The 287,695-nt window shown below is 44.4% G+C and overlaps 2 protein-coding genes and 2 long non-coding RNA genes across 11 annotated transcripts; 3 read left to right on the forward strand and 1 right to left on the reverse strand.

Moving 5' to 3' along the window:
* Positions 1–17,845: 17,845 nt before the first annotated feature.
* On the forward strand, positions 17,846–30,392 carry LOC110359897 (uncharacterized). The gene is made up of 5 exons (XR_002415396.2): positions 17,846–18,040; positions 24,580–24,759; positions 26,383–26,462; positions 26,551–26,646; positions 30,266–30,392. It is a non-coding gene; the product is annotated as an uncharacterized LOC110359897 (long non-coding RNA).
* Positions 30,393–30,569: 177 nt separating this feature from the next.
* CHD2 (chromodomain helicase DNA binding protein 2) lies at positions 30,570–104,062 on the forward strand. Of its 7 annotated transcripts, none has more exons than XM_065076627.1 (42): positions 30,570–30,778; positions 34,984–35,055; positions 35,800–35,889; positions 39,988–40,045; positions 49,040–49,174; positions 62,843–63,050; positions 65,802–65,888; positions 72,716–72,777; positions 74,121–74,243; positions 74,565–74,714; positions 75,630–75,763; positions 76,405–76,630; positions 77,350–77,450; positions 77,934–77,978; positions 78,139–78,314; positions 78,993–79,117; positions 79,751–79,967; positions 80,609–80,698; positions 81,523–81,713; positions 82,705–82,893; positions 83,560–83,722; positions 84,108–84,260; positions 84,749–84,820; positions 85,977–86,126; positions 86,748–86,896; positions 87,392–87,488; positions 88,175–88,267; positions 88,732–88,905; positions 89,814–89,989; positions 91,474–91,515; positions 92,506–92,645; positions 93,021–93,159; positions 93,298–93,448; positions 94,747–94,869; positions 95,152–95,280; positions 96,016–96,156; positions 97,361–97,495; positions 98,278–98,456; positions 98,861–98,960; positions 99,498–99,714; positions 100,084–100,333; positions 100,447–104,062. In XM_065076627.1, exons 5-42 carry the CDS (start codon positions 49,113–49,115, stop codon positions 100,778–100,780), a joined length of 5,493 nt encoding a protein of 1,830 aa, XP_064932699.1. In that variant the 5' UTR covers positions 30,570–30,778; positions 34,984–35,055; positions 35,800–35,889; positions 39,988–40,045; positions 49,040–49,112; the 3' UTR covers positions 100,781–104,062. The 7 variants fall into 7 exon arrangements, with proteins under 7 accessions (XP_064932699.1, XP_064932698.1, XP_064932701.1 ...); XM_065076626.1 differs by lacking the exon at positions 30,570–30,778 and adding an exon at positions 32,109–32,343; XM_065076629.1 differs by lacking the exons at positions 30,570–30,778; positions 65,802–65,888 and adding an exon at positions 32,109–32,343.
* Positions 104,063–106,937: 2,875 nt separating this feature from the next.
* On the reverse strand, positions 106,938–133,232 carry RGMA (repulsive guidance molecule BMP co-receptor a). The gene is made up of 4 exons (XM_065076631.1): positions 132,918–133,232; positions 125,550–125,665; positions 112,734–113,245; positions 106,938–110,151 (listed from the first exon to the last, which is right to left on the reverse strand). Exons 1-4 carry the CDS (start codon positions 132,929–132,931, stop codon positions 109,450–109,452), a joined length of 1,344 nt encoding a protein of 447 aa, XP_064932703.1. The 5' UTR covers positions 132,932–133,232; the 3' UTR covers positions 106,938–109,449.
* Positions 133,233–211,218: 77,986 nt separating this feature from the next.
* Positions 211,219–284,444, forward strand: LOC110359916 (uncharacterized). 2 transcript variants are annotated; one of them, XR_002415448.2, is made up of 7 exons: positions 211,219–212,562; positions 213,901–214,056; positions 254,813–255,029; positions 268,503–270,196; positions 270,310–275,945; positions 276,507–276,575; positions 282,744–284,444. It is a non-coding gene; the product is annotated as an uncharacterized LOC110359916 (long non-coding RNA). The 2 variants fall into 2 exon arrangements; XR_010475354.1 differs by lacking the exons at positions 268,503–270,196; positions 270,310–275,945; positions 276,507–276,575.
* The last annotated feature ends 3,251 nt before the right edge of the window (positions 284,445–287,695 follow it).

Genomic DNA, 287,695 nt, shown 5'->3' on the forward strand with positions numbered 1-287,695 from the left:
GATTTCTTAGGTTGAAAGGCACTATATAAATATGAGTTATTTGTAGAGACGGATTTTATAACCCCATCATTCTCCTTTGGTGTGGCTCTTAATCTAAGGGTTTCAGTATCCTTTATGAACACTTAATAAGACCTATATTAAGCTTCAAGCCTCTTCAGTGCACATATTTTACATTCACATTGAGTCAAGGCAGATGGGACAGGTCCTTTTTTTTTTCCCCATCTTACACAGCAGGTCAGCAATGGACCTGACTAACCCGCTTTGATAATCAATAATTCACAATGACCTGCCACATAGAAAATGGTGAGAGAAATGCACTATCTTTAGGAAGAGGTGCCCTCTCAACACTGCCATGGTTTTGGAAGATTTGCCGCTTTTCCTTTCCTTGCAGATTTCCTAGGAATAGCTGAAGACCAATGGTCTCATTTAGCAGATGTAGACTCCTGCTAAGTGGTTTTGGATTACAGGCACGAGGACCAGGCTCTGAGCCTGGTGTCTCTGTGTTCGATCTGCATACACCTGTTCCCATACCTTTCATAAATACAAGAATAATAAATGAAAGGCTGTAAGTGTCCCAGTTAATGCAGCTGTTTAGACACAATGGGGACACTGAGGCAATAAGCTGGTATTTCAGACTTTTGATTTCTAGAAGATGTAGGAGTTAGGCTCAGATAAGCATTTCTTGAAGAAAGATGCTGAGAACTTCACTACTTCTACTCCCTCCATTTCTACACCAGAACCCTTTGAATATGCCTTGAATCTTTGTCAATGGAGCAAAAACATTTTTCCTAGCCTTTGATTGAGTATTTCTGCCTGAGGAAGGAAGAATCTAATTTTCATCCATGATACTTCAGCAGAGCAGAATGATACTGATGGACAGTAGCTGTTTCAGCCTGTGTTTGGTAACTCTCTCTGAGCTTTCAAATATGCAGAGTAACAACAGGGCAGCGCAGGTCTCTGGCCTCTTCTCAGGCCAAGGCTCTTCTCGTGATGCCCTCAAGACAGTGTGTCTAGGAAAAAGCCAAGAACTTAGTTGCTTGATTTTTCTAGTCTCAAGCTTAGACCAAGTTCCGTAGGCCAATAGCGGCCATAGGGATACATGGACAAGCCCGTGGTGCCTGTCTGGATATAAGGTAGCAGGGACATTCTCCATCACTCAGTGACCCATCCCCTCTCTGAGGGAAGCTCCCAGCTCCAAGTGCTGGAGCAAGGTCTGTGCGCACCGTCTGTCAGGGGATGGAAAACATCAGGGTCGGAGTCCTTCCAGTCATCTCTGCAATCGGCTTTCATGCCTCCCAACCTCGTCTTTATCTTCGCAATATTTTTAAAAGAGCAAACATTAAGTGTCCCCTGTGCTTGTTAATGAAGCCCGTGTCCTTGGCTATACCAGATGGTAAATCTGCCTGGTTTTAACTCCGGTATCTCAACAGGTACATGCAGGCTGTGAATGAGTATGTGCAAAAGAGATTATTACTGCGGGGAATGGGTTCTAAACTTTCTTGCCAGGAAGGTGCAAAGCAGGTGGTCACACGAGCAGAGGCTGCCTGTCCAAGGGGTTGCACTGCCTTTCCTGCTGCCTGTCCTTGCCTGTCCCTGCCTGTCCCTGCCTGTCCTTGCCTGTCCCTGCCTGTCCTTGCCTGTCCTTGCCTGTCCCTGCCTGGGCTTTGCAAGCTCACACTGATGTGCCTCAGAAGGTGCCACCCTGTCACCTCCTCTTGCTCCTGAGAGGGAACAGCACAGGGAGCAGGATGCCCCTTACGAGCTCAGATCCATTAGCTTTGGCCTTATTCACGGCCAAGAGGAGACTTTAGTTAACGAGTCTGTTTAATCATGGACAGATTTTTATTTTGCGAGTGAAGTCTCTGCTGGCTGATCTAGTTAAAGATGTCTCTGCCCATTGTAGGGGGGTTGGACTAGGTGACCTTTAAAGGGCCATTCCAACCCAAACTATTCCATGATTACGATTATCTCCTATGATTATGTGAAATTACACATCAGGCAGCTGCAGACTGGCTCACTCCTGATTTGCAGCCGTAGCCACTGGTTCGTACATGATGCCCAAGTCTGGGACAGTGTTTTAGCATGGAATGGCTCTTGATCCTCCAGCTGCTTCCCAGGAGCCTCAGACATTCACTCCTTCCCTCTGTTCCTGTTGTGCCTGCTAGAACTCGTCCCACTGCGCTGGCTCACAATGCCGCTCGCTGCATCTGCTGCCTGGAAAGGAGAAACTGCTGGAGGCAGGGAAAGCCATGAGCTGGTTTGGGCTCCTGGAGTGACCCAGCCACCCCTCCCAAGCCCAGACAGCTTCAGGGCATGAACGGTCTGATGAGCCTCTTCCCTCATCTGGGAGAACTGCTGGTGCTTTCACATTTATTATCTGTGTAGCAGGCGGCTGTACCAGCGCATCCTTATCCTGCTGCAAGAGCACTGGGCACGTTTGCAGGGGGTTGCAGGGGTACGTGTATGGACACGTGTGTTCTTCTTGTGCATCAGGACCAGGACATGGATATCAAAGTCCCTCTGTGCTTCCACACCATCTGGATCCCTTCACTAGTGTCTTTGCCAAGTATCTATTGATTTCAGGCACACTGAACACAGCCCCTCAAATGCATTTGTTGCTTTATGTCTTCAAAGTACATAACAAGTATTAGCTAATTCATCTTTCTAGTGTGGCCTGTAAAACAGGTAAATATTTTTCTTGCTCTGGAGCCAGAGGAGTGAAAACAAGAAGATACAGTGGCTCTACCAAGCTAACCCAGAAAATTGTATGAAGGCCAGCAGTGAAGACTCCTGACTGTTGATGGCAGCCATCACCTGTGCTGACACAGGCATTCGGATGTGTGGCATCCTTTTCTAGAGCAATTGACAGTACAAACCTCATTTGTCTTCACAGCGATCTGCAGCGTGAATTCTGATTTCTAGCCCTGTAACACACATGGGCTTCACTGTGTTTGGAGATGCCAGAAGGGACAAAGTGGAGCATGGTCCCTGTTCTCAGCATCACTATGTATTAGATGCTCAGCTCTCTGCGCTCAGCTGCGTTTACAGGTGCCACGTGAGTTAGAAAATAAAACACTGTGACGCAACCTCTTCTTTCACAGTCTCTTCTTTTATAGCTGCCGAGTAAATCAGATTTTGAAGAGGCATCTGAATTTAGGATGCTTCTTTGCACCAAACCACTGAAATTCCCAGACGGGTCAAGTGTGGAGGCATGGAGGTACCCTGGATGTGAAAAATAAAGCAGCTTCCTATTGCCGTTCTCAGTCTGAACTAGAATTTCTAGGTGAAAAATATGTAGCTGCCAGTACTGTGGGTGGAAATTATTTGCCTTACTTTTTCCAATAAGTCTTAATAAGAAAAAAAAGGCATTCTAAGAGCTTGGCATCATTTTGCCCGGTTTTATAACTGAAAGTGCTTTTTTTTCTTTCTGCTGCTCCTGTTGTTCTATCCAGAGAAAACTTCAGTAAACAGAGAGTGAAACTGCCCAGGCAGGAGCAGAGAAGAGGATTAAGCTCCAGGAGCGAGGCACGGATGATACCTGGGGTGACGTGTTTTGTACTGCACGTTTCATTAGCTCCCACAAAGCTGCCAGGCTGACACCCGTTCATTAGCCACATACATCCCAGCCCAATTGCCCATGTAGCTCTGCAAGGGATCCCATCGCTTCATCCCAACAGCATCGCATACAAAGCAGGAAAGCTCCAGATTTCAAGCTAGCCCCTCAGTAAGACAGATAATTAGGGTGTCTGGTCCATCAATATTTCACCGCATCTCTGCTCCGTGAGGGAACGGGCTGTGGGATGTTTCTCTGTAGCTCATGTGTTCCTCAAACTTATCTCCTTGGCAACTCTTTAGTTTAAACAAAGATTATTTTGGAACGGGAGCTGTCAAAAACCCCAGGCAGCTCCAGGAAGTTTTCTTGTTAAAATATGTTGGCTCGGCAGCACCATCTTCTGTTCTGCCCTTTAAACAGCCTTAAATGTCACACTTCAAAAATGAGTGTGTGTGCCTTGGTTAGCTCTGGGCAAAAGAACAGTTTGAAGAAGATTGAGTTAATGTTTTCCATGCTGGGAGTCCAAGCCATCAAACATATATAGCACAAGATGCTGGAAGCGTGAGTCCAGCTCTGCAGACCGAGGAGGCAGCGGGGATGGGTCAACCCTGCTCATAGCGGCACCTTGCAACCACGGGCAAATCACCCCGACTCGAGTGGTTTCACCCGTGAGGAACCTTCGCTGTGGTGGTTGGGCCCTGCTCATAGGGCTTTTTCAAGGGCTGTCACCCCTGTGTTACTGTGGCGGCTTTGGGGGAGCAGGAACTTGGTGCTTGCTCTGCACAATCCATCTTGCATGCTCGCTGAGCCCCACTTTCCCTGGATTTTTGCTGCTGGGCTTGCTAGGCTTTGAGGTGATGTTCCTCCTTGCCAGGAAAGTTGTTTTACGGTTACTCTCTGGTGGTGGTGCACAAATGCAGAGCCCAGGGAGAGCCAGGGACAGGAGAGGAGCAGGGAGAGGGCAAAGGGAGGAAGGACTCGGAGGAGCCAAGGCAGGCTGGGGAGTTCTCATACAACACCAAATAATCAGGAATTACAGGAGGAGCTGCTCCTCATCCCACTGCTCCACAGCCCATTGGGATTCAGGCAGAGATTCGTGGCATGAAGGTTAAATTAGGAGGGCAGCTACAGTAATTTCTCATATCTTCTGGGTGGCTGCTGCCTCCTCTCTTCATTCTGCATACATCCTCTGGGCTGGCAGCTCACCTCCCCTCCAAACACAGCCCTGCTTCTTCAGCCCACCATATAGGCAACTGCCTATAGGTTTCACTGTAGTGTGTGTGTGAGAAAGAATCTCAGTATTTACCTTTTACTTGAGCGTGTTGTTGCAGGTCCTAAGTAATTAATATCTGAGCAGCTCAAATCCTTGTGTGGTAATCATCACACAAGGGAAAAATGTTCTTATGAAAAATACAACAAAGCCCTTAAATCTAAAACACGGCAGTTTTCCTGTAAGAGACACTCTGTGGCAGGATTCTGCAACACAACAGTCAGTTTTGCTTTAATATACAGACCAGGGTAATGTAAGAAATACTTGGAGAGCAGCCACAGCTTTCACAGCAGCTGCTGCTACGTTTTTGTCAGGATTAAGTTCATTTCAATTATAGAAAGGCTTGTGATCACCTGCTAGGAGGTTTTCAGCAGTTCAGGAGGCCGAGGGTGTGCGTACAGCTATATTTAAATACCAAATGCGTAGCATACTCCAGCACCACCCCATCTGCAGACAGAGCACTCTACAGACATCCCCTAATTAAGTGTTTAAGTATAGATTTATTCTTCCTTTATGGCTTGATATGACTGGATTTTTTTAAAGATCCACCTAAATCCTGATTTAATTTGGAGACAGTTGCAGGAACTGAGGAGACTGAATAAAATGGACATCATGCTGCGCATCCCTTTGTTACCGCTGCATTGCTCAGGCTATGCCAGAAGAGGGCTAAACCTGGTACCTTTTGGTGCTGCTTCAACCCTTAACTTCGTACAACGAAACCATTAAATGCCTTGTCCCTGTGTAAGTGCAGAGATGCTAAGGCAAACCCCAAAAAGGGAGAATTTTATTTTGTCTATGGACAATACAGGCAGCAAAAAAGGCTGAGAAACCCATGTGGAAACCTAGAGCCACCCATGAACCTCAGAAGGAGAGGACTGAGCCTAGGCAGGCGCCTAGTTGGCTGCAGTGTAAAAGGGAAGAGTTTACGGGCGTTGTTCAGGGGTTTAAGTGAGCATTTTGAACAGACCTTGCAGCCTCTGCCATTTCCATGCCTGTTGCAGCCCAGGTACAACCACAAACACAGACCTCTGGGGCTCCTGAAATTTAATCATATTAAGACTTTGCCGTTCTTTGCCCTCATCTGTGGGAGTTTTGCACAATTAGCAGCAAACGGCCCCTCAAGAAACACCAGTATCCCTGTTTGACTGCAGGAGAAGGCAGCGTGAAGAGGGGCAGCCATTCACCTCCTGCTCCCCATCAGGTGGCTGTAAGGGATGTCACAGTGCAGGCCTGGCCAGCAAGGTCACCACTGATGCTCCCCCTTCCTAACATGCCTGTCTGGTCATCAGCAGACCCCACAATCACTGTGAAGGTGGCAAAAAGGGGACAGAAAACGAAGAAGCCAGAGGACTCTGGCAGGTCAGGCAGAAGGAAAACCTTTCAGGGTGACAACAGCAAGGGCTTGGCAGCTGTGGGAAGTGAGTTCAATGAGAAGGTCTGGCACCTCATCTCCTGATAGTGATGCTGGCAGCCAAGTCACAGCTATCATTTGACCTGGGGAATGATGTGGTTTGATTGTCCTTTTAAAAATAAATTAGGAAATGGCTAATGCCAATTCTGAACAAGTGTCAGAACAACAGCAGCTTCCTAGCACTTTCCAAAGTGCTGCCAGAAGGTTGTTCTCAAAGGAATTAATTTTGTCTAATTAAATATCTCCCCAGAGCTCTCCAAGAATCAAACCAAAACATCAACACGCAGCACTTTGCAGACTAATCGGAATCACAATGGAGTTTGGCATCGTGTGCTGAAGTGTTTAACAGATGGAGCGGGTGGTCACGATGGAGGAGTGGGAAGACAAACCTCCCTTTCCACCTCTGCCCCAAACGACCCGCTTCATCCCCCATCTCAGCTTACCCATCTGTTAAATGCGTGGAAATGACTTCCTACGGCATGGATTTACCCAGAGGGCAAGCTGGCTATGGTCACAGAGCGGCGCAGAAGAGGCTTCGAGGGAGCTGGGAGCTTTGTTTTCCTGGATGAGGTTCAGGGGTAGGAGCGCTGGTGGGATCTGGAGGATCACATCTCGCTCTGCACTACAGCAACGTGACTCTCGTTGCTTGCAAACCCTGAGCATTCAGGCCTCCCAGGGGCTGGCTCCAAACCTCTCTGTTTTGCTGTATAATACATTGCAGCAGAGACAGACTAGAGGGTTGAGCTGCATCCTGGGCACTGAGTCCTGCCCCGGAGCATCCTCTTCTTGGGTTGCTAATTCACACAAAAAATCAAGCATTTTTACTTTCAGCTTGATTCAATTACTGTCACTGCCTTCTTTTTAAGTCCCTAGAAATTGAAAACTGCATGTTATAGCCAGCTCTGTTGCTGCCCCCAAGTTGTTGTTCTCAGCTCCACCTCTTTATTGAAGAACAGTGCATTTACATGCATGGCCATGTTTTGGACAGCCAGAGATATTTTTGACACTTGGAAAATAGAGCTTTTTAAAAATATTTCTTACCTCAGCACCTTCCATTTCATAAAACCTGGACTATTCACTAGAAATCAGGCTAAATGAAAAGAAGTGGGATACAGCAAAGTCCTCAAAAAAATATTAATAGTATATATAGTTGAATGTGCCAGTGCAGGTTGGTACATGGTATAATACAGCCATTCAGTGCAGGCTCATTTATTTCTCAAACTGGTCTGAAAAGCCCACTGGCTTTGCTACCTATTATGAGCATTTGCCCTATTTATAGGAGACATTTGTACATAGAACAGACTCTGGATGAGATTTGACCTGGAAAGTCCTCCCCGAGTCACCTGCTGCGGTCTGCAATGGAAACGCGGTGCCTTAGCGCAGCCCGGGATCATCTGCCTCCTGACAGGAGCATCTCCCCCCTTAAAAACTGTCACACTACTGATCCCTTGCAGCAGAAAATAAAATTATCCCGGGATAGGGTTTTTGTTTTGGCTTTTTTAGCGGAGTGCCAGGTGCCCAGATGAATGGTTTGCATGCCGATTGACAGGGGTAATCTTGCTGCAATGAGGAAAAAAAAAAAGTAAAAAATAAACCCCGACCTTTTGTTTTGTAAAACCACTGCAAATAATAAAGGAGATGAACACAAATGATCAGTGCTATATTTCTATATCCATCGAAAATTTTCTATTGAGATCATCTCACGTGGCCTGATCCCCAGAAATGCTGAGTAACAGCAGTGTGTCCCACGGGTGTTTTGGGGCTAAAGATGCTTTTCAGCAGGAGGGGGAGCTCTCTCTGCACCAACGGCCGAGGAGCCGCCGCTTGCCGCAGGCAGGAAAAACGTGCTCACCATCTTGTTCCCGCCGTGTTTTCTCAAATGTTTGCAAGAATTTCACAGGCTATTTAACTGCAGTGATTTGATTTTATATATATATATATATAGTAATGCTCCATAAATCTAATAGTAAAACAAGCTTCCATGCAAAGTGTGTTTTCATTTGGTGCAAGAAGAAAGTGCATACCCACTTAAATGCAGCAGCTTAGGTTTTTGGAGAAGTTTGGCGGAGGAAGGGGAGAGCACACTTGTCACATCCCTTTTACAGGTCTGCAGGTGAGAACCTTTCCCTTAGAATTCTGTAAACTTCTTGAAAATATAAAAGCTGTGCAGGACACACCCGCACTTGATATCTGAATTTCCTATTTGAAAAAATAACTTAAAAAAAAAAAAAAAAGTTGAGATTGGATTAAAGTATTGTTGCCCTTTTGGCCTAAATAAATAAACGGCTTGCAATTTATTTGGTGAGAAGAGACAATGAGAAAAAGGAGAGAAAGGCAGAGGAGGTGAAAGGCTGAACGATTAATTTCTTTGACTCAGTTCTGTACATTTATAAACATATAAATCTTTGTTTTCAGAACAAAAGGACTCGAACGACTGCGGCGCTTTCTTTGTTCAGATCTCCCTGCCCAGATCTTGCTCAGTTTTTTCAGCATCGCACACCATTTTCTGTCCAGGCTGTTCTGGAAACCCCTTATTTCTCACTTTCAGCAATACTACATATTACTTTTCAGTTTGTCTTGCTCTTTTGTATGTCCTTTAACCACCTGAAACCAGTGCTAGAGCTTACGGATGCAGGTTTCAACCCAGTTCAACCCCACTGTTGTATATTGGGTTAAATTCTGCGTGTTCCAGAAAAGCAAAATGCTCTTTATTGTTCTTTATTATTATTTTTCTTTTTCCTCTGGGAGTTCTCCCTGAATTCCTCGGGTGTTTTTTCTTTCCCCGTTCCCCTGTACCCCTCATCCCTTGGGGGGCCGGGGCTCCCACACCACGAGGTGGCAGCAGCCGGTTTCCCGCGGGGCCGGGCGGGCGGTGACACGGGCGGTGACACCAGCAGCTCCCCCCGCCCTGTCCTCCCCCCCCGGCCGCTGCTGGGACCCTCTGCCCTGGGGAAAGGTGATTTTTCATAACTCCTCCCTCCCCGACTGCAACATCCCCCGTGAGGGTCCTTCACTGCGCGTTGTAGTGGGGTGGGAACGAGCACCGGGGGTAATTTAGCTCCAGCATCGCTAATTAGGGCAATATCATTAACAACTGGTGGTGTGTTCAGGTGGTTTAGGGTTCGATTTAGCTGGGTTTAAGGACCCCTCACTGCTCCTGCTGGGTCTCTCCTACGTCTGTTCTTGGGGGTCCCTATACGTGTTGTATTTTCTATCATATTTTGTGCTTCATTTGATCCTGTCCATTTGAATATCAAATGTAGTTTAATTCTCCTGGCTGTTAACACACTGAACAAGCATGGCAGATTAGCAACCCTTTCATTTGACTTCCTAATTGCTACCTTCCCCCCCCCCCCGCCTTCTTCTTTGCAATAGGAATGTCTCCACACATAAGTGAGAATTACTTTTCCAATTTGCTGCTATGGTCAAAGCAGTGCCTGGCAAACACATGCTTCCTTTTTGCACACCGTGTTGGTTTTGGCTGCATTTCAAGTCTGACCTCTCCCTCTATATATGTAGGTATATACTGGATGTTTATGCACTATTGTGGTTGGTGCTGGACAGAAAGCACCACTGGAAAAGCAGACTTTTTTTTTCCTGTTTTGCAAGGGCTTTATCTTTGGCTCAGAACAGGAGGGATTGAAGTCTGCTGGTATCAATTCGATTAAGAACACAGAACATTTTTCATTATTTCTTTTCTTGTTTGTTTTTTCTTCTCTGTTGGGATATTCTCAAGCACTAGAAAATTACGCACCCAAAATGACTTTTTAACTCAAAATTGCAGCAGCCTTCGGAGTCAGCTTATGCCTGACTGCTGAAATAGTTTTATTTACTGATACAACATTTCTGTGTTTAAAGAGGAAAGCCTGTGGTACATACTCTTAAAGCCATGACTTATGCTTCAGTCTTACAAACAGATGGGAAAAGCCATGGGGTTTGTTTTGTTTCTTAGCCTAGGAGAGCCATATTCACCCCTCAGCTTTGTTCACAACATTCCATTCAGGACTGATTTAATATCTCTGTATTTCATAGTTACTTCCATGAGGCACACAGGGGACCTCAGCATTTAATAGAGACAACAGGACTGAGATGTAGACCTGCCTGTGCAAACCTCCCTCAGCCAAAAGCAGGTAAGGGACTTGGGGCGAGAGCACTCCCAGAGCCACCTAGAAGAAAGAAATGGGGCCAGCGTTCCACGTATTAACCAATTCCTGGCAAATCTCTCTCAAGAGAGGTCCAACAAGTTTCTGAAGGTGCTTGTGCAAAGCCTGTATTTACACACACGGGTGAGATGGCGAGGAGACACCACACACCTCCTCATCGTAGGTCAGGCTCCAAATGAGTGTCGGGCAGCACCACGCCGAGTGGCCGCCTTTTTCGTGTTTTACTGGTAGCTTTTAACAGAAGCTGGAACAGCAGGGATGAAAATTGATGCAACTCTCCCAGCAGGTCAGTGGTCTCATTAGGTACATATTTAACAGGAATAAATTCCAGCGCTGAGCCAAACCACAGTGTTAGAGGTGAAGTCAGAGTCCCCACGAAACCCCATGTCCTCTGAGCACTGCTTTAATCTCTCACCTACCTTTGGTATTTACATTCGTTTGTTCATTAAAGGTTTTCTTGTTTACCCAGGGGGATGTGTCATTCTTCCCAGTGGAGCTCAGATTTTAGCTAAGTGCAAGTCCAGTGCTTTGCCAAGTGACCTGCTGCACTGTGCATCGTGACACAGGGACACTGCAGTTCCTGGGTGGCAGAGAAGCCGCCCTGGTGCCACTGCCACTGGCTTTTACTGGTGCAGACAACCTAACAGCAGGACACAGGGGTACGGCTGGGATGCTGATGTTTAACCCAGCCTGTTGAGGGACCTCCCCATCTTCTGATGCTCTTGTGAGGGAAGGCATAAGCCAAAATTCCTGCTACACCCTCACAAGTGCACCCACTCAGGAGTGCTAGACTTGCATTGTGTGTGTTCTGCAATGGAATATGCATCCTCTAGTGTACTGCTCCAGATTAACACCATAAAGCAGACAACTGGGACGTGTTTCTCCATGAGCAGGAGGTCTCGTTTCCTGCGAACTTGTGTCCTGCATTCCTCCAAAAATCCCAGCTCTGCCCCTACCATGTCTACCATCTCACACATACATCAAGCAGAGAGCATGTGCTTGGGATGATATGCACACAAATTAGGAGGCTAAAATGCACGTGCAGCCTGGCGGGGCAGCTGCCATCGAACAGGGTGGCAGATGTTCACGCTTGCAGCCTTTCTACCCTGAGCTCCCTTGACAAGGGGACACACAGAAACCTCTCCTTCATTCTTCTACGTATCTTTTCAGGTGTGGCTGGATTTGGCAATGGGGCTCCAAGTGTTGTAGGAGGCACTGCCAGATCGTGCAGCACGTTTCCATAGGATAGCAGGATAGCAGGGCTGGGCTGAGCTGAGCTGGCTGCTGTCTCACCCGACTCCACAAAATCTCTTCCTTCTGCATCTCCTAAACATCCTCAGCAAGTCTGGAGTTGCAGGTGTCGTGACACCAGAACAAGCTCCTGTTGGCTGGAGCCTGTAGCAGTTGCCAAATTTGCCTTTTCTGGAGTAACACAGAAATACATGCTGGAGTTAGAAAACACATAAATACTGAAACCAGAAGTGGGGGAACTTCTTTGTAAGAGTTGGTAGGATCCCTCCTACAGTTCCTCTTCCTATAGTTCCTCTATACCTACCTGACCCCTAGATGGTCATTTACTCCAGCATTAGGGCAATGCAGAGTAAGATACAGGCTCTTTCTCCTCCTCTGCTGATTTTGCTTTGTGCTAAGAGAGGAACCAGCTGAGCTGTGGCTGTTTCGGGGTGAACATCCCCAACCCAAGCCCGTGGTGCTGCTGGCAGGAGCATCTTCCACTCCTCTGCCCCTGTCCCCTGTTCCCACTCTGTGTGCTGGCCCTTGTGCTCAGGGAAGTGATGCAGCTGAAAAGTAGAGAAGAAAGGAATAAGAAGGAGTTTGAGTCTGGATTAATTCACGGGTCTGGCTGACAGCATGACGGGTGGGTTCAGCCAGATCTGAGCTGGCTGGAAGCTTCTGGTTAGTTGTCAACTAAATTAGCTCCCTGACCCAGCACCCCGGGTGGCCACGTGTGGCTGAGGGTGGTGAGAAGGAAATCTGTCTCTCCCATTCAATGCCACGTGGATTTGTGCCCAATTAAAATGACTATTAACTGCGGCCTTCGTTAGTAGGATTGACAATGGCAACTTGAAATCAAGCGTTTGGCTTGCGGAAGAGGTGGAGGAGGGAAGGGATCTCTTCTCCATTTACCACAGACATGTTCAAAGGAAAAAAAAATCCCGGGAGTAATTTGAGTGATTTGAGTGTGATACAGCTGGATTTTAAAATTCAGGATTTAGATGTAGGAGGGATAAAATGTATTTTAAATCCCTGCTTTTTCTCTCCAGACAGATGAATTTTAGCAAGGATCAGGATAAGGTGGTGACTGTTTTCCATGCCGGCTCTTGAATGCTTCTACCAGAATTGGAATTTTATGTCCCATTTATAATGAGGCTGGAGCAGGGGAAAGGTGCTGTAATGGAAGTGTTGACACCATTTTATCGCAGCCCTACTAACGATGCCCACAGAGCTGGAGGAACCAACTTGGCAGCTTATACAGGGCCAAGCCTAACAGAAAAGCTCTTTTAAAATAACTTACTGCTCCAAAAATAAACACAGAAAGGCTACATTTCTTCTCAATGAACTGGCAGCAAAATTACTCTTAGATTTATTGAAATCCCAGGACATTGCCCAAGGCTTCCTCAGCCAGCGCTGCCACTGGACGGGTTAATTGCCTGAGGTGTGGTGGGAATTGTTGGGTGTGTTCCATTAACATTCTTTATCTGTTACAGGAGGTACCTGAAGGAGACATGAAAAACTGGCTGAGCCAGAATAGCTCTGGCCTTGCTGAGGGTGGAGGTGACATAGGTGCAAGACTAAAGGTGTCTTATCTACCTCTGTCCCCATGGTCTTCAGGGAGTTTCTGATCATGTTCTTGGAGGAGTTTCCTTTCTCTTTTCTCCCATTGAAACTCACGTTGTGCCACAAACCGCAGGGTGAGCCGTTGGTGGAGCAAATCGGCTGCAGGTGTAGGCAGCAACCGCTCTGCTCAGTGCAGGGCACAGACCCCAGAGAGGTGATACAGCCAAAAATAAGTCGCTATTTAACACCATGTGAAAGTGTTTCAGCTGAGGATACCACCATTTATCTTGATTTTTTTTCAAGAAACCAAGTCCAAAGCTGAGTTTTTGAGCAAAGCTGAACTCAGTTGTTGTTTGCGGTGGGGAGAACTGGGCAGAAATCAGGAAGTTCTGAGGCTCGCTAAAGCAGAAATGCTTGTTTGAACCGCAAAATCTAAAGGGAAATTCAAGGGAGCCTGGGGCTTTTAGCAAGAAATTGTTCTTTTTGCATAATGAAAGTTTCTCTTAGCCATGCACCAGTGTTGAGGCAAGGAGGTGACACCTAGCCAGCAGGACCCAGAGCATGGGAAACACAAGGGACGCTCAGGAGATAGGAAAGCAATGGGGGTACCAAAAGATCTGGGAAAATGAATTCAAAATATGTATTTCAAGCGGAACTTCAACAGTTTGGAAAAGTGTAGGTGTTACTTGAAAAGCAAGCCATGAACGGATATTTGAAACTCAAATCACGTCGAGGTGAAAAGCCCTGATGCAGCCGTGCTCAGGTGCCCGACCTTACTGCAGGGCACTGCCTTGCTTTGGAAAATGTATTTATTTAGTGGTGACCAGGGGCTGTGTATACTCATTCCCCTGCAATGACAGAGCCCACTGTGTGGAAACCCAGGTTGCATTTGTAAAGCCAGAGAGCTAACGAAGCTGTGGCATCTTTGCATTCACTCCCTTGTGCCTGTTTACTGAGCTCAAACCCTTTGTCTCAGACCGCAGCCTTGGAAATGAAGGAGAAAATGCCATCAGTTCCCTCCAGCCGAGCTGAGGCTGCCACGTGGGCAGGTCCCCACACAGCCACAGGTCCTCTCCATCCTCACACGTCTTCTTGTAACCCCAACTCAGACCCAGATCAGTTTTCACCTGGAATGCACGTTTGCAAGTCCTTCCCAGGAGTCTCTGTAGGAAGCCCCGTGTGCTGCTGAAGGGTTTAGTTTCGTTTCTCTGTACAGCTTGTAAAAGGCTTCTTGGAAACCAGATCTTTGCATTTTACCTGAGTTCACTTATCTGCCAAAAGCTGTTTCAAGTTACTCTTTCCAAGTCATATTAACTGAATCCTTAGCTAACAAGGAGGTAGCAACAACAAGTACTGTATACCTTTGTCAAGAAATCCATGCTTCTAATTATGTTCCCTCCTTATAAGCTTTAACATAGATGACTATAAAATGAGGTCAACCTCTATTAAATGTAATGACTTTCCCTGTGGAGCTTGCAATGAAAGCAGCTTCCCAACAAAGTTTTCTATTTTAGGGGGGAAAGTGCTGTTACAAACAAGTCCCCTAACTCAGTGCATGGGCTTCATTTCCATTTGCTGCCTACAGCAAAATAGAAAGATTTGGGTTGAGACTTCAAGCAGTGCTTATCTGAGAAAACAAATAGGAGAAAATTGATGAAAACACAAAGAGGAAGAAGAGCAAAAGCCACATTGCTGCAGGAGCTGAGCTAGAACCGGTCTGGCAAGCAATACCCTAAATTGCAGGCAGGTCTAGAGAGGTCAGAGAGCACAGCTGCAGCTCTTAAGCAAACCAAGGCCATCACAAGCCACAGCTGCACACAGTGAGCAAAGAGGTTATATAGGAAGAGAGGCAGGTCTGCCCTTTTTGCTTTGCTGTGGGCTGGATGCAGCTCCCAATAGGTGCCCCAAGGAACAGACAGTGTGGTCTGTTCCTTTCAGGAGATTAAATAAAACTTGTAATGGATACAGAACTAATTTTAGACCCTGCAAAGAGTGCTGTTTGTGCAGCAGTGTTATGGCTCTCTGGCTGGGCAGCTCTTGTATCCCTATGCCCATCAGGCAGATGCTGCTCTGCCCAACTGGTAAGTCTGCAAATCTCTGATTTTTGCAGTACTTCGAACGGGCTGTTTAGTGTTACTGTAGTTATTTCTGTGGCTCTTTAGCTTGGTATTTTAAGCTAGGTGGGCCCAAGTCCTGTCTTAAGAAATAAGTTTCTTTTACACTAGAAACTGGAGGTAAACAAGGCCATAATTTTTAAAAATTGCTGCTGCCCTGATAATAGCCTAACTGGCAAAGTAGTTTCTTTTTCTTTAAAGGTGTTTTTTTCTTCCTGCAGCTTTGCAGGCAGATATTTGCCAGGCAGTTGTTAAAACATTGCGCCTGCCAAGTGGAAGAGGATTATTTTGGCATCGGCTTTCGGCTAATATTAAACCGCCCTGCGTTAAGGTCGCCATGTTTGAGGCTGTGTTGAAAGCAGCTTTAGAAAGGCAGCTTCCCCCCCTCCACCCTGGCTGCTGCTTCGCTCTCTGCTTTACATTTTTTACCACCCCAGTCAGTTGAAATACCATGCAAATGATATCTGCCTTTATTAACGCCCCAGTGACGCACTGCGGCCTTTCTCGCAGGAAACAAATATTACTGAGGGGCGCGTCGCGAAGCGGGATGTGAACCCAACCTTCTCCGCCAGCGGAGGTTCTCGCCCTTTAAGAAAAAAGCCCGCAGTAATTTTCCATTACCCTGCACGGTCTTGTCTACGTGGCAAGAATCGTTTGTGGAGGCTGGAGCGTCGCGGGTGAGGCGCGAGCCCTGATCCGGCTGCCGTTGCTTGGCTACCCGCTCGGCATGCCGGCAGCACGCCAGGCTCCTGGGAAGCACCTTTGTTCCCGAGAAGGGATTTGAGTTGTGTTTTCATGCCGAAAAGCAGGGGAGAAATGCTGCTTTTTCCTCAAGCAGCCTGGAAGAACTGGGGTTTCCAAATAGCACAAGTCAGCCAAAATACTCAGTAATAATAATATGCTTGGGGTCCGTCTCCTGCGATGGTTTCTGTGCTTTTGCACAAGGAAATATTGAGCTCGTGTTGTTCGCTGTTGCAGTGATTGTAGTAGTCGCTTAATCAAGGCAGCATGTTGAACAGGGGAGAAATAATGTCACCAAAATCTCCCCTTGCTTTTGTTGTTTCCACCTAATAAACTAGATAGAGCGTTGTTCTACAACTTAATAAACAGATTATTTTTTTTAATGTAAGCTCTAGAGTCCTGATGGGTGAGTCTCTGCTCTAATCTGTGTAGGGTTGTCTGAAGCGCCTGAAATATTTCAAATGCCACCAACAAAATGCGCAGCAGCAGGGAGGATCGGGTTTGTGTGCTTTCCCTGCTTGCCGGGGCTGGGCTTCAAGTACAGCGGCAGCGTTGGTGCAACAGGCGTTTTCATGATGTCTCAGGCATGGCTGCCGCTCCAGGATAGCTTATTTTATTGGTGTGAGGCTCCATACTTCCAGTAATAAAACAGCTTTGTGTTCCTCTGCTAGCAACCTGTGCTGTCAAGGGCTCTCTCTCCACCAGCAGCCAAACCCCTGCAGATAACTGTAAAGCAAACAAGTCGTCCCTGTTAGGTAGCACTGCCATTTGCTTTCTGCAGCAGCTCCAGGTGCTCTCGAGAGCTGGCCCCCAGGAGGTATGAATGAACATGTCATTTTGGGGTGTCTGGCTATCACTGGAAACTTGAGAATTAAAAAAATAACTTGGTACAGGGTAGGACTCGCTGAACGTCAGCCTTAATTTTGCTTCACGGAGTATGAAGCCAGAGGGGGAATTTTTATGCCCGTAATCTGGCATCTTTCATCACGCAGATGAATGAACCTCACCCAGAGCCCTGGCACAGCTGCACAGGGGACCACCTACCCGGCTTTGCTCCTTGGGGGCTCCAGATGAATTCTGGCTTTGAAGCGTTTCTCCCTGGGCACTGGCACAGCCCCATGCCCACCTGCAGCCCTCCCTGCACCCTTTCACCAGCAACGTTTGTCTCCTCACCACAACCTCTCAGAGGTCTATGCTGTAAAGATGTTGGCCTCCTGGGGCTTCTCTAGAAAATCAGCAATGTTCTCTGCTTTCTGTGCTAGTTTTCTTTTTGGTGCTGTTTCTTCACACCCAGCATCTCTGTCTCCTCATCCCCACTGCTGGTGGCTCTGTTGCTGCCACCCAGCAGCTCAGCTGATGTCCCTGTCACCTGCGCAGCCCTCCCCATGTCCCCGAGAGCCAGGCAAGAAGGGTGGAGCTGGGCATGTTTAGCGGCTTGGCTGTGTGCTCACATCTGGAACGTGCTTGTCCTTCATCGGTGAAGTCTGCTTTGTATGTTGGGAATGACTGAGCAGAAGTTTAGAGTCACGAGTTTCCATATCTCTAGGTCAAATTTTCCCATATGGATAACTTGATGCTTAGAAACAGCACCTTACCCACTTACACACTGCTTGGCTCTCTGTTCAGTTAACTTTTTGACTTCTCTTATCTGTCCTTGAACTGTTTTTTTGAAAAAGACGTCAACTCCTGCCTTTTCGCAATTTTGGAAAACCTTGGTATCTAAGAAAATAAAAAGAGTTTGGCTCTTGAAAAGCAATTGTTAGTAGTAGCCTTTTTTTTTTTTCATTGTGTTTTCAGATGTGAAAAGCAGAACTTCTGAACTCTTCAATATTTTTAAGAAGGCAAGCTAATACAGCGGCTTACACGCTTGGCCCTGTGCTGTCTCCTACAATGTGCCACCACCAGACTTGCCTCTGCTTGGGATTTGCTCTACAAAATTAAATTTACCAGGAGGAGGGTTCACCTCCCTTGTTTGAGCAGTTTGGAATGTGGGTGAGTCACTGCCTAGTCTGAGGAATGAAACCTTCCATCCCAGTTTCTTATACCTTTGTTTGCTTTTAGACCTGCAGTGTTGGTGAACGTAGCTCACATTACCGTGGCTTCTCTGGGGCTCGATCTCAACATCTGGTTTCACATTTTGTATTTCCTTCATAGATGAGGCTACATCTTTCTGCATGTGCTCAGAAATCCATAGGGTCCAGCAGACCTTATGAGATCAGAGCAGGCAAAACCACTTCTGTCCCCAGTGAGCAAGGTTTGTTTTCAGTGCAACCGCTGCGGCAGAAATCGTTCAGGCTGTAGTTCTTCTACAGCAACATTGCTAATTAAAATGCTGGCAATTTCCAAATACAAAATTAGAAGTGTCTTTGAGGACAATTTGTTTTGGGAAGATGAGAAAAGCAGAGGAGAGAATGTGCAGGAAAGACACAAGACAGCACAATTTTCAAACTTTCCTAGCTTTAAACTTTAAAGCTTAGGGACCTGTAGCCATTTTGGGAATGAATTATCTGATTTCAAAGGTTTTGAATACTTCAAATGATATTACTATCTTTGAAAATAAGGTCCTTACTTTATGTGAATGTTCAAGTATGACTTTAGGTTCTTTCTTTCATGCTTTGCAGATTGAAAAAAGATATTAAAGGACGCTTCATACACACATTCTGCCATTTTCCTTTACTGCAATTTGACATCTAAAACTCCTCATATAACAGACAGCTTTTGTTTTTTTAAAGTGTTTTAAGTTTGCCAGTTATTCCCAAATGCTCAATATTTCTATTTATTCCATGGCAAGCATGTGACTGCATCATTATATCAAAATGAACTTGGGTTCCTTTTGTTGCAAAATGTTTTAAGGCTACAGATATGATCTGAATGCATGATCAGCTCTGAGTATTGAGATTACATGAAAAACTATCTACAAAATCCTACGGATTAAGGTCATGCATGAGATACATAATTGTCCCTCCTGCGAGGTTCGACTGCAAGATGTAGTTCGCTCCCACTGACTTCTTAAAATGAGAAAGCTTGAAAAAATTGATCAGATTCTGTCAAATTTGCTCTGCTGCTAGAGGAGCGGGAGGCGCTAAAGAAATAGGGAACTGTGAGGAAAGGCAGAAGCAGCGACCAGGAGGGTCAAAATCCCTGCTGGCTTGCAGCTCGAAAGCGAGGAAAGCCACTTAAATGACTCTGTTTCTGCCAGAATTTGATGCGTTACAGAATTCGCTGTATCAGAAGGGGCAGCTCTTCCTCTCCTGTGTTGCTGTGATTGCAGCCGTGTTTCCAGGCTGCGGCTGGGACCAAAGCTCCATTGCCCAGGCCAAAGAACCCGTGTCCTTGCAAGTAAAAGACCCAAGGTGAGGATGGGAGAAATGTGGAGAGCAGAATGGAGATGATGGGGAAGCACTTTGGCTCTATGGACATTTAGTCATAGGCACTGAAGACCATTGTTCACCTCTAAATGTGCCAGGAGCTGAGATATTTTTAGAGGTGACTGTTCTGTTTGAACCTGCCCTGAGATCACCCGTGGTGTTGTTTGGTTTTTCTCCTGCAATCTATTGGAAATCATCTGATGCAATAACTTCTATTAACTGATTCTGACATATAAATGGGGTATATCCCTATAGAGAACAAACCACCCTGGTTTTAACTCCCTCTTGAAATAACCTGTGGGTGTAACAATTTCACCCTGTTGTGACAGTATTAGTCTCTTTTGTCCTTCATGATGCCTGTAAGTAGGACATCGCTGCTGCCTGGCTGCATGTCCCACGGGAGCCTGGTGATGTTTGTGCACAACCTGATTGGGCTGCGAAAGGGGTGGAGAAATGCAGTTTTCTGCCCAGGATATATTTAGTGAATGCAGCTGTGGGAGGCAGCAGGAACAAGAAAGCTCTTCTATTGCCAGAGCTCTGACAGCTCACATGCCTAAATAATCTGCTGTTTTCTTAGCGATACATTTTTTCCCCCCTTTACAGTGTTTTTAATTTGAATGTGAAATTATACTTTAATGTAGCCAGAATTCTTCTTGGAGCTTAAAAGTGATATGTGTTATGGTGCCAGCCTTGTTGTAGCCCTCCAAGAGGGGAGCAGCAGGCACCTTCCACATGCACTGGACCTTCTCCATAGCAAAGAGGGGGATTTGACTTCATTTTCACCCATTAAAGATGCCGGTGCTGCAGTTATGTGCCTTTCACATACACTGCAGTGCTCGCTGGGACTGGAAGCAGCCCTGCAGCACCAGAACGTCCCCTCCCAAACTAATAAATGAACTGTGCTTCTCTCTGGGGCTGATGAGCTGGGTGGAGAGTCAGCTTTTGGTGTGCCAGGGCACGTCATGCTGTGCAAACTCTACTGGTCTCCCTGGCATCCCTGAGAATCTGATCCGATATTCTCTGGTACGTCACAGAATAAAAAAAGAGCGCAAAAGTAGGTTTGCTGACCCGCTGGGTCAAATGGGAGCGGGTAACTGTTGCTTTGCATTAGGACTAATTTGTCTGTGCTCCCTGGCCACGTTCAGACTTGCCTCAGGAGAGAAAGACGAGGCAGGGATTCCCTGTGCATCTTCGTCCCTGGTTTTGTTCAATAGCACACAAGTCATGAGGTACTCTGCCTCAGGCACTGAAAGTTTATGACAAATTAAACTGCAGAATATAAAAAGAGGTGGGTTTTTTTTTGTTCTAATGCAGTTAAGGGGTTAGAAAAACAAGGCTGGTGCAAGGAGGTCTAAAGTGTGTCTTTGTGTCAGGGCACAGCCCAGGGATGATGGAGAGCTGTACATTTAGAGGGCGACAGAATATGTCATCGCTTTCTCAGAGCTTGCCCCACTTTACTGTGTCTGTCCCCAGCAGGGCTGCTGGGAGATGCTGCAGTGACACAAATGGGTGTCCTCTGCCAGGCCAGCACCCAGACCCCATGGTGGGGTCTGTCCCTCCCACAGCGGAGGTTTGTACCCACCCAAAATCTGTGTTGGAAATGCAGCTCCTCTGGGTGGCTTCCACGCTTCTGGAACAGATCCCGAAGCACATCCAGCTTTTATTAAAATGTTTCTGTGTATGTGTTCTGGCTACAGCTGTCCCACCTTTGCATGCTGTGAGCTAAGAGAGTGTCAGTGGTCGGTTTGTGTATCAAAAGTATTTAGTACTCAAGTGTAGAAAAATGCATCTGTGAACAAATCTGCACTGAGCTCGTATGCCCTGGGTATATGCAGTGTCTTTTCTGTCCCTAATCTTGCCGAGTCTGTTCCTGAGACTTTTTGTTTTTCCCCCAGCAATTAAATAGTTAACTTCAGGACTAATTGGCTCTGAGAGCTCCAGTCCTTTGCAACAGATTATTGGCATGCTGGTAAGAGCAGCTCCCTTCCTTCCCTTCCCCCATCATTATAAAAACATGTACTGTAGCAAGAAACCAAATACCACATGGCTCCCTACACGGAGCCCATCAGCACTGAAGCACAGTATTTAGCACAAAAGTCCCTTTATATTTGGGAAGCGGAGGGAGAAAATTCTGGAAATGCAAGATCGCGGTGATACCGGCTGCATCAGCAGATTTATTTGCACTGTACAGGGCGCTGGAGTCCGCAGCCCCACGCACCAGCCCAGGACGTGCCCACTCACCCCGTGGAACGTGGGGAAGGGTCCCGGGTGTTTTCCACTGAAGGCAGAGGGGGGAGGCTGGTCCCTGCACAAGGAGAGCTCTGTGTGCTCCCTGTCGCTTCTTGTTTTGTCAGGTTACGGCGTTGCAGAGGGCTCTGGGGAGTCCCTGAGGGACTGAATGTAAAGAGAGAGAAACAAAAGCTTAAAAAATATATATATATATATAAAATGCGTTTGTGGTTTCCTGCAGGGACGTGCGTTTGTGGGCAGCTGCCTACAGAGGCGGTCGCCATTTTGTGAAGCGGCATTAATGCAGCAGGAGGAGACATGTTGTGTTTGTGGGAGTTTGTATCTTAAGGGTTTTCTCCTTGGTTTTAATCAAGAGGCTCATACATTCCACCTTCACCCTTTTTCGGTCCAAAGGCTTTAATTTTTCAACTTAAGGTTAAAAAGAAAATAAAAAGTAATAACAAGTAGTAAGAAAAACAAGGAAAAACGGGAAAAGTTCTCCTGGGGGGGGGGCAGTCACGGTGTGCAACCAAAATCATGTCTCTCTCCAGGAGATTTAAAATATTTGGGAGGTATAACATGGTTCCAAAAATGCCACCAAGCCCGTGATGAGGATAACCAGGAGGATAATGCCCCTCTGCACCCAGCATCATGGAGGCACAGCTGGGGTGTTCAGGGAGAATGTAGTATATTAGGTATGTTTTAAATAGTGTTTCTAGTATAAAAAGATGTCTGGCTGGTCTGTGCATGCAGTGTATCTGCCCTTTGTGACTAGCACGGGCTGACTTGACTTCCATGGATCAAGATATTAGTTTTGATCTAAAAAGTCAGACTAGTGTGCTGCAGAACTGCTCATTCGATCAAAAGAGAAAATATTGGACATGGCAGGAGTGAGATGAGACCAAATCCCCCTCAGTGCAAAACTCTTAGAGCGAGCAACAGCATTTTTGTTAAGGGTCTTCAGTGTTCAGAGTTTACTTTCTCTACTCCTGGAGCTTTCCCTTGCAAAATACATTACAGGGCTCATTTGTTTTCTAAGGCACTGGGAGAAGGAGCATTAATGCTGGCGTTTGGGAATACAAGCGATCTCGTTGCATTTGATTTTGGTTTCGTGTCATTTTCTGGTTTCAGAGTCAGGAAAAGCTGCTCATTTATTTTTCATGTAGCTGTATTTTTATCCCGGCTTCTTAAGGAGGCAGGGCTTATGGAATCGTGCTGTTAGAGGCCTCGAGCTTTTGATCTGATGTTCAGTTTCAACAAATTTCAGTTCTAGAGTTTCTGCGCTTTGGGGGAGGCTGCAGCTTATAGACCCAAACTAGCGTTCCTGCTAAAGAAAGAACTACAAAATGAGTGCAAAGGCTGCCTTTTCTGCTTTCCTTGCTGACCAAGCAATCAGCATCTGTGTGCCAGCTGACCGGTCAGTAAGGTATAGCTCAGAAACATCCCAGCCTATGCAGCTATATGGTGCGGGAGTGGGGATGCTGCAGCAATGCAGCTGGTTGGGCGCGCAGGCTCCTGGCTGTCACACAAACAGGTCTTGTTATTTCAGTGGCTCACAGAAGAGTTGACAGTTTCTAGCCATGATATTCAAATCCCAACTAGCACTGCAAAAAGTACTAGTTGTGTTTAAAACCAAGAGTAACTCGGATTCCTCTGTGTTGGCTGCAGGTGAATTTTGCAAGGTCTTTGATCTCCTTGCCCTGGGTCTAAAAAGAGTGTATCTGAGACAGTGATTCCTTCATTACTGAAAAGCAATGTATAGAAGCCTTTCTGCCACCTCAAGACCATTATTTTCTTGATTGCCCTCTTGTTCTGTGCTAAGGTGACATTAAATCCGGAGGTCACGTGTACCTTGAACACAGTGTGCACGGATGAGCAGCAAAACCTATAGCACACAGCTCTGGTGCGACGTTAATGCACATCTTTGATTTGTTTGTGTAAAACTGTGCACTATAATGATAAAATAAAGCATACAATAGTTTTCATATCTAAAAATTACTTTTCCAGCATATACTAATATGCTTTTCTGAACTTAATTAGGTTATGTTTTCTCCTATGCTTAATTCCATTTTATTAACATCACTTGAGTACACTTTCTGCATTTAAATAATTGTTCTTCAACTTAATTTTTGGTTCCAATTTTCATTATCTTTAGTGTATGTGTATTTATATATAAAGATAATCCTTTATTAATCTTTTGAACAGAACAGTTTTTGTTCATTCAGCAAAAGTACTGTCTGAATATTCATTATCAGCACCTGATACAGTAGCCAGAAGCACAATATCTTAATAACTGGAGTTTAAGGGAAAAAATGCAGTTCTTTAAGTCCCAATGTTAAGTTTTTGTTCATGTTAGGATTCTAAATTATTCAAACATTTTACTTTATCTCCTACACAGACAAACTCATGTTCCCTATACACTTTTTCTTCCAGAGTGTTCTATGGTCTCCTTTATTTTATACAATAGGTCAGAGTGTTTGAATGTATTGTTTAATACCGGTAACCTGTGTGGCTTGTTACAAGAAAATTTTAGATAGTTTCCCAATTAAATGCATTTTCTTTTGACCTATTGCCTCTACTTAAGTCTAACATTTGGTGTCTTGATGGTCAATATTCTGTTTTATGGAAAGGTTTTAAAGGTATAGTGAAGATGAGTAAGAGGTGAAGTACCCAGCAGAATTTAATATATATTATTCCTCTTGCCGTTGTTATAGGCAAGAACAAGAGATGTTGGGGAAAATACAAAGAATAATGATGCAATTATACCTGCATGTGCAAAACTACATGCTTGCTCTTTCTCTTGAAATTCACAGACCTCTGCTTTATGTTCTCTTTCCCCTCTGTGGACTGGGTTAGTTAATGGCACTTACATTTTCCAAGTACTGACATACATGTTCATTCCTAAATTCATTTCATATGTTTCCAAATCCTTAGGACAACATTCCATTTAGACATACCAAGAAAAAACATGGAGTGATTGCACTGACCTCAATGTAATTACTCAGCGCTGAATTAAAGGCACAGGACATCTGGAGTAACAAGAAGACATCAAAATCCCAGCTTTTGTTAGTAATCCAAATGTTTCTAGGCCTCAAGACGCATTTGTAAAGAGAGGTAATAACTTCTTGTTAAATCCTCATTTTGCAACAGGGCTGTACTGACAGGGTTTTCTTGGGCTGCTCCCATTTTCTCACCAGTTCACCTTCTAATACTCATCTTTGACTAAATATATATGTATAAAACAATGCACTGTGAATGATTTCAAGCTGAGACAAGATTATCACTGTTAATGGCTCTGTCGGAGAGAAAGAGTTTTTGTTTCAGCATGCAAATCCACTGCCTGCAACAGTTAAAGCTGCTAATTCTGGAGTTTAGATGTCTTAGGTGCATGAAACTGCTCCCGGCCTGAGGCTGGTGAGCTCTCCTGGCTGGATAAAGCTCCAGCAGGAGCCAGTTTATAGCAAATCGACCACAGGCAGAAAATATAAAAGCTCCTGGGAAACATCAGTCTGACACAGCAGCTATTTCTGTTCGGGTGACATTCTAATCCAAGTGTGTCCCGGATTCAGTGCCACTACATCAAAAATTGATTGGACTCCACATATAACAACTGTTGACAAATAAGAAGTTTGTTTTGAGCGACAAATATAAGGGGTCTTTTCTTTTATGTGTATGGTATATTACAACAGGGTGATTCAGGGCTTTGTCAGACTGTCTATAAAATTTTTTTTAAATGTATACACTTTTAAGATTTCAGAAAAAAAAAGGCATGGTTTCTTATCACTGCATGTGGCAATTTGCTGAATAATGCATCATATTGTCAACTATTATATAGCAATCAATAAAATGCCCTACGGTGCTACCTGCACCAAGAGACAAGAACGAAGATCGTTATGGAAACAGGCTTGAAACTTGATTGAAATAAAAATCCCAGTTTGATACTTGGATTTCAGGAGGCCTGGGTTGTTTTTCTTTTCATTCTAGAGTAGCTGTAATTCATCTTGTTCAATCTGAGTGAAATTCATCATTTTTGCAAGGCTAATATGAAGCCCCTGTGCTTCTAAACCCTCAAGGAGATTTACCAAGAAAGTCAACTTGCTGTTCTGCTTGTCATCTCAACTTTCCAAAGTCTTCACTAGAACACAAATGGAGTTAGTAGAAAATAAAAATTAGAGCCTATAGGTTGATTTGGGGTTTTCTTTGTCCTTGATTTTGATGTGTGAACACTTAGTGCCATGATCTAGTCAATGGACTAGAGTTGGACCAAGGGTTGGACTCGATGATCTCTGAGGTCTTTTCCAACCCAGTCGATTCTGTGATTATTTGTGTCACGTCGGTTTTCCCTTTTCTGATCCTATTGCTCAAACACTTAAGCAATCACGCTTTACGGGCTCATGTGTGCAGCAAATAAATGTCAAGGATGGACAGATGAATGCTTTTGGAAAATGAACTCTTAATCTTTGCAAGGAAGTAATCATGCTAGAACTTCAAATTATCTGAGTTTTAAAATATTATTAATTTCATTGCCTAGATCTTCTGAAAATGTTTTTTTTTTTTCCCCAGCTACATTTAAAATCCACGTATTCTGAAGGTTTTGTTTAAAAGTTATAAAATGTTATTTTCTGACTCTTTACATACCAATTGTGTGATGTATTGGAAAACAGAACAATATCTTTATTTTGAAACATAAGGTTCTGTATAGCTCTCTTAATCTTGCCATACTCTCTTATTTTACAGACTCTTGATAAAACAATGACCATCTCCCAGCTCAGCAGAACGCTCCCGTGACTCTGCAGGGTGTACTTACAGCCAGAATGGTATGTTAAAGAACACTGTTTGCAGCTACCACCTTTTCAAGAGAGATTTAAAACCCTACTAATATGTGTAATCCTTGCACATTTCTAGTCCTGCAAGTTTCCAAGCAGCAAACATCACCAGTACAGAGAAGTTTAAGAGTGTAAATCAAGTCACAGAACCTGCCTGTGCATCCTGTGGCTACAGGTATTAAAGTTCCTGGGAAGGTGCACATTAGTTTCTTACTTGCTTTCAAAGGTGATTTCATTAATAAGCAAAGTTGCATCATTCTTTTTCATGTAAGGAGACGTATAATACCTCGTTAGCACTTGAATAAATTCTGGTGTCTAACTAGACAGGCAAAATGGTCAATCAGTGGGTTTTTTTCCTACCACGTCCCAGTCCTCTTATAAAAGTTTGCCAAGCCAAGCAGAATAGTTTGTTACTGAGAAGGTGACCTTAAAGAAAACCCAGATAATTTCAGTGGCAGAGGTTAAAAAAGGGGAAAAGAAACAGATTAATTGTTCCAAGCTCCAGTGGATTACTAGAAGAAGCAATTAAACATATTATTAAACAATCAGCCAAATTCTTTAAGTTCAAAACACTCTAAAATTTCCAACTGTTGTAAGTTTTCATCAACATAAGGGCTATTGTATCTTTTCCACTTTTCCTATACCTCTAAGATTGCCATTTAAGGCAATTGCTATATGTTAAATGTTGACCCAACGCAGCGTAAGTACCTTGGCTGAGACGGTTACTATTTCTTACAGTTGAGATAGCAACCAGGGATAGTTTGAGATGGTCTGTAATAACAGCAAGGAGCTTCAAATTTCAAAGCTCCTTAAGAAAAGTGGACTTTTATGTATGTTCCTTAGTCAAGTTAATATAAAACACAGTAATTAATCTTCTCACTAGGCAATAGTTACTGGGTTTTTATTTGCCTTATTGTATGCAGGTACTCAAGCAAAACTGAAATAGGGAGGCGAGTAGGTTGTTCATGAGCTCTTAGGTCTAAAATTTGAGCTCAGGCCACAAGATCACGTTTACAGAAACAATACTGACTTTTTGATGTATTGTGACCGACAAGTTAAAAATCTGCTTAAGCAAGACAGTTAAATCCAACAAAAGATATTGGTTCCATTTCTTACTTCCATTACGTCTTTATACTTCCATTATTAACTTATTTTTCTTTGTAAACAGGAATAAAAAGAGCTGAATATTGGTTAAAATTGCTTCATTTTCAATAAAATGAAAAGGCTCTGGAGCTTGGCTTGGCAGACTTAAAGATTTTTTTCTTTACCATATGTTTATGACACTGGTAAGAACTTGTTTCCAATTTTTCTGGGTAATAAATCTTTTTCTTTCTGCTCACAAGGTTCATTGTTGTAAACATGAGCACCATGAAAGTGCTAGCAAAATCACCATATTAACATAATATTAGTTTTCAGTGTTAAATCCAAGAAACAAAAAGGGCATAAGTAAAAGTTCTGTGTGTGTGTGTGTAGATGTGTTTGCAATTATCCATTACAGGCTGGCACAAAATCCTGGATTTGTATTCCAGTTCCAGACCCAGAGCAGAATGAATAGCACGAGCCAATTGCTAGAACTGGTTTTTATCTTTGCTGCTGTTGTTGCATGTAAAAAAGCTTTAGGGAGGATCAATAATCATCTTTGCCAGCCACACAGAAGCTGGTTGCACACTTAGAAGAACTGTGTCTTTAATTACAGTTGTCTGTTGATGTAACTCTATGTCACTGGTATGAGAAGTTCAGACGCCGCACTCTTATATCTTTGTGCACACTGCTTCAAAATCCCAGGTTTTCAGAAGTGTAAGGGAAGGTGATTTGGATCTACCTGCACAATTGCCGTGATTTTTAATAGTGAATTACTGAGGAAGGAAAAAAAGCAAAGCAGATTGTTTTAGTAACATATTAAAGGTTACTTACAAGCATAGAAAATAGGACTATACTTTATTCAGGGCAAAGTGACAATTTCTGTGAACACCCCGTTTGGAGGAAGTTAAATGCCTACCACAAACCAGCCTGCTGTGTTCAAAGGGCATTTGGTATCCTGTTTGCATATTCTCTATCAAAATAATCCAAACTATTCTGTTTGGCTTAGGGCCTAGAAAACTGTTACTAGTTTCTCCTGAAAAGCGGTAGAGTTTTGGTTGAGGAAAAGTTTGGTGACATTGTGCATCTCAATCTTGTTTCAGCTCCTGTTTTCCACTTGAAAAGGCAGATACAATACTTGACTATTTTGCCAAATATCAGTGTCAGATTTCTGGCCTTTCCTTTGTATTTGTGTCTCCAAAGAGCTGGATGCTACATTGACACCTCATGTGTTGCCAACAACGAGCTGCTTCACCAATTTTTTGGTATCCTCTGGCACAGAGGGCATATTGGGGCAAGCAGGGAAGGGACACTGCCCTGGGAAATTAGTGCACTTTTGTGTGTCATCCCTAAGGGATAATAACAAAATTGATGGGAGCGGGGGGGGGAAGGCAAAAAGGTTGTAGAAGGAAATAATTTGGGTGAATACCAGAAAGTGAGGTTGTGTGCCTCTATCTGGAATTCTAGACACAGATGCAGTCACAGAAAATAGTTGCCAAATTAGTAATGGAAACATTAAGTTGTCCCGCTATTATCAGACATGTGGTTCATAAAACGTGGCTGAAGTATTTGGTCTGATACACAAAGCAAGAAAACATGTTCTCTAAAACAGAAGAAATAAACTGTATGGAGGAATTTGCAGTTGTGTAGAAATGCTGAATTTAGAAGGAAAAAATGGGATAACTGCAGAAACAGTGGGAATGAGAATTTTGTGTTTATACAGAGCTGACCATGGGAGGTAAAAATGTGAAAAAGGAGACAAGCACTGTTCTCCTGTCTCATTAGGAAAGAAGAATGCAAACTCGCTGTTACTGGTACGTGAACAGTAAAGTTGTCTGACAAATGCCATGTACTTAAGTTCACATACATTCAATTCACTTGAAGAAACAGAAGAGGTAATGAATACTTGTGTAAGCTTTTTCAGAGCTGCTTTAGGCCTTGGTGGCCAGCAAGCAGTCAAAACAGCAACACTGAATATGTTTAACGAGGATATTAGACTTCTGGTATTTCTTTTTATTACAGGTAGCAGCAATACAGTAAGTGACTTTCAGAAATGTTTGTCTGTAAATGTACTTTTTTTTTAAGAGGAATAACCTATTGTACTAGACAGTATGATATAGTTAGAGAAAAATCAAGATCGGGTAACAGTTTGAGCACAGGTTAGGTCTTGTTCAGTTACAATCTTAAACTCTTCTGGCTGGAATCACACTACCCTTACAAAGTGCAATCATCTTTTGAACGCCTGAGCTCCTTCCTCCTTTTCATGTGGTTATTGCAAGTGATCGCACTTTATACATTTTTCTAGAAATGTGCTTGTATTCTGGGAAAAAAAAACAATACAAAGGCTGGAAATTGAACTTCTCATCTTGGTCTTCGCTGTTCAGTCATACCTTGCAGTGTCAGCTGAAAATACTGACATAAGTAGAAGTGCTTTTGCTGTGCCCTACTTTTATCTAGTTTCTGCCTTTTCCTTGGTTGCTTTTCCACTTTCTTCGCTGTTGGTAGTTTTCCGAGGAGGACAGCATCTGGGTTCTGTCCATGCAAACACCTTTATGTCGTGTTGTTTGTGAGTAGTTACACTGAGAGCAAGAGGATTAGTTGAGCCTTTGCAGGGATCTGAATGGGAACGAAGTTGCAGAACAGGCTCTCTGGAGTCTCCGCAGACCAGAACTTCAATTCTCCTTTTTTTTCTTCTTCTTTTTGCCCTCTTCCAGTGAGAGACGGGATCTGCGGTTTTCCTCCTCTATTGGTTCCTTAGCTGAAGGCTCCTATGCTGTGGTAGCTTTCTGCAGGCCACCACCACCCCTTCTCTGAAGCTACGAGCCAGTGAGTGAACTTGTGCCTTCCTCCCCTGCTCTCCTGTATAGGGAGGTCAGCTTTTCTCTATATTTTTAAAGGAAATACATCTCTTGGCTCAAAATAATTTCTTCTCAGGGACACCAATGAGTGATTCTGTTCAGTTGACCACCTACTTCTGAATTTCAGAACCCAGCTCAGGAGGTCGCTGCTAAAGTCCAACTGCGTGATTTCAGTGCCAGACCAGCTCCTGAAACCTTCTATCATCATTTCAAGCATTGCTGGTTTAATTGCTGCCATAACTACCTATGTTATCAGTGTAAAAAAAGGAAAAAACAGGACACAGACAAAACTGTGCTTTCAATGGAATAAGCTGTGCAAATAAAGGAGGAGAAAGGCACGCATATCATTCAAAGTGACTGCTGAAGTATGTAAGTATTAATTATGCTGTTCTGTCAGGTTTGCTGGGTGTGCCTCTCGCAGAGGAACATCGTAACTGACTGGCTGAGGACAGGCCTTGCTGACAGTGACTGAAAATGTGGGGCATGCCTCTCTGTCCTGCTGATATCTGAAGTGGTTTCTGTGGCAGCAGTCAAAATAGGAGACAGTGTCCTGGTGAGGTTGGCGTACAAGACAATTTCTATGATGTTGGCTAAAAAAAGCACTGTACTTAGTTTTATTTGGGTGTCTGTGGTGTTTTTGAGATGTGCTAATGAGGACTGGGCTTGATGCTGCAGACAGAGGCCCTGTGGTCACTCTGGCTCTTTCCACCAGCAGGGTTTAGGAGCAGGTTGAGAACGTACAAGGCAGAGGAAGCCCCGGGCAGCTGGCTGTGCCCAGGACAACAGAACAAGGGCTTTTGTGGCACCACTTCCCATGGTGAGGTGGAGCTGATGGCCAGGCCTGGCTGCTGGGTGAGCTGCTGCAAATCAAGGGCTAATGAGAACAGAGAGTCCTTTCGTGGGAATGGCAGCAGTTAGGGCAGTTAGGTGTGGGGTTCTTAGAAGCCAATTTAGGAGGTTTTAACCTCACTGTAGACCAGTGCAGGCTGAGGGATGAGAGTTCTGAAGCGTGGGCTGGTGATGCTCAGACCAAGCCGGGGTCACGGCTGATATGAGGCGGGGTGGAGCTGGGGAAGGGGTGTCAGCCCGCTCCAACACCGCCGGCGTGCTGCCCCCACCGCCCTCCTGCTGCTGAGGGGAGACTTGGGAGGGCGGGGCGAGAGCCCGCGGAGGGCGGGGCGGGGCGCGAGAAGGCGGGCAGGAGCCAATGGGGAGCGGCCGGCGCCTCTCGCCAATACTCGGCGGCGGAGGAGCGGCGGAGCGCTCAGCCAATGGGAAGCCGCGGCCGCCGTGCGGGGTGGGGAGGTCGAAGGAGGGCGAGGAGCGGCCAATGGCAGTGGTGCGCGCGCTCGGGTGGGCGCGGCGAGGCCAATGGCGAGCGGCGCGCGGCGCGCGCGCAGCCGAGGGCGGGGCGTAGTGTGTGTGTGTGGGGGGGGGAGGGTGGGGGGTGCGCCGTGCGCCGTAGGTAGGGGGGCCGGCGCGCGGGCCCGCCCCTTCCTCGCCGCAGTGAGTAGTGAGCGGGCGGCCATGTTGTGCGGGGGGAGGGGAGGAAGGAGTTGAGAGGAGACGGGAGAGACTCTCTCACACACGGCACAAGATGGCCGGGGAAGCAGCCACTGCTGCTGCCGGGCTCCCGGGCGCCTTCCCCGCCGCTCGGAGCGGGGAGGCCCGGCGAGCGCTCCGGGTGCCGGTCTCGGGGGCCAAGTCGGGCCCGGCACTCTGGGGGTTCTGGGGCGACGGAGGTCGGCGAGCCGGGCTGCCGCGCGGGGCTGCCGACGGCGGAGGGCAATGGCGCCGGGCTCCGGAGCTCTGCCCGCGCCTCTCCGCCGCCAGGCGGGCGCGGGGCCGCCCTCCGCCGCGGCCAAGGCGAGGAGGGGGAGCAGCGCCCCGTTCTCAGGGTCCCCGTTGCCTGCCGAGGGGCTGCTCTTTGCCGGGTAAGTGCCTGAGTCTCCTCGCGCCTCATTGTCCTTTGTCCTTGGGAGGAAAAACAAAATGTCCTTGGAGCCGGGAGGGGGAGGGGGCGCCTGCCTCTCCCTGCTGCTCCCCCCCTTCCCCCCCGCTGCCTCAGGGGGGCCTTGGGGACCCCCGTGTGTCTCTGTCACCCCGTTTGGATGAGGGGAGAGCCGCGCGGTTTCGGGGCGGGAGCGGCGGGAGAAGCGGTGCCGCCGCGGGAGCCCCAGCTCGGCGGCCGCCCCGGTGACATCGCTCGGCTCCCGGGCTGCAGAGAGCTCCCCCTCCCCCCTGCCCCTGCAGCACCGAGGGGGCTCCGCTCACCCCGGCCCCCCAAAACGCAGCAAGGAGGATGGGGGCAGCGCCAGGCGGGTTCCCCAATGCAGCAGTGGGGAAGGGGGGGGCTGCAGACCTGCTCCCCTCCGGTGCAGCAGGGAAGGGGGGCATCTGCAAACCAGCTTGTAACTCCAATGCAGCAGTGGAGGGAGGGGGGAGAGGTGAAGACTCTACTACATCACCAGTTAAATGTTTAGCCCCAAGTCCGTATCTGTTTAAAGAGCATTTGTTGTCCATTGCTGCTCGGATGGGGATATGTTTTCGTAGTTTGTTAAGAACAAAGACGCCATGTCCTTTTCTCTTAAAAATAAAACTTGGTCCTTTTTTTTTTTTTTTTTTTTGTGGGGTGTTGGCTTTTAACTCTTTCTAAACCAGTAAGAAAAAAACAGGCTACGGATGAGACAGCTTAGTACTTCACTGAAACAATAGATAGAAATCTATTTCGCTTGAAAAACAGCAGTTCAGGTGCAGAACTTTAAAGAAAACTCTTAAGAATTACGTGCAATATGATTTTGCAATTAAAACGGCAATACAAAAACTTAAAGCGTAAAAAAAACAAAGCTCGGTCATGCCAAGTCTACAGTTTAAAGTTGGCAAAATACAGTTATGATTTAGACGACACTACGAGAAGAAAGGTAGTTACTTAAGTACGAATCACACGATAAGGAAACGACTGAGTTTGTGACATATAAAGCTTTTTAAAAGCATTTATCGGGTGTCAGTTTTGGTGTTCAGTTTATGCATTTTTGCAGGGAGCTTGGAATTATTTCTGTTTAGGTAGCATTTTTATCGTTGTTTTGATGTTTAATAATTTAGAAGTTGTACAACACCTATTGCAGGACTTTCTAAAAATGCCAGTTTAAATGGAATGGCTGATGTTTGCAGTGACTCGCATTCTGCAATTACCAATTTGAGTAAAATTGCAATTCCAAATATGTAAAAAGTCACTGTAGTAAAGAAAGAGATAAATATTAAAGACTTCAGTTTTAATTGGAGACTATGTGTAGTCATATTTGCTGGATTTATCCTGCTTGTACAGGATTATAAAACTCTGGGCAGGTTTTAAATTTTGCAATTGGAGGTAAATCTGCGTTTTTTGGTACTTTCCTCTGCAAATACAAATCCATCATTACAACAATGAAAGTTGACTTTTTGTGGAAATATAAATACAAGTTTCAGCAACCATTGGACTTCAGTCACATTTATGGAAAGTGCTCGGTATCTTTATTTTAGATTTGGATTATGGTGGTTTTATAACCCCAGCAACAGTTCTTCAGTGTAGAACAGGTTCTGACATACACACTTTGCTGAAAAGAAAGTTCTAGCTTTAGGTGGGTGTCTGCTGTATTTCTTCTTCTTTTTTTTTTAATATAAGGGGATAGATTTTAAATAGTGTTTAACTTGCTTTAGCCTCTGAAAATAAAACAGCAGTTAAGTGTCTCTGAAAAGAAGTTGCTTGTATTCTTAACATATTTTATTTCATTGTTCTACGTTTATATATATATATAAGGTGTAGGAATTTTAATTTATAGTTGCTATCTTTTAATTTTATTTTTTTAATTACCCACGTATTTACAGAATGATTCCAGACTTGTCCTAGGGTATGAAATAAATGGTGATAAATATAACTGCTGTAAAATATAATGTTAAGCGTTTTCACCAAGGGCAAGAAAAGTTGGGTAGAGGTAGGGCAAATATGGTGTTCCTTGTGTTAAAGAGCATAGTTTGGGCTCTGATTAAAGGTAAAGAAGCTGAAGGTTTTGTAACTATTCTGAAGGACAAAAAGACGTCTTTTGGAGAGATCGACTCACTTATCACTAAAAATTCGGAGAAGCTGATAACAGAAGCCATTTTAAAATTACTTTCCTCTCACTAGAGGTTTTATTTAATTTTGCATAGCATTTTTTAAAGACTTTATTGTGAAAAAAAGTATGAGGAATAAGAGGTATTGTATGATAAATTGCTCTTAAGAGAAAAAAGTGTTAAATGGGTTTGACTAAGTCATTCACAATTGAAGTAATGGGAGACAGAAGAGGAGACTGCAGTTATTCATGTAAAAATATAGATCATGCATGTTGTATGTCAGTCACTCTACAGTGTTTTTCTTCAGCTAAGTATGTACAGCCACCCGTACTTTTATTTTTAGAGTTCAGTTATAAAGATACAGTTACTGCTATCAGAAGTTTTCCGAACTTAATAATTACCTAAAGATCAATAAGGTTCAAGCATCTGACTTGGTCTGCTTTTCTAAAGCAAAATGCTGAAAATTTTCATACTTTCTTTTTTAGGTAGAATTCCGTGAACAATACCTTATTTCCTGACTGGCTTCCAGAAGAATTGTTCGTACATTATTTTCTTAGGTAAGAGTGGTTATAACTTGTGGTAGTATGCTCATTTCCTTGTTATTTCTGTGATCTTGGGATTTGCCTTTTTAATACTGTGCAGACGGGAGAAAAAAAAAAAAATCTCATTTTTAAATTGGAGGAGACGCATTTTATAGATTATCTGGACTTCAAAGTTTGTTTATTTCTTCATATATGGGTAGACTGCCTTAAAATAATGTGATGTTAGTGCTGCTACTTCTGTATAAGTTTTAGTTTATTAAGGCTATTGAGTAAGTGGATTTTTTTTTCATATATGTATATACATTCATATGCATTGTGTTTGGTGGGAAATTACAGTATTTTTATATAAACCCAGAAGTTCTTTATGTCCCATTTTGCTAGTGGAAATGTGAATTGAACTTTAAAAAATGTTTGTTTTTTTTACTTAATAAGTTTGTAACGTTAATGCTTGGGGATATTGTAGAATTTGAATGTGAGAGTAATAACCCTAGACTTCAGGAGTTCATACACAAGGAGATTTTTTGGGCCTGTTTCTCATTTTTTGAGACCTGAAGGCTAGTGCTTGGCAAGGATAGAATATTACGGTTTTGTACCGTAGGTGAAATTTGTATTAATTGTAAGATACCTTATGTGTTTTGAAAAAGTTCATATCAGTTGAGAACATCAGAACTGTACATAAAATCTGTATGTGCCTTATGCCTTTGTTTTCAGACAAACCTGTTTTTGTGTGTGTGTTGTGTTTTTTTTTTTTCTTTAAAGGCTATTACTGGATATTGTTCTTGCTTCCAAAAATTCAGATGGCTGGTTGGATAAAAGACCTTGAGCAAAATTCTGTACTGTGCGTACCAGGTATGTTACACTGCATTAGTGTTTGTGATTTGTTTTTTTTTTAATTATCCTGTAAATATATTTTAGCAAAATAAACATTGAATATTTAAACTACGATGTTTTACCTTGTTGAATTTTCTTTCAAGTTTTAGTGCATTTAAAAACTGTTAGTATGTACTAAATACAGTAATGTTAATATCTCGTTACACGTCATCTAAGATTTTTACGGTCACTCATAAATAAGACTTTTTTTTAAGAATCTGAAATGATCGTGTCAGCACATCGTAAAATAAAGCTGTGCTAATGAGGATTGTCATAGCCACTAAGGACATTCAGTCTAATAAAACTTCAGAAACATTCTTCCTTCAGTTCAAGGTATTAGTTCATTAGCAAGCGACACTCATAAGCTTTTCCGTTCCAATAAGTTGTTTTTTTACAATCAACTTAAAAATACTCTTTTCAGTCTAAATTTTACTCTAATAGGCTAAACCTGCACCGACTTGTTACAAAGTACCTTGCTGTCCTTGCAGTATAAACAAATAAGCTTATTTTTTTGTTTTTACACTTTAAGGTTCTGCATGTAGAGACAGAGTAATGCGTTACAATTGAGTTATGCTTTCACCACTGTGTAATTAAAAGTTGGGGATCTCCTTTGCCTGTATTAACTAGTTCCTTTTCACAGCTTACCATGCTAATGTACTTGAGTACATTCAGGACCTCAAAGCGTAAGGTGTCTTCATGAAGACGCGTATCGTGAATCTCAAAAGTAATCTTGATAGTTTGTTTTTTAAAATTACATAGTTTATCGTGATAATTTAGAATACAGATCTTGTGAACCCACTACCTGAGTGCAACTGTTCTGTTTGGCTGGGATGAAGGCTTCAGCGTGTTCATGAGAGAAGTCACATACAAATTTTGCACAAGCTTTTCAAAAATGTCTCTTTAAGTTGTAAAAAATCCTTTATGTGCAGTAAGTCACTGCTGATGTGCAAGACAAAATCCAAATAATATTTATAGGTACTAGATATGTACTGTACACCATGGATGTCTTGCAGCAAAACACAACTAACGAACAAGGTTGTTAGGTACATTCTAGAACTTCATTGTGTAACTGTCTGATATGAAGTCTGAGAATCAGAAGTCGTGATCGGTACCTTGAGAAGAACAACAGAACATATTTGAAATCCCCCATGAATTTTCAATTTAGAGAATTAAAATCACCAGATACTGCACAGTTTATTATGAAAAGACAAGACTAGCCTGATTCACATAAGATTCTCATAGTAATTGTGGGGCTGAATGTGTCAAACTGAAGACTTGTATTCCTAATATGAAATCTTTAAATGTCTACAGCTGCAAATTTTAATTGACCTGCTCTTAATAAAAAAACCGAAGCAAAACAGTACTCAAGAGCAGAGTGATCTTGATTGACCTGACCGTTTAATGATGAGTATGAAATTGAGCACTGTGATCTCAGTGGTCTTACATATTTCCTGTATCGTCATGATGCTGTTTGTGCTGAATAGGTATTATAATAAAAACAGTTTTAAATGACCCTTGTTACTGTTGTGAGCTCTTCAGAACTGCCTTTTCTGGTAAGAATAACATGTTTTCATCTAGTAAATGTCAGCTTGATCTTTAGGATAGGTAGACCTCAGTAGGCTAGGTGCGCACTGCTGGGGAGTTAAGAAGAGTTTCAAGTTTATGACCACCGTGCAGCACACTGAGGATTGATGAGGTCGGAAGAACGCTCTTATTAACAGTGGTGATATAAAGCCATGTTAAATAGTCTCGTAAAATTAATTCGTAGCATTGACAGCTTATATGGAAAAACATGGATACGGTGATATGCATCACCTTTGCTGAAATAGTTTAGTTTATCCCAAAGAAGAATCTGCTGTCAAGTGAATAGCTTTAAAGCACCTGGCCTCATGTCATCCTGTAGAAGGAGATACAGTCCGGATTCTTAGAGCTAGCAGTGCCAGTATTCTGGTGAAGGAGTCAAGGACCTATGATGCAAGGCATGTTTTTTGTAGCATAGGCTGTGCTGTTCTCATCTCATTCTATAGTTTATTCTATAGACATCTCATTCTATAGTTTAAAAAAAAAAAATATAAGCCACAACTGTAAGAGTACCTAAGGAAAAAAAAACGTAAATCCATGTGTTTACTTTTAAAATGGGCATTTTTTTTTTAAATCATGTGGGCTACAGCAATTACTGTGAGTAGTCTGATTAGAAGATTTTTTAGCTTGACACCTGTTAAATGAATTGAATGTTAAATAGGAAATACAAGTGTTAATCTGAAAGGCTAACTTTTCTCAGCTGAAACTTGTATTTACTAGCTTTACAGTTCATGGCTTTTGGCGTAAGCCTTCAGTTTTTGTGATGCGTTCTGTGTTTTGGGAGAAAATGTCTTTCGTATACTAAAATTTGAAAACTCAAAATATAGTGGTATATTTTAAAAAGGTAGAAAAATTATCCCTGGTGTGATCGTGTGAATGAAGTGTAATACGTTATTAACATCTTGGTGCTGTTTTTACAAAACTCTTTGGTTCATCCATTCACTTCAGAGTATAGAAGTCTTACTACTAGTATGTGACACCACCCTGACATAGGTTAGATTCCTTTTGCAAAATTTTGCTGAAGTCAAAACAGCACATTCTGGTTGAGTCTGCAGTTTTTCAGTAGAGGAAGCTGTTCCTCTGTGGTTATACAAAGCCATATTAAATATCCACATTAAAGTTTTTGTGAAATTACCATAACTGGATGCTAACTCTAGAATTAAAGAAAACAGGAACCAACTTGAATGCAGATGATGTTTAACTGTGCTGTAAATTACTAAAAAACACAGAGAGCTATAAGCTGAGAATCTTTCCATCATTAACTTTAGTCTTTGAAATCATAGTTTCCATGTGGCTTTTTTTTTTTTTTGAGAAGTGAAATGGTACATATAGGACAGAAGGAGATGTAAAGGGCATGAGTAAACCTCTTTGCCTAGTTCATGTCTTACACTTTGCGTGACTGGTAGATGCCTCTTTGATCATCAAGTCCAGCACCCACGTTGCATTTCTTCTACGGAGTGCCTGCCCACCATTTTGGACTTCAGTTTTGTGCTTCCATGTAATAGCAGCTGTTGGATCACATTTTAAATGCATATTTTCAACCTCTAAATTTCATGTTCATTTGGATATTCTGCATGATTGTGCCAGTTTACTACTATAATATTTTTTATCTTTCCCATTTCTAAAGTGATCTTTTTCCATATTAGTCATTTCAAGTAGATTACATCAACAAAGAAATTAAAGTTCTGTTCATCACAGCTTGCTTTCTACACATCTGAGCAGTAGCTATCAGTTTGGAGAGGAGAATTTAGAAGATTGTAGATAGTTCTGCACAATATGATGTCACTGAATAGATTCATTAATTTGTACATATTTGAGGCCATATTCCGATAAGTACATTCTGAGGTTAGGTGAATAACTTGTATGCCTCATGATCCCAGATGACTTTATGCACTTGAAATGTAAAATTAAAAAAAACGGGGATTCATGACCTGTTTTAGGTCCTATTTTAATCTCACTGCATCTGCTTAAGGTGGTTTTGATTGAATGTTTATTGATGTAGATTGCCAATAAGCATTTTCAAATTTGGGCATTGCCCATATACCGGCAACTTTGAGATACAAAGCAGATAACTTCTTATGAAGTTATTAAATAATTTCACTGCATCTGATACCACCTCTTAGTAAAATGTATTTGAATTGCTGTTATGCGAAGGGCAGATCAGTTGCTTTCGGCATACTTCCTTTTGATGTCTGATCTTTTTCAACAATTTCAAGAAAGTTGTGGGGTTTTTTGTGTTGTTTCTCAAGGGATTTGCGTACAGGAACGGATCTGAGTTTGAGTGGTTTGCACAGGTTCTTGGATAACAGGTTGCCTAGAGATACTTAACATTTTTTATAAAGTGCTTTGTACTGTATGCTGTGTTTTGCTGGGAATTTTTTTGGTTTTGTTTTCATTTGAGGATAGGGCTTTTTTAATAGTCTTAGGCTAGTGCTCTAGTCTTTATTTTTCAATTTTCTTTTAATACAAGTGTTTAATATATAATTTTCCCTACAGATATGTTGAATTGATTTGCTCACTGTAAGCAAAATAACCTCTCTTGGTTGAAGCACTGGTAAGTTGCTATTCCTAATAACATTTACTCTTTAGCTTTAAAACAAACAAAAGTACTAGCACACATGGCTGTAATGTTTAATTGGGTGAAGTTTTTGGCTGAGTACATCCTGAGGTTCTTTGAAGTGTGTCTGTGTGTGCATGTGTGTTTCTAGAAGAGCCAGTTAGAAGGGCACAGGAACATTCTTGCTGGGCTCTTGGGAAATGAAGCTGTACTTGGATAGTACTGTGAACCTGTCTTGCTGGAGAACAGCTTTTGTATCTAAGTGTAGTTCTTTGGTCTTCTGCTTCTGTGATTTGAGTCCATATATTGTTGAGAACTATTAAATCATAGACTTGCTTGTTCAAAAGGGCTTGGTCTACAATTGTCTGTCTCTACAGATAATTACTACACATAATTTGGATAACAAATTGTGTGGACAGTATCATGGCAGGAAGAACTTGTTTTACAACCAATTCATGTTGTCCTTTTGTGCCTCTTGTCAGGATCAGTGAGGGTCTTTGAGCAGGTAGTAACTGTCTTCTGTTCTATGATTGTTCTGTTTCTGTTCTTCATTCACAAAGCTCCAGCTCTGCAGGCAATGGCATGTAATGGTGATACAGTTTCCTGTATTAAATGCCTAGCTGGTAGACTTAATTTGGGAACCATTCCTCATATAGTCAAAATGCAAAATTGGCAGACTTGAGTAGAAAAATTCATTTGGTTCTGTGCTGGATGAATATGAGGATAAAATTTTATCCAGTTTCCTTTACTAAAAGAATTTGGTTTTGATGACCTTTTGTCTCTGGCACATTCCATGACTCTCTTGGGAGTTGTCTCTGGAAAGTCCGAAGTCCTTCTGATATCCTGTCTGCTTAACATTCAGATTCCTTACTTCTACATTTTTGATTAGGGATCCATTGCATTTTATGTACACGATTAACTCTTTTTTAGTGGGAAGCTCTATTCCTGTAGGTCTATACTTTGGAATAGATGCTCTAAGAGACAGTTTCTTGGAGACAGTTCTTTCAATATGACATGCTACTGGGTTGAGTAATGCCTGCCTTAGATTGCAGACAGCTTGAGAAAATGCTGTTCCAAGATGCAAATATTGCCTTGCATCAGTGGATAGATGATGATGACTGATTTTTACCTGTCCAGCGGTGATGTGTGTTTGCAGACACATGCAACTGCGCTCACCTTGTACAAACTGCCATCTAAGCAGCCTTCAGGTGGTAGAAAAATAGTTACTCCCAGTTTGTACTGCAAAGTTCCCATGCCTGCTTCTGATCTACTCATGATGTAGAGACCAATGTAGGTCTCTTTTGAAAGTAAAAAGGAGTGTGTGAGGGTAAGGTGCAAACCTCACCAGGCTGTGTTATTGTAGCCTTGTGCTCCCTTTTGGTATGTTTCATTTTGAACCAATTTTTCAGTCCTGAGGCAAAAAAGCAAAATTTATGAACTTTGAGGAATTCAGTTCTTATTGTGTGTTCATGTGCTCAGTTTTGATGATCTTTGATTAGTGCTATATCGCTTCTAATGCTGTGTTCTGTAAATTTTACTACTTTGTTCTTTCAGAAGTCTTAAATTACTTTTCACGTTACAGATGTGTAAACCAGCCTATTTCTTGCTATGTTAGGAGGAAATGTTACTCCTTTCAGCTGTTCCTCAGAACTTCCTATGCTGTCCACTGTTACCTTTTTTCCCCAGTCACTTGCTATAATCTCTAAACATGTGACCCATGTTCCATTTTTATATTATTTTTTATCTGTTTCTACATCTTTGTGTTTTTTCTTTTCTCTCCTGGGTTTTTAAGTTAGCCGTTGTTGGATCTGGTTTCTTGAGCAGGAATTTGACTTTTCGGTTACATACTAATTCTTCTGTCCTTCTCTGTTTTATAATCCTTATCTAAAGGAAGGGATGAATATGAAACTCTTTGACTGAAAAAGAGGTGCTGTCAAAAGAAGTTGCCTCGAAATATGTTTTTAAAAACATCCAAATGTATGGATCTTGAAAGATGTAATGTTACCCTCTCTGGTTAACATAGATAACGTTTAGTTGAAGCACTGATTTTTATTTATTTATTTTTAATAGAAGGGAGGAAATACTTGAAAACACCAGGAACTTTATGGAAGTTGGCATACTTTGCGTTAATGCAATAAATTTATTATTTAAAAGTAATACCCACAACAGAGTGCATCTGTGAATAAAGTCAGATCTTACCTGAAATTAATCTATGAGAAACCTGGTAAACAGCATTTCTTGGATAAAAATACCTGATCATACGTGACTTAGGCTTTTACTGCTGTGCTTACTGCATATCTGATAGTAGTGAAAGTGTATTTAGGACTGCCCAGGGAACTTAGATACGTTTAAAAATTAGATAAAACATCATTATGAACTTTAGATTTCAATGAAGGGCACGTGTGCTTTTCCCTCTAGTGTAAAAGTTACCAGAAGCATGTCTTTGAGAATAAAATCTTGCTTTAATGAACTTTGAAGTGTAGAACTTCAGATCTGCTTTGCTCAGAACCTCATTCGGTCCATGCTTCCCTCCAACAGAGGGAGCTGAAAATTCCTTAGCCTTGCAGTTATATGTCACCTTCAAGTTTCAGCCTCAGAGTGTGAGAGATTTCACTCTGGAAAACTTTGTAAATGTCTTGGTGGCTCACACAGTCTCATACTGAAAAACTGCAAGGTTTCAGTAGACATGAAATTGCTCAGGCCATGATTTTGGCCATGAGGGATGTCTTCTATTGCTGTGATCTAGTAATAGTGCAACAAGTAAGGAATTACAAAAAAAAAAAAACTGAAGAGAAAAACTTTGTAAACTCATGTTTCAAAACTGTTGCCTTAAGCCTTGGGGCGGGGTTGGGAATAGTTTGCCTCTGTTGATAGTGTCAATGTACTGCAAGAGCTTTGAAGGCAACTTAGAAAGTACTACATGATTATTCAGGTACCTCATTTATCATGACCAGAACACTGTGTTTGGAAACAATTACACTAAAAAGTGGATAATAATGTTTGCAAAACAGGATGATGCCTGACTGGTGGTATAGAAGGAATTAAGTACTCATGCTATCTAGTAAAAAAATGTGGGCTATTCAATAGCTACCTTAAGTGTAGGATCACTGCATATGTCTTGGTGGAGAAGGCGTATATTTTTGCAACATTATTGAAGCTTCTTAGCAAAAAGTGCCTTAATTCATAAGTAAACAAATGCTGTGAATTCTTAAAGCAAATGTAGATTTCACATGAAAAATAGTACAGATTGCTATTAATATTTTGGCCATTACTGTGGCATCTTTTTGATGTATGAATAACTTTTAGAACAAGGGCTGTTGTAGCACGTTCTTAATTATAATGTATAATCAGTTCTGTTTACTGTTAATTAATTTACAAGGTCAAGAGAAGAGTTAAAAATGAATGTGGTGGGGTTACTTGCAAAGTTTTTGGTACAACCAAATGTAGGTGAACCTAATAGGGAAACTTGCCCTTAAATTGCTTTTGGCAGATCTCATTAGTGTCCAAGGTGGAAAGCTAACTCAACTGAAAGGGGCCTTTCAAGGTTGACTAATATGTAACTAAATTATGTTTTTGAAAGATGGGTAAAGCTGATGCCAGTAATTAAATTTACTTATGTTTCTTACGATAACTATAAAAAATATTTTAAAGGTCTTATTTATAGGGTTTCCACTGCACTCATGTTAGTACTTCTGGATATTTGATAGTGACAATAATGGAAAACTTTGTGGTGTTTTATTTTTCATATTTTGGTACCTCAGTCAAGGCATTAGCATTAAAAAATACAAGAAGTTTTAATTTTTCTTCAAATGCCCAAATGGATTTGAAATTAGGATACTATACCAATAAGGATTGGGGAGGGAAAAAAAACCCAAACCAACAAACCCACAAACAAATAAAATCCCCAAACTTTCTTCAGTTGAGTGTGGGGAAGAACATCTTGCAAAATATTCAATTCCTGTCTTAACTGAGGAGTTGAATGCTTGAAAAAAAGAATTTCTGCAAACTTCAGTGTTCAGTTTCTGGTTCTGAAAATGTGAAGATCCCGTAATTAAATACTACTACAGCTACACATGTTGCACAATGCAAAGCAAAGTGAATTTCTAGATCCTGCATTCCACTTCTATGTGCTGTACTTACCTGCCATTGTATTTAAGACAAGGAAGTCTATAGAGAAATGTAGAACAGGACATATGGGCAGTTGTCAAAGTCAGACTGAGGTTTGTTGCGCTGGTGCCATCGCTGTGTGCTTTGCTGTAGGTGGTGGTTTTGAAATGGGGATGGGGAACCTGGGATGTTGAGGCAGAGACCACTAGATGGCTCCACTGATTTTTGCTGTACTGTGGGTAATTTCTGCTTCACTTGTGAGAATCTGGCCAGGGTTATTGGGGAACAACAGTGGTGGAGTTGGCTTTTAGACTAAAATGAGGTTAGAGCTATACACATGCAGAATAAATTGATGTTAGAGTGTAGATACTCAAAACCATAAAGACATTTTAAAACTGTTTTTTGTATGTCAATCTCTTCTGCAGTTAGCTTTGGTTTAAAATGAAGTTCTTAACACATGCTAACTTCCCCTGCTCCATTTTTGCATGTTAGGAGAAGTAGTTTGTTTTGTTGTGGGTTTTGTTTTTTTTTTTAAATATATGAGCTTATTTTTCTTGGAAGAAAATATAAAGATGGGGACATTCACTTTTTATCTATCCATGTGGAAGTCATTTGATTAGTTTGGTTTGTCACTCACCTGTGGCCTTGGTTGCTGTTACATGAAGAGTCAAGTTGGAATATGGATCAGGAGTAGTATGGTTGCCTTGCTAAAGGCAACTAACATGACTTGTTACCATTTCATCTGACTTCTCACATGTCCTTTCCACCACTAACTAAACCAGTCACTCTGTTTGTTTCTAAGTGTGTGCTTGCTGTTGCACTGTATGTCTTTCATGAGCTGGAAAACTAGGTTAAGATGGTGCAATGTCTTGTCTCCAGTCACCATCTGAATATAGGAAACCAGTTTTCATGCCTGTTACATTGGTTTTGATGCATCTATGCCTTTGAAGAAAGGAGCATAGACAGTAGTTAAAAAAATGTAGCTTTATTATAATAAACTTGGTTTTGCACTAAGCAGTGTCAGCTCTAGTAGATGGGTCAGTCCAATAAAGATGGTTGCCAGAGCAAATTTGTCAGATTTCTCACTATTGGTTTCTTTACTGTTTTAACACTATGGAGAAATTTCAAATGGAATTTATGGAGCCTGAAAAGGTTCCTGAACTTCTAATAATTTCTCCTCTACTTCTTTATAGGTTTTGTTAACATTTATATTTTTGACTTTTGATTGATGATTTGACCTGGTTTGTTCATGGTAAAAGTAGATGTTCTGGAATGTGTAATACAGAATGAAGCATCAGTTATATGTTTAAACTATCTTCAAGGTACAGTAGTTGATTGTCTTAGTTTAAAGATATGATCTGTATTCCAACAGCATTTTTCTTTTAATTTTCCATAAAGAATCCAGTGAGATGAAGAGTGTCAAAAGGAGTCTACGAATGAGACACCAGGATGGCAGTTCCACTGTTGATTGAGAGGTTGAGGAAATGGACTAATGCATGAGTGCTGTGATGTGTCTGTCCAAGACATGGATGTTAAAACGTGGACTCTCGTGTTACTAAACCAGAGAAGATCTGGGTTGTGATCATCCTATCAAAATGGACTTTGCACTTGAATTAATCAGGGGATTGTATCAGTGTCTATCCAATGAGGGATCCGTTTGAGGACTGGGTGGCAAAATTTTGCTCTGGGGTTGTGTATGCATAACAGGCAGATTCATTTGGTAAGAGATCTGTTGCTACCCCTTTGTAGAAAAATGTAATGTTCTTTTAAGTGACTTAATAAACGGTTTTGGTTTCTTCCACACTTTGTCTTTGTCCTTTCTGGCTGAATATTTTTTCTATTGTGTTGATATTTAAGTGGGTTACATTTTTGGTTACTGTTAAAGTGAGAAATACTTTAGCTGCTAAGCACTAAAGGCAAGGTAAAATTTTGTGCTATATTTGATTTTAAATGTGGTTTTCATTTGCAAATTATCTTCACTTTACCATGACTTCGAATGAATTTTTATTTGCTGGTTTGTTCATTCAGGTGCTTAATATTAGGGTTTTTTCAGTACTTGGCCTATTGTCAGGGTACTTCTGCTGAACTTTCTGAAGTTATTTTCAGATGAAATTGATATCAGTTGAAGGCTGAGCAAATATGACAAGAAAGGAGTGCTTGAATGCTTCTTCAGTTGTATGTGGGTACAGAAACTTCTCAAGAGATGTCCTGGACAGCACACTTCCTAAGCACTCTATTCTGCCTTAAAATTGTTCTGTACATGTGTCCAGTCTATTTCACCACTATTTAACGTAGACTTGGCTGCATGATACTGTACTGTGTATTTGATGAGAAAAAATGGAGTTATTTTTGATATTGCTACAGATGTTATATTAACCTTTACAAATGAATTTTAAAATGGTTCTAATGTTCAAAAACCAATTTCCTTTCAAGTTCTTTGTGGATCAGATAGTTAAACTGTAGCCACCTTCCTGTCTATGTTTCACATGAAAATCATAGTTTTCTTTGTTCCATGCTGGAGGGCCAGGATGACAAACCTGATGCTGAGATAATCTGGGTATTTTGTTTTAAAACCAACAAAAACTGAACAAAACCCTGTTGCGTGTTTATTTGGCTTGCTCAGACTTCTTCGTAAATACCCATTTTTACCATGATGAATTGTTGGTACCTGTGTAGTCCAGCTATTTTGATGATGCGCGCTTGCTTGCTCAAGTTTGGTTTTGCCATTTGTTGTATGGTGGAGTTGGATCCTGGGACCAATCTAAAGGGATCTCCATTGAGATGGCTGGATTTCCATGGTGTTGCCCAAAATTGCTTGGAATGGTCTTGCATTTTGTTTTCTTATAGTTGAGGTGTAAGGGATCTTCTGTAAATAATTGGTAAAGTTGAATTCTCTAAAATAGACTGTGGCCACAGAGTGCATCTACTCCAGCTTCTTGGTGTGGAAGGTTGTTGGAGGTTGTTGGAGGATGTGAGTAGCAAGTGTGTGGAGCAGTTGATGAGGACTATCTTGGTTCTGCTGGTAGAAGCCGCTGTTCCCAGGCTGTTGGGATGCTGTGCCATGGATGTCCCCATAGGAGCCCAAACTCACCCATTACCTCCTTCCCCCCTGCAGTCCCCCAGGGTCTGATTCCACTGTCGTGTTGTGATGCTTATGAATGTGCAAGATGTCCTTGCGCTTTATAGGGGGTTGTTGCTTGTGGGAGGACAACTGGTAGTAGATGGAATACAAGAGGTTGGGGGATGCTTGGATCTCCTCCATGGTCTGTCTTCTCAGTACTAGGATGTTGTATTTGAGATGTCGCTTGATTTCCAGTTCTACAGCTTGGTTGTTGTGCAGCTTGTTGTGTTAAAATCTGTTAAGAAACATGAATGGGTTAAGAATGGGAATTCAAAATAACCCTTTTAGTGGTGTCAGACTCATTTTATGGTAGTGCCTTTGCAAAACTGATGAAAATGGTGCAGCTTTTGGATTTTTGGTTTTGGGGAGGACCAGTAGGGAGGCGCTGTCGAGCTGGTGGGGCTGGTCAGCAACACGGGGCTCTCCTCGGAGCGCCTGACGCTCTTCTCCCAAGCTTTAAGTGCCACTGTTGGGTGACGAATGGAGGAGCTATTGTCTGGGGATACTGCCACCAACCCCCAAAAAAGCTACCCCTTGGGTGGGGTGAGCCCCAAGGTGGGTTGGTGGTGGCTGCATGGCTGTCAGCTCCACTTCCATTCTTTCAAAATGGCTTTAACAGCACCACTTCCTGTCCAGGGAGGAAGTAATTTTAGCCCAGGCACTGAAATATTTAACAAATCTTTAAAACAAAAGGCACAAATTCCACTTCTTTCTGGTTTCAAAAGGGTGTCTGAGCCACATGGGGTTAAGGTGCCCCTTCAGCTGGGGTAGTTGGAAGAAGCCAGGGCTGTGGGGGGTAGCAGGCACCCTTTAGGTGGAGGCTATCTCTTTTTTTGGTAGAAATGAAGGGGTGGGTCTATGGTACATCACCTGAGTTGTGGGGTAAATGTAGAGAGTGTCAATCAAAGGCAGAGCTCAGAGCTGGGAAGGAGCTCTAGATGGCGGCTGTGCCTTAGAGAGAGCGCGCTCAGCTCCCTGCCTTCCCCAACACTTTACGCAACTTTCCCTAACTTTTGGGCAGCCTCAGGGGGCCCCCACAGCCCCTTGCCTCTCCTAGGCACCGATCGGGGGCCGAGCAGACCTTTTTCGGGCAGAAAAGCAGCTTTTGAGGGCTCCCTTTTCGTGCCTTGCTGGAAAGAAGAAGCCGTGGAGAGAGCCCAGGTCGTTGTTTTTCCAGCTTAGAAGCCATGGCGTACCTCCATTTTTGTGCGCTCTCCTAATGAGCTTTTTCCCCCGGACGTTTTTGGTACTAATTATCGCTTCTTCTGCTTTATCGACAACATATTTTTGGGATTAGAAGATATATTTTTTTTTTTTCATTCTCTGAAATTTGTATTTTATTGTTATAACGCTAAATATTTTGGATCTAATGTTTTTCCACTACCCGAAACTAATATCGACTTGGTCCTGGTGGCGGTGCATGGATCAGGTAGGTGAGCAATTAATAATAATAATTTTTAGATTTCTGCCGTTTTTAGCACTTTGATTTTTGACCGATTTGAGCCGTATTGAGATGACGCAATAAGATACAGAGATTATTTCCATTCAGTGTTACTTTGGGAAAGTTTGCAGGATGCTCCTCTACTGTGTTTATTCTCGGATTTTTCTTCTAAAATGACTATTTGTTTTAAATCTTCGTTTTGCCGTGTTGATCAGTGTTGTATATTGTTATAACAATATCATTGCAGCGTCAGGACTTTGTTCCTGATAATGAAAGCCCGTGAAATGAACTGGGACCTTACCTTTCTTTCAACTTTTGACAGTAAATACCTGGGCACAGGACTTCAAAGCACACAGGCACCCCCTGATCCCCTCTTAATATTTAAGAATAAAAAGATGATGAGAAATAAGGACAAAAGCCAAGGAGAGGAGGGTTCAGTCCACAGCAATGCATCGAGGTATGATCTATCAACTTACTTTTTTTTTTTTTGGTAAAACCTGTGAATACCCTGTTTACTTTGACAGCCTTGGGTTACTGTCGGTGCTTAATACAAAACATTTTACTGATTTTGCTTCCTTTTTAAGGAATGACCTTGAGATTGTTAGCATGCCACACCCTGATTTTTTTTTGGTAGCAATTTGTGAAAGTTGTGTTGTGACTTTAGGGCCCATGTCATAGTCAAAAGGTACTGTACCTTTATTCAGGGGAGCCCTTTCCTCTGTATTATGTTTTTCCAGCTTTTGAATTTCAATTTTTAGGTTTTTTGTGCTGTGAAAAATGACCTTGTCGGTTTAGCCATTGCTGCATTGCACCATTTTACATACAAGGCAAATTTTTCTTTGAAGAATCTCAGAAGTCTAAACTTTAACTGAGGGCCATACAGAAGCCTGGTGTAGTAGTAAATTATAGTAAATAGACACAAGAAAAAGTTACATGAATGAAAAAAAGCTCATTTTAAAATATAAACTGGAAAGTGTCTGTTTGTCTGATACCCCTTACTTCAAATTTTATTTGAGCTTGTAGAACTTTTATCCTGTTTAGGTATTTTAGAATATTTTTATACAATTTAACCAGACTTTCTCTTGCTGGTGATAGCATTTCGTGTCATAAAATACACACTGGGTCTGTTAACAAGATGCTCCAAATGCTTTGCTTGTTTGTTTAATGTATTTCTGCTCAGAGTGTTTTTAGTTACTTTTGTCAAGTGTTGAGATTCTTTACAGATTTTTAGAAGCTTAACCTTGATATGGGAAAAGTATGAAATACTGGAAACGTTTGTTTGCTAGGGATGCAGAAGTATAATTACTGAATTGCTCATTTTGTATTTAAAGGGTCGGCTTTTTCAAAAATTGGAAATGGAAACTATATGCATTTTTGTTTTCTGGTTTGTACACACACTTGATTTTTGCATTTTGTTAATTTTAATTGAATCGTGGCCTGTTTATTTTTCTCTGGTGTCGTCTTCAGGAATTTTTAACCAATGTGAATAAAAAAGAATTGTGAACTGTCTGTTGTATCACATGTGCTCTATGTGATGTTTGCAGGTGTTTGAATAGTATTCTTGATGCCAAATATTTAACCTGCCTTAAACACATGAACTTGAAATACTGTGGGAATATATATGATTAAATTACTGTAACCTTCTAGCATAAACTGGGATGGTATTCTGGATGTATTAAAATTACAGTCAAATTTTAAATCCTAAAATGGATATGGGTAAGTTTGTTTAATTTGAAATTATTATTAACTAAATTAGCCTCAGGGACTGTTGAGGCATTAAATATAGCACCTATACAGGGCTTTTATAATAATGCAGTTTAAAAACACATCAGATTTTCAAACTATGCTATCTTTATATTAGTGTAAACGCTGCACACAAAATATTGCTTTAGAAATTGATTTAAAAAATTACTATTCAGCTCAAGTCCTTGTGCTATTTTAAAAGTACGTATTATCAACAAGAGCAATAATAGGTCTAATTTGTTCAGGAAATCTAAATTAAGGTATTTTATCGACGTTATAAATATTACGCTAAATAGGAGATGAAATTGGAGACAACCAGCAGTACTTCCACAGAAAGACCTTTGGGGTTTTTGTCCTCAGGGGTATTACATTTGCATAGTGTCTCATGTGTGCTTTTGGTCTTTCCATTGAAAGGTTATTTACTGTAATTGATCAATTTACATGTAACACCTGTTGTGTGAGGTTTTCCTTTCTCCCCCTTCACAGTTTTTTGGTTTTTTTCCCTCAAAATAAACTTGCTGTGGGTAACATCCACTCACCTGAAGTGTGGGAACAATCGAGCGCAGGATATTTGTAAGTGAGCCCCGTCGAGCTGATTTCTGAGCTGTGAGTCAGCCGAATGTCGTAAAACGGGCTTTACTTCCTGAGGTTGACTTGAAGTTGTAGGGGAAATGATTTCTAGGAAGTAAAGCCACCACTTTGCTTTCCTGTAGCCCAGAAAGGTGCTGATGTCTGCACTTCATGTGCTGCTGCGCAGCTTTCTCCTCCCCAGGTGTGGGACCAGCTCGGCGTCCCTGGAAACACGTGAAGTCCTATCACAGAAACATGGAGACAGGTGGAAAAGGTGCATGTGGCCGGTGCCACTTACCTGGGCTGGAGAAGCAAAAATGCAAGAATAAAGGTGTTAAAGAAAAATACAATTCATATACAGCTCCTTAGTGTCCTGGCTGGGAAATTTGTTTGGAATTGACTCCTACCTTTCCAGGCCTAAGGGCATGCAAAGGTGTATGCTGAATAAACAAAAATACCTGAGAATGATCCCAAAATGCTTATTCTTAAGGAGGGAAATGGTGTTAACTCTTTACAGTTTGTAAGCTGAGGAGTGTACCTGGTGCCTTTCTGTAGATTGAACAGCAACACCTGCCCTTTGTATGTTGATGGTAAATCCTTCCACACTTGGAGCTGGTTGATTTCATGTGACTTTCTCCACCTGGGATAAAAGTTGGAGATGCTGCAGTTACTAATACCCACCACCTGCCTATCTGGGACTTGCATTCAATAACAACCAAACCCCTGGTGTGTTTTCTAGCATCCTCTTTGCTGCGTTTCTGAAAAGCAGGTGGTATGAGAGGGTCACATCCATGGTGCAACCCAAATGTGGACTTAAGTGGTGAGAGGCAGGCTGGGGTCCCCCTGGGGTCCCCCAGTGAGTTTTGTAGGGGATGGCAAGTAACACATGGTGGATACGTTGTTCCTCTTGTTTCCCTGGCCTGCAACTGTTGTTTTTGCACCTCTCTTAGTACCCTGGTAGGGAAATGGTTTCTGCTACAGAAGCTGCAGGGCTGGACAAGCCTTTGCATCTGTATCCAGCTCTTGGTTCCTCTGGTACTAAAACATTATTTTTGTGGGGAGGAAAGAAAGGGGGTTTCAGGGGGTTAGATCTCAGAGCCGGCAGTGTGGGATCTGAAATGGCGTTGTTGCTCGGTGCCCCCTCACAGAGGCAGAGCGCTCCGCAGCGTGCGCCGCAGCCCTGGTGGAGCAGAACACCCTCGCTTTACGTGGCAGCCATTTTATGAAGATGTAGTTACATACGAAAGAGGATTTGCAGGGAGGGGAGCAGGGAAACGAAGGTGTTAAACACAATCTGCCCTCCCTGGCTGCTGATAAAAGCAAGGGACATCCCTTTCTTGTTTCGGCAGCGCTCGGGAAGCCCCGATTCCCCGCAAAACGCGAAGGGAAAGCCGCCGCGGCTGGCATTTTGGTGCGGGTCCAGTTCAGTCACAAAATGGCTGTTCCTTTGTGCCGCAGAGCTGACAGGCATACTGCATTGCACTGGGTGTACGCTGGGAACAGCAGGAAGTTGCTGGTGGGGAGTTCAAAGGCCACCTTGTGCGGCTGGAGCCGGGCATTGGCTGCGCCGGGCGGGGACGGGCGGGGGCAGAGCTGCGCATGCGCGGAGCGGAGCGGCGGCCGCGGGCAGCGCCTCCCAGCGCGGGGGCCCGGGCGCTGCGGGGCCGGCTGGGCTGGGCCGGACCGGGGCAGCGCGGCCGCCTTCCCCCGCTTCCTCACATCTGGCGGGCGCGGGCTTTTATTTTATCCCTATTATTGTTAATAGCTCAGGCTATTTTGAGAAGCAAGTTACTTGAAAAGGAGCAGGGCTATTTTTGGTGTGTTTTTTTTTTTTTTTAATTTTATTTTTTCTTTTAACTTTGAAAAGAACTGCAGAATATTGTAATATTCCTGGAACATCTGGCCTTTTTTTTTTTTTTAATAGCATTATGTCTTTCAGCATCCTTAAACCACTACACCCCTTGCCTTCAACGTGCGTTTTGCAACTGGTTTTCTTTGACCTGAGTGGAAACATTAAACATATTTATTAGAATGCCTCTATGGTTTCCAGCTTTTCATCCAGGCTGATGGGTTATTTTTTAGCTGTTGCGGCCATCTTGTATGTACCGAGTCTTTCAGTTTCATTTGCGCTGCCGAATTCTTTAACGTGGATTTTTCTTTTCGCTCCTTTTTAAACGAACCCTTGATGGAACTGTCCGGAGGGTTTTTTGAAAAGGGAAAACGCTCCATCAGTTCGGAACACAAAAGGAATAATGTGCAAGGAATTCACATGCATAATGATGTAATCTGTGCGCAGCACAAAGGAGATTGTTCTTGTTTTGCTTTGTTACTTCTGTTTCACATTACCCTCTCGAAGGAAATGTCTCATCTAATTACGAATGCAGGGTTCTGAGGCTTTCAACTTCTCTGTTTCCTGTCTCCTGATTGCTGCCAGGAGTGGAGACAATATACAGTGCTATAAAAAAACCCACTATGTTTAGCTGAAATTGAATCTCTTCTTGATTATTCTTGTTCGTTAAACATCTTAAACCAATTAATGGGATTTTACATGTTCTCTAAATGCATGACCGTTTTGCTGAATAAAAACGGACTAAAGAGATCACCTGGGTGACTGGGTAACCCCGCCAAGACGCTGCTGGGCACAGCGGGTGTTGCTGCACGGGTGTTGCTGCACGGGTGTTGCTGCACGGGTGTTGCTGCACGGGTGTGCGCACAGGCTCCCGCGGCTCTGCCTGAGCTCCTTGGTGCCTGCAGCCAACAGAAGCTGCTGTGGTTGAGATGGCAGATTAGAGCCTGTTCCGCTTTCGCTTGGGTTGATGTTTCACCTGCTGTACTCGAGGGCAGCAGTTGCCCTTATCTACACCTTCCCCCATTTCCTAGATGAGCTGAAGTCAAAGTCTCCCACGGCTTGGGGGAAAATAACATGGTGTGCCACAGGGTCGCTTCTGAGAACATGAGATCTCACCTGTGTGTGTCTTGGGAGCAGCGTGGCTGGCCGCACGTGGGCTACAATAACATATTTTGCAGTAAAACAAACGATTCTGCTCTTAGCTTCATGTTAAACCTTTGAGGGGGCTCAGAGGAAGGGCCAGGAAGGCAGTGATGTTTAATTTTAATCTCTTCAACTTGATACAGGGAGAAACCAGTCTTTGTTTTCATGTTTCAGCCCTTGTTTTATAAAGCTGTTCACGCAATTAGCAGGTTACTGAGTTGCTAAGCCTGTCTCTGAGGAATTTTTATACCGGCATGTCTCTTTATTCAGGCTTATCACAGCCAGTTTTAAGGAGCAGATGAGGATGCCAGTGCCAGATGCAGTGAGATCAGCGCTGTGGTTAAGTACCTGGGACTGTGAGCAGGCGTGTAGGGATGGAACTGAAGCTTCTGGTACCATGGCCTTGCTTCTTTGGAACTTGAAACAGCTACAGAAAACCTACTTTGGGTGGATTTGACAGCTTATGCTGAAGTTGCATCTCCTGACATACAACCTGGAGGTGTCTATATCCACTGTATCTCCTTTCGTGTTGCAGACAACAGTTCCAGCAGGAATTGCAACGTTGAATTAGGCTGTTAAGTTTGCCCCCAGCTGCAATCCAGCTCAGAAAGATGGTGATGATGGAGAAAGGCTGTTCTGCGTTCTCTCTTCTCTCCTTCAAGGAAAATAAATACAAACAGAACAGCACTGGGGGAGGGGAAGGCCTGGATTACCCTAATTAGATAAAAGCAGCCTTCTAGCAAAGGCTGTAGTGTTCTACTGATATGGTGTCTAGCACAAATTTTTCTGGTGTATTTTTATTAAAAGATGTGTGCTAAAATGCTTTTTGAAGATGTTCTTTCAACAGGTGGTGGTGCGCTCGTAAAGTCTGCCTTTATATCCTGTAAAGTATCCTTGAAATGAAAGCAAAAAAAAGACTAGATGATAAAAATCACATCTAGTGACTTGCAGTGAAGTCTGTCGTGCTCTTAATGCCTCATCTTCTGGGAATAGGGAGCGTCTTTTGGGTATAATCAGAAGCAAAATGTGGACGAGTCTTTCCAAATATGCAGCAGCTCTTACTACATCGCTGCTTGTGCAGCACCGTTGCTAAATTATAATTTTCAATATACAAATGGCTTTATATTTACCTGTGGGCTGAGGTAATGAATGCTGTGTTTTTCTGGCCTTGACTTCCAAGGTTAAAACAATAAAAGCTTTGAAACAGTGATCTCAGATTCCCTTCTGGTATTGTGCTGGTAACGCTCGCGTGGCCTTTCGCCTTGGCAGGGCTTCTGTGCAGCGTGTTTGCCAAGCTCCGGCTGCTTCCCAGGCAGATGCTGAACACTTCATGGCTCATGAGCCTTTACCCTGGTATGAACAAGTGTGTTGCAATGTCAAGAATCCACTGACTCCAGAACAACTGGCTCCTTAGGAAAAAATTGTGTTGTAACTATTTTCTTGCCAGTTTTATTGCTAGGTATGGATGACTTAATAGAATTGCTAATGTATTAATTACAGGAGTAGTCTGCATTTCTTTCATGGGGAGGAACCTCTGTTCTTAACAAGAGTTGTCACTAGTTGAGAGCTCTGAATGCCATGTGCTGTCTGTAAAACGGAGGCTTAATGATGAGCCTTAAATCTCTCGGTTAAAAACAGCTTTTAACAGTCACTTGGAATAAAGCCCTCAGGCCAGGTCAGGCTTCCCTCTTCTCAACTGCAGGTCAGCTGGAACCAGAAAGGAATTTGTGTACTTTCATGTTCTTGTTAATGATTTTGCGTCCATAATTTCCATATTGCTGCATTTCTTTAATCTGTTAGGTCTTAAAGGAAGTTTGCAAATGATAAGGGAGAAAAAACAACCACCCTTTCAGTACAAATTTAAACCAAAATTGCTGGTGTGTACTCCAGTCCCCGCCCCCATGCATCTATACACCCTTTACAGAAAGTGGGATGCTGCCTTTGTGCTGCACTGAGCTGTGGCCTGGCTGTCCCCTGCTGTGACAAAGCCGGAGTGGCAGAGGGACAGGGCGAGTTAACCCCTGCCACCCCCTCAGGCTCCTTCACCGCGGGGTGCGAGGGGGTTCTTGGGGTGCGAGGGGGTGCTGGGCAGTGGGCGCTGGCAGGAGCCACCCGGGTCCCCTCACGGGTGGGGGATGTGAAGCCCCAAAACCTCCCTGCCCTCCCGGGGAGAACAGGCCCTTCTCAAAGCCTGAGAACCTCACTTGTCCTTCCCTTTCTGTGCAGGGAAGGGGAAGGATGTTGCCTTTGGAGATTCTCAATGGTGCTCCTCAATCAAGCGGACAGGTTTTGACTCCTTTTGTCCCTCTGCTGGTTTTCTTTTGTTTTTTCTTTCTTTTCCCACTAAACATCCCAAGCATTTTCAGCCTCTGGCTCAAAGATCAGAGAGCAAGAGAGCCAGCTCTCCCAATCATGAATGAACTGCTGGTTTTGCTTGCTTATGCAAGCGTAATGTGGTGTCTTTGTAGTGCAGAAAGAATAAAAACCAACTCTTTTGGAAAAGACTCGTCATTCAAGATAGCCTTACAGAGAGCTGCAGTAAGGGATATTATTTAGCTCACTGTGCGCTCAGGATTCCTTTGCCTTTGGCATTTGGGAGTCCTGTGCTGGGGCAAGTAGCAGTGGCCAGAATGTGTGTGAAGATTTTTCCCTTTGCCTTCTCCCCTTCCCTTCCTTTGAGCCAGGCTGGAAACCTCCATGACCCAATTCAGATGGTTATTTAGATAGGATACCTGCTAAGTGCATAATCCCTCCCTTGTTATAGTCGCACCATGGCCCCGTTGTGCCTAGTGCTGTGTAAATGTAATTAACACCCAGCTTCTGCAAGCAAGCTTTGCAGTCACATGTGGAAAATGTGTATCTTCTCCCTGCTAACTCTTCTCACTTGCCTATTTAAGAAAAGTTGCCATCACAAAAATGAGATTGGGGAAATATTTTTCTTTTTTATTTTCTTTTTTGAAGGATGTGTTGATCATCTGTTACCCTGTAACCTTGGGAGTGTTTGTTGTGCCCAGAGTTGGCCAAATTATATCACGCGTATTCAAAGTTGTTCAGAACTCGCTTTTAAACAGTATGAAGAGCCTGGCTATGTGTAGTATATTCTAGTTGAAGTTCCTGCTTTGAGAAAGATCATTGTTAGAAATATGTACTGTGCGTGGGTGCGGATAGTAGAGTAACCGGAATATTTTTCTTCCCTCCCTTCCCCCCATTTCCACTTTTGCCTGCAGGAAATAAGTCGGGACAAGCTTTGTCACCGACTGACCCTTTCTCAACACTTACTGCTCAGAAAATCTTTGCCTTATGAGACAGGCAAGCACCCATCAGTCTTTTTAATAGACTATCAGAATAGGGAACTCAAAAAGCTAGGAATGAATTTATCTTCAGTATCACAATCTGAGTGTCACTTGGCTCTCCTGTAAGCTCTGTGTACTGTCTGTATGGCTTTAGTTATGCTTACTGTAGCATTTACTCATGTTTTTTTCCCAAGGCAAAGGGATAGGTCCCATGAGGTTCTCAGTCCTCTGTGGTCCCACCCTTTTTATCAAATCTTATCCCCTCTTCATCAGATGGTCTATAGCCGGAATCAGTCTTGCGTTTCTTTTCCTGGCTCGTTTAGCCTAGAGGTGGAATTTAAAGTGGTTTGGTTCTGTTTTACAGCTACTCTGTGACTTGGGTGCATGCCTCGACATTAACTTGACGGTGCTTGTTTTTATTTGCAATGTAGACATTTCATATATGTTTATATATAATAATAGGGAGTACAACATGTATAGATCAAATATTCAAAGGAAATGTTTAACAGCAACATGGTACCCTGTTGAGTTGGTGCGTTAGCATCTTCTGTGGTTTGTCACTGTGTCTTTGTGTGTACAGCAGTTTGTGTGTAGGTCACTATGGGAAGACACATCTGTTTAAATAGTTTTAAATTGGTGGGCTGCACTGGCTTTGCTGATCTGGCCTTGGGAGTAAATCTAGGGCTGGTGCTGCTGGTGGACGGGTGAGGCTGGCAGCCCTTGCTAGAGAGCTGCGGGGGCTGAGAAGCCTCTTTTACTGGTAGAGCTGGATCTAACGGATACACCTGGTCTGGAGAAGACATGCCAGCCCCTTCAAAGAGTCACATCTTGGCTGCCTGTGGCTGTGCCGTGAATCGGCAGTGCCGTATGGCACCAGGTCTGGTGGGCTGCCCGGTGGTTCCAGCGCATGACCCTGCTCCTGTCCGTTTAAGGGTTGCCATGGAATTGGAATGTTTGGGCTGCTCACAGACAGTTGGCTCGGCTCTGCCAGAGAGGGATCCTGAGGACCCAGGGGTGGCCAAACTGAGCAGCTGGCTCACACCTGGCTTGCTGCTGCCCCAAAATTGGGGTCTTGCTTGCCCCTTTTGTCCTCTACAACTCGTCTGTGCTACCCAAGGTAGTGTACTTGTACTGTTCCTGGTTCCTGCTTGCCCCTTTTGTCCTCTACAACTCGTCTGTGCTACCCAAGGTAGTGTACTTGTACTGTTCCTGGTTCCTGCAAAGGCTTGGTCCTGATCTTAACTCGCTAAGCCGGCAGAGAACTATTTTGCTGTTTCTCTGGACAAGCCTTGGTGTGTTATCAAGTTCAAGTGGATCATGGAGGAGCCCAGCAACCTGGTCAGCGCTGGTGTGACCACCAGGTGAGTACTGGGAACGTGGGTTGTTGTGATGAACGCATAACGGTTACGTGTATGTTTGCTGGAGGGGAACAATAAACTTGGTTTCTGATATTATCTAGCCCCAGGATTTAGCGCCAAAGACCTTTTTGAGCCTGTACGGTGTAGTTTTGCTGGCGCTGAGTCCCTGCTGAGCTTGCGATGCCCAGTGGAACATTGCTGTTTAAATTCAAACTTGTTTAGATTAAAAATGTTCATGACAGTTCTTAAAGCTAGGAGGAACTTGGCTTGTAGGAGGGTCTTGGGTCATTAATCCTCCTTTATCCCCCTGGCTGAACTCCTGTTCTGCCCACCAAAAACCAAATTTTGAAGGCTGGGGCAGGATGGTCCCAGTTAGAGCCATTTCCTTGTCAGCTCTTGGTTCTAGAAACGTGTATCGGGTCATATTTTTCAGCTTGTCTTGCACCTTCTGGAAATATATCTACTGTTGGTACTTGTTAAGAGCTTAGGAAATGATTTGTTGCTGTTAGCAAAGATGATCCCCTATAAAATGAAGTCATATGTGAAATATTAAATGCCGAGGCAGGAGGCTTCAGGCATGCTGTAATTGCCTTGTAAACTTAGATGCCCGATTGTAAATGGTCTTATCGCTGCCGTTCAGCTACTTATTTCTTGGAAGGAACATACCCTTCTTGGTAAGGGATGATTTGGTTTTCTTCCTCCTCAAGTCAGAAGCAGGCTCTTAATTAAAACAGAACCATAGCCTCAAGTGTTTCTTAGAAACCAAGAGAACATATTTGGCCAAGTCTTAGCAGATCTCAATTTTTATAGGAATTTCTCACTTCAGGGGCATTACCAACGGTCCAACTGGAGGTTTCTTGATGTTCATGGGTGTTTCTCTGCTGAATTTGGGGGGGCGTGACCTGCTTGAATTGTGATTTTTGCAACAGCTAATTATAGCTTATCCCGCACTTATAGTTTAATTGAAAGAAGGTCTGGTTTAGATGTTAACTTAGGGGTATTAAAGCAGGGCGTATTCCAAAAATAGCTTCTGAAAAGAGGACTTAAATATCCAGTTACATACAGCATAAGGTCTGACTTGACCTATAATACTGCTAATCCTTTATACACTACTGCAGGTAGAAATGCTTCCTGATTGTCTCAGTGATAGTTAGAAAGGATTACTTTATCGAATTAGCCTTCAGTTATCTCTTTTTTATTCTATCAATGTAGAAATAAAGACAAACACATATCCTTTTGCCTTGATAACAGGCGGTTTATTAAAATATAATTATTTAATAACAAAGAAATATTTATTTTAAAACAATATATTTATTTTAAAATAATTACTGAGCACAGTTCACATCTTGAAAAACAGAATTATAGTGTCCAGATGATGTTGTGGATAAAGCGTATGAATTATGGCTATTGATGTGTGCAGAAGGGCGGTGCCCCTGTGTTCTTGAAATAAAGCTTAGGGCCTGGAGAAACAAAAAGTTCCAGAGTGGGAAGAGGCCAGTAATTACTGTTCTGCCTTTAAACAAATACTCCCAAAGCTGTCTGGCCTCAGTCTAGCCTGGGTTGTTATAATTTCTTCCAGCTATTGCTAATAAATCTGATTGTAGAAAAGTGTCTTCCTCTCTTGCGCGTCCCCATGGAACGTGGGACGCCAACATGACTCAACCAGAGCCTGATGCTGTCACTTCCCATTGTGACAGCAGAGGTCGGGATGCCTCCACATCCCGTTCTTTTGCGGAGGTCGAGTCCCCGTCCCCGTGGGAGCCTCTGTGGGACGGCGTCCTGCCGAGACCTGCGCGTGGAAACCGGCTGTCCCCAGAGCTGCTGGCGCATTGTTTCCTCGAGTGGTGTGGCAATGCTTCCTAATAAATTCCCTTGGTTTGCTTGAAAAAATCCTGAAAACTCTCCAGCGGAGAGAGGTTTCATCACTTGCTCTAAGTAGACTCAGTCTCAGAGTGATGTGGTTGAGCAGGACGATGGGAGCAGATGTCAGTGGATCCATGGTCGTGCTTGATAAGAGTTGGTGGGGAGAGCTGTGGAGGTGGCAGGCGAGCGGGGGACATGGCGGCTGGCAGCAGGGTGTAGCTGGAGAGGACAGCGATGGAGGGCCAGGCTGGAGAAACAACCCTGGAAGTTGCAGCAAAGGGAGAGGAATGGCCAGGCGGCAGCACGGTGTAGCGAGACGGCTGTGCCTTTGGTTGCAGTTGGGAGTGGGACACGCAGGAGTGACCAGGCAGCCCGGAAGGGTGGTAGTTCAACCCGAATTTCCAGCCCTGCGAGGAGGGAGCGATGCGATACCCGTCTTCTTCAAAATGAAGCTGGGACAATGAAACAAGCAACCGTCAGCGACATCTCGCCCCTTGCTGAAAAGGCTCCGATTCTGTTACTTCAGCCTTAGAAATTCTGTTTTGCTCCCGTGTCGTTTTTCCCTGCGCCTGCTACGCTCCCCCATGTCAGGACTTGGTGAACAGGCCCAGAGCAGCAACCGCCACCGCCCGCGAATCGCAAGATGGTGGTGAAGGAGGGATGGCTGTAAAATGGCGGCCGGGAGCCCGGCCGAGCGCCGCGGGATGAATGGAGCCGCTTCCCGCGGTGCTCGGCTGCCGCCCTCTGCCCGCTCCCCGGGGGACGGCAGCCGGGCCGGGCGGGCAGAGCGGGACAGGCCGGAGCGGAGCAGCCGGGGCCGGGCGGGCAGAGCGGGACAGGCCGGAGCGGAGCAGCCGGGGCCGGGCGGGCGGAGCGGGACAGGCCGGAGCGGAGCAGCCGGGGCCGGGGAGCCCCGGGCTGGGCAGGCGGCAGCGGCGCTGCTGGTGCATGAGCCCAGCCCCCTGAGATTTCACCTAAAGAGCTTTTATCTGAGAACAGAAAACTTACTTCATGGTGTAAATTTTCCCTGGTTGCATGTAGTTATACCTATGAATAGTAGCTGAGTCTGTAGTGATCCCAGCTCTATAGCATGCATTGATTTCTGTAGATATGTATGTAATTGTACACGTGCTTTTGCCTTTTTGTCTTTGTATTATTTATTTATTGCATTGTGAAATCTGAGCAGAGCCTTTGATGTATCCTCTTACTTTAGTATTTTTGTACAGAAGGAAAAAAATTTAAAATCTGTTTTCTGTCTGCAAGGTTTTCCTGACTCTTGTTTCCTTCTGTGGCATCTGCAGTGTGCCCTTAAATATTACAAAATCACTGAACTGCGGATCAAGAGTGGGAAAAGCTGCTCACTTGTTCAAAACTTTGTAGTATGCCACACTGCATTTTGGTTTGTGACAGTGGGATTTGTACTGTTGCCTTACTAATGTGTATGTTATATGTTGTAATGAGTTTCGGTTTTCTTTAATTGGCTTTTAAACGAAAAATAGGTGTTGAAGTGATTGAACAAAGGTATTTGAGTGTTTTGGCTACGAAAAATAGTTTGGGCTCTCATTGTTTTCTTGAGGGCCCTAAATTTAATTTAATATTTTAGATATTAACTCATTATAATGTAAAAAATAAATAAATACACCTATGTGATGTTCTGTTGTCTCATTGTTGGCTATTTGGGAAACACAGTCTGCACAGCATTGCTGTGATCCTTTAAACAAGAACTGCCCCAGCCGTGTGCCTGTATAAACCCCTTTCTGCTGCTTTTTTGCTGAATTTATTTGTTTTGCAAGAAATATAATATTTACTGTACTATACAGTATTATGTACACAATGTTTGATGCTAGTCTCTTTCAGAAATTGGATGTCAGGTTTTTGAAGCACTGGCCATAGGATGTAGTGGAGAGCCATGCCGGATATCTTGATATAGCAGGACGGTCTCTGGACACTTCAGCTCCAAATATTCCTTATTCTTGCTCGCTCTGAGCAAGTAGGACCTGTGCTGCTGGTATTGCTAATGCTTCTCTTCATGGTGCCACCACTCTTTGTGTTCTGGCTGATGAGCTGGAGATACTGGACAGTGACTTTTGAGGCCACACTCTCACCCATGTGTTCAGTGCCTGTCCTGGGACAGAACTGCTGCTGCTCCAATATGCTGGTGCAAGGTGTTTGTTTGGGACCTGCGCGGTTCACACTTGCATTTAGGCTATTCCGAACCTATCGTTGTAGGCGCAGGTTTGCTCGCTGCATATTTCAAAGCTGTGATAGTACAGTTAAAATATAATCTCTTCTTTCTTTACCATCAGTCACTCGGCATCCGAAGAAGCCTCTGGCTCTGACTCTGCAAGCCAGTCTGAGAGCGAGCAGGGCAGCGAGTCAAACAGCAGCTCGGAGTCCTCTGAAAGTCAGTCTGAATCCGAAAGTGAATCCACGGGTTCAAAATCTCAGCAGACCCCTCCTGAAACCAAAGAAAAACCAGCCTCTAAGAAGGAAAGGATAGCAGATGTTAAAAAGGTATTGCCCTCACTGCTCTGCACAGCCGTGTTACCTCTGTACCCACCACGAAAGGGCAGACAGCAGGCTTTAACGAAGCCGCCTTCATCTTCCCTGCCACTTTGCACATTGACCAGACAGCCTCCGGCTTCTGGTGTCTAAGTTGCTCGTTGGCTGTTTGGTTTGTGTGTTTGTGCCCTGCTGGTGTCACCATTATGAGCAGGAGCTCGTGTGTGTTTGACAGGACAACGCTTTGGGCACTGCATAGGTACTGATGCGGCTGACCGGGTGCATTTGGGGGCAGGTGCTTGTCATCAGTACATGATTCTCACTTCATCCTCTGCTTTTCCATTCCTCTCTCCTGTATCTCCTCTCAGCAGTAGTAAAGTTTCCCTATGTGGTGTATAATCAGGAAAATCCTTGTCTGGCATTTGGGCTGCTTTGGTTTGTTTCCATCAATGTCTTCCTCTTTGAAAATAAAAAAGGAAAAAAAAAAAGGAGGAGCAGGAGAAAAGCTATTTAACTTTTATTATTTATTAGGTCCAGAATAGTGGTTCTTTGCTGTGGTTTGTTTGTTTTTTTCTGAAGCTTCCCAGCCACCCTTTAGCAATATTCCCCCCAAAATAGCCAGCTTTGCCCTCTACCTGTTGCTACACAGGAGGTGAAGGGATTGCAGGTGTCTAATGCATGTGGTGTCCCTCTGGTTGGTGAGCACCTCCCCAGCGCAGGAGCTGTGCCTTGGGCACCTGCTTTACACAGGGGATGGAGGTACCTGAGTAACAGTGTAGTGTGAGGTGAGAAAGAAGACCCAAAATACCCATTTGGAGACAGGACCTGGGTGAACTGAGTTTACGTGGAGGGAGGAAAATCAGGTTAGGTCAGTTTGTTTGCGGTGTGTAACTGTCCTGTTTTTCTTAGCCGTGGTTTGCACTTCACACAGCTTGCTCCTGAGAGTGAGTTTTGTGGAGAAAGTTGCTCTGTACGTAAAGGCTGAGAATGAAAGGCAGTGCTTTCAGCCTGCCCTCCCACACACCTGCAAGGGAGAAGTGGAGGGTTTTGTTACTGGCTTCTCCATCTCACAAATCTCTAGGCTGCTGGCTCAGGTTGTGGCTAAATCTCCTGACTGGCAAGGAATGATGCATTCCTAAGGCAGTTGTGGTAACACAATATTAAAATTCCTGTTTTATTGTTGATAGGTGGGGACTGAAGGAAGATTTCTCTTCCTCTGTGGGCTTCTAAAAGCATGTCCCTAACAATGAACATTGAAATTATCCTATGCGGGAGCGATATGCAGGGTGATAATTAGAATGGATGAAACATGAAAAGGTCAGGGCACTCTCTAATAAGGAAGCCTCTCCCTTCCCTAATTTCTCTGTTAGTGGGTCTTTTCCTTAACTAAGCCTGACCTAGGCGTGTTGATACCTGTTCCCCTTGATTATCCAATGCAATTAGTTATGATATTATTGTTTACTTTGTATTTCTGTCTAGATACACCCGTGAAGGTGAGGTTAATTTGCATTAATAAGATTTGTCGTGGGAGCTGATCCCTCATCCAAAAACTATGCCATTTAAAAGATGAAAAGACAAGTTCTTCATACGGTTTGGGAATTATTTTGAGTTTTTCTTCCATGTGCATTTATCTCTCTGTATTCGCGTGCCCAACAGATATACACCTTCATAATCTGTCCATTTCGGTGTCATTCCATTACCACTTTAAAAATAGCAGAAAAATTGCTCAGCTGCAGCCTTGTATTCATCACCCCCTCAATCCCAAGTCACTGCTGCATCTGGCAGTATGTTTTTAATTTGTTTTTCTCCTGCCAGTGGCTTGCAGAGACATTTGGGGACTGGAGGGAGAGAGAAGCAGGAGGAGAATGAATAGGTTTAGAAAACCGTTAGAGAATGAGCTCTGCTGAGGTAGAGGAGGGATTGTTGGTGTGGGAGTTTGCAAGGTGTGTTGCTGATTTGTGTCTGCCCTGTGAATCTCTTGGTGTCACCAGCACAGCTCTGCATTCATGTCCCTCAGGGCATCAGCTCTTGTCTCCCCCTTCTCCTCCTGTCCATCCCACAACAAACGCATGTTGTTATACAGTGTATTTACACTATTTAGGATCTAGTTACAGCAAATAGGGCACATCCATTCCCAGCAGATCACTCTGCACACCCTCGTCCTGCGCTGCCAAACTGCATTCACATCAGTGCATTCAGGAGGAGAAATGGCAGCACCACCGCCTTGCCTTGCCGAAGGACAGGGTGCCCTGGTCCATTTGCCATCCAGGCTGGGCCACAAAATTCACTTTTGAAGTTGCTGCTGATGACATCTCATCACTGAGCTTCTCAGGCAGCCGGTGGGGTGTTTCCTATGGAAAGGAATTGTGGTGGAAGCTGTTAGTGGCAGTGAATTGTCCTTTTTGAGTTGGTAGGTCCATTTATTCCACGTGTTGTCTCCTGACCTTCAGCACCACAGCTTGCAGAGGCTGCTGAGTGCTCTGTCCTTCAGCCTGAGTGACCTGGAGAGTAATTTGTACCCTGGCAGAAAGATGGCCCACTGTAAAGATAGTGCTGAGGTAAAAACACACTACTTTAGACTGGTACCCAATATCCCAAATTACTCATAATCCTCTTCAGCCAGTTTTTTAAAGGTGTCCACCCACTGATTGCTAATTCCCTAATGGTTTTATGTTTTGTAAAAACATTCAACATCAAACTTCTCTAAAATGTCAGAAATAATTGGGGTGAAGCAGGCCTTCTGATGGTCTGTTTATTTTGCAGATGTGGGAAGAATATCCTGATGTTTATGGGGTTAGGAGGTCAAACCGAAGCAGACAAGAACCATCGCGATTTAATATAAAAGATGAGGTAAGAAAAAAAACAAACAAGGATGAGGGATTATTGAACATACAAAACCAACCAAACCCAAAGAGCAAAGGCAGGTCTTGTCTGCATTGCCTTGTAAACACCAAGTTCCAGCTTGGTGCCTGGATGTTGGGGCTCAGAAAAGGTCTTGGTCCTGCAGTTGGATCCACTTGACTGGAGACCTCAAGTTGGTGGGACCCTGCTTGGGCTGAGGTCTGTGGGCAGTGGTCTGAGTGCTGGGATGGGGCGTAACGCAAGTCATGCCCTGCTGTAGAAACATCCTGGAGAGAATGACACTGTGTAAAACAAACCAACCACACGCACACACACAAACAAAACCAGAAAAAAACAACCCAAACCAAACCAAAACCAAAACCAAACACAAGATAAGTCCAACCAGGAATAAAGGAAACTTCCCAGAAACACCACAACAACAAAACAGTCATTGTTACTCACCCTGGAATGCTGATAAATGCATTTGTGTGTGTTCAGCTTTATGAACCATCACTTCTCTTTGGTTGAATATTGGGGAGTCTTTTATGCTTCAGCTGGAGATGACAGTGGTCAGAGCCTGGCAGACAGACCTTCCAGTTGTTCAGAATAATGTTTGTTTGTTTGTCTGAAGATGTAGGAATTAGCTGCTTCCTTCGTTTACATCTAACGGGCTTTCTGTATAGAGCTTTTCATCTGCAGGTCTTCAGGAGGGCTGAGTAGTTACAGAGGAGAAGAAAACCAGGGAGAGGCTTAGACTGAGAGTAAAGCTTGGGGTTTAGGGCTAGGTACAGAACCATGCAGTTGAGAATCTGAAGATAAGTGGCCACATTTGCAGCAGAACAGGAGCCCAGTGGTGCTATTTGTGTTTCACTGCGGAAATGTGCATTTGGATGCTCGAGAGGTCTGAGTCGTACAGCAAACGTGGGTCTCCAGCTCCTTGCTCTGGTGCGTTACTGAGGCTTTTGGCACCCCCGGTGCCACCACCTGTGCTCCCAGACTCCTGTGCTGGATGTCCCGCAGAGCAGCAGGTTAGGAAGGGGCTTGGGGCACGTCATTGACTTAGCTTTTGTTTTCCTTTTCAAGTTCGGCAAAGCCCAGGCTCGCTGGCCGCCTCTCTGTGCGATGCCCCGGCGTGCACTGTGCTGGCAATGCCACTCAGCCCTCCACTGCAGACCCCAGTGTCCTGTTAGGGGCTCAGGTAAGTCCCATCTTTTTTTGTTTTACAATATTACGTGGTTTTGCAAATGTTGTTTTCTTTTTCAATATCTTTATTTCCTACTACTTAAGGTATTATAAAGTTTAAAAAAAAAAAATCTGAGATGTGAAAACTTTGCTATACCACAGAATATTGTAAAAAAAAAAAATAAATAAATCCTTCAAATGACCCCCATGCCACTTTTGTGAAAAAGAAAACCAAAATTAACAAAATTGGACTGCCCCCTTCCCCAGTCTCTCCCTAAAGCAACGCTGACTGGTCCCTATAGGGCAGCTCCCACCTGCAGCAGAGTCCGATGGAGGGTGTGACGTGCCAGGAGCACAGAGCTGGGGCCTCGCAGAGAGGAGGAGGACGTGGAAAGTCTCGCTTTTGGAAGACCTAAATGCCAAAAGAGAGGAAATAGTGTAGCTGGAGCTTGCATGGTGCTGAGCACTCCTTGCTGCTGCTGGAGCTGGCAGAAACCCAAGGCGCTTGACACCTCCTCAGATTGCTTTTTGCCTTTACAGGGTTAGTCCTGTCGCCAGTGATCTGCTCTTGTCACTTGCTGCTGCTTGGGACTTCCAGCATAGTATCTAGGGGCTTTTAATTGCCTTTTTCCCTAACGCTTCTCTGCAGTATTAGCACACAGCATCGCCCAGGCAGCGCGACAGGCTCAGAGAGCAGAACCAGCCTCAGCTATAGCACCTCCCCGTGTGCTGCCCCAGGACTCACCCTGCTGTGGGGCAATGATGCGTAGGTGGAGGGGGTTCAGTTTTTGGGGCACTGTTCAATCACTGGTCTGTCCTCTGAGACCAGCAGCTTGGGCTGGGTTATTTCTGTGCTGGAAATTCTTACCTTCTGGGAACTGCCCAGAGGTCAGCGGGCACCTTGTGCAGGTCTCCGAGCTGCTGTCAGGGAGAGTGACAACTTGTGATCGATACTGGGATGTGGGCTGAAAGATCAGGAAGCGAAAGTGCGGTTTTGCATAGGGGTACAGAGCTGCTCCGAGGACTAGAGCTGTCTCCAGGAATAAGAGCACATGTGAGTATTTTAGTAAAAACAGTACTTGCCCCACTCGTTTTCTTTGCAGTTAATAAGTCAACTTCAGTTTGCCACCAAGGGAAGTGAGACATGCAGAGCCAGGTGCCTTTCAGAGTGTTCTGGGGCTGTCAAAAAATGAATGTGCCCAAAACAGATACAATATTTTTGCTGTAAAGAGGATGGTTTGAGATCGGAGTTAGTAATAAGTGGCACGGTGCGTCTTTTCTGTGAGACAGACCACAGGTCATGCACCAGAGATGTTCCCAAAATACAGTTGGTTTTATTGTTGAAAAAAAAATCTGCTCATTTGCATTTTGATTAATGCCTTGCCTCACATCATTGCTGAAAGTTCAAATGCTGCTGGTGTCACTGGGAGAGAGAACTTTAGTGGACATAGTAAACTAACCTGGCAAGCTGATATTCTCCAGCTTTTCTGGAGCACTAGAGCTTGGCCACTGTTAAGCCTGGAATGACCAAATCCTCACTTTGCCTTTCACCTGAAATATTTTTTGCTTCTGTTTAAGCAAGCCTTCATCTCTCCTAGTAGGCAGCATGAGCTTGGGAGTCTCACCTGAACTGTGCCTGGGTCTGTGTCTCCTGCCCCGGGCTCACAGTAGAGGACACTCGTGGGCAATCTGTAGGACCAGAACTTCAAAACTGCTGCTTGGTGCTACGTACGCAGCATCAAACAGCACTGTTCCACAGCAAAAAGAGTATAATTAATCTAGTAAAAACCTGTGGGAGAGAGAAGGAATAAATTAGATGGGAAGACTCAGCGAGACATGGAGAGGGAAGTCTGATCCCTTCAGCTGGAGGTGGGGAAAGTGAGTTGTAAGAGGCCAGTTCCCAGTCCGGTTGGAAACAGTGGTGCAGGAATTAAGTTGGACATGTTTATAGTGTTTGGTCGGGGAAGGGGGATCCAGAGGATGCGAGTAACCTGTCTCCTCAGCCACAGCAGCAGCCCTGAGGGGCAGCCTGAGCCCAGCAGAGTTTTGCCAGTGCTGATACTGGAGCTCCTATAAAAAAGGGCTGTGCAGCCGGCATCTCTTGCTGGGCTGACAAAAACCCTGGTGAGGACTGGAGATGGATTTTTTCAGCTTACCTTGTGGCATTCAGGGAGGTGATGATACTAAAATCAAAGTTGCATGCAATGCCCAACTGCTCTGTGTCCCGAGGACGGTGGGTGACAGGCTGGATGGGACCTCAGGGGCACACTCAGCGCCTGGCGTGCTCCCAGCTCCCTGGTTATCATCAGCCCAGGCATTTACCACCAGCCAGACTCTGTGGGTTGGTGTTGATAATGGGGTGTCTCAGCACAAGCTCTGTTTGTGCTGCAGAGCCACAAATCTCACCCTGGGGTTGATTTGAGCAGTGCAGTGGAGAGTTTTACAGCTGGGTCCTGAAATGTGGATTTAAGCGGAATTCAGAGGTTGCCAAAACATGCTTACACTTAAAGTATATATATATATATATATACACATATATATTATTTATGCATAAAATGGTAGAAAGCGGAGCTGGAGCCTGGCAGCTGAGGGTGAGGATGCCAGGAGGAGCTGGTAAGAGGAAAATGGGTGGGTGGAAGGCGGGGGCCAGAGAACCCGAGTCCCCGGTGGGCGCAGACACGGAGCTTCCCGGCACTAGGGAGGATGTGGGAGCACAAGGCGGGCGGATGACTCAGGCTGGGACTGGCTGTGTCAGAGGAGACAGAGCTGGGCTTGACGCGCATCCAAAAGAGACAATGGTGTCTTTGAAAAAATGTAACTGAAGGCGGCTCAATTGCAGTCACAAGTTGATTTTTTTCAAGGCTGAAAGAGATGAGGAAAGGAGTAGTTGTTAGAAATGAGTATCAGCTTTAGAGACAGCGACAGCAGGGGAAGAGTAGAGGCATCAGGAAAACGGGCACTAGGAACTTGGAAAGCGGGAGTTTGGTAAAGAAGTGGAGTTCATTTCAAAGAGCCAGAAGTTTTATTTGGTCTTCTCCAAATCTGATCTTTTCTGACATAGAGCAGAAGAAAAATCCACCTTTCTTGTGGTTTGCCATAGGACAGCAAAAAGCAAGTGTGTGTTGGGGGGCAGCTCTCAAAAAACACACCAAAATTGGGCAACACAGCGGCATTAACCCTGCAGGCGGGGAGCTGGCTGCTCTTTTGCAGCTCCATCCCACCAAAGCTTGAGGAAGTGGGTAAGAGATTAAAAGAGGAAAAGAAAACTGAGGACTTCTAAACTTTGCTATGTCGAAACTGAAATCTGTGCAAGGCTTGGCTTATGTCCCAAGGGTAGGCAGGGCTCACCAAGGTGTTCACCAGTCACTTGCTTCCTGGATGCTTGGTCTGTGAGACTGAGATTTGTTGCAGGGATGTGAAACAGGTGAACATGCATTTGTAGTGAGATATGGTGCCAAAAGATGTTGTGTCAGTGAAATTCAGCAGAGCTTTTGGTCTAACGTGACATCCAGTATTTCAGTATATTTTAATGGAAACACTGATGCAGACGAGAACTAGATTTCTCTTGGTGGAAGGGAGGCTGGAAAGTGGAAATAAAGGATGCAGAAAGAAAGTGGTGGGGTGGGCCAGAGCTCTCCAGAGCCTCGACTTCTTCATGTTGTAGCTTACACCATTTCACAAAATTCTTGTGTGAACAGCTCTAGGCTGGGGTGTATTAGAAGGGGGGTGGTTAGTAGATCGAGAGAGGTCCTCCTTCCCCTCTACTCCGCCCTGGTGAGACCACATCTGGAATATTGTGTCCAGTTCTGGGCCCCTCAGTTCCAGAAGTACAGGGAACTGCTGGAGAGAGTCCAGCACAGGGCAACCAAGATGATTAAGGGAGTGGAGCATCTCCCTTATGAAGAAAGGCTGAGGGAGCTGGGTCTCTTTAGTTTGGAGAAGAGGAGACTGAGGGGTGACCTTATTAATGTTTATAAATATATAAAGGGTGAGTGCCATGAGGATGGAGCCAGGCTCTTCTCGGTGGCAAACAATGATAGGACAAGGGGTAATGGGATCAAGCTGGAACACAAGAGGTTCCGCTTAAATTTGAGAAGAAACTTCTTCTCAGTGAGGGTGACAGACACTGGAACAGGCTGCCCAGGGAGGTTGTGGAGTCTCCTTCTCTGGAGACATTCAAAACCCGCCTGGACATGTTCCTGTGCGACCTCACCTGGGCGTTCCTGCTCCAGCAGGGGGATTGGACTAGATGAACTTTTGAGGTCCCTTCCGATCCCAAACATACTGTGATACTGTGATACTGTAAGCTTTGTGAGCTGTAGGGTGGTGTGTGTACCGGGAGATGCGAACTAAGATACATGCGAGACGGACAGACTTCACCTAGAGCCAAAGCTGAATCCTGCAGCATAAGGCAGTATGAGATGGAATATGACCAGTAAATGTGTAGATCAAGCAGCCTTGGAGGCTACTTTTGTCATTTTAATGCTCCTTTAGAAATCTCACATTGGTTTCTTCAGTTTTCTCCCTGCCGATTTGTGTTTTCTGGGGCAAGTGTGTAAGGTGAAGTCATCTGTTGGCTGAGGGGTGTTATTTGTGGGGTAATCTGTTTTTCTGAAAATGAGCTTGTGTACAATGCACCTAAAGATATATATATATATATATATATATTTGAGCTATCTTGGTCTGTAGGAGTTAACAACACCCACATTTCAAATAGTACATCAAGCGGTTAGAATATCTGTAGATATATTTAGCCAGAGAGACCTCACTGGTGGAAGCTGGGGGATGAGGGGGAAGGAAAGCAGCAGCGCACGGCTCTGAGCCAGGCAGGTCCTCAGCGACTCAGGAAGGCAACGAAGCTCTTGTGAGGAGAATATTGTATTTTTAGAAGAATTTCCTGCCTTACAGGAAGCCTCTCTAATGAAGGCAGAGATCATAACGCATTTGTGTGGCTGCGAAAGTTTCTGCAGTCACAGAAACTAAGCCTGAATGCCCCCAAATATTGCAGGATTCCTGCTGAAATAGCAAGTATGGACACTCACAAATGTACATTCAGCCACTGCACTTCCAGTTAAGAATTTTGTAAAAAGGCTGAGCTGTGGCACTGCAGCAGGACCTCGAAGTGCTGCCCAAAAAGCCCAAATTCCTGGTGCAGGAGCCATGCTCACCTTGCACCGCAGGCAGGGGCAGCAGCAGCGGGAATTTGGGCTTTTTGGGCTCTCTGGAGTACGTTTTGGCTGCAACACTGGGCAAGATGAGGTTTGGTGCATTAAATTCCCCCTGTGGTTTTGTAATTCATGGGGTCTCACACACACTGCAGGTCTGTCTGGCCACTGTCCCCGCTGAGATGGCATCTCCCAGGGGTTGGAGGTTGATGCTGAGGGGTACGTGGGTCACAACCTTCATCCCAAGGTCAGGGGCTCCAGAACAGATGTTGTAGTAGATCTCTCCAGCATTTCTGCAGACTCATAGTATCTTATGCTGAGAGCACAGCGACATTAACCCTGCAGCCGGGGAGCTGGCTGCTCTTTTGCAGCTCCATCCCACCAAAGCATCCTTCCAGCACAGACCACGTGCATGCCTTTCAGTTGCGTCCTTGAGGAGACAGTCCAGAGTGAAGCCTACAACCTGATTTTCTTTCTTTTCAATTGAAGGCGAGTAGTGAATCTGAAAATGAGAGCCCAAAAAGAAGAGGCCAGAAGCAAATGAAAAGAACGTAAGTTTCTAGGGAAAGGGTTGTGAATGAATGTGCTTTGTTGTGTCTTATTTTTCAGAACAGTAGTATTGGATCGTTTGATAGGCACTGTCAACACAGCTTGTAAAAGAGATTATTTTACATTTCCATTAGTAATACTTCAGATTATTAAAATTGAAGTGTGAATATGGGTCTACAGATGAATGCAGTTTCCAAGCTTTTATTTTGTTTATATTTTCCCACTTTGCCTGTGACAGAATCTGAACAAATCAGGTTCACTTTCTGTTGTCAGTCTTTCACTTCTCCATCAGGTTACTTATTCTCCTTCAGAGATTCTTAAAACAGTTTAATCCCGGCTCCTCTCCCCTTTTTGATTGATAGAGAGTAAAATACCAAAGCATTATCGTATTTTTTTCTTTCATAACCCTCTACTACAAAAAAAGACCTTCCCTAAAGGATGTTCTGGTTGTCTGATCACCATAAGTGAGTTCACTTACAGTCATATTTTACTGCCTTTTTCCACCTAATAAGTACCTTTTAGTTTTTCCATACACTGGAGGGAACTACAAGCTGCTGGATGGAGAAAACTTAAAATGCAGCCACCTGATCCAGCTTCCTTTCTCCTCTTTCATGTCTTTTAATGTTTTGTTCAGTTGTACCCACCAGTGCAGAACAGGAGGGGAGGTAATAAAGCTCAGGGAGGACTGTGGTAGTACACACATCTCATGGGCAAGGGGAATAATCCATCCTCTCCTTGGAGAGGGGAAAAGCTCCTTCAAAGTGCATTCAACAGCCATAGCTTTGCTCTGAATTGCCCACAGAGAACCTGCCTCCTTCCACTAATGGTACAGCATGATTTGGCTTCACACTTGGCAACTTTAATTGCCTGAATTTAGATGACAGGAGACTTCTTGCTCCATTTTCTGGGCTCCAAGGAGCTCGTGTAGCTGTGCATGGTGTGGCTCGTGCTCTGTAAGTGAAAGCGAGCACTTCTCTTCAGATTTTTTCCAGCTCATTTCAGAAATGCAGAAATGGATGTGAAAAAGAAATAAATGGAAGCACTTGCCCACCTGGTTGTAAGAAGTACAGCTCTGCCACAAGAACTGTTGTAGTATGTGTTGAGAGCCACTGTTGCTCTAGATATACATGAACTAAAACCCAGGTGACAGAGGTGTCTTGCTAAAAGCAGAGAATCACACCAGAAAATCCCCCCTGCATTGCACTGAACAACCAAGAGTGCAGTTTTGAACTTTTTCTCGTATTTATAGCTTGCTAGTATTAACCAAGATGACTTGGATGTCTGCTTAGCCAAGTATGTGTGTTGAAATATGATCACCCTTCATGACCTACGTTTCTGACCATAGAAATAAATGGAAGAGAGAGGTCTCTGGTGAAGAAGAGGATGAAGATGGAGGGGAGCAAGGCACTAGTGGAGACAGTGAGCCTGAAGCGAAGAAAGTTAAAGCAAGAAGACCTGCCCAAAGGAGGTAAGGAGTGGTTGCTTCAGTCTGTCCATTTTCTGCATATGTTCTTTCTGCCTGTGCTAGGCGGGGAGGTGATCTCTATTTATTGCTCAAGAATATTTGTTTCTGCAATATTACCCTTGTTTACAACCTAGTAAACCTAGTTACTCTCTTGTCTACCCATTTCATGCTCCAGTGAGTGATGCAGTGGTTTCCATGGTAGTTAGAGCTGACTAAATCCCTAGAAGTCTAATATTTGAGATTTATGGTTTCTTAAAGACTTACTAAAATTGATGTTTATGTAAAACATGCTGTACTATGGCTTTCTATTAATTCTGATTTTAGAACAGTGGCCAAAACCAATGTTAAAAAGCCTCACAAAACCCAGCGTGGGAAGAAGAGAAAGAAACCAGACTCGACTGAAGAAGATGATGATGATGAAGACGATGAGACCCCTAAGAGACAAACTCGACGAAGAGCAGCCAAAAATGTCAGGTATCAGGAACTGGGGTGTTGCTTGATGATGGGAGCTGGCTGGGGAAGAGGGAGACACTAGAGGACCCTGTGTGATCCTGCAGAGAGATTCTCCTCTGCCCTGAAGATGCCTGTTGGCTGAGATGTGGGTTTTTTAAGAGGTTCATGCTTCAAACATTTGAGTTTTCTTTACCTTGTTTTGCTGTTTGTAGAGGAAGGAATATTTACTAGTCACTCCTAGAGAAACATGAGGAAGTTTGCATAATGTTCCTAAAGCACTCTCCAATAAGATTAAGAATTACAAAAAATACTTAAAGGAGTAAGAGGGAGCAGCTGTGCTAGATTGGACCAGTTGTCTGAGAGTGGCTGATAGGTGATGCATTGGGACAGAACATTGGGACATGGTGGAGATAAAGCATTATCTGTTCCCCGAGGTACCTTCTCACCTTCTGGCAGTCGTAATAAGGGACTTGCAAAGAGCCACCCAAAGAATAATTTTTGGTGGTTAAATGTTCATCAAAGATGAGAAGTGTATTTCCTAGTGCAGCATAGGCACCCATGCAGCCTTTTGGTGCTTTGCAGCCTCTGTTGTTGAACATAAAATAATCTTTCACTCGACAGAGGAGACTTTCTTTGTTGGTGATGGTGTCGCTTCTGCTGCGGGGATTGTTCCACCTCCTTATGAAGAATCTGTTGTCAGCCATGGTCAGAAAAAACTATATGGACAAGACAGAGTGTTAGTCTGATGAAGTGTAGCTATCTGAGTGTCTCAGGGAAAAATTCTGAATGGCTAACTTAACAAATGCATGTGCTGAACATGCACAGAACTTCAGGATAGATGCTGGAGCAGGCTTGCTCCAGTGCACACCATCCTGTGTGTTCCTGGACTGAGTAGAGTCAAGGGCTTTTTATTGATTTGGTTTTGATCTCGTTCAGTTACAAAGAAGATGATGATTTTGAGACGGATTCTGATGACCTGATAGAGATGACTGGAGAAGGAGCTGATGAACAGCAAGACAACAGTGAAACTATTGAGAAAGTCCTGGACATCAGACTTGGGAAAAAAGGAGGTGCGTAGTTCTGGAAAAAGCCTTTGTTTCTGATGCCAATCGTGTGCACTCGCAGCTTCTCTTGAGTTTCTGCAACTTCAAAGTAGGGCCAAGGGTTGTTTCATTGCTCTTCACCCTTTTGTCTCTGCCTCTTATTTATGTCTTCTAGCACCTTTTGTAAAATCTAGCATTGAAAAACCTAAAATGTGAAGTTTATGTGTTTGGCAGCTTTCATTTAGTGTGCATGTACTTCAAAGATGTAGTCATTGTTCTGCAATTCTTGCTTTTCTCTTTTTTGAAATATAAAATAGATCTTCCAGTAGAGTCAGTTTTTGTAGCTCCATTGACAAAAGCCATAATGAAAATAAAACTGATGTTTTGTTCTCATAGCCTTACAAAAGTGTTTTTGTAAAACTGAATAGCTGTCAACATTCTCAAGAGATCTTTGAATTATACTTAAAGAAAAAGCATTTATGAGAGATTTTAAAAGATTCTGTTATATGGAAAACTGTTGTGTCTCTGGCTTATTGGGCTGCAGAATCTGTAGGATATTCTTGTGCTGTCACAAAAGATCTATTAGAAAAATAACTTTCTGCTCTAATGCAATTCATGTCCAGTGCTTGATAACAAAGGTACCGACCACAGCCTGATTTCTTTTGCAGCCACTGGTGCTTCCACCACCGTGTATGCGACTGAAGCCAATGGCAACCCCAGTGCCGACTTTGATCCTGAAAAGGATGAGGGAGAAGTTCAGTACCTGATCAAATGGAAAGGCTGGTCGTATATCCACAGCACATGGGAGAGCGAGGAATCCCTGCAGCAGCAGAAAGTGAAGGGCCTCAAAAAGCTGGAAAACTTCAAGAAAAAGGAGGAGGAGATCAAGCAATGGTACGCTTTACTTCAGCCAGTGATTTGGCCTTGGGCGATTCTTTTTTAGGCAGAGGTTTGCAGAGTGGTGGCTGAAAACATTTGATTTGTTCTTGCAAAGCATATTGCATCCAAAGCAACTGTTTTCAGTGCACAACACTCACGTCTCTCTTTGCCTACTGATGAATGTTGCCTCTCATAGAAATTATGTCTGTGGAGGAAGAGGCATGAAATCCACAATATTACCACTTGCAGGCTTAAGAATTGGGGTAGCTGACAGCAAATAAATGGTGAACAGATTCACCTGGCGCAAGAGGTGACATGAGGGCTTGCAGCCTTATTAACCTCTGTTAAATATGGGTTGTCTGTGTGCAGGATTTTGCATCAATTTATGTCTGACCTCCCCAGGAACTATAAGGGAGCTATGGTGTGTTTCCAAAGTGGTAAGTCTGGAGTAGCAGCTTCTGTCTCTGATTCTGGTTTTGAGGCTGATTCTTGCAGCAGAACAAGGCGTCATTTGACATGGAGTCAGTATCAACATTTATGACATTTGCTTCTCAGTAGTGATTGATAATTATAGGAAGCTTTAAGAAACATGTCATATAAGCAGTAGTCTGCCTCAATGACTTGTCTGAATGACAAAACTGTATAGGAAAGTAGAATTTCCATATGTGGCCTCCACGAGTGTTGTGACAGAAGCATTACAGTGTTTTTTTTGTTTTGGATTTTTTTGCATCTAGGCTGGGCAAGGTATCGCCTGAAGATGTAGAATATTTCAATTGCCAACAAGAGCTAGCTTCAGAGCTGAACAAACAGTATCAAATAGTGGAGAGAGTAATTGGTAAGTGAAAACGTTTATGGATTTCTATTTACAAGCCATACATAATACAAATCGATCACTGTCCTTGCCTGGAATATGGGATGATACACTGGTTTCCAAGGGCATGTTGGAATTGCTGCTGCTGACGTTCTTTGACTTCAGCCCTTTGGATGCAAGGTGTTTGCATCCAGAGCAGCAGTACAGGCCTGGCTGTTGTGAGAACCACTTTCCATGAAGTGGCTGAGGATGTGGTTAGGCTGCAAGATTTTCATGATTATTTATTAAAAATAAAAACAAGACTTGCTGAGCACTTCAGTAGTATTATGATCATGTTAGTCAGAGGTGCCGGCATCCAGTTGTTTTGGGAATTGGCTTGGAGAGCTGTTTAACCTATTTTTGTACAATTCCTACAAAAGTGAGTGGCAGGGACAGCCCTCCTGCGCTGCTCCCTCTGCTGGCTGCCAGCCCTCCAAAACCTTCCTTCCCTTCTCTCTCCAACCACAGCCATGAAGACCAGCAAGTCTGCGACAGGACATTCAGATTTCCCAGGTAAAGGAGCATTTTTTTGATCCCTGTTAAGCTTTTCGTACCAGCCAAGACGTGTCTTGTGGTTGTACAGGTGTTTCAAACTCCCCTTGTGAGCCACGCTTCGTGGTTCAGCCACAGAACCACAGTTGCTGAGGTTTGGGCTTTTTTGCATATTTTGCAGCAAACAGTCGCAAAACATCCTCGAATGACCCCGAGTACCTGTGTAAATGGATGGGGCTGCCCTATGCCGAGTGCAGCTGGGAAGATGAGGCTCTGATAAGCAAGAAATTTCAGCATTGCATTGACAGCTTCAACAATCGTAACAACTCCAAAACGATTCCTACCCGGGACTGCAAGGTTTGTTTGCTTCTCTTCTCTCAAGCTGCTGGGCTTCTTCAGGCTGGGTGATGACACAGAAAAGTGGGAATGTGAAGTTTTGTCGGGATAAATGTCAGAGAACGTTTTCCCATCCTCCCACCAGTGTTTGGATAGTTGTTTGCTGCACTTGTAATGTACTTTATGCAGAGGTGTGAACCCTTTTTGTTCTCATTTACTCTGTGCACTGTGAGAATGTTATTTCTCCCTGGGGAGTGGGAGGCTTAATTAATCCTTGCAAAGTGCTTCCTCCTCAGAAGGTGCTGCAGCAGAAATGCAAAGTTTTAATATCAGTTGGATGAAAAAACAGCACACCTGGGAAAAGAGGAAACCTGCAAGACACTGATGTGGTAGAGGAAAGAGACAGAGATAATGGGTGAAAAAACAAGTGGAGAAAAATGAAGGTGGAGCTTGTTCCGTCTAGTGTGCATTATGTACAACTAACAGCATTCTTGGGGGGATTCACAGCCCTGGTCATCAGAACCAGAGGACAGCAGGCAAAACACGACACTGTGGGGTGGCTCTCTGAACTGCAGACATGAGCACTGCCTAGGAAAATATGGATGGACTTAAACCAATGAACAGATACACATTCATTGTTGAATTTTTAACCTTACTTTGTCTTTTTCTTCATTGGGCTAACAGCATCTTCTTTTCCAGGTTTTAAAGCAGAGACCGAGGTTTGTTACCTTGAAGAAACAACCTTCTTACATTGGCAGTGAGAACCTGGAGCTACGGGATTACCAGCTGGAAGGCCTCAACTGGCTCGCTCACTCGTGGTGCAAGTACGTACAGATTCGTTTTATCTCCTGATTTTTGGCCCAGTAGTATGTGGCCCTCTTGTTTTCAAATGAGGCCTCTACCTGTCTTGTTTCTGCAGCTTGAAGGATTTCAAATATTGTCATGCCCAGTTCCTTCATTGCCAATACTGCAAGCAGGAACTATCTGGAGCATGAACTTAAGAAACTATGTGTAATAAACAAAAAGGTTGTTCCCTGTCTGGGCATGTTCGCATGCTGGACTTGGCTGCTGTGTGAGCCTAGAGCATATCAGCCTTAATTTTCCATTGTCCTAACTGGAAAAAGAGTTTTTGGCTTGGCATGCTTATACACTTGTTCAGTTCTTCGAGAAATGTCCTAAAATGAGGCCACTTGCTCCCCTCTCCCTTTGCCTTTGTACTTGCTTGCCAATTTGGGGTGATCATTTTCGCAAATTCCTTTGCTGTTCCATTTTGCAAGTTATTGTACCACACACAGGCCAGATGTCCCCAGGATCCACTTGGAAGCGTTCGGATACATGTATTTACAGTGCCCCCTCTCTGCCCTGCTGTAGGTTGCTGTTTGTGCTGGTGCACAGTCAATTAGTAGTGGCGGAAATGGGCTTTTTGACAGGATTTATGTTTCCCTCTTCTTTTTCAGGAACAACAGCGTGATTCTGGCTGATGAAATGGGCCTGGGCAAGACGATTCAGACAATATCATTCCTGTCGTACCTCTTCCATCAGCACCAGCTCTATGGCCCTTTCCTGGTGGTGGTGCCCCTGTCGACTCTCACCTCGTGGCAGAGAGAATTTGAAGTGTGGGCACCCGAGATCAACGTGGTGGTTTACATCGGAGACCTCATGAGCAGGAACATGGTGTGTAATCAGAAAGCAAGGGGTGTGGGGCTGGGTGGAAACGTTGGGTGCAGGGCAGGAGCTGCTGTGTAACGTGTGAGATGCAGTCTGCTGGAGAGGCTGGGGAATAGTGCTGGCAGTACTGTGGGCAGCCAGAGCTGCTGTAGCTGAGCACTTGGGTATAATTCACTGCTGCAGGGACTTTTCTACCTTATTTCTCCCCTTAGAGTGAGCACAGGAGTGCTGGTTTCCCTCAGAGGGTCTGGAAACCACTTCTGCACTAGGCTGAAGCATGCTGCAGTAAGGTTTACAGCAGTGCAGAAGTGCTGAACTCTTCTATTCTGAATTATTCAGGCAATGAGGCACACAAGTGTTGAGTCTAGTGGTGTCAGCAGTGAGGGAGATGATGCATTTGTTTGGCAGATGACAGTTATGTCACCACAGCAAGTTGTTTGACCTTGTTTTGTTATCTGTGCAAAGGCTGCTGAACCATGTGTGCACTAAAACAATCTGGTCCTTGGGCACCCTGAGCTCATCAGGTGGCACCTTGAACTACCGGGGTTTGGACTTGGTCAGAGTCTCTGGCTATAGCTACATTAAAATAACAACTGTTAACTCTTTCCTTGCGATAACAGTGGTTGAACTTTTGCCTCCTCTCACAGATACGTGAATATGAGTGGATCCATTCTCAGTCTAAGAGGTTGAAATTCAATGCACTTATCACAACATATGAGATCCTTCTCAAGGATAAGGTTAGTAATGGTCCAATGATTATTTTTATTTAGGATTTTTCTCTCTTGAAAGGGAGAAGCCAGCCCCCAACTGGTGGGTTTGCCCTCTCTTTCCTGTGTGGTGATGGAGATCATGTAGCTACTATTTGTTTTTGTTTGACAGTGATGCAGAGGGAATGCGAAACACCCATTGCAGTGTCTTCACTCTTGTACTATGGCAGTTGTGTTATTCTTTATACTTGTAAGACACCAGGCAGGGCAGTAGTTGGGTTTTACCTGGTTTAATTTAGGCTAGTTAAAAGGACAAAACATTACACTGAACCTCAGTGTCAGGAATATCTGGATTTTTACACTTAGAAGAAATCAGTCTCCTTAGGAAATGCTTATCAGCCCTGTCAGTGCATTACTGAGTCATAGCAGAAAACAAGAAGCTTACTACTAATGAAAAAAAATAATCAAAGCTCTCAGCTTAAGTGCTACAGCAGCGCCCAGGGGCATGGGGAAAGGAGGAGCAGGAGGCTGGGGGAGGACTGTGTTTTCAGGTTAAAGCAAAAATGGATTAAAATAGGTGTAACTTGCTAGAAGACCATTCAGATATGGCAGGAGCGCTCTACAGCAGGGCTAATTTTCACCTTTCCTTTCTGGGGAGGCAAAATTACTGTAGGCATCTTGATCCTAAGATTTTGTTAACAAAAAACTCTTGTGAACCCAACTCCCTTGGTGATGGGTTGGGCACCGGGGCTGGGGCAGGACACCCTATGGTGGTTTCTGTGCAAGGTGGTGAGGCTTGCCTGACTCAGCATCTCCTTGGGACCTGTTTGATTTTTATTCTTCTTTCCCTCCAGGCTGTTTTGGGAAGTATTAACTGGGCCTTTCTAGGCGTGGATGAAGCCCATCGGTTGAAAAATGATGACTCTTTACTGTACAAAACATTGATTGATTTTAAGTCCAACCACAGGCTGCTGATCACTGGCACCCCACTTCAAAATTCACTCAAAGAGCTCTGGTCCCTGCTGCATTTCATCATGCCGGAGAAGTAAGTCTCCTTTTGGTCCTTCAAAAAGCACGTCTGTGTGTCCGTTCTTGTCTGTGAAATAGGTTTGAGGGAGTACAGAATGCCAGAAATCCCCGAATGAAATCCCTAAATTAAACTCAGTGGACTTAAAGCAATGAAAGGGAAATAAATATTGGTGGGGAAAATCAGAGGTTAAATGACTGTGTTGGTATTTCTGGCAGCCAATTGAATGGGGAAACCTAATACGTGCCTTCTAAATCTCTTTGCTGTCTTAGAGCCATCTCTAAAATAAGCTAAACTTATTTTAAACCATCATCTCAACCATTTCTGAGGTTTCCAGTACATTGTGGTTCAACCACCGTCGCCAAACATTTTGTGGCAGTCTCTGGGAGTATTGCTCAAGGATGGTGCTGTCTAGCTGATTGTTCGCCTGTCCACATTATCACAAATGCTTTGTTTTCTTTGAAACAAAATGGGCTATGTGCATTGCTAAGGCTAAGACAAGCATGTCCCAAGACTCACTAAAATGATGTTTGACTGCAAAAAGGGCTGTCCCCCAAATTCATTTTGTTGGATTATAGAGTGAAGGAGATGTTTGAGGTCTCCCCAATGAAGAAGAAGAGCAGATCTTAGCAATCCAAAAGAAACTTCAGAGCAGAGTAAAACATAGTCCAGTTGTCAAAGCTTTGCCTGGGGAGCGCACTGTGGAAAGTTCAGAAACTGCTGCCAGGAGACAGCAGAGCAGAATACTGGAAACCCTGGGATTCTGGGTCCTGGGAGTCAGTGTGGAGCTCAAAGATAATATGTTAGGAAGGCACCTAAGCCCAGAGAGCTTCAAGTTTTACCACCAGTCTGTTTAGTTAGCTAGAGTAGAGTGAACCTTTGATCCTCCAGTGTATCTTCATCATGATCTTCTCTCTTGTTGTGCAGCAGGAGCATATCCAGTAGATGATGTTTGGTGTGATAAGACAAAAGGTAATGACCCCGCTCTGCTCCTTGTTTCTGTTGCTAGGTTTGAATTCTGGGAGGATTTTGAAGAGGATCACGGGAAAGGTAGAGAGAATGGCTACCAGAGCCTTCACAAAGTCCTGGAGCCGTTTCTCCTACGCAGAGTGAAGAAGGATGTAGAGAAATCTTTGCCAGCCAAAGTGGAGCAGATCCTCCGGGTGGAAATGTCTGCTTTGCAGAAACAGTATTACAAGTGAGTGATTTATTATGTTACTGGGAGTGCCAACAGAAACGGGCACATCTTTCTGTGCGGGAATATGTTTCAGTGTACTCTGTCCTTCATAACACAGAAGGGAAGGGAGTAGACTGATGCCATAACGAGACTGATGCCTATCTCTGAAGGTTTTGTGTGGGAACAGCAGGATGTGCAGTTCCAGCTAAAGGGCCTTGGACAGATTATATAGAAGTATGTTTTTTATGGGTGTAAGAAGTGATAGCCCAGGCCAGTGAGAATGATATCTTGGGTCGGAAAACCACCCCCATATGTACGACGTGTGAATGTTGGGCCTGGGTGTGTGAATGAGTGGGTCGGAACGGCACCCACACGATATGCAGGGGAACGTGACTGAAAACAGTCACAGCATCAGTGTGGTGTGTTTAGAATAACATTTTTTGAAAAAACTGTTTAACCTCCTGGTGCAGCCCTATATCTGTAAACCTATAAATTGAGAACTGTTGATGAAAGAGAGCTCAGCTTTGCCTGGCCCTGTTTTCGCTGCTAACAAGAACTCTGTGCCTTTGTGTCTCTGTCTGCGTCTGTATGAATTGCTCTCGTTGCCACAGTTTTGTTCCTCCCAGGCTCCTGTGTGCCCACTTCACACTGTGAAATTACCTGAACTTTTTATTTTCCTGCCTGCAGGTGGATTTTGACAAGAAACTATAAAGCTCTTTCGAAGGGAACGAGGGGGAGCACGTCTGGTTTCCTGAACATTGTGATGGAGTTGAAAAAGTGCTGCAACCATTGCTACCTTATCAAACCTCCTGAGGAAAACGAGAGAGAGAATGGCCTTGAGACCCTGCAGGTGGGCAGTGTCTTTGGTTACCACTGGATTTCCTTAATTTTCCCATTTCTCCTGTCCTCACACCAAGATAAGATCTGATGAAGCTTTAGCTTCTGCTGCTCCTCTGTTAAAAATAGTCCTCACAGCTGAGCTGCTGAATCTCCCGCCCTCCCCTTCCACTGTGGGCAATATTTTCTGGCCGTTTAGAGTGGGAGGTGCATGTAATATAACATCTATTTTGGATTATTCATTTTTTTGTGTGGCCTCTGGTGTGTAAATCCAGATGATTTGATTAGAGATATCCAGGAGAAGCATGGCTCCAAGAGAACCAGATCTCTGTGTGTCTGTGTAGTGTACCTAAGGTAAGGCTGGAAAGCATCAGCTAGAATGATGGTTACTTCTTCAGTCTCTGATCAGGAGCAGTGGAAAGCTAATTCTCTTGGACAAGCTGCTGACCAGGCTGCGGGACAGAGGCAACAGAGTGCTGATCTTCTCCCAGATGGTGAGGATGCTGGACATCTTGGCAGAGTACCTGACTATCAAACACTACCCTTTTCAGGTGAGAAACATCAGCGTGGAAAGCAGTTGGGTTCATTTGAAAATTCAAGAAAATGCGGAGGGAGCCTGGGCAATGGGACTCACTGACTTTCCCAGAGACTGGTGGCTGGGATCACAGGTTATGCTTACTAAAACACACTGGAGGGAACTGGGAAGTCCTTTCATGCCAGCGTGGCCTCATCTCCACAAAACGGCTCCTCTGACAGGCCCCTGCTTGGGGCTGTGTCCTGTGACAAACCCTGAGGAGAGGACAGCGAGCACGGACACCCTGGCTGGGAGCCTGTAACGGGAGCTGCGGTGTCACCCGCTGTGTGACTGAGCATTCCCCTAGCCTGTGGGCTAAAGCAGGCCAGTTATTTTTAATTGGCGGCTATTTTTAATGATTAAATGCTGCAGGCAGGGAAAAGGGGCTGTAGGGCTCCCAGAACTTGGATGAAGCAGTTCCACAGGGCTCCTTCTTTCGTTTATCGTTATTGTTGATTTTTCCAGCGCTTGGACGGCTCGATCAAAGGGGAGATCCGAAAGCAGGCGCTGGACCACTTCAACGCTGACGGCTCCGAGGTACCGCAGTGGGGCCGTCCCGCACAGGAGGGGCCGGGGGGGCTGTCCAAAGAGCGGGCGTTAATGGATGTGACTGCCAACAGGGGATTAGTTCAGTTCATTGCTTTTTACAGGACCCCAGATACTTCTAAAGACACAGATATAGCCAGTTTTGCAACTAGCCATATTGCTTATTTTTAAATCCCTTGTTCAAAAACAGGGCCATAAGTCCCATCTCCAGAAAGTCCCAAAGATGCTGGGAAGAGTCAGAATTTAACAATTCTCCCCCTGTGGTCTGGGGAATGAAGTGGTTGCTAAATGATTCCTCTGGTCTGAACCTGGTTTTGGATATGAAGTGGCAGAGGCAAAAGGAGGATTTTAAGTGTCGGCAGGTGGTGAAGTCTGGTGTTGGAGGTGAAAGTCTCCAGCGTAATAGGAGAGGGTGTCTCAAGCCTCTCGTCTGGGCTTGCTGACTCACAGTGACTGGTGTGAGGCACTTGTTTTGTGCCACAGTCAGCCCAGTCTTGAGAAATACCCGTCCTCGCTCCAGAGGCCTGGACTGGGGAGGAATCGTGGCTGACCCAGGAGATACAGCCAGATGCTTCATGGCAGTGGGAAAGGTAACAAATAAAGGTGAAGAGGAGACAGCAGAGTGGGTGGGAAAGGAGCAGGTGTCCACAGAAGCTGCACTTTCCCCTGTCCTGGGCTCATCCACGGGGGCTCAGTCGTCCTGGCTCTAACCTGCACCCCGTGCCCTGGGACCGTGACTCAGACGGTCTGTTAGCTGCTGATCTCACTCCCTGCAGGCTTCAGACAACAGAAAGCACGTGTTCGCCTGCTGCCTTTGTAGGAGTTTGGTGGGCAGTGGGGTCTGACCTTCAAAAGTGACTCCATGGTGCCCTTGCCCTGAGCTGTTTGAGTTTGCTCTCCAAGAACAATGCATGCCAGGCCCATCTTGGAATAGCACAGCTTTCACCCCTGCCAGCACTGCCTCACCTTCTGCTTCTGCCTAAAGACAGTGGTGTGTGGGGAGGAAATCCTATTCCTGCTTTCTTAAGGAGCATGAGTGCAGCAGAGCCCTCCCTACATCTTGCATAGCTTTAAAGTCACCACTGCTATTTTGTGTCCGCAGTCACAGGCTGGCGTAACTCGTGGATGCTTTTCTTCTTTCCCCCAGGACTTCTGTTTCTTGTTGTCAACACGAGCTGGAGGGCTGGGAATTAATCTGGCCTCTGCTGATACTGTTGTTATCTTTGACTCGGATTGGAACCCTCAAAATGATCTTCAGGCTCAGGCTCGGGCTCACCGGATCGGACAAAAGAAGCAGGTCAGAGGAGTGACCCTGGGTTGTTTTCTCTTTTGCTTCAGTGTGTACATCTAAATGGACTCCCACCTCTCCAGAGCTTCTGAAAACATGGTCTTTTTGCCCCCAGTCCTATGCCAGAAAGTACTGCCAACCCAAGGGAAGCTAATTTAAAAGCCAGGAATCAAAATATCAGCTCAAATTTGCCAAATGCCAGGTCTTTTTGTTGGCTTTGGGTTCTGGAATGGTTCAAAACCAAGAACCCAACCAGTGGCATCACCATTCTCAGCCTCGTGAATTCTGTTCTTTCTTGCCCTGAAAATCTTAAGAAGTTGAACATCCATCTTAACTAGGGTTTTATTAAGTATGTGAAAAGTTTGATGCTAGTTTGGATTTTCAGTGATTGTTTCGGAAGATTTTTATTCTGTGCTTAGGCACACTGCAAGATCTGTGTTAACCAGCCTCATTTTAACTGGTTCCCCTGAAATATAAAAAGAATGTGCTTGTTTTTCCTCTAAAACCCCACACCTGTACGTGAAGAGACAATGTCAGCAGACTAGTATTCTGTGAAACGACTGAGGGCTGCTCTCTAAGCAGAGCATGTTCAGCTCCAGGAAGCAGCTCTGTTCTCTTCTTGCCATTCAGGTGAATATTTACCGCCTGGTCACAAAGGGTACGGTAGAGGAGGAGATCATCGAGAGGGCCAAGAAGAAAATGGTGCTGGATCATCTGGTGATCCAGCGTATGGACACTACTGGACGAACTGTTCTGGACAACAACTCTGGACGATCCAAGTAAGTGATCATGTCAGGAGACAGAGATGTCTGGTACAGCATGTGGCACAGCCAGCTTCACCTGCTGGTGTTTCCCAATATTTATTGGATAGGGTACGGGGCAGAAGGCTAATAAGTAATAGCGGCATCCACTGATTTGGCTTATGCAACTGTTAATTTCGACACATAGGATAAAGATGGTTAGAAATAAACCCAATAATTTTAGTGTTTTGCCTGTTTTTCCTTCTGTGTTCCTCCCAGAAATCATCCTGGTCTAGGGAACCTGCTGGTAGAAGAGCTGCAGTGACCTCAGACTCCCCCCATTTTTCCCCTACTTGACAGTAGCTGTCAGTACTAGCGCAGGGAAGAGAAGAATGAATAAAAAAGCTTTTTTATAGTGCTGGGTAGAAAACTTACTTCTTGCTTTAATTAGGAAAAACTTTGGTATGTTTTTGTGCTGTAGCAGTGCTGACTTAACAGCTCAAAACACATTTTCCTTCTCATTTCTTCTTGCAGCTCAAATCCTTTCAACAAAGAGGAGCTGACAGCTATTCTGAAGTTTGGAGCTGAAGATCTCTTCAAGGAGCTTGAAGGGGAAGAGTCAGAGCCTCAGGTAGTTTGGAATTGAAATCAGGTAGCTGCTTGTTGACTGCATGGGGGACTGTGTGTGTTTCTTTGGCCTTTGCGTGAGAGCAGGTGAGTGATAAGTGCACGAGTGAGTCTGGAGAAGCTGAAGTAGGAGAGTTCTGGGGTTGGGGGATCAGGAGGTTGAGGAGAGGCTTGTTTAAATAGTAATGGTCACTATGAGAGTCCCTTGGCTCCAGAGGATTCATTAGCTGGTTACAGCACAGCCTGCTGAAGCACTCCCTGCCTCCTCTGAGCACTTCTCAGCATCCTTTTTGGGTTGGTCTCACAGGGAGGCAGGAGTCAGCACAGGGAAGTCGAATAGGCCACTCTCTTCTGCCTCAGTGCATTGTTGCTTGACAGTTTATTGCTTAGACCCATTTTCTGAATGGTCAGGGTAGCAGAGCTTGTCCTGAGGGAATCCACAGTTAATACGTCTCACTGCCTGGAAATTTGCCCTGATGTTCCTTTTCTACTGTCCTATCACCCTTATTTATACTTTTTTTGTACCACTTGAGATAGTTCATCCCTGCCCTCGGTGATGACACCCTGCAGATATTTGCACTTTATTTAGCTCCTATCAGCACAGTGCGTGTTAGTCTGTTCTCAAAACCTCTCTATTTCCCGCTGTGCTCGGCACCCTCCACTTCATCGCTCTTTCTTTCTGACTGGTAGGAGATGGACATTGATGAGATTTTGCGTCTGGCTGAAACACGAGAGAACGAAGTGTCCACCAGTGCCACCGACGAGCTTCTCTCCCAGTTCAAGGTATGGACCCCCAGGCTCTGTAGTGGGGTGTGGGAATGTGGCTCCCCACATCTTGCCACGGTGGTAAGGTCAGGAACAAGCAGGACAAATCAGGCCTGGTGAGAGGCGACCTGTACAAAGCAGTCTGGGTTTGATAGCTGGGAAGATATATGGGTATTAATTTAATTTCAAGTAAGTGCTTTTGAAGGCTGTGAATAAAATGCAGAATTTACCAAATTTGGAAACAAACCCAATAACTTAGAGAGGCTCAGCAGTACTTCTTAAACTGCACGTACTTCCTCAAAAGCTGTTAGCCAAAGACGTGGCAAGGAACCAGGAATGTAGTGACATAGGGATCAATTATAAAGTAGTTATGGAAATGTTGGCAAAATTCCTATGGGGAAGGAGTTGAGGCTTAGCAGACAGCTCTGGGATATTCCTGCCAGGGAAGGGAATTTCTGAAAGTGTTTCTTTGCTTATAAAAGGTGGCCAACTTTGCAACCATGGAGGATGAAGAGCCAGAGCTGGATGAGCGGTCCCAGAAGGACTGGGATGATATTATTCCAGAGGAGCAGAGGAAAAAGGTGGAGGAGGAAGAAAGACAGAAAGAGTTGGAGGAAATCTATATGCTGCCTCGAATTCGGAGCTCGACTAAAAAGGTACAGCCTGTCTCGAGGAGCTGAGAAGCTGGAGGCGAGAGCTGGCAAATGAAACACTCAAGGGAAGCCTTCTTGGCATCTGAGTGCTTCTTTCCCTCCTCCAAAACTGGTCAGAAGTAAAGCACAGAGGCAGCACATGAACCTCTTGTTGGCATCGTGCATCGGGCCCATGGTTTGTAACGCAGTGTGAGGGCTCTTCGTGGATCTGGTACGACTTGTCTTAGCAGGAAAAACAAAGAGAACATGTAGTGAGCACAGGGCAAAATGCAGATTTTACTGCACTTTATACCGTTTTGTGGCTGTTTCTTTTCTTTGGGTTCTCTAGCTCCCTGGGCTGCTTTTGCTTACATGTGTCTCTTGCAGGCAAAAGAGATGGCTTCTTCCCAAGGTATTTTTTAGGTGATGGGATCTACCCCAATCCAACAGAAAACAGACTGTACAAGGAAACTGTTCTGGGATATGGGACTTTAAGGGGTTATGAACTGTTCTCTGGGATAAGCTGGGGAAAACCATTAAAGTGGAAACTAGAGAGAAGGATAATTCGTGTTGGTTGATTCCAGATTTCTGAGGAGCCCTGTTTTTTGAAACAGCTTAAGAGACTGTGGCACAAAACCACGGTAATCAACACGTTTTAATGGATCTTATACCTTAGTAAATCAGAATGCAGTTGTGAAACTGCTGTCTAGAAGGCTCTACAGGGAAGACCACCACCAGAGCCTTAGATAGCTGGAAACTGCAACGGTGTGCAGCCTCTTTGGGTTGGTTACTTGGGCTTCTGCATTTTCAGTAAGAGACACCAAGATGTTTTACAGTCTGGACATGAGATAGAGTCATTGCTTGGGAGGGACAGAAAAGGTTGGCAGATTAGCGGTTGTTAACTGTACTGGTTTTTTTTCTGGTGCATACAGGCTCAGACAAATGACAGTGAATCAGATGCAGAAACTAAGAGAAGGCTTCAGAGATCATCTGGATCAGAAAGCGAGACTGATGATACTGATGACGAGAAGAGACCAAAGCGCAGGGGGCGTCCTCGGAGTGTTAGAAAAGATACCGTGGAAGGATTTACCGATGCTGAAATCAGGAGGTCAGTGCTGTGCACAAGAGACAGTTCAGAAAACAAATATAGAAATTCCATGCAGGTGGAGAAAACCACAGATTAATCCAGGAGGCTGTAAGCACGTCAGTGGTTTAGCTGGGGCTGGTTCACTGGGCCAGCTTTTGCACCTTTGTAGAATTCATTTTGCTCCCAGCTGATGACCTTAACATTCAGGTCCTTGCAAAATGGACTGGATTGTCTTTAGTTAGGCTGCAGTGAAGCAGTTACCTTCCCAAAATTAATCCCTCTGGTAACTGCCCTTCCTGGAACAAGTGGATCAAACTAATTCCAAATTACATGTGAGGTCTTAGGTGCCATGAGACACAGAGCTGGAGAAGCCAAGGACTCTGGCCTTGCTGACGTTTTTTTGGCAGCTGTTTTGCTGACTTAAGCTTTAAGTGAAAGCCAAACTCTGGCAAACTAACCTCATGAGAAGCACCGGTCCAGCTGATCCCAGCAGTTGTGTATCCTCTTCTGCACTGTGTCCCTGAAGTCAGCTGGGGGCTGAACTCCAGAGCATTATTTTCTTCTCATATCTCCTAACTCTTGAGCCTTTCCCAAAGGTCTTTGTCTTATGGCTCTGCCCAGATGTTCAGCTGAAGATGGAAAAGAAAGGGTTGTGAGTTTTCCTTGACGTTCTCTGGATTTGAGTTGATGTATTTTTAACACAGGGGATGGTCCGACTTTTCAGGTTGTGCCAGCTGCCCCATACCCAGGCTGAAACCATAGAGAAGGAAGGAGGGGTTGTGATGTGAACTATAGCAGCCATTTAGGTTATTGTGATGCAGCAGAAAGAAGCTGAAAGAGCACAAGATGGAAAAAAAAAAGGAAAAAATAACTCATATTAAAAATAATCTGTAGTTGAAGCCATTGGGTCTCCTCCCAGCACAAGGCACTGTTCAGCTGCAGCAACGGTGTCTGACTCTTGCCCTGAAGTTGTGTGTTAGCCATGGCAGTGATTTTCACAAAATTTTCACAATAAAAATAAGACATAAAAATAAATAGCAATCCCTGTCTGAAAACCTCAGTGATGGATTGCACCACATTTGGCTTTTCTGTCATGGGTTGTTACACTTACAGCCTGAGCATTAAAATTACAAATGGCATTGATTTAATGCATCTTTTCTTCTTGGAAAAATGAAGTTAATAATTACCAACATGTTGTGAGCCAATGCTTTCTTTCAAATATTTTTTTTTTATCACTACACTTACAACTTTCCTCTTCTTTTTTCCTCATCTGTCAAACATCCAAGATTCATAATAATGCTGTGTTCTTCTCCAACCAAAGTCACAAAACTCTTTGTGGAGGCTAATGAATTAGGCTTCCCAGTCCTGAGTGATGCTTAACTAATCAGTGTGGAATGCAAGGTTGATAATGTGGCAGGCTGTAATTAATACATTCAAGCGTATTTGTGATATTGGATTAGCTTTTTTGGTGGTTGGTTTAGTTTGTTGGTTTTTTTTTTGCTTAGGTTTATCAAGGCTTACAAGAAGTTTGGACTGCCTCTTGAACGGTAAGTCCTAACCTGGCCCTGCTCCAGAGCGTTATCGCGGGGAGACGTCGTATTTCTAAGCACAGACATACACTGTGGGTGTTGGACGCAACCTCCGCGGGTGGCACAAAGCCTCGCCGTCATCTGATCAGTAACCCAAGCGCTGCCATACAATCCCTCACATCTCAGTTGATGGGCATTGATGAACGCTGGCCAAAAAGTGGCTTAGAGCAGTGGTGGCGCTGGGCCGTACACAGCATCATCGTCCTGGCAGAGCCTGGCCCTTGGGGCATTTCCACTCTGCCTAGAAAGGAGAGGGAGCAGCTGCCCAAAGCGCTTGCCAAGTTTCTCTGTGCATATTAGCTTCAAGACTGAATTCAGAGCATCTTTCTCTCGCTGTCATATTCCTCCTGAAGGGAAGGAGAGCTGCACACAGCGTCCTCGAGCGTGGGCCTGCAGAGCCGCTCTATGAGATGGGCACGTGTGGGGTCTGGAGAGCTGTGCCCCTTCACTGAGGTCTCAGAGCTGAAGCAGGGATGCCTGCATGTGATAAATGACTGTTTTTTCAGCTGGTTGTACTCTTCTGTTGTGAAACACAAGGCTTGTGTGTGGGCCTTGACATTACTGACTTCAGCCAGGCAAAAGGGACAGCAGATGGCAGCTTTGGACCATCAGAGGGGGTCAATATGGAACTGGGAAGGCAAGGGGGAACGCTGGGCAGTCACAGAGAGTGCCTGTTGTGCCCAAGCTAGACAGTTCTCACCTTTGCTTTAATACTAAAATATCCAAAGGATTTGAACAGTTAAACTGTATCTGCACTGTTCTGCAGCTGTTAAATCTCAAAGAAGACTGTGTTGTTTCCTGCACAAACTCAACTCTTGCAGGTTTCATATGTTCATAAATATACAGCATTGACTAACAAAAGCTATGAAACAACTGCTCGGGAAGCGTCTGGGAGGAGATATGCTGTATCAAATCCAAAACTTGCAATTCTTTTTTCCCCTTTCCCAGGCTGGAGTGTATTGCCCGGGATGCTGAGCTGGTGGATAAGTCTGTAGCTGATCTGAAACGACTAGGGGAACTCATCCATAACAGCTGTGTGTCAGCAATGCAAGAATACGAGGAGCAGCTGAAAGAAAATCCAGGTGAAGGTAAGCAAGATGACTTTCAATAGTCCCTTCCAACTCAAACCATTCTATGATTTTGTGTGTGGCTGTTCTGTGCTGTTGGTTTGGAGATAAAGGGGGCTGGGCTGAATTTCCCGCTGGGTCTCTGCCTGTTGCAGCTGAACAAAACTACTAAAGCAACAGCATCGGTGTACTTGGATGTGATTTTAAGAAAATGATAGAGAGCTGTTTGCATTGCAGATCTAAGTGAGCTACTGAAAAAAACTTATATTTTGGGCCTGCTTTAGCAGACAGCCCTATGTTCAAATAAGAGGTTGCAGAGGTTGTGTCTAGACATTTTTCCTGAGACACTTCTTTTCATAAGAGTTCTCTTAGTTGCTGTGTTTTATTGTTGAGCAGGGAAAGGACCTGGAAAAAGAAGAGGCCCTACTATCAAAATTTCTGGTGTCCAAGTCAATGTGAAATCAATCATCCAACATGAAGAAGAGTTTGAAATGCTGCATAAATCCATTCCCGCGGATCCTGAAGAAAGGAAGAAGTGAGTTTGGCTAAGTAGGCAATGCGAAAAGAGGCTCGGGGAATTTGGATTTTGTAGTGGAAAGAGAATAGCCTAGATATGTGGATTTGCTTTATCCTCTGCAGCATTAAAAGTAGCTCATGTTTGAAATGCCTTCAGGTACCGCCTGACGTGCCGTGTCAAAGCTGCCCATTTTGATGTAGACTGGGGAGTGGAGGAGGATTCTCGCTTGTTAGTGGGAATTTACGAACATGGTTATGGAAACTGGGAGCTAATTAAAACAGATCCGGAATTGAAGTTATCTGATAAGGTAGGTCACTTTGCTTGTTGCTTGCATTGGGTCCATTGCAGTGATCATAGAGAGTATGTTTGATTTACTCCAGAAACAGATGCTTACGTTTGTAACCACTCCAAAAATAATAATAAATAATACTGAGGAAAACAATGACCTCTACAGAATGTTGCATGCTTGATGGAAAGCAGAGTTGTGTTATTTGATTGGCAGTAAATTTTCTCTGAATATTACCATATGAGCCACATTGAAATGATGCAGGAAGAAAATGGTAATGCTGACATGTGTGGTTACATGCACAATATAGAGGGTGCATTGCATAATTGTGACTCGATATTTCCTTGAGCATCTCACAAGAAGCTGAGTCTGAATTTCTGTGTGGAAATAATATTTCACAGATTTCAAACTGCTTATGTCAAGACTGGTCTGTGTTAGCTTTGAGGGTCTAGTTACATGACTGGCTATGGCAGCGAAGCCAACTGGAGAACCTCCATCTGGTTCCTCTGTTCCTCAGTCACTCCCATCAGAACTGTTTTTGGGGGCCGCATTGAAATAATCCAGGCTAAAAACAAGCTGCCGTCTGTTGTGTCAGCACAATGAAAGGAGAGCGAACTGCAGCACAGGGCCGAGGAACATCACGAATCTCTACACCAGCTTTGCTGCCAATATGTTACGTTCCCGTGACATCCCCACTAGTGTTTTTAGCAAAGATCAGGCTATGGCTGAGAGCCTACATGGAGCTCAGAAATGCATTTTACAATGGAAGCAATTGCCTGAGACACACCACCCAGTTTCCAATGAACTATAAAGATAACCTAGTTGGCAACTGATACTCCCTCCACAAAGTGGCACCTTGCAGCTGCCTTTTCCCCTAAAAATTCTGCGTCTGTATCATGGCCATAGCAATGTCTCAGGTTACCAGAGGGACCAGCCTGCTGTGACAAGGCTGTGACAAACAGATCGGATGTGTCAAGGAGAGTGGAATCAGTTTTGCAAGTCAAGGTCCCAAATATAGTTTGCAAAGTTTTTTTTTTCCTTCTTTTTGCTCACCTACAAGAAAGATCATCGAGAATGTAGAGAGCTGCCTTCTGCAAAAGGCCAAGGGGAGGGATGCTTGCTACGAGCTTTGCTTTTGGCTACACAGGGAGAGTCTGTGTGGGAGCTGCAAGAAATGCTTGAGCCTTCTTGTTCCCCCAGAAGATGCAGCGTCTCCAACCCTTTTCTGGGCCTGGAAGGACTGTTACTAGTGTGTATCTCTCTTGTCAAACTTTGGTAGGTTCATGTGGGTGTATTTTTTTTTCCCTTCTTTGTCAAAGATTCTGCCTGTTGAGACAGATAAGAAACCTCAGGGAAAACAGCTCCAGACCCGAGTTGATTATCTACTAAAACTGTTGAAGAAAGATCTGGACAAGAAAGAAAACATGAAAGATGGGGAAGAGGTGAGTTGTGGCTTCTGGATTCTGGGGGTTTTGGGATGAGAGGTTGGCTGATGGCAGGAGACAGTCTGTGCTCCCAGGTCACTGAACATCATCTATGTGAAAGAACAGGGACTTATCTGTTGTCTGATTGCATTGTGATACTTTAATGATAGTTATTATGGGGCGGGTAATTATTGCACTTACTGAAGGACTCAGGCTCATGCGAGATGTTCAGGAGATGTATGTCTCCAGGAAGAAGCTGTAGCTCTTTGCTTGCCCTGACTTTTTCTGTTTTTTCACCAGGGCAAGCTGAAGAAGAGGAAACCACGAGTAAAGAAAGAGAACAAGGCGCCCAAAGTCAAAGATGAGCATGGGAATGAACTGTCTTCTCCTCGGCACTCTGACAACCAGTCAGAAGAAGGTGAAGTCAAGGTGAGTCAGCTTGGTGGGTAACGGCTTTTCCAGGTCTCTCTAAGCGATATTGCTACTGCAGAAACTCAATTTGAGAAGCACCCCTAGCAAACGCCCTGTGGAACTGGGGAGAGCGACATGGTGCTTCCCACAGGAGATTGGCAAACTCACAAAAACATATATACAGCTCTCGGAGTGAAACATGGACCTTTACCAGTCGCACTTTTAGTGCTTTAAGTGTTTTGGGAGATCCTAGAATGGCCACACACATCCACATATTGACTTGGAGGAAAGGTTGTCTCAGGACAAAGCCCGTTGCCCTTATAAAGGAGAGAAAGAAGAATTGTTTCTCTCTCCTTGTCAGTACGTCAGCCAGTGGTGAAGATGGAGTTCACCAAGGTTATGCTGTTGCTTAGAAAACCTTCTGTCTTTGAGTGGTTTGGCTTGTAGTCTAAGGGTTTTTGTTCCTGTGCTGATCAGTATCTACCTTAGGGGCTGAGTGTTCTTGAGCGTGGCTGGCATAGGAAAGCAGCACATCTAGTTTGCCAGCTTGTTACAGATTGGGGCTCATCTATTTTTTATACCCTTTTGTCAAGGTTTGGGTGGATTGCAGCTGGTTAAGCAGGGCTTGCTGTCTGGTTAAGGAGGTGTGACAGCAAACTTGGATGGAGCTCATAAACTGCCTGCATTTTTTTTGAAGAAAGTGTACATGAGGTGAGGGACTCCAGTCTGACTGTGCCATGACTGACTTTCTAGGAGGATGGCTTGGATAAGAGCCCTGTGAAGAAGAAACAGAAGAAGAAAGAGAACAAAGAGAACAAGGAAAAACAGACAACAACTAAGAAAGAAAAGGAAAGCGATAAAGAGAAAAAGAAGACAAAAGACAAGAAAGAGAAGGTATGTGGTAACTCTCAGGAGTGGTTTAAGAGCTAGGGAGTTCTCTGAGCAGAAGGGCAAGCTATGAGACTTATGATTCATTAAAGGCCCTGTGTGAAGAGACATCAATGGAGCACTGTGGGGTGAGGTGGTATCCCTTTTTCAGCCCTCCTGAATTCTTTTTCTGAAGAATTGCAGCAAAAAGTGGAAAAGGCAATGTTATCCTAAAGCCTGGTGGAATGTGAGCAAAAAGGAAGAGATTTTGTCAGACTGCCTTTAAAATACAGCTGTCCCTGTGACAGCGATATGGCCAAATAGCTAATGTTAAGGAAGAAATTGGGAAGAGCCTGGAGCACTCAAATCAAAGTTCTGTTCAGCTGTGATTTATCACAGGGTTGGCAGCTCCTTGTCTGTATTCTCCTCTTATTTAAATTCACCCCAAAGAACCCAACTGTCCACAATATCGAGACTGTGAGTTGTCCTTGTGACTGTTGAGGACTCACCAGAATGAATGTTTCATCATCAATGGTATGTTGTGGACTAAAATGACCCTTGAGTTTTGGGTACAACTGCCCTGAGGCTGGGCTGAGATTGGTAGTGGGGTAAAGGCTTCTGTAATAATGACTTGAAGTACCTGTCCAAGGAACAGGTATGTACTACATGCCCAGTGTGTTTTGACACTGAGGTCATAAGTGCAAACCAAGATGTTGTGTTGCCTGTGTAGGGGAAAGTTTGCTTTCCTGTGATTTTTGGTGTGACTTTGTCTCTAAAGGGCTCTGACTACAGATAAATAAGTCAGAATTTACACTGACAGGCTGTGATTTGGGGTGACTTTCCAGAGGGTCTGAGGACTAGTGACATGACCTGAAGTTGCACATCCTCATAGACATGAGGCTACTCTGAGCTCTGTCCTTTGCAATGGATATATAATCTTTAGCTTAACCTTGCTTCAAAGTCTTCAATGTTGGTTTTCTCTCCTTGAGTATGAATATCATATTAGTGTCCAGAATGTTGGCTCTGATTTCTCTCAGCTTCGACAGGGATGACATAAAGCTAAATAGAGACATTGCAGCTAAACAGTTTGAGATCTTGGGAGGAAAGTTGTAGGAGCAGTGCCCGGGATTTAACAACTCCCAGTAGCAATAGTGTGGAGGTTGTTGGTTGGATCGCTTGGGATCCTGCAGTCTGGCTCATCATGTGATGTGTGTGATTTGTCCTTGTAAAGCCAAAAGGTGGTGAAGCCAAATCTGGAAGTAAAGCAAAGAGATCGCAAGGTCCCGTCCACATTACAGCAGGGAGTGAACCCATCCCCATTGGAGAAGACGAGGACGATGATCTGGACCAAGAAACATTCAGCATAGTGAGTATTTTCCTCGGGAGATGGGAGAGCACTTCCCTGTTTGTGTAAATGCTCTTGCAGCAAAGGTGCCTGCAAAGCTTGTTGTAAAAATAGCCTTTTAGTAAAAGTTGTCGTGGTAGACTCTCCTTGGCATAACTTGCACAGGGAAATACTGAAATACCACTTCTTAAAAACAGTTGTCTAAATTCAAATCTCTGTATTTGCTGCAGGTCCTGTGTTATTTTTTGTCTTTTTTTTTTTCTTTTATTTTCCCTCTGTGATGTGTGAAAGGTCCAGTCAAGCAGCAGAAACCTGTCTGATTTATGTCTGCGCACAGTATTGATGCGCACAACTGAAAAAAGATGGTGCTTTTATCTCATGACTTTCAGTTTGGGTAAAAGGAATAGATTAAAGTGACCACAGATGGGGATGGACAGGGAGGCTATGGAGTGAGCACTTATCCAGCCAGGGCTGTTGATTCAGCGTGCTGATGCTCGGTTACGCTTCCCCGCCTGCCGTGGGATCTGCACAAGAGCAGATCACGGATCATGTGCAGTTACAAGTTGTTCCCCTCTAGAAGGGGTGGGCAGTGGGGGTGGGGAGACTCTTGTCTTTTCCTTATTGTTTTCTGCAGCATGTCTAACAAATTGCTGTTTTCATAGCTGTTTTCTCTTTGCCTAATGGTCTGATAAAGCTAATGTCTCATGCTAATGAACTTCTTCGAGCTCTGTCTGATTAACAAGGGAACAGTGTAGAGCCCTGTGCCAAATGAATCACTTTCTGCTCTCTATTGCTTTTTCAAGTGCAAGGAAAGGATGAGACCAGTGAAAAAAGCACTGAAGCAACTTGATAAGCCTGATAAGGGACTGACGGTTCAAGAACAGCTGGAGCACACACGAAACTGCCTCCTAAAAATTGGGGACCGCATCTCAGAGTGCCTTAAAGCCTACACTGACCAGGATCATATCAAGCTATGGAGAAGGTGAGGGATCATTTTGGTTTCTTTGGCTGGTCTATGATATTTAAAAATGGTAGTCAGAGGCTGCTGGGCTTCATGTGGATGAGTGTGCCACTTTCCTCTTATTTAACCTGCAAAATCTTGCATTCTCTAGCCCACTAAGTCCATGACCAGTCTCAGGTGCAGGTTTTATCTGCAAGCTGTGCTGGTTTCATTTAAATTGATTTCAGAACTAGTTTAGATAAACCAATGCAAACCTCTTTATTTTACTTTGAAGAACTTTGTTCCAACTCTCCTGATCATCCTGTCCTGAGCTGGGTTGAGACTGTTTTCCAGAGAGGACAGAACTGGTCTGATGTTGGTTTGAAAGCAGATGGCAGCTGAACTGCTGATGTACTAATTAACAGAAAATGTTCATGTCCTTCTAGGAACCTATGGATATTTGTGTCAAAGTTCACAGAATTTGATGCTAGAAAACTGCACAAACTCTACAAGATGGCTCATAAGAAAAGGTCACAGGAAGAGGAGGTGAGATCTGAAGCGCCTTCCCTCTGGTTGTTGTCCTTAATACTTGTTGCACATGGAGCGTCAATACTTTTTTCTCTTATCATGGACTTTCTTTATTGTTGCTGGCAGTCTGTGATTTCTCGTAACATCTAAACGGTCCTGGTTGCCTTTGCCTCCTCTTCCATGTGGCATTTCTCCCCTCATCTAACAACACTGGACACTTTGTCCTGGTTGTTCTAACCCAGAGTAACCATTGCTTGGTGTGGCACGTTTCGTTGAGTTGAAGTGAAAAGCCCAGGAGTGCTGCCCTGTAGAGTTGGGATGTGGAAGCAGAGCTGTGTCAGAGCCGTGCCCATCCTCCACCACACTTGTACTGTTGGTGTTCATCCCACACTTGGGCACAGTTGGTCCACAAAGCCCTCACAAAGGAGCAGGTGACCCATAGCGTGGAGAGTCTTCAGACAAATCCAGAGCCTGCCAGATGAGGCCATTGCTCACATAGTTCGAATGTTTTGGTGGAAGAGCAGTTGAGCTGTAACCTTCTCTTGCACCTTGCAGGAGCAGAAGAAGAAGGAGGACATGTCCAGCATGAAGAAGCCGTTCCGCCCAGAGCCTTCAGGCTCCAGCCGCGATTCTGTGATGTCCCAGTCTCACATGCCTCACAATCCTCATTCCCAGAAGATCCACCTGCCTCCTTCCCATGCCCAGCAGCAGATGCATGGACACCCACGCGACAACTATGGCCATCCAAACAAGAGACATTTCAGCAACACAGGTGAGCACTGAAAAACCATTCTAACCTCATGGCTGTTTGCTCTTGGACACAAGTCCTTCTGGCACTTGCGGCTGGTCAGATTTAAAGCTGATGCGATGGAACATAAATTATCACTGTGCTTATTGCTGGACTAGGAAACATGACGGTATAGTGATGAAAAGAGTATAAGAACAGGACAGAATAATATTTGCTAGCACATTATCTTTCTTTCTCATAAAGAAATTAAAAGAATAAAATTTGGCCTACATAGTTTAGGGAGGAGAAAGCTAAAGGGACACAGCAACAGTTTTCATTTTTTAAATAATTCAGCAAAGTAATGGGCTTAAACTAAAGTATGAAAGACACTTAGTGGTGCTTTCCTCATTGCAGACCGAGGAGAATGGCAGAGGGATCGGAAGTTCAACTATGGTGGCAACAGCAGCCAGATGTGGGGTGGGGAGCGGCACCACCAGTATGAGCAGCACTGGTACAAGGACCACCACTACGGCGATCGGCGATCTCGTGGAGATCCCCACCGAAGCTCCGGGAACTACAGACCAAATAACCTCTCCCGCAAGAGACCATATGAACAATACAACAGTGACCGAGACCACAGAGGCCACCGGGATTATTATGACAGGTAATTAATTCATTTTCATCTCAGAAAGGCTGGGAGGGGTTTGCAACGCTGCGAACTGTGGTGGCCAGGCTTTCCTTGGAGAGCTGATCTCCATCTGTTCTTCCTCTCTGCAGGCACCACCACGATTCCAAGCGTCGACGATCCGATGAGTTCAGGCCTCAGAACTACCACCAGCAGGATTTCCGACGGATGTCTGATCACAGGCCGCCCATGGGATATCATGGCCAAGGACCTTCGGACCACTACCGGTCCTTCCACACAGACAAATCGGGAGATTACAAACAGCCGCTTCCTCCACCTCACCCTGCGGTGTCGGACCCTCGCTCGCCTCCCTCTCAGAAATCCCCCCACGATTCCAAGTCACCTCTCGATCACAGGTCACCTCTGGATAGGTCGTTAGAACAAAAAAACAATCCAGATTATAACTGGAACATTCGGAAAGCATAAAGTGACTGAGAGGGGGAAAGCAAACATCTGAAATAGCTGGTTTGATGCAACAAGAAACTTTGAACATGCTGCTATCATCTTGCTGGGTCAAGGAGGATTTTGGAGGAGCAGTTGGAGGAAGAATTTCGTTAGTTCTTTGTTCTGGTTTGGATTCTCGTTTCCTTTCCCCTCTTCTACTATTGAACGTTTGGAACCAGCCTTGCTGCCTCATTCTTTTGTTTTGTTTTTGTACTGTTTTTGTTTTCCCCATTCCAATGGACCCAAGGGAATTATCCCCAACCAGTGTTTCCCCAGACCGAGAAGGCGGATCGATGCTGCTTAGGATTGTGCAGAAGGCTGTGTGCCTGCTCTGACTTAATGTTTTATGACAGATGCTGCTTTGGGATTGGGGATAAACTGGTTGGGCTGGGCTTTGTGTGTAACCAGCACAGGGCAATGGGAAGATACTCAAAGAGGGACAGGAGAGTCCCTCAGCAGCCAAGCTTGGTTAAAGGAGGGACAGGAAAGTCCCTCAGCAGCCAAGCTTGGTTGAAGGAGGTACTTGATGTCCCTGCAGAGTGACTCCAAAGGAGTTGCAGCCATGCTGGTGACGATCCATTGCTTTTCTGGCCACATTATCATTTCTTGTGTCTTTATCCATTTCAAGAAGCTGGCTCTGCTTTGAGTGCTGTTGTGTCCCCTGCAACAGAAGAGATGCAAGATGCAGGGCATCTTCCTTCCCCCTCAGGGCTGGAACTGGCAAATCTTGACTCTGGGGGGCTTTGGGATATGTGAAGAAAAGACCCCCTTAGCAAAGGCTTAGTTCACTTCTGACCAGTAGGAAAGAAACTGGATTGAGAACAGTATTTCCCAGTGGACAGGGCTTAGGAATTCCTAACAAAGCTCCTCTTCTTCTTCTGACATGGACAGCTTGGATGGCCCAGGAACTAACAGATGCTGGCTGGGAGCTGCAAGGTCAAAAGGTGGCTCTGGGCATCTGGAGATCCTGAAGCTCCTCATCTCCTTGCCACTGAAGTGCTCCAGTCTTCGGGCAAGTAATTCTTCTCTGTGCTTTGTGAAACAGTGACAGCAAACCTTTACTGCAACCAAAGGATAAGGTAGTGCAGACTTCAATAGGAATCCAGTGGCCTGATCACTGTTCAGCTGACGGTCACCTTCCTGCCACCCTTCCAGCAGTCAGCAGGAACTCGGAATTGCTAAAAGTACCTGCACTGAACAACCTTCTGGCTAAACTGGAAACGTGCCTGAGGACTTAGCACCTAAGTTAGCAGGGAGAGAATGAGGAATTCGGGACTGAGTCCTTAAAAATCCCTGGAGCAAATGTTTTAAGAGCACAGCATGGCAGAGGGAGAAGAGGGATCTACAGCCCAGCTCAGTGGACTTCAGAGCAAACACTCCTCCAAGTATTCGAGCCACAGCGTATGATGCAGAACAGTGTCCATCCTGGAGACTGTGGTGTGGTGGGAGGGGTTGTGCACAGATTTGCTGGCCAGAAGTAGCTTGGGTGATGATTTTTCAGGTCCTAGGCCTTTGTTTGTAGAGTGACATCCCTGGAGACCACAAAGCTCTCCCAGCAGCCGGGCTGCTTGGAGCGTGGTGTCTGGGGATGCATCATCTCCCAGAGCTCAGGGTTAAAGATTGGGTTGTTCCAGACTCCTCTTTTTGGTGGGGGACAGGACCTGGGCCTCATATTAAGATGCCAGTATCTGACCCGAATAAGCTGTGATGTCCTTTCCCCGGAAAGTCTGAGGGGAGATGGGTGTTCAGGGCTGGCTTCCCAACTCCAGCCCGTGCCTTGGGAGGCGCACACAAACCAACACTAATACCCCCATGTCCCCAAGTCTCTTGCCGTCGCTCGCTCCTTTCTGAACCCACTGCTTTAACGGGACACGTGGGAAGTGTTTTGCTCCCCTTTTGTTTTCATTTTGCAAGGTTTCCACCAACCGCAGGGCAGTTTTGCTTCCTTGGGGGCAGAACCCATACGGGCAGTGCTGAATTGCCCTGAGAAAGTGTTATCCTTGTGTTTACCTGCCCAGGAGGAGACAAGTCTTCCACCGACCCCTTGGAGCTGACGGGTGATGGGAGGTGTTGAGACAGAGTGTTTTTTGCGACGTTTCTCACTAAGCTGTGATTGCAGGCGCACTTGCTGTGGTATTCGACAGAGGTCCTTTCTTTTCAGAGGTATTAGCTTTTAATGTGAAAATGGAAGACACCTTGGAGGGGCAAAGAGAATTAATTGCTCTTTTTGTTCACCAAGTGGTGCTATTGTGCTGGAAAGTTTGTGCCATAGACTTATAGCAAAAGGCAATACTGGCCAGACCAGTGTTATGGTTACGGTTGGTGCAGGAAAACTTTGAACCCCAGCAAGAAGCATTTTCTGTGCCCAGATGTGGGGGTTTCTGCTCATCCTGGGTGCCTGGTATGAGGTTGGTTGGGGTTTCCTCCTTGTGGAACAGCAAAAGCTTTACCCATGTCCACTGAAGAGCTGTCCCCACTGTCACATTAGCCTGATACTGAAGTCACATAGTTTTGTTCACTCGTGGTGGGTGGGTCTTCACTGGCGTTGGCTTTAATGAAGCTGAAGAACTAGATTTGGGAGGAAGTCCTCCCTGAGCGCACACACACATGCATTTGATGTCCCCTTGATGTAGGGACCACAACCAGACACAGTCACTTGGGTGTGAGTGGGATCGGAGGGGACAGGTCCACAGCCATAAACCTCACGGTGGTGTTTGTGTCAACATCTGGTAGAGCTCTTCCTTCCAAACCAGCCGCGGGATCCCCTCTAGCCTCTTTGCAGGAAAAAGTAGCAACTTGCTGGGTTTTTATTTAATAATAATAATAATTTAAAAAGTAATTTTTCAGCCTGACCCCTTTGGAAATGGTGTAAAGTTGTGAATTCACAGGATGGAAGTCCTGCAGACCAAAACCTGCTGTGGACAGACAATGCGGTGCCCAACCAAAGTGGATTCCTAACATCTCTCTGAAGCGCTTAAGTGAACAGTGCAGGTGATCCACACAAAAATGCTATTCTGCTTTCACCCGTTTCCTCCCGACCTCCGCCTCCCCTCCGGGGAGAGAAGGACTCTTACTGTAAAAATGTGGACTTTTAAACCTGTTGACTAAAAACAGTAATTAATATTAATTTATATTTGTGAAAAAATGCCACTGTCCTAGTGATTTCTGATGTAAATATGTTGTTTATATAGTATGTATTAAATTTTCCTACATTGTAAAACTGCTGTACTTTTGATTCTTGTATATTAAAAAGTGTTACTGAGATTTTCAGAACCGCGCCAGCATGGTGTGTCCGGGGGGTCCTGCAGCCCCTAAAACCGGGGCTGTTGCGGGGTCACAGGGTCCTTTCCTGCGAGCCACGGGCATGCCGGGATGGATATTTTCACTGAGCAGGAATAAGCATGTTCTTCTTTGCTGTTTTACATAGTTTCACACTCTGCGGTGATAGAGACTTGGAAACCCCTTTGGATGGGAATTTCCACCCCACCAGGAGAAGCCGTGCATTTCCTTACCCATTTCCACCAGGACTTTACTGGAATGGTACCAGCATTTGCGTGTATATCCAGTCTCCATGTTTTCTGGATCTCTGGGGGTGTGTAAACTTCTTTTTGACCCTTTCTGGGGAGAATTCCCCTTTCTCTAGAAGTGCCGTTCCATTACATCGGTGTTCTCCGCTCTGTTGAGCAGGACTTGCCTCTTCCCAGGTGGCATGTGATGGCATCTTGGGGACTGCTTTGGTTTTTGGTTTTTCCCCTCCACCCATTCACACTGAGGCCCACACAACATGACACATTGCAGGATTAAAGCCATTTCTCCCAAGTTATAAGGGCTCATTGTAAAAAGGGCTTTTCACACCTGCATCCAGCCCTTCCCAGCCTCTCTGCTGCTGAGCCAAGTTTCAGACTAGAGTGAAAATTTCACAGCTGAGTTATTATATATGCCCCTGAAAAACGGGATTTCCTAATGGAAAGATTGACTGGCTGGTAGCTGTGGGGCTGCGTCAGGGAGAGGGGGCTCGGCTGGAGGGAGACGCAGGGGCTATGGGGAGCTGGTCTGGGTGTCCCTGCCTGCAGCACAGGGGGGTGAATTGAATCTGTTTGAGGCAGGTGATGTTTTCAATTCATCTCTTACTCAGGGGTACCCACAGAAAAGCTGAAGAAGCGAGGGCCTGAGGAAACAGAGCAGTGCAACAGGTAAGAACGCCAGTGCCTTGATGCTGGAGGACATCGGCATCCCCACGCCTGTCGCATCTGCAGCACCACAATGCAAATGGTTAAAAGCTGATGGGGAAATAACCTCTTGGTGTGATGCAACCTCCTGCATCTTTATAGAATCATAGAATAGTTTGGGTGGAAGGGACCTTCGAAGCTCCATCCAGTCCAACCCCTGCCATGAGCAGGGACATCTTCACCCAGATCAGTTTGCTCGGAGCCCTGTCAAGCCTGGCCTGGGATGTTGCCAGGGATGGAAATGATCTTCCATCAGGGTGGGGATGATCTTCCCATCAGGGCAGGTCCAGTCGGTCCCACAGGAATGTCCCCTCCACGAGGCCACGGAATGCTGTGACCTCCCCAGGGTGCTGGGCAGGACAGGACCAGGGCTGGACTGTGTCCATGTTGCACAGGCTGGATCTGCGGTCACTGCCGCTGGCTTATCCCATTGTCCAAAGTGGTCAGGGCAGCCACCTCACAGCCGTGGAGAGCAGGACCCCACAGCCCTGTCTCACACCCACTCCAGCCAGAGATGGGGTGGTAGAGAGGCCCCCCCTTTTTGCTTTACACTGTGCAAGAGCGGACCCTCTAGAGGGCAGCCGGTTCCCAGCAAAACTCCATCTTTTGGTGAATAACACTCTGCAGCTGTGGTTATTGCCAGACAGGCTGGAGTGAAAAGTGGCTGGGTGGCTGCAGCTCAGAGCAGCCAGGGCCCGGGGCTGGGGCCAGAGGATGGGCAGGCATGCTTGAAACCAAAGCTGAGACATCAGGCTGTGGCACTTTAGCAGCCAAACATCACAGGACCATGTGCTTCAGGCAGAAGGGTAGGACGGGACCTTGGAGCCCCCAGGGGCTGCACCCTCACGCATGACCTGGAGAGCAACATGAACCTCTTGGATATGCCATAGGGTCATTGCTGCCATCACTGCCCTGGTGTCCTTGCACAGCCTGCGCCTTCCCCGCTCACCCCCTAGGGAAGGTTCAGTGCTACAAGTGAATGACAAGGACAAGGACACCCCAGTCCCTCAGGGATCACCATCCCTTTACATCCAGCTCTTTGTCCCACCAGGAGATGCAGATGTGCTCTTGCTGCCCGCTCCCTGCCCAAGGCTGGTGAGCAGGGGACTGTTAGTGACCAACAGAAGACCCCTAGAGACCTCATGCTCTGGGCAGCTTTTAAGAATTCACAGATTTGGCTAAAGCCGAGCTCTTGTGAGCTGGTGCAAGTGGTGGCAAAGTGGGTTTGGATCTTCCAGGAAGCTACTGGTTCTTCAGGGCTCTGAAGGATGGGGAGGTCAGGTCTCAGATCTCTGTCGCTGGGTGTCTTTGGGTTGATTTGCCCAAATAATCTGTGTTCTCAACTGGTGTCGGTGCCCTGCCCAACCTCAGCATCTCCCTGGCCCCAGCTGCAGGAGCAAGGAGCCCTTCAGCTCTTCAAGAAGGGAAAATGGACCAAAACAATTGCAGTTTTAGTTTCCCTCATTAGAGGGCAGTAACAGACCTGACTGGGGCCAAGAGCACTGCCCAAGAAAGGGGAGATCAGGGCGCCCAGGAAGGCCCATGGTACCCGCTTGGACTCCCATCGCTGCGTGACTCCTTTCCCAGCGACCCTCCACTGCTTTATCATCTACAAGGTGTTTCAAAAAGGTGGACGCAATTTCATAGATATAGTGATTTCAAATTGGGTCCATCTTTTCGAAGCACACTGTATATTTCCTCCCCCACCCCCCTTTTTTTTTCTCATTTGGCTGTAGATAAATAAAACCCCAGAGTGAAATTCTCAGGAAAATTTAGGACAGGGCTCAAAGAGTCCTTGGGTTACAGACGGAAGAAGTCTGCTTTAGTGAATGCAGAAATGGGGCGGCATTTGCATCCTCTGTGGTGAAAAGCATCATCCAGCACACTGAGAACAGAACGAGACCCACTCATTTACTGTCAAAAAAACTCAAACTTTACTTGTGTTTTTCTCAATAAATAATTTACAGTATATACACGTGGTGACGCTCCCATGGGTCTCAATGCAGGGAGGAGGTGGGGGGGGCCTTTGTTGTAACACCCCCCCCCCTTTGCCAACGTATTTCTTTTGTTTCCAAGAATTGGGTCTTTCTTGGCCACACTTCACCTTTAAACAAAACTGGGTCAAACACAACAAAATAAAGTGCTTCACTGTTTGCTTCTAAAATAGGGATACCCCAACCAGCGTACAACAGCTGGCCACCACTGGACGCTCACCTGGACAGTGGGACTGAGCCACCCCATAATCAAATAGACTTTCCCTGGCTGGAAATTACCCCTAAACCACAGCGCATCGTGCCCTAGGGTGATTGCTTTATAGGAAATAGAGGTCTTAAGGGAAGTATTGACTTGTTGGCATATTGTGGCTTGGCCAGCTAAGGCCGCTTTCAAGAAGGTCCGTGTTTTCGGAGGGGTGATTTGCACAGCCGCTGTTTATCTATGGGGTAATACAGCAAGAAAAAAAAGAAGTTTCCTCTTCCTAAGTGACAATTTTTGACTTTCGAAACTTGAGTTTTGAATTTCTAGGGAAGACTAAAACTTCATACTTTAACAAAGGAAACAAAAAGTCCAAATCAGCCTGGCTGGGAAATTAGTGCATTGGGAAGATAAACCGTCCTGTGCTGCAGTCCAGTGGTTGCTCTCCACAGCGCTTCCAAACTGTGATATCCTTATTTCAAAATCTCCCTAAACAGAATACCTGGGGCACCAGCAAACAAAGCAAGGAACAAAGTAGTAAACACATCTTTTTGTTTCTTTTCTTTCCTTAAACATTTAAAAACCAGTTACATCTCTTCATCTGTACAGTCACACGAGATCAATGCCAGGGGTCTATATATTAAAGAGACAATATAAATTACATCCATTGACACAATTTTGCATTTCTGTGCTGCTTTACAAATGGAGCTCTAGAGCTGTTAGGACACAATGAATAGTCACGTTGAGTATTTACACCAGGCTGCTTCTTGGCACCAGTTCAGACTGCCAAACATAGCCTGTTCCCACCTCTTTTGGTGCTAGCTTGTCTCATCACGCCCAGAGACCTCCCTTGAGAGCAGGAGATGCGCCCAAGAGTGACACGTGTTTTTGGGGCTGTTTTCTGGGAACATCCCCCCGAGGAAAGGAGGGAAAACCCATCAGGAGGTCTCCAAAACGCAGAGCAAAGGTGGTCTTGCTGTTTGTTCAGTGAGCAATGAGGTGAACCACAGAGGAACATGGAGAAGAGGAAATGGGCAGCACTACATGGTGGGAGAAAAAGATTATCAGCGGTTTTGAGGCAGGGAACAGACATTTGGGGGCAGTCAGGGGGTCCTCTGCTGCATCCCGTCTCCTGGCTGGATTTCTAACATTGCCCCATTTCCAATTCAAGCCCAGAAGGACTTAAGGTGCAACTGGCCTGCAATGGGGTTGTAAGTCGTGGCCCCAGGAGGAGGAGCGGAGCAGAGACCTAGCAGCAAACAAACAGAGCATGACGCTCCTGCTCCATCCCAGGACCCGGCCGAGCCATGGGCAGGCGAGGGGACATGGGGCTGGAGGGGGGTGTGGATCAGGTCTCCCACTGAGCAGCCTCCCCGCTGCCATTTTTAGGGGACTGGGTAGCAAACGGCACAAGGAATTAATCCAACGCCAGACAGAAGTTACAGAAACTGCCTGAATACTGGCCAGGTTTCTCCCATTGCCATTGAGAGTCCTCGGTGGGTCCGGGCAGAGACAAGGGAGCCAGGAATAAAACCACTGAGTGAATCAGCTGAGCGAACTGGCTAAAACAGGAGATGCCCTTTGAACCACAGCAAACGCCAGCCGAGGCCTGAGGAACGTGTCCTGCTTCCACCCAGAAGATGCCGGTACCAGCGGCTGGGTAAGTGTGGGACCATTCCCCACCATTTTGGCCCCTTACACCACTTTCTGCAACGACGAGGCTTTGGGGAGAGCGGGATGTGCCCACAAAGCAGAGCACGGCCCCGATGAGTAGAAAGCCCAGCCCTGTTGTGCTGGCCAGGCTTGGCCCCGTCTCGCTGCTCTGTGCCCTCCTCGTGGGCACCACTCCACGAAGACAAAGCCACATTAATGCACGCCAATGTCACAGTCACCACGTGCATTTTTGGGACCTGAGGGAGTGCTACAAGGACGTGGGGGCTCCTCGGCACCCACACTACTGGGAGGACGGGAAGGAGGAGAGGGGGAGGTGAGGAAGGTCCAGACAAGGTACAGTCCAGCAAAAACACCTGACTTGTCCCACTGTCAGCATGTTCCTCTTAAGTAAGAGCTGTGAAGGTGGAGGACGTGGTGCCAAAGAGAGGGGCTGAGGTTTGAGGACAACCCGTGTGGCTCTGATATTCAACCTCCCGTTGTTCAGCGCCGCCGTCTCATCCCTGGTCCCCTCCTGCTCCACTTTCCCCACTCTTTGTGGTGTCAAGGAGCAAACCTCTATAACAAGCCCAACCAACACTGACTCAAACACAGCAGTGCTACCCAGAGGGCAGGGGGGGTCCCCGAGGGAGCCGTGTTGCCCGGGGCCAGGTCCCGTGTCCTTTCATAGAGGTGCAGCTTGTCTTTGTTGGAGTGAAGCATCTTCACGTCCTCAAAGGCATAGTAAGCAGCCAGCATGAAGTTGACATCCCCCGTGGTGAGGAGGTCAAAGACGCAGGACTGGAAGTAGAGGTCCTCCACGGGCAGCTTTTCCCTGCACTTGGCTGTGGCCGTTTCGTACGTGAAGGCCTCGGGGGGGGCCGGCAGGCTGGGCCCCTTCCTACGAGCACGACCCTCTGTGGCCTGAGCCGAGCGGATGGTCTGGAAGTCAATCTGTTGGTTGAGTGGACAACCACGGAGGCACAGGTAGAGGCCCTGACTGTCCCGGTCCTCCACGGCGTTGACCACCTCCTCCGGCATACGCACAGCGAAGGTGAGGTACCGGCCCACCTGCCTCACCACGATGGTGGTGCCAATGTACTTTGCCTGGATTTCGATGTGTTGGCCTGACACCTTCTCAGTGATCTTCAGACTGTTGGCTCCATTCTTGTCCCCACCATTCTTGGAGCCATCTGCAAAGGCAGCAGGGAGCTCATCCATCTCTGCCTGGTACACTTTCTGGTCTACACACTCCTGAAAGCTCTTGAAGATGATGGTGAGCTGTATGGGAGGAAAGAAAAGAACAGGGTCACAATCAGCGATGACCACCTGAGAGCACAGGGCCAACACCAGGAATGGCATGGGAGGTGGAGGAGCTGTCTGCTCAGCCCCGCCAGGAGTATGGCCTTCAGCTCACGGGCAGATGCTTCTTCCTGAGAAGCTGCCCCAACTTTTAGGCACCCAGACAAGGATGTTGCCCCAACTTTTAGGCACCTAGCTGAAGACATCCTGCTTCAGCACAGGGATTAAGATACCATGAATGGAGTCAAGACCCAGAACTGAATGAATGTACTGTCTGTTATTCCCATGTCTGATAGAGGAGTTCAGTAGCTGGAGCTGGTTGGATTATCACTGCTCACAGGCTTGTGGTGGCATGCCCATGCATGAAGCACCGTCTCGCCTCCAGGGCCTGGCAGATGGCAGAGGCGGAAGAGCCCTGAATCTCACGGAGGTGGTTGGAGCTTCTCCTCCAGCTCCCACAGCATTTGCAGGTTGTATTTACAGGTTGTAACCCCCACAGGTTGTATCTCTTCCTTTCTCTGGCCACTTGCAGAACAACAGTTTCTTCCTCTGGGCCCCAGGACACATCACGCCCCATCTCAACCACACAGATACACACGTGTTCAGCATGTTGAGTGGGCAGGTCCTCCTGGGGAAAACAGGCGTAGACTGAGCCCAAGACAGCTGCCCATCCTCAGCTGGGCTCAAACGAGTCCCTTGTTGGAGGAAGGACCTCACAGTGCTTCTTCCCTTGCTGACCTGGCTTTGGCAGGAAAGCTTGATGAGGAGGAGGAAAAGTAGAGTTTGCAAGTTGCTTTTTCTCCCATGCAAACTCTATGATTCCTCTTTCACCTCCTGCAAACTTGCTCTTCCTCTTGCACCTCTTTCCATGATGGACAAGTGGTAAGGAGGACCTCCCCACAGGTGCTCCCCATGGACAGACAGACTGACACCCAGCCAGAGCGGGGCAGGGCTGGAAAGACAGCTCCAACAGCTACAGGGCAGATACGCTCAAGAGCTGAGTGTGAAAGACTGAGGCTCCCCAAGGACTGGGCTAAGCACGGTGGTGGCCACCAGCACCTCTGCTTCCAGTGGTGCTGGTGAGGAGTCCCAAGCTGTCCAGAGCCCTGGCAATGTCCTCTCTCCCACTCATGCCTCCACTGAGTGCCCAGATGCTCCCAGCCCTGCTGTACCCTCCTCACCCATGTCATGAGGCACCACCAAGCCCTGGCTTTCAGGCTGCACTTCCCCTCACATGGACCTTCTGCTACCTCTTCTTTGTCCAGCCCTGCCTCTGGCTGGAGGAAGAAGGCTAGATCAGAGAACCTCATGCTAAAACACAAAGAGCCCCATGAACTGAGCAGCTCCCATCCTTTCCAGCAGCACATGGTCCTCCAACAATGACCCAGTAATGCTTTCCGCAGCTCATGCTACAGATCTCATGACTAATCCCTCCTCACCACAAGCCCGTGAGGCAGATAACGGGTGAAAAGGCTCAATTAAGATGGTGATCCTGCAATCCAGCCTAGAAATTGGTAGGTTCCTGGTATCCTTAGGGACCACGTTTCCCAAGCCAGACTTCCTTGCAAGCTTCAGCAGGTTTTGATGTTTTTTGGTAGATAAGGAGTTAAAAGCATCATTAAGTATCTTTAAGGAGGTTTATCAGGGACAGGTGAAAACCAAGACCAAAGGTCACATCCAGAGCTGAGAAGCAGCCCGTCCTACATGTGCATCTCTCCTCTCCCCACATACAGGGAGAAGCAAATCTCCAAGAGACACCAGAACAGGACATCTTCCAAAAGCAAGAGGATGCCTCCTGCTGAACCTCCCTTTTTTTTTGGCACAAAAAGTGAGCCGTTAGCTTTAGAGCTTGGTGCACCACAGAGTGACATGATAATTCATGAGCTCCAGGTCTCTCCTGAAACTGAGGCCATGTCGCACAAGTCCTGCTGTATCACGGCAGGACATTTTTCACTTGGGTTTTCTCACTATTTGCCCTGTATCTTCAGGATATTTACTTAGGTTGTCAAAGCACCACCAGAACAGCCTGTGCCCCACAAAATGACTCAGCCGCAAACCAGAGAGATGATTATGAGCCTGGGCAGAGGGGAAGATTGTGTGAGGAGGTCCGCTTCCTCCAGGCTCTCCCCTGCAAGCTGGAGCCTCCCTGGAGGTGAGTCTAAGGTTTGCTCAGACCTCAGGTGCCTCCCAAAAGGTGCCACCATAATTTCTGGTCCAGCTGTTCACAGCAACCTGGAGTCCCTCAAATGGGAGTCCTCATCCCCAATCTTGGCCATGACTGCCCTCTGAGCTGCAGCATCTCAGCCTGCTAACCATGATGGGGCTGGATGTGCTCAGGAAGAAACCACAGGCCATTTAAGTGAAGGTGGGGACAGAAGAAGGAGATGGGCATCTGATATTTAGGGCCAAACACTCAAATTCAGAGGAGCTCCCACCCAGTCTTACCCTCCCCAAGGAGATGTGCAAATGGTGCAAATGGAAAGAGGTGGTGGAAAGAAAGGCCGTTCAAAAGCACCTCTGACTTGTCCACCTCTGCTCATGGGGATGTGACCAAAGCTCACCTTGCTGGTGGCGGTGGCTGTGGAGCCAGGCAGCACCGGCGTGTTGGTGACCTGAACGTTCAGGTAGTTATTGTCTATGAGCGGCCAAGCCCCTTGCACCTTGCAGGTTTGGAAAGTGTCTGTGAAAGTCCTGAGGTGAGGGTCCCCGAAGAGCCCGCAGTGGGTATAGTTGGGGGCGGCCGAGTGTTTGTGAAAGCTCTTCTCGTAGTGGCAGATTTCGGGGCTGTCAGATCGCTCCTGGCTGTCCCCGGGGGGCAATGTCCGGAGGCGGGGCTGGGATGTGGGGCCATCCTTGGAGCAGTTGTGTTGCACCATGAGATCGTCTATGCCATGCACGGCGGAATGGTAGGCCAGGTCACCTCTGCAGGTGCGGGCGGTGCGGCGGGTGCAGTGGGCGTAGGCACGCAGCGCCGTGCAAAATTCGGGTGCCTCCTCTGTGCCCAGGTGGTGGGAGCCCGACGTGGCCGCCCAGAACTCAGAGTTGCACTTGAGGATCTTGCATGGAGACGTCACTGCAAGAGGGGAGGAAAACGCAAGGTGGTTAATGCTTGAGTGGCTACACGTGGGACATCCAACTCTACACCCACTAAGAGGGTGGTGTCCTCCTCCCACAGCCCAAACTCATGACATGGGCTCTACCGCGTGATGGGGCCTCACTCACCGGACATGACCCTCTCACATGACCCAACTCTCATGCATCAAAGCCAAAGAAACCAACAGGATCTGCCCCAGTTCAAGGCAAGAGAGGAAAAAGCATCCAGCCTTTAGATGAATGCTCCAGGGAGAAAACCAGAGGGTGGAAGAATGGGACACATTCATTAGCAGGGATAAGGCAGGACCATTAATGTGAGGGGAGATGCAATGGGGTTTTTATCGCCTTTGTAGAGTTTGACATTCAAAACTCTGTGTGTCATGTCCAGACCAGGCTCTACCAGGCAAAAATGTGCTTTCCTTTTCCATCGGCACGGGGTAGCCCATGTCTGGCTGTGCCCTGGACAGATGCCGATGTGCAGCGGTCAGAGCAGGATCTGTGCCATGACCAGCCCTGCGGCAGAGCCAGCGGCCACCCCAGCACCCTCGTGGCTGCAGCGGTGCCTGGAGCAGCGCTTGCCCGTGTCCCCGGAAAGAAGCAGGAGCCAAAAAACCCTCTTTCTTGCCTGCTGTGTGTCTCTGCCCAGCCCTGGGGAGCCCATTCCCCGCCACGGCTCACTGAGAGAGAACAAGAGGTGGAGGAGAAAAACCGGCGCGGCAGGGTGCGGGGATGCCAGCTGAGCCCCCGCCTCGCCTTGCCCCTGCGGAGGCGAAGCCAAAGGCAGCAGAGCCTTCGCCAGGCTCAGCCGCAGCCCCGGTGCTTGCTGGCAAGGTGGAGGAAGGCAAAAAAAGTATTCCAGATCCTGTTTTTTTCCCCCCACAACGTCTGCTCCCCGCGGCAGTGTGGCTTCCCTGGAGCAGACTTGAAAGCAGCTGTGCAAAATGCACATGGCCATCGCCGAGCATCGCACAGACACCGCTCTGCCCCTGCCAATTTGGAGCTGTGTTGCGTGAACCCAGGCTCACATCACTTAAAATTCATGGTGTTTTCCTTCCTCTCCTCTTAATCGACCCCCTCAGAGGGCTTGGAGACAAGATGGGCTCAGGCACAGAAGGCAGGAGGATGAGAAGAAAAGCCCCACCATTTCCAGATGCTTTTGTGGTGCCTCTCGCAGGCACACACATATATTCCTGTCTCGGGTTTGTTTAGAAGGAGGCTGGCAAGACATCTGTGCCAAAACCATTTCAGATTTGTTTAAAAAGAAAGTTACAAAACCCAGTATTGTTTCAGGGAAAACACTGTGTTTTAGTTTTAAACATTGCAGTGCTGGAAACCTAAACACAGTTGGTGCTGGAAAATCAGAAAGGGAGACCAGGGCTATAAAACACTAAGCAGTCCAGCTTTAAGAAACAAGCCTGTCTCCTCTCCCTTTCCAAGGAGAGTGAAGTGCAAATAGGAAATGGTGACAGGTTCCTTGCAGTTTTTAAATTCACATTTAATAAACTCAGATGCTAGCAACAGCACCAAGAATCCAGGAGCTGTTTCATCTTGGCAGCACCCCATTTAAACCTGCAAGACGCACTGTGGAAAGCCTTTAACTCATCACTGACCAGAGATGACTTGATAACAAGCTTCTGACTGCTAAGCCATCTGCATTATGGGTCAAATTTAAATATATTAATTATTTTGTGTCCCTTTCTTTTCAGCCCCAAGAGTGTGGTTTTCCACCAAACACACTTTGCTTATCAGTGGGTTTCCCATCACAGCCACCGGCTTGCAACAGAGCATATTGCTCAGTGTTTTCTCCTAGATTAGAGACATGACGCAAATAATGTCTTGTTACAAACATACAGAAAAGCCTGGCTTGCTGATGCTGCCCACCTTGGCTCTGAAGACTACACATTCAAACACGGCTGCTGCAATATGCTATAGCGAGCACAGTGCTGAAACTCCCAAGGGAAAAGCAAGGGACAGTATTTAGCGCAGGCGATCGCACACAATAGTCAGAGTGACAGGAACAAGCAGGTTTTCTGGCACAGGAAATGCAAGCAGAAGCGTTTTGGGGTGAGATACTTGTAGTGTGGGTGTGGGTTTATCACGGTGGAAAATAAGGAAAACGCACCTCATTCCCTCTGATGAGGGGCTGCGAGCATAGCTTCACAGATGCCCCAGGGCTCTCCTGGTGAAGATACAAAAGCATGCAGGAGTGTGACCAGTGCCACCATCGCCAGTTATCCCAAAACAGTTGTGGCATCAGCCAATTAAAATCATTGCTCTCCTAGTAGTTATGCTAATGTACAGCTCGAGGATGCCTTGAGGTTGCATGCAGCTGAAGGAACGGCTGCCACTGCAGACAGACTTGCCAGCACAGCCCCAGGAGGAGCTGGAAGACATGCTGAAGCTGGAAGACATGTCCCTGGACATGCAGGACCCACACACCCCTCTTCACCCGACAGATTGGTAAAGCACCAGGATGCACCGTGCAAAGCATCCCGTCCAGCGGGCAGCTTGCAGAGCCCGGGCTGCAGCGCTCTCTGGCTGCTCCAGCCCTTCAGCTGCTGTGTGGATGGGATTTTTCTAGTAGAAGTAAAGCCACAGCCTGTTGCTCTTTAAGGAGATGCTTCATTTGCTTGGATCAGGATACGCAGTTGTGAGCTATGGCAGTTTACGGACAGAGCAGGCTGCTGCAGAACACTCCTCTGACACCAAACACATCCCTGTGCTGAGCATCCCTCACCACCACTCCGCTCCAGGGACACGCGTGACTTTATAAGGTACTGATTAAAAAAAAACAAAAGAAAAACACAACAAAACCGAGGGCAGGGAAGCCCATCTTCTTGCTCCCTGGGCCTGAAGAGGGAGCGTTCTTCTTTAAGATGTTATCACTCCGGTTTTGGCACCCGTTCCCTTTTCGCTGTTTTGCTCAGGGCCCCATATAAGGCCAGATTTCCAAAGCCAGGTGCCGCAGAGGCGGTGTGCGAGCAGGGCTGCGCACCCTCCCGCCTGGGCTTTCCCAGAGGTGTTTCTCCAACCACACTGGTGGCCAGTGGGTTTGGCAACCCCTTGTGCCACTGGGAACGGACCATGGCTGATAAAGGCCAAGGAGAAAAGCAGACACAATCCTTTCCCCCTCCTGCAACAAGCACATCTTGCCTCGTCCCCTCTGGCAGCAGCTTTGGCACGGTGGTGCAGGCTCATTTGTACCCAAGCCAAGAAACTATGTTTATTCAATTTCGCATAATCTATTTTCCATCGACTCACAATGGATCTGTTTTTCAACCACAGATGACTTAGCACGGAAACAAACCCCTCTCAAGCAGGAGCCCAGCAAGGCTCCCCTGGGATCTGTGTGACACTCCCAGGTCTGGGTGATGCCACCACCCTGGTGGGTCCCTCATCCCTGGGGACAGGTGACTTCAAGCCCTGGTAGCCCGCGCACCTCCTCATTTTATTCTCCTTTCAAGGGGTTGGTGCCACTCAAACTAGGGACAAAATTTCCTTCTGTGTCTTGAAACCAATGGTTTCGGAAGGTTTAAAGTCAGAAAAAATCATTAAATCACTTGGACCAAGACAACTTTCCCTGTGCACAGCCCACTAAGACAGCTTTCCCTGTGCAGAGCCCTGTGCCCTGTGTTTGTTCAGCTGTATCTCCCATGAGGACTCCTGCATCTGCGCAGTCTGAAAAGCCACCCCTTTCCCATTTCAGGAGTTTATCACCTTTACAAAATGCGGGTCTTGGGTCTAAGTGGATTTTATCTGACTTCATTGTAACGACATAAAAAGAACCAGCAATTTTCTCCAAAGCAGTAAAAGGTCCGTTAGTAACCGGTATGTTTCCCACAAAGATATTTACACACTGCAATCAAATCACTTGTCAATCCCTTAGATAAGCTAAATGGTTCGCACTTTTATGTTCTCACTGAAAGGTGTTTGCCCAGCCGCACCATCAGACCTCTTCCCGGCAGGCTTGTTTCCTGCAAAACCTCCCTGCCCAACAGGCGAGACCGACGCAGGACACGTGCTCACGGCTCTCCTGAGGTCACCCCTTTCGCCAGGACATCGCACCGCAGTGGGTACCAAAATGTGCTATTTGGCTGTGACCTTTCCCAGAGCTCCCAGTTTGCAAAGCACCGGTTCTCCATCCTGTGAGCATCCCATGGTCCACCTGCCCCAATGAGCTCCCAGGTGTGCAGGAGCACGGGGGTATCACACAACCCAGGTCCCCCTGCTCTGCCCTCATCCTTGGTACATTGTATGAAGTGCTGTTAAATTGAGTGTTCAAACACATTACATCCACGCATCTAACTTTAACAGCCTTTTAATTATCAGTGCCCCCCATTTTCCCTTCAGCCTTCAGTGTCAGGTTACCTGGATTTCATTTACCTAAATTATGCTTTTGCGGAAAACTAGCACAGCAACTCATCTGTTCTCCTGTAATTTCTCTAGCAAAGAGAATTACTGGAAATTAATTTCAGTAAGGAAAAGCCAATTCTTTTAAGACTCTTGGGTGCATGTTAACCAAACCCGTTAATTTTAAAGTATTCACTGCTAAGAGATGTTGTTTAATATCCTCTTGGTTACTAACGGGCTGGAAAGTATTTCATCACCCACATGTGATGCAAATACATCATCCCGCGTCTTTCCAAATATATGGATTGAAGTGTAGATGTGCAAGCCTCACACATGCAGTAAAAGGCTTTTTTCGGAGAACACAGTAAAATGTAATTATCTTTGGCCTCAGATCTGAGCACCTAGACTTGGGCTCCTAAACACATATTTATTTAAGTAATCTAAATAAGCATATTTATGCTGACACCTCAATAGGAAAGGTACGATTCTTGGAGGCACTTAATACCAGCAACATGTACTAGCTTCCAGGAGACACGGGCTGCTCAGCTCCTGGGTGGACAGCAATCACCACCAGCACCAAAATGACCACAAGAGTTAAAAAAAAACACATTGCTCCTCAAAAACCTGGCTGACAGCATCCCTTTCAGCAAGGTCTTGGGAGTCCAAAGCAACACCAGAGGGGATGAACGACATCAACCCTTTGCATCCAGCCCCTCACATTGTCCCTGTCCCAGTCTACAAGAGCTACTCCACATGGCAACCCTGGTGGACCCATGTCTTGGTGCCCACATGGGCTGCAAGGCTGACACGCATCGACTGGTGCCTTGTCACACCAGGGAGAGCCCTGACGGATGGGGTGTCCTAGGCGGGGGCAGCTCTCCTGAACCCCAAAGGGTACAGTGGGGTGAAGAAGACCCAAGGGCCACCTGACCCAAGCTTCGAGAAAGGATTTGTGCTCTGATGGCAGAGCTGGGCACTTCCAGCGACCCCCTTTGAACTGTTAATCAAGCACAATCTTGCAGAATAATAGCCTGGTTATTATTGCCTTGTTTGCATAACAAAGAGGCCCCAATAAAACTGATTTGACTGTGCTCAGAGGGGGTGTGAAAGATCAGCCCTGAGAAAAGAGCTGCAGGAATGCAGCAAACTGCTCCAAAGCCTCAGCCCAGGAAGAAAGACAATGCAATTTGCCATCAAGAAAAGCCCAATAGACCAATAAATTACCCATGTGCAAAGGGATTAGATCAGGTTTCAGTTGCACTGAAGTGGGGGGAGGAGAACCAGGAGGAGGGAACTGAAGGAGAAAAATAAACCTGACTCTCTTAAAGAGCTGGAGCTCATATTTTGCAAGGGTGTGCATGGGGAGGGTGGCTCGGAGCGGCCACCTTCCATGCTGGGGTCTCGGTTTTGTGCTTTCTTCTGCTGGCAAAAGCAGCAGAAGCATTAAATCCAGGCAAAGGATGTGTTGATGGAGTGACACTGGATGTACTGGAGAACACACCTCAATCCATGCAGCTTGTGTTAGCCCAGTCCTTGTCTTGCTCGAGAGGATGCTGGAGAATGGCTTTCTCCAGTTAAGCCAAAAGAGGGACACACAAGGAATTTTCTCATTTCAACCTGTGTCCATCTGGAGGACCTGCCACAGCCAAGTCCCTTCTGTCCTCAGTGCTGAGTTCACAGCCCCCCCTCTCTCCTGGAGTGGTGAAGACACTGGGCAAGCACGGGCAGGGAAAAAGCAGGGTCCAGCTACAGCACGAACTGCTGGATGCTGCCAAAGGAGCCCTTGATCGCTCCTGTCACTTAGTCAGCTCTTTTGGCTCAGAGAGTCAGCTTACCGCTGACCCAGCATGCTTAGCGGGGGCGAATGTGTCTCTCTCCAGGCCCCCCCAGCCAGCATTGCTCCTCCACACACCCCCATGCAGGGAGAAGGCTGAGCACACACAATCTGAGAGGACATCACCCGTGGAGCTCATAGCTGGGGCCACGAGCAGCTGATGATGCTGCTCTGAGAATTACCAGCACATCTTGGGAAGTTCAGGAGGCACCATGGGCTGAAAGGAGGAAACGGCGCTTACAGCCAAAGCAGCAGCAGAGCCGCAGACATTGCTCTTAAAACTTCATCCTGGGATTCAGGCTTCAGCATTGTCTTTGCCATAACTGTTGAGGTTTCACCTGCTCAAAGGATGGTTTGGAGGACGTGGGTTCTGCTCCATGGACACAGACTATGAGCTGGTAGATGGAGGACGAGGAGGGAGGAAGGGAAACAATCTCCTCTGATTCTCCATCTGCAGAAGGGTGCTAACAAAGCTGGCTCCCCGCCACAGCGTGCCGCAGGCTGGAAAGTGGTGCTGGAGCTGCACACCTGGGTTTTCCCAGCTGGGGAGCACTCAGGCACTTTCACCGACAGTTCTCATGAGCTGGCAAATCTCCTTAAGGGGAGCGGTCCATTTTACAGATGAGGACGCTGAGGATGTGAAGGGTTTCACTCAAGACAAGCCCAGTGGGAAGAGAGGTGGATTTGCTCTCTCACCCCCTGCATGAAGAATCACCCTCAGCTTCTTCCCCCAGCCAACACCACCTATGTCCCCATCCCTCTAAAACAGCGGTACCTGGACAAGGCCACCTCCGCCAGCCACCCCCATCAGCAAGTGTTCTGGGTTTCCAGCAGACATCGCTCTCCCCATGCCGAAGCTGTTTTCCCAGGGTGCCTTTGAAGACACGGCTGCCACCCACCAGCGCCCGCGGGCCCCCCAGGTGTGGCAGCGGGTCCCTCGCCCTCCTCCCCCTCGCCCGGGCCGCGGCAGGGCTGGCAGGGAAACGCTTTCTGCTCGCAGGTGTGGGTTCCCTCTAGGAATAATCATCCCCGCCATGCTCTTGTGAAATTTCAACCCTTCAAACGCAGAGGTAAATGAGACACGAAACGAGGAGATGGAGAAAAGCCCGGAGCACATAAATCTGGATGAGGCAAATTTATACAATTAAACGCCTGCCAAAAAAATTGCGGCATCTCAATCAGAGGCGTTGGTTTGCGCACAGGGCGGGGGGTGGCAGCTGCCTGGCTGGCAGGCAGCAGCCCCATGAGCCCCCCTGAAAATCCACACCGGCACCCAACTGATGCTGGAGCTGCACTCAGGGGATGTGCAGGGATCTACTGGATCCCCTCCTGCCTCCCACCCAGCACCAGAGTCGCTCCCCATCATTTGCACCCCCTGGAAACCACAATATCTCTTCTTCCTTCACAGTCACAGACCTTCAGAGGTTTATTTATTTTTAAATGCAGCTGTTTGCTGCCCCCCCTGGGCTGAGGTTTTGATTTTAAGAGAAAAAGTATCTTCCTAACTGGAACCTACCCCTCCAGTCCTGCTGCCCCGCACCCTCCCATCCCCAGCATCGTGATGCTCACATCTGATGATGGTCACATCACCGTGGGCTGGCAAAGCTCAGAGCCAGGATCCATCCCTAAAACATCCTGCCACATGTCCTCATCATCTCAGAAAGGGCCGGCTGGAGTGTGTCACACGGCAAGAAAAAAAAAGGTAACTTGTCCAAAAACCAAAATGTCTTAGATCATTACTAGGGCTTTGGGGACCCAAGTCAACAGCTGTCCAGGAAGGAGAGGAAACCGAGGGAGGAGAAAATACTTCAGGCTCAAGTGAAGGTTGCTCTCCACCTGACCCATAAAAACCTCATCTATGCAAGGATAGCTCTGCTTGCTGGGAATTAAATGGCCAAACTCCCCTGGATGCTCATGCAGCGCAAAGCGGGATTCGACACCCTTCTGGTGCTCCACCCTGAAGGACTTACTGTTCTCGCATCTGCAAGGACATCAGCCTCCGGCTGCCCTGCACACCACGGCCAGGCCGTTAGACAGAGCGGCTCAGTCTGCGCCTACGAGGGCTGCGTGTGTGTAGGAGCCAGCTTGTTCTCCGCAGTAAGAGCCTGATGACTTCATCAAGGGGATGGCATCTGGTTTTGCAGTTGGCCATAATTCAATTCTCCCCCTTGCTGCAGGAATTTCAGCTGGTGAAGCAGTGATTTACTCAGCCAGGCTGCACTTGAGTGCAAAGCAATCTTGAGGCTACAATCGAACGCCCTGTTATTTTGAGAGCTCATGGAAAAGGGAATAAATATCCTCTTCTTTTCATCCCAGTAGCTGCCAAGTGCAAGGTACAAAGCTTTTTAAAGGCATTTAGAGGCTCTCCTCTTACAAGTGCACTCCTGGTGCTGTACACAATCAGGCATGGCCCTGCCTGCACAGATTGCTCCTGATCTGCAGCATCAAGACAGGATTTGCCAGGACAGCCAGAAAAAGGCCAGGCACCCCCTCACCTGCCCCACCACAGCTGCATCTTCGAGTATCTCCCATCCTTCCTGAAACCCCTTTCTCATCGCTACAGCACACATCAATCCTGCCTTGCAGCAGCCCCAAGTCCACACCAGCCCCCTTCAAACCACCTGCGACCCTAATGCTCTTCTGGTCCTGGGTTCCCACACTCCCCCTTACTCCAAGTTTGATATCTGCTCTGATGGACAAAGCAAATCAAACCCAACCAAATCCATCCAGACGGACCAAACCCCATCATGTTTGACCTTTGCTGTGCTGCAAACCCTCATCCCTTGGGAGCTGCAGGACTCAGCAGGGGGGTCTCCCAAAGGACTGACAGGCTGAGGAGGGGCTCGCTTGGGTCTGCCAGAGCCTACAGCTGCTTTATGGGATGTGCCCATGAGGGAGACAGAAGAGTGACCACAAAACTTGTGCTGGGGACTGATGCTGCACTGCAGCCCAGCTCTCCAGGGACAGCAGGTTGGTGCAGAGACCGAGCAGAGCCCCCAGGTTAGGAAGTTTTCATGGCTGCCCAGCCCTGTGAGCACTTCCATATGCACAACCGACTCAACACAGCTGTTCAGGCCACTAAGAAGGAAACCTCAGCTGCTGCCATGATAAACCCAAAGTCACTCTTAACAGTCCTCCCTTTCCAGTAACCAAGGTCTGGGAATTTCAGGATTTTCTATGGAAAAAAAGCAAGACGTCCACCCCATCTGCACTAAAAACAAGGCACCTCCTTCCAGCCCCAAAACGAGCCTTGCTGGCAATTGCAGAGAACTCCCTGTTCCAAGTACGAGACCAGCTCCGAGCGAGCAACAAAACAGGGAAGCCAAAATATTTCCAGGTTTACGTTTGAATCCCTCCCTTCTTCTCTGCCCTGACAACAACCCGCACAGGCGCGCTCCTCCCCAGCCCCCAGCCCAGCTCCCCATTCCCAGCCTTGGGGAGGTGTTGTTTTAACAGCCTCTAAGCCCCCCTTCTCAATTTCGGCTTAATGCTGCGATCACGTCCCTCCCTGCCGCTGAGACAAAAGCCATTTATCAACCGATCCAATACACCTCCAGAAGGGACGGATCCTTATCTGGAATCAACCGCATTGCCTGGATGGACCAAGGGCAGTAGAAGTGTATTAGAGTCAAAATGGCAAAGCTGAAGGCAAACAGGGAAAGCCAAAGCAAACCAGAGTATGAAGGGGAGAGCAAAGCTTGACATCTGATGCAAAACAACCAAGGCCATATTTTGAAAGTACAAAAGGATTTGCAAGAAAACTCAGCACAGCCATAGTGGGAGGCACAGGTGGGGGTCAGCTGAGCACCCTGAAGAAATCAGGGTCCCAGCAGGAGGGGAGAGCACCCATGAGCATCTGACACTGGGACTTGGCACAAGCCTTGAGCAGGACTCCTACCAGGGAAGCTGTCAGCAGTGACCTGCTCTGCCCAAAGCTCCCTCCCCAGCTGCCCCACGCTCAGGGGTCACCCTGACCCAGTGCCCCCAGTCCAAGGGTGCTCGATGGTGGGGGCTGCCCAGGAGGCAGCAGGGTGAAGCCATCGGGTGTGAGAGCAGCACAAGCGGGAATCCAGCCCCGTGTGTGTTCATGGGGGGGGGTTAAGCAAATAAATAAATAGGGCAGGACTCGGCGAGGCACTGATCTGACACGCCGAGCGCTGGCTTGGGCAGCCTCCAGCGGCCCCGCTCACCCGGGGCTCTCAGGAGGGGTGCGAAGCTTTTCTCGGAGCTGGGAACCTGCTGAGAACCCACAAATTCCCAGGAAGCACATGGAAAAAAGAGGCGAAGCGTATGCTAGCGAATAAATCCCCCTTTTTCCTACCTTCCCACCCCAAAAAACTTTTAATGAAAGCCCCCAGTGTGCTCCCAGCCCTGTGCACAGGGAGCACCGTCTCTGCCTGCGCCCCGTTCCCGCGGGCTCCGGATCGCCTCGTTCTGCCAGTTCTTTGCACCTTATTTGACTGCTGAAGGGAGAATCAAACAAAGCAGCCAGATCTCCTATCAAGTTCTTTCTTGCACCGTAAATCTCACAGCCTCAACGCTTTGCAACTCAGACGCTCCGAAAAGGGCATTAAGCAACACATATGGGAGCAGGTCCAGAGTTTCCATTAAAAAAAAAATTAACAGGGGGTTCAGCCTCCAGCCTGCCGGGATGCTGGGAAGTCCCCTGGGGAAAGTGGGGTTCCGAGAGACACCTCAGTGCTAAGGGCAGCCCTGAAAAGGCTCGTTTTCCTGCAATAGGGCTAAGAGGGCAAAGGAGGGAGGAAGGGCGTAAAGCACTTATCAGTTATTTATTTATTTACTGCATGTGTGTGCAAGACTGCTTCACCTACGGTTATGCAAAAGAAAAGGCAGAGGCGATTTTTTTTTGTTGAGAGGGAAAGTGTTGCTAAACTAAAAAGATAAACGGGGAGATTTAAGCATTAGGGTTTTCCTTTCTCCCTCCTGCTTTCTCGCTTTTTTTTTTCCCCCTTGTAAATGAAAAAAAAAAAAAAAGGAGGTAAAGAAACTGGAGAGTTTTGGAAGGAACAAATCCGCCTCTGTGGACTGGGTTTCCCCTCCCCCAACAAAAACAAGCACTCAGGGCTTGAAGGAATTTGCAGGCAGAGATCTGCCAAAAACATTGTGAAAAACTATGGGGGATTCATTGGAAACAGATGGCGTTTTCAGCTGTATTTCTGAAATTCTCTCCTTTTTCTGACACAATACAAACAAACTGGGGATGGGGAAGGGGGAGGCAGAGACCAGCGATAGGTGCGAGCGGCCGGGGGGGCGCGGGGAAGGGCCGACGGGCGAGGGCTCGGCCGGGGCAGCCTATGCTTTGCGGGACCATTTGGTTGCCATCCCGCCCTCGGACAGCCTAAAAGCTCCCGGCCCGGCTCGGGTATATTTTCCAACGAAATAATGGTGCTGAGCCTAAAAAACCCCAGCCCGAGGCCGGGGAAGGGGGGGCGCTCGGTGCCGCCCGCGCATCCTCCGCCGCGCTGCCCGGCCCAGGTGCGCCCCGGGGCCGCGCTCCCCGCTCCGTGGGGCCGTGCAGCCCCCCCGGGACACACGATCTTCCCGAAAGCACAAACCAACGACCTTCCTTACCCTCTTCGCAACCTCCCTATGGCTTTTCCCTTCGCGGGGGGTCGGGAGCGGGGACCCCCCGCTGCATTTAAGGGCAGAAATTTGGCATCTGGGGTGTTAATGTGTGGGTCACCCCCTTCCCCCCTTTTTCCTTTCAAGATACAGAGCACACCCGGGAATGGGAGAACAACGCAACCTGCCTGACGCTGTCAGAAACAACCCCCGGCTGCCTTCGCCGGGAATTGCTTTGATTTCGACCATCTCCTTCCTTGTGGGATGAGGCAGCGGGAAGACAAAGAAGATGAGGTCAAGGAAAAACACCCACCGCAACTGCTTGGGGGAAGAGGGAATGAGGGGAACACACGCACCAAAACTGAGCCCCACTTGCTTATTTCAAACATGTGGCAAACTGCTGCAAGGAGAGGGAGAGAGAAAGAGGCCCAGAGACAGGGGGGACTGAGGCGGCTATCCAAGGGCTGCGAGAAATACAGGGAAAAAAAATCTTTAAAATAAAGAGGCTGTTCCTTACCTGAAGGGAAGATGCAGAGAAAGACAGGGAGGATTTGGAAAAGTCCCAGGGCTGTGGATCCTGCCCCTCTCCCCATACCCATCCATCCAGCTCGAGCTTTAACCACTATCCTCTCCCTGGAAGAAGAGTTTAAAAAGAAAAAAAAAAAAAAAAAAGGAGAAGGGAGGAGAGGAAGAGAAGAACAAAAGGGGAAAATAAATCAATCGAAAGAAAGAACTGGAAAAAAAAAAAAATCAAAAGCCCCACATGGCTCCGCGGAGCGATGCAGGGACGGGCGGCCCCAGCTCCGGGCTCCGGTGGCCTCCGCACTGCAATATTACACAGACTTTTTTCTCCTTCTCCTCCTCCTTCTCTCTTTCCCCTCCCATTACAAAACAGCCCAAACCATCAATCATCCAGGCTGCCTTCCAATGTCTGCATCCTCTCCCTGCGCCTCCTCCTCTCCCGGCTCACCGCCCGCCTCCCCGGCCATGCTCCTCCGGCGGCGTGGAAGGGGCGGAGGAACGAGCGCCGAGCCCGGCAGCCATGGAAGGGAGAGAGAGGAAGAAAGAGCCGGGGAGACCCGGACAAAGGGGTTATTGCTGTGGGTCGAGCCACCAAACCCTCCCATGCTCTGTGGGGAAGGGGATCGGGGGGGGTGGGTGGCGGTGGTCCCACACAGGGTGGGCTGCGGGAGGGGCCGTTGTGATTTTGCCCCGTCTTCCTGCTGTCTTGCATCGCGGCTCGGTTGTGATTTGGGAGAGGGGCTTCTTCCCACCCCCTTGAGGTCTCGACACCTCGCACGCCCTCCTTCCCGCTTTCCCATAGGCCTAGCAAGACCGCTTTGGGTTTTCCCCAAATTAAGCAACTTGGGGCAAAGGAGCCATCGTATGGCAGAGGGGGGAAACTGAGGCAGGGAGACACCAGGTAGCTCATGTGCAGCAGGGATTGCGAGAGCGCTGCTGTGGCCTCCAGCCCCCTGTGCTCCCCATCAGGAGCATCTCCACACCGCCCCAGCCCCGGCTGCGCAGGAGGTGTGAGCCTTTCACAACCTTTCAGGTCATTCACCCCGCGCTGGCAGCAGTGGAGTAAGGCCAGATGACTCAGAAAAAACAAGTCTCATAGATCCTTATTATTAGGCTGACACTCCTCGGAGAGAGGGATCGCTGTTGGGGGTCCCTGAATCTGGTTGCCAGGCCCCCAAAGACTGATGGAGAGGACTGACGTGTATCTATGCTCTTTCAGGACCTCCAGCACAGCCCAGTCTGCGCCACCAGCCCGCATATAGACCTGGATGTTCAGCTTTCTCTGGGGGAAGATCTCACCAGTTGTACAGTTGTCCTGGGGGTCTGACTTAGAGACCCCTTGGGCAGGCCCTGGACAGGTGGCAGTCCCAGGAGCCCCTTCCCTGCTTGTGGACCATGGGGGTGGAGCAGCAGCTCAAAGCACGCAAGCATTTGCCTGCTGGGCTTCAATATCCTGCCCTTCTTCACCGCCTGTGATGCCACAGTGTGAGGAGGTGAGCAGGCTGGATCTGCAGCCTGACCATCCCAGGGGCTTCTCCACCCAGGAAAGGGCTAAGTTGGGGGGAGGCATTCCCTTAACAGCACACCTGGATCTCTTTCAAATTTATCTTGAAGAGTGTTTTAGCCACCATGAACTATGACAACTTCACTCTGAGAGTGCCCACGAGTGTAATATTCTTTATTTAATATGCTTTAACTTCCCTGTTTTAGATCATTAGCCCTCCTTTAGCTGAATGTCCCCTTGCTATTCTAATGTTTCATCTCCTTTCTCTTGGGGATCTTATACAAATAATAAAAGGATGCTGGTTGTTTTACAAAACCCTTCTCCCAACTCTGTAAATGCCCTTTAACAATGGATCTTTCCTCCTGCAGCTTGGTGTAGGTCGGGGATGTTCCTTGACTCTACATCTAGTTGTCCTTGGAAATCTCCTTCTCTTCCACCTTGCAAGCAGCCTTAAGGATGCTTTTTGGAGTGTTTGTAGCTTAAAGTCTCCAAGAAGAGTTTGTGAACTCCTCCCTGTCAAGGACTGAATCTGTGATTCAGGTACAACAAATATCTCACGGAAGGTGAACTTCAGAAGAGGAGACGGCAGTAAACATCCAAAAAGCAAAAGCATCTAACACCACCTATCTATCTCCTTAGGGGGTTTGAGCCCCCTTGCCTCCAAATGAAGGAGGAGTTTCACTGGGGCTTTATCCAGTCTGCAACAGGAATTAAAATACTGAAGCTTTTCCATCTGGGACCCAGATGGGATCCAAAAATTCTGAGGCTTCGCCTGCTTGACTGGAGATCTGTCTCGGTCCTGATTCTCCTGCAGCTGCACTCAGATGATGTCCACTAAAGTCAGAAGGAGCTCTGTTGTGCAGAAAGAGCTGCCAGACCGGGCTGAGCTGGGCAGGAGATGAAAGCTGGCAGGCCGGATCCAGACCTGTAGCAAAGGCAGTGTGGGAGGAACGCCCACTCGAAGCACCTCTTTGTGGGGGGATGTCAAACAGGGGCAAATATGTCCAAACCCTGCCAGCTGCTGCTACCACCCAAGAAGAAATGCCTGCTGATGGGCTGTGTAGGCAGCTGGAGCTGGAAGGGGCCCGGAGGGAGGAGGGAGGGGGTCCATGAGCTGGGGAGAGCTTAGGCAGGGGGGAGAGAACCAGGGGATGGGGTTTCAGACCTCAAATCCCTTCCTCTTGCTCCAACCATGTCCTCTTGCAATGCAACTTTTGCTTTTGTTTCAAACTGAAAAACATCACTTCTGCGATTATCCCGGCTGATGACATATAGCATGATTTATTTATTTTTCACAAAAAAAAAAAAAAAATCTGAATTATGAACTTTTAAAATGCAGCTGCTGCGAGGCTGGTTTGATTGTTTGACCTAAAGCGTCACTTCAGTATTGCCATTTTGTGGCAAGCTGACACATTGCAATGATGGACTGGAATCTGGTTTGAAGCATTATTTTTAAAATAAGACTCTTGTTGGAGCTTCTGCCTTCGGTGTAGGGAAAACTGTGCTGCCACAAAGCAACGGTCCAGTGCCCCTGGGTCCAGTTTGTAAAAATTTCTCCTTGATTTTGCTCAGTTGCATCATGCATTGCAAATGGGATTGCTGTTTTTGGCACCGATCAAAGCAGCGGATTTTGCTGGAGAAAACAACAGATGTGTCCAAACCGTAACTGCAGAGCAGGAAAAGGCCCCAAATAAGGTGTGTTTCTGAAATCCTGCTCCCCCTACCACATTTTTCAAATAAACTCCCCCTTTCTGATTAGCTGAATCAAAGACCTGGACTTTAAATCACCTACTGAAATGAAGGTTGTGTGAAATTCAGATCTCTGCCTTGCTTAATGGGGATAGCTAGGCTTGGAAATGCAGAGTGACTGCATTTTGCCCAGCTTCTTTCCTTCTCGAAGCCCAGCTGGGGCTCTCTGTTTAGGCATTGCTGAGCACGATGCTCTTTGCAAACACCATGTGGGAAACCACCCACCGCTAAAATGCAAACACCTCCCAGGCACAGCGGAGTTACACTGTGCAGCGGCTCAGCTCTGGGGGCAAAGGCACCTCTGTGACCACATACACGTTGACCCTTGTGTTTGGTGTCATTACGGAGGGGAGACGCGCATCTGAATTTTTGGGGGGTGACACAGAGGGAGAAATCACAGCTGGGGTTATCTGATAGCATTCCTCAAGGTATTTGCTGGAAGATCGCAGTTCCCAGGGGAAACTCAGCTGGGATCACTGGTCTGAATTTAATTTTCTCTGCCCTGTGCCCACATGGCTGTGGGCTTCAGTGGGGCTGAGTGAACGTGCCTAATTTGAACCCTCAGGTTTATAGATGATACCTCCCCTTACAGCCTTCTTAATGGAATTATTCACTACCTGTAATTATATGGCTAAAATAGTAAACATGGGTATTTCTGAGGATTGTTAACTCATAGTTAGAGGAATGGATGTCAGGGCTTCTGGTCTGCTCCTGACTCCCATGAACTTTCTGCGTGGCTGTTCTTCACGCAGCGATCTCTGCATGGCTTCGCCTGCTCTGCCTCAGGACAAGGCGTTCAACAAACGCTGCTCGTGGCCTGGCCGGGATAAGCCATGGCTGCCCATGCAGGAAGCTAATTCTGAAACGTTCTCCAGTGATATGTGTTGGGGGTGAGCAGCAGAAAGCAAATCAGTCCCTAAAGGAGGAAGAAAGGAAGCTTGGAGTGGAAACCCCCCATACTGTTATCTGGGGAGGTTTAACAACTGATTCCAAAATGTTTGTGGAAGTAAAACCAAACACCTGTGCCATGAATGGTTCCCTTATTAAAGCAAAAGCCTTCTGAACAACGAAAAAAACCCCTTCGTCTTTTGCAGTAACAGCCACATCTCTCATGTTTGCAAACTGGAAAACAATGCATTTAGTTTCTTAGACACTCCTTTTACTCATAATTAAATTATTTTATAATTTTATAGTCTCCTTGGTTGACAGCATGAGTAGAGCCTCTCCCTGAGCTATGCACCTCAAAACTGCCAAATATGCATCTAAACCCCTTTCCCTACTAACCTGTAGGGTTACTAACCTACTAACCCTACTCACAACACTTGGTAAAGCAGCTGACAGGGAAAGTGTCCCCACCAAGGTGTCACTAGTGCCCTGCGCTGCTTTGCCAGGAGCTGAACGGGGCAGGCGGAGGTGATGGCACAAAGCTGGGCTTCGAAGATTGACCCGCTCCTGCACAGCAAAGTGCAGAGAAGCGTTTGCTGGTTTAGCTAATCCACAGCTGTCCCTGTGAACATTAATTAGACTCACCAATCTGGCTGTGTAAGAATAGGCCAGTGGGTTGAAAGTGGAATAAAACACAGCTTTGTAACAGCAATAAATAAAATAGTAAGAATGCTTGGTTGACCAGCCTCTTCGCATCCACAGATTAGCAGATTAATGGCAGCCTCAGCTGAAGTCTTTGTGGGGTATCACTGCTGTGGGCTCTCTCTCTGAAACGCCTGCTCCAAGCTCACAGCCATAAAAGTCATGTCTAAATGCTCGCAACCAGCCAGGCTGGACAAGGGGAAAGGAAGATGGGCTGGTGGAAAACTTCCAGTCTCACTCATGACAGCAAGCAAAACAAGCAGGGATATTTTCAGGCAAACAGAGTTCATCACGTCAACTTTTTTTTTTGACTGGTGGCATTCATTTGAATCTCTCCCCGGCTTGCAAAGCCCTGTGGGGTGAGCCCTAACTCCTCCACATGGGAGCTTGTAACCGTCCCTTGTTCAACAGTGTTTGGAGGGCTGGCTGGAATTCACCATCTGTATATTTAGTTCTCTGCAGGGAGATGGTCTTCCTGGCTCAGTCTCCTCTTTGGAGTAAATATCAAGCAATATCTCTTTAGTATATATTCTTCACATCTTGCCTCCCCTCTAAAAAACAAACAAACAAACAAAAAAAGGTGGGCTGGGAGGTACCTAAGAGCAAGTTTGAATGGCCAAATATGAACTCAGCAGAAAAGGTGGATCAATCTGAACTCCCAAAAAATAAAAAACAGGGAAGCTTTCCAGAGAACTCTGCATTTAACAGCAGAGACAGAAACCTGTCTGTGTTATGGGACAGTCTTTGCTGCTTTTAAAAACTTCTGGTATGTAGAGAAAGTACAAACACAGGTCCCTAATTCCCCCCCTCCAACCAACAGGTCAGCTAAGGACATCTCCTGGCTCTTATTTAAAGGTGGGAGATGACATGGAGTGTTTGCAAATCTACATCTTCAACTCCTTGAGAAAGTGGTGTTTGAAAGATCCTACGGAAAAAGCTCAGTGAAAACCAGCCACCTTGCCCAGGTCGCTGTGTGGCAATTCCCAACAGCAATATCCAGAAAACGACCCCAGTGCAGGACACTTTCCTGTGCTGTCGGTCATGAAACAATAAATGACAGTATCATCAGCTAATTTTAAACTGTTTCCTGAATATCTGGGAGACATTCCTTCTTAAGAGAAAAAGAAAAAAAAAACACCAAAAAAACAACTTTAATCCAGCACCTCTATAGGTACTTTAGCAAATTAAACTGGGAGTTTCTGTGGAGGGGGGAGCAGCTTGGAAGTTGCACCTTGAGTCCTCTTGAGCGAACCTGACTTGGGTTGGGGATGGGACTGGGGCTGAAACTGAGGCTGGGCTGGGACTAGGGCTGGAACTGGGATTAGGGCTGGGACTACAGCTGGGAGTAAGACTGGCACTAGGACTGGGACCAAGGCTGAGGCTAGGGTTGGGGCTAGGGCTGTGGCTGAGACTGGGACTGAAGCTAGGACTAGGGCTAGGACTGGGGCTGGGCTGGGGCTGCGGCCCCACTGGGTGGTGCTGTTATCCCTGTGCCGTCTGCAAAAATAGCCAGTTTATAAAATAAATGCAATCCAACGCCGCCTTAAACCACATGACATAACAGCAGCTTGCGAGCTCCCATTAAAATCTCAATTTGGGGAAATTGATTCTACCTCTGAGCAATTGCGATGCAATTACTCCAACAGGCAGCAATCAAGAATCACATCAAAACAACACCAAACTTTCATCTCCTGCCTCGCAACCACCACCACAACAAAAAGCACCTGTCTTGCAAACACAGCCTGGTTTCCTTAAACGTATATAATACTTAAGAAGGGCAACGTGCAGGTCCCGGTGTGGAAGCAAGCCTCAACAGGGGTTGCTCTGGCTGGTGCCTCCGAAATGTCCTGACCAGGGGCTATATTCTGCCCCCCTCCCGCCCCCGCTCCTGGCTGAGGTTGCGGGCTATTTACAGACCCAGTTCATCAGGAGCAAAGTCTCCCCCGGCCAGACACACTCCAGCTGCCCATCCTCTCCCTGCACACAGATGTGGCCGTCCCTGCCCACATTCCACATCTGTCCAGCTGTTACCCCCTCACCCCACTTTCCCTCAGAGCTTGCAAACACCCCAGCGCTTTGCAACCATGGGAGTGAGGGGAAAGCTTTGTGTCCTGGCAAAAGAAGCGCTCCTGTCGCGATAATCACGATCAGCCCCGTGACGAGCTCCGCAACGGAAAGGGGAAAATATTGGGGAGGATATTTTCCGTTTTCATCAGTGGTCTGCAAGGAATTATTCGATTGACTTAGCCCAGCAGGGTGCACTTTTAGTGGCAAGCATCAGAAGGGAGGATAAATGAATAACCGCATGCACGCCAGGCTGGTATCGAGCCGGATAGAGGGAGCGAGGTGGGCAAAGAAAACGGGAAGAATCGAGGTTTCTTATGAAAACGGCTCGGGAGGGAGGAGGCAGCCGGGGACCGAGAGCGACAGCCTCAACAGGTCCGGCGGAGGAAGGGCCATGCAGGGAGCCGGGGGCAGGATGCGGCCCGGTGGACTCCGCGCAGCCCCCCCGCCCCCGCTTACCTTAGCGGCCGCATCAGCCTCTCCAGCCCGCCGCGGGGGTGGGTGCAGGGAGCGGCGACTTTTCTCTTTTTTTTTTTTTAATTTCCAGGCAGGGGAGATTAAACAAAAATAAAACCAAATAAAAGAAAATCAAATAAAATACAACCAAATAAAATAAAACCAAATCAAATCAAATAGTTAAAAAAAAAAAAAAAAAGCCCAAGGGCAGAAGGGGCGGTGGCGGGGGAGGGGGAAAGGCCAAGCGCAGGGCGGCCCCCCCTGCCCTGCGCAGGGCAGCCCCGGCGGGGAGCAGCGCGGCCTCGCTCAGCGGGACGCGGGGAACCGCATCGCCCTCCCGGAGCATGTGAGAGGCAGCGGAGGAGATAGAGCCAGATAGGGAGGTCCCCTCCCTCCCTCCTCCCTCCCTCCCTCTTCCCTCCGCACTCGCTGAGCAGCGTCGTTCGCATGCAGCGGCGGAGGGAGGGCAGGAGTGGCCCCTGGCCAGGCGGAGGGGGAGCTGGAGGGGGTCCTCGCTGCAATCCTCCCCTCTCCCCCAGCACCCCCTTCCCTGTGCAAGGCTGCCAGGGCTGGGGGAGATGGAGGGGGGCTTGCAGGGTACACCCCCTCCCGGAGGGGTGTGGATGCTCCACCTGCAGCGGGAGGGTATGGAGGTGAAGGGGGGTCTCGGGGGAGCACCCGTTCTCCAACAACTCGAGCACGTACAGGCGCTGAGAGCATCTTTCTGTTGACTGGGGATTGCAGCGAGGACTGAGGTTGGGAGAGGGAAGAGGACCCAGGCAATGAGGAGGGGATGGAGACCCCAGGCTGCCCTAACAGACCCTTGGTGTAGCCCCCCTCCACCCCAGCTGCACCAGCACCCTGCATTGCCTGGAGCTGGGCAGCGTGGGGTGAGCCGGGGGTGAGCACCCCTCTGCCGTAGACCCCTGCGGGGACTGATCTTGGCATGCATGGGTGCCAGGGTGCCTGCTTTTCTGCCTCTGTGATGGGAAAGCTGTGGGTGCAAGGCTGTGCCAGCCAGAGTGTCAGACACACAATTAATTACTGCAACCCCAGAGCCACAAACGTGCTAAATATGCTGTCGTCGTAGTGTGCGGATAATAGCAGCCCTTTGCAAAGTGTTTCTTTCTCTCCTTTCTTTTTTTATCCAGCACAAGAGACAATTGCAGAGAGCACACAGCGGCTCTCTGCTGCTTGATTAAGTCAGCAGCGAAGACAAAATGTGCCTGTACAGCTCAGTCTTAAGGAGGGATTTGAGTGTGTGTTAGGTACAAATTAGAAAATGGATGTGATTTAATCACAACAAATCTAAACAGCCCTGCTACAGAAACCCTGCCATCAAAGAGGTCTTTTTCTTAAATGTGGATAATACGGGTGTATAGTCATGACAAAGGAACAACGTGTTTGGGAATGGATTGCAAAAGCAAGAGCAGAGAAAAGACTGGGGAAAGTCTGATGTATACCAGATAAGTTATCAGCTATAGAAGGAACAGCTTCCTTCCGTAATAATTATTCGCAAATCAGTTCACAGTTCTGGATACTGTGGTGTCTGGATACTATAGGGCAGGCAGAGCTGCTTCTGTCAGGCCTGAGATGTTGCACAGGCAGGAAACCAGGCACAAACCCTGCCTGAGAGAAGTAAACTGCTTGTTCAGAGAAGCCCAAGTGAGCACAGCAGACAAAGAGGAAGGTGGGGGGAAAGTGATTGCAAGCTCAGGCCTTCCTGCAGGTGTGCACCATGGGTTGGGCTTGAGTCCCAGGCTGTAAAACACTGTACGCTGGAGCGTTACTAATCTTGAACACTTGGGGACTGTGCCACCACTGTTTGTGGGGCTAGCTCACCATCGTAAACACACCGTCTTTTGTTGTACTGTGGAAGTGCTTCTCTGAGAAGACAAAGCACAAAGACAGAAGAAATGCTAATGCACAGGATGCTGGAGGTGCCTTGGTAACAGTGGCAGAGCATTGCGGTGGCAGCGAATTGGAACCGGCAGCCCCGGAGCTGGGAGGCTCCCAGCAAAGTGGAGCTGCGCTTGCGGGAACTCTCAGAAGTCTTTGCCGGTCACTTTCCCCGTCTCTTATCAGCGTGACGTTAATCTTTGGCATCACAACAGGAGTTGGCACCTTCAGTTCCAAGTGCAAGGTGCATGTCTTTGACCTTGCCATTTCCTCCATAAACACCCAGCGAGGTGTAGAGCGTAGGTGGAGGTGTAACAGCACCTCTTTGTGGGCACCCTTCTGCAGGAGCTTCGCCCCTGGGGCCAAAGCAACACCCGGTGAACAGGGCATTGCTGGAGATGCAGCAGAGATAACTGCGGATTGTGGGAGAGGAAAAGGACTCGATGGAGAATGGACTATGGCCTTTTAGATACGCTCCAAGAGCAGTGTAACTTTTCCCCTGCTCTGTAAAGTACACCCAGGTGAAAACTAAATCTAGAATATTTGGATCTCCCTTTTCTTTGCTTGTGCTGGGAATCCCCAATTTAGTGCCTGTGACTGGTTTCACCTACTTGTAGCGAAGCTGAATTTTTCCCCCCTCCCTGCACAGGGACCTGCTTGGCCACGAACCAAGCAAAGCAAACAGTGCCAGTACACTTTGTCCTTCCAGAAATGATTAAGACAACACGACGGAGTTGGCAGTTAAAGGAGGAGCTTGGCCATGGGCAGTGCAACATCCCTCATCAGCAGGCAGGTGACTGTCCTGAGGAGGAGAAGGGTGCAGGTGACCTGGGGAACACTGATGGGTTGAGACATGTGGCAGAGATCGCTCCACAGCTCACTGGAGCTGATGGAAGTCATCTTCAAGGGTTTGTGGGCACCACCGGTTCGAGATGCAGGGGCAATAGACATCTGGGACACATCAGCTTTTAATTTGCCATGTTCATCCATGCACAGGAGTCGCCTAAACCTATTATCTTGAAGGTGTTTTCCACGCTGCAGCTATCTTCCTTGACCTCTAAAAGATCTGGCTGATTCTGATCTCGAGATGAAAGATTGCCATCTCACAGGCCATGAACACCCGTCCGTGAGATTAAGCTCTGAATTATTAATACAATCAATGACTACCTCTTTTCATCCTAGAAGAGGCACAAAGGAAAGCTATAGGGGCCCTAAAAGGGAGGATGGATTCTGAGCAAGGGGGCAGAAGTCACCAGTCAAAACTGGTTTTCTTCGAGTGGAAACACCTCCTGTGCCTGTTTTATTCTGGAGGCAGGCACAATGGCACCATTCAGGAGGTAGCCTGACCTACCTATTTGGGACACTTCAGTGAAATTGGTTCCTTTCTGCTCCTTTCCCTGTTGCATTTGGGAGGAAGGTACCATGGCCTCATTCTGATCCAGGACCAGGGAAAAGGCACAACTCCCCAATTCTGAGCCTCATGTAGAAAATGAAGCCAACTGGAAACCAAAAATAAAATACTATCTTCACTCAAGTTTTCAAGAAGTTGAAAAAAAAAAGCGCTATTGTGCTAATAGAACTATTCTTTCTGGGTAGATAATGCAAAGAATTGATTCAGAGCTAGCCAAAATGTCTGAGAAACTTTTTTTCCTCATTGTCATTAAAATTCGTATCAACATTGCAAATAAGAAAATACGCGTACAGTTACAATTTAGTGCTTTGTGATCGCAAACAGATTCTGTAATCCCTACTCAGGGGGGTTTTAGAGCTGAATTTAGCTTATTTCAGAGCATAGAGTTGAGCTCAGCCAAGACTGCTCTCCTGCTCTGTATGATCCTCATCTGCGCTCTGGTCACACGAGACACCCGTGGAAAGCCAGGCTGCACAGCCAAATCTCAAACAAAATCTCACAGATGCATCAGCTGCCCTGGCCAGGGACCAAACTGCCTTTTCTTCATATGCAGCCATTTAGTAATAATTTTATATCTATTGCTTTTAAACCAAGGTTTGCTTTAAGTATCAAACCCCAATACCGGTTCAACCACAGCCTGAGTAGTAAATGCATAGCATGGCTATTGAGAAACACCAGAAGTCCTTTCTGTTCCCAGGTATTGCTAGAGAAAATGTTTAAGCCTCGGTTCAACAGAGAACATGCCAGCAGTTCACCACTGCTGACAAGCTGCGTGTGGGCACATCGCTTGTCTGCCAGAGTCTCTGGTGAAAAGTGCAAAGATTTGGCAAAGATACTGTGGAAAAGGCTGTTGAGCTTCACATCTCTGGGTACAGTGGCTGCAGCCGAGGAGTCCCCCTCACCATGGCTAAAAGTGAACATTTATGGGCTCTGACCTGGTCAAGGGTGTCCTCTCCTGAGTGGGGCCACTGCCCATGGGCAAAGGCAGAATCCTGAGCAGATGGAACTATTCCTCTTCCCTTGACTGTGCTTCTAAATCATCTGACCTCAAGGTATTTGCAGCAGGCATGGGAGTAATCCCTTGGGTTCAGCGTGGCCATCCCACATTTAAATTTAGACAAGAGTTGAAATACCTGGCCTTAGCATAACATTTATAGCAGGGCAGCCTCTGTCAGTCAGATGGACTCAATGGAGTGATGCAATCCACAGGAAACATTAAATTCAGTGCCAGGCTTCGCACAGATAAAGCTATAGAGACTGGGAGATGGACAGGAGTCAAGTGCATCTGGGCTTCTGAGGAGCAACCCCAGCTGCTCATGGCTTCTGCTGTCATTTCTCAACTTTACATCATAAAATGGGAAGAGCAAAGGACATAAGGTTAGTGGCAAGAGGATGCCCTCTCAGCAAAAATAATCCCTCACTGCGGGACAAAGCTCTACCCCGATTTCCAGGCAGCTGTTAGATTAGAGAAACATTTTTGTCTCATCATGTCTCCTAGAACAGTCTGCAAAGAGTAGCTTGGGGAGACATTTGGTTTTTATGTGAATTTAGTTTGCAGTTTGCAGAAGTGCTTAATTCCTAATGTGCTGGTTAGATTTCCTGCAGATACTGGTGCTTTAGAGGCAAGTGTGGTGAAAAGGTCCATAAAACGTCACCCACCAAGCGGTCTGGAGAACGTAAGCCTCTCTAGATAATTCAGTTCCATTTGATGCCTCAAGAGACCAGCCTGCATAGTCTTCATTTCAGAAGGCTACAGCTGAAGAGAGAGTTGGGGAAGAATTAAATTCAGTTGAAAAATTCAGGTAAGGATTTTGGTGTTATTCTGGAGAGATGGTGTTAACTTCAGTCTCAATCGCTTCCAGAGTTGATGACTTATAGCAATAAAGAGCAATGGAGATTGAAGCTCCAAAAAGGAAAGGGGCTGCGTGGAGGGGTTCAGTGCCAGCAAAATGGCATAAAAACCCTCAAGAAGCATTAAACAATTGACACTGCTGGGTAAAGACCCTTCTCCCCCAAAGCAGCTTATTTCATCCTGTGTGCTGCCCATCCCAGCAGAGGTACCAGCCCAACATCCCCAGCCTGTGCATGGCCATGGTGTCCCCCTCCCTGGGACCAGCCACCCTCCCCTCGCTGTTGCTGCTGGTTCACTCTCGCTCGCTGCTCCGCTCCATCGCCTCCTCACCAGGGGAATACAAATTGGGCACCACTGAAGCATATGGAAGGGAAGAATGCTCAGCTGTGAGTTTTGGGGCTGGGTATTATGCAAAGCCAGCCAGCAGCACATCACCTTTTCAAAAGCTTCAAATCCACTGCAAATTGCTTCTGAATGATAATGGGAATTTCTCGCCTTTCAAAAGCCCCCCATATTAGCATCTTTATTGGAATAAACTAGCTAATTTCTCCAGTTGAAGGGGTGTTCTGGAGAATTTCTAATTCCAATTAGGTGGGTATTCATCAGCACCCTGACGCTTGTGGGGCAGCAGGGACGGCTGTCTGGTGCAGTGGGTCCCTCACCACCTGCTCAAGCCCATATCAGAGACAAAGAGCAGGGGAACACTCAGTCCCCAGGGTCAGCAGCAAAGCTGGACATCATGGAGGGGGGGACACCACATCTGAGGGGTCCTTTTAATCCTGAATTCCTTCTTCGTAGCATTTGGCAATTCCCAGGCACAGGGTGGGGAGGCTGGACCTGTGCTTGCAGGATTAATGATAAATCTGTGCCCTTCGCTATCCTTCAGGTCCCTGTATGACAAATATACCTGCGGCTAAGCCAGGCTGACTGACTGCAGCTGGGCTGAAACACACATGGGCTAGAAGGAGATATAGTCTGTCTGTCTATCCATCCTGAACAACCATATGGCAGCTTGTCATTAGGTTCAGCATTTATCATGTAAAATGGTTAATGGGATTTCTCCAAACCTAGGGCTGATGCCTTGCAGTTGGCAGTGTTGCAAAGATGAATTTTCTTCTTTCTAGCTAGTGATAAATTCCATAAGGAAAAAGGAAAAAATAAGAGAAAAGCCAAACTCTGAAACTATAAGCATCCCAAATTTAAAACCTGATGAACTCGCAGGTAAGCAGAGCTCATTTCTCACTATGGATTGAAAATGCGAGGACTTGGGAGGGTTTTTCCTAGATGAATGCTCCTCAGAGCAGGGTTTATTTGGGCATTCACAGCATAGCACTGGCCTGGCTCATAGCTGGGGTGGCTCAGGACTGCCCCAGGACTTCACCCACAAGTAAGCATTAGCTATAGCCTGGGTACCAGCCACGCCGTAGTAACTGCAGGGTTGTTAGAGGGATCAAGGAGAATGGGCGATGTGCCTTTTTGCCTGTAGCAGGTATCATTAATCTCTGATCTTTTTAGCCATAAGTGGCTCAGATCAGTTGGATTCAGTGGTGTTGACTGTCAGCAGGACAATATTTCCCCTTTGTTCTTATGTTAAACTCTTGAATTTAACCCATAGGGCATGGTTGTCCAGGAGCACCGATGTCCCCGTAGTGTCAGTTGTGGGGGACAGGTCCTTTGGACTTTATTATCTTACAAGGTCAGGCTCGGTGGAGGAATTCTGAAAATGTCTCATCTCTGTGCTGCATAAGCACCGCCTGAAGGCAGAGAGGGGCTAGTTTTGACACCGTCTGTCTAATTGTCACAACAGAGAAATGCCTCCCAGATGTGCGACATCAGAGGCAAACCTGGGGACTTCAGAGTGTTATCAATGCTCCGCCTCTCACTGTGCGCTGTGTACCAGGCAAAGCAGCAAACCCTCGTCAGGCTGCTGTCCCCACGCTTCCCTCTTCAATAAATATTGGCTCAGCCTTTCCCTGTGGTGTTACCCTTCGTGTGGAGCACCCACTGCCCAGCGCGATGAACCCGTTCTGATCTCCCTCCCATCTCCTCTGAGGGTGAATGGAAACAGAAGATGAGCTGCCAAAATGCCAGTAAACAAGGCTCAGCTGTTGTTGGGGGGGAGAGGGTCAAAGGACAAAAATGAGGACAAGTCTGTACACAGCCACTGCGGCTGCTGCTGCCACCTGCCCCAGCCCCAGAAGGGAAATTGCTGCTTGACTTTGCCTTCCTCCCATTGAAGGCATCGCCTTTTCTCCAGCCTGTGTTTATTTGGGCTAAAAAATATTTCATTATATTTGCTAGAGGGTTTATTCTCCCCTTAACACGTGGCTCATGAAGGTCCCACGGATGCAAGTTGTCTTATTCTGTGTTTTTTTGGAGACAGAGGCACAAGGGTTCCTGTAGAGCAGTGTGCATTTGCTGTCCACCACCCACACCACTGGGCCACCTCCCTGCCCAGTGTGACACACGTTACACAGGCAGCTCGTGGAGTCTGAACCATGGTTTGTGGTCATGAATGAGCCTTGCTGTGGGCTTTTGATGGACAAATTATACTTGAGAATTGCTTCACCAGTCTCTGATAGGCAGCCACTGCTTGGGTGCGATGTGGGAGCCTTGGTAAGACTACAGGCTTTCCTACGCCTTGCAAGTGCTCCTGTCCCAATCACCAACCGTCTTTCAGCAGTGCCCCTGGTGATGGGATTAACGTGCATTAGGAGTTTTTGTTCTCATCTCTCCCAGGGAGGATCAAATGCAGTTAAATATCTCGTTTTGCTGGTTGCTTTTTTTGAAAAATGTGTGGTATGTGTTAATGTCAGAAAGGCAAGGTCAAAGGAACAGGACCATGGGACACAGGGTTGGAAAAACCCTTTTAGCACATGGAGTTGGTCCATGTCATCGTAGCCCTGCTTTCAGTGTTTTAAAAGCAGTGCGGTTGTTTACCCTCAGCACATGTGCTGCAAGGCTTGATCCTGGGTCACAACTGTTTTCTGGGAAGAAATGCAAAAGAAAAGCTGTGGCTCTTTGTGTCTCTTGTCCTTCAACGAAAGACCAAACCCTGCACTGTCTCTGTTTCCTGCACCCACAGGCATTTATCCTTCCTGGGGATGTTTCCACTCTGCCCAAGGAACAAAAGTTGTTGCTGATATTGATCCCAGAGCTTTATGTTGGACATTTAGGCTGGACGAACATGAACTTGAGTTTGAGCAGCAGGAATCAGCACTGGCTGGAGACCAACTTCAGTTTACCAGAGACAACTGTGGGATGGTTTTGGAAGGATGTTGAGAATATCCTATCCAGCTGAAAGAAGCATCAGTATGAGCAGGTTTAAACACCAAAACCCATTTAGCTAGTATGACTACATGAAGTACATTGCTGCTGGCATCAGATACAGCTGTTAACTAAGCCCTCTGATGGAAAAAGGGTCTAATGTGACATCCCTACCAACTCCTCCCACACTCTTGGATTCTCCACTGGTCTGTGACCCATTTCTCTTATGGGGATGATGCCCCCAGCATGACCTGCTAGAGCTCAGTCACCTCAGCCTGAAACTATTCCTCATGTAGAGTCAAAAGTGTTTTTAAGTCAACTGTTGGAAATTGTTTATGCTATGCTACTTCTAGTTTGATACATATGGTACAGAGAGCTCTGGAGAAGTCCCCTTGTAATGGTGCCTCATATATCGCTTTTCTTGGCTTTTCCCTTGTGAAGTTCATCCTCCTTCCTGGATAACAGTAGTGCTGGGGTGAACCAGTGTCCAAAGAGGCTGCACCTTCTTCAAGCAGACGTGACACTTAGCAGTGACTAGAGGTGACCACCAAGTGGATCTGGGTCATGTACCTCCCATGTGTCTTGAAGCAAGTCCCACACTGAATGGTGCAAACGGGAGGGTTATAAACCCTTTCCAGAAACATATACAAACACAGGAGCTGTTTTAAAAGCAGTGGAGTGAAATTAGTGGTAACAATGGCAGAAACACTGTTTTTGTGGTGAAGAAAACATTGTGTGGACAATGCCAACAAAGCTCGACCAGCTTCCTGCAAGACTCTTCTGAGCAGTGTCTTTCACTTTGCCGCTGACACCATGTCCCAAACTTGTTTGGTTCTTTAGTGTTTTTAGCTGAGTTTTCAAAAGCCAGGCCTCCAAACTCAGTGTTGTTGCTAAATAAGAGGTAGATTTGCCCAAAATGCCTGGGTTCTAACCTGACTGTGAGCTCTTTCCAAACTGTCCTGGACCAAAGTCAGCAACCATAGATGGAACGAGGATGGCAATGGGCAGACCCTTCTCCAGGCATTTTTTATAACAGTGATGCATTTCATATGTCTTTCATGCTCTTCACACCCACAGAGTCTCTGCTACACTGGGGGAGTTAAAATTCCCTGGGGTGGAGAGTCCTTGGGGAGACGTGACCTGGATCTGGTGCACCCCAGCAAACTGCACAGGGTTTAAGGGGGTAAAATAAAGGAGCTGGTGTTATTGTGGGGATGGAGTACTGTCACCCCAAAAAAAACCCTGAAGGCAGATGGGGCAATGAAGGGAAGCTACTCATACCGGTGTTTGTCAGGATGCTGTGATTAGCAGCCATGACTCTGCTCGTGGGAGATTTCCATTTACAACATTAGTAATGCACCGACAGGAGGGAGCAGGGAAGCAAAAGCTGATTTTTTCAGCTCTTAATTATCAAGGTCACATTGCATTTATGTTGGGTTTTCCTGCAGTTGTGTTGTAATTTCATTAGTGTTTGTTACAATATAGCTGGTATAAGCATGGATGAGCATGGAGAGAATGCTCCCTGCAGAACATGTTCTTTTTTCTGAACAAGCAGTTCATACATTGCTTCTTCATAGCAGCATATTTCTGGAAGACAAGTAATTTTCTTCCGTTTAAAAGGACTTGGGGGAAAAGGACCATCATTTCCAGGCAGAATTTTTTCTGAGGAGGATATTTTTGTGCCTGGAGAGACACGAAAAGGTCAAAGAAAATTAAAATCACATGCTCAGAACATTTCAGGGCAGGTGCTTTACCTCAGCCAGAATTCAGTCTTTGGAAGGTGTAACCCAGAATTTATGCTCCTCCTAACATTTCACCTGTTGTTCTAGCACTGAAAGGCAAATGATTTCATAACCCCAGCAGTGTGGTTTCCCTGGATCCAACTCAATAACTTTGCTTTAAACACATTGCAATTTCTGCAGCTAAAATGAAGCCTCAGACAAGCGCTCCGGTCTGGCTTGCTCATCGCTGCATTTCACTTGGCATGTAGGCTACGAACAAGGAATGCACAGAATTTCCTTTTCCACCCTGTCAGATCCTCTGTCTTGAGCCTGGCCTAGCCCCAAGAGCACAACGGATGCAGCTGGAGAAGGGCAGGTCCAATCTTGCTGCTAAGCTCTAGTGACACTTAACCTCCTCTGCTGTGCAAGCAGCCAGCAGCTGGAGGTGGATGCTAATAAGTGGCTGAGCATCAGCTGCTGCCTGTTGAAATGGGTCATTTGTGAAGGAAGATGAGTTTATTTCCCAGGCTGGAGGAGGTGATGGAGGTTGGGGCTTTTGTAGGAGAAGGAGGAGGTGACCTTGAATCTGAATGAAGGTGGTTTTCTGGTTTTGCATCTTGATTTTATTTTCTACTTGTGCTGGTCTACTTGAGCAGGTAATAGGACTGTAGGCTTCCCCTCTCCCTTTTAAAGATTGCTGCTAGCAGGCTTGCTCCTGTGTACAAAACTGACTGCAACTAATTATAATTTCTTAGTGTCAGCACTAGGTGGGAATCAATAGGGAGCTTTGAGCTCTCAAGTAATGAGACCAGTTAATCCCTTGTGTGGCTCCAGGAAAGGAGTTAGGGAGGACCGTTGGCCCTTTGGGGCAAGCTGTCTTCTCAGGAACACCTATGCTCTGTAAGACAATGAGCTTTTCCCACAGGTCTGTTAGCTTGGCCTTGGTTGCAATGGGAGCTGTAAACATGGGATCAGATTCTGTCTTATCTCATCCCTAAAAATTATTTTTCTTGGCCTGGAATGGAATACTGACTGGCTTCTTTCCTAAAGCAGCTGTACAGCGAAGATGGGATAGAACAAACCTCTTTCCCTTGAGATTAAGATCAACTCAAGATGGGTAGAAAACTGCTGTTGTATCAGTGATACAGAAATAACTATAGTTCACACCATGTCCAAAGATATCAGAGTCTGATTAGTAGCAGCAATGGGTGTAATGGTCAAAACTATCTTTATTGCATCAGGAAAACAAGTTTTATCCCAAGGATGCTATTAAATAAGAGTTTTGTTTATTTTTTTTTAAGGCATTAGAAAATACTCCTCTTCCTTCCTGGACTATAGATCTCCTTTATTGGAAGAACAGTTTCCTGAAAACAGCCTGTAATGAAATTTGTTGTTTAATTAGTATTCATTTTATTTATGTATTTAATTTTGCTGCTCTGGTTAAAGACTGCTCAGATCGAGCAATTTTTTTTCTTTGTATTTCCTTATCTTAGAATTTTTCGGACTGTCAAACATTCTCTTGTGATTTTGCTAGGAGGTCTTCCTTGGCTATGTAGAGGCAGGTTTGCCTAATAATGTTTATTAACTTAATCAAAATATTAACAAAGACCTCTTTTAAACAAAGTGCTGGCTAGGCACTGGAATGAAATAACTGTTAACAAAACCTACGAGTTTAAACTAGAAAGGAACTTTCCTCAATCATTCAGCTTTGTGTTCCTAATGGTGTCATTATTTTGCTATTCAGTAACCATATAGAGCTCAGTTCTCACTTGAATTTTTCACATCAAAAATCAAAGAGAAATCAAAAGTAATTTCTGGGGAGAAGTTTTTCAGGCTTCTCTCTCCATCAGAAAGGAATCTAATCTTAATTCTCCTATATATTACTGTCTCTGGCCTCTTGGCCAATTATGTTGGGTTTGATTTAGTTTAACCTGAAGTAATCATCGGGTCACAGTGACTCTGGAAACAATTTTTACTTTTTTTAATGGAACTATTTTGTTGTTTTCTCTTCTCTGCCGCCCCAAGTTGCTATAAAGCAAAAGGCTTCAGTTTTCTTTTCTCCAGAGAGAACAGCAGCAGCATGTGGAGCAAGTGCTGTGATAATGAAACCCTGTCTTGGTTTAATCTAAAGAGGGTTTTTGGTTAAACTCTGTCTGTTCAGTGACCCCCCAGCACAGAAATGCCTGGGGGATGGCTCAGGGTATGGGCTGGTCCTGGAGAGATTGAGTCTGGGGGCTGAGCTCAAGTGATGATGTCCCAGTGCTGGTGTTATCCCCAGCCCCTGATACTTTGCTGGCCATGATGGGGATAGAGCAGGTGGGAAAATGAAAATGTATCTCTGTTCTGCTTGGGCTGCCATCCTGTTGCTTGGCAGAGCATCCCAGGATACCCAGCAGCTTGGGCAGGTTGTATTTGTGTTGTACCATCCCATCTGCAGCTGGCAGGTAAGAGCACAGCCTCACCTTACCAGTGCACGGTGTGGAAAATTCACTCCCAGACTCTGAAGCATGTTACAGTGATGCAGGATGTACAAAATGGACAGTATTTGAAGTGTTTCCTTATAGGATAATCAGAGGAAGTGATTGTATTAAATATCCATTTGTGTCATTAGCCTTTTATTTGGTGCTTTGTCCAGACATCCTGTTTGCTTCCCCTTTGAAATAATGAATATATTTCCTGTGTGCCAAGTCTGATCCAAAGTTCCCGTGTAGAATTGAGGCACCAAGCTGAGATCAGGTGTGTTCTCAGTGGGGAAATACTTGTCTAGACTCACCTGTGTGAGGAGTTTGGGGATAAATCTAGAGCAGCATTTATTGGTTGCCGTTAAAACCATGTTCTTTGGGTTACCCTGCCCAGAGGAGGTTCTAGGTGTCCACTTCCCATGGTGTGGGATTCTGGCATTTGAGACCTCACACCACTGTGGTGGGACATTACAGCAATAACACTGTGTCATCCTGACCGGTTCAGAGATGGTCCAGCTCCCAGGGTGCACAGAGCAAATGCTGAACCATAATTCCTTCTGCTAGGAGGTATCAAGTGTGAAGAATGGGGACCTTTCCGTATTTAAACCTAGATAATGGCAAAGCTGCTGCACATCCCCCTCCCCTCCTGTTCCCAGTTCACACTGAAGAAGCTCCGACTGCCTTTCATGTGGGAAGGATCAGTGTCCAGCTACTAGTTTTCAATAATTACTTCATATTTGCTACCTTTGTCATCCTCAGGGGTTGAACCTGGGATCTCCACAGGTAGCGGCAAAAGTTTCTAAATCTGCATCTGGGAAAGGAAATGGAGGTTTGTATATAGGGCCTGGAGGTGGAGGCATGCCATATGGTGATGAGTAGGTTATGGCCACATCCAAGGTACTTATTAAATACCATGAGAAACGCTGTGCCAGCATGTGGGATCCTGCCCCAAGAAACAGCTAGAGGAGCTGCATGACCCCTCAAAGCGCCGCTTCACCCTAGACTGTGGTAGGGAGGGTGACCAACTATTTGTGTCTATCAGACAAGCGCAAGCCTCTTTTGCTGCCAGGCTGGGAAGGGTTAATCAAGGAAGCACAGCCCTTAAGGACTAGGACTGTTGTTCCATGCAGATTGGCTTGTTCTTGTTTCTTCTATTGATCGTGATCACTCAGAGCTGTGCCTGTAACAAACTGCCTTAAATCATTGCAATCATAATAAGCACACCTTGGTAAATAATGCATGAGATGTCCGTAAGCCTATATTCATTAGAAGGAAGGTGCATACAGAGCATGGTAATCATCTGGGCTTGAGTAGGGGCTTGGATGCTGGATTGAGATATAGTGGCTGCTGGGGATCAGCCCTGGCCTGAGCTGGGTTTCAGGCAGGCTCCCCAGCCCCTCAAGATGTTGGAAATACAGACAGGCTCCTTTTCACATTCATGAATTTTACACGAGGTGTTTAAAATGCCTCCAAGGTTCACAGCATAATACAGGTTGGGTGGAAGTGGGTTTGTGGCAAGTCTCCAAATAGCATAATAGCAAGGCATCACAATTAATAGTATTTAATGTATCTTAATGACAACAAAACACATAGCGGGTAACAAGTTTTGCTGTGAAAGCCTCACAGCCAAGTTAATGGTCTGGATATTAGAAGCTTTTATTTTAAAATGCAAATTAAAAATGTTTAGTTTTCTATTTATCTTGAGGAGCAGAGTGGTGGTAAATTGTGGAGCTTCTTTAAGGCAACTTTGCTGGGGCTGGGGGTTGGTGTAGTCCTTGGCCAACCCCACAGCAGGGCAGGCTCAGGTGTTGTAGCCTTCATTAGGAGGCTCCCAGGGCAAATTGCAGGGAAAATTAGTTAGGCAGCAATTTCTACTTCCCTTTCATCCTAAGGCAGTGATTTTTATTTTTTTTTCTTTAATGACAGTAGTAAGGACAGTTTGGCTTTTGTATGGTTAGAAGAGATGGAAGCGGGGGCAGGAACATTCCTGCTTATATCAGACAGCTGCAGATGGCGATGGGTCATTTCACTCCATTATGATTTCTGGCAAGTGAGTATTAAAGGGTGCGTGAGGGCATCGCTTCTCAGTGATGACTTCATTTGGCTGCCTAAACAAACAGCCGTTCCTCACCAGGTGCAAAGGGCCTTGTGTTTGTTTTTTTCCTCTGTGAAGGGAAAAGAAATACCTGAAGTGAAAATAGCACCGGTGGATTGTATCTGCTTGACAGCCACAGTGGTCTGTACCTCCTGCAAAACACCCGTGACGTGAGCCACGGCAGGGAAAGCTCACTCGTCTGTGCTCAGCCTGTGGGGTGCCTTCATGGCAGGATGAGTGGGTTCAAAAGCTCAGACCCTCAAACTCGTAGAGCTTCTGTTCACACTGGTTGGCTCTAGGTGTTCTGTATCCAACATGCAGGTCTGTTGAGTAGGACCCTCTGTGGGTGAGTAAGGTCTGGTAGGAGCAGTTGCTAAACCCTGGAGATGTGTGCTGGAGGGAGGGCTAAACCTTCGGTCTACTTGATTTGTCTGAGACTGACTGGCTCCTCCTGAAACACAAATGTGGGAACTGATCTTGTGGATGGTGGCTGAGTCTGGGCTTGAGAACAGGTCAAAAAACAAACCTGGCTGATAACTCAAATATGCAGCGCACTTCTAGCTGTTCTCCTGCGCCTCGGCTTTCACTGCTGCAGCCACCTGCATCTGAATTTTGTTAGGCATTGGAACAGGTTGCCCAGGGAAGTCGTTGAATTACCATCCCTGGGGGTGTTTAAAAGACATGTAGATAAGGTTCTTAGGGACATGGTTTGGTGCCTGAGTTAGGTTAATGGTTGGACTCAATGATCTGGAGGGTCTCTTCCAACTAAAATGATTCTGTCATTCTATGAATGTTTACCCTCACCATGCATCAAACCTCAGGGATCCTACTTATCTTGAAGTCAGGAAACAGAAAATTTGGAAGTGTCAGCAAGTCTGCTATCCCTGGAAGGAGAAGTCCTCTTTGACAGTGCCAGGGCTGGTTTAGAAGAGCATCTCTGCTTCATTTCCTTCTGAACCAAACCAGAACATTTTATAGATGCAAACAATTTAAACTTACTTCAAATCCCTAAGTAGGCCACATCTCAGATAATTTAAAAAACCCAGCTCTCCTGCTGGCAGCCACATCTTAAACTTTCATTAAACTGTTCTACCTTCATCTCTAAAGCTGAATTTCTGTCCCTGATACTCTTCCTGGGAGGCTGTTGCAGGAACACACAGCTGGTGGTTATGGTTAAATACAAGGAAGAGAAGTAAAACTTTTCCTCTCTAAAAATACATTTCTGAGTGTCAAGCTCAATCTTATCTCCAGGAACAGCCTGAAGAACTTGAGATGATTTCTGGGTCCTGTTTTTTTTCCAGAATCAATTATTTTTGCTTCCTTCCAGTGTAATTAAAGAAATAAATCCCTCAGCAGTTTAGTTCCACATAGAGCAGAGCCCCCCCAAAAAGTGATGATCCTAGCTATTTTATAGTTAAACTATTTTTTTCCTGTACTTTTACATGAATTATCTGTCACAGAGAGAAGCAGAGTGAAAAAGAAATAAAGGGTTAGTAAATTTTAAGCTGGTCAAGTTAGACTGGAGAAGAAGGATCAGCTAACCCAAGGGAAAGCAGATAGATGGCGAAGTGTTTCCCAACCTGGCTTCACCTTCACACTGCGCTGCCTTTGCGGCGCTCACAAGAGATGTGGCAATTCGTAGCCATGAAACTATTAGTCCTGTCCATGTCCCCTAGAAGTGGAGCTCCAGTAGGAGCACCCTATGCAGGAAAATGGGATGTTGGGGCTGAGTGCTGTGTGTGACACTTCTCTGCAGGGGGATGCACCTTCACCCCGCAGATGATGCTTAGAGCCCATCAGACTCACTTTCGTTGGTAACCTGAGCCAGGATGTGAGCTGGGGCCTCCAAAGGTGAAAGGCTAATACGCTCGCCTCCCTCCCTGCCACTGAGCCCCCTTGCTTTGTTAAGACGATGCACTAACTTTGGGAAATCGTTCCTGCAACCCATAAATGATGAATGAAATGCGAAAGCCCCGCTTGGTGTGCGGGGATAATGTGCTGGCTGCTGGGCTGTTTGCTTGGTGATGTTCAGCAAACGGGCTGCAATGAAAGCTCAGCAAGATCCAAGACAAAAGGAGAGGGCAGTCAGCTGAAAAACTCACTGGGTTCAATTATGAGCTGGAATTTGATCCCAGTAGGTTTGGCAGGGCTTCTCCCCCAACCATTTGCCCCCAGGCAAAATCCGTCTTGCAAGTAGGTTTCTCTGAGGTCTCAGGACAGTGTGCAGAGGTATTGGTCTCATAAAGGGCTTCTTATTCACAGAAAGCCCTGTAGATACCACAGAAGCTTGTACAGATTACTTGTGAGTGAGGCCATAATGCTGGAAGTGAAAGGGCTTGGGATGTTCTTGTGGCTGGGAAGTCTAGGCTGCAAAAAAGAGAGGGGTGGTTAAAGCCCATAAATAGTTCTCAGCTAATGAAATTGCTGGGTGGAGAAAAAGGGGAAAATAGCTCCTTTTTAAAGCAGATGAGGCAAACATGCCTCCCAACATATTTTCTGCTCATAAAACTCAGTCTGGGTTTCTAGGTAACTAGTGGAGATACCCCAGGGAGAACATTCTAAGTTGCTAGATTTGAATAACTGAATGGAAGTGCTGAATATCAACCTTATCGGGCCAGATGGCAGCTTACTCCATCCCACTTCTCCTGGTGCTCACTTGTGTATGATGCAAACCTGAAATACTGCAAGTCCTTCACACTGGGAACCCACTGTTGAGATCTGACATTCACCAAATGCAAGACCAAGAGGGACCTTTATTATACCACCCAGTCCAGCCTCCTGGATATTTCTGCTTAAATCCCAGTTTTGCTCTCGATGTCCAAGTGTCACCCTGGATTCCTGGGGCTGCCCATCCTGTCAGAGTCATTTCCCTTAGGTGGTTTGTTCACCTGCTGAATGAGGATGCAGAGCCTGATGAGCATCTATATGGTACTGATCCTGATATGGTTCTTACTGTTTCTTTATTTTATTTCTAAGTATTTTAACTTTATTTCTAATTGATTTTATTACTTTCTGGAGCTCAAATTCTCTACTGGTCTCAGGCTCCCTTTCATCTCTGTTTATGGCCTCACTGTGCGTTGTAATAAGGCAATGAGTCAAATTAGTTTTCAAAGGCACAGAGAGGTTCATGTGTTAGGATGGATTTTTTTCCTTTGCTGGCCATGCTTTGCTTGCAGGACTGGACTGTGTTTGCAAACAGTGGGTGGGTAAGCAAAGGGCTCCTTCCACTGTGGGGGATGGAGCTGGGAGTGAGCAGTGGTCCTATTAAAAATGCTTTTGAATGTTTCTCCCTGACTCTTGAAGATAGGTTTACCCTAATTATTATTGCACTGGAAATAAACATTTGGATCCCAGCTGAGCCTTGTTGTGAGCAGAGGCGTTGCGATGAAATCAAACTGGATGCACGTTTGGTTTACATGAGTTTTTTTCCATACTGGCTCCCTCATCTTTAGTGGAATTCAGACCAGTTAATCCAGCATGTGAATGATAAACTAGTACAGTGTTGCAGTCCAAGACAGTATAACATTCTTGCCAGCTATAAACTGAATCTTTAGTCCAGGGAAGCCTTGAATCGAAAAAGAGGGAATCCAGGTGGGTTAAATGCATTAGTGCTGTTTTCTGCACAAGGAAAACTTGAATCTAGGTGACAAACTTTACATGTTAGTCACTGCTGTTTAAAAAGCAGCTAGAAAGAAAGTAAACAGCCATCTGATAATTCCTGCAATATAAGTGGGCCTCAGGTTAGAGAAGATGCAGGTGCTTTTCCCTTTTGCAGCTGGTGCTATGGTGAGAGGATGGGGATGCTGAAGGGGCAAGGACACAGATATGGCTTAACATTGTGATTCAATTTAGTATTACTTGTGCCTATGCAAACTGGTGGTCATACACATGAAGGTGTATGTCATCCTTCCCACCATGCAGAGGAAGGCGAGCTGCTCGTGTGTGGAAAGGATAATTTCGGAGGAAGGAAATGGCAGGTGTGTGCTTCCAGCGGGCCAAGTCTGCGCAGGTGGGATGGCTGAATATGGCTGTGATGAACTCTGGTGATAAGTACATTAAAAGGAGGGAGTTCTGCAGATGCGAAGGTCAGGTGTGACTGTTCTCAAAGGCTGAGAAAACTTGCAGCATCTCAGGATTAATTAAGGCAGGCTGCCAGTCTCTGCAAATACAAGCTGCTGTTGTGTTTGCAGAGTAGAAGCAGCTGTAAATGAAATACAGCAAACTGTGTGGCTGACAAGTGAAGAAAAAAAACTGATCTTTTGCATACTTTGATTAATCAAACATTCAGTAAATCAGTTCCAGACCAATCTTGCCAGTCCTGGGACTAGCCAGTCCCTGTTGCTGGCAGAGATTTTGGGCAATCCCACCAGTTGCTCCTGCCTTTGCAATGTGCTGTTTGCTGTAGCTGTTCTCCTGGGTGTCTCCATCCTAATGGATGATTTCTACACCCTGATATGGCTGTTCTTGTCCCTGCTCCCAGCCAAACTGCCCTACCACACCAAGCTGGTCTTTGTTGTACAGTGTCCCCCTCAAAAAGCCAGGCATCTTGCAGGATGGTCCAGTGTGACCGAGCCTGCCCCTGACCTTGCTTTTCCTTTGGTACACCTGCCCTGTCTCTGGTTTCTTGACTTTTGGCATCCCTAAGCATCCCTCTAGCCCAGGCTTGTGACTTGGTATGATCCCAGATTTTTCTGTTTCCTAATATCTGCTCCAAAACCAGTTCTAATTGAGCTCTAACCAGTTAGGCTACATGCATCCTTTTCTAGCTTAACTGATAGTTTGGAGCTCACAGGAGCTGCTAATGTCTGTTCAGGTATTTAGTAGAGGCTGACGTGTGCTGTGAGGAGAGGACTATATGTTCTGTACATACCTTCTGCCCTGAAGCCAGAGTTTTATCTTCAGATCTATTTTATTTCCCCCACTAGACACTCTTTGGGATGACAGATATAAATTAAAAGCAAATTATGCAACCTGATACCATCAGTCAACAGACACCTATCTCTGCCCACATATCCTGAAGAAATGAAACCACCATCATATCTGACTACAGACTATGGAAAAGCTGAGGAGTGGGTTTCAGGGTCAAGCCGGTCAGATGCTGCATCCATCATGCATTTGGGCAGAGTTTCAATAGTGCTGCATCAAGCAACTGCCTTTCCCTTCGTGGTCATGCTTGGAAACTGTGGCAGTTTCAGGTGACAGCTATTGGATCAAAAAACAGAAGCAGTGGCATGAAATTCCCTTTGGAGGAAAGACGGATGATGTGTGTTTCTTTTCACTGTACCTGATGCAGTCTGGGATCTGCTTCCAGTTACAGGGAATATTCTCTCCTATAGCCACTGCTGCAGGTGCACAGACCTTTGGAGAGTGTCAACAACCGGGGAGGAGATCTGGATGATGGGGTGCAAGACATCAATTCCAGGAGTTGGACTCAATGATCCTTGTGGGCCCTTCCAACTCAGGACATTCTATGATTCTGTGATAATTCCTCGCTTATTGCAGCAAGGGGGTGTAGGATGCCACTTTTCTTTGCATTGATGCCAGTTTTGTAACTCTTCCGCTTCCTAGCAGCTCAGCTCCATCCCTGCTGGGAATCAGACTTGGCTGCATCTCAGATCCAACCACCTTTTGACCAGTGAGAGGTCTGTTGCCACTGGGTCTGTCCAATGCCACATGCTCCATCCAGCTACCCCCTCCTCCCAGCTGCAGTTCACCATCATCTGGGTAAATGATTCTCCCTGTTAAAGTCTGCTTGCAAAGCTTTAAAAGACTCCAGACACTGAAACCTGACTGCTTGGGGTTGTGCTGCAACCAGCTGGGTGCTGTTTATTGCCCCCCCAAGGCTCCCTTTAATTGCAGGAGCTCAGGAGGCAGTGAAGGACTCAGCTGCAGGCTCCTGTTTCGTTGGAGGTGGCTGAGCGTAGCAGTTATTCTCCCTCACTTTCTTCCACGTGAGGATTTTGTGTCTTGGGATGAGATACAGGTCTGGGTGCTCTCAAAGCTTGGATGAGAGCTCAGATCACCCCACCTTCTCTGCCTGCCTTTTCCTGCTCCAGCTGGTGCCCTTAAAAGAGATCCCCCATGTTGTGCTTCTGTCTGGTTCTCTACAGACCTGGAGAGTTAAATTTTCCTCTGGAAAGCCACTGTTCCTCTGGAGAAGGGTGAGGCCAGGCCTGTCCTGAAGCTGAATGCTCTTCTGTGGTGGAAGGTGAGGCATAAAATTAGGTGTCCAGGAGAGCTAATGGAAGATGGGTGAGCTGAGGGGTTCAGCTTGAGGGTCCCATGGAGGAGAGCCCTTGGAACAGGTCTCCAGGAACAGCCTGCTGCATGGTCTGTTCTCTGTCAGTACCTGCTAAGCTTCTCTGTTACTGATTTAGTTTGTTATGCGCCAAGAAGCTGTCTTTGGAGCATGTCACCATTTTTGGGGATGGCGTTCCCTTCCTCACATTTGCTTCTATGACTGTGCAGTTATAGCAGGAAGGAGAAAAAGCATCCAAACTACTGTCTCCCTCATATGGCTGAAGAGTGCTGATGAATGTAGTGGGTGGGAAGTGCCCAGATTTTCTTTAAATCACCAAATTCTCTGCCCTCAGTGACATCCAGGTAACACTGCAGCAACTGTCTGTGCAACACTGAGGGACCCTCTGACCAGAGCTCAAACAAACCCATTGCATTTTGGGTTGCCTGAGTAACTTCTCAGATGACAAGCTCAGCTCACAAATAAGGCTTGAAGGATATTACTGCATTTCCCAACAGCAGCCAGCTTTTGAAATGCCGTTTACCCCAGTATTAGGAGTTCTGGAAGATGAAGCCAGCCAGATCAGTATCTTTAACGGTATCGTGAAGACTTCTTTTGGGAAAAAGCATCTGTGTAACGAATTGTCATAGGCACATGAATGTAGTGTTGAAAATCAGCTGAGGGGCAGAGCTTGTAGGGGAGGGTGTGTCTCTGGGTGTGCTGAAAGGGGATGTTATCTCCAAATTGCTCATTAAAAACTTCATTTTAATGTCCTGATTCAGATCCTGTTTATTCCGGTGCAATCAGGAGTAGCTCCCCAGAAGCAAAGCCTGTGCCCAGTGATTCAGCAGCACCAGCCAGCTGGGTTGCAGCAGGAGGAGGAACACAAAAGCAGAGTCAAGCCTCACATCTTGGATTCCTTATATTTTTGGAGCACATAGTGCTTTTGATTTGACCTCCAGAAAAGCCCTGTTTGAGGGAATTTCTCCATCAATGTTGAATATAACCCTCCCTCTTGATTTTTTTGGTCTACCTGGCTTCGACCGTCAGCCAGTCAGTCCTGGGTCTGTTCTCCAGATCCAGTAACGCTGCTTTGGCAGATTTTCGAGGCAGTTCATGAGCAGTAATTCAAATGCTGTTCAAAACCCTCATCTAATAAGCTAGTAGCAAAGCAGCTTCCAGCTGCTATTCCAGCAACTCCCTTTGCCAGCTAGAAATTGCACTATTTTCCAATTTCATTATTACCTCTGTTTTTTATTATAGCATCATTAGAGTGAGAAAACTGGAAAGGAAGTAGGGATTGTATAATGCAGGAAATAGTGAATTAATACCTCTACCATATGATGGAACGGTGCAGAGCTGTGACGGTGTCAGGAAAACATAAAGCAAATAAAGCCTGTGCTGGCTGGATGAGGCTTCTCCACTTGCTCTGAGGAGTATTAACTTGCAAAATGAATTATATCTTAGAAATGCAAGATCTGCATTTTCTTTTTGAATGCACATGTGCCTGTGCGTGAATAAAGCCATTACAGAGATATGGAATATGGAGAAAAAAAACCCCAACACAACGGCTTTTATGGTACATAGCTGGGTTTTAGCACATGGATGAAAGAAAGTTGATTTATTGACTGAAAAATTGTGTCAGGGCATTTTAAGGAAGGGGCTAAGTACAGTGATAACAAAGAATTGTCTATTCCTTACCATGTGTTTTTCCAGTGCTAAACCCTGCAAAGTGTTTATTAGTTCTTGAGCATTTACAGCTACTGGCTTCAGTGGGCTGGGATCTGAATAGGACAGCACAGCTCATGGCAGCCAGGAATGTGGAGGGGTTGTCTTTTCTATTCTGAAGGGGTGGGCAGCACTAAATAAAGGAAAAGAACAGGGTGTTTTTCAATTTTTTTTTTTTTTCTGCCACTTTTCAAGTGGCATCTATATTTTCAGGCTTGGTGACCTTACACTGACATACACAAATCAGACAAATAACCTGCTATTTACTGTGCAACCTGAAATTTCTGGCGGAGCATGGAAATTCAGTTGGTATAAGACATGGAAATGCCAGTGCCCGCAATTTCCACGGATGCTCAAATAAAAGCCTTTGTAAAACAAATCCCTTAAAACCCCATTTTGTTTGTAGTAACACCAGAAAGTAATTAAATAGAGATATGTATCATTTTTATTTTGACAATGTCTTTTGAGAAGTAAAGTTATTAGCTGGGATAAACAACTCCGCAGCACAAACTGTATGTGTTTGTTGTGCAGTTGTCAGACCTCAGCAAATGTGTTTTTAATAACGGCTTGTTATTCAGTTCGCTGGGTTGCAAATAGATGCAGGTTTAAGAAACAACTTCTTATTTATATATCTTCTGATCATTTTGAACGCCTGACAGCTCTGCAATAAAGATGCCTCTTAGCTGAGTAAATGTCTTCAAAGGCGCTGCAGGCAAACCAATAGCGAAGGGGAAAACACGAATATCGGTTGGAAAGCATCAATGGGCAGGGAACTTTGAATGTTAAAGTATAAAATCCAGATTATACGTTGCTAGAGCCTCCTGAAGCTTTAAACTCTTTACGGCCTGTTGAGAGCAGAATGATCTCTGGCTTCCTGCGAGGAGGCCAGCGCCAGGGTGCAGAGATGCAGCTGCTTCCCTGGCACCGAGCAGCTGGGCAAGGCCAGAAAAGGATGTGAAGAAGCGTTTTTGCATCCACCTGAAAATGCAAGGGGGAGGTGGAAGGAAGGCGGTTGCGGTGACTTAACCTTGCACTTGTCTGCAATGAATGCTTGGAAAGGCAATGGCTGCCGGGCACGTTCGTGCTGCAGAGCCCAGTGCAGCAGGCTGGGGAGGCCCCCAGCAATGCTTTGAAGGTTCCAAGAGTTATATAGGAAAATTATGGGATGTGAAATAAAATACTAGGCGATCGATGAAAAACATGCATTTATTGAGATGTAACAGTCAATTGCGCGGCTGTTAAACAGCTATAACTATGTATTAAATAATCAGTTCAGCTGGTATTTATTTAATATAATCGCAGCCTATTAAACCTGAATTAAGTACAGAGTTAAGTGTCTCTGGGACACACAGCTGAAATTGGTGCCAGGAACATTTTATGTTGCCTGAAACCCTTCATGGAAAACTCCCACAAACACAGGCTTTGCAAAATTGTCCTTCATTTGTCTGGGGGAAACACGAGATAAGATTTTTAATCTTGACCTGAACTGTGGCAGAGCTATCTCACAACTTTTACCTGAATGGAGTCTTAATGTAGATGCATAGTTTCTGTAGATCAAAAATACTTGACTGACTTTTTGGAACTGTTCCTTTACAGATTTTGTATGGTTTATTTTGCTTTACTTGCACATCTTTGCTCCCCTGATTGCCTGATACTTATGCAGTTATTCACACCAGCCCAAAGTGAGTCCAAAGTAAATGTAAAATGCTGCTAAATCAACACAGAATTTGCTCTGACCTGGCTGGACTCACAGATGGGAGATGTGAATAAGGAGCAACTCTCACTCTGGAAATGCGAGGTCAGAGGACCCAAAGGAACATATGATCCTCAGCCCCCAACAACTTCTCGTTTTCTTTCTGCCAGCTTATGGAGGTTGGTGCCCTGGCTCAGGGCACGAGCCATCGGTGTGGTGTGCTCGATGTGTATTCAAGTGCTGCTCTGAAGGGGGCTGGTGCCAAACACCTTGGAGCTAGCACACATTAATACCTAAGATTAAACTCATATTTGTTTTTTTTTGTGAAATTTGTGCCATTGATGTTCTGGGTTTGGGTCAAAGCTTTTCTATTTTTGCTTACTTTATCCCTTTTCTTTCTCCTTTTTATTGACGAATGAAACCAAGCAAAGACTCTTGTCTTTCAAAATAAATATCCAGCTTGAATGCCACATAAATTGCATATGGTGTGCATTATAGATTCATTTTCATGAGAGCTTGCAGAGAAAAGCTGCTGAAGTCAGGGGCAGACCCTCACTCATTAGCCCTCAATGCCAGGGCTGTCTGCGGTATTTTACATGGAGGTTATTTGTGTTTCTTTTACTGGGCTTTGTGCCTTTCCTGGCTTCCTGAGCCGATATGTCATTTCACGATTCCCGGGGTGTGTGAGGGCTGTGGAGAGCCGATGGCAATTTATTTTCCCCATCAGAGATGGCTCCCCGGATAGTGGCAAACACAAGGGGAGAGGATGTGAGTGAACCCACGCGGGGTGTGATCCCATCTCCCCACATCTCTCCCGTCTTGCAGTGGGGGCAGAAACAAGCTGGGATTGCACTAACCGGGCACATCCCAGTTCCTGTGGAACCTGAATGCCTCTGTGTAATGAATGCAGCCACTGCAATCCCCGTTCCCCTCCCTTCGGCTAATTACCCTGTGTTTAACACCCAGACAAAACCTCGCTGCACCTGCGCTGCCCTGGGAAGCACAATGCTGGGGCAGCCAACAAAGCGGCATGGCAGGGACCCCAAAGGGCTGAAAGCTCCACCATCCCTTGCAAGCCTTGCTGTGAAAGAGGATGATAGAAAAGACGGGGCGGGGGGGGGTAAAGAGGAGGAGGAGATTCACTCACTTTGACTTTTTCACTATTGGAGAGAATGGGTGAAAGCCCCACAAAAGCATCTTAAATAAAGAGGAGAGGGAGAACAAGGCGAGAAGGGAAGTGCAGGGCAGGCTGAAAGGAAGGAGGGCTTTCCAGGTTGTACTGTCCCCTTCTTCTGCCAGAGAGCCTTAGTCAGTGTCTCAAAAGCTGTCGATGACATCAAGGTGATTGGTTTTTCCGCAGCCACTAAAAATAACGTCTGGAGAATCGATGCAGCCATCTTCAGCACAGGACCCACTTGTTAGGAGGACAAAATGAGTCTCATTCATGGGCACTACAAAGGGGTGAGCTCTGCTTTGATGTGGTGATGGATGGCTCCTTCACCTGTTCCTTCCCTTGGGAGGAAACGTGCGATGCATTTTTCCCACTCTCTGGCCAAGTTCTTCCAAGAAACATCTGCAGTTCAGCAATAGGTGAAACTATTCATTTTTGAAAAAAATACACAAAAGTCTTTAATGAGCACATCCATGTCACCTTCACAACATCTCCAGGCACGTCAAGGAGTCACAGTCATGAGTGGGTAGTGTGTGACTGACCAGTTGCAGGGTGATGCCCATGTTGGTGGGATGTCTGGCATCTGGGACTTCAGGACAAATGGTCAATTAGGAGATTGGTCATAAAAGCAGCAGTAACAGTCATTACAGACTTCAGGCATAACATGTTTCATCTTGAAACATGAGCAGAATACATTCAGGCTTAAATAGGAGAGTGATCAGAAGGTCAGTCCCAACAAGAATCCCTAGGAGTCTAATAGCTGGACATAAATTAGTATCATCAGTTCAAACACCTCGAAAATTGGAAGTAAATTACTTCAGACACTTAAGACAGATGGTATCCATGCACCATCCCATCTCTCAGGGCAACGGCAGTTCCTCCCTCTCCTGTGAGCTGGAGTGCAGCAGTGAGATAGTGGGACTATGACTTGATGCTCATGTGAATTCCCTGAACCTCCTGGAACAGCAGATGAGAGAAAGGGAAAAGAAAACGTTCTGTGCCTGGGAATGGATGATTTTTCTGGAAGTATTGCTTCAGTTTCATCCAGAACACGAGTAGCAAAGAGAAAAACTAGTTCACTAACCCAGTCTCCTGCTGCGTCCTCCTACAGTGATATAAATATGGCTGGAAAATGTCTGTACTGTTTATTACTTTAAAGTCAAACGTGCACCAGTTATTTTCAGAAACTTGGGAGAAGTAATGCCTTCTGGCTGGCTCTGACTTGCTAGGTCATCTGACAAATTTCCCATTCCCTGTCCCCCTGCTTTTATATACACATGGAAATGCAGACATGGATATTTTAATGTATATATTAAACCTAGACCAAATGCTGGTGTGCTGTTTGGAGATGTGTGGCATAGAAATAAATCACTGAGGAGAGCAAAGAAGGAACATATGCAGCTTTGGTTTGCTGAGGGCTGCACAACCGAGTAAGACACAGCTCCTGAACAGGCAGGTGGATGCAGATCAAACCCTATGGACAAAAAGATCATCCACCATTTTCCGGTGGGTTGGGCAGGGGATTGAAGGTGTGTTTAGGCTGTAGCTGGAGTGGGTTCAGAACAGTGTTGACAGGTTCAAGTAGGCAGAGGGTTTGCGGCAAGGAGAGGGGAGAAAAGGGATGGTTTCTCCCTTTTCTAGGGCTACATGGTTGAACAGGGGCAGCAGCCTTGGGGGGCCTTGCAGAGGAGGCTGCTATGGAAGTGGGGGAGGAGAGGACACAGGGGACAACTGGGCCAGCTCCCCACCTCACCCAACTGTGTGAAAGTGTTCCAGCACATGAGCTCCAAATAGCCAAAGTGAATCAAGACTTTAAAGAAAGTACAAGGTTATCAAATTCTTTTGTTTCCCATATGTTGGGTTCTTGTTATTTGCTTTCTGACCCTTATGATTAGGTAAAACAAAAGACAACCTTGAAAAGGTGACTTAGATCTACCCAGGACAATGAAAACTGAGGGTGCTGTTCTCACAAACAATGAGAATTTGGATCTAGCACAGAGCTGACAGCACCAGGGACTGATCCCCCACCTGGTGCCACCAAGAGCAAGCTCTGCTTTCCCCACACTTTCCAAATCCCTCCCTTTCCTCAAAAAGCTGGTGTCCTATCTGTGATATAATGATAAAGCTAATTGCAGAGCTTGAATGCTAGAACAACTGTGTGTGAAGCTCCATGAGAACATGGCCTGCTCATTACACTCATTATCATCTTCCATGCCTTCCCAGACATGTGATGGATGGACAACCACATGGCCTCGAGAGGGTTTTGTGCACAGACCTGTGCACTGATAGGGAAGAGAGCTGTAATAGGGAGGAGGGCAGGGCTTGGGGTTGTCTTAATTGAGTGTTAATGGGTCCCGACTGGGAGACAGGCTCAGCTGGGTGTCAATTACTCTAATTGACAAGAGGCTCTGATTTGGTCCTCGGAGGAAGCTGGTTCCTCACTGAACTTATTAAAGGAAGGTTAGAAAAGGGAAGAGCTGTTGCTTAAAAAGGGGGAAGGTGTTGTTTTTTTGGTTTGTGTGTGTTTTTTTTTGCGTGTTTGGGTTTCTTTAATTTGTTTTTTTATTAATTATGATTTGGAAATTTGCTATGAAGCAAAAGTGGAAGGACTGAAAACCAAAACAAAACCAAGGTACCTGTGAGTGGTGTGGAATGAGGCTGTGGTGAAGCAAACAAAAATGCTTAGGAGAAAATTTCCCAGGGCAAGTAGGAGGAAAGAGCCTTGGCAGGGCTTCCTGATGGGCAGGTGCTTGTTCAACTACTTGTGAGGGAAAACTAGAGCTGTATTCCTGTGCTTCTGCTGTGGTGCTTCCCCAGTAAGCAAGTGGGGCTGAAAGGGGAGTGTCTGAAAGCTATGGGGTTTGGGGAAGGTGGTTTTGTGGCTCTGGTCCCTCCTTGCTTGGTTGGAACTGCAAGATGCAGAGCTGCCTGCACATCTTGTAGGGACTGAGGTGTGCTGGAAGGTGGGGGACCCAGAGGTCTGTAGTGAGATATGGTGCATCTATATGTGAAGGTGAAGATGCGTATTTGAGCTTGGGATAGCTCTGTACTTCCTGTTCTATGAACTATTGAGTTCTGTGTCAGTGCTAAGTGGAGAAGTGGGGTCAGGGGAAAGCAGCTTTTTTATTTTCCTTTTTTTTTCCTATATGTCTCTGAGCATGCTGGCAATACTGATGTAAATGACAGGTTTTGGCTTATGAGATGGTTTCCTTCCTCCTGGGACAGCTGGAATAGATGGGTCCAAAGGAAACAGGAACTTCTGTTTGAGTCTCTCACACTAAACCATTTGCAAACAAGAAGGAAACTGAGGCACCGAGAGGTTGTGCATCAAATGCAATCCAGCAAGTCTAACCTGGCTTCATTCTGCTAGATGACTCAAGGCTGTAACCACACAAACTCAGCTGGTGGTGGGGAGTCTATGTTGTTTATTTTGCTTTTATTTTGCTGAAAATACTGATTTTTTTTTTTTTTTTCCTTTGATTGACAAATTGAGCCATGGCCTTGAGTCTCTATAGAGAGACGGTACCTTCAGTGTCTCAGTTGGAGCCATTTAGATCCTTCACACAAAGGGTTTTTTTCTCCTGTAGGAGGAAGGAGGCAGCAGCCATCATACACCTTGCTGTAGTGCCAGGCACTGGAAGTAACCTTGTTAGAGGATCCTCTCTTCCCTTCTTTTTCTCTCTAGGACCGTAAAGCACTTGCAGATGTGAAGGCAGATTCCAAGCCGTGGCTCACCTGCTCTTTGCAGTTCTTGGTCTTCAAACAGTTCCAGGGAGCTCTTTAAAAAATGCTTGTAAAAGTATCAAAGGGATGACTGGATGTTTTTGTTAGGGTGGATGTATTGCCTCTCATTTGGTTTTCTGGCCCAGGCTTTGTCATGTTATTAAAGCTTTATTCTTCTGAGCAACTAAGGTACCTGGATGGAGCAAAGGTCTGGTTTTCCCAGCACTCTGCCTTTTAGGCTGTATTTTGTACTCACTAATACTGAATTTGTGCACAGAAACGGTCAGTGAAGCATCTGATCTGGATCACTAGTTGGCACGAACAGAACTTGCACTGGTTTTACACTGGTATGCTGAGGAAGCAGGCGTGTAGGAATTCAGATGCTGTTTAATGCAGCACAGAATACAACAGACACCTAATCTCTCAGATTCAATCTGCCAATGTTTTGGGAGCTGGAAAAATGAGTTTTTATTGGAATGGTCCTCTACACCAGCTTTTTTAATTGTCTTTGAGCTATAAGTAGGCAACAAACGTTGGACTTGATTTTTTATTTTTTAATTTTTTTAAATCATAGCCTTAGATGGTGATTATTAGATTCTTTGGGAAAGAGAATCAGAAGTGGGCAAATAAGGCGTGACTCTCCTCATAGTATTCTCTCAGATTACGTTAATCAAACCAGATTGACCGTAACTATATGAATTTTACTTGTCTCTGCTGGTGAAAAAGCACAACAGACATAAAGGAAACCGACAGTCTCATCCCAGAGTGCACACTGCTGACTTATCAGCTTTTAAATTGCTGACAAATGACAAGCTCCTGTAATGATCCAGTTCAGAGGGTACCTTCTTGGAGAAACACAGGGATGCTCCTGGCAGGGTCATTACTGGAAGTCGTTAATCACTGATTTGATATTCAAAGCTGATGGCAAAGTCAAAGCAGGTCAGCATGCTAATGGTCATCAGCGGTGGCAACGACCAATTTCCACAGAATTATTGTCAGTGCAAGCAGCAATAAGCAGCTCAGAAGAGGCGATCTTTTATTTTTAAATGGGAGCCAGTATGGGGTGGGCTGCAGGGGTGGAATGAATGGCTGCCTGACAGGAGGCAGATTTGCTTCTAATTGGGAGAGGGGAGCAGTCAGGAGAGATGCAGCTGTAACTCCAGAGGCAAGCGGCATTCCCCAGCTGAGACCATCTGCTGTCATATTCAACAGAGAAATTAAACAAGGTGATGCTTCTGGTTAGCAGGAGGGAGCTGGTGTGTGTCATGGGTGAGTCTGTCCCAGGGACTGGAGATCTGTCCTTCCTCGACTCCAGTGTGGGAACTGGGCAGAGCTGTGTGTTGCCCAGTTTAAAAATGGAAAATAAGCGCTGGGAGCTCTTGAAGTCATAGCTCAGCCCTTGTCTGGGGGCACACTGTTCAGGAAGACTACAAAATGCCTTTTTGTATCCAGTATGGCTGTTTTTTGGCAGCTCTAAGGACACCCTGGGAACAACTAAGGCAGGTTCATGGTGTGTGTTCCCCTAGTTACAGTGGTATGGAGGCACCAACTGGAGCACAACCAGTGTGATCTGTTGGTTTGTTAATGCGGATGTTTTACTGTGGAACCTCTTGTTTGTGTCCCATAGTTTCCTGCTCTGTTAAAGCAGCTGAGTCATTTTTCCATGAATGTGAGTTTACAATTATTTTGATATTTAGTTAATTTTTTTTGACTCCTTGGTTGAGTGGACTTCCCTCAAATGTTTTCATTCACTTTCTTTAAAAGAGAAATGAGAGCACAGATTCTCACTGGGAGCCAAAAAGGGTGCTGCCTGGTTACAGTTCAAATCAGTGAGAAGTTCTGCAGTCTGCACTTATTCCTGCACTTGTGGGTGAGGAGCTGCTGTGCTGATGGGCTGTGCAAAATGGGAATGAAAAGGCTGTCCCTGCCTTATAAATCTCCCTAACTCCATCCTGTTACCTCAGACATTTTTCTTTGGGAAAGAAAGATTCCAGCATTGTGTTAGGGATTACTCATTACTCTGAAATATTGACTCAGAGTATGTGGATCTGAGACATCTTGAAATTATTTCTCTACGAAAGCATATGTGGTGTGAGAACAACACCTCTGGAAATGGAGAGAGCAGGACATCACCCTTCACTTCTCTACCCCTGTGCTTGAGCGGCCTTTAGATGGTGCAAGTTTACTGAAATGGACACACATGTACTAGGAATTGGACTTGAGACCAGCAATTAATTTCACATAATACCTTTGTTGTCCCTGACTTGGACCAGATTTGAACTGGTGACCTGGAGATAAAAGTCACCATAGTCCCTTAATAGTCCCCTGAGGCAGGCAGCCAGCCTCCTTGGCTAAAAAACCATGGCCAGGCTATTTCCCTGCCTCCTTCAAGTTTAACCCTCTCACACCCCCATTCCTTCTCCCCACCTCCTCCAGCTCTCCTTTGCCTGCTGGGCATGACCAGGATAAAAGGAAGAGCAATGAGAGCCATATGTGAAGCCTTTTAACCCCTCTGCAGTGGGCTGTGGTGAGTCTGGCTGGGGGGTGAGTTGTCCTGTGGTCCTCTGTGTTGCTTGAGCCTCCAGACATGACTTTAAGAGGAATGTTCAGGACTCAAAGACCTGTAACTGGCATCTGGTTGTAGAGCACAAAGCTCTTCCTGATTACTTTAATTCTTCATCTGATGCTCATACAGTCTTTACCTTGCTCTAGTCCCCTGCATCTCCCTGTGTGCTGGCAGTTACTGGTGGGATGAATTGGAAAGCAAATTTCCAGCATTTGTGGTATTGCAAGTCTGACTGTAAGCACAAGGAATTACCCTTTCCCATAACACTGTCTTCAATTGTCTTCCTAATGTAGACCAGGAAAATCCCTCTGTCCTTGCATCTTTCAGACAAGAATCAAGATCACCCATTTTCCTGTCCTCCAGGTTGCTGAGCCATAACTTCGGAAGCTGATGTAATATTGACATGCCCTCAGGTGGAGATGCATATTGAGTGTGGTTGGGTTTCACTCTCCTTAGCCAAGAGGTTTACAGCTGAATCTATTTTGCCTTGGGGACCTTCAGAAATAGGGCTTGAAATGTTTCTAAAAGGGGATTAGCCGAACCTGAATGTGTTCCCGAACAGCTCCAGCTGAACAGAGCAGGCAGGGAGTGCCTGTTTGCTCATCTTTGGCCCGTCTACTTGCCTTCTCTTGATGTCCCAGGGTTCCTTGTCTGACCCTAACTTTGCAGGGGAAAGGCTGGATTGCGATGCCCAAACTGAAACCTGGGCTGGGTAAGGAGTAAATCAAGGCTGTTCCCGTCTGATGGCCATGCAACTGCCCTCATGGAGTATTGATAGCTGTCATCTTGTTCCCAGCCATGTCCAAGCCTCCTCTGGGGTGAGAACTAACCCTTCAGCACTGATGTGAGTGGTTGTGCTTCCGCTTGCAGCAACGATGCCATGTTTTGGGCTGCATCCTCACCAGTGAGACCTGGATCTGCTAAGTGCCAAGTCTTGTAGCTGTGGTTGTGTGGTGGGGAGGTGGGGTTATCTGAGATGTATTTTATGAAACCCAAAATCCATGTGAGAGGAAGGAAAAGTCAACTATATCCTAGGAAAATATCCCGTTTTGGTGCTACCCAGGAAGTGTCTTGCTGTGGTCTGGTGAATACCAAGAAGTGACAGGCGTGCTTTGGCAGCAGAAGGCGTCAATGAGGTTTGTGCTGCAGAAAACTTCCACCCTGGAATGCAAAGGATTTTATGGGCACTAATAAATTAAACCTCATGTGTTGACTCTAAAAATGCAGTGGTAATGAACCAGCCTGAATTTACAGATAAGGAGAGTGGAGCAGAGAGTAAATGTGCTTGTTTTTCTGAGGTTGCAGGACCATCCAGCAATATGGGTGGGATGACATCTAGAAGCCTGTCTCTCCTGCACAAAGGCCTTTCCTTCAGGCTCTTGCTCTTCTGTAACATACCCAAATATTCTCTTCCAAAAGTCTCCCTCTGATTTTTACCTAGCAGTGCATGGGATCCTTGTTAATTTGAAAATTTTCTTAGAAAACCAGGCTTGTTGTCATTAACCAGGCACTGTCTATCCAGAGGAATGCCCCTCCACTGGAAAAAAAAAAAATATCTGAAAATTAGAAAAATGCTGAAAACTCCGTATGTCCCACTCTATCTGTTTGCCAGAGCTGCGGCTGCTCAGCAATCCCCGCTTTGAGGGCTGGCTGCCAGATTAGTGACATGGGTCTGTTAGGAGGGGGAACACGTTTCTGCAGGTCCCATGCTGAGGAGCGTGCAGGCAGGCGGGAGCTCTGCGAGACCTTCCATGTCTCCCCACCAGCTGACACGGAAACAGGAGAGGCACCCTGTCCCTAGCTATTTTTCCCCCCTCCCCTTGGTCCTCTCCCTCTTTCACAGATGTCTTAAGGACTTTAAAAAGTCTTGCATGAGGGCTCTTGGCCCTGATGAAGCAGAAGCTGCCTGCAGGCAGAATAAACCCCTCTTGGACAGCTGGATGAAGATATCACTCATCAAGCATCAGCCTTCTCCTGGTAACAAATCTCTTGCTCCTGCTTTGCAGGAATGTCTGCAGTCACACCTGAGGCTGCTGTCAGCCTTCAAAGCTCCCTCTGCCCCCCATTCTCCTGGGCTGACCCCTTCCCTGTGCCCAGGGGACGAGGGAGGGTACACATACATGTGCAGGTTTAGAATTTGGCCCGGTGTAGCCTGAATGGGCTTCAGTCACAGCCAAGCACCTCCCGGCTGTCAGGACAGTGGGGAAATCTCAGCGCAGGGCAAGAAGGGAATTGGTCATGTAGGAAGGGAATAAACTTCCACTTCCATGCTGGAAGGGGTTATTAGGAGCCAGCACTGCCATCCTTGAGCTGCTCTGCAGGCTCCTTGCAAAGCCATTCTCCTCCCATCCACCCAACCTGGCTGTTCCACTCAGCCCCCATTGCTACCTGTGCCTTCTAATCTTCCCTGCTATATTATAATGGTATTAATAATAATGAACACTTTAATCCTTTTTTCCCCTGGGGGTCACAAAGTGAAATGGGAGAGCATGAGAAAGGATTTACGTGAACGTGAAGGACATTAGTTCAGGAGGTTGGTCTTGGTCAGTGAATTAGTGTCCCTCAGTGTCTTGCCACAGGGAGGTGGTGAGGTGACAACTCGGTCATCCCGCTGTCATGCAGGGGAAAAAAACAAAAGGGTATTTGGCAGCAGGGATGAGGGCTGGCAGTCAAAAGAGGGACTGTGCCTGCTTCATGGTGTGTAACTACAGGAGATGGGACCAGCTCTTAAGGCTGTGGCTGAGCTGTCTGTTTATAAGCAGGTTTGGGGATTAGGTCTGTGTACAGTGAATTTTGGCTAGACTGTTCTGTAATATCATGAAGTGCTGTAACAAGGAGTATATTGTGTTCTAGTAGATTGACTTATTAAGCTTTGTGACTGTCAGTAGGGTTTTCACTTTGTGTGTTGTCAAAAGCAGATTTTTTTGAGTACTGTGTCTGTGCTGTACATGGGGAATAGGGTCTTTGAAGCACTGTGTTTTGCTGGTAGAGAAGCCTCCCCTTGGAACAACAGGAAATATTTCTGCAGTCCTTGCCATGTGTCTCTAGGCATGAATTGCCTGTAGCACATGGGGATGGTGCTGAAAATAGCAGCATGCAGACCTTCCTTGGAGGGAAAAAAAAATGGACACATGGTAGGCACCAGGAGAGAGGCAGTGATGGAGCCCTTCCAGGGAAAACAACCCTCTGTTATGGGTCACGGAGCAAACACAGATGTCTTGAATTGTGAGTAGCTGGAGGAAGCGGAGCAGAGCCATCGCGTGGTTTGCAGGAGAGGGTTTGCCTCTGGCCAGGCCTGCTGGGACATTGGCTGCAGTGTCAGGCAGCAAAGCCCAGATTGGAAATTCACTCTGGGGATGTCACGGCAGCCGTGTGTGGGACCGGCCAGTTGTCCTGGCCCCTCAGCTGCCTGGGAGCAGGTCCCAGGTTGGATTTAATCCTGTCCTGCAGTCTGAGAGCTTGCTGCCTCCAGCTTTGCCTCCCTGTTCATTGCACAGAGAATGGTTTCGAGTTTTGGCTTGAACTTTTGGTAGGGACAGGGAATCTATGGCACAGAAAGAAAAGCTAGCAATGTGGCCGAATTCATGCCTCATACATGTTTTTATCAGAGTAAAGAATCAAGACTTGATGTCTGTTTATCACTGGACAATCTCACCTTTGCTTACAGCCTTGAACTTTGAGAAAAAGGAAGCTTAAAATAAATTGAAGTTAGTGCAGGTGAGAATTTGGATGTGCCCTGAGAGGGAAACAGAAAGGAACTATCCTTCCCAGACAAACCTGGCTCTTGCTGCCAGGCTAACATCTGCTACAGGAAAAAATTGCTTATATTTCAGTTACTTAGATATGAAAAATAAAAGGAAAAACCCACAGTGACAAAGCCCCAAACAACCCTCCCCCCAAAAAACCAACCAAACAAGAAACCAACACTACCAAAACAAACACAACCACCACCAAAATCCCTCCAATAATAATGGGACCAGGAAAAATATCTGACACTTATTCACTTTGGTTGTTCACCTCCAATGCTCTTGTGAGCTCCCAGCTCTGATGACTGGGCCAGTTCCAGCCCTTTTCACCAGCTCTCCCTTCCTATTGCTTTCATCCTTTGTAGTGGTTGAAAAAGAAGATAAAATTTTAAAAATAAAGATGAGAGATATTACAAGAGCATCATCCTTTTATTAAGCATGTACTTGGCGATCTCTTAGGCTTCATTGAAGCTGAATTTTGATATATTTCTTATGGAAGGGAGACAAAAGTTGTAGCTGTGAAACTGTTGTGCAGTGAGACATGGAGCAGCTCGGCTCACTGCAGCAAAAAGGACCTGGATTCTGACCTCACCCGGGCTGTAGGCCATTGCAGGGGGAATAAAAAGTAAATCTGGGCTTATTGCCATGAATAATATGATGTCTTTACATCCTGACCTAATTGTATTAATTCTTCATGGCAAATATCATATGGAAGTGGCTGATTAGTACCTAGCAATGAGAGTGGGACTGGCCATCTGGTGTGCTTGCCTTGGAAGAAAAAAAATCATCAAGATGAAACAAAACTGGAAAACATAAGTCTTTCAAACAATGAGTTAGCTGGATTCATTAAATTTCAGTTCAGATTTGTCTTTACTGACACTTGCATATGTGCAGGGCATGGCTGTATCTAGGAGGAACGTGGCCCCTTCAGGCTGACTGTGCAGTGAATTGTGGTTATTTTGGAAGTAAGACTCCCTAAGAAATCGTGGTGTCAACTCTGTTTTACCTTACTTACTGTCAGGTCTCCCTTTGTTCTGGGCAACCCTATGTTAAGTTTCTATGAGTCCTTACCCAGGGAGTGCAGATCTTTATTAGGTAAAATTAATTGAAGTCAACATCTCTTTCCTTTCCTGAGTTAAAGCAGACAGGGAAATGGATTTGAGGTTTTCTATGTGTGTGTGTGTGTGTGTTTTTTGTTTTGTTTGTTTGTTTTAGGTACCTCACCTAAGCTTGGAAAAAGCACCTGAGCCTGGTCTGGCAAGATGGTCATGTAAATCCTTTCCTACAAAATCTGCTCGCATTTGGCTGAACAATGGCAGGCAGCTCAGAGACAGAAGACCTGGCTGTGCTTTTGCTCTTGTTGATTTGTTTGTTTGTGTGTGTGTTTGTGGTTTTTTTTTGCTTTGTGGTTGTGATTTTATTATTATTATTGTTATTGTGGTGTGTGTGTGGGGCTTTGTTGATTGGTTGGGGTTTTTTTGTTTGTATTTTTTTCCCCTTCTTCCCTTCAGTCCTGGAAAAAGGTGGTATGAGAGAATGACACTCTGTACTGACCTGAGAAGCACTGTTGCTTCTCTTGGGGGTTGGCAGCAAAGGTCTCCCACAAGATCTGTTAAGTCTGAGGATCCTCTTTTGAGGCATCCACACTTACTAAGTGAGATTTGACTTCAGATGCTAAAATATTGGGACTTCTGCTGAAGAAATTTTGTTGTTGTTGGAAGTAACCAGAAGGAGCCCAGCTTGGTTTGGAAAACAGGGTGGTAAGTTTGACATGAGTACTAGAGGGCTTCAGGGGGATGACAAAGTGGCTGGGTTCCCTGGATGGGTGGGGAGAGGAGTCGGAGAACCTGGGTTTGAGTCAGTGGTGTCCATGTGTGTAAGGATTGGCCAGAGGTGAGCTTGAGCTTGCTCATCAGCCAAATGTCCTTGCTGGACTGGTCACTTGTGAAAGATCTGGGGGTGCCAGAAGTCTGCTGTGCTCTGCAGCACTTCCTTCTGGAAGCTTTTGGGGAAATAGTTTTCATTTATTTTTGTTACCAAGGATTTTCCTGTACTGCACCTACGTGGGCTGGAAATGAGTAGTGTCAAGTCTGTTTGGGTGGCAGGGCACTGGAATGAATGGTGGAAAGGGGATGAGGACCTGTTGGCTCAGCCTGTAAAGCCCATGTGTCTGTGCTTGCAGGAATCACCTCAGAGCTCAGCTAATCCCATGCCTGATCTGCAGAATCAAGGAGGACTAGAAGACAACATAAAAAACCAAAAGAGGTGGATAAATTTCTCAAGCAACTGAATTTGAAATATTGTTCAGAGGGAGCTCGTAGAGCTTCACTTGGACAATGTATGCTGCTATAGATTTAAGTTCAAATGTACAATTACTCCCATGTTTTTGACTGTTGGTCAGGCAGCATGTTCCCTGTGTTGGGATGCTGCAATGTTTGTGCAGTGGTCTGCAAATTCAGTGCCACTGTTGTGCCACTCTTGCAGGGGGTCATGTGTGGGGTGTTTCTACTCTGAGGCATCAAAATGAACAGTATGGGGCAGTCTGTTTTTGTTTTACCTAAAAAGTCACCTTAATAAGCATTATGAAGGATCACTGCAAGTTGCTGCTGAGTTGTAGGAGAAGACAAACACTTGGGGAAATACCTTTTTTCCTTTCCCCAGACTCAGCTTCAGTCCCCACCTCTCCTCAGTCTCACCTTCCTGTCTCCTTGCAGCAGCACAACATGTTCCCCAGGGTGACTGCAGTTTTGGGGTGCAATGACTTGTTTTATGTGGGTTTAAGAGTCAGTGGGAAGTGATGGTGTCTGACCTGAGGTTCACAGCATCCCCACACACAGGATGCCCTGCAGCCCCAAACTCTGCAGTTAGTGCCTGATGCAGCCTCATGCGTGAGCATCATCTTAAGCTGCAGACCAAAGGTGTTATTTCTGATAACAAAACCACTCTTCTGACAAAGAAACAGAGCCTTGGGTATTCACTGAGAAGCAGAAATGTTAAGTCACCTGCTGAGAAAGAGCAGCATGGTGAAACCACATGAGAGACCTAATCCCTCCGTCCCAGGTACGGTTATAGGGAGGAGCTGAGTGCTTTGTGTTTATGCCACACTTATGCCTAATCGCCTCTGGGTTTGCTTTTAATTTAAGCCTGCCCTTCTTCTCCCATCCCCAATAATTAATGATCAACACCATAATCCAGGCTGGTTGCTCAACAGACCAGAAGTGCTCTATAACCACAGCCCTTTTAACACGCTCCTTATTAAGTGTACTTAGTAGGTAAACAAGTTGGGGTGAGGTTGCTGCATGGTAATATATTTCCCAAACACTCCAGAGTTGCCAAAGCTGTGGACCAAAGTATGTGTGTTCAGAACTACGAGGCTATACTGGCAGATGCTCTTAATTGTCTGTGCCTTTCTCCGAAGGATGAGCCATGGTTGTGCTGGGAGAGCAGCAAGGCTTTTAATTCATGTTTCAGAATAACTGTGAGTGGTAGATGTATGTGGTTAATGCAAAAAGCCCTAAATTTGTGATATTTATGGAGGAACCAGCTTCCCAGCACACAGCCAGCAACTTGCACCTCCTATTTAAGCAAGTGCTGGAGAATCCAGGCTGATGATGTTGCAGGGTGAAGGTTTATAAGCTGTGGGCTGGGACATCTTCCCAGTCCTGCTTCATCTTGACTAGATATGGGGTCTTTCCTGGTTTTACTTCCTTTGGAATTGTAATGATGAACGTCAGACTTCTACTAGTTCAGCTGGTTCCAGGGAAATGTTTAATGGATGAGAAGAGCTGGGGTGTGGTGACCCCAGCATGGCTCTTGCTTGGGCTGAGGTTTTGTTCTTCTCAAAGATGTGTGGCTGTCACTGAAAACCTTGCTGGTGAGCACTGAAAGGTGGCTGTCAGGCTGTGAGCAGCTAAGAGTTGGAGTGAGATTTTCTTATTGATTTTTACTTAAAGATACAAACAACAATCGGGCAGGAACTACTTTTGATCATTCACGAAATCCGTCTGGGTTTTGAACCAGTGACCTGCAGGTCAAAGGCTTTGTGCCCTCTTCAGTTGCTCGAGAATTGAGTCTATTGTTGTCCTCAAACTGCAGGTACAGCCTGTTTTTCAGCCACTGCTTGCTTTTGAAGACAAGTATGCAGTTTCTGTGTGTCACCTTATTGTCACACTTTGACTTCCACATTGTATTTTTATTTTGTAAGGCTAACAAAATGGGATGGGAACCAGCAAGACATGGGGCTTGTGACAGACTGGAGCCAAGTCCTTCATCCCTCACCTCCTTTCCAAGTTCTTGCAACTTGTGTAAAGCTCTGTCTTATGGTAGATCTGATCAGCCCACCAGCTCCTGCAGCCTGTCTTGGAGATCATCTCATGAAACATATACCGCAGGTCCTCCTCATCCCCTGCCAGCCTTTTTCTTGTATAGCTCCTATATATGAACCTGTGATTTCATGCGCTGCGGAAGCATCTTTGTGATAACATGCCCTAAGGTGAATGGTATGTTGAGGCCAAACTTCTATGTTATTCCATTTTTTGGATGGACGATGTGATGTAATGAGCAGTTGGGTGGTGACTCTGCACTGCTGCTTTTGGTGGCAGCACTAAGGACAAATATTTCACTCTGGGATCACTCAGTTTCCCAGAGAAGAGGTTCTCCCTTTTTTTTCTTCTGTGGACTCCTAACATCTGTTCATTACTAATTTAAAAATAAACAGCATCTTGCCTGAGAGCAAGCCTTTGCCAGCTGATTATGGGAAACCTAAAATATACTGAACTCTGATTCATCAGGGCATGATAAGATTTGATCCTTTTATAACTGGTATGTTGATGACTGATTGCTTTATAAATAACAATATCATGTGATTAATATGAAACATAAATTATAATTAATAATAACATTCTATGGGGTGGGAAGGGTGAATTCAGCCAGATACCTTTCCCACTCCATCTGAAACAACAATTCCGTGGCAATAAAGCAAGTGTTAGGAGTACACCTGGCATGGCACAGCATATTAATAAGTGCTACAGAATGAGTCAGAAATAAAAAAAAAAGTTTCCATTGATGAAAAAACTAGGAGAAAGATAATCAGCAAGTGACATCAGCTGCAACTGACTGCACTGTGCAAATATGCATAATTATGCAAGCAATTTGCTCAGCATTGATGGTATCGGTTATGAGGTAAAAACATCCTGGTGCACTGTGGGAAGGTCTGTGCAAATCACAACAGGGCCAGCACTTGCTGACTTGATTTAGAGCTTTGCTGAACTATGGATAGTCCCTGGAACTGCTCAGCCTCTGGGGAACTAGAATGGTTCCTGCTACCTGCATTTTCCATGTGTTTGCTGCAGCTGTGACCAAGGCAGAGATAACTCCCACCTCCAGGGATCAGAAGACTTGGCAAATATATGCTTGCATTTATTTGATTTTAAAAAAACCCCTATACCAACTCTAATATGTTTCTTCCTTTGTTCCTGCGTTAGCAGGACCCAAATGTATTGTTTTAAAAATATTCTTGCTTCTCTCCAGCAGTTTTACTACTTTCAAATATGTTCTGTGCCCCAGCTCAGCAGTAGGTAGTTATTTAAAACAATACATTTCTCTTACGTGCAGTGCTTTCTCAGAGGTCTTGGCTTGTTCAGACTTTAACTAGGCTTTTACATGCAAATTTAATGTGGCATTGCGGCATACTTAGGAATAATTAATATAGAAGGGTTACTTGTAAATTGGTACTAGGGACAGATTTGTGAACCCAACCCCAACAGTGTTTTTCCTTTAAATGCTCGAGCTGATGACAGGTTTGATGTGAGAGTGTCAAGTGACATTTACTAACCAGGAATATTTACATTTTGGATGTGTGTGGTGGGAGATTTTTTTTCTCCTCTACACTTTTTTCTGTTCCCAAATCTTGCAGCTGTGCTTTGATTTACATAAAGCGACCAAAGTTACAAGTTTACAGCATTCCAGTTCCTTCCCTCATTAGAAACCAGAATGGCAATTCCAGCAAAGCCCCTGGGAAAGGGGCCGCGATATTTTACGTACAACATGAAGGCAGCTGAACTTATCTCATGAAATCTTGGCTAAGATATGGCAAATATAGGTGTATCTGCTATAGCATGAGATTTTTTTTTCTGTTAAACATGTCACAGAAGGCTGTAAATACTTCATGGGTGCAAGTGCCAGCTCTTTTGCTGCTCAGAAAACTGGCTCCTTATTAACTGCAGCACCTTTTTGAAAACATAATGGAAAAAATTTGGATTTTCTTTTTTGTAAAATGAAAAATAATTGGAAAGCTGCAAATTTTCTCTTAAAAGCTTGGAGGGGAGGAAAGCTCTCCTGTTCCAGGATGCAAACTTGCTCGTTACAGAAGAGAAGTGGGAAGAAATGTCCCCGGAAACAGCTGGGGCTGATCCCCATTGGAGTCAAGATGCAGGACCAGATGGTCAGGTCTCCTTTAACAATTCTGGTTTTTTATTTATATGAAAACACGCTTTTTGTTGGGAGGGGAAAATATAACCAATTCTGCTGTGAATAAATGTAATTAAAATATAGGCCCTATTCTGAGAAGTTCACTGCTTGTCTGACTGTCATACCACTAGGATTATCAAACAAGGAGCGAGCAGATCAAGAATGGGAAGCATAAAGTCTTTTTTGGCTTTCAGGTACCAGCAGAAATGCAGAGAAAAATTGCTGGTAATTGATATATTGACCTGTTTTCATTACAACTTCAGTGTTTCTTTCAGCTGAAAGTGAAGATATGATATGTCTTGATTAAATGAAATGTCATCTGAGTCTTGAATTAATTACATAGAATGTGGGAAAGGACTTGGTATTGTATTAATTTGGCTGCTCTGGAGAAAACATCAATGGGCTGTTTGTGAATGATAACTTTATACTTTGTCATCTTCTATGGAGGCATCTCACAGCTCTTTGCAAACACTGACGTATTAAGCTTGGTAGAGATAGGAAAGCATTAAAATTTCCCTTTTATACAAGCTAGAGTAGCACTAAGAAAACTTTCAGGCTTTCCCTCTGCAGTTCAAAGGCAATGGGAGTTTAATATATGAGAGTGTGTAGGATTGGACCCTAAACAAACCACAAACCCTTCTGGTGTCTTGTTTCTACTAACTCTGAGTTTCATAGTACTGGCAGAAGAGCTGGTAAGAGAACACCAGATTTTCATGGTTTTCAGTACTGAAGTTTTAAAAATTACTATACAGTTGTTCCCTGCCTGGTGGTTCATTAAGAACCAGACACAGCCAGGATTTGGCAAAGATCGAGATAATTTTTACAAGCCCGGGTTGACTCAAGTGACGTGTCATGTACTGCTTTCTGGGAAAAGGTAATTATAACTCAGGAGGTTCTGATTTGAAAGTTATTTTGATAGATATATTATTTTTTTTAATTTATGCATGCTAAAGCAATAGAGAAGATAAGGTGATGGGAGATGTGAATCGAAGCAAAGTCTGTTTGAATGTGGTCATGTTTTGTTTCAGAGATGTGCTCAAAGCAAATTTGGAGATATTCCATGGACTTGCCACCGCATTTAATAGGTCATTAAAGGCTTGAAAAGGGGCTGAAACTTTCTAAAAATGCTTGAAGCCTACCTTTTTTGAAAGACCCAATGAGCAGAGATACAATGATTGATCTACCTACAACATCTCATCCCTCATTTGGGTTATATTGCATCAAGGCAGGATAACGGTGCATGTTCACTGCCTGCTCAACCCTTCACCTTCTCATAAAGATGGCCAAATCAGATTCTGTTCTGTATCTAAACACAGAACCCTCCCCAGCCAGGTAGCGTATATAAATAGCCAGCATCATTACCAGGAATCATTGTGTGAGATTTTATAGTGCAGACATAGTTTTACGGTTATTATTTATTTTTACGGTTCATTGGATTAAGGCCTCCAATTAACTTCATAGCTCTCCAATGTCAACAATTATCAGGCAGCTGCTAATTGGGGCTGGATCAGAATCAGCAGCCTATCGCTGAAAATCTCCATGGGTGACATTTCTGACACCCCCGAAATTGATGGCAACAAGCCCGATGACACGGAGAAAGCCAGAAACTTATCCTTCTCCCCCATGCCCGTCTCCAGTGACAGGTCTGCAGAACTCAGAACAAATCCTGATTTCCATACTGATAAAAGCTAACGAAGCATGGAGGAGCATCATTAAGTCATGAGCAGTTTTTGCATTAGTGGGTAGATGCGAGGAGGAATCAGTCTCAGACTGGTTGGTTTGTTTTTGTTTTGTTTCTGTTTGTTGTTGTTAGTGGATGCAATAACTGTACTACACAGTGTTCTGGAGTATTCAACCTCTGGATAATGATAAGAGGAAAGGAGAGAAAGAGAAAAGATGAGGTAAGTAGGAAGAATGGCGGCATTGTTAGAAGGAATGGGAAAAGAGTAAAAGTATTATTTTTTGACAATTTCTTAAGCTTCAAATTCCTAAAAAAGTAACAAAAAAATTTGAAACTAAAATGTAGACTTGACTGTAGTTTGGCTCAAAAATTCCCAACCCAAGAACAACAGTACTGGGCACATTTTTTGATCTCAAAACACTTTAGTTAAGTTCAGCTTTTCTGTGCATCTTCTATGAGGCAAAACATTTAAAAATTATGTTTCCCACCTGCTCTAATAGTGGAAGAGATCAGCACGTGCTGTGTGATCCTTTCAGTCCCTGTTGCCACCTGCCCCATTGCTTTCAAGTGGCAGAGGCTGCAAACCTTGTGGCAGGTGTAGTGTAGGAGGGGCAGGAGTTTGGGATGTCCAACCTCTCTCTTCTGCAGGCTTAGATGGCAGATCATGGCAACTTTTCTGAGCAGTGCAAACAATTGACATACGTGCACTGAGAATAATTTTTAAATATGCATTTGATAGGCTTTAAAAAAATATACCACTCTTCTTTAATGGTGTTTTTCTGTCTGAGAAACCACTAAATCTGTTGTGCTCTGCTTGTGAGCCGTGCAGGGAGGTTGAAACCCCCCCCACCCCCAAACTAATTCCCACAGCCTTATATTTCACCTCCCTTTTGATTGCTCTGTCATCTTAAGACTTAGATAATAGACCATTATTCTCAGAATTGCTATTATATTTTATTAATAGGCTGGGGGAAATTTATTGTCGCAAACTCTGCAAGATTTGCTCTTGGAACACTCACAGCTCTTGAAAAGGGCAATTTATTTCTAGCTGCCTTGTTTGACGGATGTAGACTCTCATCTCTTCCTCCTTTTCCAGGTCCTACCAGCATTTGCAACCCATGGGGATAGGTTCTCTTCCAGGTCAGTGGCAGGACCAGCAGTTTGGTCTCCTGGTTTCCAAGCGCTGGCCAGAACTGAACGGCCACCAACGGGAGGGGTGGGTTATGGTGATGGAGGCTGGGTTAGTGCTGGTGGTTGGAGACCAGGAGATCTGGGTTTTCCTCTCGCATCTGTGCGTGTGGGTGTGTGTACATGTATGTACAGCCAGAACAAGTCTGTTCCTGTTTGGGAGATCAGTGTCAAACGTGTATTTTGCAAGAGCTGGCCAGGCTCCTGTTTCCACATTACTAACCAAAAAGCAGTTAGCTGTGTTTTTGTTTTTTGGGTTTTTTTGGGGGGTGGGGGCAGGCTTTGCTTTTCCAAATCAGCACATGGCTCTGCCTCTTCCTTTACAAAAGGGAAGGACATGCTCCAGAGCCATTTTTACAAAAAGCCACTCCTGTGGAGCTATGTTACCAGCTTGTCCTGATTTGGTGGGGCTGGATGTCACACAGCAGCATGGACAATGTATGACTGCAGTGCAAGGGAAGGAAAATCCCACCCTGGGGGATGGGGACCAACTTGCAAAAAGGTTTCTGCTCCTCTGGATCTTACAAGAAAAGGAGCAAGTACGGACAGGTTGGATCTAGCTGTGTCTCTCCCTTTGTCTCTGTACAAATCACACCTTCTCCATCACTCCAGATGCTTAGAATGAGGAAGGCATTTTTACCCCAAAGTACCTGAACACCTGAGGCTGATATTCCTGTTCTCACTTCTGCCTCCCTCTGTTCACCCATGCTGGGTGTTCTTCTTAATTCATCATCCTTGCTGGGGGTTAAACTACTAATTGCAGCATCCTGCAAGTGCCCGTAATTTTATCCAGTGAAAAGCATCTTCTGAAGGTATTTTAAGCATCATTATACAGTTGGGGTTGGAGAAGGGAGTAAGGTGTGCTGGATGACAGTGGCCTTGTGAACCCCTTGGTGGCTGTGGGCATGAGGAAGAAGAGGAGGGAGGAAGGAGAGCATGACTTGCTCCAGTCAGTGCATTAACCCATCAGCTGCCTCTTGAGTTGTGACATCTGTAGCAGAGGGCGGGGGCAAAGAGCAAGAAATGGCCCTTGGGGAAAATAAGACACCTGCAGCAGGAATCAGCTTTTAGTTACTAGCTGTTGCCTGACTTTATTTTTTTTTTCTTTGACACATTTTTCTCCAGCTCCTTTTTCTGTCAGACCCAGAAAAAATGGTATTTAATCTGCAGATACAGCCCACAGCTGGAATAAATGTATGCATACCTGCACCTTTGACTAGGTTTAGGTATTAGTCGGTGGGGGAGCAAAAAATGCTCCCGTATTCTTGGATAAGAGTTGTGCATTTTATGCAAAGGAGGAATATAAATTCATAGCTATCTATTACAGATGTAACACCTGACTTATTAGTCTTGATGTATTTTAGCTGATCTGCTACAGGCAGGAAAGTGCTGTTTTGCTGTCTGAAAGAGGATGTTGCAGCCTGGCCTGTGACAGCTGGAGCACAGGGAGGCTGTTGGCATCACCCATGGCCAAGCTCAGGGTGGTGTGTGCTGGAAAGTAACTGTCCTGATGCCCACCCTGTGCCCCGAGCTGCCGGGGCTCCTGCCTTTATCTGATTAATGCAAAGACCTCAGTGTCATCAACCAACATTGACAAACTGATATCCTGTATGGAAGGATTTGAAGATGATCTTTCCTGGAAAAAATGCTCACAAATATTCTTGTTGATGGAGCTGGAAATAGAAATGGGAATTATTGACTCTCTGTTCAATTTGCAACCAGCAGATTCAAATGTTGAAAGGAATCAGTTGGGAAGCCAGTGGGTGTTTTATGATATTTTAGTGGTTCATTGCCAACATTTCTAGCCATACCTTTTCAAATCCCAAGCTTCAGGAATCCTTGATTTGATATGAAGAGTGTGGTCTGGTTTTTAAAGCTACTGAGCTATTAAGAAGGTTTTGAAAATTAGGTGCGCAAATATATACTCAAGAGCCCAGGTTTAAGCACCTAGGTTTGCATCCTTGGTTTCTTCTATCTATGTCTTTAAAAAGTAGAAAACTACCACTACTAGGTAATAATACAAACTATTTGGAGATAGTTAATTTTGTTTATAAATCAATCATTTAGTTAATTCTACTTATTGTTTCACTTTGTTAAAAATTGTCAGGATATATCAATTTTCTGTACATTAGCACAATAGTTACTTTAGCACCGCTCTTTTCTGAGTACCCCACAGCTAGCAGAAAGTTAACTTATTTTTTCTGTTTTGAAGTTTTTTCTGGTTAAGTCCAGTTCTTATACAGTGTCTTTTGCCTCTGAATTTTATGTCTGCCGATGGGGTCCTAAAGGTCTTGGGGGGAGTGCTGGTATCCTGAACTCAGGAGCAAGAGCTACGGGTCCCAATTTGCAAGCGAGGCACTGCTGACACTAATTATTTTTGTTGCTTGTCTCTTGATAGTTACTGCAATGCAATTAGAATCATCACTGTTCCTTGCAAGTAGCATATTTCTTTGTTTGGCTTTCAGGAGACATAAACAACAGCAAGTGGATGAGATCCTTCTGTTATTGGAAAATTCACTTTTGAAACTTTACTGTGAAATTCACTTGTGTTTAAAAAAAAAAAGGAAAAAACGTGCAGAGTCTATGGAGCGATCACAAGCCTCTTGTAGTGGAGATTTAAGATGATAAATATTGTCATGACAATTTTAATGATGTTGAATGAATGAGGTCTTGAATTACCAACACTTTCTGAGAAAATTGTCAAGAGAAAGAGCATCTCTGCATGCCAGAACAAAACGTGTTTTAGAAAAAATATAGCTTTGTGTTTAAAAATATACCAATGCCTTCTTTCAAGTGGTTCCTGAGAAAATTATCTTTAACTGAGGGAAATTGGCATAATGATTTAAAGTTGGCCTGGAAGGTTGCACACTACATGTGGGTCTGAACAGTGAAATTAGAAGTAACATATACGCTGAGCTGTGAGACAGGTATTGCTTTAATGAAAGGCATAACGGTGACACTGCGTGAACTTAATATTTAGCCAGTGACGTTTACACTTCTCAAGAGCCCAGGGGAGGCAATTAGGAGGGCTGTAGAAGGAGGGAATAATTTTACCTGTCAGGTTTGTAAGTGGGCAGCTCTTTGTATACGTGTGCGTATTTATGCATATTTGTAAGTGTATGAAAGATCCAGAAACTAATGAAATAGAGAGACTTGGTGGGGACTGTCAAGCCTGTGGTTAGAGGTGGGGAAGGAGCTATTTCCAAACCCACAAGATTTATTTGTGGAACTGGTGGGTAGGTGGGGGGTGAAGTTAGCAGGCTTTAGCCTCCAGGGCTTTCATCTGCTTTAAATTCAGCTGAAAAAAATTGCTAATTGTAACAGCAAGCAGGTAACTTACCCGTGTACATCTTACCGATTACTTAATTATATTTTTATTGAAAACCTGTTCTCTTCTTATTTTTTTTTCCCCACCCTGATTTCTCAGAATGTAACTGGGGAGCAGCAGACAGAGGAGGCTCCAAATACAGTTCTTGCAGCTCCCAGGTGTCCAAACAGCATGGTTCTGCCCAGACTTAACCTGGCAAACCAGAGTTTTCCTTCTGGGATGGAAAACTAAATGGTGCTGAGCGATGTACAAAAGTGGGTCTTGCCCCGGGAGCTTGCAAATACCAGAACTGCAGCATATCACACGTTCCTGCATTTGTAGGAAGGTTTGGCTGAAGTCTGATCTCAACCTCATGGTCACTCTGGTCTTCACCAAGCAATGAACCCCAGATCTTTCGTCTCCACTGTTTTTGGGAGGTGAGGATCTGCAGTGTTGCACACCCAGGGCAGATAAACTGATGAGGGACAAAAAGACCACAGACTACCAAATTGCCAGATCTGAAGAGCCATTTCAGTGCCAGGTTCTTAATGATTTTTCATTCTCTGAGATGCTTGCAGGGTGACTCTTTTTTCTCCCCAAACATTTTGCCCAATCTCAGTGCTTAGCTGAGGAATCTTCAAGTTCCTTGCTGTGGAATAAGGCTCTGGGGACTACACCATGGACATAACCAAGATTTCCTTGCCATCCTGTGGTCTTCTGTGTCAACCAGCCTCAACCATCCGAGGTTTCTCTTAACCTGCTGACTGGTGCAGCTGGGGCCAGTGTCCACCACAGGCACTGGGAGGGATTTCAAACTGGGGGACAAACACTTTGAGAACTTGATTCTGGTGCCCTGAAGCAAATAGTGATGTGTCCAGTTTTCAGTTTTTTCTCCTTGTCATGCATCTAGGTACATGCCTTGCCTCTGTCAGAAGTTATTGGCCCATATCTGTTGGCCATGTGAATACATGGATCAACTGCTGCAACACAGCAAACCCATCACCAAGCAGTGCTTTGAGCTAAAACACTGCTGTGACTCTGAGACAGTTATATTTTGGGGGAATGTGTCTGAATTAGAGCTCAAAAACTTGGCTTGAGCCAATGACAGAGAAGACACCTCAGCCCAAGGAATGCTTTTGACAGAGACATGTTGTCACCACATCTCTCGCCTGGGGAAAAGTTGCACCTTTCCTGCAAATTGAAAAATTTCACTTAAATCTGACTGCTGTAGGAACAGCAGCTTGTCTCTCGTTCACATTTTTGGTTTTAAAACCCATTTCTTACTTCAGCAATGAGGAGAAAACCCAAAGCTTATTCAAATGAGCTTTTTAATGGAAAAAGTGACATTAAATCTAAACCAATCTCATGGTCTTGTCTGTGTGAGTCATGACTTTTTAAAGACCAAGGACTGATGCAGCAGTTAGGGTTGTGTTAGTGTGCTGAATACTTATCTGAGTAGAAAAGTGATGGTAGGGAGGGGCTTGGGGTGTTGTTTTTCCAAGGGCCTGATCATTTAGTTCTCTAATTTGGGAAGTGGGGCTATCTCTGACTGGCTCTTATCACCCTTTTCAGCGAGGCAGATAGCAGCCAGCACATTACTCACCATTACCCCATAGATATCTGTTGTCTGAGTATGTGTTACAAAATGGGGCAGCTGAAACAGTGAAATGTCTCAGCACCAGGCACAGGGAAGTGACTTTAGCCCCATACGGAAAGATGTGGATGGATTTGTCCTCTGTCATCTGCTGCAGAGGCTGTGAGAGCTTTGGTGGCTCTGCTCTGTTGTCACTCAATTAGTCACTTCTGGGGATTAAAGGGTGGGGAGGGGATAAACCAAGATTTAGGAAAGTACCTTAATTTAAATTACTGTTGCCAAAACTGCAATATTAAGGGCAACTTTATTATAATTAAAGAAAAAAAAAAAAGTCCTTCTCTATCTGTTGCTATCTTCTTGCTGACAGCTGGTTGTGAGGCACCAGGAAGGGATTTAACCTCTTCCTAGCACTTTGCAGCTTTATCTTCCACACTGAATTTCAACATGCTTAGCTTGTGTGGGTAGTTTTTATTCCCATTTTGCAGACGGAAAATAGAGCTATGCAGTTCAGAGGTGCCAACAGCTCCTTGCTGCATCCGGCATCCCCCTGGCCCTGGGCTAGTGGCACAGCACAGGGTGTAGCCTGGACCACCTCATCCAGATTAACTTTAGGATGTTCACATGTACTGGATTTTTGTGGTAATCCTGATGAAACAGCAAATCCTCCCATCCTTTGAAGCACTCTCTTTGTACTGGAAAAGTTATGAGATCTTGCTCTTAACTGTTGTTCTAGGGTAAAAAGGGGAGTTTTTAGAACATGGGCTGAAGCTTTCCCTGCAGTTTTGGGGAATGCACTAGGTTCCTTTCTAGCAAAGTTAGGACAGACTTCTTTTTTCTCTCACTGGGAGTGTGGAGCAAGGGAAAAAATGGAGTGGAAAGTGGTTTCCTCCAAGTATGACAGAGAGGTTGTTAGGATTGCATGGGGCTCTAATACCCCCTGTGCCATGACTCTGGATTTGCTGAGTGTGACAGATACATAAAATACACATTACACATAAGCTTCTGGGTCCCTTTAAAAGAGGATTCATGTTTTAACCTGCAAAGATGAAGAAAGGTTGATAGAGATTTTTTTTTTTTTTTTGTCAGTGCCAGAAATATTTTTCTGTAGACTGTCTTCTGACTTGAAAGAAAAACAACAAACCCCCTAAACTGCTCCAAAATAATTTAGCCAGTTCTCCCCATGCCTTCTGATGGACTCTATGGGTTTTCAGATCTCTCTGCTTGTGCCTGTGGTATGTAAAAGAGCAAAAATGAACATTGTGGAGATTGGGAAGCCTGGAGAGTGCTGGGCAGAGCCAGGGTTGGTAGGAGGAGGGTGCAGAGGGTTGTACTTGCTCCTTATGATGTGTGTGGGGTTCCACATTGACTGGTGTTACTGGGAAGCACCTGTGGCTTCATTTGATCACCCTTAAATCTGTCCCAGTGCTAACTGGCTTATTAACCAGGACCCCACTGGTTTGCATGCCTGCCTATGGTGGGGAGCAGTGACAGAAAGGAAGGAATATTGAGTAACAGCAGTCAAGAAGGATCAAAGATTGGCAATTTTCAACACACAAAAGGGTAAGTGATGCTGAACTCTTTCTAGACTGATTCCAGATGAACACAAAGCATTTTAACCTCTTAATCCTCACTTCTGAGTTATAGCTCAGGCATTCAGGGCTTTGTGGCTTTTTGGAGATTCTCTCCTGTGCATGACCTTAGTCCCAAGCAAATAGCAAGCCACCCCTGACTGTCGCAGAGCGTGTGTTGAGTGTGGTGTTAATCTTGCAAGCTTTTTGGGTTTTGACATCCTTTACTGACTCTGAGGAGAATTCATGGGAATCCTTACTGAGAAAGAAGTAAACTTGAAGTAACGATGGATATAATATCTAATTTCCCTTTTGGATTTGTGGAAACTGAACCCAAGTTGCACCTCATCCCCCTGAGGAGGTCCTGGACCTTCCTGCATTGCTTTCAAGGAAGCTAGTCCTGGGCCTTTTCTATCATCTTCCCACTGTAGCAATTCACTTATCTTCTCGCCAAATGCTGAAAGTTTCCTCCATGCTTCTTGACACATTGTGACTATGAATCCACACCTATCGGTTGTAGATAGAAATGCAATATTTTGTTCGGAGCCTTGTTTATATTATTTTTGGTTGACATATTTAGGCTTGACATGAGACCCAGTGGAGAGACTGTCACTTGGCCAAGCCCACTTCTGCATTCACTGCAGACGAACTTGGTGCTCCAGGGAACCAGTTTTATTCCAGGCTTTGCCAGTGATTCATTTCTGGATGCTGCCTGTGTGATTCCCTCTGGGCCTCAGTTTCCTGTTCTGTAAAATGGAGATAATAGCCTTTTATGGCACAGGGCTGCTTTGAAGCCTTCACAAAATACTCGGATGTGTTTGGATGAAAGTTTCTAAAAAGTAGATTTAAAAAAGCATGCAGCTCTCATTGAGGCACTCGTATGAAGTGACTCGGACTCCAGAATTACTCCCTAGGATGAATGTGTCTGTGTCAAATGCCCAGACAATGTTGGACACTGAAACAATATTCGTGTAACTTTTTTAAAAGCATCCACTGTTGGTGCCCATGGCAGGTTTTGCTGCTATTCATTCTTTTTTGTTTATTTTATGTAAATCCTTTTTTTCTTCTCATTGAAAGCACAAACAAAAAAAGAGGATAAAAAACCCCCTTTGCTCAGTAAGCCCCATAAAATTGATTCATCCCAAAGAAGTTTTTAACAGTGCCAACACTCTGTCTAATTTTAAAAGAAACTCCCCTCTTTCTCCTGACTGTCATATTATGGGGGGAAAACAACTGAAAGCAGAAATGAAAGAGATGCAGAATTTTTGTCTCCTCGCTTTTCTCACTCTGGTCCCTTTATGTGTGTTCTCCCACCTCCCCCCGCCTGCATCCCCCTCCCCTCCTGCTCTGCCTCAGTTCCCATTGAAATGCCAAATGCAGCAGTTGTCTGCAAGTGAAAGAGGGGCTCCCCGGTGGGAACAGCCTGCCCTTCTAACCTGAAGGCCTCGGCTGTTCTCTTCTCCCCTTTTTTGGTGTTTCCCACCCCACTTTCTCAGCAGATGTTGTGTGGGGCAGCACAGGCTGCAAAGGAATGAGTTTCTTTTCACCTGGCCATGTGAATGGGCTGGTACAGAAGTGCTGGCTTATTCTCTCAGACTCTGACAACAGCTTACACAGAAAGAGATTGTTTCGAAGAGCTGTCTCTTTTTCTCTTTCTTTCTTTCTTTCTTTTTTTTTTTTTTTAGAAGACGAAGATAGGGAGAAAAAGGACTGAGAGATGCTGGCTGTATTTTAAGCTTCCTCCTTGGGTGCCAAAGGAGTCTGTAGAGTTTTGTTGCTGCTACTTTTGTTCCTTTTATAGTTTCAATTCAAGCCCCAGGCTTTCAGCTCCCCTTTGTCTTGCCCTTGCTTTTCCCAAGCAGTTGACATAAGAGTCGTTTCAGCAAGATGGTGGAGGTTCAGCCAGGAGCATTGCCCTGGTTTAGTCCAGGGCTGTTGTTTTTGACTCTTCCAGCAGCTGCTTGGTGGAAGTTTGTGAGAGTGTGACATTTCATGTGCTTCTGCAGGGAAAATATTTAGTTTCTGAAGAGTTCTGCCTGAAAATATGCGACAATGTGGTGCTAAAATGCTCAAACTCTATCCTAATATTGAGTTTTGTCACTCTGCTGTTTGAGTTTGGAGGGGCACATTAAAAGCGGAAGAAATAGAGGGGGTGTGTGTTTTTACTGTTCCCTTTTCGGGTCTCTGAGTATGTGACTTCATGTGGCTGGTTGTATCCTGTAGCCTGATCTGTCACCCTGATCAAGACCTTGGACATCTAAGGTTGGTTAATTGTGCTGCACCAGAGACAAAACTGGAAGAGATATTCCCCTCCCATGTGAGCACATCCTCATGTGGCACCTCCAGAGCAGTGTTGCTTATCAAGGCTGCTTTTGGCCATGCCTCTGTGCTTGGAACCCAACTCATTGTTTTGAGACCTGAACTATATTCAAGAGCAAATTATGTACCTGGGATTGTGGATCATTTTTTCCCTGATGAGAGAAATGCACGTGCTGCTGATCCTGAAAAATGGAATTGTCGTTTACTGATTTAATGAGTAAATAATGAGCTATTCTGAAATAGCAAAGGGATATTATGGCAGTGGTTCTCTCTGGGTATTTATACACATTTTAACTCCAGTTGTTTTTTTGTTGTGTGTGCATGTGGTTTTTTAAAAATCTGAAGTTTATTTTTGCAATGGTGCTTGGAAAGCTGTAAATGATCCACAAGGAATTAACAGACAAAAGTCCCTGGCTCTGCTCCACCCTATTGAAGTTGATGGCAAAACTCCCATTGACTTTAGTGGAAGTAACAACTGGGGCCTGTGAGAGAAAACAATAAATCGTTTTTTTATAATTAAAATGTCTTTCTAAGTCCTGTTCTTAGTGTTTTATGTGACTGAGGTGTTAGCTGTTCATATGATGATGAAAGGCATAAACAAATCACAAGCATCTTTTCAGGTGAAATACAGAGTTGTGAAGGTGAAATTTCTCTGGGTAGGCTCCACCTTTGAGACAGTATTTTGGAAACATGCAATCAGATTCTGTTAACAAGACTACATGCAATATGTTTGAGAGGTTGAACTGACTCTGTAACCATCATGTAGCCGGCAAGTATGTGAGAATATTTTCCCTCTCCGGTTTGTAAAAAGTGCAGTTTTTAGAGCCATGGGACTGGAGGAGTCAGCAAATTGAACCTCCTGCCTGGACAAGTGGACATGTCACAAATCCCATTCAAGAACTAAACAGGAGGAGATGATTCATCTCCAGCCAGAAATCCTGCATGTGCAGTGCTTGTCATTGGAAGCTTGCAGAAGCATTTTTCCTTGTCTGTTTTTGCACATCTAAAAGTGTTAAAGCTATTCTGTTGAATAATAGGAGGGTATAAATAACCCAGAGGTATAGTTTGAACCCAAGACTCTATGGCATGACTAGATATGCAAGGATAGAGTTCAGCCCTTTCCTAAGTCCTAGTCTAACATCTTATCCCCTGCCTTTTAAAGGCTTTATCCCTAAAACGTGTCTTGAGCTAAGGGCTCCATATTGTAGAGTTTTCCTATTGATTCCTTCCCTGGAGGTTGTGCCTTTTGGAGGAGATGGGGCATTGCTAATTGCTTCAGCTGTTCTTGACTGTTACAGGGCACTTGAGCAGAACTGTGTAGCCTGGAGTGTTTGTGCTTTGTAAAATAACCCTTCGGCATTGTAGAATGGAAGGATTAGCAAGTTTAACCTTTTTGATTTGTTTTGAATTATTTTGTATGTGATATTCATCTAGGGTGCAACACAGCTAAAGGTAAAACAAGGTTGTCACCAGATTATCTGAAGATGAGTGCCATGGAAATAAAGCCCTATTGTTGCTTTTTGAGCAATGACACTGATCAAAATAAAAGACATCTGGGTAGGAAATAGCAGGCTGCTTCCAAGGGGCATCCATGGTGTACCTCAGATTGCCATGAATGCGAGCCCTGCTAGGCAACCACTAAAGGGAGCTGCAGGCAGCTGTAAACTGGGCCAAAAAAGTGAAAAAGAAAAAAAGACTAACCCTGAGAAAAAGGGGTACTTTCTTCCTAATTGTACTCTAGCCTGGAAGTCTTTTTATTCTTGTCTTTTGTTGCTTTTCCCCCCTTCCTTTTCATACCCCAGCAGCAGCCGGTGGGTCTCAGCACTGGGTGGCCATATCCCACCCTCCAGCTCTGCCAGACCCTCCGGTGGGTTTGGGGCTGGTTGTAGGAGATCCGCAGCACATCTGAAGGGTGGGCATGTGGCCATGTGAGCAATGTCACACTGCAATGGCGACCATGACACTTGAGGGTGAAACCCACCATCTGCTGAAGAACACAGAGTCTGACTCTGGATGTTGATAGAGTTGTGGTTTCACAGAATGATAAACATCCAACTGTAACAAACAAGATTTTCTGAAGTGGCCTGTGACTGACACAACATTCAAAGTGCTTCCAGCCTTTAATAGGTATCTCTGAACAGTACTGTGAATAAGGCAGTGGTGGATGGAAAGAGGTTAAGTAGCATGCCCATGGGTAGATGAGAAGTCAGTGGCAGAGGGGTCAATTTCATGTCACTCACCTCTGCCCAGGCTGTCACCATCACTTCTGGGCCATCTTTTCTGTCAGCAGTTTGGGTGAGCAGATTGAAGTACATAAAAGTTGTGTGTATGTGGGATGTTGATCAGGGCAAAAGGAATGACTTTGGGCAAGGGGTGAGGGGATCTGCAGAGCTGAGGAGCTGGAGCAGCACCGGGCAGGGGGGTGAGAGTGGTGGCAGCCCCAGCAGAAACTGCTCCAAGGCTGTGAGGAATCAGGGACCAGGAGCCACCTGGGCAGGGTGTGAAACTCCCCATGGTGATGGTCTCACCTCAGGCGCATTTCTTGCTGTCTATTTTGTCTTTGACTTTTCCCCCAGACTCTCTTGCTTTATTATAAGATGTGGATTGACAATGAATCTGTTCTCAAATATTGATCAAAATTCTTGATTTGATTAATAAAAATTTATCATATGTGCCTCCCACCTTGAAACACTTGAGCAGTGTCACTGGAGCAGTGATATCCCTTGGAGATCAGGAGATGCTGAACTAACCTGAGGCACCTCCTGCCTTTAGCACAGGCTCAGGGCTCACATGCAGGGCAGGCAGCAGGCGTGGGCAGCTGTAGCTCAGGAAGCAGCCTCAAGAGGGAGAGAAGGCTTTCTCGCAGGCTTTTATGACCAATGCTCAGAGAGAAATGCCTTTAGAGAAGAAAAGACTGGGCTTTCTGACTGTATAAAACTCAGCCCTGCAAAGTTGTTCTGTGGTTTTATTATTCTTGATGCTCCTCTTCTGCTTAATCTGTCCTTTAAGACCTGCTGATGGCTGGGTTCCACTTGCTAAACCCGGGGACTATAAAGCTTATCCTGGGATGAGGAATCTCACCTAAAAGGCTGCAGGTCTCTGCCTTTTCTCCTCTGTCAGATGCATCATTCCCATGTGCAATAGGATGAACAGAAGGGGAGGGGAACAAACCGATTAGTTCCATTGAACCAAAGGATGCCCTGGCCCTGTTTGGTTAATCACTGGACAAGGCTAGCACAATTGGACAAATGACCAATATAATAAATAACAAATGGAAACCACACTACTTCCAGCAAAGGAGATAGCTATTTAAAGGCAGCAAGAGGTTTGCAGTTCCAGTCCCAGCAACAAGGACAAAAGTTATCCCAAACACGTAAATGAATCAGAGCTCTGAACACAAGAGACCAAGCTGCCATGAACCCACTGTATCATGCTATTAATAGTAAAGGGGCCTCCATTAACTTCTAAAAGGGTGACGCAAAAGCATCACAAGAAATTTGCAGTGCACATAAAGAAGCAGCATGTTGCACCATATCTAATTGCCAGAATAATTATTTTCTGCTATGCAAATTACCAGGAGCAAATTCAGTGCACTACATCTATGTGTATTTAATTATCATCAAGAGCTGGAGTTGAGGGACTAGATTTAATATGTTCATAATGAAATAGTCAGAATTTGTGTGTGTATTTGCAGAGAACTCATTATTTTACCACAGCTGGATTTGTTTATTTTAAATAAATCATTATGGCAGATACAGTTTCTGCATGTTTGCCCATTTGCTGATTTATCATAAAAATTGTGGTTTCATTTATATGGGTGGTTTCTATCAAACACACATCACCCCTCTTGTTTGCAAACTGCATGTTTTTGTGTGTTTTGAGGAGGAGCTCAATGCAAAGAAAATACATTGGTTCATGTGTAAATCAAGCATAGTGGGGTAGGAGCAATTAGCATGACCTGGGTGGGTAAAGGCTTTGTAATGGGCCATGGGTCTTCATACTTGTAGTCTGAAAACATTAATTCTAACTTCATCCATTTGTAAGTCAGAGCTGTTACTCCTTGGTTATTTGGTGGCACAACTAAGGCAAAGTAGTATTTTTAGTTTCTAGTAAATATTTTATTTTTTCTCATCATAACAAGAAACAATAGAAGTGGATGTGGGGTGCAGGATTACTACTTCTGATCCTGAGATGGTTCTTCTCCTCTTAGGCTTCAGACTTTCTGGACCAGAACTTTACTGAAGATATTGGCTATAAATTCAAGGTTCAAGTTCTAGGGAAATTTTAAATTGGGAAGAAATACTTTTACCAGTTAAACTTTGTATTTTGGTTGTTGTCTGTTAATGGAGCTCTTGGAAAGAAAGATTTGAAAGTCAACAGTGCAGATGGCTGTTCAGGCAAGAAAACTCATGTTGTGCAGTCCCCAGGAGTGGTGTGTGTGACCTGATCCCATGGAAAACTGGGGATCTGCAGCTCTGGAGATGCTGCTCCATATCGATTCAAGCTCCAGTCAGGAAAGCTGATGATTAAAGGACAGATGTGATTCCTGGGTCTCTTGTCTTGTAGCTTTGCTTGCCTCGATCTGGAAGCAGCAACCTGGACGCGGTTGGCTTCTGCTTAGTACCCAGCTGTTTGTTGTGGTCACCATTCCACACATAACGAGGGAGGCATCCAAGCTGGCTGGCTCACTGGGTGCCATGGAGGTGCCAGGTGAAAATGGAGTTTCAATGCAATTAGAAGCACACTCCATTGCCAAGCTTTGCTTTGAGTTGCTTTTTTTTTCTCCTGAGGATTTCAAGTTACAAAACACAATAAACCAGGGGTAGCGAAGGGTCATGAAGGTACCTGCTGTGTCATGACTGGTGGGATGAGGCCAGCTTCTGGTGACATCACCCCAAGGGTGCCCACAGGACCCTTATTTTCAGTGTCCCTGAGCTGGTTTGTGTATAATTGATGGGTACCCTGAGGTTCTGCCTCCTCCCCAGGATGCCCTTTTTCTGTGTCAGTTTATTTTTTAAATAATTAACAGACTTTGTGACTGCCTGCCTATCTGTCCCCCTGGAATTCTTCTGCAGCTGCTCTCACCCCGTCCCACAGTCCCTCCCTCTCCTTCTCAACATGCTTTTTCTTTCACTGTATCTTAAAGGGGTGTCATTTGTTTTGACTTTATGCAATGAAACCTCCAGGCACATTTCAAATGGGATTCCCTTTGCTGTTTGCTTGTATCCTGAAATCTTTCTTTCCCCCTCAGACACACACAGAACCTCCTGCTCCTGACAAAGAAACTAATTTTGATCTAAATAATTCAGTGCAGGGTAACTCTTGTCTGATGGGCACCTTCTCTCTCTCTCCAAATTGCTGTTATAGATTGCCTGTCCCTGTAGTGTGAAGAGGTGGGTGCAGTTGAGGATGGACAGTGAACACCATTCCCACCCCAGTTGTCCCCCACTACATACCCTCCCTGTGGCTGCAGCTCACTGTGGTGTGACCCGTGCGTGGGTTGTATTTCTGATGTGGATGTGAGGTTATTTGAGCAACCCTGTGTACACCTTCTGCAGCTGTTGAGAGTAAGGACAAGGGTCTGTTCCCTTTCCCTTGGCAGCGAATCCAACTTGCTCTGGCGCTTGCTGTGGTACATGTAGTAGAGAAGCTGTAGTAGCTTTGTGCCATGGGGAAAATCAGCTGTTGAAGCTTCCCTTCTGTTGCCACACTGGCCTCTGCTCGCAGAGCAAAGTCCTAGTGATAGAAGAAGGGAAGCCCCAAAGCACAGTGTTGCTGCTGGAGATGTTCTCTCAAGGTGTTTAAAAGACGTATAGTCTTAGGGACATGGTTTAGTGCCAGCGTTATGTTGTACTTGGACTTGATGACCTTGAGAGTCTCTTCCAACCAAAATGATTGTTCAATTCTCCACGTTTTTTGTTTTGTATAAGTGGTCAGCAGCAAGGGTGGATGCTGTGACCTGGGTGGAAATGGTGAATTCTGTAAAAGCCTGGAATCCCGGGGAAGTAATGGTTTCTGGGCACACGTTTGGCCGTGAGAAATGCTAGGACTGTGCTTGTTGAACCTGGACCTTTTCTCATTGTCAACAGAAGATTTTTGTCAGATTGTTCCTCTTCTCCCTCATATGAAGACCATCTACCTATTTTAATACTTTTATAAACAACTTTGCTTCTCATCTTCACTTGCCTGGGCTCCCTTCTTTCCAGATCCGTGTTTTAATTGACACACAGCTTGTGGCGTGGCTGGAGGCGATGCCAATAATGCACATATTCATGGCATGGCAGGCAGATAGGCCCCCTCCCTCCAACACCATCATTCAAAGCAAACATCAGGCAAGCAGCGGCTTTGATGTGGGTCCTGGGTTTGCAGCCCCAAAAGCGGAATCTTTGGAGCCCTGATTGCACTGTTCTTTGTGTCAGATATTGCAGCAAATGTCATAACGGCCAAGCAACTGTGTCCTCAGGGTGGTGGAAGAAGTATTTTGCAGTTCCTCAGCAGACATGATTGTGTTAGGGAGTAATCAAGAGCAGCTTGGTTTTTGCAGGGATAGATGCTGTGAAAATAATAATAATAATAACCAGGGATGGGGAGTGGGGCAGGGAGGGTGGGGGATAAGGCCATTTTGGGACCATCTGAGGCACTTGTCAGAGGACATTAGTCCTGCAATTAGGAGAAGCTGAAGAGGAGGGAAGGGAAGGCAGCAGGAGATGTGCTGCAGCACGGAGGGCTTTGTGTCAGCATACAAAGCTTTTTTTCTCAGCAGGGCTGCTGGGATTTGCTCAGGTCTCCTCCCAGATAAATTAACTCAGTACAACACCTGCTCCTTTAATATGGCCAGGCTAATTCTACTGCAGACCTGGCCTTTCTTTCTCTGTTTTTTTCCTTAATGACATGGAAGCAGCCTGTGAACTCCCTTCTCCTGTTTTCTTTCCCCCCAAACCACCCTTTCTTATGGAGGGTGAGATTGCTTCCCCCAGAATGACTAGGGGAAAAAAAAAGTTGAAAGATTTAGAACAAAACCCCACTAAAAAAAAAACCCCACAACCCAAGCTGGCAAGAAGTGATGGGTATGTAATTGCTATTCCTTATGCAGCCTGCTAAAGCTGCATGTTTTAACCATCTGAGGACAGCAGGGAATTTTCTCTTCCAAGGGAGTCAAATGTGGGGTTTGCATTTTCTTTCTTTTCAGGAAGAGTGCAGGGAGAAAGAGGTGGACTTCATTTTCTTTGAGATTAGCTAAAGCTCCTTCCACTTTTATGTTGGCAACATGAGGTTTCATCAGACCTCTGATCCTGTGCTGAATAAAAATATAGCATTACCATCAAACTGCAAAAAGCAGGGCTTGAACTTAGCTGGATTAAAGTGCATTCGAGACAGCATTCTTCGCTTAATGGAGTGATGGTGTGGGGGGCTGCTGCTGTGGTGCCCAAATCAGACTCTGTCTGTGCCAGAGCATTTATTGCTGCTGCCCAGAGAACCTTGAGCTGAATTTTCTTCCAGGATATTTGTTTTCATGCTCACATGTCCCATTGCTGCAGTTCTGTGGATTTATTCTTGACAATGCACCATTGGCAACAAGGCTCGCTGATCAGTAGGGTGCACCTCATATTCATGGAGATGTATGCGTGAACTTTAATTGCAAATAAATGTGCTGAGCCACATTTGCTTATAGTTTGGCATTTGTCTTTCCCATGTGAATAAACATGCCTGGCTGTTTGTCTCTGTCCTGCATGCACTCTGATAGCACCTTTGCAGTCTGTTTGCCACTGTTGGCTCTTGGTTTGCTCTTTGGATGCTTTTCTTGCCAGATTTTGCAGGTTTTTCCCTTCCTCTTGGAGGAGGGAAGCTTTTTCTGGCCTCTGCTGATGGTCCAGTGTCTTGTGGGTTTAACAGTATGTTTTACAATGGAGCAGAGGCCTGGGATAATCTACTCGTGCCATGTTGTGGGTTGTCTCAATGAGTGCCTGCATGCTTGAATTTATCCCCATATGTCCAGTAATGAGCACAGGCTAATTGCTTAGGCAGATAGAAAAATAGATAGGTAATTTGTAGCTATTTAATTTTACATTAGGCGGAGGGATGTAGGGGCAGAGGCTAATGTTGTTGGCATTTCTTTTCAAGGTTGTTAACCAGATACGCTGCCTCTGGGGCATAACAATACCTCCCTCGGTAGAGCTCTCTAATACTTTTATTATGTTCTTATTAATTTAGCAATGGCCTAAAGTCGGAGAGACACCTTCCAAGGCATGATCCCTGCCCTGAGGACCTCACAGACTAATTCCAAAGCATGATACAACCAGGGATTACTCAGTGAAGGGCAAGGGCCTAATGGAGTAAGAGATGGTTTATATTAGATAAATGGATAAGAATGAATCAGTGGAAGAGTTAATCATGTTGCTCCTTGCAGGTGTGTGGGGAGAAGCAGCTTCTTAGGAGGTCTGTGGTGTGGCCTAGGGATGTCTTCCCAAGCAAGGAGCATGGACAAAGGTTGTCTTTTGTCTCCCAGCTCTGTTTTGCACCAGCTCTGGGGAACAACATCCTCCAAGTGCAAAGAAGCTATGTGAGAAAATGATCTGGTCAACCAGAGCATTGGCTGTAACTTCCAAACAGGGACAGGTCCTTTGCCACCAGGGACATAAGGAGCTCTTGCCTTATCTCCCCTTTTAGCCTGTGCTGCTAAGAGGAGTGGGGAAGGTTTTTGTGATTTGGAGTGAAATTACAAAGCTGTGCCTTTTTGTCATGGATTTCAGTTCTCGGGAAGCAACAAACTGCCGGTCCCAAACAAAAGAGTTATCCAGGAGGCTGGGGAAAGGGCTGGAGGCAAGCGGGGGCTGGAAAAGGGCTTCTGCTCAGGGGTGGCCAAAGGGCCCCCCAGCACCTGCCCTCTGCATTTGAAGGCTCTAAGCTGCCCAGTGCTGCTTGCAGGACAGATGGGTCTGCAACAGCTGAGGGAGCTCAGGGCAGGAGGGATGAAAGCGAGACAGCGAGCCCTCCCCTCCGTGCCGCGGCAGCGCGGGCTGGTGTGAGCCGGTGGGGAACATTTGGTGTCCATGTGGCATCTGGCAGCAGAGTTTGCTTCTCTGGCATTTCCTTTGGTGAAAGGAAGAGCAAAGCAATTTGCTTCCAAGCAGCTGCTCCGATGAGAGGGAACAGCATCGTCTTCCTCCCTGCCCCAGCTCTTCGGCAGGGTGCTGCAGCACAGCCCCCTAAACTAACATCCCCAGCCCCAGGTAAACATCCTTTGCCCTCATTTACTCCCTCTTTTTTTTTTTTTTTTTTTTTTTAATACTGAGAAAAGAAATACTCTCTGCATCACTTACTTTAAGAACTAGTTGCTGTGGCAACTGGACGCGGGCTTTAATGTGGCCGGCTCTGTCTTCTTGACATCATTGTTTGATTTTCAGTTGCTGGAGCAACAGATCACTGGGAAGAACCAGTGAGGTCGAGGTTTCTCTTTCTTTCTTCTTCCACGTTGCTTTTCTTTGGGGCCTGAGAGCACCAGTGATGATTTGCTTTTCACTGAAGGCACACACTGTTAACATATGATGGGAAGATGTCAGGCAGTATTAGAAGAAATGGAGGTTAGGTCAAAGGCTTGTTACAATGGGAGAATTCCTACAAAACTGAAAAAAGAGAGAGAGAAGATGAATGAGCCATTATATTTCCCAAGATCAGAGGGTTAGTGAAGACATGGCTCCAGCACACTTACTATTAGGCATTTAATATGTCGCATTTTTCTTTCAGCTGTTTTGAACCCCAAATTTTTCTGAAACAGAGACGTAGGTGGGGTGATAAGCAGGGAATATAAAATACCGTTAGATATAGCTGTGTAAGTCAATACCATAACGTAGGTCTTTCATTCCCTCTTAATGAAACATTACACTTATAACTTCCTTCCAAAAAGCTTTTCTTTCTGTCAATGTCATCTCTGGACACAGAATAGCTGTTTAACCCATCCCAGACAGCTTTCCTCTGCAGTGGGATACAGGGCGGGGTATGGGACAGTGATTTACCTACTTGTTTTCTAAAAGTTGTATTTCCTCCACGCTGATATTCCAGGGCTCTGGCTATAGCCACAAGGGTGGTGAGAGGATGCTGTCAATCAGATGCACCATTGTCACCTTCTGCCAGAGTGTGTCCCCATGAGGACAAGGGTATCCTGACGGTGATGCACTGAGATTCCAGTGAGCAGAATATTTTCCTTTATGGAAACACAGCCCAGAATGTTTAAATCCATTTCCCTAGGCTCTCTCCTGTCTCTTTATGCATTGTGGAACAGCATCCCAGTTCTAAGCTCTTTGGGTGAACAAATGCTGTGTTGCTGCACAAAGGTCTGTGAGTTTTGGCTGGTTTTCCTCTGGGGTTAATGTTTGTAGAGCTTGAGGTGACAACAGCTACTAGACTTGAAGCTGATGTTGAATGTGCAGTTCTCTGGGTCTGAGTTTTGAATTTCTTCCTGGAGTGAGGCTGACCAGGTGTGGTGTAAAGGCCAGAGCAAAGGGGAGGCTGGATGTAGGATGATGCACACACTGAAATACAGTTTTGGCATTATGCACTAAATTTGTAATAAGTGAAACAACAAAGCAGGGGCTTGTTTTTGGCAAACACTTTATTCTTAAAACCTAAATGATAAACTACTGCCCTTTCAGGAGGATAAATGTGTCCTTGGTTACCTGACAAAGTATCTATAGGATTTCAGTTCTTATCAATAAATTAGGAGTGCCCTTAAGTGATGTTGTTGAATGGAACGGGATAAATGAAATGTAAAATGGAGTTTTTAATAAAAATACAACTGGAAGTTAAAGGTAAATTTTGAAAACAAAATTAGAGAAATAATTAAAAAAATTAAATCTGTTGGTGTCAAGGTAAAGGAAAGTGTCATTAAAAGCTACTTAAAAAGCTGAGCTCTTCTTGTGCTGAGATTTTTGCTAATGTATCTGACTGTCCAGCTCTTTGCAGGCTTCCATATATATGTATAAAAGTGTGAACTTTTTCACAATGGAGTTTTGGTTTCAATATTACACCCTCATTGCCCACAAAATACACAGAATTCAAATTAACAAATATACATGCCTCAAAGTCTACACAATGTCAGCCACAAATATGTGTGCAAGAATGCTGTTTGCTAGAGTTTGGAGTCAGCTCTTAGGGAACATTTGTATGGTGTTCAGATAATTTGTTCTGAAATGCCACACAAGTACCACATGGTTCAGATGTGGTTTGGTGAGCTATAAAATGGGATTTCAAACTGGTTCTGTCCCTGCTCTTAAACCCATGGCTCAATTAGGGCTCAGATGTGTTTCAGCTATAGGGCTGGTGTCCTGAGTCTGGGGTATTGTGACTAGCTGGGTTTTATGGAGGTAAAAGGCATGGATGAAGCTGCTTATTAATGAATTTGTGCACGTGCCAGTCTGCAGTGAAATGTACTTGAAATAACCTATCCTGGATGCCTCTATGAGGATGATGGCCCTGATGATTTAGCTATTTCGGTTCCAACTTGAATTATTCATGTATTCGAAAACACTCATGAATTATTTGTGTTTTCACTAAATATATAATTTAAAACCCCAAATCCTTCCGATGAAGTAGAAAAATGACATTTATTTATTCATTTATTTTTGCTGCTCTGAAGTGCTTCCTCTGCCTTGGAACTGCCCTTCAGCCGTGGGGCCATGGGAGCTGTGATGCTGGGTCACAAGGATGTCTCAGGCATCAGCATCTGCACCTTAATATGTGCCAAGAGGATCAACCCCTGCATCAGCAAGAAAAAGGAAGGCTCTTATAAAACTAAGATCTAACGCCAACTTGTTTTCTTAGCTTCTGAGGTTTTGAGAATAGTGACTATTTTGCACACATGGGTTTAGGATTTCGAGCCTGTTTTCACAAGAAGAGGCATCTGGATTTCAGGTGCCCAGAACTGGATCAAAAGAGCTTGATCCCTGTGATGCAAATTCACAAGCTGGTTCAAATGCATTCAACAGTTTTGGTGACATAACTTTATCCTGATGACCTTTATACCAAGTCCGGTACTGTCTGTCATCTTCAGGCTCACATAATGTGGCCAACTAAATTAAACCCGGAGCACGTCATATCATGTGCTCCAACTAATTCAACAAAAATGTGTTTGTGCTTGATCCAGATCAAATCTGTCCTGCCACGAAATCTGGGAGTACAACAGATGTGATTTTTAATAGATGTGGAACCACAGCCTAAGCCTTTCCCCCTCCCCAAACATCTGCAGCGGAGGGGGGACGGCAGCTCTGGGAGGAGGCATCCTACAGGGACAACAGCTCTGCTCTCGTTTAACTGTGCAAACTTCCCAGCACTTACATTAATTTTAAAGAAAGTACTTTGACATAACTGACATAAAATCTAGTCCCCGCACCTCAAGGGATTAGTTTCTTCCAGGGAAAGTTTGAGTAGCTGTACTCTAACAAAGCATCTTAACATACAATGTAGTTTTTGTATTTTCTTTTTTTCCCCTTGCAACTCTTTCAGATAAAGCAGTAGAACTGCTTTATCTAGCTACTAAATTAGCAGGTTTTTAACCTCTTTGGCCTTCAGATGATCTGATGGATCTTGCTGGCCAAGAGGTCATGATTTCACCTGGATGCAATATTGCCCTGAACTGCCCAGTGACAATTCTGTCCCGTGTTAAAAACTGTCCCATCCATATCACTCCTGCTTTTGCAAGACCAGTGCCTTTCCTTGTTTGTTGTTTTTTTTTTTTTTTTTAAAAGCCTCATAGCTCTCCATTGGATCTCTCTTGTATTGACTCTACATTGCACTAGAAATCATTCACTTTTGTGGCTTCTGTCATAAGAATTTTGATCTCTCTCTTCCCCATTTAGCTGATTAATGTGCTTTCATTTTGTCTAAAGAACCAACCCCTTACCCTGACTGCTTGGGGTGTGTGTGTGTAAGTGTGTGTGTGCGTGTGTGTGTTCAACAAAAGCCTTTTCTCTCTTCATCTCTATATTCTGGGACTGAGGCCAAGTTGTGATTGTAATAATGTAATCTCTTCTGAATACTTGAAGTGATGGGAAAAAATGAGATTTTTGAAAATGAAATAGATTAATCTATACAGCTAGAGGGGGGAAATAATGCATTTTAATTAGCTCTTGAGAGTAATTTCCCTTAAAGTAGTACAAGCCAGGTGTGCAAAAGTATTCTCCTGCCTTGAGAGTCTTTCCTCTCCTTCTGGAGTCCTTGGAAAAGATGGTGACAAGTGACAAGTTCATTTGGGATGCCTCTCTTGAAGGGATTGAACATAAGGCAACTTGACAAGACCTGATTTTTCAGATATTGCACTCATGGCACTATCTGAAAATCAAGCTACTCTTCCCCTAAAAACGCCTCAAAAATTGAAGCAGCTGCTCACTTCAGCAAGCAGGAGGATGCTTATTTCTTTGTGTGCTCATGCACACGGGGGAATGGTGATTTATCAAGCTATTTTATTTAACTTTTGTTCAGGATGAGATCATTCCCTACAAGATGTTTGCAGTTTATTACCTTGCTGACTGGGGCTCTAGCTGTTCTGCAGGGAGAGCAGAGAAAAGGGATAACACGGGCTTTTTACTGGACAGGGGCACGGGGCTTATATGGGAAAAGGCAAGTGGATCTGCCATAACTGTACGTATTCTGCCTCTTCGTGAACTGAAATCGCTTGCCCGTGTTACAGTGTCCTGTGTCTGTCCTCACAGCCTTGGCTGGGAGAATGCACCTGGTTAATGATCATCACTTGGCTGATGAACACCAGCTATACAGCCTACATAATCCAATGTTTTTTGATTCTGCACCAACATCATTTTTAGTTGTGTAGCCACCTGATATTCATGCTCTTTTTTTTTTTAAAAGGGGAAGGGGCAATTTTCTGCTGTTATAACAAAAAAAAAAAAGTAGTGACTGGGCCTGGAAAAGTGTTTAATTCCTTGACAGAGACATTTATTGACTGATTGTTTGAGTCTGGTCTTTGCCCACAGCCTCTCTTGCTTCCCCACTGCCAGGTGCATAGCAAAAATCTCCCATCCTGGAGTCCTAACAAGCTCTTCAGCCCCCTTTTAGCCCTGATCTACAACTCACTGCAAAGGACACATGATTTTAGAGAATGTGCTGTTTTACATCAGTCTGAGCTTTATATCCCAGCTAGGCATACTGAAATTTTTCAGACTTCCTTTTCAATATGTCACTTTGGCATCGTAATGGCTTGAGTTGCTCTTTTCTTAAAGTCTGTTTTAATTCTTTACCTTTGTATTTTAGCACCAAGTTGCCTTGAATTTACAGTTCCTGTTGAATTCCTCTATGAATAGCACCTAGGTTTCCTACTCTGCAGCTGCAAACAAGGTTTAAAAGCTTTTGGGATTTCTTGGCAGCTAATAACTCCCAGACTTCAGCATAGTTCATTTTCGAAATGTTTCTCATGCTTCAATCTGGACAGCGTTATGCAGGTCAGGGAATCCTGTCACACTGGGGGCCAGGGGAGGATGTTCCATCAAAAGCTTTTTGGCAAATTAGGTTAAAAAAGAAAAAAAAAAAAAGAAAAGGCTAACAGGGCCTTTAGGAATACTGCTTAACATCGTTTCCATCCAAAATAGGAAAAGCACCTGTAACCGATGCCTAGCGCAGGACAAAATAAATAATTAAAAAAATCCCCAAGCAAAGACCTCCAACTGGAAATATTTCCTGAATGATCTCACTGAGAATCCCGTAAGTGGCTGGATCAGTTTTAGGGAACAGGGAACATGGGCTTGAACTCTGTACTGAAAGACAAGAAAATGTGTCAGGAACAAAATGAGCCAAACGCAGATGCGAGCTGTCAGAGGCATTAGGAGGTTTTTTGAGCCCTCTTGACATTTGCATAGAAATATACCACAGGGGTACAGCAAGACCTGAGGTAAGGAAACAGGTCTAAGAAGTGACATAAAGTCCTGCTTGTGGCTTCCATCCTGTGGCCACCCTGGCCACAGAGACAGAGCCGAGCAGGGGCAGAGCTTGTTGGGTGAATATTGGCCTTATGGACCTGGTGTCAGTACACGAGGGACATGGCACGTGATGGTCTGAGCAGCAGAGGACTGATTTTGTGTCATTTTGGTCTTAAGCAGCTCATTCAGCTGTGCTGTGCAGTAAATGTACATGTGTTTGGCGTGTTGTCCCACAGAGATAGGACCCTTTGAGTCTTGTGCCATCACGTAGATTTCAGGCTTCCCTTTATTGCACACTTGAGCCGTTTGCAAGAACAAGCTGCCCTCTCAAACCCCTCACCAACTTGGGATTTGTCTTTAACTATTAGTGGATCTTTGCTTGCGTCTGACCTAGAGTCAGATACTGTCTCTCCTTTTTAATGATGTGTCTGCAATTAGTATTTATTTTAGATTTAATCAGTCAGTGCATGTCAGCTAATACTCAATAATTATGATCTCGCTGTCAAGGAGGAAGGAAATTAAACCTCAAGAGGTCACATCAAAACTGTGAATCTGATCTCAGTGTAACTGGGGTTCTAGGCAGGACTGATCATATTAATGATGGATAGGTACTTAGCAGGTTTAGTGGCATAATCCAGAGAAAAATGCACAAGATTTTTCCTGCATATTTGTGCCAAACTGAGTCACTAAGAGACACATTTGGATGTGATATTTTCACTTCACAAAAACACCTGCTCAGAGCTGGATCTCTATTGTCCAGAATTTCGGTGACTCATGCTCTACTTCACTTCTACTCATCTTAATTTTATTCATTCAAAGAGGTTAAACTGGATGTATCTTAAGAAGCAAAATACACCAGTTTTTGCTTCCAGCTGTGCTGAAAATATTGCAAGGCATTTTCTTGTTGAGGCTAAAAAATGTAAACCAACTGGATCATACGGACCAGATGTGTTCAACCTGTAAATTGCAAATTAATTTGAGAGGCCTCCCTCCTATTTTAACTGCCAGGAAAAAGAGTCATCTTTCTTTTCCATTGCAACATAGGAGCTTGAGATAGAAGAGACTGAGACCTGCCAAAACAAATCCTCATTGAAAGCTTGCTTGGAGCTTTAGAAAAGATTTGAAGAACTTATCTGAGTTGAATTAGCTTGCCTAATCCTAGTGATAATTTGGCTGAAGATGTTCACTCCTCTTAGATATACTGCAGCCTGCATGTTGCAGTATTTAGACACGGGCTGAACAAGAACAGAGAGTCTCAGTGAACTTCCATACCACCATCTGAACACCTTCAACTTGCCAGACTGATGCATTTCATCAAAGTGGATTTTTCTGTCACAATACGACAGCTGAATGCAAGGTATGAGCCTGCAATGGCAAGTGTGTTTAGAAGGGAAAGTAATGCATATGCCATATGGTAGAAATTGATGTCTGGTAATAAATGTTTCATATATTCCAAGGACATCTTTTGCTCCAAGCAAAAATTCATACTCTTTAACTCTTTTTTTAAGCTGTAGCTTTTTTGTTTGTTTGTTTGTTTTTTGTTTGTTTTGTTTTGTTTTGTTTTTGTTTTCTCCCCAGATTGAGGTCTTGGTTATTTCTGCTTTAGTGGTTCTGCTTTCTCTGAGATTTCATAGTATCAGTACTGAGCACTATACCCTTCATCCACAGATGCTCTCTGTGGTCTCAGTTTCACATTGCCCTTCATCGCTGGTGCTCCCGCCAGGAGGGCTCTGTGGTGCTGACAGTTTTTAATGAGCTGCAGAAGCCCAGGGCAGAGAACGTTGCTTTCAGCAGGGGAGTGTGAGCTTATCTCTTTATTTACAATCTCAAAAATACTCCCAGGTCTTGGTCGATGAAGGGCCTGTGCATGTAAATGTAAAAGACAATTTACAGTGGTGATACAGACAAGTGAAGATGATTGAAACACGGTGACAGAACTGTCCCCTGGTAAAGCTGTGGTTAGAGAGAGCGGTTCTGTCCCAGGATCAATGTGCTCCAGAGCTGGCCCCATTTCATTGAACTGTTATTTAGAAGAAACAGAGGAAAGAGGTTCCAGCATTACTGCGTAGCTCAATATTTCAGTGGATTTGGAGTTTCGTATTCTGATGCTTCCTTTAAAACAAAACAAAACATATTTGTTTTAAAACATCCATAGTACTCAATTATAAAAAGCTAAGTTACTTATTGCACTCTTAAGAAAAACAATTTGTAAGGCTCGGAGTAAGGTTGAATCTTATTTTCAGGAGATAAGTGATCCTTAAACACTTGATAAGAATGGCATTGATAAGTTTTCTCTGAACAATTTAAACTTGACTCAGTTCGGCAGAAGCAACACCTCACTCTTTTTGGGTATTTTCAGCAAAAGTAATCTCTAAGTCCTCTTGGTGCATCATCCTTTAGGAACAAATATGGAAATGCTGTGATGTCTGGAGTGGAGGATGAACACTGTTCAAGACAGCACTGGCACTGCTCAGCACTGAACTTTTCTGGGCTGGAAATGAATAAAAATACCATTTTCCCCTGAAGCTCTCTAGGTCATGCAAGGTAGTTTAGGAAGAACCATGCAAATAGTGGCAGTGGAGAACAGACTGGGGTCTTCTCAGAGCTTCATACAGTGCCTTATCAAGTGGGATGTGTTCCCACTGCTCCTTGACCCCTCCAGGCTTGTCAAGGAGAAGAGGACATCTACCAAGCCCCCATCCCAGCACCTCCAGGCTTGTGTGGACATCCTCAAAGGCAGCTGGGCTCTGGGTTTGTCACTTGGCACAGGATGGGCCAGTGGAGATCTTTGCCTAGACAGAGCAGTCCTTTGGGTGCTGCACACCACATAGACGTACATAAAACCTGTATGTGTCCTGGACACAGTTATGCTTTTCTCCCTGACATATTTCCTTTTCTTCCTCACAGTATATGACCCTGATTGAGTTGTATATAATAATGTGAAGTCCATATGTGTGGAGGTTTTGTGAGGATGAACGGCCAAATTCAGGGGCCTTTTAAAACACTGGAGCTTTGCACTTCAATGTGGCACCTTCTGGTGCCAAAGGAATTCACTAGTTCTCATGTGAGTTGGAGGGATGTATGATGCTGTTATATGTTTGCTTTGGAGGGCAGCCCACAGTCAACCCATAGGGATCACAGCCCATTGTGCTGCTTTACATGCATATTGAAAAGCTGTTTCTGCCTGCCCCCCCCCCAAATGTAAAATGCCACTATAATGAGTCACTTCTGAGAGGGATCATCCAGTCATATGGAGAGAGAAACAGCTGAGTGAAAGAGCTGGAAATTGGTCCTGAAACTCAACTCTACTCACAAGGCAAATCTTGCTGAGATTGCCTGTGCAGGTCTGCTTTCAGCATATTGCCAGCTGCAGGTGAATGTCTAGAGAGAGAAGGCTCAAGAAAGTGTTCAGAAAAAAGGAAATATGAATACTTAAAATCTACTGCTTCCCTGCAGCATGACAATAATGGGATATTAAAATTGTGGTACCTGTACTTCATGTACAATGTGCTTGCTCTCAGCTCCAAAGAAGGTTGGAAAGAATAAATGTGTTCTCCTTGCTGCTGCACATACATATTTCTGAAATCCTCAGGATCAATAGCTTATTTCTGTATTTTTCCATGTGTGTCTTTTGTCATTGTGTCACTTGCTTTTGCGGCATGCAGGGAGGAAACTCAAATGTCAAGAAGGTGAATGAACCAACATGCAGTAGAAACCTAAAAATCAGGAAAGTGAATGCACTCCGTGTTTGTATCAGTCACGGGATAGTGGGTGGAACTGATCTGAGTCATGAAGTCTTTGAACTCCAATGGGGCAAAGAACCACGTGGTTCAGATCTCCATCAAACAGGGTGACCGAAGTCATATCTGATGAAGGCCAAGGGGGCACGTCATCAGTTCAAAACAAGGGAATGAAAACAGAGCAGAGAATTGCAGCCAATGTGCTGGGAAGGAGTCCAAGAAAATAGCAAAGCTGTCTCTTTGTGTGGACGAGACATGTTAACTGGGTAACAGAGTGAAGAAACACCACCAAAAACCCCCAGAAAAACAGAACCAAAAAAACCCACCTTCATTTGCAGAGAGAGACCTTATCCAGTGTCATCTTCTTCCTCCTGTATTGGTGCATACATGTTTTGGTTGATGCCAAGAGAAGGTGCAGAGAAGGTCCTGGGATTTTGTGACAGCCTTGAAGTCTGTAGCTCCATCTGCCTTGTCAAACACAAATCACGTATAGCAACAGAATAAGTTTTTCAAGTCGTCTTTTCCACCATTTAATGAGACTGTGGCTGCAGTAAAGAGAGTCCAGGGCCTCTTCCCATTGACTGTTTGGATATTTCACTGGAATTATATTTGTGATGCACAGACCCAGCTTTCTTCCCACGCACAAAAGGAAGAGAAATTTAAAGAGAGTGGAGAGAGGAGCCTCCTGAGAAGAAGAAAGCTTGTGTATGTTTTTACTCTATGAGCATATAAGCAGCCCACTGTTGTACTAGGCATAGTTCTTGGCTTGTCAATTTTGGTATGGTGAAAATGTGCCTAGAAGGATGGATGGGCTCCTGTTAATGGAAGAATGGTTTGTATAACTGGTAGTAATAAGTATGTATGTAGATTTCCAGCAAACTTAAAGGCACTTTTAGCTGCTTGAGGAAGATGCTGTTGATTTGAAGAATATTTTTCCCAGTGACTGTACTATTTCCTATCAAAATGAGATCTTAATAAGGAAGATGTCTGTGAGGAGTGTTTCTTGTGCTGAGACAACATGTGATCAAACTCTATGTATGTTTGCAGAAAGAGAGACCTCTTCTCAGTCTAAATCCTTCAACTGGCCATTTAAAAAACTCTCCCAACAGCAACTGGCACAGATCATGAGCAGCATCCTGTACATGAGAAGATAAGGAAAGTAAAATGTACCAAGGTATCTGTTTAAAACCTGTATTGTGCTTAGGTGACTAGAGATGGAGAGAAGCAGGGAGGTATTTCACGTTCTCCTGAAGAAGTTAGACAGGACTGCCAAAAGGATAAAAGGCAGTTGCTGCAACATATCAGCACCTCAAGACATCAACTTGCTTTTGCCTACCTGGTGTGTGACCTCCTGCAATTACTTTTCTTCTAATTTCTGCATTGACCTAACGAGTCCATCTATTCAGTGCTGCCAGGTTGCATTTTCATGGCATTTTTTCTCAACCCATGGGCCTGGGATGAGATGAATGAAATGAATATCTGTCTCACAGTGGCACAAAGAAGAGGAGTTTCCAGGACTTGCAGATGTAGAGATTAAGACGAGAAGACATCTGGTCTCACCCGCAGTCTGTTGTTAGCTGGATGTGATACCAGAGAGTCAGGCTCTTGGCAGAGGTTTCTAAAGTGGCTTGAAGAGGGGAGGAGGGAGGGGTTGCTGAGGATTACAAGTCCTTATGCTTTTGAAAAAAGCAGGAGGTTCCTGGGGAGTGGGCTGGGTGAGAGAAGCTGCCAGATGTGGAGAGATGCTCAGCTAGAGGAAAAAATCAAAAGGCGGAATGTGATTTTCTAAGAGAAGGCATGCAGAGGTAATCCCATGCAAAATTTTCATGTACCTCTCCTCAACATTGCTCACAAAACAAAAGTTTCTATGCTGATGGCACTGTTCTCCACTCTCAGCTCCCCAAAATGCACGTAACAACTTAAGATGTATAAGTTTTGGCTTAATTTCCATGTTCTTGTTATTTAATGAATCGTCTCAAAATAGGACAATCTATAATCAGTCTGTAAAGGTACCTCAAAGTTTTGCTGTACGATAAGCACAAATAGAGACTATCTGAAATTCAAATATCCCCCTGAAGCCCCCAACTGAGAAATACAAATATCTCCCACACACAGAATCACCTGGGGTCAAATTCTCTGCTGGTGTGTAAACTGGCAGAAATGCATTGAATTCTCCCATAAATCAATTTAATTAAAAGTGTCTTCTGATGTGTTTTTGTTTAGCAATAATGTTCATTTGAGAAGGTGTTATGGCAGGAAAACAAATCCTTTCTTTACATCCCCTCCACCCAACCCCTTGGCTCAATTTTAATGTTTTGAAAAAATATTTGTTTTTTAAAACTGGAATAATAAATATATTGTTCACAAAGAACCTTTTGTTCTGCCAATATATTTACTCCGGGGAACGCTTATCTGTGATTGTGTATTGGAGAAGGAGGAGAGAAAGAGCCAGTGCAACTCACAGGTAAAAATTGTCCATATATGTAACAAAGATGAGTTCATTTGATAAAGTAAGACCACCCTCCCTGCTAAACTATACCTGAAGCATTAAAAAAACCCCAACAACCAAAACTTTTCTGAACTTGTAAAATAATGTGATTTATTTAAGAACTTTTTATTTTTTTCAGCTTTTCTACAAATCTGATTACTCCACTGGGACAAACCCATTGTGGTCAATTCAGTAAAACACTCCAGAGCTTAAATTCACCTGCAAATCACTTAAACACATGCTTAACTTTAAGCAAGAGTGTAAGTCTCAGGCATTTAAACCATTCACTTGTGATTTATTCCTGGCCTTTTGGAGGGCAGAAGGAATGCAACACGGCCAATCCACAGTCGATAAGGAGGCAAAACTCAAGCGACAAACTGAGGTGTTAGGAAATTTTGGCTTAACTCTGAACTTGTGTATTGGAAATGGTTCAGACACTTTCTTGAACTCTATATGGAATTCTCATGATTTTTTTCCCGATCCACATGATTTTTTTCCCTGCTTTTTATGTGGGCTTTAGTCAATTTATGGGCTCCTAAGCCCCAGGTGCTCTTGCTCAGCACTTGCACCCTGTCATGCAGATTTCAGGGATGCTTTGGGGAAAAAAAGGGAGAGATGAGTAGTCCACTGCACTGCTATGGTTGTCAAGGGTCAGCTCTGAATTAGGTCTCTCTCCACCTGAGTCTTCAGTGAATCTGTGATTTTAGGTTGCTTATACTATATGGAATATGTGTCTTCAGCATTTTATCAGCTTTGTGTCATGTGGAGTCTCCCAAAAACCTAACCCTGCAATGTCAGGTGTCACTATGCCTGTCCTTATTCATCCTGTGCCAAGTTGTGCTGGAGACTGTCGGTCCAGTAATTATTTTAAGCATTCTTGTGATCATTTAATTTTCATTTCCAATCTCTTTCTGCTGGTGAAGGAGCCATCCAAACTGTGCACTTAGATACAAGGTAAAAACACATCTCCCAGTGCAGCAAAATGATTCGGTGTGTCTGCATTGTACTTTCTTCTTGTTTTAGTCTACCCAGGATCTCTCTCACCAGAGAGGAACTGTCACTCAGCCATCCTTTCTTTTCAGAGCATCCCCCCAGGTAAGCAGGTACTGTAATGAACAGCATCACCCAGTGCTTTGCAGCAAGAAGAAAGTTCTGGCTTCCTGGGGACTAAAGAAGAAACCTGGGGAAAAATCAAGACATTGAACATATACTCTGACTAGGAGACTAAAGATATAATGTGCTAATGCAGGGATTTTCTTGGAAGCACAGGAAGCTTCAGGTCCCTCCTGTTTGCCTTTGGTGGATGGGCTCCAGTCCTACCCCACAGCTCACCACCACCTGTGGATTCTCCTCCCAGGTAGATAAGGGCTACACATTTCTTGATCTTCACTTTTGCAGTCCTCACTGAATACAAATGTGCAGTTCTTTCATGCATGAAAAAGAAGGTTGTGTCAGTGCTGCTATAGTGAGATCACTCACTGAAACCATATTTGCTTTATTAAATCCATTTTTCTCTGAATTTTCCCTATCAGATGATGTGTTGAGCTGTTGAGACCTCTTCACCTCCTGAGATGTTTATAGGCTCTAGTAAATAATTTGATGGACAATTTAGTCCTTCAAGAGCAAGGATTTAAATTTTAGCCTGCATTAAGCAAGGATATATTGGAGGATAAACTAATATTTCTTACTTAGAAGTCTTACTTCGTTGAAACCAAAGCACCTTATTTTTCACAGTTAAACATTACTGCTGGAAGTAATTTTAAATTTGCACAACATTGAATCCTAAGAACAGTTCTGAATTGACCTTACAAATGTATATGTCCTTCCTGAGACTGAAAGAGGAAAAGGAATCAGAAAGGGAGAAAAGAGAAAAGACTGCAGGAGCTAAAATAAAGAAGACAATCCCTTCATCACCTAAATAAAACCCAGTAAGTGTTGAAATGAGGTTGAAAGATATTTGTTAAGACTGTGAAGTAGAAAAGCAGCAATTATTTATTTGGAAAGTCTCTCTTAAGGACTTAAGTAGGAGCCTGGAGGAGGCTGCCTCCAGCTAGAAGGAATTGCCCCCGGCTTTACCAGGAGAGAGGGAAAGAAAAGAAGCAATTACCCGCTGAACAATGGCGTATTAAGAGGCTCCATTCAGTTTTCAAAACCAAGCTCCCTACCCAGCGCGGTTTCCAGCTGGGTGAGGGAGGAGATGTCCTCCTGGGGGGCAGGTGGCTGCAGGCCGAGATCTGCTCTCTGCAGGTGCTGGAGATGGAAGGGAGGGAGGTGCTGTGGGACCGCTGAGGTTTGCTCCTTCCAGCTGGAATAGCATTATCCTGCAGACCCAGTTTTGGGAAGCCTTTTCCCATTCCTGTTCCTCTCCATGCTGTGTCCTCCACACCCACCAACTCCCTCATAGCCAAAACTCGTCCAGAAGCTTCTTGCCAAGAGGTCCTTGCATCCTCCTCCTTCCTCGGTTTCCCTGGTAGTTTACCAGCTGGCTGAAAGGCCAGGAGCATGATGTGGTTTTGCCGTGTCCCCATCTCCCCCTCCTTTTCCTCCAGCCAGGATGGGGATGGATAATGCACGGCTGCCCCAAGAAACCAGCCCAAACCTCCCCATGGCGCAGAGGAGACAGAAGAAGGATGTACTGGAGACGAAACTATCACTTCAGGAGGATTCAGCTCTCAGGGCTGGAAAATGATTAAATAGGCACCCAACTGACCAGAGGAAATGGGCAAGGGACATAAATCCTTCAAATTTGGGGCTGAGCAGCTGCACAGCTCTGTGCTGCAAGGCACCAGAGTCCTTCTACCCCTCTGGAAGCCAGTGGGAGTTGGGGATCATCAGCCAAATCTGTCAAAGAGGCAATTCCGAGCCCATTTAAAAAAAACCACCACCTTTTTAAAACCCAAGCCAAACAAACACAGGCCCCCTCTCAAACTTGCCTTGCTTTCAGAGCAAATTGCAGAGTATCTTGCATGCAGCAGAAAGCTGCTGGTTTTTAACGTATTGCTACAGAGGTGTCCCTGGTGTGGTAAAATAAATCAGCAGCACACACGGCCCTGTGTAAAGGTCAGCAAGAGGTGTTAAAGACAAGAGGCCTTTCCAGCCTCCACTGCAGCTTCCAGTGCAGGCGGTGGAAGGAGGAACTGCTTCATTCACTGCCCACACAGGAGCTCCAACAAGGTTTCAACACACACATCTGCTCTTGGCTGCTGTGCCATACGTTTTTGCCTTCCAGGAGCTGGGGGTTCACCCATCTACATCACACTTGGGTGCTTGGCTTTGCAGGAATAACCCTGGGCATCGATGTGTGGGGCTGAGCCCCTGCGAGCAGACAGAACCTGGGCTGTTTTATGAGGTCTGTGAAGCTCTTGTCCCTCTGCCCCTCCTCTCCCTCTCCTGCCACATCTGCCCATCCTCCCTCAGCCAGGCACCAGCCTTGGCCTCTGGCCCCATGGCCGTGAACATCTGGACAGTATTTTTGGGCTGCTTGGAACAGCTGATTCCCACCACTTTCCTCAGCCAGCCTTGTTCCTCATTATATATAACCTTAAAACCTTCTTCCTCTTCTTCCTCCTGTTGCCTTATTCTTACACTTTGCCTTCTCTGACCCATTTCTGCACTTTTTCTTTCCCCATCCTTTTGCAGTCAGGTCAGAGGGATACTTTCCTACCTCTAGGACACTGATTTCTGGTTGTCATCTGTGAGTAACGTTTCAGTTCCTTCCTCATGATTCTGTCCCTAGCTTCATATTTCTGCCAAGGTCATATGAAGCACATGAGCAGACATTTCTGCAGCCAGGGGTTGGTCTGCAGGCTGAGGGACTGGAGGGGTTTGTTTATCTGTGTGGAAACCAGTCCAGTGCCTTGGTGTGTGTGTGTGTACCCTTCACATCTGTCAGGCTGCTGCCACCTTCATATGTGTGCTGTCTCGTGTGTTGGGAGGGCATTTTTCCCCTTTCCTTCTTCCTCTCGGTATCGCTAACTTCAAAGAGATTCTGTTCTCCATATCTGTAGATGAAAATAGTTGAATACGTGATGTGAGCAGGGCTGACCTCTGTAATGACAGTGGGTCACAGGGTCAGGAAGGTGACCAGTTTTGTTCCCTGGTCAAAGGAAACTTGTTGCAGCCTCTGTTGGAAAAGTCTCTGCAAGAAGACGTGTAATGAGAAAACTAGTCAAGGTAGGGCTGCAGTGCCTCCAGGGACTTTGAAGTCCATCCAAGCTAAAGAACTTGATGGCTGAAATGTGGACTTTGAACTCATTTAATAATCTGACCTTGATTCTCTCTTAGACTGAGTGAACCCTTCTAGACTAGACCCTGGCTAGTGGCATGGACGCAGCCACTGTTGAGCAAGTCCCTGATGTCTTCATATACTTTATAACATTTATTTAGCATATGAAACCCTGGGTCAGACCTGCTTCTGGATCTCAGGAGTAAACTTCTCCCCTGCCTGCATTGTGAAGCCTCAGGTTTGCACTACTTACCACCTAAGCCCTGCTTCAGAGTTTACTACTGGTGAGGACTTGAAGACAGTGAGGACTTTGGGTAGGTTTGATGAGAATAAGAGCAAAGTCACAGACGAGCTTATCCTCAGGTGTCCAAAATTTAGCTCCTTTCTGTTAATGTGATAGGAAAGTGATAGCTTGCTGTATGGGTGGAAATAATGAAAGTTATGGGGCTCAGCTGTTAAGCTGATGCCTCTGCTCAGACAGTACAAATACCCACCAAGCCCTCAGGAGAGCTTTCTTTGCTTTGCTGAGTCTGGTGGGAGCTGCAGGTCATTGTTCATCCTCCATCAGTTCACCAAGGTAGGACTAGTGCTATGGTTTTCCTAATAAGTAATTTTCTTTGAGTTGAGGACAGACCTGTTGCTCTTTTCTCACCTCACCTATGTCCTACTCATAGCTGGGAATAAGGAGTAGAGCCTGTACACAGCCATGTACGGTTCTCCTCTGCACGGCAATCTGTAATCCTGATAAAGCACCATCTGGGCTGTGAGCGTGTGAATATCCAATGCGACAGCACCTCAAATGCCTAGTTTATGCTTATTAATAACAAGCTGTAAAAATAGCAGTCAGACAAGATGAGATCATATGGCTGATCGTGGGATGCCATATGCTGTCTGTTTTACTGAGCAAGCACCACCCAGAGGAAACCTGTGTTCCCCTGCCAGAGCAGGAAGGGATTGAGGGACAGCAAGAGGGTGTAGGGGCTCCTTCCTTTTAGGGCAAGGCCCATGGGAGCAGAGAGGTACTGCTGGCAATTGCTGAAAATCTCTGAGATGCAACAGCTCTGCAGACAGAATAAATATAACACGGGGTTTAAGTAGTTTTACCTTGCTGTACCTCCAGCTGCTTTGTCCTGTTATAGCATGGATAATACATTGACACCTTCCAGAGCAGCATATTTCTGTCTCTTTGGGGTGACAATACTTTAAGAGAAGCTAAAGATTTTTCTTCTCTCTTTTTGATTCTGTTTACTGTGAAATTGAGAATTAAAAAACCCTAGTGAGAAAACATTGGGTCCACTTATATTTGCATATGCTTCACAAAGATGATGTAGATCTTGGCCAGCAGCAGAATAGCAGCATTTTCTGTACTTAAATGAATGATATTTCCAGCACCTAGCAGTGTCCTATTTGTCTTTCACAATCCTCTGTCTGAGAGGTGTTATTTTAGATTAGGACTCTTCAAACTTTGATAGCTTGCGGACAACTGTGCTGTGTTAGTGAAGTGTGAAGGGCAAGAACGTGCTCTCTGCTAACCTGGGCCAGGATGCTGGTGACTTCTTTTGCTTGGGAGATTTGCACGTGTTGGACCTGGGCTGTGGTTCATGGCAAACAGCAGAAACAAACTTTCTGAATCTTTCCTTCTGTTTAAGGAATTAGTTTTCTAATTCAAAATGTTGCTCCCTTGGTGATGCCCTGGACTGTGGAGCTGCATATTCACATCCCCCTGCAGACGCCCGTCTGGTTCCCCTTACCTGGTGCATTGCTGCCTTGCTAGAGGGGCTGTTTTTGGAGAGCAAATGTAATACCCGAACTAGCTCCTTGCTTGTCTGGTCTAAAGGAGGCTCAGGTGCCAATTAAAGCTTGCTCAATCAAGAGAAAGTGGGACCTTTGGTAATATCCCCTCTCAATGCCGCAGGTTCTGCTGTCCCAGGATGTGTGTATGAGTCATTGTCTGGAAATCCAAGTGGCCAGATGTCCGCCAGATCCTTGCTGAACTCTTGGAGCTGCTAACTTCAGCAGAAAAGGGTGAAGGAAACGTGGCCGTTCCTTCCCTTGCGGAGGTGGTTTGCAGGTGGGGAGCTCGGCACATCCCTGCGGGTGGTGGGGCGGGGAGCCAGCGCTTGTGGGGCCCTGTCCCAGGGGAGGCATCTGCAGGCAGCTGGGTCCATCTCTGTGCCCCTCACCCGGGCTGGGAGGCGGGGGGGTGTTGTAACAGCTGCCCTGAAGCATTTGCTCTCCAGCTGCTTTTTGGCTGCGGTGGTGGTGGCTTTGCAAGGAGTAGTAAGAGGGACCCCTGCAGGCTCCTGCTCCAAACAGCTGGGGAAATGCTCCTTTGGGTTTTGCTGGTGCCAAAGGCTTTTATTTCTTAGTTCAGCCTTAATCTAAGGACTCTGTCCCTCACTGTTCCCTTCCAACCCCTGGATTGCGATCCCCACGCAAAGCACAAGCGGACAATGTTGCTGTAGTGTTTATGCTGGGAGTTTCTGGAGAGGGACAGAGTCCTGCTTGGGCTCTGGGTTGTGTGGTGGCTTTGCAAACAAGATGGTATTCTTTTATCTTAAAAAAAAATAATCATTTTTTTCCACACTGTTGAGAAGCCTGGTGGTGATATAAAATGTAGATATTTTATTGCTTCAGGAGAGCAACACATGAAATTTTTGTGAAAGAAACCAAAAAAATAACTTGTGTCGAACTTAATAAACTCTTTAAAATGTTGTGAAGCACCAGGGAGTTCTGCTTTGAGGAAGGTCATTCTCTCTTCAGGAGAGAAGCACAGCTTTTTGAGGAAAAAAAACGTGTGATTAGATCTAGCTCATAACTTGTTGGCCAGGGATAGTGGTCTCTCTCCTTGCTTCAGATCCACCTCCAGCCTGCCTCATAGCCCTGGACTTAACTGTGCCATAACCAGCTGGTGGGCAACAGAATCCTGTCAGCCTTCACGGGTCGGGTGATTTTCTCCCTTCTTGGAAAGGGGAAATGAGCCAAAGCCCTCAAACTCTGTTGTGTTGAATGGGGCACCACAAGAAACTGCTCTGCTTTTGGGCAGCTCTCTCCTCATCAGTCCTGTTATTCTATAGGCACATTGTTCACATACATGCTCACCTTGAGGGATGTATAGACCAGGGCTGCATAATCTGATGCCACGCTCTGGGAGTGCGGCAGAAAAACCCCTTTTTTCTATCTGTCTCTGAAGGAGTCTTGCTGGAAGGTGAGTCAGGGCAATGGCTCTGCAGGAGCCTGTTGTAATTGCCAGATTTAGGATGTTGGGCTCTGAATAAATCTCTGCTTTTACTTTGCTGGAATAATTCAGGCTTGAAAACTGAAGTGACAGCTTATAGCCAGGCTTTTCAGTTTGGCTTGTCTGGGATTGTCCATGTGTGTACGTGGCTAAATGCAAATAAGCTGCCCATGGAAAACACAGAGTCAGAAATGCTGAACTTATTATCTCCATGGACTGGTGGTGTGAGTGACTGAAGACCTCATAAATTACCTTCTTTCTGCTCAGAGTGAAAGTGATACTGGTGCTGTAGTCCCTGACAGTAAGGAATGGCTCCCTTTCTGGTTGGACAGGTTTGATTTGCCACTAATTTACTCTCCCTCCTCTCCTAATTCAGCACAGCTTGCTTGATGCGCTCTGCCAGCTCTTGCCAATTTGCTGCTTGGAGGATTTTCATGCAAGTGAATTGTGGATTCTAGTTAAAACATGTACAGAGCACGCTCCTGCTCGATGGCTCTGCTCTTAGATGTCACAGGAAGAGACAGTGTTTTGTATAACTGCAAGAAAAATACCGTGTTCTAATTAGCGTAATTTATAGTCCCTTGCAGGCTAAAACAACAGCTGATGAGTCATGAAAGTTCCTCCTTTTGACATTTGCTGAAAGAAATGTTATTTTAGCTCCCATGACTTTTGGGGAGGGGGGACGGGTGGGGTGGGGAAGGAGTAGTTGTTCTGAAATGCCTCACCCCTTCTCCAGTGCCTACCCCATGCAACATATTTCCTATTTAAAGATTTCTAATGTGTCACTCTGCAGTGAGGAAACATTGATTATAGCCATGTCTAATTATCAGTCATGGTGGAACCCAGTTTGAGTGTTCATACCTGGAGTGGAGTTCCTGACACAATTGTGGCTGCTGGAACAAGAGGTTTCAGTAGCTTCAATACTGTCACCCTTGAACTTAATGTAGCTGAGCAGGCAGAAAAATTGGACACTAAGGTCCCCCATGTGCTATAACTTGGCACTGATGTCTTGTGAACGTATTCACTACGGTTAGGTGAGGTCTGAGCACTGAGTGGGACTCTCAGTTCCATTTTCAAGGATGGTCTTTCTACTGACTTACGACCTCCTCCTGCCCCTGTGATCCAAGATTTTGTTCCAACTGATGTTTGCAAAGATGAGACAGCTGGGTTAAAGCAATGTTTTTCTCCAATCTGGCTTTGTAACCCCAAACTTACCACTGCTGACTAGGTGAACTGAGACAAACATCTCAGGAGCTGCTTGTTCTTAACCACCGGAGTAACAATTACAAGGGTCCACCTTGTCCTGGAGGCTGTCCCTGGCCATGTAAGTCTGGCTCTGACCATCAGAGGTCAGCAATGGACCTGCCCAGCAACCAGTTTGTCTCCTTCGGTGCACTTATCTGCAGAGCCATCTTCATTTGAGTATAAGATATGCCATATGGATGGTTTTATTCAACATGTGTTGTCCATGCATGTGTTTGGAGTGGTTAGTGACATAAAATAAGATTCCTGGAATAGCATTGTCTACAGCAAGCTGTATGAAAGGCCTTGCCCACAGCAAAGCTGAAGATCGCTTTAATGATTTTTTCATCCTGGTGGCTTTTTCGTTTGGCCACCATGATAGACAAGCATTCATCGGTTTATTTTGTTGGAAGACAGACTGTTGTTCTCTGAGAATAAGTAAAAAGATGCTGAAGTGATGGTTAACTTGCCCCCTTGTTCATGTATTTCCAGAACTTAAGGAGAGATTTAAAATGTTATACTGGAAGAAAAAAAAAAAAGTAGAAATCTGAATCTTTTGGGTTTGATGAAAACTGCGCTGCAGAGAGTTCTCCTAATGATGTGTCAGTTGTGAAGGGTCCTCAGACAGCAACCAAAGTGGTATTCGTCTGGTTCTGCTGAAGGTGTGTGAAGGGCTATGTTGGTCCACAGACCTCATGCTCCTAGAGGTATTAGTTCAAGTTCTGGCTTAGTCCTTGTCTTTGGAGAGTTTCTTCAAAAAACTGCAGGCTCATGGCAGAAAAACCATTGCCGTTCTGGTAAAGGAAGAACTCTATAGGATTTTTGGTGACTTCTGCATAGCTTGTTGCATCTGGAGCAATGTGTGACCTTTATTTTTCAGGCTTGTCAGGGTCCATAATAAAATAAGATCAAAAATGCCAGGGAAAATACTGCTTCATATCTATATGCAAATGCTTTGTGCCTGTGAAACTGTACAAAACCAGAGTAATTCTTGAGGTAAAAGATGATTTTGGCTGAGTGGTGCCAGATAGCAGGATTTCTGGTAGACAGACACAATTTTAAGGTGATTTTTTTTTCTGGTTATTTTTATGGCTGTTCTTATAATCCACTGCTGGCACTTGCAGCAGTGATTGCCTTTAGAAAAATAGTGAAGGATTCAACAATTTCCATAAGAGTTAATTTCTCAGGGGGAGGGAAATTTCTTTTTTAAGGACTGCACTTAACCTGAAAACCCCAAACCCCCTGGTAAATTTATCAAGCTGCTGGTTGTACAAACATTGCTTCAAAAAGCTTTTGGGTGGATGGATCATTCGTATAAGGCCTATCACATTTACTGAGGGAATGTAAGAAAAAAATAACAATTCTAATTAACTTGAATCTCCTCTTTACTGATATATTGAGTCCTCGTTTCCATTTTTTTGTTCTGTCTTTCTAGCAAGAGGCATCAATTCCTATGTGCAGATATCTGTACTGAAGTCTTAAGAGTTGTGACAAAACAGAAGCATTAGAAAGCAACATCCTTGATGCTTTTAGGGGAGAGACATGCTGCTTTTCAATGTGATTAATAGAAGTTTGCAGATTATTCCTAGCTCTTCCCTTCTTCATCTTATTCCTTACTTCTGCCTCTTCTTTCTCTCAATCACTGCTGCATGAATATTGCCTCAGCCTCTCCAGGGCATCACGTTGGCATCTGAATAATCCCATAGACAGGGGCAGATTTTTGTTCTTCTGGTTAAATCTGTGCGTGTGGTTACAAACCCTGCAGGATCAGAACATGAGCAGAGACTGCTGAGACATCAGTGAAAGACTTGATAACTGCTTATCAATTGTTGTTTTCCTCTGGGCTGATGTGTAACAGCTGGGATGACTTTTTTGCAGCCAAGCCTGGCAAATATTCACTATTGTGAATGGAGATAACTTTCTTTTTGCCTGTTATATACTAAAGAAAGTCCTGATGAAAAGGCTGATGCTGATGTCTCTTTGGGCCCCCTTGTGTGATAATGAAATGTTGTTATACCCTGTAGCTTTGGGATGGCTACTGGATTTCCCAGGGCAGGGAGGTGGCTGTGAGCTGTGAGCCTTTTTTTTTGTGTCTCCCTTCCCAGAACTGGCACTGGGCTTGAGAACTGCCCTCTGCATCTCTCCTTCCACTTATATATCAAATGATTTATCTTCTCTCTGCAGGAACTTTCTTCTCTCTGACAGCAGCAGCGATGGGGAAAGCTAAAAAAACCTTTCCATGTGCTCACAGAAATGTCTCTGGAAACGGGAATCTTCGGGGAGATGCTGCAAGTTAAGGGTTGTTTGTTTCTTAACTTCCTACTTGAGAATGGTCTTGATAAGGGAGAGACCTTATCTAGACCTGGAGGAATATAAGGTGATATTAAGCCAAGGGACTGGAAGAGGAAATCTATCAAAAAATAGACTGATGATTTGAATGTCGAGGTTCTGTGCTACAACAGGCTCTGGGAAAAGGCCCGATGAAGGTCAGACAGCAGTAACACTATGAAAGCTGTGAATGGCATGAGACAGAGATGGTCACAAGATGCGGGAGTGCACTTGCAGCTAAATGGTACAATGAACAACCAATAGCACTCTTATGGTGTATTTTCAAACAAGAGAATCCATCCATCACAGCTCCTTCTTCACTGGCACCATATATTCGGCTGTTGGTCATGAAGTTTGCTGGTGAGCAGCAGGTACCATAGCTTGATTGTCCAGGTAGATTCTGGCCCAGACTAATGCAGCTCTAGAAAAAAATTGAGCTAACTCATATTCTAGTGCTGAAACTTCTTTCTCAATGTGTTGTCTCCAGAGATGTCTCCTGAGGTGTCTTGAAAGGGTCCTATCCTAGGCTTGCTTATCTGAGGGGTTAGTTTGGACATGTCAGTGGCTGTGTTTATCCCTTCTGTCACATATCCAGTGAAGGGAGAGGTCAGTGCCTTGGACAGAGGCTAGAAATATGGATGGTATTTCTGCCTCTGAGGCAATTCCTTTGTGATCCCATAGGCCACTCCTGGCATATCCAAATCCCTTGGCAGGATTTAAGCCCCTTATTTTAGGGGGCAATATCCAGAGCTGGTACGCATTGTACCTTTGTTTCTCTATGAGTTAGTAGTACATAGTGATGTGCCAGGGCTGTTGTAGGGCACCAACCATGATATGAAACCTTGAGCTCTAGATCTTTTGATGGAACTTGCTGTCCAATTGGAAAGATAAAATTCCTCTGAGAGCTTTAAAACTCAAACTCTTAGAGCATTCCTGAAATTGTTATGAAATTATACTAAGTAAATACCTAAGGCAATGTTCAGATGTGGCAAGCAAAGATGCCCTGAGGCTGTTGAGGCTTTCCAGTTACCTCTTAAGTGTATTCTTGAGCACCCAAAAAGGACTTTGTTTTTGACATAAGTGACCATACAAGGCATATGAAATGCCTGGGTAACTGGCAATCTGCTGTTTAAGTTGGAACCTGGCAAATCAATTGCCACATGGCAGGCAATTCAGCTTTGCTCAAGTGAGGACCTGAGCAAAAACATACTTAATACTCTTAGAAATTGCTTTTCACCAGCTGCCATATATCACAATCAGTGTGGCTGGGGGAAGAAAGAGGAAGAATGTCTCCTCTGCTCCTTTGTGTTAAAAGAAAATCTTATCTGAAAGGCTTTAAATCTTTTCAGAAAGGTAGCTCTCCATTGGAAAGGCTGAAATAAGCCTGGGCATTACATCTATAGCTAGTGAAAGTCACTTTAAAATCCCCATTAATAATTGTGATTCTCATACATGGTCTTGTTCCACTAAGTATAATTTATACCTGTGCTCCAGTGGTGAAGCACAACATAGGGCACAGGGAGTGATAAGTTCAGCAACCTGTGAGCACAGCTTGTGTTCCCCTCTCAGGATGTCGCAAGGCATAATGAGAGCAAAGTCTTTTCCTAGACCATAATTTATTCCTTTTTAGGAGTGTCAAGGTCTTGGTTGACAGAATGAGGTTGATGGAGCAGTTGATCAAGAATCTGAGCAAAGCTTATATCTTAGGAATTAATGAAGCAAGGTGAATGTCTGTCTCTGAAGTGTCAATGTGGTCTTGCTGATGACTACATTTTTCAAGTCTTACCTGCAGAGTTTGCTCAGACCTAAAGAAGGAGCCCTGTGGGTTTTTTTTTATGCAAGTCATCAAAACCCTACTTTCAGTTAAGTAGAAACTAGGTTTGGCTTTAGCAAGGATGGACATGTATGCAAAATATGTGTCTTGACCTCCATGCAGCCAAGGCATGATTCAGCAGTCAAATCGGGGTAAGTCATGCTTAGTAAAGCAGTGTTGTGTCTGTTGTGTTAGTATGCTGTAGGAGTCAAATCTATCGTGCTCAGTTATGCAGAGGATTAAAAGTTGATGTCTATGTTCTTATATTCCAACAGTGTATGTAAGCATGGAGAAAAGCTTCGCTATGTGCTTACCTTGTTAGATTACCAGCCAGTGTGTCAAAATAAAGTGGAGAAGCCTTGGGACAACTACTGTTTTTACCATCAGGCAGTAAAGAGGGAGAGTAGGGCAGGTTGAGCACACCCTCACAGCCATGTCCAGAACCAGGCAGGGGCAAAAGGAAAGAGAAAATCTCAGGGGAAAGGATGTGGTTACTTGTGGAACTGATTGTAGAAAGCTGTGAGCTGGCGATGGGAGAGAAAGATGCTGGATTTTCCAGGAAAGGCTTCTGCGGATCAGTGTGACAGAATAAGATGGGCTGCTTTTAATAATCTCTTCAGAGCTATTTCTGCAACAATGAATCTCTATGCCTCAGTCACTCCCCATCTGTTTTCAGATCTCATCTGAAAATTCATCTTTCCTTCCTTTCTGTCTCTTCCTGCTTTCTCTCTCCACTGTCATTTTTAAGTTTGCCTCTCTGCTCTTCAAAGGCTTTGTGGTGATGGAGTTTGAATGAGGCAATGAGCAAGAAAACATGCATTAACCAGCAAAGAGCGAGCTGATTTTTTTTTTTTTTTTATTGCACCCATTTATTTTCTTCACACCCCAAACATCTTAATAAAGGAAATTATTTAGCCTTTTGAGTACAAAGCATAAGCCAGGGAGTTCTGGATTCATATTGTAAATGTAAATTAAAAAGGATAACCATTAATCCCTCCCAAGTTTGATGCAGCTTTTGTGAGATGGTAGTGTGAGATGCTCCAGGTGATACTTTTGCTGTGGGAAGGATTACTGCCTTCACTCACTGAGTAAATAGGAGAAGTAGTCTTTCATTTTCTATACAAATACAAAAAGGAGCAAGGAGGGGAAAGACATTTTTACCCAGGTGTGTCTTTCACTGATACTCCCCCTTCTTTGTTACAGTTCATGGTGGAATTCAGGTCCTTTGGGAGAGACAGAACAAGAGTGAAATGGGGATATGAGGTGTTAATGGGTTGAAATTTTAATGCAATATACAGTGGCTTTGCCATTCTCATTATGCTCTTCCAGTTACCCCTTACCTGCCCAACTGCTCTCAAGGGTGTGCTTCCCCTTGGGTTAGAAAAATGATCTCTGGTCTTCAGAGTGCTTCTGTTCAGTGAGTATTTTCAATTCTCCATTGGGGCATTTTTGCTGTGTAGAATTTTTTTAAATTTTTTTTCCTCCTGCCAAAATACGCAGCTGCATGTCATTCAGGGAAACTGCCACCACTCCCCTTTCCTGGGCCAGTGCATGTCAAGCAGGAACCTGACAGCCTCCTATCTTGATAGATGAAGCAACCTAAAGGGTAGTGTCTCAAGCCGGTTCCTGTGCCAGCTGAGTGTGCACATGTTGGCCAAGGGAGCTCGAGCATTCTTCTTGCTGTGGGAAGTTTACACTAAAGGTCACAAGAAGATTCATCGTGCTTTTTTTTTTTTCTTTCTTTCTTTTCTCCCCTCCCCCCCAACACCCCGACAGTGCCACGAATGGATATTTGTGATAAGGAATAGTGGTTTAACTAAGCTTGAAGCCTATTGTAAAGAGATTTTTACTTGCAGTGGTCCAAAGTCCTTGCTGGGGAAATGACCAGAGGTCTGGAAGCCTGTCAGCTGAAAATAAAGTCAAAGAACAGTGCCTTATTTGATAATCTAGAGTGAAAGGTATTCTCTGGACTGCAGTCTCATTGAGTTGTCTTTTTTTGTTTCACGACTTGCCTCCCTCCTGGGGTGTTAGGAGTACATTATGTTAATGGACGTTGCAGTTCTTTCTAGCACCATCCATTTGAAGGCCTTAAACATTTTGGGCTCTGATGTTAGATAGCGAGGAATTTGGGACAGGTAGACTTTGAGAGCTGGGAAGCTGTGATGCCGAACTAATTAACTAGCATGAGCTGATCAGCCTTTGAGGTCAGTAAAACAAAGCTTGCTTTTGTCATGTTGCACAGCTGTGGTTATGTCTGGCTTTAAAGCTTGTGAAGCACTTATAGAATCATAGAATGCCCCACGTTGGAAGGGACCCACAAAGATCACCAAGTCCGATGGTGAGGAACAAATTCCAGCTCCTCCTCTGTCTCATTCCCCTCCAACAACTCCCTTCATCCCACTTTGAAATTAAAGGAATTGTTTTTCTATGGAACTCTTAACACATAGCTACAGATTAGCTAGAATAACTCTGATTCAGTCTGGCTGTGAAGTAACCACCCAACTTTTAAATGTAAAATGAAAGGCTGAGAAGCCAAAAATCCGCTATGAAAAAAGGTGACATCCCTGTTCTCATAGTTTCTAAATAAATGTTTTGTTATCAGCAGCATTGCTATGGCTCACACAATTTCACTGCTGTAGTTAGCTTGCAATAATACTTCATCTTCCCTTTCCTACAGTTGTCCTGACTGCATTGTAAATGTGACCTTGTGTTTTTCCCTTCAGCATCCACTTTGTTGTCTGCTTGTATCTACAGACCTTAGGATGCACTGCATGGCAAGGAGGAAAAAAAAAAAGTAAAATCAGAGTTAATTTGCTGGTATCTGTTCTGAACATGATTGCTACTAATTGTCAAGCTTGTCCTCTTCTGGCTGCAAAAATAAGCTGGTTGAAAATAATCCACTGTGTGCTTCTGTATATTGCTGACAGCTTGCCAGCTACCAACCATGGCTGTGATAAATGCTCAAATGTATAAAATTTCCAACCAGCTCTCCCTTCTTCTGTTTTCAAAGCTGCACTTTTAGTTTCAGGCTTGTCATCAACACGCCTGTTGCCTCCTCCAACTCTGACAACCAAAACTTAGCAAAATGTCACCAAATCCACTGGCATTTCAGTCTTGGCCAACCCGTGCAGCCCTGTGAACCCTGTTATATGGTGATACTGACAACTTGCTTTCTAGCCACATCTTGGCAAAATTCTCCTGAGTGAGGTCGTTCTGTTTCTGAGACAAGAGTATCCTGACAAGGCATGTAGCACGTTAATTCTGGGCTGGGGGGGCGGTTATAAACAGGCTTACTTTTTGGGGGGGAGTATGGGGAGGGGTGAGGTGTTTGCTTAAAGCTGTTAGACTTGAAAAAAAATACTAAAAAGGTCATGTTTATCGTCTGATTGGAATGATGCAGCCACTGAAGCAGCTGTATCTGGCAATTTGGGATGCGATGCTGGCATGCCATACACAGCCACTGTCTGATAAAGGTCCTCAGCTTTTATAAAACTAGGTCTGACCATTTTTTAAAAGTGTAATAAACCTCAGAATCGGGCTTTATTAAGGCAGGGACAGATGTGCTCACCGCATAAACTGATATTGGCTATAAATATTCCCTTTTCATTTTGTTGCTCCTGTGAACACGCAGTGGTGTTAACGATGCTTTGCTTTAATACCACAGTTAATGCTTTTGCCCCCTCTTGGGCTTTAAAGTGATTGACCAGTTATTCTCCAGGAGCAAGTAGCCTTGTCTTGTGTTTCTTCAGGAAGGGATAGACAAATATTGAGGCTGTGCACTTAATAACTTTCACTTGTGTCATTTTCCCTGAAGATCCATAAGTAATATATTTCTTGACTCTAAGGTAACAGTTCAAATGAAACTTTGATGCCCTGTAGAATACCTGTGAAATATAGAGCAAGGATCTACTCATCTTAACCCAGAGTTCTTGTTTGAGCCTGAGATATAAAATCCAGGCAGGAATTTGATGTGTCTTTGAACTTGGATGCAGCTGAAATTAAAGATATAGTTCAAAAGAGTTGCAAAGAGCTCGGCTGCCAATTTGAACATGGTATTTTTCTACCTGCTGGAGCAGAGAGAGCAAGTGAGGGCAGCACGCACAGATAATGTTGCATTTTGTTTGTTTCTTGTTAGATAAAGCAGTGGTTTTAATGGAGCTTAATTGTACTGGGAACAATGAGTGAGTAGAATGTATATGTGATGGTTTAAAATAATAAAATGGAGGATAATAGGGTAAAGGGAAGACCTGATTATGGGCGTTTCAAAAGGAAGGTGTGAACTGGTTCAGCTCTCTGCCCTCTGAGTTTTTCTAATCATGCTTGCTGTAGTACCTCATGCAGTTTGATTTAAAATGTGCATAGTAATGGGAATTCTACTGTTCCATAGACAAGTAGACCTCTCCATCCTGACCTGTGCCTGGTCCTCATTCCAGCATGTCCCTGCCTTCATTTGATCCTTGTAGCTTCATTCCTTCACACCCTGCAATGGTGGGACACATTCTAGCTCTTTCTTGAAAAGGAAAATTATTCTTAAAGGAAAGACCTATGGCCTTTGCAGATCAGTTTTGTACCTGATCTTAAAAATAGATCCATGGCAGAATGGTACAATACTATCTTGCTTCAGATTAAGGCTTGATATAAATGTTAAGGTTCTGATCTATGTAGTAAAACCAGTATTGAATATTTTACAGAGTTGTATTTTGAACCTGTTCAAGAGTGGTGGTTGCTTCTGGAAATTCCTCATTATGTGTATTTCAAGAAAAATCAGCCTACCTTTTTAAACAAAAAAGGCTTTATACATCAGTGTGCTGCAGCGCTGGCTGAGCAGCAGTTGATCACACCATAACATAAATAACAGGACAGGCCAGTAGAGTAACATGATGAATAAAACTGACACAAGGACTTGAAGATCAAGGAAACTCAGAGAATGAAATCCATGCCATGACAGCAAAACATCACTGCTGGAGAACATCAGGGTTCCCAGTTACCAGTGGTGGTGCTGTATTAGAGACATGGCTGAATTTATTTATTTATTTATTTATTTATTTTCAATTGGAAGAAAAAGCAGATTAATAGGTCAGAAGGGAAACATAGTGTAAACTGGTTAGATCTCTGACAAACAACACAGGAGCTTATAAAAATAAACAGAGAAATTTTAAAAATTATTTTTGGCATTTGATGTGGTATTTCTGTAAGCACATTGGGACCTTTGGCTGAACATTCGAGTTGTTGCAACAATGCCTGAATCTTCAGATGGGGAAAGAAGTTCAGAAGGCAAAATGACAGGACTGGGGTCACACAGAGCCTGGTTCTAAAGGGAAGACTAATTTCCTGCTTTCCAGGCTCAGTACATCTGGATGACTGGGGTGGACTGAAGAATTCTCCTGGATCCCTTCTTAGTGTTTACCTGTCTTTAAAAGAGGAGCATTTCCTTACAGTATTGTGGTTGTTCAAATGGTGCAGTGTTTTTTTTTTTTTGAGGTCTAATATGCCTCAGTATTATGGATCCACTGTTTTATTTTCCTTTCTCCTTTTTCCATGTGAACGATGACACTTGATAGAGTTTGTCAGTGAAAGGAGGTTCTAAACAAGATTGTTCCCCTATGGGGAAGCGGGCCAGGGTGTTAATCTTTACTTTCTTCTATAGTGGCTGTTTTTGTAATTAAAAATGTTGGCTGATAGTTTGTATTATCAGGAGAACACTGGAAACTGGGCTGTGCTGAGGGCTTGCAGGCAGTATTTCTCCTGAGCTCTGGGAGCCACCGTGCTGTACGGTGGCATAAGATGCTGGAAATTCTATCATGTCCTGGCAGGCGGGTGGAGACGTTCAGCCATTTACCAGCCAGTGTGAGCAAACTGATAGCAATTCCCAGGTGCGGGATCCTAATTACATTTCTCTGCTTGGGGATCATTTGAACCTTTAATGAGAGGCTGGTAAGGAGAGAGGGAGAGGTGGGTTTTTGTTACAAATGAGGAGAGAGGAAGGCTTTGCTGCCAGGGAACGTGGTCTCCTTCCAGTGCCATACGAAGGCTGATGTCTTTCGCATTCACCATATAAAGAGTAGCTGCTTCCTTTTCGTTAAGGGATTGGACAGGTTTTGTTCATTTAATGGTTCATTTTCCTGACATGCTGTTTTCTAACAACAGGATTTTGCTTTGCAGAGGCAAGTTTGGCATAGTAGTCCCAGTTCTGATGTTTGGTGCCATTTCTCTCACTTCACAGAAGGTGGAATGGAGGGGAGCAGACTTTTTTTGACCAGAATTTCTAGCTTGGTAATGTTGGAGGTGGATCTACTGGTGTACAAAATGACAGGCTGGAATGCGTTGCTTCCTACTCCGCACTGACTTCTGATTTGGCCATAAACAATTTACAGCTAATAGCCCAAGCCAGATACATTTGTGTTCTGTCCCATACCCCTCTCGTAGAACAGGATCAACACAGAGACAGAACTGAATGCCAACACAGAATATTCACCAGGATTAATTCAGAGGTTGTTCCCACAGTTGTCTTTAGCCATAAACTCTTGAGACTGCACCAACAATCCTCACCAGCAGTCCTCAAAGTCATGGACTGGCTTTTGGAGGCCACCATGTCCCTGGAGACCTTCAAATCACCTGATCTGGGAACAGAGCCAGTATCAGACAGTCTAAATCAACCAGACAGAGAACAAAAGCTTGAATAAACTGTTCCAGGAATGGCAGGAAGGAATTCTGGGTTGTCCCTGACAAAACAGCTTGAAAAGCCTGGAGTGTTTTTATCAAAGTCTTTTCAGCCTGAAGAATATAACACATTTCAAGACCCAGCACACTCTCCTTTTAAGTCCCAGTGTAGCTGGAAGCCTTTTGATACTCACTCTGTTTTCTGATTACTTTAAAAACCTAGTTAAAGTCCATTGCTGCTATCAGCATTTTGGAACTTTGACCATCTAAGTTTTGTCAATATTGTTCTGCCATTCTGCACTAATTTATCACAGATTGCCTCTTCTTAACCATGAGTTTTTCAGATAGGTCTCATAGCTTCAGTGAGCAAATGCTTATAACAGCACATCAGCAGAAATAAGCTCATCTGTGAAAAGAAATAAAATAATTTGTGTGTTTCTTCTGAGTCCCATCTTTTGTGATGTTGAAGAGGTGGCTGAGGAATGAATAATGTGAGAAACCAATGGATAGTACATGCTTCTCTTAAAATGAGGAGTCACGATCTTCTTATAGTACCATGAAAAGTCCTACAAAGGACAGTACTGCAATTTTCACAGGGACACTATGAACTTTACTGCCTCTGCTGCTTCTTTTGCGCTGTTCATAGTCTAAATATTTTAGCTGTGTGGTGCCACCATAGGAATGAAGACACTAAATCCTCAGCATGCCCCTGGGAACCCTTTGTACAGGGTCAGGCTGGTTTTCTAGACTTTAAACACTGGGAAATGTCTTGCCATACTTCTGAGTTACTAGTGAGGATAGTACAGTTTAAGCTGCTCATCTTCCATTACCCTTTGTTCTGCAGACTTGTCTTTACCTTTGTTGATAAGCCTCCCACCTGAGCAGTTTTCTTCAGGTGGAGAACAACTGGAGGATCTTTTCAAATAACAACAGGCTTGAAAATGAAAAGATAATGTCACAAATAGTCTCTGATTGGATGCTAAAGGGAGTACGCAGTGATGTTTTCTTTAACATCACTTGTGCATTGACTGTGAGCATTGGTGGAACCTGCTGAGGAAAGGATCATACAGGCTTCATATTCTGTAAACAGAATCTCCTACAGCTGCTGTGTTGGAGAAGTTACATTGGGCTACATGACCCACTCATCTAAGGGGGGATTCTCATACTCTTCAGGCAGTCATATCTGTTACTTTCTGAGTATAAATCAGAGCCCTGGGTTTTTCACTGCTCTGAAAAGGCTGGATGTGCCCTGTGTGCATATCTGACACACTAGTACAACTGAATCTCCAGCTGAGACCTTGACAGAGTTTGCATCCAGGTGCAATACTAGCTGAACCAAAATAAAACATCTCAAGTCAATCCAGCTGGCATCCTGCTGAGCATCTCACCTTTTGGCATAACCTTCTAATTTACTCATGCTCCTTATTGTGATAGAGCTCTTGCTGTTGCCTGCGGTTTCTTCAACTATCTTAATTCACACTGATGCCTGGTACCCAAATGGTTAAATGCATTTGGTTTTGCTGTCCTCCCTAGTCCCTGTAGATTGTGTTGGAAGAATTGAATGAAATTGATAGAGCTAGCATTACAGTGAGCAAAACCCCCTGAAGAAAGAGTAGATGGGTGGATAGAGAGAATGACCCCAAAGAAAACAGCTGTCAAGGGCAGCTATTGGTTTATCTTTCATGGAAAGAGAGATGTAATGAATTCTAAATTAAGAGAAACTAGAAGCAAGGCTGTTTATCAGCTCTCTGCTGCAGCATAAACAGGCACTTTAGAAGTATTGACTGCAGTCTCACTTAATGTACCAGTAGGTACATTTCCTCAGTGCTTGGGAACACCATGTAACCATCAGGTTAGACTAAAGCTGTGATATTTGAAATATGCTAGGTCAGGGCAGGAACTGTTTTGCATTATCATCTCCTTTCAGAGGTTCTTTGAACAGGGTTTTCTGCTCTTTGTAGACTAAGAGAGCAGTACGTGCACATACAGCCCAAATGGTCTTTTGCTCAAGGAAGCCATAAGGTACAAATGTAGGTGAAATCTGTAGGGACAGCACTGTGTAAAGGTCTCTTCTTGCAATTACAGGAGATGCTAAGAACAAAACAGCTCCTGAGTTAAATATACTATGAGAAATCTCAAAGAAAATGCTACTCACCATCTTATCTCCTCGCATTATGAGAATAATTGCCTGTTTGTAACCTCACTGTTCAGACCCTAGATGAATATTTATCAACTGACCATACAGGGGTGGTAAGCAATCTGAGAACTGACTCCAAATAATGTAGTAAGTCTGGCTGGGTTGTTCTTGCTATTCTTGACTTCATTAATTTATTTTATTTTTCCTCCACGGCCTGTCTCTAAGATACAGGATAGGAAAAAAATTTGTCTGCCCAAAGAGGGTTTTGTGCCATGAGCATAAATTCACCTAGATTTACCTCTAATATAAAGGAATTCTTGATGCTGCAAACCATCATAAAGTAGAAAGGATCTCAAATTATTTACAGTAAAGTGTCTGTCACAGAAACATATTTTGCATGATGCACACAGAAAACCTGTGAGAAGCTTACTTTTGAAAGAAACTTAGGTTCTCAGCATCTAGTTCACAGCAGTGACTGTGTCCGAGCCTGTATTTGTGAACAATGTCCCCAGTAGCAAGCTCTATGAAAGCTGATATCATATAGCCTATTAACTTATTTGATAGTTTGAAGAACATCTCTTAGGAACTAGAGAGCATCTAGTGCAAGATTACATTTGTTTAGATTTGATGGAAATTTTGATTCTATCATGTCTTGAGCTCTAGTGTTTGTTCTTTGTCTCATGTTTAGACAGATGGCAGCAGCAGGTTTCTGCAGCCAAATAACCTGTTGATTTTTCTGGCTCCTGCATGCCATCATTATTGAGCTTGTAGCTCCTGGGGATGGGCTTGAGTACTAATGGCTAAGCCACAAAGCCAAAGATGCTAGAAGTGGGTCCTCCATTTCTTCATCAACACCACTTTCCCTTAGCTGAAGTGTTGAAGATGAATTTGTCTCAGTGTGTCAGCTTAATAAGGTCAAAATCCATATGCCAAGGATGAATATGGCTCATTACGTTATCTCCTTGTGAAAACAATCCTCACCATCCTCTGAGGTGCCTTGATTCTTGTCCTTACTTGGCCACATGCCCTTTTGTCATTTTTGCACATTTTCATGTCTTTAATTAAAAGAAAAGGCCTTCCCCATGGTAGATTAATTAGGATAAATGTGCTGCCATTAATATCTGCCATGTTTGGAAGGAGATGATTCACCCTGTGATTAAAGCCAAACGGAATCTGGAATCTGAGGCGTAATTAGCCCTCAGCGGCTCATAAGTCTGAAGAAAGCACTATTTATCAGTGGCAGTGCTAATGCAATTACTTCTCCACTGCAGCCTCCTGGACTGATAAATCATAGCCTGAGCATTTGGAGAAGCTATCAATTCAGGATTATGCTTCTCTGAGTCTATGAAGAGAAAAAGAAGGGAAACAAAGGGACAACCAGCTTTACAACATCTCTAATTGTATCAAAACTACAGAGGTCGATGGAATCTAAGCATTTCTTCTGAATCTGTTTCACCCTATAGAACGCTGTGAACCTTTTCAAAAGTCATTGCGGCTGATTGAAATGATAGCTTGATTTTTTTTCAGGGAACTGAATCCAAGATAAATTTGTATTTAGTTGGGCAGAACAACTTATCTCTGCTGAAGCTGAGCTTCAAATCCATTCTTGCTTAGAGCATTTTGGCATGTTTTTACTACAATGGGTTTATTTAGCAGTGTGCTTTAAGATGATACTACTTAACTTGCTGCTCATTTGTTGTGTGGTTGGGTCTTTAGGATGGTTTTACAAACCTAGAACACCTTTTCTGTGGGATCTGGAAGGGCTATAGAAACATTAATCAACAAGAGCAACAGCAGGTCCTTTCCCTCATATGCACATGCACTGTTCCAATCTGAGTAGAGGTAGAAGGTAGTGAAATAAGTTACCTGGGCCCCTTTGAGAAACCAGGTGTATCCTTGATGATAGTCTCCTCACTTGGCTAGAAGTATGCCTTTATGCATGAGAGATTTGTCCTTGAGACCTCCAATCCCTGCTTCCCTAATAAAAACATCATAAAACTGAATGTCTTGCTGAGCAAGTAGACTTTGTGTCTTCATCCTGGTATTTAATAGGTTCCATTTGCCAAGACTGAATTACACAGCACTGTACCACATGTAAACTTAACTCCATTGAAGAACCTGGGCCATTCCTAGAGCTTTTCCAGTTGATGCCACGAAACTCTGTGCCACGCACCTTCCATCAACTCTGCATTCCTCAGTCCTTTCCATTTCCTGTGATGCATAATATGGAATAGACCAGCCGATAAAACGTCTGGAGGATATGGATGGGAATATGATATGCTAGGAACTGATTATTGGCCTGAACCACAGGGAAATAGCTTGACCCATTGTATTATGGTTATATACAAGAAGTATGCATTTAAACTTCTTATCTCTGAGTGGAGCCCAAACAAACAAGCACAGCTGAGGAAAGTAAAGGGGGGGTCAGACTAGATGAAACCTTCCTTCTCCCAGCTGCAACCTGCTGATAGAGCTGTTCTGGGATCAATCTCTCTATTTATCCTCTCTGACACAGAAGAATTTGTGTCAAGACCCAAGATGTTTCTTGCACTAGCTGAAGTATTAACCCTGTTTTAGGTGTTGCAGGAGCAGCTTTGTTGGAGCTGAAGTCTGTGTAGGGTAAAGACATATTCAGTGTTTTTTGTTGACCACCTCCATAGGTGCTTTCCACAGGATTTCATGTCTGTTGTGCTGGAGCCAGAGATGGGAGTAGGGTTAATTGTGGAGCAGCACTGTAAATATTAAGCCTGTCCTTCAAATTCCAGGCAGGTCTTCATTCAAGAACACAGAAAATGAACAATGATTGGGATGCTCTTATGGCAGGTGTTGTTTTTTTTTTTTTTTTTTTAAGCAGATGGGCAAACAAAGGCAGATTGAGATTTCTTGAAGGAAAAGATAACAGATAAATTTCTGTTAGCATCTGCTGTGTTGCATTTGTTGACACGTTGGCTGAGTATGGTGTGTGTCATGGTGGAACAGCTCCAGCATCAATGGCAGAATCTTGCTTTTTTTGAGAAGCTAAAAGAGAAAAACCTCATGGCCCCTTTGGCTGTTGGAAAAAAAAATCTAATTATTTACTGGTCCTCTTACAGAAAAGATAGGACAAGAGATGAACATTTTTCTGAGATGATTTTCTTTAGCAAGTGTGTCCTTAACCTAGCTAGTGAATTATAGATGCTGTTTGTCCTGTATCAAACACTGATTCTTTTTATTTTCATGGTGCGAATGTTAGGGTAGCTAGGGTAGTTTTTATCACCAAAGATTGGTTTGTCTTTTTAGGTCCAGTTCTCTCATGTAAAATTTGTTGGCCTTGTATAATTGTTTGCAAACAGGTTGCTAGGTATAATGTTGACCAATAGACCCTTGTGAATGTTAAAGGGACTAAGTACGTAACCCAGGAAAAGAAAAAAATGCAGGAAAGATGAGGACTGTGTTGTGAAGTTAAAAAAAAAAAAATCAGTATTTAGACAGGTGTCTCTTAGCGTTGGCAACCAGTTAAAATCTTTTAGCGGGACATCAACAGCATTATAACTAGAGTCTGGAACTACATGGTAAAATAAGCCATAGGCTAATATAGTGGGACTAATACTAGATTTCTGTGTACTTTATATATGTTATCTACAAGAGCACTTTGCTCGGGTGAAGAAAATTGGTATTAAGTCCTAGTATCTGTTGGTATTAATTGTGTGGTATAAGATCAGCTCTAGAAACAAAATGCAGAGTGAGAAGTAGTGGGTTGAAATGACCCGTTGTCTTCTCTGTCATGTACTTCCCTCCCTCAGGTAAGCACGTGTACATCAGTTTTCTTTCTAGAAGGTCAGCAGTGAGAGCTATTGGGTTACCAGGGAGGTGGATTTCAAACGATGTTTGAAGTGGAATTGTTTGACTGGTTCAGGTTAGCTAAAAGGTGGATTCTGTAAAAGTGCTGCAATGGGGAAAAAAATGGCCGTGACAAGTGCAGATTGACTCAATTAAAAAAAAAAGTGGTGTGTCTTTTTGTTTTGTATGTTCCCTCCCAACCCTCCTCCCTGCCCTTGAAAGAACAAGGAGCCTCTGGTTCCTGGTGCTTCTGTTTGAGGCTCAGTGGACCAAAGAGAGAAGTGAGAGGATTGTTCCCTGTTACAGGTGCTTGTTGCATAAACCTAAATTCTGCCATCTGTTCCAAGCACTCCTTTTCCCTGTTCACAGCAGCAGTGGGTAGGGAGAAATGCTGCGGATGAAAAGGAAGGGGCTCCACCCAGCCATTAAGATGATCTGGTAGCTGCTTATTTATATTCTGTGGTTTGAGCTAGTGTTAAAGCCCTTGCTGACTCTGCAGTGGTAAATAATACTAACGAGCTGAAATGTCGATACCTCATAAAGCCAGGGATGTTTCAGTAATGCACAATGGGAAGTGAGAGTGAGACTGGCTTTAGATATAATCTGGACAGTCAAATATCTGTCCCAAAGGCTGATTTTACTTTTTTTCTTTCCTACCTGAATCCTTCTTGTCATTCGAGGTGGCTGAACGGATTCAAATAAAGAGGCAACATCAAGAGTCTCTCTCTCATTCCTCATTATTAACTGCAAAGGCAGCTGAAGCAGAGGTGGGCTCACATTTTAAATGGAGTCAGTTGTTTTCCTTATATTTGGTAAAACATTCAAAGACTTCAACCCAAATTGAGTTTTGAAGAGATGCTGAAGCAAAAGTTTATTCCTGAAAGCAGTTTAGACAAGCGGCTGCAGAAAATATAATGACTGGCAATGACATTTAGCTTGGTAGGTAACAGGCTGCTTCTGCTGGCCTTAGAGTCAATGAATATATCTCATCTTTCCCATATAAAGCAGAGTAATCCCAGAATATTCCACATTACCCCTGAATAGAATAGGCATTTTAAGAATATTGTAGGTGTTCTTTAGTGACTGTTTAATTCTTTACTACCGATGATGAATAGTTGTTCTTTCGGGAGGTAGGAATTTGGGCTTTTTGTTCACTTCTGGGTTTGGTTTTTTTTTGAGGTCTTTGAAAACCTCAGTTAATGTGTCAATATGTTGGGGTTTTTTTTTCCCTCTTTTGTTTTTTAATGTCTCAAATACTGCCTGTTTTACCAAATCATGGCTGATGTTGGACTGAGAAGCATTAAAACAGCATTTAACAGAGCTACCTGAGTAGTCTTGAGAAATCTGGGGAGACAACTTCCTCTTAAGAGATTTGAAACCTTTTCCTGGAGTGGCAGGAAAGTTTTCATCATGGTAGTAAGCTTCCTTTTGCTTTCCTCTGTATCAGCCTGGGGGTTTATTCATCACTCAGGGGTTTATTTCTTCTGTGTTATGTTTTCTTCACACCTGCAAAACCGATCAAAATTCACCACTGTTTTTCTTTAAACTTGCTTATTTTCCTGGTTTCTTCAGAGGAACTTGAAATGTTAACAATGCAGTTTCTAAAAACTTATTTCATGCCAAAAGCCTTATGTGCGCAAATGTTGGGTATGCAGTTTGGAAGTCAGCTACAGAGTGGCTTGCATGTAGTGGCCCTGTTTTGTTGCAATACCTGTGTGTATGAGCCTGATGTGCAATTAAGTTTCTGCTTGGAAAACTGAGTTACGCAAGTGTAAGGGAGGAAAAAACCCTTCAGAATCAGTTCAGTGTTTTTACAACTGGCTAACAATAGTTCTGTCATCCTCAGAAGGCCTGAAAGAGTCTTTGTTTCCCATCTCATATCCCTGCAGCACAATTTATAGCAATTTTTATTTGGAAATGGCTTTGGGAATGTGGTGTGTGACCAGAGGAACTGGCAGGTTGACCTAAGTAGAAATGACATTTCACGTTCCCAACCATTAAGGTACATCTGGGCTTCCCAGGTGCCTGCTGCAGTTGAGTTTTATTGGCAACTGGAGGTACCCGTTGATCCTGCACTTCTTTACTGTTCTATTTAGGTTTCATTCCTTTTTACTAGCCTATCAAAATACTGGATTAAATGTATTGTATATGGATGCACTGTACAGGAGCTTCAAGACGTGGAAGTGGAGTTTATTATTCTGTACCTGCTGTCAAAAGAACTCATGGAGGTTGTGGGCACCAGTGGCTTCCTTGCACCTCTCTGGAAAGCTCAGCATCACCTGGATTTACAGATAGAGGGAGGCACAGAAAGATGAAATGACAGGGCACAGAGAATAGAGCCTCGTGCTCTCTTTTTCCCTCCCCATTTTCTGTGAGCACCTTTGGCTCAGTATGGCCTTTCAGCATCCAGTAACCACCCTTAGAGGCTGCAGCAAGAACAAACTGTGTGTGCTCTTCAGCCTGACAAGAGCCTTGTTAGGATCCTCGGCTCGCTCATTAATAGCAGACACTCATGACGCTTGGCTGGGGTTCAGGAGGAACAGAATACAGCCCGTGCTGCAGATGCCTTCCAACAGCATCCAACATGCCATATTGGGGCTTTGAGCCGTAAAAAACCTTTGCTGTTTTTTGTCTGAGGATGGTCTGGTTGCCTTCATCGTCAGCCCTGCATAAATAGATTAGCAACTGCCATTTTAGCTGGAGGGAGCAAGGCAGGGAGTTTAGAAGGAATGTGATATGAGTAGGGTAGAAAGCTCAGAACTGAAGGATCACTGCAAATATTAATATCAGCATTCTCTACTGGTCAAATGACAGGCCTGGGTAGAATTTCACTGCTGGGTCTGTTTAACCTTTTTCCTATACCATTGAAAAATGGAAAGATGTGAATTTCGTGTTCAACGCTTCATTCTTTGTGCAGATGGAATCAGAAAAATGTCTTTTAGGAACTAATATTATAATAATTGTTTTTAAATTGGATATATTTGCAGTTTTAACAAGCCGGGGGGATTTTTCTTTTTTCTATCTGTGTCACTTTGCTGTTTCTGCAGCCAGTGGAATTCATTACTACTAATTATTGTTACACTCTTAGTGATAAATGTTCTGCATTAGTGAGGAATGTAGGAGGAGTTAACATTGTTAACTTGCACTTCACATAACTGGAGTTGAATGGACCTGCTCCTGTCCTTGTGTCTGGTGATTTCTGACTATTTAATATACACACCTGTTTCTTTCCATGAAGGAAATGATGGAGGGTTTGTGCATCATCACCAGATTTTCCAGGTCCACATTAAGAGCTGGAAGTGTAGACTGGGAGCACAGGAGATAAGGATGAGAAGGCCAGGGACATGCACATTATTCTTCTTCTGGCTGAAATTGCCTCCGCTACTGTTGCAGGATTTTGGGCACCTCTAAGTGTCTCAGTTTGGGTTGGCAACATGGGGGCAGCTCAAAGCGTGCATTGGGAGGTGTAGGAGAAAGGATTTAATAGAAGGAATCCATCAGGTAATGTTGATCACACCAATAACATGTAATGGATTTCTGCTCTTCCACCTTTACCCCATGCATCTCTTGTTTGGAGATATATGGTTATGTATATTACTTGCCATTCCCCTCTTCCCTCCTAAGGGAATCTCTTTAACAGAAATCCCCTAACACCATATGTGCTGGTCAAAAACTCCTTCCTCTCTGCTTTCTCTACATTAAAGTCCATTAAGATCATTGCACTTGCTCTGGGAGATAAATCCTTTCACAAGTACCTCCTGCAGCTGCAGAGACCTCAAAATGCTGTTGTCCCAGTGATGCCAAAGTATCTGCTAACGTTTGTGTCCAACACAGCAAGGGAAATAAGTTTTGACCTTAGACTGTGTAAATCAAAGTGAACATTGAGGGCTCTGATGTTCTTGCCCCACCTTGTCTCCTGGCCCATGGATTTTGTTAATAATTCCAGCTTGGTCTGGCAGCTTTGCCTGAGGCTGGGGATATGAAAGCTTTCTATCTCTACATGGCTCCAGTAGAAACAGGAGTTTATTATTTTCTACACCTCACTGGAAAATAACAGAGATGAGACAACTTGAGGAGTTTACATTTAAATGTTTGGCTGGTCTTATTCTGGCTGGGAGACTTAAAACTAAAATCACAAGTGGAAATAATGCAGGTTGGGGGAGTTTTGAAATTCAGAAAGCTGTACATGTTGACTGTTTGCCAAAACTTGCACCTGGGTACACGGTGAAAAATACCTATAGTGTCCATCTGCTTAAGGATCTGCAGATAGTAGTACCGCAGTGAAATGATAGTGGTACATTTACATTAGCCAAAAATATGTATTTTTATTATGCTGTAACACTATATACTCACTCATCTAAATATCACAGCATTTTGAATAAGACTCTCTTTCTTTGCCTGCTTAGCTAGCAATTTTCCCTTGTGTGGCATACTTTGACATGACTCAATAGTTAAAATACAGGCAATTCACTAAAGTGGCACCAGTGAGAGTAGATGCTCTTAAATTTATGCACCTCGTTACATCTCTAGACTGCGCTTTATACAAGATATTTTAGTGACAATTGCTTTATTTTATTCCAGTTTGCTTGGATTGCAAATGCTGTGCATCAGGAGAAGTAGATTTATTCTGTGTCTGTACTGTTATGTGTAAAGGCCTGGGGTAACCAGGGCTCCTTGGGTTTCTCATGATATGAGGAAGAACCAGCAAGAAATCCTTAACTGTGTTTTCTGTCCTTGGGAAGTTGAGGATGGTTCAGTTACAGGTCAAAACCTATTCTGTGCAAACTTCTGATTTGAAAAATGTTACCAGAAGGAAATATATATCATTAACTCATTTTTGTTACAGGGATAACTATTTTTTTCCCCTTCATCTTTCTTTCAGCCGGTAGTTTGGGGAATCTGTCTGTATAAATAATGATATCTGATTTATGTTATTCAATTAGAATGTCTTTCTTGTTATGAAAAATGGCTGTGTTTCAGACACATGTACTTACCTTTCTTATAAGACCTTCAAAACATGCTCACTAGAGTAAGACAAAGGAGTGCTACGCTTTAATGTCTGTGCTTGACGAACAGCAGATATGCTCAGGAAGGAGCTGGAAAGTGAAAAGTCAGTTCCTCCTTCATCCTTCTGCCTCTTGAGAGTGAGGGGATGGGAAGACTGGAAGATAGCAGGGGCACAACAAGAGAGAGGTTACAAAAAAGGCTAAAAAGGCAGTTCTTTTGTCCTTGCCCTCTTTAAAGGATGCTCTGGCTGGTACTCTCTGTGGGATGTCTAAAACTGCAGTAAATGTATCTTCTCCTTGTTTTTAACGATGTGGTTTGTTAGGGCAGGTTTGAAGCATGCCATGAAGGAGGTAGGAATTAATGACTATGAGCTCTTTCATTGCCCGTGCAGAATCTTTCCTAGAGCCTGCAAATCCCAGAATATTTCACCGGAGCTAAACGCATTTCAGTTACTGCTATTTTTGATTGAAAATGGGTGTCACAACTCATTTGACACTTTGCTCTGACCGTGTCATGGTTTATCTACAATTATTTAGAAGGGTGCTTGAGACAGTCTAGGAAGGTGTGGAATCCTTGCAAATTGCAGTATGAATCTTATTTCAAGTGACATTTGGCAACCCAAGTAAACATTCACTTGGAAATCTGTTTTGTCTTCCACATAAGACCTTGTGCTCCCAACGAAAAGCAGAGATGCTGCCATGCCATGGACTGAAACTATGGGATATGCACTTTCCTGGAGGTAACAGAGCCCCTGTATTTCCCTTTAATGCAAGTCATGGCAGAGTTTGGTGTGCCCAGGGTGGTCAGTCTGTCTGTCAGATAATGATATACTGCCCCTGAAGCTTCCTTACTATATCCTGTGGTTTAGTGAAAGTTCATTTCTAGGCTCTAATGGTCATCTGTGCAGGTCCTGCTCTCCATCTAGTCCTCTTCCTCCAGGCAACCACAGCTGTCCAGCCTCACCAGAGAGGTCTCCAGGCTCACTGTGTGTAGAAGGAAGGAGTCATCACAGGGACATCTTGAACTTGAGCTCTTGTTCAATAACACGGTCTTATAAGCTGTATTCTTCTTGAGTGAAGATTATGCCAAGCTTTACCTTCTTCATGTGATTTAAAATTGCTGTCCTATTTAATATACATGGGTAACTGCTAATAACTGCTCAACTATAACATAGCAGTATCTGCTTTTCAGTGGGATTCTATTTCTCACCCGGTTTTCCAACTGGGTTGACTTATTACTGGGTGAATTTTTCAGCTGCCAGTCCAGTTGTATTTTTGCAGCCTATATGTGCTGGTGGAGAATTTGGCCAACAGACTGAAGCTTACCCAATATATCTCGAACTTTCAGCTATAATCCTGCACCTCCCTTTTGGCAGGACTCTTTATAAGACTTTTTCATTTCCCCGGCCTTATTCCTCCTGAAATCTCCTTCCCCCACTAACACCTTAGACTGGCTGGGATCCTGGAGTTTCTCCCTTCCAAACGAAGGGTCTGGCAGGAGGAGGGATTGTCCCCCAGAGCCAACTTGGTGGCGGTTTCAGCCATTAGGAGAGCCTTAAATTAAGAAATTTTGCTTGGCGTTAAGGCCAGGATTTCATAATTTTCTACTTTTATTAGTTTGTTTGTACTTCCTTAGCCCCCAGATGATAGATTTTTAAACCACAGACCTTGCTGCAATCCATCTCTGTTCTTTCTTAACTGTGCTGTTTGGCTCAGTCCAGTCCCACTAGACACTCAGCAGAATGCCTAAAAAGCTGCAAAAACTAGAGGGAAAAAATGAAGAGAGGAAAAGGAGGGAAGAAAACCTCCTCTTCCCCCCTTCACCTTCCAGAAATTTTAGCTTAGACATGCACAGCCCAGAAACAAGGACTTTCCAAGACAAACAGGCTGCATTGTCACACCAGACTCCCCTGGCAAGAAATGGATTTTTATAGCCTAAAAACATATTTTTCTGCGGAAGGGGGACAAATAGTTACAAAGCAAACACTGAGCGTGTTCGCAGGTGCTGTGCTCCATTGTGTTAGCCAACCAGATGTTCTGTGCTGGGATGCTGCCCTGGCCTTTTCTGGGATGAAATGTCACTCTCCGGATGAAATAGAGCAAAACTCTGTACAGTTTCCTAGAACGAGCTGAGCGTTTAATATGTAAACTATTAATATAGCAGTGTCTTTGTATTGGGCAGGGCACCAGTCAAAATAAACATCTAAAATTTGACCTTTAGAAAATTAACTACCATTGGACCATAAAAAGCTACTCTTGATACAGCAAGCTGTGGTGCATTTAAATACTGCGGTAGTCCTTTTAAAATCTGTCTTGCTATCTGTCACTGCAGGGCTGGGAGGATTTGGGGGAGTTGTCCGTGCACAGAGGGTTTGTGGTGGTGTATAACCGTGCTGTCACGTGCGTCTTGTGGTGTCAGGGAAAGGTGACAAAATATGGACACCGGCATAAGCCAAATATTAAGGATGTCTATGAGTATCTCACTTAGCGATGTGTTTCCTCTATTGCTTTTGCAACAGGCTGGATTTGGGAGAAAATATTTCCAAACATTGGAAGAAGAGTGGTGCTGGGTCTTATCAGTGATCCAAGACGGAAGTTTGACAAACACCAGGATTTGAGCAGCTAAGAGGGGAGGCTTTGCTAATACAGAGATGCTTTTTGCTATAAAAGCAGGTCCCGTCTGCCTGGGAGAGACTGAATACAACTACTAAATGCTGCTTTGGATCAGTGAATCCACTGTTGCTTCCATCATTGCTTGTGTGATCTCCAGTGTGTGTTTCTTTCCCTTTCTGGTTTTGTTCTTGTTGTCAAACAGCAGCAAAACTTGTCATGAAAATCAAACAGATTATATTCGACCTTTATCGAAGAGCTCAAAGGAAGAGATTGCTATCTTAACTCTCAAGATGTTTGTTCTCCAGTGAGGACAGTGGATGCTTTTCCCTATTACATGGTTCATCCAGCAATGTCCTGACTCTCTTGTCATGCTTATCGTGGGGGCCACTGGACTGGCTTCTTAGTTTTTTCCTGTGCTATCTGACCTTATTTCATGCGCATCTTGTGCTTGAAGCAGCACCACTAATTGACAGGGATTCAGAGGAAGCATACCCATGTCAACTACTGTCTGTTCTGGGATGTCTGGAGAATATTAATAGCCAGACTTACCTCTTATGTGGCATGTTTAATCTGTAGTTTGGAAACCTCTGCAGCTCTGTGTTTGTGAAGACAGGCTGTGGGACTGGAGGGAGCGCTTCTCATTTGTGCTGGCAGCTCCTCTTGAAGATTTTTCTCTATTAAAATACCATGGGCTGGGTTGTCATGTACACAAAAGCCACATTTCACCTCTCTAGCAATGCATGGCATCCTAGGGTAGATGCAAATAAAAATGTCCCTCAAAGTTCCCTTTGTGCTCCCAGAGTCATGTAAAACAGCCCTGAATGAGAAATCTGGCCTATATGTGAGAAGCAGGATGTTTGGATCATTAATGAAGAGTTGTGATTGTGGCTACCCCCAAACACTCGAGTGTCATCGATTCCTTTCCAGTTAATAAACCATTTATATGTGGACTGCTTCTAGCATGGGGTAAAATTTCTTTTCACTCAAGCTGTGATGTATAATTATATAGCTGACATCAAACATGAGCAGATACCAAGTCAAAGGAATGAATTTGGTTCTGTTCCTGTAATTCCATTTCCATGTTAACAATTTTTCCCCTCTCTTTAAATAATATTTTTATTGAAAGCTTCAAAGGTCAACTTAGACATTCAGAGAAAATTTGTAACTCAGATTGTTTAGTATTCTCTCACACAGTACAACCCTACATTACTCTGTGTCAGCAAATTAAGGAAATGAAAATTGTGGCCAAGGATTACAATAGTACTGGTGTTAACCTTTTATAGCATATGGCATTCTATCAATTTTAGCCACAGGAGAAACTTGCTGTTCACATACAGCAAGTGGGTGTTGAAGTTTTTAATCTAAAAATGAAATCTTGCCTTTAGGAGCGGGATATGAAGACCATAGATCTTCCTTTCTGCTGGAAAAACCTCTTGAGTAGCTGAGATCTTTTCAGCTGCACATTTTTCCTTCATCCACTTTTTTTTTCCTTCCTCACTTTGACAGAGGGACATCTATCCCACTTGACTAGAGAAGCAATAGTCTAGCATAGAGATATGCGGGTACCCATATATTCACAAGATTGAGAGGCTAGGAAGATGGACAGATAACCTACAGACTTGTGAAACCCTCACTTTGCAACAAGGTCTAGCAACACACATTCACCTAATGTCAATCTTCTGTGTAGTCCTTGGAAGGTTAATGGGATTGCTCAGCTGTTTTAAGTACCTTGTTCAATAGAGGTCATAATTAATCAGGCTGCTAATTATTCAGGAGAACTTAATTTTAAGGTTGGGTTTACTTTACGCTTTAGTTGCTATATGCTTGTTTAAGGTATACTTGATTCAGCTCAGCCAAGAGAAAACTGTTAGGATGGTTTTACTTCATTGCTGTTGAGTGTTGGTTTTTGATTTCCCTAGAAGTGTTTCCTCTCCCTTTCTGATATGGGATTTTTTTTTTTTTTACCTGATTTTCTCCACAACACTCAAGTCTTCACCCCAAATCACAGCAGCATATATCATGTAGTCTTGGAAGGGCTTCATTTTGGTCTATAAACTTAGAAGCTAAAAGCAATAAATAGATGGTTCTAAGACATTGTCAGAAATAAATTTCCCTGAGGGGCTGTGTAATAGGGTCAGAGTTTATTGGGTAATGCTCAGTGAGTAGATGGTCCAAAGATTAGGAATTAATTTGGCTGGGGTATGAATAATTGACTTTAGTTTGGCTTCAACTCAATGATCCCACTTAACAGGTTCTCTTACTGTAGGATATTATCATTCTGTTGGTCTTTCATGTCCTGCAGAACTGGTGTTAAGTCAAAGGTGGTATTGCTAGCGGAGCAGGAGAGGTACAGACCAAGGAGCCTATTCATGCTGTCATGCTTAAATACCTGAGCTAGGTAGTCTGTAAATGTTCTTTTAGAGAGGATCTTCTTCAGACAGCATTTCACCTCCTTGCTTTGAAAGGAGGTTGTATATAGCTTGTCTTTCCTGCACATCACCACCTCAGCAGCAGGTGGGAGACATACAATTGTTGCTGGACCAAGTTTAACATCCCTTCCCAGTTATGAAGACAGCTGTGTTTTAAGGGTGGTATGGGCATGCCCTTCCCTACCCACTGCTATACCCTGTGGCTCCATTGTCTGCTGGAAATACAGCATAGGCTGACCTCTGTGTCCTTACAGGCTGTTTTTAATCTGATAGATCATTCAAATCCTGTCTAGCCTATCTACCCACTTTCTTCTCCCATTTCAAGCATGCCACATACTGCTAAGATGAACTGCACGTTGGCCAGCCCTGTAATTGATTGCCTTGCCAAGAGTGAGGAAATGAGCCTTGAGCTCTTGTGCACCATTTTTAAAGGTAAAACAGGATGCCCCATGTGAAGACTTTTGACATGCTGGAAAAAGTACAAGCCATACTTTCAATCTACCTGCCTGCAAGAGTCTCCAGGATCAATACAACACAGTGAAACACTACAGAAGTGTCTGGAATTGAATGTGTGACCCAGAGTACTGATCCTGACGTCTTAATCCTTGGAAAGCATTTACATGCCCAGCTTAAGCACTTGTGTCATTAAAACAGTATTGTAAAGACAAATTGTACTGTAGAGCATGTCTAGGGTTATAAGGGTGGCTCTTTTATTTCTTCAAATGGATTCTTGCTGAGAGGATGAAGTGGCAGGGGGCAGAGGTTGGCTTGGTAGGTTGTGGTGAATTGGAAACGATCCCATACAAGCAGAAGGCTGGAACTGGGAGATGAGTCATATAACTGGGAGATGAATCATGCTCTAAAATAACCCACAGAACTGCTAATTTTCTACACTTGTTCTTCTGCTGGGGACTGTGAACCTAAGCGGTTGCTGTCCCCTGCTACTTGACATAGAACCCCTTCACGGGGTTGTTCCCTCTTTTAATAAAGACGATCTAGTTTACTTAAACTCTTATAGCATGAGCTCATTTTGACAGGAAAGACTCAGCTAACACAGGGGCTGATAATATCCTACAGAAGGAGAGTTGGAATGCACTGGGGATCATAAAGTTGTCAACCCACATAACTGTAGCCAAAAAAGATGGAGATTTGTAAGAAAGAGGTTGAGTTAGTCTTGAAGAACAGGTCTGCTTAATTCTGGATTTAGCAATTATTATAAAATCTATAAATAGGTTTGTGGCTTTTTTGGTAAAGAAATGCTGGAAGAGATTGAATTTTTAATATACTATAGCTATCCTGTGATCTCTTCGGATACACATAAAAGGACCTAATCCTAGCATTTCACATGTAACGGATATTACTATTTCACGTGAAACATTTTATAAATGTCTGTTGCATTCAACAGCAATTGGATAAAATTTCTTCTGGGCTGATAAACTGGCAGGCATTAATTTGGGAGTCCAGTAGTTAATCCTGGACTCATAGACTTGATATAGCATTGGAAAATGAACAGACAGGGAACTGTGTGCAGGTTCCTGATATTAGAGACTATTTCAGAGGTGGATTCATGGGGCGGTGATTCAGAAATGGATCCCTGATGCCTGGATATCCATAAGGTTCAACCTGCAGATAATGTTAGTGGTGTCAGGGGTTGCATCAGATAACATCTGTCTCTCACACAGAAACCAACACGCTCGATCAGAGTTAAACAACCTACAGCTGCCAAGATCGAGGGGATGGAAATTGTGTCTCATGTTAGACCTTTAGGATGTTTTCCTTTCCTCTTAAACATAACATGAAGGTCTGGTCTGTGAAAATGTAAAGTTTCTTCTTTTTAATGTTTTTTTTTTTTTGTTGTTGTTAACTGGGAGAAATAAGTCTTGATTGCATCAGAAATAGAGCAAATTTATGCTAGGCAGGACTTGCAGAGTGAAGCTGACAGGAGGCGACTGGACTACAAATTAAAAATGAAGCAGACCAGCCTTTTCTCATTCCACCAGCTCAGAAAAATATTGAAAGTAAACCGCTGGCAAGTAGACAGTGAAAAGCAAATTAGATTTGGGACCAGATGGTGTAGATCAGTATAATATAAGTTGATGTCAATAAGGTGGTGTGATTAACGCTGCCAAGAATATCACTCATGATCTCTTTCAATTTCAGGTGTTATTTGTAGCCCAGGTGAGGCAGTTCCACACAGATGCATCCACAGATCCTTTCGGAAAGTGGGATTTAATTGAATCTCTGTTCTAAGAGAAAGGGCTAGGCCTGTGTCCAGATTTCTTTGGAAATGTCCAGGCACTGAAGAGCGTCCCAGAGTGGGGGAATCTGGAGCTGAGGAGGGAAAAGAGCAACACATCTATGGCTCACCATGAAGCTGAGTGCAGGACTTAATCCTGAGCACTGAAGGCTTAATCACTGGGAAGGGACCTGAAAGCGCTTTGGTTTGGTGCTGGGTGCATGCAAGAGCATCCCTTGGCTGCTGTCATTTTTGTGCATCTGCATCCTCCGAGTGCTGGAAGAGCTCTGAAGGATTTCATGTTGCTTGCTGCTTGGTCTGTACAATTCCTTACATACTGCCAGCAACCTCCCTCTCATGGACAAAATATTTACCTGAAATGCAATTATCTCTCAACTTCAGTCAGAATATAGGTGATTACTTATTTAAATGCTGTTGCAGAAACAAGGCATGCTTATTCTTCCTTTATACTATAGTTTGAAGCAGGAAGAATTAGTGATTCTTACAGGAGAGAATTTTTTTTTCTTATACAAAGACTTAAAGTATATCAGAACTTCTTAGCTAAATCCCTGGGCTTTTCTAGATATGCCCCTCAGTGATTAATTTAGTATACGCTTTGCAGTCGTGGTCCAAATTAATAGAAGATTCAACTTCAGAAGTATCTTCATGGTGCGTTTTATACATTAAGCTATTAGACTTAATAGTTGATAAGAAGAGTTCTGTATGTGGGTTAAAACACAACTATTTTTTATGTAAGTAATAATAAACTATAGCTGACATTAAAGATATCCCCCCTTGTGTATGCTGTCAAAAATATTTGGTTTGACGTTTCATATGAAAAATACTCTTAATGAATAGACATAAGATGTCGTACTTTCCTTTTTTTTTCTAAATTAGTGTCTGATGATTGGGCAATGTGCATTAGGATGACAAATGTGATTTCAGAATGCTTGATATCATTCCAGGAATTATGTGTTTTATTATTGCTCAGTAAATATGAGTGTATCCAAGCGGAGTGTTACTTCATTAATATTGGCTTACTCTTGTCAAAAATAAAACAATCTACTCATCATCTCTGGTGGATATTGCCTGACCATAATATATCCTTGAGATTCTTCATTTTCAGAATGCTCTGTGAATTAATTAGGAAGAATGCTTCATATAGTCAACAGTGTCAAAGTAGTAGTTCAGCTTCTGATGGCCCATTGAAATTCTATATGAATATCTGATAGGAAAAATAGATTTATGCAATGCAAAGGCTGCACTACTGGATTAGATAAAAATCTGTAAAATAGAATTGCAAAAGAAAATACTGTCTTTAAAAATGAGTCACATTGTCTTGGGTGATGTAGCTGTTTTCCAGGAAAAAATCTGTTGCCAAGGATCAGTGCACCCTTGATAAGCTTAACTGTGTTATCAACATCCTTTCACAGAGCTGAACTCTTTTCCTTTCAATGTTTTTGGTAAGTAACCTGGGTAAGAGACTTCAGCTTGCTTCAGGAGATGAGTATCAGTCAAAAATTACTTTTCATCACTTATGCAGTTAGGCAGACATGAAATAGGCCAGTTCTGAGAGTATTTAGATACTTGGTTTTCATCTTGTATATTACTATTGGAATTGGGACATTTGAATACAAAATATCCTTAGAGACGAATATTTTGTTCAACTTTGCCTTTGAGATATATTTTTAATGACTTAATATGCAAGTTCTTCATTTGCTGGGTGCATCTTTTTCAGTGTTTCTTGTGCTCATCAATCATACTAGCAATTCCTAGTCTTTGTAGCACACCAGGAGTTAATATATTTACTTCCTTTTGTATGTATGTTTATAAGTGTGTGTCTCCACTTTGGTTTGTATTGAATCTGAAGCCTGAAGTGACGATCAATGGCTCAGATTATTTCCTTGCTGTCAGCTATTGACTTTCTCTCAGCCTGATATCAGAGCTCCTTTCCCAGGGCGATGCTACCAGGGTAGAAATAGGAGGGGGAGAGATGAAGAAAAGCTTGATAGAAGTCTTGCAATTTATCTTACAGCATCTTTAACTGAATGTACATGAAGAGGGGAAAAAATTGGCAGAAAACTGCAATTTTGGGAGAGGCTGAAATTATCTATCAGTGGTGCCACAACCGGGCTTTTTTTTTTTTTTTCTTCTCTCCAATAAGGTTATTTATTTATATGATGATAGTTGTTCTTTCAACCTGTTTTGAGGCTCAAAACTATTTCATTAGCTAACCCAGCATGCTGGTTGGGCAGCATGTCTTCCCTTCATTGCAGTAGAAATACTCAAGACCACTACGTGTGAACAAAAAGTCCTCTGCTGGGTGTTCTGGTGCCACCAGTGTGGAGGTCACAGAGGAACGGCTAGAGGAGGAAAGGATAAGCGTGTCTGTGGGCAGAGCAACCCCTTGGTTTTGGATCCAGTTTGGATTGGGTTTAGATACTGGCTTGCTCTGATCTGTCAGAGTTGGGGCTGTAATTGCACCATTCAAGGTGCTGGGGGAATTTATAATAAACGCATTGATTAAAGACACAGTACAGTTTAGGCAGCTGACCACGAAGTTGGCACAATCTCTCTCTCCCATAAATATTCCTGGGATGGGATCTAATCCTTCCCTCCTCTCCACATGCTTATTTTGTTAGTTCAACCCTACATTTTCATTAATATAGTCTGTTATTAATATACATACCTATGTGTAAATACAAATATATAAACTAACTTCAGCTAGGTTGGAAAGATAAACAACTACCTTTAACTGAATTTCCCCCCCTTGGATCTGCCTGGAAGCAGACAGCAGAGTTGCTAGTTTAGCCCAACTTAATTTTCATTTAACCAGACCAGAGAGTCTATATTACAAATGGCACGTGGCCACCACAGCAGTAAAGTTGCTGTTTACTTAATCAAACATGATTAATGCATCGGTTTTACATTAGTATCTGCTTTTCTCCATTGTGGGAGTAGTCAAGGGATTCCCTTTGTCTGCTAGCAAGGATGAACATGTTTTTTATCCTATCCTGCTTATTGTGCAGTCATGTCAGCAGTAAAAAAAGTCTTTAAACTTGCCTTCTTTTATCAGTGGAGAGATCAATACAGTAACTTTCTGAAAGCATAATTCAGTTACATGTGTTGCGGGAGACTAATGCGAACTCTCTTGGTGAGGATGCTTTTCAGCTAGTCAGGGAAAGACACTGTGGACTTTTATTCCTGCACAGGCTAAGATTAAAGGGATTTCAAGTGAGCTTTGAAAATATCTTATGAGGGAGGATGTTTCAGGCTTACAGCAGCACCTGTGTTATAGAATGGAAATAAAGCATTGCTACAGATAAAATTTGCTTCTGGTGGAGTCAGCAGAAAATCTCTGCTGCTGAATTGGACCTAAACCTAACAATGATAATGGTGGATGGTGGGGACAGTGGCTAGATGGATGTGTAGCTTTCAAATGAAAGCTACCACTGAAGAGGGAAGATTTCACTGAAGAAATAACTGCAAGGACTAAACCCGCCATGAGAGGAGAGATTTTTAAGGGGGCTTTGAGAGGGTGCTGCTCAGACACATCAGGGAAATTTTGCAGTTGATAAGTGAAGAATATTGAAGCTGGTTGAAGGAGGCACCAAGGTGCACCATGATATTTTCTGCTGCTCTTTCTTGGGTAGGACATGCTGTTGAAAGAAATACAACAGCATTATTTGATGACTTCTCCTGGCACAAGAGGAAGATGAGGAGACCTGAGTCAGTGAGAAGGCTACTGCAGCAAGATTAGAATCTTAATAGATCATCCCTATGAAGGGCTTGAAAAATAACCTCACGTATGGTATAGGAGAGTTTTGAACCACTACCCATCACTACCCATTTTAAAAGGATTATTTCTGGATTTTTTTTTTTTCTTTTCCCATTTGTAAACACCAAGAATGTTTTGCGACTCCCTTGCAAATACATAAGTCCTCTTTGACTCCCAGAAAGGTTGGGCCAGTGCCTTCCCTTGACTAAATCATTCACAGACTCTCTTTCACCGGTTAGAGTAATTTTAATTACTTCTGACTACTTTTTATAGCATTCTCACAAAATTGCATCTTGAATCAGAAGAGTCATCCATGAAAGCTGCTAAAATTCAGAATATTCATCACATAATTGACCGTAACACTTCCTCCTTCTTGTTGATGACTTTGTCCTTAGCACATTATCAGACTGGTCATACCTCACTACCTCTCTGCAGACACGTCTTCATTTCCAGACTGATTCCTGTACTTGTTATAGTCATTAACATGTAAATACATCTCATAAAGCACAGAAATGAACTCATAATTATGGCTTTTCCAGCCATTAACACGTGTGATAGTTAAATCTGATTATGAACTCTGCCTGTCCGCATTTGTTGGCAATGCATTCCTGTGTGGCTTTGTATTTCTTTGCCTGATCTGAGCTGGACTGACTTGGAAGTCCATAAAGCTAAAAATTAATTAAATAGCACTACTGCTTCTTGCCGTGGGCTTGAACACACAAGAAAGTTCTTATTTTTCCAGTTTTCAAATATTTTTAAGCCACCTTTTGAAAATATCATCCTAGAAATGAGTCCCTGACTTTGAGAGATGTTCTGGAATTTAACAGCCCATTATTTTTCTATGGGCAATTTATTGCAGTCAGAAGTGATACAGCCCATGGAAAGCAGGTGGATGGATGGCTGAATCATTCCATCACCTGTCATGACTCATTCCCATCATTTCCGTCTCTTCATGAAAGGTGCATAAACATGTCTGCAAACGTAATCATGGCTGAGGGTGTCTCATTAAAATATTACATTGGTTAGGGTCAGAAAAATGGTTATGTAGCCCCATGGCTAGATTGTAGAAGAGAGAAGGGGATTAAGATCTTGACTGCCACATTCAGAGGAGGATGTCCAAATAAAAAACATGCTGAGGGGCTTCAGCCTGGGCTCTTTTTCTTGAGCTTCTCACTTCTGCAGACAATTTCCCAGATCTGATTCTTTCATGTACTTTATAGGGTACATGTTGGAAGATGGGCAAATGTCTCTGGAAAAAAGAAAAAGCTGCAGCCTTAATGTATGTGTATCTTTCACAAAGAACTGTAGGTGGTTGGTTTTTTTTTTTTGTTTGTGTGGAGGTTTGTTTGTTTGTGTGCGTGTATGTTTTGGGTTTTTTTGTTGTTGTTGTTCGGTTTTAGTAGTAGTAAGGCTCTATGAAGAGTTAATCAAGTGCTTGAAAGGAGGTATATATGTAGGATTGACTTTTCTGATGCAGCTATTAATAAAAGCAGCAATGTGGCTGGATTGCTTGCAGGTGGGGAGCTTTCGTTACTGACTATTGCTGAGCAAGCCCCAGACTGGTGGAAATGTCAGGAAGACAGTTTGACCAGAGACCAGGTACTCTGCTTCAACCCCATCTCCAAGGGATAAGGAAAGAGAAAAAGAAAGAAAATGACTTGATAGTCTCATTAAAAGCTGTTTAAAACATGCTCAAGTCTGTGCAGATAAGGTTGTTATTATTGTAACAATAAAATCTTGTTATTTGCTTGCTCTAATGCCTAAGAAATCTAATCACAGATTAAGATTGCATTATGGTAGGGATAACTCAAGCAGACCAGCAAAAATACAGTGTATGCCTAAAGGAATTTATAATCTGGATGTCATATACCCTCCATAGAGAGGTATCTCCAGGCTGAGCACAGCATTGATAAGATTATGCACCTGTCAGCTCTGTGGAAAAAACCATAATGCCATTGGAGAAACAAGGGGCTGTGTGTTTATCACAACATGGAGCTGGGAATGAGATGCTCCTCAATAGATAAAGGCTCTGGACTGCATCCCTGGAGCGAAATGAAGCATAAAGAGGCTTGAATTTGCCATCCCTTGGCCTCTGGTGGAACTTGTAAACCACCAGCCATCTCTGTCCAATGTCTTCTCCAGGTCTGTGCCTCGCAGACATCACCTCAGAAATTGTTGTTGGCTCTTCTTGAGCGGATCCTTCATCCCTGGCTGCACGGTGATGTGATGTAATCGTGCAAGTGCGAGCTTTTTATTGCACTGAGAGTATAATGCCCCATTATTATAAAGACAAGAGTAGGGAGAAACAGCTGTTTTACTGATTAAGTAAATAAAAACGTGACTCTCCAGTCCTCCCTGCTCCAGCCTGTAGTAATCTGCCCAGACTCTGTGCATCGTCACCATCCACTCAGCTCTTTGCCCCCGAGTGCCGTGAAAACGGGCAGTGTGGGGATCTGGAAGGCTGCCCTGGCTGTGCTCGCTCCAGTCCAAGTGGTTTTGTGAGTCAGGCTCTTTGCTTTCTCCCAGAAACCCGTCCTCTGTCCTTGCCTTTCCATTTGCTCATGCCCCAATCCTGCCAAAGTAACCATGGCAGGGATGGTGTGCGGGAGGGGGGCTGAGAGGAGAGAAGCAGTGTTGCCAATCTCTCATTAATTTCTAGATGTGGAATGATGGGGGAGATGGTTGTGAGAGTCTAGTAATAAGGAGCTGAGGAACCAGAGATGGCAAGTGAGGCAAGCTTCTTTAACTAACAACTTAATTATAACAAATTTGAGTCTAAGAGCACCAGGCAAGTAAATCAATCAACCCTTGCAGGCGGGCTCATTAGGACTAGTAAAGTACAGACCAACAAGGTCATCTTATTAAAAGGGATCAACATTTTCCAGTTAAATCCTTTGCTGCCTATAGGTGCTAGGAGAGAATTTGGGTTCTGAGCTTGTCTGTTGTTGCAGTGGTGAAAGGGCTGACCTTGCACAGCAATAAATGCCTTCAGTCCCTCTAGCAAGGCCCTTGGCTAGCTGGCTGTATAAACAGTGGTGGACCTTTGCCAGGCTGGTCTAGCTGTAGGTTGCCAACAGTCCCATGGAGCATGCTGAAGGGGTGAGTTCTCTCTTGCAAAGTAAGAGTAAGCTCGTTCTCCAAGCTTTTCTCTAGTCCTGTGTCTTACAGACTGAAACATCACCTCAGTAATTGTTGTTGGCTCTTCTTGCAATGACTCTTCCCTGGCTGTGTGGGGTGTCTCTCCTCCTGTCAGGTCGTAATATATTTTAGCCCTCAAGGAACATTTTATATCTTTGCCTTTCTTTCCTGGCTGTAGGATGCAGTACTTTGGGTTTTCCAGTGCTTTGAGAGACAAATTTTTACAGACCCTATTATAATCTTGTTCCTTTAGGAGAGTATATTTACCTTGGAAGAAACATTAAACTGAGAACAGCTATCCAAACAGCTGGCATCCTTCTTCCTGTTTTTCTTTTCTATCAGATACCAGTGTTGGGGGGGAGAGAGACCTTTTTTTCCTTCTCAGACTTTCCTCTACCCACATTTGTGTTCCAGTGGTGACCCTCTGTCTGTGCAACAAGATTCACTGCTGTCACAGAAAAGCGATATGAAGATTGCTGCATCATTCAGAGGATCCCTGCAGCTGGAGCAGTGGTGGGGCTTGCAGGGCAGGAGATGATGATGCTGCAGTGCTCTTTTCTGCTCCTGAATTGCATTTCTGAGGATAACTGATTTTTATGGAGGTAAAAACAAGTGTGTCAGTGTCTGTCATTGAGTAAAATACCTAGAGTCAGGATGATCTTGGCCACCAAGAGGAGACTGCAATTAGGAAAGCGGGGATATTATGTAAACCATCCTCTACGTTCCACACCCATAGCTCTGCCTTTCTAACCCTGTTTTTTATAAGCCTGATGTCAAACAAGAACCATTTAGGTGGCCACTACCTTGGCTGGAGCTCCAGAAGGTTGGCCACATAGTGAGGCACGGGAGCACATCAGCTGTGCAGCCCTACGGTCTGGGTCCAGTCTGAGACTGGATATAGTGAACACAGCTCATGGTGCACATCCTTTGGGTCCTGCTGTGCTCAGGCAGCACTTAAATTGAACAGCAGATTGAAAGTAAGTGTACAGCTTATTATGAAAGTTCCCCTCTGCTATTTCAGGGGGCAACAGGTACAAACTGGAACACAGGAGTTTTCACTTAAATATGAGAAGAAACTTCTTCACAGTGAGGGTAACAGAACACTGGAACAGGCTGCCCAGGGGGGTTGTGGAGTCTCCTTCTCTGGAGACATTCAAACCCACCTGGACATGTTCCTGTGCGACCTCATCTAGGTGTTCCTGCTCCGGCCGGGGGATTGGGCTAGATGATCTTTCGAGGTCCCTTCCAATCCCTAACATTCTGTGATTCTTTAACATTTTTGAAGACCTTTTTATTTTAAGCCTTTAGAGATATGTAGAAAATTAATTAGTCTTTCAGCAGTTCAGAAGTTCATTTAGAACAATAGTTATGTGTTAGAAAATATGATGGGAAAGGTAAGTATAAGAAAGAGATCAAGCATCTCTTTTGTTCCTCTAGGTTTCCCTTTTGCAGAGGAAGTACTGAGAGTCTTTCCTGCTCTGCTTGACCCATCAGTAGAGCACATCACAGAGAGTGATAAGCTGCTAAGGGGGACAAAAAAGAAGAAGAAAATATTTATTTTCTACTGTGTTTTCAGCCAGGCAGCACTGTGGTACTTGAGGATGCTTGTGGTATCTCTCTGTTACAGTATAAGAATGCTGAGCAGGAGGTATGGGTCTTGAGTTGCCTAACTGCCACAGGTAAGTGACTACCAGTCTGTGCTCCCTCCTCAGCTCTGAGAACTTGCTGGGGAGCCTTTAGATACTGTCACTTAACTTTTCTGCATCAATTTTATAACTTGGAGTGTGATATTTTCTATATGTATATTAGCTAAGATGCCTAGATGAAAGCAATTATTGACTACATAAGTGTATTTTTGCTTAGATGAAACACTCAGACTCCCCCTCCTTACAGTGTATTGGGGCTGCTGGAATTTGTCAATATGCTGCAGCCAAGTACAGAGTCTGGAGCCACTTTCTTATGCCTGTGCCTGGAGGCACCTTTGGTTTCACACATCCCTGGAGCCTCTGAATGTCACTAGCCTTGCATGGATTTCTTGTCTTGATGAATGAGTTGCCTTGAATGAGGATGTGCCCCTTATCCTCCCCATCTCTAACAATTTTTCCTTCTTCCACAGGGGCAGGGACAAATTAAGGACAGATCTAGTTACACCATGACAGCGTATGATTTCTGTCAGCCAATGTGATCAATACAGGACTCAAAGTAGTACAGTTTTATTGGAATACTCTAGAAAATACCAATTCTTTGTTCTCTCATATTTTCTACTCACTGCTCCTTCCTTCACATTTCTTTAGCCTTTGCCCAAATTACTCTTGTATGTTTTTTTTTTTTCTTGGAAGGTGAAGGGTTAAAACAATAAATACATTGGTTCCTGTTTTTCCTCTCTGCAGCTCTGGGCTCCAGCTGGGTGCAGACATGGAATAGTAACAAGTCCATGGGAAAGGCTCATCTTCTCACAGCCCTTACAGCAGCACTCCAGGCTCAGTGTGAACTTCCCAGAGCACTGTGGTGGAGCTGAAACCCTTGCTGATGCTGCCAGGAACCTTTTTCAGGGAATAATGTGACAGGATGGAGATGATGCGTGAGTGAACCCAAACTGAGTTCAAGGTACGTATGAAGAACAGTGTACTCAGTCCTCAGCTGAGATTAAAAATGTATATATATTTATATGTTCTGGTGGCCATTGGTGGTTGGCTTTTTCCATACTGTATGTCTCTGGCTAGTAACTTTTAGACCTAGAAGAAAAATGTTTTTCTGGTGTAAAAGATGAACACAAGGCAGCAAGATCAGCTCAATAGTGTCTTCTGGTGCTCAGAAACATTGCAATAATTTTTCTTTCACCCTTTCACAGCAAGTGCTCTTTTCCCACAAACTGTAGCCCCTGAGGGCCAGGTGGACAATTTCTACTTATCTCTCTGAACGGCCTCAAATGCATTGACAGAAGAACGTCCAAGAGAGGACTTTGGTGCCCCAGGGATGAAGGGATGAGGAGTAGAGGGAAACCCAAACTCTCCAAGGGTTCTCTGGCCCTGCTGGCACAGAGGGCATGTGAAGCAGTGACTGTTGCAGCAAGGAAGCAGCGACCTCTCAGCACATTTCTTTCCTTCTGCCCCAGCAGAGGGCCTGCCCATCTGGGTACAGGTAACCTGCAGTACCTGGTGTTGAAGCAGCTGATGCCCATTTCGTCCCTCACATGCAGAGTAAATACTTATATTTAGTCCTGATAAATGCTTTCTGCTCCTCAGGGATTTCTGATGAGAAAGAGGCAATACTTCATCTTTGTGGATCAGTAGGTTTGCTTGGGTTGGTGTCTCAGCCTGGAGAATAGGAAGAGCTGAGAACACAGAGGGACAAACTCACCCCTGCTTGAAGGGTTTGACTACAACAACCCAATCATTGTCTTAAAGCCCTGTTCATGGCAATGTCAGTGACAGCCCTGTTCCTAACCCAGCATTAATAGGGAATGCCAGGTCATGGAGGAGGGTTCTGGTATGTTATGCAGGGTTTATCTTCTTGTCATGCGGCAAAAGGAACAGCTGAGTGATGGTAAAGCTGTGGCGGGCTTGTCTCACCAGCTTGGCACAGATGTATTGGCACTGCAAGGTGTCAGGGTGACCTTACATAGAAATGCAATTACACTTTTGGTTTGCTAAAAGATTCTAAAGTTCAGAGTCAAAAGGACTGACACTGGAGTTGGCAGAGATGAGAATGCATTGCTGGACGTCTGTCATGTCAGTTTAAGGGGAATGAAAGCCTCAGGAAGCCAAAACCAACAACCTGCTCCAAATTGTGCCTGATGCTACTCAATACTGCACCTCTTGCAGTCCCTTTGATTAAACTCCAGAAGAACTTTTGTTGTTGTTGTTTTCTCATGTTTGTTTTGTGGAAAAAAACAAACAAAACCAAGAACAACAACCAAACTGGGGAGCTGTGAGGCAGTCTTTACTTCCCCTACCCTTGGACAAGCAGTAGAGAGCAGTGGGAAACGGTTAGGAAAGGTGTCAGATTTTCTCTAAGGGTAGCCACAAGACTCTTGTGCCAATTGCTGTTTGACATTTAATTTTAGACCTATGTAAAGTAACAGCCAGAGCAGGCAGCAGGAAAAGTGTTATAGTTGACAGACTGGCTCTGTTTGCTTCAATCTCCTTAGTGTGATGGCCAAGTTCATCTGCAAGCAAGAAATACCCGGGTATGTTGTTAGCCCGTCATGAAAAGAGGGCACTGTGTTATGTTCAGACACTGTTTCAGGCTTCAGGTGGCCTTAATCAGGGAACATAATGCAAGAGAGATGTGCGTCAGAGCTGGAGGAGCCAAAGAAATCTGCACCTCTTCAATTAAATAATGCTGAAGTCAAACATTGGGTTCCTGGTCTGAACTGAATCATTCAGCAGGTGCAAAGGTGGAGAGAGAGGATCTGTGTGTGGTGGTTTAGCACCCTCACAGCCAGGTGTTGGGGGAGCAGGGGGGACGTCCTCCTCCCTTAAATATGGGTGTCATGACCAGTTAGTGCTGAGAGGTCTACATGAGGATATCATCATCATGTTGTCTGTATGCAAATGGACCATCCACAACACCTCTCCTGCTCTGTGTGGTTTGTGATAGAAGTTCACGGATAGCGGAAGGAAAGATCAAGGGTGATTAAGGGAAAATTGCAAAGACGTTATTTGCATTCTAGTTGCTTTTGTGTTTCTGCTGGCACTGGGATTTGGACCTAGTGTGCTGCTAAGGAGCTGAAATGGTAATAAAACCCACCTGGGTATGTGGAGTGGTGGGTGTTTCTTGGCTGAGCCCTGTGTGAAGAGGAAAGCAGTAGTGGAAGTTGTGCTGTGTAGTTGATACCAGCAAAGGGGAAATGTTATGAGGTGGTTGTAGAAATGAGTCAGAAAATGTATGACACTTGGTTCTTAGTTTTTGTTTTGTTTTCTTTAAAAAAAAAAAAATGTATTTGATCAGCGGAGTGAAGTATGGTACCTCCAAGAGTGCAAGTTTGGTGGTGAAAGTGTGGAAGGGTTATGTTAGCCTCACAAGTAAGGAATATCTGGGGAGAAAAGGTCTATGAAACAAGTGGTTTTTCTGCAGTGAAGACCAAAGGCAGCTGCAGGATGTGGAAGCTGTGGGAGGAGAAGGGCTCCCCAGGCAGAGGGACAGAGACAGCAGCCTGGAGGCAGTATTGGCTGGGTGGAGCAGGACTTGGCTGCCTTTCCAAGGTCATTAGGAAGTCTAGACTTTCTCAGAAAAGGGTCCTGTTTGCTGAAGAAATCCTTGGACTACCAATGCCCTGAGGGCTTCACAGCTAGCATAAAGGCATCGAGAACAGCCTTGCTAGACCAAGGTACCTCTCCCCGAGTTTTTCTGTGTATCTGGGCCTTGGAGGCTGACTTTGGGGCAGGCTGGCAGGAATGAATGTGGCTCTGGGGCTGGTTCACCTGGTGTTTGGGACACTACTGCTCCTCATCAGGTTTCTCGCCCAGCAGACAGGACAGAGGAGCCAAAACCAACTGCATTCCTTATAGAAAGACAGAAAGCAAATAACTACTTCTGTGTGCTGGTGGAGGCATTTGAGGAACCCCATTCAGGCAGCTGTTCCCAAAACTCAGAGACTTCCACCTCTGTGACAAACTTCTCCTTGGTGCCCGGTGTCTCTGGGGTTATTTAATCAACTCGTTGGTGATATCCTATGGCTTTAAGCACTTTAAATATCAGCTACCCTCCTTATGTAGAGAGTATCTCGCAATCTAACACAATCCACCTGGAAAGAGGTTCTATCTAATGGTGTTCAGAGTAAATCACAAGTCCAAATCCCTCTCAGATAACAGTATACTTTTGTTCCTGCTAACAGGGCTTGCCAACTTATGCTGCAACTTACCTTGTAAGGAGAAACCAGAGTGAGTAGCTAAAGGCAGGGAAAAAATTAGTGCAGCTTTCTAATTGAGTCAGGAAAAAAAAAAGGTTGAGAAATGCTTTTCTTGAATGAGGTTCGAACACCTGGGAGACTGGCAATTGTTGGATCCTGGGGTTTTTTTGTAAGCCCAACTGTGTTATCCTTGTCTTAGGGTGCCCTTGTGAAAATCAGTATCTGAAAAGACTGGCCTGGTGAGAAGCCTCCTGGCATCTGCACAAACTCAGATGTTGATTAGAGCCTTGAGGAGCTTGTAATCTGGCTGGGATCAGCTTTATGGTTTGGACAACCATAGTGCAGTTGGAGATAATACCATCTTGGGAAGATGTGACTTGCCTGAGACCATTGTGAAAAAGTTTCTGTGTGCATTTACTATAAGTTTTTGTGGCACTTTTTCTTGTTTGTAACAGGGTCTTTCTGAACATCAGCTGGATGGTTCAGCAAAGAAAAGGATGTATATGAAAAATCAAGCACCACAATGTAGGAAGGAATCCTGAATAGCACTAAGGGACCTTCCAGAACTGGTCTTTATCTTTTCTTTGTTTTTGACATTCCAATTTCTCTTTGTGTGTTCTGTGTGCAGAGGGACTAATCTAAGCTGAGTTTATCACAGCAATGGAACTGGAGCAACTCCAAGTACATTGGCCTATATCTTGTAAATGGGAGACTACTTATCCAGTTATCTAAAGCTTATTTTCAAGGGAAAAATAGAGGGCTTGAGTCCTGCACAGGGTAAAAAACTCTTAGAGTATGTCATCTTCTCCTATGGAGTAGGACATAGTTCCAGGATTCATGAGATGCTGGTTTGCCTCCTGGGTCTGAAAAGCTGCTGTGTCAAACTGAGGATCTTGACTGCTCAAATGAGAAAGTACCTCTCAGCAGGAGTGAGAGATGAGGCTTAAAATACATGTGATAAGCTTTACCTTCTTGTTCAAACCCTTTTCACCCACTGCCATGATTAAATTTGTGAGAAGAGTCATAACAATAAATAAACTATACATTATTGAGGGCAAAAGCTCCCAGGAGGGGAGGCATTGAGTGGTACAAAGAGATACAGGCATGTTTAACAATGAAACAAAGGGGCAGACTTTGGCTGAACATCAGGAAAAACATACTGAGAGTATTAATAAAATAAATTTGGCTGTAGGACAGATCCCAACAACAGTAGCAGCAGTCCTGTTACCCAGACTAATTTTAAACACTCCTGTAGACATCATTCCCATCTGGGCCTGGTTAGAGAAGGTTTCAGTCACATTAATATTTTGGACAGGTCACCTTTTTTTTTTTCCCCAGATTTTCCATGGAAAATATTTTGAATCAATGGAGACAATTTCTTTCCATTCCAGCCATTCTTTTTTTTTTTTTTTTTTTTTTTTTTTTTTTAAAAGCAATTAATTTTAAGGAGAAGAATCACTTGGGAAAGGTGAGGACAAGTGAATTTTTCAGCTGGTTTAGTGTGGCTTGTCATTTAAAGGAGTATTGGATCAGTCACCTTCAGTCCAGAATTTTCTGCACTAGGAATTCAGAAGTGACTAAAAGGTGAAGGCACTTTTCCTCCTGGTTCCTCTTACAAACTTGCATCTTCTGAATTAATAAGTGAGTCTGCACAGACTGGCAGCTTCAGATACTCTTTGTCCTCGTTATATAAACCAGCCACAAAGGGACAAGGAGTCAAGAACAACATTTGGCCAATGATGCAGATATACCACATCAGCCACAACTTTTCTCCAAATTCTTGCTTCTTCCTTATGTTATATTCCTCTTTCCTGCAATCAAAGTGAGTCCAGTATGAAAGCTTTTTTACTCATTAAATGGGATCAAGCACTGAGCAGAAAAGGTGTGATAAGTAGGGAAAAGAGTCAAGTCCTTCTCCAGTACATGTGTGGGCAGCCTGATGGCATCATGGGCTGTTGTTTAGGAGGACATGGTGCTTGTCACTGGGCTCTTGGGGACTGGGAGAGGCTGGGTGGTGTTGGGTAGTTTTGTGTTGGCTTAGGTCTCTCATAATGTGGTTTGCAGCACTTGTTTTGTGAAGTGAGAATGTGCTCTCTGTTTGCTTCTAACACACCTGTTGGCTCCCCAAACAAGCCTGCCAATTAAACACACAATTCAAATCCCACAAGGAGCTTGGTTGCACATGCTACAAGATGTATGTATTTAATAAATGGTATTACGAGGTGTACATCTAAGCCTATTTATGAGTTACCATATGAGAAAGAAAGCACGGTCAGAATACTGAATAGGCTCATATAACACATGGATTTATGTGTTAGACCCACCTCCAACCCCTTGTATCATCTTGGACAAGTCATTGAGCCCCTCTGGGCCTCAAGTCCTCTACTGAATACATCTGGGTTGATTAAAAAAATAATCCTTTTTATCTGTTTTCTCTACTCTAATTCCAAGTGCTCTGAAACAGGAATTGTCACTGTGCACACACCTGATTTTGTTGGGACTTTTTTATAATACTAAGTAACCCAAGTACTGCTGCATTTCAACCTGTACCCTTGCAGAGCAGAGAGGACACAAAAGCAAAAGCAGCATTGCTCCTTTGAATCCCCTTTTCTGTTTTATCATCGGTACCTCCTCTCACGAGTCAGTGAACTGGATTTTACTCATAATGAGAGAACTAAACTTTGGTTTCCATGGAAGTCAGGTACCTCTGTACTCAGCGAAGTCCCACTATTACTCATCAGGAGAAGGGCAGCCAACGTTGTGCTTCTGCTGTAGCTGACAGGCAATTTATCTGGGACGAATCCCTTAACAGTGGGCTTCAGCCTTTCCTGAAATCTTATCCTTCGCCTCTCCACAAGCGGGGCTGCTGGCTTGACGGAAAGGCTCATTTCAGACAGATGCTGACAACTGGAGCTGAGTGGTGGTGAGAGAACGTGATGGAAAGCTGCAGCAAATGTATTAATTGGACTGGTTGGGGAGGGCTAGATTTTTTTTTTATTTTCTTTTATTTTTTTTTTTTTTCCTTCCTGTAAAAGCTTTGTGTGTGGAGGGAGTCTTGCTGAGTTTTTCTCTTGTACAGTAATTAACATAGTGCAGAGTCCTGGGCTTCAGCCTCACATCCCAGGAAGGTGCGTTATTAGCCCAAAAGGATTTGATACTCTCCTGCTGTGTCTCCTTTCCTCTGCTCTTGTACAGTCCTCCTATTTGCTTCAGCATCTCAGATCCATTAAGATCTTCTCAGTTGCCCATGCACAAACCTGACAGGCTCATGGGGAGATTCTAAAACGATGCCGGTTCAATTAGCAGGATATAATTTGTCCTTTGGTGAAATCCTGGGCTCCCCTGCTGGGCTAAGTACTTGCTGCCAGGACGTTTTGGACAAAGAGGAGCATTCCCATTGCATCTTTATCTCTGGCAGGTCACAGAAATAGTGAACCCAAGCAGCTGCAGTAAGAAAGTAGCTGTATTTTTGTCCCAATTTTGTTTTTCCTCATGAAATGAAGTTTAGAGACAACCAGAAAGCCCACTTTGGTTATTCAGTGTGAACAAACCAGCTGGCAGCTGTAGCCTTTATTTCAGTCTGGGAATCCTGCTGGCTATTTTGTTTTTTTCTCCATCTCCTTGACCCCTCTTGCAATTTGTGTTCTTCTGCCTTGTAGGTCACAAGCCAGTTTGGTTTGCAATTTTCTGACTCTGTGTTGATCAACTACTTTTCTGAATGATTTGCTGTTTGCTGTGGTTGATAACCTCCTGTGTACTTAGTCTTGCTTCTCTCGTTCACCTCTGAGATGTGTTGAAATGTCTGAAGAATTACCAGTATCAAACCACATATATTCATAGTGACTATTCCCCATTCAGCTGCACACACAAAAAATTTTACCCGCTTACCAGAAACAAAGATGAGTCAAATTTACAGTGAAAGTGATGATCAGGGCAGAGGGAGGGAAGAGAGCATAAAATATATATATATTTTTATTTATTTATTTATTTATTTATTTATTTATTTATTTATTTATTTATTTATTTATTTTTCTCAGCATTCATCCATTTTGGACAGTAGCTGAGATATTTTAGAAGGTAGAGACGTTGCAAAAGGAATAAATTTGCATGCTTCCATGGTGGAACTGCTCACACCAGAGGAGGTCTTCTAGAGAGAATATGTGGAAAAGGCTGGTGTCATCTGTCCCTGCTGGGGCAGGCAGGAAATCTGGCCAGAGCTGCAACAAGAACAGTGTCAGAATTTGGCTGTATTTGCTCTGTCTTGTGGTGGGAAAAACCTGCCCTTAACTCTAGTCTCAAGGAATGGTGGTTTGGGTATTTTTTTGTGGTTGCTTCTCTTTCCCAGGAGACTTCCCTGGGTTTATAAATGACTGCATTTTCCTTCAGCATGACAGCTGCAGCTTCACCTCTTCTCGTGTGAACCTGGAGTCAGGTCAGGCTAAAATGCTGAATTTTTTCTTTCCCCTTCCCGTGGTTCTCTGGCCCCCTCCTTCCTTCCCCATATCAACTGCCTGTATTGCCATAACTTGAGGATTAGCTTTTCCCTGCAGGACTGAGCTGAAATGCAAGTGCTTTACTGAGCAAAACAAATCTCTTCAATATTAGCAAGGCAAAGCAAAATGCTCGAGCACATGTGTTTTCTGTTAGCTGACTTCTCCCCCAGCCTCATGTTTGGTCCCAGTGTCAGATTCCCTCTTAAATATGCTTAGGAGGTCACAGAAAGCAGGTGAATAGTCATACAATAAAAATCACATCACACCTCTTAAAAAAAAAAAAAATACATCCCCTCTTTCCCCCCTTATGCACAGTAGAGGCAAAGACTTGATTATGCACTTGGTGGGAATGAACTAAAAATGAGTTTTCCTAGCAGGTTTGAGAACAGTGATGTCGTCAACAGATCAGACTTTTGCAAATGAGCACAGAAAGTTATAGGGTGCCTTAAGTTAAGCAGGTAAATACAGGTCAGACTCTCTGCTGGTGTGATTTGTCTTCCCTGGAGTGATGCCACATGGCACCAGGGTCTGGCTTCCGAATGCCTGTGCTGGTGCCAGCTGGGTATTTTCGAGAAATGGCTATTGAGTAAGATGCTGAGAAGATGGCAAAGGTGTATACACAGAACACACCTCTGAGTGTTTAGTGCAGGTGTGTGCAATAAAGCTTGGATGGGTTTTTTGAAACCATGACTCAGTTCCTTTAGAAAGATCAGATATTGGGTTTCTGTTGTGTGAGCGAGGAGAATAGAGCCAAGAGCCTCAGACACCCCCAGTACTTCTTAACTGCTGGAAACTCATACAAATCTCTCAAATTGATTTGACCTCACTAAAGTAATTTTAACAAAATGTTGAGGTCCTGGTCTTGTGCATGAATTTTACAAGTCACCCCAGCCAAGGCAATACCTGTTCATTGCTAGATATGTGAACTAATGCAAAAAAAGCTAGTTTGAGCATTAGTGACATTGTGATAGTTTTGTCTTTCTTTTTTTTCTTTCCCTCACTGTAACTGTAGTGCTCTCTAGATGATGTTTAGATGATGATGTTATGCATTTAAAGAAGGAAGAAAAAAAGCAAGCCCAGGAGCTCAAATTGGTTGTATGGAGACCCAGCAGCAGCAGAACCTTGTGCCATGGGGAGGGAAGGTACCTAAAAAGTGGAATTTAAAGGGAGAATTGAATGACACAGCAGGATTTCAAACAGCAATGGTTCTTCAGAGATAACAGGAGCAATGTTTGCAGTACAAGTACACAACCTGCAGTGATGCTGACTCTGTCAAGTCCCAGGGAATGGATGGATTTCAGCCCCTTCCTCAGCAGCATGCCCTGAACCAGGACCCTCCAGCATCATTATGCTGTGTCGATGCCAACATCTCTGTGGGCTTAATGCATGGATCAGGGCTACACAGGCACAGCAAGGGGTGGGTTTCAGGCAGACTTGCAGTCCGAAAGCCTTTTCCTTGCTGGTGGCACACACCTAGGGCCATTTAGCAACTGCCCAACAGCAGGAGGAACTCCAAGAAATCTGTCTACTTGTAACCAGAAAAACACGGTCAGGCTTTGCTGCATGCGAACATACAGCAAAAGAGAATAAGTAACTTCCTTAGCTTGAATAAAATACACTTTTTTCACCTCTGGGTTTTATTAATGTTGGTTTGTGTGTATACCCTGGTTTTAGTGGCCAAGAGGTGACCGTGAAAATATAGGGAGAAATGTTGAGGGAATGTGGTTGTATTCAACTCCATGCTTAGGGCGTTTAAGTCTCTCTACTGGGGAGAACTGAAACTGTGAACAGCATTAACATGTGAAAAGGTTTTTAAAGAAAGATCATGATAGATTAGGGCCAAGACCTGCCTTTTGTTTCACTGAATGGTATGTTTGACTCTTGTTTGAGGTACCCTTTGAAAGAGAAGCTGTCATGGTGTGTGCAGGTGTGTAAGCTATGAACTTTTGCATAAACCAGTGAATTTATTTGAGTTGAGATTTGATTTCAGAAGTTAGCCTTTGGGCTGCAAAAACAATTCTCCTTATTATTCTAAGATAGTTTTTCCTGGTAATAAGTATTCTGTTTTGTATCATCTTGTTTTTTTTTTTTGTTTTTTGTTTTCACAGTCCTGCACTGTGCCCCCACAGTCTTCATAACTGTTATTTCCAGTTTTTGCTGATGTAAAATAGAGGTTGAAAACAGCAATTTAAACAATTATAGCAGAGTAGGTTTTCAACCTCTAACATCTTCTTGTGCTTGCTGGCATACTGTGCCTCTTAAATAACATGTTTATAAAGTGGTCTGACGTGTGGTGCTCAGATAAATGCAAGTGTAGTTCGGAAGTGCATAGCCCTGCAGTTTATGTAGTAGATACAGCCATCACATTTAGCAAATTCAAAGTCAGTCACTGTGTTCTCAGGATGACAGTATTTTAAGGTGTAGCTGTGCAATTCTACCAATTAAAAACTTGATAGAAAGGTCACAATAATCAAAACTCTTGGTGCAAAAGGTTTGACCTTTTGAATTTTCTTGATATTTTTTTTTTTTTTTTTTCCTTCTTCCATTTGGTCATAAAATCCATGAAGTTACTTTCTGGGGCTCTTGGTGACCACGATGACAGTGTTTCAAAGCAATTAATTTGGAACTTTGGTCTCATAAATAGTAAATGGCAGTTATTGTAGCAGTTGCTAAACAGGGAGTGAAGCAGCCCCAGACCACTTGATGCTTTCAGGGTGTTCAGCTGAGATTGAAAAAAAAAGAGGAGTCTTTGTGGTGGGTAGGAGGGCAGATGTGATTGCATTGTGTAAGCAAAGAGCTATCGGAAATATTTTTTGCTTCTAGAACATGCAGACGGGGTGTTTTTTTTCCTTTATTTCAAAAAATTGTAGGGGTAAAAATGGAAAGGAAAGTGAGAGGGATGAGTCTTAAAAGTTCATTTCATAGTCAGAAATTTGAGATTATCAATAACATCAGCTTTTAGAAACAAATAAACAATCCATAGATATGTTTGAAGGCATAGCAAACAACAGACTAAAATCTCAGAAAGTGAGGGCTGAGGTTGCTGTGAGATAAAGTCCCGTTTGTCTCCAGCACCAGCTACTAGGCTTTGATATTCTACTGTCTTTTTATATAATTAGTTTTTAGGATTGGACATTTCTGTTTCAACATCACATGCATTTTGCTTGTCTTTGTGTCTTGACTCAAGCTTGGGAACTTGGTGAGTGAGAGAAGGGCCTGCTATGATGATAAATAAGGTGCAACCAAAGCCATGGGCTCCAGATAATGGATGTTCAATTTGGCAGGATGCACCAGTTTGAGGAGTTTAATTTCTAACTAGTTAAAGATCTGTCTTGTGAAAAATTACTTCCCATTTCCAACCTATAATGAAAGTAAAATAGTGGAAAGACAGATGAGTTGGTGCTCCTAGTAATCTGTTATATAGCTGGGTGAGAAATAAAACCATTTGTCTCTCCCCCTTGACTGACTTTTCTTACACAAAATAACTGTGTAATTGTCTTAAACCCTGAATAGAGAGCGTAGTTTGGAGGAGGAAGGTTCTTATATTTCAGCTGGCTCACAGCTGTTCGTTTAGGGAGAACAAGGTTGTGTGTGTGAAGGGAATTCACTGGGAACCCATTTCTCAGAGCTCTGACCCTTTTCCTGTCTGTCAGATGCACTGATTTTCTGGAATATGTTTTCTTGCTCAGTATTGTGTGAGATTCTGGCAATACAGCTGCTTTTGAGCCCCAAACGAGTTCTCAGCTGGCTGAAGCTTGTGTGGAAGACGTGAGCTTGTGCACTTCATGGACAGCAAGAGGAGCTGGATGGTGCCTTGGAGCTCAGATCTGCACCTCAGATATCAGAGTGTTGGGGCAGATGTACACAGGAATCAACACTATAAAACAACCTGAACCCCTTATGGTGTTTACTGTAGAGTTTGGTTTGTATTTAGAGCTTCTGAAACTTGAGATGTTTTTCAGTTCTGCCATTAAACAACAAATGTTTCAGTTATAATTGACTCAAGAAGTTTCAATTTGGAGAATATTTTTTAAATTTGCATTTTTCAACTTTTTTACTGACTTTTTAAAATTGTTGAAACAATGCAAAGGAATTTTGTGGAAGCAAGAGTATTTTTGCTGAGTTTACTGGAGCTGGTTAAGTTATTTGTTCTTTCCTTAAATCACAGTCTCGAGTGCTAATTCTGAATGTTTTCCATATAGATTCAGAACCTTTTTTGCCACTGCATTATACAGGCTCAATTTCAGAGCTAAGCATGGCAATGGGCTTCCCATTAATGAGGGAGATTGATGTCTCTTCTGATGACACTGCAACCTGGCAGAGTTTGGATTAAGAGGGAGGAAATATAGGATGTTCCAAAAAGATAGACTCAATTTGAAAACACTCTATCTTTGAAATTGGGCCCATCTTTTTGAAACACCCTGTATATCAGGAAGCATCAAGAAGCCAGTATTTTGGCATGTGGCTTGAATGTTACCTTCTGGGCCGGTAGCTTCGTAAATTGTTTTCCTAAAAAAGGACCGGTTCTATTTTTAAAAGTTGTGTGTATTGGTGGTGTTTGTGTTGTGGTTGGTTGGTTTGTTTGGGTGGGGGTGTGTGTGTGTGGGGGGTTGTTTTGTTTGTTTTTGTTTCTTTTTGGTTTGTTTTTGGTGTTTTGTTTTGTTTTCATTTCCTAGTATGCGACACGTGAAATTCAGAGACTGTCAAGTCTCCAAGTTTCATCCAGGCACTAACAATGCCATATCTTTCAACGCAAGCTTTCAAAACAATAAGTAGTTTACTGTGTTGAGGAAGAATGTTCCTCTTCTGAGAGTAGAAACTGTTTTTTAATTGTAATGGTGATAGTAATCTGGTTAATAATTTGAAATTGTAATATGGAGAAATGCACAGCTTTCAGCACAGTGCAAACTTTTGTAATTAAATCAATGACCTCCCCTGTTGAGAAGCAAATGACAGAAGGCTGTACAGTTCTGTCCCCTTTATTGAATCCCAGTGGTGTGGAAAGTGCAGTCTCTTCCTAGAAATGAGCAAACAGTTCACAACAATAAAGGCGCAATGCACTTTGTCAAACACATTGAATAAACAGTCATAGAGGAAGTTCAAGTTTATATAATTTGATAGGGGAAGAGGTGAGTCAGGAACCAACACACCCTTGAAAAACCAGTGGGTGTGAAGGGGATTTCTGTGCTGTCCTCTCCGCTGCGGGAGATCGCGAAGAACAGATGTTGTTCTGCAGTGAGTATTGTGTGTATGTAGGAAACCTGCCTGGCTTTTTGTGGGGCTGACCCCTCAGGAAGTGTTGGGTTTTTTCCATCTATGAAACGCAGCAAGGTCCTGAAGTCACAGCTGATAAGACATCCCGGCTGTGAGTGATGAGGGAACCCAAACCCGTGGTAGAAAGCAGCAGGGAGCAAAGTTGCTTTTAGGAGGGCTCAAGGATGGTTTAGGTAGCACAGAATCATAGAATAGTTTGACTTGGAAGAGACTTTCAAAGGTCATTGACTCCAGCCCCCTGCTATGAGCAGGGACATCTTCACCAGATCAGGTTGCTCAGAGCCCCATCCAGCCTGGCCTGGGATGTCTCCAGGGATGGGGCATCCACCACCTCTCTGGGCAACCTGAGCCAGTGTTTTACCACCCTGGACATCTTATCGACATTGTGGTATTGCTTTGTAGGGGGATGTTATGTTTGTTTCTATTCGCGCTCTACATATGGATTTCTTCCTGCTCTAGGTCTTCATGTGTGGGACTGTCCTGTTAAGACTTGACTGTGGCTTAACTGGGTGCGACTAGTGAGAGGGAAGCTGTCCCCGAGCAGAACTTCATCCTATATTTTACCTCCTGCATGGATTAAGCTCTTCCTCCAATAAGACTTCACCAAATGAATATGGCCAAAGTGTAGATGTATGTGTGGAGGTGCCTCCAGTCTGATTCCAACCCTGGTGCGGGAAGGTCTGAACACCTTGGCAACTCACGTACAACCTGCCTATTTTGCCAGATCTTTCCTACTTGACTCTCACCTCTGTGTTCCTCCATGTATGTGCAAGTTATAAAGTAAATGACTGTGTGAACGGGAAGAAACTGAAAGGTACAAATGGTTTGGAACATGAGTATATTAAGGAAAAGCTAATGAGAGAAAATTTGCATGAGAATGTCAATAAATATTGTCTACATGCTTTTGACTGGCCAACCCGAAATGTTTCAACAATGGAAACAAATTGGATGTTTCATTCAACGTAGTGCCTTTCATCAGTCCTGAATTCTATCTAAAAATAACATTATATTAACATGTTTTTAAAGCACCTTTTCCTAACATGATCCAGGAAGCTGTGAAAAACCAACTTGCAATAATCTTGAAACCTATGCAGGGCCAAGGCGGAGAAAAGGAGCCAAAACTTTGGGCAGAGAAAACTAGAAAATCTAAAGAGAAGAGCCAGGAAGAAGCGAGAAAAGATATGTTAATGGAAAAATCTACCTCTAAAGCAACATGCTGTCCAGAAATGGCTTTTTTTTTTTTTTTTTCTTTTCGTAGAGAAATCTTCATGTCAAACCAATGCAATGCTTTGTATATTTATCCAGTTTTCTCATTGAAAGAATACTCTAGCTGTAGAGATAACACTTTGTGCCAAAAAGCAATTGTCTCTGGAGCTCCCTCAAATAAAGAGCTTGGTTATTCTGTTAATGGAATATGAGATTAGGGACTTTGGGTTAAATACAGCATAGAGCAGCAGCAATGTTCAGCTCAGATCCCTGACTTGTTTTAGTGTGATTGGTTAATCCATGAATCAAGGAAACCAGGTGTTTAAATTCCACATTCTTGATAAGGAAACAAGTGTCCACTTGTTATCTGAACTACGGTGTCACTTAGGGAGTGGGAAACCTCCTCATGTAAGCTGTCAAAGCAATCCATACCCAAAGCAAATATCTTTGCTACATCATCGCTACTTGAAACTATCTGAAAATGCAGTAAGTCGCATGTAGGACTGTGTCTTCCAAGGTAAATATTTTAATTGTGAAATAAAATGAACCTGAGGGCTCCAGCATACCAAAGCTGACCTTCTTTGCTAGCTCTATTGTACTGTGGAACAGTAAGCATTCAGAAATATGCTCCAATGGGTGGGATGGGCAAGGGAGACTGTATTTCTTTTTATTCCTTTTCTAGCTTGGTGCCAATATACATAAAGAGGGATGGTCTGGATTTTCCTGTCATTCACTCTGTCACTCCAAACCAAATGTTGTTGTTGAGGTTCAGCTGAAAGGTTTTGGACCCTGAACGAGCCTTTAGGTGAAATTTTATGGCTTTCATTTTCACTTAAATCAGATCACAGAAATTATTCCACTTGAGATTTTTTTTGTTGCTGCTTTAGGTATATGTCTTCTTTTGGGTATCCATCACATACACTGGGCACCGGTGACCCATCCAGCAGGTTTGGTTTTGAATATCCTCAGAATTCTGCATGAAAATCAGATTAAATTATTATTATAGAGTGCCAAAAGTAGACCCGGGTGTCTGAACCTGGCTCTTTTATTCCTCTAACAGTGTCTCCCAGTGTATGGAGAAACAGGATCACTGGAGGCCACCTCTGAAGGCAAGTTACAGTAAAGTGTAGCTGAAGAAAGTATCTTTTAAGAAAATGGTAACTCCAAAGTTTGCGACAATTCTATTCTGAGCAAACTGACATGTGAAATACTGACAGCAAAGATAAATATAGTAGTAGTGCAGCAGGAGAGCTGAGAATGAACAGTGGCATATTCCACCATGACACTCCCTGACATCCTGAACAGCATCAGTGGAGAAGTCCCAAGATTTGCCCTGTGTGGATTCAAAAACGCTGATGGAGCCTGAGGTGAGTTCCAAGGCACAGGCTTCTCCATTCTTGAAGTTGGTTTCCACTGGGCTCGAGGTCCTCCCCAAAGATTTTTCAGATCTGGTAGTACAGGATCAGAAGCTCATTATAAAGTTAGTCTGTTCCTCTTTTTGTATTTCTGCACTGTTAGTGTTTGTTGAGGCTCATCAGGACTTCTTTTTGAATGTAGGAATGCTGAACTTTGCTCTACTTTTTCTCCTTTAGTAACATATGGAGCAGCCCATACTTGTAAAATAAATGGACAAGAAAGAATAGCCCTTAGGTCAGCCAAGATTTAGAAGGGGAAGAGCTTAATTTGTTACTATGACAGCATTTTGTTATGCTTTTAAATTTAAGATATATCCTTAATGGTCCACCAGTAGAAGGTAGAATCCACTGCAAGGATAAGAAAGTAGTTTCCTTCTACTGACTTAAACCTCTTTAGTGAGTTTAGCTTATAATTTTGGGATGGTGGACATGACGTAGCTTCAGACATAGCTCTTGCTTGTGCATCTAGTGGAGGCCTCTATTTTGTTAAGTTCCATAGATGTTCATTCTACTTCTCTAGGTAAGAACACATAACTGCAATGTGAATGATTATTGAAGATTCAGGGAGGAAGGAATATCAGCTAACTGCAGAAACTTTTATTTCCTTTTGCTTTTCTCTGCTTATTCAATAATAAACCCAAGATTGCTACAAATAGAGATTGCATCTGGTCCCCTCATTTTTTTTGCATTATCTATGCATCTAGACACATTAAAGTAAACTCCACATATTTGAGAACAAAACCTCTCTCTCAGAGAAATTTTATGATACACCTTTGTATGATATTATACCAAAGCAGAGAAAATGTTTATGGGAGAGTTAACCAAGCAATATGTGTATATATGAGCACAGCTATGCACGTATGTGAGCTCTCTCTGCAGGATAAAAAGTTTTTGTGATGGTTTAAGAAAATGATGGGCTACCAGGGGGACTGGATAGCAACAGTTTTCTGAATAGCTGTGCTTTTCCCAGATGGCATTTAGAGGTAACCTTCCACTGCTGAAGCAAGAAATAAATAAAAATGCAGCAAAATTTCTCTGATGGGGATAGTTTGGATTCTGGGTCATGTGACTGGACTGGTTGCTTTAGGAGCTTTGCATTAAGGAAGTGTCTCAAGAGCAACACACTGCAAATCACTGCTGGATTCAGAGACTGCTAGGCACTGCAATTATCTAATGTTTGTAGAATCGAGGGAATAGAAAAAATAGTCACATTACAGCTGCCCTGTGTCTCAAAGCTTGTTTGGAAACACTTTTAATTGCTCTATCTATCATGCCATTCATTTGGATTAAGAACGGCTAGTGCTGTGCGCTGCCCAGAAGCAATAATCTCAGCAAGCCCATGTTCTCTTCACAGCTTCATTAACCTCTACAATAAACAGCCAAGGCTTTGCGGTATAAATGTTCCTGGAGTAAATGTTCTGTGACTCTTTGGGTGGGCCATCTGTCTTCCAAGGTAGCCATGGGTGAATGCTAGATAGTTATTTCCTAAAGAGGTCAGTACAAAACTCATTTTTTCAGGGGTCTGCAGATACTGCAAGTAGTCCTTAGCTCTCCTTAACATCCATTCCCAGAACCTACCCCTGGGCTTCTTCCACAGGCTTCAGTGTAAATGGAAAGACACTCAAAATCATGAGTGTGTGCTTGGGATGTCTGTGTCTTTTAGGGTGGGAGTGAAACAACAGGTTGCAGTTATTTCCCTAGAAAATAGACGGTGCTTTTTGACATGCTGCATCTTGCTGAATTTGGCATCACACTGCCGTGTGCCCTAGCTGGAGGGAAGAGCTGGGTGGAGAGACCTCATGGAAAGATCTCCTGGATAAGGTTCCCTTCTCACCTGAGAAGTGCTTTGAGGAGCAGAAAAGGGAAGAATAACCCAACCACTGATGGACTTGGGCTGATGACCCACAAACAGGGTTTGGGAACTGCATGCTCAGATGGTCCTCTTGGGCAGTAGCTAAACTGGCACTTAAGACAACAGGTTCCAGGTAGGAAAAAAACAAAAAAAGAAAAAAGCCCAAAGAAACAAACAATCCAAACAAAAACAATTAAACAAACACAACCAACGAACCAAAGACACAAAAGAAAACAAACCAAACCAAAACCACACATGCACAAAAACCCCCAAACCACAAAACCAGTAAATATATTAACAGTGATGGGAAAATACTCTGTCACAAAATGGAGTAATATGGAGGACAATGTGTGGCACCGGCCCCTGTGGTTATCTGGGCTTGATGAGAACAGGAGGGAGAGTTGATTTATTAGGTTAGGTTAAAAGTGAAGTTGAGGGAGGGAGTTTGTGGTGTCCACGTGGGCTTTTGGGTGTGAAGCTGTCCCTCAAGCTTTTAGGGTTATTGCTTTGTAAATAGTCCCATGATAGTCCCTGTAACACTGCCCTCTTGCCAGCTCTGCTAAGGCTCTTTAGGGAAAAAATCCACAGGTAAAATATGCAATATCTGATTTGGTTGAGACTGATTCAGGCTGTAATAAGATTGCATGCTGGCTAGAGCTGAACTAGCTTGTTAATGTAGCACTGTTGCTGCTTTCATAAATTATTTTAAGTTCAGCTTGTGGCAAACAACAAAAAATGGAAGGAAAATTTATTAATGCTTTGGGCTCACAATACAGATTTCACCATTGGTATTTGAGTCATTAAATAACAATTGGAAATAACTTTTGCAGGGAGAAATTGCAAGATATATTCAAGTTTCTACTTAGGCAAAGCTCCTTTCTAAATCTAACCTCTTTGTCTCTTGTGTTCATCCAGGTACTCACAGGAGTTTCCATCAGCCAACCTTAACTCAGCTGCCTAATAGGACTACTTGTGGATTTTGAATTTCTTCTTTCTTTTTCTGAAATACTTTAGAAGTCAATCTGAGTCTTGAGAGGAACTAGTCCATGGGATAGCAACAAGTTGTTTAATACACAAGCTACTGGAAAATAGGCAGGACATCTTCGTTTAGCTGATGAAAGCAGAGATGGCATCTTCTAAATTCTCTGGGCCTTTAGCCAAATTCATCCCAAAGATAATGGGTACCACAGGTAATTTAATGAACAAAGAGCCTCTCCCTGCAGCTATGTGCAACTGCTGATGGTTACTTAATCCTGCAGCTGCACACAGTTGCTGATGGTTTCATGATCCTATCTCCAGTTATCTCAACATGGTCCAGTTGCCTCTTTTACACTGTGAAACGTCTTGCTTGTTGTGTATTATGGACTATCTTGTGGCTGGACACTGTCTTACAGGCCATTTATCTTCCTTTGCTCTAGAACTAATTGAATTTCTCTTGATTTGATTCCCCTGTGCTTATACATTTTTCTAATGTACTGAGGAATTTCTCTTGAGCAGGCAAGGGTAGTTGGTGAATTAGGTGAGTCTTCTTAGTATTTCTGAGCATCTTTGTGAGAAGAATCCGCAGTCATCCTCCTCACTGTTCTTTCTCCCTCTTGTTATTATACTATATTTTTACAAGCAGTGAGATCATGCATTCAGAGATGTTGTCTTGATGTAAACTTGTATCTATTAATATGTCAGTATGAACTATTTCACATCAGCTTTCGTCAGCAAACTAGGGTGTTCCCATTCTTTCATGTGTGCTTTCCTTGTGGAATTTTCCAACAATGAAACAAAATATATGTCAGGCAGGATTTATATCTAGGTTGTAAATCTCTTTTTGTAATCACCTCACATTTTCCCCAGATATTTCATGGTCTCACACCATTTTAGTTCTCCTTATGTCTTGTCTAGGAAAGACTTTACTGATCTGTTTGTTAGGTACTGGTTGCCATTTGTTCCCCTCTCTTTAAACTCTGGATCACGTTAAGTGGATCTGTGGAAACCAAGAAATATTACTGGTTTGCCCGAGGTCATTAGCATCTGTGTTTAGATCCTAGGAATTCTTACTTGGAGTCCTTTACTCTAGTTGTGAGAAATAACAACATAGTACCTATATTGTAATTTTAATCTGTAGATCTTGAAATTCTTCATAAACGTCTGTCAAATATTCACAGCTTCTCTATGGGAAGGTAAAAGCCCATGTAAGTGAAAGGTCCAAGTCTCTAAAGAGACTAAAGGAATGGCCTGTCCCTTTCCTCCATCCCAAAATGCTTTGGATCCACATCTCTGAGTGAGATGCCCAGAATTCCAGTATAACGTGCTGGAAGACCTTGGGATATCAGTGTAATACACGAAAGCCAGAATATGGAGTAGAAAGCAACTTAGTTTAACAAAGGGTTAAGGGTTTACACAGATGCCTCTCTGGGTGGGGGAGTGTTTAGGTATCTTATTTGCTGCTCCTGGAAATGATTTTTTTGGTTGTTCTTTTCAAATACTTAAGCTGCTTTTTGTGGTTTCTGAACAAGGTAGCAAAAAAGCTACTTGAATTTTTGACTTGGTAATTCCCTACAGTAACTACACATTCTTGATTCCCGGTGTTTTGCTCAAACCCCTGGAACACAGTTCCTCTGAACTCAGGCCCTCTCTCATTTTGTTTTCAAATTCATATCTTAACGGAAGGAAGGAAGGAAACATGCACAAGAACAAACAGGTCCTATGAATGACTAATGATTTAAAGATGAAAAAAGCTTACCAAATATCTTAGCAAAAGCAGAAGAAATTTGAAGAGCTGAGCCATAGGGAAGGTCAGACCAGGCACTCCAACTGATTCTGGAATGTTCTGGATTATGGACAGAAATGAGTGTATGTTTCGGTTGTTTGAACATCCTTGTAATTAACAGCTGAGTACCTCCTATAAAGCGGCACAGAGTATTCGAAGAGCAGTGATGACCTGGTATGTCTGCACTCAAGGTATCTGTCTCTTGAGGTTTATTCTCCTGGAACAACGATGGCATTTCTGTTTCCTCTTTGGAGACTGTATAATTTTATTTTTTTATTCCAGTTTTTAAATCTAGCCTGAAGTCATTCAGTCTAGGTGGTAAGTGGTCTGGGAGGTGAGTCCTTTGATTTAACTCCATGAAAACAAGTGAATTCAGCTTCAGGGTTGAAACTGGCTACTCAAGAATACACAACATACATTTGCCCCAAGAATGGCTGGGGTTGTAGCCCTCACTAAAGTCTTGTTAGTCTTAGGCTCTGGATTTGGCCAACAACTTGTTTAACTCTCATTAGAGCAATTAGCAGCTGTACAAATAGAGGTTTTCCTTTTAAACTCCTCAGCCTCCTGTCATTTCAGTGGGGATTAATGATGTTGGATTTGATCCTTTTTGGCTCCACTCTTCAGCTGCTGCAGAGGTTTACCTGTTATTCCTTAAGCCTGATTTGGTGAGTCTTTGCTGTCTGATAGTCTCAGAGTTTTAGTTCAAGTCCATGCTATATGACTTATTCATGTGGACATAGATCTAAACCCTGAAAGTAATGGTAAGTTCAGACTGAACAGTAGAGTTGCTGCACGTGTAATTAGTGCAAGTATACCATGCCACAGCTGACATGAGCATAAGTGTCCATATTGAATTGGAATGGAAATATGCCACCTTGGAAGAGCCTAACTTGTACATGACTTCATGTCAGAAACAATTATCATATTGAGATGAGACTGTTTGCATTTGATTACTAAGAGCTGTTGTGTTTAGTCAACACTAATTTATATTTCTGTATGGGGGAGATAAGTAATTTGACTTATTAGTAGGCAGATATATACAGATCTTAATCAGAAGGCTTCAAGGATTTATATTATGAATTTTACATGAAAGCACAGTTCTGACTGTATCTGACATCCATTTAGCAAACTGGAAGTTAATATTTCTGGTTTTGATGATACTTATGAAGAAGGAAATCAAGCTTGTCAGTGTGCTTCATGCAGTGAAACTGGCTTTTATATTTCAGTGAAACTCTGGAAGGTTGTTGCAAATCTTGAGGGCTGAGGATTTTGAGATTTTCTTCAGTTCATGCAAGGTACTAATTTCCTCTGAAAAAAACCTATTATTTTTATGGACCTTTTTCTGTGCGGTATGTGGTTGGGTAGGGAACCATACTTACTAGGAGACCTAATTATTCTCAGTCTTTTAAAATATGTACTTATACATTTCTGGCTACATAGAACTTCATTAGCTTGTGCTTAAACTCATGGAAACTTGCGGCTGAATTATTGGCTTAGAGAGTGCAATTCTGAAATACATACATGGTTTAGTCATTTGGCCAATTACAGAGCTTAAAATCTGACTGAACACTGGAAGTGTAGCTCTTAGTGGGACTTTCTTATCTACAGGCTGATTTGTTTTAATAAGAAAAAGAAATATTAAAAGAAGGTTTGAAATGAAAAGTCTTCGGTATGTTAAATAGAATCTTTTGAAATACCAAAGGTGAAGAGAGGTGGTTTATAATAGCTCAGCAATTTTGTCACCCATGTAAAACAAACTGGTACCTCTACAGATCTTATTCTGCAATTTTTTCTGTTTCTTTCCCTTAGTTCCTCTTTTATAATCCTTTCTGGTTTTTTGAATTGGAAGAATGAAATGCATCTGTCAGTCATGAAACAGAATACAGGAATATGAAGTTTTTAGGCTTAACAGCACTTCTGGTTTTGGCCTTTATGCAAGGAATAATTTTGAGCTAGATTTTTTGAGCTAGATAATTTTTTGCCTAGATTAGATGTCACATTATGGATTGAGGTTTGTAGGTACACCCAAACCAAATTGCTATTGTCCACTGTTGGTTTTGTTCCCTATCTTTTACAACATCTGCTGTTATAAATCTGACAGCTTTGGTTTGTTGCCTCCCTGGGCCAGTTCTGTGGTAGCCAAGTGGCAGGTCTTCCAGCTAGGTAGCTCGAGGAACTACTGGCTCCAACTTCTTGCCTATGTTTCAGCGTATTCTCCTGGAGACAAGAAAGATAATACATTTCATGTGGCCCTGTTTTGGCAGCCCCTGAGCAAAAGGAAGGATGGCTGAGATGGAGAAGCAAGAGAATTGCGGAAGCATGATTTTATAGGATTGCGAACTCAAGCCATTCAAAGGAGCTGGTGTAGACAGGGCTGCTGGTGATGCCTGGCTGTCTGTGCTCAGCAAGGAGCACCCTGATGTAACTGACAAACACAGAGAAATCTTCTCTGGCTTGGCAAGTCCCTGTGGAGTTTTGTCACAAGTCAGTGCCGTAGTTCACTCCAGGTTTCTTGAGTCAGAAAAATAAGTCAAAGTTCAGCACAGGACTCCTATGGCCCCTTCTGCAAAGGAGGGTGAAGGTGGGCAAGAAGCTCTTCTCTCTCTGCTAACACCATCTGCCTGTTGGTGACAAATTAAACATTCCAGCTCTGCAATGCTGAACATTCATCCTGCTTGAGGGATGCTGTGGTTTGCTCCTTGCAGCTATCTATATCCATTAGCCGTGCTGCAGGGCAGAGTGAACGGAGCAAACAGCACTCGGGCTTTTCAAAGAATCAGTAGTGAAAACTTATCTAGAAAGCACAATGTAATGTTTCCATGTCATCTTGTCGTCTTTAACTAGTGTTCAATATGGGCCTGTCTTACCATGTTACTGCCAAGAAAAGTCATTAGCTTGCTACTGCTGTGCTGAAGGCCAGTGCTATGGGAGGGGGTGAATGCGCAAACATGGCCACCCTATAATCCGATATAACGGAACAGTGACCTTGCTGGATAATATGACAGTGTCTTGCAATTTTTTCATTATTTTTTAAGTAAATCCTTTGCTGAGGCAGATGCCTGAAGACCCCTCTTTGCCCCCAGTGTAGACATATGCTGACGAACTGTGGGCTTCTATTTTTTTTTTCCCATGCAATGTCCAATGAAGAACCCTTAAGGCGCTTCACAGATGATTACAGGTGTTCTTACTGTGAGACCTGGTGATGCCATTCCCATCAGAATATATGTCAGAGTGCAACCCCGACAGCTTAGAAACATGATGGGGAGAAGAGCATCTCTTGTTGATACTATCTGGGCACAGACAGCTCTGTGGCAGTAAAATGCAGTCACGTGAGTGAAAATGTGGACAGAATGATGCTATTGTCCTTGCATGACAGCACGTTCAACTCTCTCCTGCAGACATCCTTCCTGCCAAATTAAAATATGGGCCTCTAACAGCTCCCCGTGAATGTCTAGACGTCAGATCGAGATTGTTGTTGAAATTTTCTTAACTTACAGTCCTAAATGCCTTTACTGTCAAAATATCATCATTGTCATGTTTTTGCCTATCACAGATGTCTCTCATCTGGGCAATGTTTAGACTCTGGCCCTGCAAGTCTTACATCCACATTTTGTCTAGGTCTTGTATAATATTGGTGGCAGTGGCTTTTTCTTCCTTACTGGTTTAAATAAAACTCATGTCCAGGTGCTAGCGTTTATTTCATTTCAGCAACATAATTTTCCCGCTGACTTTGACAGATGCCATGTGGCTTGGTTATAGGAACTGAATATATCACTGTGACTCTACTATCCATGTGCTTTGCATCCTTCCCTCTCTACTCTCCCCCATTTATCTTACAGTCCATATCTAACAAGATCAAAGTTCCTGCCTTCAATCAGCCCATAATGCTGGCCTTCATCATCTGCTTGTTACATTTTTAATTCCATATTTCTGATCTTTTCTCCCATCAGCCTGCACACAGCAATGCCATTATCCCCCTTGAAGTCCATTCTTTTCGCCCTGTTGCCTAATGATAATTATTAGGCATATGGAGGCTGCGTGATTTGGTGATCATCTTGATCTCCCAGTTTCCCTGTGAGTTTTCCTCTTTCTACACTTTTCTGTCACCTCTTGCCTTTGGATGGTGACCTCTTTGGGGCCAGGGTGGCCTCTGTATCTTGTGTAATGGTGATGCAAAATTAGCAACAATAATATCTGAAGAATTTGGAAAGATAACGAGGCATAAATCTGGTCCAAGAAAGACTTCACAAATTAGGTACTTATTTAGTAGCTTTTCACTTTCCTGTGAGATAATGAGTTTAGTTATTTATGTCTTTTATTCAATTTTTAATAGATATGGGAGTACATTCAGTCCCAAGAACTGCTCCACTGTTACATTCTTTCCCACTAGCAGCGTTCGTGCAAATTTAAAGATGTGATCTCTCTGCAAAAGGACACAGAGAAAATGGTATGAATTAATTAAGCCTCCAAATTAGTGGGTTATTTGAACCTTCTGGGTGGAAACTTCCATGCAGAGTTAAAATTGCCTTAATTCACTTTAGAATAAATCTTTAATTTTAAAATATTAACACAGCTTTTGGGGACATCGCTATCTCATCTGATGATTTTTCTTCTGGCTTACTGGTTTACTTCGGTGGGAAACTTAATACTAGGCTGGGGATGAATTCTCTCACTGACCTCTCTTCAGCCGATCCTTGGGATGTTCTGGAGATATATGCTTGACTTCATACACAGATGCATCTCTGGGAGTCTCAAGTCATCTCCTGGGGGGCTCAACCGGTGCAGCTGGTCATGCTTGGGCATCCATGTGAGTGGCAGGAGATTGCTCAGGTGGTTCTCAATATGGTGTCTCAAGGGAGACTTGGAGCTGGCAGTAACCCAATTTAAAGCATGCTGGAGAAAAGGGGTTGCACATCTCCTTTTCTGAATCCAGTGGTGCGATTCTTTGTCCCTCTAGAGGAAGACTGGTGACTACATTTAGCAGAAGAACTGGTAAGTTGAGTTGTTCCTTTGACCGTCTTTTATGACCATCAGAACTGTCCTTCAGGAAAATAAACACAGTTACAGTTATTTAAGGACATCAGACTGTGTGGCGGACTTCTAACACTATCTTGACTGCTGGAATATGTTTCTTCCATGTGCTATGAATATTTCAAATTAAAGCGTCCTCCCCCCGCCAACATTAATTTTATAGATGGCTAATTAATTATCCTCCCTATGGCAATTGGCTGTGGGTTTTATTAACTTGCAAATCAAAAGAAGAGCCTAAAAAATGACAAGCTAATTTTTTAATAAGGTATGTCTTCTGTGTTTATTTGTATTTTATTTCCCAGCAGTCTGTAAAGTTATCTGTTTAATTTGGGAAAACACATTATTGCGGTTTGAGTAATCTTCCATGGAAAAAAATAAAAATTATTTTGCAACCACAGTGATGAAATATATTGTATTGCAGTCACGAATATGCTAAACAGATACATATCTTTGCTTAATTTAAGTAAGTCAGAATCTCGCTCTGATCATAATGATCACGACAGTCGTGTTAACATTAATATAATCCTTGCATCAGTTTTCTCCTGATATGGGACATTCCCAGATGCCAGACTTCTGCCCTGCGGTTTCCTGTCATCATTTTTATTATTTTTACTTTTGAGATGAATCGTGGGCCTATTTCAGCAACAAGTGTTTTGCAATTAGTTTTGATGGAGCCAAGATTTCACTGGTTCTCTCTAGTCCACAAAAACAAGAATTGTTCCACCAGCGTTAGATGAAGTTTGTACAAGCAGCTCTTCCACATGAAGAGAATGAAAAAACACAGAGGAGATCCTGCCAATGCTTGTTTCATATTGAAACTATTCTGAGGAAGATTCTCAGAAACGAGGTTGAAAACTCTGGTGGAAAACAAATGATGACTGCTACAACATTTTTGTAGCTGTTTGTACCTTTTCCATAGAGAGCCACTTGAGGTGTTGCTGTTTCTGCGGTTGTGTCTCAGGAAGCAACGACCTCTGCAATCCCTGCCAAGTTTAGCAAAGTCACTAATTGCAAGTTGCTTTGATTTCACTTTTCAGCTTCTTGTCCCATCGAGTGCTGTCACCTGTCTAGGACCATGACTGAAGGCGATGACAGATTCCTGGGGTGTGTTCTTCCCCTTTGGAGATAGTCAACTCTGCTAAAAGTTGCTTCTTATCCTGCACTTATATTTCTGGAAGGAACCATGCCTCTAGTCATGTGGATCCATCTCTTCTTTCATCCTCCTTGGACCATGGGAAGTACAGAGGCATTCATGCAAGATGTTGGATGTCTGTAAAAGCAAGAGGGGATTTCTCATTCACATGAAGATAGAATCAGAGAATCCTTTTGGTTGGAAGAGATCTTCAAGATCGTCAAGACCAACCATTAAGCAAACTCTGGCACTAAACCACATCTCTAAGAACCTCATCTATGTATCTTTTGAACACCTCCAGGGTGGTGACTCAACCACTCACAACACAAAAACATCAGCTTTTTGAGATGAGCTGAAGTCCTCTTTGAAGCTCTGAAACAAATTTGCTTAATTTGTTGTCCTGTTGAAAACTTGGCTGAAAGTCACTGGCATTTCTTCTGAAGCACAATGGTTTATAATCTTCATATTTCTTTTGTTCTATTGGCATAATTTAGAGATTTCTTTATTACTCATATTTATGTGTCAGTTCTTGGAGGAGTGTGGGGAAGACAAGATAGAGAAACTGTACTGAAAGACTTGTCAAGTTTAATATGGTGCATTTCTCATTTTCTGAAACTGTGGAAAGGCTTATTTGTGAGGCAGTTGTTTGGACAGTCTCTGTTCCAGCTTTAGAAACCTTGGCATGTTTACAATGTTTGACTATATAAAAGGTATGAATGCATACAGCTACTATAAATCCAGATAAGTACAGCACTGGGCAATGCTATTCCACCCATGGTCTGCAAGGTATCACCAGGTAGCCAGTGACAGCATCTGTGGACACCCCCAGTATCTCTTGGGTAAGGGGATCTCCAGCCCTAGGTGCCTGCAATAGGCAGGAGTTAGTGACTAACAGCAGGCATGGAGTCACATTCTTACAGATCATCATCTTATTTACAGGTTTAATATAGCTGGTTTGTGTTTACGATGAGAAAAACCACAGTTTTGGGTAGCAGTAGCATTTTGTCTGCCTGGGTGATTAGTGTTTCATTTATCATTCTGTTAACTGCCTGTCTGACTCATAAGGGATGCAAGCTGGTGTGTTACATCTTTTTCCAAGACTGTTAGGATATCCTTTATTTAATCAGAGGTTGAAGGAAACTTTGTGCAAAGTAACTGGATGACCAATACGATAATATTGAGTAAGCAAGAACTGTGCCTTGGTGTGTGCAGGGGTGAGTTGTTTCATTTTAACCTACATCATGGGGCTTCAATGGAGAATCTGAGTTGGTTGAACTCTTATGTTGGTTTCTAATTGCAGCGGACACTGAACTAGAGGAGGCTCAATCTTGACATGGAGCAGAGCAGACTCGTCCAAGTGCTGACTTGCTGGAATTAAGGTAAATGTGTTGGCACAGTGCTCTGCATTGACCCAGTGAAGAAGACTCTGCTGAGCGTAGGACACATCCAACAGCAGTGGATGCTGATGCCCCAGAGCATCCCATGGAATGTGCACTCTCCTTCACTGCTGCTCACACCCAGAAATAAGACTCCACAGACTTACAAAGTTCTTTTCAATTCTGTTCTCTTAGTGTCTGGGACCAATAATGAACTTTGAATTCCCTGGGATAATTAGGCATAGTCTGAAAAAGCCAAAAAGGAATTTGCCTCTATTTAGAAGTTCTCTTTCACAGAACTAATAAATCTACCTGGGATTTTAGGATCATCTACATGCTTCTTTTTCTTCTTAATCACTCAAACTTTGGTTTCACTGATAAATATCTTGCCTTTTCACATCATATTGTTTAACCAACCTTTTTTTTCATATGCTATTCAAAATCTAGGTCCCTACCACCAGTAAGTGATAAGAAAAACACTTGATTTCTTTCCAAGCTCAGAAAAACAGAGAAATTCCCACTCTACCAGCTTTCTGAGAAGAATGCAGTGACTACATTTCTTTTTTGTTTCCAAATTTTGCTCATAACCTTGCTGTATTGCAAATTCAAAAAACTATTCTTTTCAGCCCTGGCACCAAACTAATTTAATTTCCATATTTTCATTATCTTCCTATTAACCACTAGGGCTCTGCAACAAAGAAGCTATTAGAAATATATAATGCTACAGCCATTCCGTGCTACAAACTCTCTGGGGCACTTCGATAAATTACATCCTCATAATGAAGAAGTAGCGGGGAAAGGGTGGCAACAATAGATTTCTTTTTTTTTTTTCCACAATAGAATGAAATTGGGATTTGATCTGATGCAACATGCCTTGCTCACAGCTCAGATAGAATATCAAATCATCCCTGCAAAATTTAAACCTTGCTATAATCCCCCCATTGTATCCATTGTTCTGCCGAAAGTTTGAAGACTATATGTATAATAGTTTACTAATGGGGATTTAGTTGATATAGTGTTGTGGTTTTTTTTTTTTTAACTTACTCAATTTAATTATCCTCAGCCTAGAGTCTAATTTATGTGTGTTTGATGTCACTATTCATTAGCAGTACAGATACACCAACCGTAAAAAAAAAATGCAGCTGGGTTCCCGTCTTAAACAAACTGCACTTGGTTATATACTGGACTTGTGTTACAGAATGGGTTTGGAACAACACCCTCAGTAAAATTACTACCTAGAGAAGCATAAGAATATGAATTTGTATAAGAAATGTCTGTAAAAGTTGTTGTATCAAAAGGACACAGTTTAGTTCTGTGCCAGGACACATATCTGATTCATTAGCTGTCACTTAGAGGAGAGACAGACAGACAGACCCTGAACTAGAGTTATGATTTTCAAGGTCACTGGCCAGATTGAAAAACTGGCAATACGTTAAATTGTGGGTTACTGTGAAATGGATTTGTTTGGGTTTTTTTCCCTCCCTTAAATGAAAATTCCTTACAATGTTTTTAAACAAATGTAAGGTTTTGTATATCCAAAATAAAATATTTGGGTTCTTTTTTGTTTAAGCACAAACTGTGAAATGAAGGTCGCTTCCATCTGAATAAAAAACATTTTCAAAATGTTTTTGGTTTTCAATCTTTTTTTTTTTCTAATACAAATATTTCCACATTCAAAACAACTTACTGACATTGACAGAAAATCGCAGATTAGTTTTGATTAACGGAAGTGCCTACTTGTAAGAAAGTTATAGGCATGACTTTGGCTGACTCTTCTCCTAAATACACTGCCTGGCTCTAATGGAACAACGTGTCCCAGCTCAGGAGTCCGTGTGTTTGTAAGACACCAAATCAAGGTGCTGGCTCTGCCGGTTCCTCCATCCCTGCAAATGCCAGTGAAACCCGATATTATTATTTTATGCCTACCCAATGCACGAGGGAAGGAGGTTTTCCAGTTCAGCCCATCTTGCTGGCAGAGGGACACCTGCTCAGGAAAATCCTTTCAACACATTTTCCTCCCTCCATCTTTCTTGTCCCTGGGTAGGAGGGATTAGTAGAATAAACCCCTGGAAACAGGGACACCGACCCCAATGCTGTGACCTCTGTGCCACTTGTTGCTCCCTGTGGATGGACACAGCTGAGTTATGGGGCAAACCAAGGGGGCAAGCTCTGTTCTGAGAGGTCTGGTTACCCCTGCAAGAGTAATCTTTGCCTCTTTACCTTCTGTTTGTATTGCTGAATGATAGAGTGGTCACTGAGAAATTAATAAATAACTCAAAACAAAAAAAAAAAACCCACCCCTCTCCCCACCAAGACCCAATTCCCCACTGGGGTAGAGCAAATGGCACTATGCCTGCTCTTGGGAGGTCTTGCTTAGTCTCAAAATCCTTCCTTGGGTTTAGCTGAAATCTCAGGTTTCAGGAGCATGGCCTGTTGCCCTTGTTTCCCCAGCCATGGGGCTGAGGAGGAATTTCTCAGCTCCTGACACTTGCCAGCTGGCTGGAGCCGCTGCTGGTTTTGGGGGGGATCCCATGTGCTGGCAAACAGGTGCTGGTGTCTGGGAGGGATGAACTTGGTCCTGGTGCATCACCCACTGTCTGAGCGATAGGTATTGCTTATGTGTAGGGTGCTTGGGGTCTGGAGCTGATGAAATATTACATGCCAATGTGACGATTGCTCCCAGTTACCTGAATTAAAACTTCTCTATTCCTACCGTGAAAAACACAGCCTATGTAACTATTTTAAAGCAATAGGGTGAATCATTATGTTTATTAATTAAATCAACCCTTCTAGTGACAAGTGAATATTTGATTTTCTATCCCCAAAGGAGAGTACGTACTGTATTACATTACAGTGATATTTTCTAATAAATTATCAAGCTGACATCTTGCCTTCAAGGGGGAGAGGCAGATTGTTAACAAAGATGGCAAAACCAGCTCTTTCCTATTTATGCCTCATCTCCATTATGCATAAGGCCACTGGTCTCAGTGCTCTCTGCCTCATAAATGATGATATCTAGGAAAGGAAGAGTTTGTTTGATGCATGGACACACACACATATATATATATATATACAGCTTTGAAATGTACAAAGCAGTCACAGAGTCAACCCAGCTTTTCCCTTTCCTCTTTCTTTCCCCACTCAGAAGTAAGTAGTTATCTCAGTGATAATAAGAGAAAGCTTAGGTCAGATTCTCCAGTGGCTTTGCATCAGCATTGCTCCATATAGAGCCTCACATAGGGTGGGAAATCACAGTGTTTGTGCAAGGAGACCATGTGAAGTTTGCTGGCTTGGGACCCTGGCTATGTACAGGAGGTGCGATAAATGGAAGGGCTAGGTTTGCTCTCATTCGGCCTTGTGGATAACTAGGAAAAGGATGATTTGTCCCTCAGCATCTCTTTCCTTGTTTGTGGAGATGGTGATCCCAAACATTCCTACTGGGGCTAAGGTTTGGTGAAGAACCAGAAGAAAGACTGTGTGAGGAATATTTGTTGGACCCAAGGGACCACTCATGAGGCTTCAGAGAGGTTTTCAGTGGTTTGCAACATTCAAGTGAATTATTGAGAATATTAAAGTAAAAATAATACATTCTTCTTATTTAATTCAACATTTAATATAAGCTGGAGGAGAGGGAGATACATGACAGCTGTTGGAACAATATTTCACAAACTCCAGTGAGTTTTGCTACCTAAAATCCTGTATTGGTTCTCTTGTTTTCAAAACCATAACAGCATCTGCTAAGGCATCAGGAACCATACAGTGGGGCTCCTGTAAATAAGCAAGCAAAGCGGGAGTCTCATAAGACAGTTTTGAATGAGTTCATACTGAAAAAGCAGCTCTGATTCACTTTGCACACGCTTAAGAAAGTACTTGTTGGGACTTGATTCCACTCAAATACAATACATTAACTCATTCTTCTGTTTACTGGGATGTTATTATCTCTTTATTTGTAGTTGGATCAACTAGTTAGGTGCAATTTAGTTCAAGTAGGATTTTTGAACTAATTTTTGTACAACACTATCCCAACAAAATGTGATGGAAGAATTGGTTTGACAGGCTGTGTTTTCCCTTCTTCTGCCTCCAAAATGGTTTTCACAGCTCCCAAATAGGAGTTGTTGTGTTTTAGTGCCTCCGAGTTGCAAGTAGATGACAATTCTGCACAGGGAAGGGTATGTCTGCAAAAGGTTCAGCCTTGTCCATACAGTGGAATAACTGCAGGAGAAGCCTTAACTGGGTGCAGGAGGAAGAAAGGAAAGTCTGTGACAGGTTGAAATATTTTTCCATATCAGCAGCATTTTAGAGACACTTGTTAATGAAGATGATTGATTGGAAAATGAGTCAAAGCTTTTAAATCTTTAAAAAATGATTTTTTTTTTTTCTTCTTGAAAGTGGATTACTCATCTGATCATGAAGACAAGAGATTTTTCCTTTCTACTTCCAAAGAATTTGAAGTTCCTCCAGGCACAATCTGAGAAGCTCTGCATAATTACACACAGGACACCTGGTACAGTTCGTGTGACAGGCAGGATGAGCTGTCTGGGTTGCTTTTGAGAGACAGAGGATGGTGAGAAAAAAGGTGTAATAGCTTTTGTGCTAAGTGTTTAATAATGTTTTTTGTCAAACAAATTAATACTTAGACACCCTCCCCAAAATTCAGCCAAAGCTAACAAACATGAGAATATTTTCTGACATACAACTAAAATTTTTAGACAGCACATATTGTTGCTTCTCATGAAAAATAATGAAAAGAAAGTAAATAAGAGGACATTTTCAAACCGTTTTATTGTCTATTCTAGTGAAAATGGTAGTCATCAGTAATGGTAGGGAAAGTAGAAATAATGGTAGCAATATTAGTATCCATCTTCCACTTATGTCT

Source organism: Columba livia, chromosome 11 (assembly GCF_036013475.1).
Source record: "Columba livia isolate bColLiv1 breed racing homer chromosome 11, bColLiv1.pat.W.v2, whole genome shotgun sequence".
Lineage (NCBI taxonomy): Eukaryota > Metazoa > Chordata > Aves > Columbiformes > Columbidae > Columba > Columba livia.

Coding starts and splice junctions, on each gene's coding strand:
- CHD2 (XM_065076627.1), top strand. CDS start 49,113: ATGATGAGAAATAAGGACAAAAGCCAAGGAGAGGAGGGTTCAGTCCAC. Junction 74,244..74,564: donor AGAAGACCTGCCCAAAGGAG/GTAAGGAGTGGT, acceptor TTCTGATTTTAG/AACAGTGGCCAAAACCAATG. Junction 79,968..80,608: donor ACCTCATGAGCAGGAACATG/GTGTGTAATCAG, acceptor CTCCTCTCACAG/ATACGTGAATATGAGTGGAT.
- RGMA (XM_065076631.1), bottom strand. Junction 113,246..125,549: donor TCTCTGCATCTTCCCTTCAG/GTAAGGAACAGC, acceptor CCCCTCTTGCAG/TGACGTCTCCATGCAAGATC. Junction 110,152..112,733: donor CAGCCACCGCCACCAGCAAG/GTGAGCTTTGGT, acceptor CCTCCCATACAG/CTCACCATCATCTTCAAGAG.